Source organism: Moschus berezovskii, chromosome 7, assembly GCF_049115385.1.
Source record: "Moschus berezovskii isolate FMDL1 chromosome 7, NW_MosBer_1.0, whole genome shotgun sequence".
Classification (NCBI taxonomy): Eukaryota; Metazoa; Chordata; class Mammalia; order Artiodactyla; family Moschidae; genus Moschus; species Moschus berezovskii.
In genome coordinates this window covers 95,978,163-96,266,520 of record NC_142466.1, presented here as the reverse complement: position 1 = coordinate 96,266,520, position 288,358 = coordinate 95,978,163, and the positions used below count along the sequence as shown (strand labels likewise).

At 47.0% G+C, this 288,358-nt stretch overlaps 4 protein-coding genes across 18 annotated transcripts; 2 read left to right on the top strand and 2 right to left on the bottom strand.

Moving 5' to 3' along the window:
* The first annotated feature begins 90,006 nt into the window (after nucleotides 1-90,006).
* On the top strand, nucleotides 90,007-94,812 carry CKS2 (CDC28 protein kinase regulatory subunit 2). The gene is made up of 3 exons (XM_088838184.1): nucleotides 90,007-90,212; nucleotides 93,115-93,242; nucleotides 94,565-94,812. Exons 1-3 carry the CDS (start codon nucleotides 90,154-90,156, stop codon nucleotides 94,615-94,617), a joined length of 240 nt encoding a protein of 79 aa, XP_088694310.1. The 5' UTR covers nucleotides 90,007-90,153; the 3' UTR covers nucleotides 94,618-94,812.
* Nucleotides 94,813-96,466: 1,654 nt separating this feature from the next.
* Nucleotides 96,467-135,167, top strand: SECISBP2 (SECIS binding protein 2). Of its 5 annotated transcripts, XM_088838173.1 has the most exons (17): nucleotides 96,467-96,609; nucleotides 97,606-97,754; nucleotides 102,773-103,022; nucleotides 103,235-103,358; nucleotides 104,580-104,809; nucleotides 107,970-108,051; nucleotides 109,627-109,832; nucleotides 112,766-112,888; nucleotides 114,254-114,343; nucleotides 115,598-115,730; nucleotides 123,340-123,506; nucleotides 124,200-124,347; nucleotides 125,319-125,442; nucleotides 126,067-126,287; nucleotides 132,979-133,133; nucleotides 133,455-133,647; nucleotides 134,282-135,167. In XM_088838173.1, the coding sequence occupies exons 1-17, from the start codon at nucleotides 96,574-96,576 to the stop codon at nucleotides 134,383-134,385; spliced, it is 2,535 nt and encodes an 844-aa protein (XP_088694299.1). In that variant the 5' UTR covers nucleotides 96,467-96,573; the 3' UTR covers nucleotides 134,386-135,167. The 5 variants fall into 5 exon arrangements, with proteins under 5 accessions (XP_088694299.1, XP_088694302.1, XP_088694300.1 ...); XM_088838176.1 differs by lacking the exon at nucleotides 112,766-112,888; XM_088838174.1 differs by lacking the exon at nucleotides 114,254-114,343.
* On the bottom strand, nucleotides 134,542-149,793 carry LOC148777422 (uncharacterized). 6 transcript variants are annotated; one of them, XM_088838182.1, is made up of 4 exons: nucleotides 146,528-149,793; nucleotides 142,654-142,863; nucleotides 138,143-138,240; nucleotides 134,542-137,741 (listed from the first exon to the last, which is right to left on the bottom strand). In XM_088838182.1, the coding sequence occupies exons 1-4, from the start codon at nucleotides 146,538-146,540 to the stop codon at nucleotides 137,565-137,567; spliced, it is 498 nt and encodes a 165-aa protein (XP_088694308.1). In that variant the 5' UTR covers nucleotides 146,541-149,793; the 3' UTR covers nucleotides 134,542-137,564. The 6 variants fall into 6 exon arrangements, with proteins under 6 accessions (XP_088694308.1, XP_088694304.1, XP_088694307.1 ...); XM_088838178.1 differs by lacking the exon at nucleotides 146,528-149,793 and adding an exon at nucleotides 144,341-146,513; XM_088838181.1 differs by lacking the exon at nucleotides 146,528-149,793 and adding an exon at nucleotides 144,427-146,510.
* A 409-nt stretch (nucleotides 149,794-150,202) lies between these two features.
* On the bottom strand, nucleotides 150,203-270,591 carry SEMA4D (semaphorin 4D). 6 transcript variants are annotated; one of them, XM_055427513.2, is made up of 17 exons: nucleotides 270,394-270,591; nucleotides 217,029-217,146; nucleotides 186,243-186,304; nucleotides 177,769-178,118; nucleotides 174,966-175,111; nucleotides 172,101-172,163; nucleotides 170,177-170,275; nucleotides 166,659-166,752; nucleotides 165,914-166,027; nucleotides 164,755-164,906; nucleotides 163,334-163,509; nucleotides 163,068-163,224; nucleotides 161,878-162,100; nucleotides 160,702-160,817; nucleotides 153,760-153,932; nucleotides 153,630-153,673; nucleotides 150,203-152,530 (listed from the first exon to the last, which is right to left on the bottom strand). In XM_055427513.2, exons 4-17 carry the CDS (start codon nucleotides 177,872-177,874, stop codon nucleotides 151,602-151,604), a joined length of 2,592 nt encoding a protein of 863 aa, XP_055283488.2. In that variant the 5' UTR covers nucleotides 177,875-178,118; nucleotides 186,243-186,304; nucleotides 217,029-217,146; nucleotides 270,394-270,591; the 3' UTR covers nucleotides 150,203-151,601. The 6 variants fall into 6 exon arrangements, with proteins under 6 accessions (XP_055283488.2, XP_055283486.2, XP_088694297.1 ...); XM_055427511.2 differs by lacking the exon at nucleotides 217,029-217,146; XM_088838171.1 differs by lacking the exons at nucleotides 217,029-217,146; nucleotides 270,394-270,591 and adding an exon at nucleotides 226,295-226,355.
* Nucleotides 270,592-288,358: the final 17,767 nt, after the last annotated feature.

Below are 288,358 nucleotides of genomic sequence, written 5' to 3'. Positions count from 1 at the left end.
TTTAGATTTTGTATGTAAGTGATATCACCCGGTATTTGCCTTTGACTTATTTCATTTAGCCTGATGTCCTCCAAATCTATCCATGTTACTGCAAACAATAAAATTTCATTCTTTTTTTATGACTAAGTGGTATTTCTATATAAATATATATAAACAGGGGCTTCCCAGGTGGTGTTAGTGGTAAAGAACCTGCCTGCCAATGCAGGAGGTGTAAAAGACTCAGGTTCGATCCCTGGGTCAGGAAGATTCCCCTGGAGGAGGGCATAGCAACCCACCCCAATATTCTTGCTTGGAGAATCCCATGGACAGAGGAACCTGGGAGGCTACAGTCCGTGGGTCACCAAGATTCAGACATGACTGAGTAACTAACACTTTCACTTTCATCACTTACCTTACCTTGGTTCAGTTGTCACCACTGAAGACCACAGTTTACTCCATTTCACCAGCTTTTCCACTAACGCTCTCTCTGTGTCCCAGGATCCAATCCATGACGTCACACTGCATTTAGTAGTCATGTTTCTCCAGCCTGCTCTGGTCAGTGATGAGTTTCAGAGTATATCCTCATTTTTGAGGAAGTATATACATACACAGAGAAGGCAATGGCAAGCCACTCCAGTACTCTTGCCTAGAAAATCCCATGGATGGAGGAGCCTGGTAGGCTGCAGTCCGTGGGGTCGCTAAGGGTCGGACACGACTGAGCGACTTCACTTTCAATTTTCACTTTCACACATTGGAGAAGGAAATGGCAACCCACTCCAGTGTTCTTGCCTGGAGAATCCCAGGGATGGGGGAGCCTGGTGGGCTTCTGCCTATGGGGTCGCACAGAGCCAGACAGGACTGAAGTGACTTAGCAGCAGCAGCAGCAGCATACATATATATGTGTATATATATATACATACATACCACATCTTTATCCATTCATCTGTTGATGGACACTTGGGTTGCTTGCCTTTTCTCTTCTTTTCTTAAAGACAAAAGGGTAGAAAAGTCCTAGAGATGCTGGCAGGGAATGCACTTCTCCAGTTGTAAATGGGCTTCAATTCTTCAGTGTTCCTGCCAGAAAAGATAGCACCATATTTCATACTGGTTTTCCCACTTCATGTCCCCTTTTTTAATAGCTCTAATATAGTTGATTCATTCATTCAAAAGTTGTATTGCAGATAATGCAAATCTAAAATAAAGGCCTTCAAATCTTAGTAGTTCCTTCATACCTAGAGACCTCTACCTAGAGACCTAGGTAGAGAGGGCACTGTTACCTGGTAATGTGGAGTCCTCAGGGAAGAGTGAATGCCAGGTAGGAAGCTGTTTCCTGACAAGTTTGGGGGAATCCGGCTCATGTCTTTATCATCATCCTTGGCTTCCTCTGGCATATTACCCACAAGACAAGAGACTAAAAATGCAAATTCCTCCATTAGAGTTTCTTGTCCATGGAAACATGGACACATGGAGTTTTGCCTGATCCTTTGTCAATGTTATTTGAAACAATCCAGTGTTGTTACAACAACCACAGGAATCCGTGGTACCATAAGTTCCATTAATTTTAAATACTCTATTTAATATGCAAACATTTAATGCTTGAGAAAATGGCAATACATAGCAATATCGTGTCACAAAATTGAGTGAATACTAAGAAAACTCATTTCTCCCTTTGGGATTTTGAATCCCAAATGTGGGAAGTGGTGGCAGTGGGGGAGAAAGACAAACAAGGATGCCAAGCTTCGAGGGAAGGAAGGAGAGGGCTGCATTGACGGCACCACACCATTGTCTTCCCTCTCCTGGATTTTTCTTTCTTGGATTTCTGGTCCCCACCATTGCCTGTCTTGGCCTCATTCACCTTGATTCTCACAAGAGAGAACTGGGCTTTCTCAGAAGGAATGTCTTAGAAAACATCAGGCTAGTTTGTCGATTGCAGCTCTAAATATTTGGCTGACCAGCCTTGAATGCTGTTCCTTGCTCCGGGCCCTTGGAACCTCCTTGCCTACCTCTATTAACATGGCTTGAGCTTTGCCACTAAAGATCACCTGGATCCACTGTCTTGGGGTCCAGGCCCCCAGGTTAGATGCCATCTTCCTTGGAGCTAACCTGGGTCACTTCTCCCTAACTTCTCTCCTACCAGCTTATCCCTAAGGGAATTTTCCCCAGGTTCCCTCTAAGGACCCGGTCCTCTATCCTACTCCTCAGGAGAAAAGAAAATGGCATCCAACCTTCCATCACTACAATCTGCATTATCACGTGAAAATAAAAATACTCTGAAAATAAACAGTACTCACAGAGAGTTGTCAAAGGAATATTATTTCCAACCAGTCAGTGCTATGACTGCATTACTTAGCCAGCTCTAGATAGGAAATGCCTTTCAACATTCCTTTCTGTGTGAAATACCAGTTCAGTTCAGTTCAGCTCAGTCGCTCAGTCGTGTCCGACTCTCTGCGACCCCATGAATCACAGCACGCCAGGCCTCCCTGTCCATCACCAACTCCCAGAGTGCACTCAAACCCATGTTCATCGAGTTGGTGATGCCATCCAGCCATCTCATTCTCTGTCGTCCCCTTCTCCTCCTGCCCCCAATCCCTCCCAGCATCAGAGTCTTTTCCAGTGAGTCAACTCTTCGCATGAGGTGGCCAAAGTACTGGAACTTCAGCTTCAGCATCAGTCCTTCCAATGAACACCCAGGATTGATCTCCTTTAGAATGGACTGGTTGGATCTCCTTGCAGTCCAAGGGACTCTAAAATCAATTACATAGTCCTAAATGGTAGAGGAGAAAGGTGCCTTCAGTCAGAATGTCAGCAATATGGGGAGATGGCGAATTCAGTATTCTCCCAAAACCACCTCTGAAGATTCTGCTTGGCCATGAAACTTCATAAAGAGAAACAGGTGAGTGATCTCAGTTGATCATTGAGACAGAGGGTCAGAATCGTCACCATCTCCCACTATGTGCAACCTTGTGTGCAGACTTGTCGACTCCTTGTAATCTTATTCTAGATATTATCTTGGTCACACAGTTTGTTCCCAAGATTACTGAAGGGGAAGCTAAGGAAGAGATCTGGTCATCTATAAATTACTTTTTCCAAATTCCTACTTCTTTGATCTATGGAAAGAACCAACAGGTTAGGCAAGGTATTGTGTGATATATGTGCTTGGGCTGAGGTGAGTAGGGCATGGGGTTGCCTGATTTGAAAGTTAGTTACAATATAACTTTGCTAAAGTGACAGGAAAAGGGGCTTCCTGCTGAGGGCAGTTTCCTACAAAGAACTGCTTACAAATTCTTGCTCACGGGGACCTAACATATTTTCCTGCACCATTTAATTGGAGAAGCTGTTCTGGTTATGATTGCTGTATAAGATACCCCAAAACTTAGTGGTATAAAACAACAAACCATTTTGTTGTGATCATGTGATATCCTAATTAGAAATGAGAAATGGAGTATCAATTCTTGCCATATCAACAAACAAGAATGTCACAACCATTAGCGACTCCTATCCAGTCCTCCAAATGTGAATTTCTGAGCCCAGAGCAAATGCAGGAAAAACAACACCTGCTATTCAGCAACTATCAGGCTGCCCCCTAGAGTGAGCAAGGAACCAAGAATGCAAAAAATCTAATAGTGGGATGCTGGCGCCAGATAGCTCAGATGCGTATGGTTACAGTAAGCCCAGATTCTTGCATCTTCCCATACAGAGGAAAGTGCTAAATTACTTAACTTGGGATACCTGGTTTTTCTTAATTAACAATAACCTTTTGATTTTCAGACTACCTGCCCCTTGTGGCAAATTTCTATGTAAACTGACTTCTCCCCCCATTCACCCCACCTCCTCAGAACAGTTCTTTCAGGGCTACTCGAGGTGCTCTCTTCTGGGCCTGAACTCCTAAAAATTCCCACCAAATAAAACATAATGCTCAACTTCTAGGTTGTGATTATTCTTTAAGTCAAGAGAAACAAACATTCCAATACAAAAGAGGTAAAAGATGAGAAAAAATATTTCACCAAAGACAATATAAAAGTTGTGAATAAGCAAATAAGATGTTCAATATTATCAATCAGGAGGAAAATGAAATTGCAGTTTCCATGAGATGTCACCATGTTGCTGTTCAGTCACTAAGTCGTGTCTAACTATTTGCAACCCCATAGACTGCAGCATGCCAGGCTCCTCTATCCTCCACTATCTCTCATAGTTTGCTCAAATTCGTATACCTTGAGTTGGTGATGCTATCTAACCATCTCACCATCTGCCACCACCCCCTTCTCCTTTTGCCTCTAATCTTTCCAACATCAGGGTCTTTTTCAAAGAATTGGCTCTTTGCATCAGGTGGCCAAAGTATTGAAGCTGAAGCTTCAGCATCAGTCCTTCCAATGAATATTTAGGGGTAATTAATTTTCTTTAGGATTGACTGGTTTGATCTCCTTGCAGTCCAAGGGATTTTCATGAGATTTCACCAGCACCACAAAATTCAAAACCATCGATTCTTTGGCACTCAGCCTCTTTAAGAAGAGGTGGCAGGGAATACACAGAAGAACTATACCAAAAAAAAAAAAATCTTAATGACCAGGATAACCATGATGGTGTGATCACTCACCTAGAGCCAGACATCCTGGAGTGTGAAGTAGGCCTTAAGAGGCATTACGACAAACAAAGCCAGTAGAGGTGATGGAATTCCAGCTGAGCTGTTTCAAATACTAAAATATTATGCTGTTAGGGTAAGCACACTGATTGAAATCGCCCACCTTGGGCGGCACCATAGTAACCATTTGCCTGAGTTGTTTTATGACAGGAAGTCCTGGTAAGGAACACGGAACTAATAAGCCGCCACCAACTGGAAGAGTTCAGGAAAGGTCAAAAAGAGACACCACATGTCCGACCACCTCCCAGAATCCTTCTCTCTGACGTCCATCTTGGCTGAACAAGGTGTGCACTCTGAGTGCAGGACTCTGAATCAGAATGATTGGCTAAAGACAACCTGGAAACTAATCCCATCAACATAAAACATGAGACTGCGAGCCACATGGCAGAGCTGTTCTCCTCAGTTCCCTAACCCTGCTGCTCTCCACCTGGGTGCCCTTTCCCAATAAAATCTCTTGCTTTGTCAGCACATGTGTCTCCTCGGACAATTCATTTCCGAGTGTTAGACAAGAGCCCAGTTTTGGACCCTGGGAAAGGGTATGTCAAGGCTATATATTGTCACCTTGCTTATTTAACTTATATGCAAAGTACATCATGCAAAATGCTGGGCTGGATAAAGCTCAGGCTGAAATCAAGATTGCTGAGACATATCAGTAACCTCAAATATGCAGATGACACCATATTAATATCAGAAAGCGAGGAAGAACTAAAGAGCCTCTCGATGAAAGTGAAAGAGGAGAGTGAAAAAGCTGGCTTAAAACTTAATGTTCAAAAAACAAAGATAATGGCATCCAATCCCATCATTTCACGGCAAATAGAGGGGGAAACAATGGAAACAGTGACAGACTTTATTTTCTTGGGCTCCAAAGTCACTGCAGATGGAGACTGCAGCTATGAAATTAAAAAAATGTTTGCTCCTTGAAAGAAAAGCTACGACAAACCTAGACAGCCTACTTAAAAAAAGAGACATCACTTTGCCAACAAAGGGCTGTATAGTTAAAGCTATGGTTTTCCAATAGTCACATACAGATATGAGAGTTGAACCATAAAGCAGGCTTTATACCAAAATGAGCGCCAAAGAATTGTTGCTTTAGAACTGTGGTGCTGGAAAAGATTCTTGAGTGTCCTTTGGACAGCAAGGAGATCAAACCAGTCAATCTTAAAGGAAATCAACCCTGAATATTCATTGGAAGGACTGATGCTGAAGCTGAAGCTCCAATAATTTGGCCTCTGATGCAAAAAGCCAACTCATTGGAAAAAGACTCTGATGCTGGGAAAGACTGAAGGCAGGAGGAGAAGGGGATGACAGAGGATGAGATGGTTGGATGGCACCACTGATTCAATGGATATGAGCTTGAACAAACTCCAGGAGATAGTGAAGGACAGGAAAGCTTGGCCTGCTGCAGTCCTTGGGGGTCTCAGAGTCAGCGTGACTGACCGACTGAGCAACAGCAAGAGGCTTCTTTATGGTCCAACTCTCACATCCATACATGACCACTGGAAAAACTACAGCTTTGCCTAAGCAGACCTTTGTTGACAGAGTGATGTCTCTGCTTTTTAATATGCTGTTTAGGTTTGTCATAGCTTTCCTTCCAAGAGCAAGCATCTTTTAATCTCATGGCTGCAGTCATCATCTGCAGTAACAATATACAGCCTTGTTGTACTCCTTTCCCAATTTGGAATCAGTCAGTTGTTTCATGTCTGGTTCTAACTGTTGCTTCTTGACCTGCATGCAGGTCTCTCAGGAGGCAGGTAAGGTGGCCTGGTATTCCCAAATAATTTTCCCCAGTTTGTTGTGATCCACACAGTCAGAGACTTTAGCATAGTCAAGAAAACAGAAGTCTATATTTTCTGGAAATCCTTTGCTTTCTCCATGATCCAACAAATATTGGCAATTTGATTTCTGGTTCTTCTGCCTTTTCTAAACCCAGATTGTACAGATGAAAGTCCTCTGTTCATGTACTGCTGAAGCCTAGTTTGAAGGATATTGAGCATTACCTTGCTAGTGTGTGAAATGAGTGCAATTGTGTGTTAGTTTGATCATTCTCTGGCATTGTCCTTCTTTGGACTTGGAACGATAAGTAACCTTTTCGAGTCCTGTGGCCACTGCTGAGTTTTCCAAATTTGATGACATATTGAGTGCAGCACTTTAATAGCATCATCTCTTAGGATTTGAAATAGCTCAGCTGGAATTCCATCACCTCCACTAGCTTTGTTTGTAGTAATATTTCGTAAGGTCCACCTGACCTCACACTCCAGGATATTCAGCTCTAGATAACCACACCATCATGGTTATCTGGGTCATTAAGACTTTTCTTGTATGGTTCGTCTGTGTATTCTTGCCATCTTTTCTTAATCTCTTCTGTTTCTGTTAGGTTCTTATAGTTTCTGTCCTTTTTCATGCCAATCCTTGTATGAAAATTTCCCTTGATATCTCCAATTTTCTTGAAGAAATATCCTAGTCTTTCCCATTCTATTGTTTTCCTCTATTTCTTTGTATTGTTCATTTAAGAAGGACTTCTTTTCTCTTTCTTGCTATTCTCTGGAACTCAGCATTCAGTTTGATGTATCTTTCTTTCCCTTTCTCCCTTGCTTTTTTGCTATTTTCTTTCCTGTTTTTTGTAAAGATTCCTCAGACAACCACTTTACCTCTTGTATTTCTTTTTCTTTGGGATGGTTTGGTCACTACCTCCTGTACAACGTTACAATCCTCCATCCATCTTAGGCTCTCTGTCTATCAGATCTAATCCCTTGAATCTATTTGTCACTTCCACTGTATAATCATAAGGGATTTAATTTAGGTTATACCTGAATAACCTAATGATTTTCCCTGCTTTCTTCAATTTAAGCCTGAAATTTGCAATAAGGAGCCCATGATCTGAGCCACAGTCAGCTCCAGGTCTTGTTTTTGCTGACTGTATGGAGCTTCTCCATCTTCAGTTGCAAAGAATATAATCAATCTGATTTCGGTATTGACCATCTGGTGATGTCTATGTGAAAAGTCATCTCTTGGATTGTTGGAAAAGTGTGTTTGCTATGACCAGCATTTTTTTTTTTTTTTTACAAAACTCTGTTAACCTTTGCCCTCTTCATTTTGTACTCTAAGGTCATACTTGCCTGTTATCTTGTGTGTCTTTTGGCTTCCTACTTTTTATTCCAATCTCCTGTGATTGAAAGGACATCTTTTTTTGGTGTTAGTTCTAGAAGGTCTCATAGGTCTTCATAGAACTGTTCAACTTCAGCTTCTTCAGCATCAGCAGTGGTTGGGGCATAGACTTGGATTACTGTGATGTTGAATGGTTTGCCTTGGAAATCAACCGAGATCATTCTGTCATTTTTGAGATTGCACCCAACTGCTGCATTTAGGACTCTTTTGTTGACTATGAGGGCTATTCCATTTCTTCTAAGGGATTCCTGCCCACAGTAATAGACAAATGGTCATGTGAATTAAATTCACCCATTCTCATCCATTTTAGTTCACTAGTTTCTAAAATTTAGTTTTAGTGGAAGTCTCTCTGTTGTGTCTGACTTTTTGTGATCCCATGAACTATACAGTCCATGGAATTCTTCAGGCCAGAATACTGGAATAGGTAGCCTTTCCCTTCTCCAGGGGATCTTCCCAACCCAGGGATAGAACCCAGGTCTCCCATATTGCAGGCAAATTCTTTACCAGCTGAGCCACAAAGGAACCCCAAGAATACTGGAGTGGGTAGCCTATCCCTTCTCCAGTGGATCTTCCCAACACAGGAATTGAACTGGGGTCTCTTGCATTGCAGGTGGATTCTTTACCAACTGAGCTATCAGGGAAGCCCTTGTTCAGTCTTGCCATCTCCTGCTTGACCATCTCTAATTTACCTTGATTCATGGACCCAACATTCCAGGTTCCTATGCAATATTGTTCTTTACAGCATCAGACTACTTTCACCATCAGACACAGCCAAGTGTTGCTTCTGCTTTGACCCAGCCACTTCATTCTTTCTAGAACTATTTGTAATTGCCCTCTGCTCTTCCCCAGTAGCATATTGGACACCTTCCAACCTGGGGGGTTCATCTTCCACTGTCATGTCTTTTTGTCTTTTCGTACTGTCTGTGGGGTTCTCCAGGCAATAATACTGGAGTCAGTTGCAATTTCCTCCTCCAGTGGATCACTGTGACCCATCCATCTTGTGCCGCCCTGAGCAGCATAGCTCATGGCTTCACTGAGTTACACAAGCCCCTTCACTATGACAAGGCCGTGATCCATGAAGGAGGATGTGACCACACACCTATTCAAATGTCTAAAGTTAAAAGACTGACCATACCAAGTGCTTATGAAAATGTGGAGTTATTGGAACTCTCACACGCTGCTGCTGGTGAGATGTGAAATAGGATAGCCCCTTGTGAAAACAGCTTGGCATTTGATTTAGAAGTGTAACTTGCATCTACCATGTGACCCAGCAATTTCACCTCTAGGTTTTCACGCAAGAGAAATGAAAGCAGATCCACACAGGTTTACATGGGAATCTTTCACAGTGGTCACACATAGCACAATGTTAGGCTGTGGTCTGGGAATGTGGTGATGTTTGTCCTTCCCTGTGGCCCCACATGCTCCCAGTTTTCATAACACTTCTACATAAGCCAAAAACAGTGCAAACACAGTAGAGTTTAATACAGTAGTTGGTGGACTACAGCCAATAGCCTAAGTATAGTCACTTGCCTGGATCTTGTAAATAAAGGTCTACTACAATATGATCCTACACCTTATATACAAATTGTCTCTTTTCCACTATGGCTGCACAGTTGAGTAGTTATGATACAGACTTTGTGGCCCAGAGAACCCAAATATTGACTATCTGGCCTTTTGTATTAAAAGTTTTCCAGCCTCTTGTCAAGTAGAGAAGAGCTTGGGATCTGGCTTCAGGTAAGCTCAGATCCAGCTGTGCCTCTTAATGGCTGAGTAATCCTTGGTCAGTTACTCAGTTCCTCTCTGCCTCAGTTTCCTCATGTCCTCAATTAGCAAGAGTTAGTCATTTAAAGCACTCAGATCACTGCTGGGCATATGGTAAACACTTCACAAATGTTAGCAGTTATTATTATTCATTTGGCACAGGGTCCTGAGAATGTGCTTTATTTCCAGTTGTTTTTTAAATTTTTGTTCTTCAAATATTTCATATCTTTACTAAATATTTGACTGATCTGTTCATTTCTGGAAGATATGTGTTAAAATCAGCCCCTATCTTTGGAGATTTTTGCTTTATAATATGTCGAAGAAAAGTAGTTAGGTATAAAAATTAATAAAGAGAAATCTCAATTGAAACAAGAGTCAAGAGACCAGCAGGGGGAGCGCTCACACCCCACAATGATAGGAGAGCCTGAGAAGAAGACTTTGCCTTCTAGCCTGGCAAGACCTCAGCCAATGAGAGACTGTCAATTCAGTCAATGGAAAAGCACCATACTCTCAACTCCTCCAATAGACTCTTATTTTGCTATGGCCCTCTTAACTTCCTTACCCCCTCTTTAAAAGAGTCTTCTTGTTGCTTGAAGACTTCCACATTGCTTCCCATGGTGGCAGACTCCCCAAGTGCAATTCTTTGCTGATTCCAAATAAACCAGTTTCGGTTTTTGTTTTTTTTTTTTTTTGCTGGAGAAAAAACCTAAGAATCTCTTTGTTTTAGGTAAACATAGATCTCATTCTTTTAAAATTGCTACATCTTCCTGATAATTATTCTTTTACCATCAATAAGGACCCTTTTTAATACTTAAATTTTTTTTTCAGAGTTTAATTTATCTTATATTCATACTGCCTGGCGTGCTTTGATTCATGGGGTCGCGGAGAGTCGGACACGACTGAGCGACTGAACTGAACTGAACTGACTGATTCATACTGCTATACCATAATCTCTTTTGGCTACTATTTCACAGTTATATATCCCTGTCAACATTTCTTGATTATGTCTTAGGTGTCTGTCTTATAAGTCTTAGAGATCAGTTGTTTTGTGCTATTCCAAATGAACTATTTCTTTGTATTGGATGTCCATTTTCATTTATTGGATTATAGATATATTTATTTATTTAATCTGACTTAGTTTTATGTTTACTTTCCATTAAGTTAACATTTTCTCAGTATTCCTTTTCCTCTGAATTGTTGAAAAGAAAACCATGTCCCCAAATAGCATCACTTATACTAAAACTCATCACTTATACTCATGATACCAAACCTAGATTTAATACCTGACCTAATTGCAGTTTTAGCCTCTTCCAGAAATGTAATAGTAATCAACCAGTTTGGAATTTTCTAATCAGCACCAATAAGGAAATCTGTCAAGAAAATGTCCTGGCCTAAAAATAATCCTTTCTTTTCTTTTGCTAATAGCTTCCTTGCCCAAACCTTCTTCATAGAAAAAATCTTCCTTTTTCAAAAAAAATTTGCTTTTAACTTTTTTTGGCTGTGCTGGGTTGCAGGAGGGCTTTCTTCAGTTGCAATGCCCAGGCTTCTCATTGCAATGACTTCTCTCGTTGCAGAGCGCAGACTCTAAGGCATGCAGGCTGCAGTAGTTGCCACACGCAGGCTCTGCAGCGCAGGCTCAATAGTTGTGACACACGGGCTTAGTTGCCCCATGGCATGTGGAATCTTCCAGGACCAGGGATTGAACTAATGTCCCTTGTATTGGCAAGTGAATTCTTAACCACTGGACCACCAGAGAAGTCCAAGCTTCCCTATTTTTACAACCTTTCCAAGTGAAACAGAGCAGGACTCTATGGACTTTGCCCCTCTATCCTGTGTCCTCTGTCTGCCTTTTGTCTCCTGGAAAAATTTTGTTCAAAAATACTTTTGCATGTCAAGAACATGCAAAAGCAAAGGAAAACAGTCAAAAAATACCAAATAAGCATGGTCAAGGGCTTCCCAGGTGGCGCTAGTGGTGAAGAATCCAACTGCCAATGCAGGAGACATGAGACAAGGGTTCGATCCCTGGATCAGGAAGATCCCCTGGAGGAGGGCATGGCAACCCATTCCAGTATTCTTTCCTGGAGAATCTCATGGACAGAGGAGCCTGGCGGGCTACAGTCCGTGGGGTCGCAAATAGACACGACTGAAGCTACTTAGCACACACACATGCAAGCATAGTCAAGGACACTTAGTTCCTTCTCAAGGGCTGTAGATAATTTTCTGAGCCATATCCTGTGAGCTGTCTTGTAGATACTGAAACCCTCACCAGCTGGAAGTTAAGTACATGATGACCAGACTGTAGCCATGACATAAACTGCCACAATGCTGAGAGGCCTCAAGAAATGGAAATAAATTAACCTTGGAAATGAAGATTAACTGTACCTGAAACAATCAAAATGATGCTGGTCAGACCACCGCATGACCAATTTTAAGATGACTATCAGAACTGACTGTGCTGTTTCTGCATGTAGCCCCCTCTCTCCGTCTATAAAAGCTTTTACCCCCTGCTTGTCAGCAGGGCAGGTAGGTGGGGTACAGGGAGTCAGCTTTGGTGCCCTTCCTCCAGTTGCCAGTATCCAAATTAAAGCAAACTTTCAACATTCAGAAAACTAAGATCATGGCATCTGGTCCCATCACTTCTTGGGAAATAGATGGGGAAACAGTGGAAACAGTGTCAGACTTTATTTTTGGGGGCTCCAAAATCACTGTGGATGTTGATTGCAGCCATGAAATTAAAAGACGCTTACTCCTTGGAAGGAAAGTTATGACCAACCTAGATAGTATATTAAAAAGCAGAGACATTACTTTGCCAACCAAGGTCCATCTAGTCAAGGCTATGTTTTTTCCCGTGGTCATGTATGGATGTGAGAGTTGGACTATAAAGAAAGCTGAGCGCCGAAGAATTGATGCTTTTGAACTGTGGTGTTGGAGAAGAGTCTTGAGAGTCCCTTGGACTGCAAGGAGATCCAACCTGTCCATTCTAAAGGAGATCAGTCCTGGGTGTTATTGGAAGAACTGATGCTAAAGCTGAAACTCCAATATTTTGGCCACCTCATGCGAAGTGTTGACTCAGTGGAAAAGACTCTGATGCTGGGAGGGATTGGGGGCAGGAGGAGAAGGGGACAACAGAGAATGAGATGGCTGGATGGCATCACCGACTCGATGGAGGTGGGTTTAAGTGAACTCCGGGAGTTGGTGATGGACAGGGAGGCCTGGCATGCTGTGATTAATGGGGTCACAAAGAGTCGGACACGACTGAGCGACTGAACTGAACTGAACTGAACTTCCTTTCTACCAACCTGTCCTCTTTATTGGTTTTTGAGCCACAAGCAGCTGGACTCCACTTTTGGTAACACAAGCACCCTTCTAGTTGCTATTAATACATGAGATGCTGCCCGATTCATGAATTGCCTAACAAAGATATTCAAATTAACTCAGTTGAATTTTGTTTTTTAACAATGTTAATTTAGACATTATAGTCTTCTTTTGCTGAGGCACAGACAGAAGAGAGATTTTTTTAATTAGTAGTGCAACACAAGGATTTAAAAAATTAATCATTACGTGTCCCATCCCTCAGCATCTCATTCCAGAGGCACCAACCCTTACCTGGTTTCTTCCAGGAACATTCTAGGCTTCAGATAGTGAGTTGAATTCTCCCCCATGTTAATTTTCAAGTCTGCCACCTGTTTTTCTCCCCTTGATTTTAGTCCTCCTTTTCCCTTACTCCATTCATCCTTCCACCAACCTTAGCAGCAGGAAACAAGCAGACAGACACAGGAAGTGGAGAATAGAATTTGGAAGTGAGGGAAGAAGAAAGGAATTATCAAAGAAACATAAAGTTCAAAAAAGAACTTTTAAAGGATTAGTCCAACCAGAGTGCCTTATGTATTTGGTCTTTGTCCCTAGTTCCTGGCAGAGTTCTTAAAATCCTTAGTGATTTCCTTAGTGGTAGGACTGTCCATTATAATTCATGAAGAGCCCCACTGAGTTTGTTTTAATGGGATGACTCAGAGTGGGGTCTCTGGATGGGGCTCAACACCAGAAAGGCCAAACCGGAGATTAAAGGGTGGGGGCTTTTCCAGACTTCCAGATAGGGAGGGGAAGCTGGAAATTGGGCTATAAAAATCCTTGAATAATAATTAGATCCCTTGCAAGTTGGTGAACACATCGGAAGTGGCAGTTCTGTACCTCTCCCGCCTTACCTTGCCCTAAGCATCTCTTCCCTGTGGCTGTTCTGAGTTGTATTCTTTATAGCAAATCAGAGAATGTAAGTAAATAAGATCTGCGGGTCTTACCAGTGAATTATGGAACCAAAGGAAGGGGACAGGAGAACTTTCTACTTATAGCTGGTGGATCAGAAACTCAGGTGACAACCTGAGATGACAGTTGGTGTCAGAACCAAATGGATTGTAGGAGTGGTGTCAGAATTGGAAAACTGGTCAGGAAGCATCCCGTATCTGGTGTCAGAAAAAAAGACGTCACATTTCTGGAAAAGGAAAACAGTGAGGGACACTGAACTATCTATCTGTATCGCTTCACACATTTATTGCTTTTTGGAGGAAAAAAAACCCAACCCTCCTGGAAGAACTAGTCCAGGATGAGAGGAGCAGAGAGAGGTTCAGGGAAGAAACTCACGTCCCCAGATGTGTCGATCAAATGTTGTCCCACTCCATTACACACATCCTTCTCATCTCAGATGAAGGAAATGAGTCAATACTGTACACAGATCTTGCACAGGAAAGACATTGGTGATGGACAAGTGTCTCTTTTTTGTAGATAAGAATTTTCATTCTGAAAAAGACCCTTCACTAGGATTTTGTTGACTTGATAATAACAAGATTGCCAAGGGAATAGCCTTAAAGTATTCAAATTTATGGGCTTCCCTTGTGGCTCAGCTGGTAAAAAATCCACCTGCAATGCCGGGAAACCTGGGTTCAATCTCTGGGTTGGGAAGATCCCCAGGAGAAGGGAAAGGGCACCCGCTCCAGTATTCTGGCCTGGAGAATTCCATGGACTGTATAGTCCATGGGGTCGCAAAAAGTCAGACAACAAAGAGCAACTTTCACTTTCACTTTTCATGCAAATTTATTTGCTAAACAGGGTAAACATTCCATAGCTTTTGAGCTTTAAAATATCATATTTTTCCTTCCCTAATAAATTTAAGTAATAAAATAGCGCAAGGATACATTCACAGGCATATGCATATTTAAATTAGTCAGAAGTTCTGTTCCAGGGCCTGAAACAGGAATCAAAACTAGCTTGAAAAGCAAAGAAGACCTAATTAAGTGGGAGGGCATGCCATGTTCAGACGTGACTTAGCAACACACATGCACACGTGCCATGTTCATAGACTGAGAGACTCAAAATGGTAAAAATGCCAGTTATCCCTAAATCAGCCTTCCTTGGTGGCTCAGGTTGTTTAAAAAAAATGCCTGCAAAGCAGGAGACCTGGGTTCAATCCCTGGTTTGGGAAGATCTCCTGGAGAAGGGAATGGCTCCAGTATCCTTGACTGAAGTATTCCGTGGACAGAGAAGACTGGCAGTCTACAGTCCATGAGGTTGCAAAGTCAGACAGGACTTGGCGAATGAACAATAGTAAACCAAAATTAAGTTAAATGGGTCAAATGGATCATGAACTTAAATTTAAAACATAAAAATGTAAAATTTTTATGAAAAAACACAGAAGAGGTAATTCCCTGACAGTTTAGTGGTTAAGACAGTGCTTCCACTGCAGGAGCTTCTATCCCTGGTCAGGGAACCAAAATAGCACTGGGCCATGTGACATGGCCAAAACAAAAGAAAACAAAATGAAAAACAAACAAAGGAGAAAACTTTGGGATCCAGGACCAGATAGAGAGTTTTTAGACTTGACACCGAATGTGAAATTCTCAAAAGAATACATTGACACATCATTACATTGATCTTCATCTAAATTTTAAAAAATTTGATCTATTAAGGACCCTATTAAAAAGGGTGAAAAAATAAGCTACAGACTAGGAGAAAATATTTTCCAACCACATATCTGACCAAAGACTAGTATCTAGAATATATAACTCAACCCACAAGTCAACAATTTAAAAAACAATTTTCAATTAGAAAATGGACAAAAAGACATAACAGACATTTCACAGAAGAGGATATACAGATGGCCGATAAGTATATGAAAAGATGTTCAATTTTATTATTCAGTAGGAAAACACAAAATAAAGCTTCAATGAGATTTCATTACACATTTATTAAAACAAAAATTAATGAACACACTATTTGCTGGCAAAGATGCAGAGAAAATGAGTCACTCATACAATGCTGGTGGGAATACAAAATGGAATAGCCACACTGGTAAACGGTTTGCAATTTCTTATAAAATTAAACTTACAATTACCATATGACCCATAATCTTATACTCTTGGACGTTAATCACAGAGAAATGAAAACTTGTGTTCACATTAAAGCCTGCACACCAGGACTTTTCTGGTGGTCCAGTGATTAGGACTCTAGGCTTCCAATACAGGGGACACCGGTTTGATCCCTCGTGCAGGAAGATTCCACATGCCTCACAACAACTAAACCACCTGCCCCAACTACTGAGCCCGCGATCTAGAACCTGAGAGTCACAACTACCAAGCCCGTGTGCTGTGACTACTGAAGTCCACACGTTAGAGCCTGTGCTCCACAGCAAGAGAAGCCGCTGCAATGAGAAAGCTCTGCACCACTATGACGAGTAGCTCGCCACAACCAGAGAAAGCCCACACGAAGCACAGAGGACCCAGCGGAGCCAAAATAAATGAATAAACACATAAATTACAAAAAATTGTAAACTCTGTATCTGCTGGCTTAGATGTTAAAGAATCCGCCTGCAATGCGGGAGACCTGGGTTGGATCCCTGGGTCAGGAAGACTCCTGAAGGAAGGTATGGCAACCCACTCCAGTTTTCTTGCCTGGAGAAACCCCATGGACAGAGGAGCCTGGTGGGCTACAGTCCATGGGGTCACAAAGAGTCAAACACGACTGAGCGACTAAGCACAGCACATCTAATATTTATATCAGTGTTATTAGTAAAAGCCAAAATTGTAAAGTGTCTAGGTGTTCTCAAACTGTGGTGTGTGTGATCTACTCAGTAACTTTTATAAAATGAGATACTGATGCAAGTGACAACTGGATGAATTGCTAGAGAATTGTGTTAAGTAAAAAACCAGTCCTAAAAGTTTATACAGCCACATGATTCCATTCTCATAACATTCTTGAAGTGACAAAATCACAGAAGTGAAGAACAGGTTAGTAGCCACCAGGTATTAAGAATGGTGAGAAGAGGGAGGCAGACAGGGAACAGGTGTGACGTAACAACACTAGGGATCCTGGTGGAACTGGTTGGTACCTTTGTTGCCAAACAAGGGCTGGCTACCCAAGGCACGTAGAAGATGATACTATGGCACTTAGTTCAGTTAGTTAGTTAGTTCAGTCGCTCAGTCGTGTCCGACTCTCCGCAACCCCATGAATCACAGCACGCCAGGCCTCCCTATCCATCACCAACTCCCAGAGTTCACTCAAACTCATGTCCACAGAGTCGGTGATACCATCCAGCCATCTCATTCTCGGTCGTCCCCTTCTCCTCCCTCCCCCAACCTTTCCCAGCATCAGAGTCTTTTCCAGTGAGTCAACCTGTCGCATGAGGTGGCCAAAGTATTGTAGTTTCAGCCTCAGCATCAGTCCTTCCAATGAACACCCAGGACTGATCTCCCTTAGAATGGACTGGTTGGATCTCCTTGCGGTACAAGGAACTCTCAAGAGTCTTCTCCAACACCACAGTTCAAAAGCATCAATTCTTCGGCGATCAGCTTTCTTCACAGTCCAACTCTCACATCCATACATGACCACTGGAAAAACCATAGCCTTGACTAGATGGACCTTGGTTGGCAAAATAATGTCTCTGCTTTTTAATATATTATCAAGGTTGGTCATAACTTTTTGAGAAAAGAGCTTTATCATGAGGTCAAACAGCAAGGAGACAGGAGGCTCGGCTCTCAAACCTGTCTCCTCCATACAGGGTTCAGGGTGAAATTTAGGGGGATAGGGAAATTTCAAACTTGGAATCTGATTGGCTAGTCTCAAATCAATCCATATCAGCTACTCTTGCTGTTGGAAGCCAGATTTTCCTTATTGAAGGAATTCATAAAGGGCTCCAGTGGCAATGTCCCTATTCTTTATCTTCCTAATTCTTGGTGGCAGGGTCATTTGGGAGACATGGATTCCTACTTGCACATACACAGCGCTGTCTCTGTAAAATAGCTTGAGGTTTGACTAGTAAAACCATCTGTTTTAAGGAGGCAAAGCCAGTTTAAGGTGATCAATGTTTTATGTGCTATTTTATGTTGACTGTGGTACAGATACACAAACCTGCACGTGTGATAAACCTGCTTAGAATGACACAAACACACACACACAAATGAGCATGTGTAAAGCAGGAAATCTGAATAAAGATTTATGGGTTAGATCAGAGTCAATATTCTGTCTGTGATATTGTACTATAGTTTTGAAAGATGCCACCTTTGGGGAAACTGGGTAAAGGGTACACGGGATCTCTCTGTATTAGTTTTCACATCTGTAGGTAAATCTACAATTTAAACTAAAAAGTTTAAATACACTTATTGTCTTAGCACATTGTTCACAGTAGCCAAAAAGTGGAAGCAACCCAAATATTCATCAATGGATGCATGAATAAAGAAAGTGTAATTTATGCATGCCTGGGTGCATGCTCAGTCTCTAACTGGTGTCCATCTCTTTAAGACTCCATGGACTGCAGCCTGCCAGGTTCCTCTGTCCATGGGATTTTCCACACAAGAATATTAGAGTGGCTTGCCATTTCTTGCTCCAGGGAATCTTCCCAATTCAGGGATTGAATCCATGTCTCCTGCATCTCCTGCTTTGGCAGGCGGATTCTTTGTCACTGAGCCACCTGGGAAGCCTCTATCTATACAATGGGATATTATTCAGCCTTGAAATGAAATCTGACACATAGGTAAACCTTAAGGACGTTATGCTAAATGAAATAAGCCAATCACGAAAGGGCAAACACTGTGTGATTCCTCTTAAAGGAGGTTTCTGGAATAGTCAAATTTGTAAAGACAGAGAGTATACTGGTGGGGCTAGGGGCCAGGGGCTGGGGTGAGCGGAGATGGGAATTAATGTTTAAAGAGGACAGAGTTTCAGTTTGGAAAAATGAGAAGGTTTTGGAGATGGATGGTAATGATGGTTGCACAATAATGTGGATATACTTAATATCACTGAACTCTTCACTTAAAAATTATTAAGACTGTAAATTTTAGGTTATGTGTATCTTACCACAATTTTTTAAAAAAAATTTTTTATGTATATGGGGAATTCCCTGGTAGTCCAGTGGTTAGGATTCTGCACTTTCACTGCCAAGGGTTCAGGTTCAATCTCTAGTTGGAGAATTAAGAGTTTAATTTTTAAGTAAAAAAATTATTATACTTTAAAAAGAAGACAAGTAACTTAAGCAAAGGAAAACCAGAAATGACTCATTGGCTATTCACATAGCTAAGAACCAAAGGCAAGGGTCTGGGTCCAGGCATGGCAGGCCCTAGGGCTTCACATGGGGTCACAAGGTCCTATTGAGAAATCCATAATTTGACTATCTTGGGCCAGGTCTCAAAAAGCCCCTAGAGAGAGGAGGGGATTGCGACACACAAACTTGAGTCACAGACTCCTCCCTAAGAAGATCCCGCCGGCGCCAAGAATTAAGAAACTCCTCCCAAGAAAAGTCCCGCCGGCGCCAAAAGTCGAGCCAATCAGTAAAAGAGGGAAACCCCCCCCCCCTAAAAACCGCGCGCGTATAAGCTGGCCAATGAGCTTCCGTGCATGTATAAACTGGCCAATGAGCTTCTGCCAGCTTGATCTTTTGAACAGAAATAGGTGCTTATGTATCCTGGAACCTGTCCCCGCCATATTTGGTTTTCTTTTAAACCAACCAATGAAAACCCTGTAACCAAGCTTCTCGCTTCTGTACCCGCGCTTTCTGCATCCCGACCCCATAAAAACCCCCTGCTCCAGCCGTTGGGCGCGCAAGTCCACCGAGAGACTTTGTCGCCCCAGGTACCTGTGTATCTGAATAAACCTCTTGCTGTTTGCATCCGAACGTGAATGGTCTCGCTGTTCCCTGGGAAGGGTCTCCCTTGTGGGAAAGATACTCCACGGAGGTCTTTCACTATCCCCTCCATCCTCTGTTACATCCATCTCAGGCAAGCTCTCTCTACCTGAGAGCAAACTGGCCAGTGGCAGGCTGATATTGTTTACAAGTAATGACATCCAAAAAGAAGAGCTAAACTCTGTCTCTCCAAATAGCCATGTCAATTCCTAAAGAGAACTCAGCCAAGCCAGCCCAGGCCTAATGTCACACCGGATGCGGGGAAAACGGGGCACGTGATTGACACCCCCTTTCCCTGGAATGGGCTGGGTTCCATTGCCACCAGGAACATGTGTGGGTGTGTCCACCACAGTGAGGACACAAACGTTGTGACATTACAAGTGTACTTCAATACGATCTAAAGTCTCTTACCTTCAAGAGACTTTTCCCAGAATAAATAAATCCTGGAGCATCTAGACACAAAACCAGGCCAAACTGTCCAAATTTATAGAACTAATTCTCTGGTGATAACTAAATCACTAGGTCTATGTAGTATTACAATTTTATATTTTAAAGAAAATGAGAACTTATAATCAGTCGAGATAATGAAAGTGGTTTGGAATCAGGAACAAAAGTTTTCTGTGCTTTAATGGCACATATTCCTGCTGTACTTGGCAGGAAGCTTCGTTTCTTTGAAGATTCTCCTTGTGGTTTTTCTAGAATTCCTCCTGGAAACAGTCTGCAGGAGATACTGGTTGGGGACACTGGGTATGCACATGTGAAACAATATTAATCTACTTTGTAAGTGCAATGTAATGTGCCTCTTTTGCTAAGAAAGGACTTGTGTTGAGCAGGTATTTGTAGCACTTATGTGTAGCACCTACTTGCATTCTCAGTCCCATCCAACTTTTTGTGACCCTGTGACTGGTGACTTATGGTGACTGGAAAGCTAACACTGAGTGTCCCAGACAACCTTGCCACTAGAACCCTGAGTTCCAGCAAAGCAGATGGCAGGCATGAGTGGTGAGTAGTAGCACATGGATAATGTATCTCCTGGGACAGCTCTGGGGGAGGTTCTAGAATCAGAGGGTAAGGGATGACACTTGCATGGGAATCCCATTATAAAACTCCTAAACATCTTCTGGTTCTCCTTCATCCCTCCAAGAATTTCTTTAAGCTGATCAAAACTCTTTTTTCTTAAGAAGGGACCTCTTTTCAGGGCTTCCCAGGTGGCACAGTGGTAAAGAATCCACCTGCCAATATAAGAGATGTGAGTTTGATCCCTGGGGGTGGGAAGACTCCCCGGAGAAAGAAATGGCAACCCACTCCAGTCTTCTTGCTTGGGAAATTTCATGGACAGAGGAGTCTTGTAGGCTACAGTTCGTGGGGTTGTAGAGTCGGACACGATGGAGTGACTAAACAGTAGAAACAGCAGGGCCTCTTTTGGCTTAAATCTACTTGAGTGGAGTCTGTGCCCACTTTGTATAATAGTAAATCCTAGAAGGGCCACAATTTTCATAAGAACTTAGGAAAGAGAGTGCTGTGCTCAAAAAGTGAGTGAGTAGGTGAGTGAAGTCGTTCAGTCATGTCTGACTCTTTGAGACCCCATGAACTGTAGCCTACCAGGCTCCTCAGCACATTGGATTTCTAGGCAAGAGTACTGGAGTGGGCTGCCATATCCCCCTCCAGGGGATCTTCTCAACCCAGGGATCGAACCCGGGTCTCCCGCACTGCAGACAGATGCTTTACCGTCTGAGCCACTAGGGAATTCCAAAGGATAGTAGATTTAAAAAACTAAACTAGAACCCCAGTCTGGACTCCCGAAAGCATGCCTCATCTTGCAGGGCCTGTGACCTGCCCCTGACCTGTGGCCCCCATTCTCATTGCTCTAGTTCTCACTTCAGGGACCTGAGCTTTAGGGTGGCTCCATTCCTGAGTCCACTGCAGCAAGAGTCCTCCAGGATTTAATGCCTGATGATCTGAAGTGGAGCTGATGTAATAATAATAGAAATAAGAAAGTGAAGTGAAAGTGTTAGTTGCTCAGTCGTTTCCATCTCTTTGTGAACTATGGACTGTAGCCCGCCAGTCTCCTCTGTCCGTGGAATTTCCAAGCAAGAATGATGGGGTGAGTGAGCGATTCCCTTCTCCAGGGAATCTTCCTGACCCAGTGATCAAACCTAGGTCTCCTGCATTGCAGGCAGGTTCTTTACCATCTGAGCCACCAGGAAAGTATGCACAATAAATATAATGCCCTTGAATCATCCCCAAACCATCTCCGAATGCCACCTGGTCCGTGGAAAAATTGTCTTCCACAAAACTGGTCCCTGATGCCAAGAAGGTTGGGGGCCACTCTGGCCTGTAGACCCTATTCCTGTCTCCATAGCTATTGACTTGCTGGAGCCATCCTACGCCTGCCCATTTTCTTTTCATCCTGTCCTTCACCTTGGGAATGGAGTTCATTTCCAGCGCTTGCCCTTTGCTGATCGGCGCATCTATGGCCCCACCCCACCCCTCAGTCAGTCCCAACCACCCTGGATCCCCTGGTGCCCAGGTTCACCTCCCAACCCACTATGCCCCCTCAATCCTCACTCATTCTGTCCCCTGGAGCTGTGGATCCCCCACTGAGTGTTCTTATATGAGGACTCAGCCTCAGGCATCACTTTCCAAAAAGCCTTCTCCCGTCAAGTCAGCCTTGTCACTGCTGGGTGCCCTGCACACACGCCTTCTGTGCCCTATCACATGGTCTGCAGGGGCCACAAATGCCTGTCCTTCCTGGCTGAGGAGAGGCGCAGAGACCAGGTATTCCCAATGAAAGTAGGTTGTCAATAGATGCTTTTAATAGAACTAAACTTATTCTTGCATTAGGCTGTTTCAGAGAAACAGGCTCCCTGATGGCTCAGTGGGTAAATTCTGCCTGCAATGTAGGAGACATAGGAGACGTGAGTTCGATCCCTGGGTTGGGAAGATCCCCTGGAGGAAGAAATGGCAACCCACTCCAATATTCTTCCTGGACAATCCCATGGACAGAGGAGCCTGGAGGGCTACAGTCCATAGTCTTGGACACGACTGAGTGACTGAACACACACACATGATTGTGGGGGCTGGCAATTCTGAAGAGCAGGCCGGGGACTCAGGAATAGTTGATGCTGCAGAATTCCTTCTTCCTAAGAGGTCAGTCTTTGCTCTTAAAGCCTTCAGCTGATTGGATGAGGCCCACTCACATTATATTAGGTAATCTGCTTTGTTCAGAGCCTACTGATTCAAATGTTGATCTCATCTACCAAATACCTTCACAGGGATATGTGGACTGGGGTTTTAACAAACACTGGGGTCAATTAACCACATTGGTGTATCTTTTGCCCAACACCTGATAGAAGTTCAGTTGTCACTGAGTGGGACCCTATGGGGCCTTCCCAGGGCAGGCCCTTTCCCAGAATCCTCCCTCTGCTTCAGCTCTTCTCTGAAGAACCCAGATAACAATATCTGAAACACACTGACAGGTATGAAAACCCCCCACCAAATGTTAACCACTTGATGATCATAAGCAAGTAGCAACCAGACCTGGCACCCAAGGATTGATAACATTAACTCCTGTGACACCTCACCATCAGCCAATCAGAGAATTGTGTCTGAGCTCATCACATACCCTAGCACCCCCTTCCTTCTTCTGCCCTTTAAAAATGTTTTGCTGAAACACTTCTGGGAACTCAGGGGTTTTAGGGGGCATGAGCCACCCGTTTCCCTCCTTGGCCTTGCATTAAACCTTTCTCCATTCCAAACTTTGACTTCTTGGTTTTGGCCTCAACTTGCACTAACACAGTGAGTGAAGGAGTAGGGTAGGAGGGAGGAGGAGGGAAGGAGAGAGAAGGAAGGGAGGGGAAGGGAAGGGTAGGGAAGGGAATGGAGGGCAAGGGAGGGAAAGGGAGGGGAAGGGGGCTTCACTCTCCCACCCCCAGGTTAGGTGTGTGGGGCTAATGAGAAGACAACCATGCACCCTATTCACATAACTGTGTGGTGTTAAAAGAAACAAAATCCAACTCAGTACATTGGAAAGCTCTAATTGGCTTTATTGAACGATTCATGGATAAGGCAGCCAAGGGCTACAGAAAAGGAAAGATTTTTCAAGGCATAACAAGGAAGTTTAACAAAAAGATGATTTCAGGCTTAGGTAACCTACCTATGGGCTCTGGAAGGTGTCCATTTGTAGATGACCTCATCTTCCTTTGGGGCATGAAGAGTGTCCATGTAACAGATTACCTCATTGCTGTTGACCAGAAAACTCCATTCCTGAGAGACTGTAATTGCAGTTGGGTTAGGTATTAAGTCCCGGGTTTGACGGCATCGCTTAGCATAAATGACTCCATTTTGGGCCTAAGGTTTTCCTTTTAACAGTAGCTAGGTGAAATTTTCCAGAAACAGCACATTTCTTTTTTCTAGCTTTAGTTTCTCACCTTCCCAGGGCTGAGTTGAATGGACGGACACCTCATTGCCTCCCTCTGGGATCAGCCTGGCCTCCTTGGGTTTCCTGGGAAAATCAGGAGTCATTGCCCTGTTCCTGTAGTAGACTGGACCTTTGGAGAGGCAATATGATTGCAAACCAGTGTCTTCATCAGCCCCCCAACACCCATCTTGAATTTCAAATTGTTGCCCATTTTTTAAACCAGAGTTTTCTCCCTGTCTGCAGGTCTTAACTAACCAGAGCTTCACTAACAACTTGCTGGCATCTTTGAGAAAGGGCTGAGTTATCTCCAGAAGGCACTCGCACCCCAGTGTATCTCCCCAAATATTCACACACAGTGTAATGTGTTATTTTAACATTCTCCAAACACTCTCTTGGAATATAGTTTAAAACACATGGAATCACTTCTTTTTGACACAGCAAAAAAACTCAAAGAACAATTTAGTTGTGACAGATTTCATTAGGAAAAAAAATTCTTGCTTCAGTTTTCACTTTCTGTGACTAGCTATCTCTCTTAAATATTGTTTCAGATCTTCTACCTTTGGAAGCTACTTTACACGACTTAGGCCGTTTAAGTACGTGCCTTGTTTTTCTCCTTGATTAGACTGATTCTAAATTTGTTTCCTGTTTTCAGAAGAAGGAAGGAAGGTGTCTACAAAACAGTCCAGTAATGTTCCTAGTTAGAGTCTGAAGCCCCAGAGCACACTTCATCAGAAGAAACCTTTTTTCCCCAGGATGGAAAATTTCAGAGGCAAGGAGAGGTGTTCTAATTCTCAAATCCCAGCCTTGAATACCCTGGGAGGGCTGGGCATGGTGGTCCAGAGCTGTTGGGCTCTGAGATACGAGCTCCCTGTGGCTCAGGCCAAGTTCAAATTCAGAGACCAGCAGGGAGGTCAGGTCCGGCCTCTAAGACAAGCACATTAACTGACCCACATGCTTTCCCAGAAATTCCTGCAACCACACCAGGCAAATATCAAAGTTGAAAAGTCACACATTCTTGGTGGGCTGAGACAGGTGGTAGAACAAGAAGTCCATCATAGAAAACCACACTTCCTCACCATGTACTTCTGATAGTTCACCCCTAACTTTAGGCATTTCATTTCTTCACACATGAACACACAATCAAGTGGCTTAAGTCTGTGGTGAGTAACAGGTCCTGTTTGCCCAAGACTGTCCCAGTTTTAAGACTGAAAGTCATGGGTCCCTGTTACCCCTTCAGTCCCAGGTAACAGGGACAGCTGGTCACTCTACTTTAGTCCATGAGGCCCTCAAAAGGCACACACCAGACTCATAACAGGCAAAAGCAATCAATGCTGTTAGAAGGTGGGAGAATACTGATTTGAAGAAAGGACTAACAACTGAAAAGGGGACTAGGGGTGTCCCAGGGGACTGGCCAAATTTTAATTTTTTGTCTGGTGTGGGTGACCTGGCGGTTCATTTTGCAAAGATGCTGTGAACTGCTCCATGTGACACATATATTTCTCTGTACAGATAACCCACTTCAATACAGAGAAAGTCAGAGAGAGGAGACAGGTTTGCAGCACAGAGTCCTGAAGGATTTCCTATAAAGTTTTCATTATACTCCAACCCTGAGTCACTTATGAACTAAATTTTGTCCCCTCAAATTCATAGGGTGAAGCATTAACTCCCAATATCACTGTATTAGGAGATAAGGTTTTAAAGGAGGGGATTAGAGTTACATGAGGTCATAAGGGTGAGGCCCTAATTCGATCAGAACCAGTCTTTAGAAGAAATGGAGTAGCTACCATGGTCAACAAAGGAGTCCAAAATGCAGTACTTGGATGCAATGTTAAAAATGAGAGAAAGATTTCTGTTCGTTTCCAAGGCAAACCATTCAATATTACAGTAATCCAAGCCTATACCCCAACCAGTAACACTGAAGAAGCCGAAGTTGAATGGTTCTATGAAGACCTACAAGACCTTTTAGAACTAACACCCAAAAAAGATGTCCTTTTCATTATAGGGGACTGGAATGCAAAAGTAGGAAGTCAAGAAACACCTGGAGTAACTGGCAAATTTGGCCTTGGAGTACAGAATGAAGCAGGGCAAAGACTAATAGAGTTTTTCCAAGAGAAAGCACTGGTCATAGCAAACACCCTCTTCCAACAACACAAGAGAAGACTCTACACATGGACATCACCAGATGGTCAACACCGAAATCAGATTGATTATATTCTTTGCAGCCAAAGATGGAGAAGCTCTATACAGTTAGCAAAACAAGACCAGGAGCTGACTGTGGCTCAGATCATGAACTCCTTATTGCCAAATTCAGACTTAAATTGAAGAAAGTAGGGAAAACCACTGGACCATTCAGGTATGACCTAAATTAAGTCCCTTATACAGTGGAAGTGAGAAATAGATTTAAGGGACTAGATCTGATAGACAGAGTGCCTGATGAACTACGGACGGAGGTTCGTGACATTGTACAGGAGACAGGGACCAAGACCATCCCCATGGAAAAGAAATGCAAAGAAGCAAAATGGCTGTCTGAGGAGGCTTTACAAATAGCCGTGAAAAGAAGAGAAGCGAAAGCAAAGGAGAAAAGGAAAGATATAAGCATCTGAATGCAGAGTTCCAAGGAATAGCAAGGAGAGATAAGAAAGCCTTCCTCAGTGATCAATGCAAAGAAATAGAAGAAAACAATAGAATAGGAAAAACAAGAGATCTCTTCAAGAAAATTAGAGATACCAAGGGAACATTTCATGCAAAGATGGGCTCAATAAAGGACAGAAATGGTGTGGACCTAACAGAAGCAGAAGATATTAAGAGGTGGCAAGAATACACAGAACTGTACAAAAAAGATCTTCATGACCCAGATAATCACGATGGTGTGATCACTCACCTAGAGCTAGACATCTTGGAATGTGAAGTCAAGTGGGCCTTAGAAAGCATCACTACGAACAAAGCTAGTGGAGGTGATGGAATTCCAGTTGAGCTATTTCAAATCCTGAAAGATGATGCTGTGAAAGTGCTGCACTCAATATGCCAGCAAATTTGGAAAACTCAGCAGTGGCCACAGGCCTGGAAAAGGTCAGTCTTCATTCCAATCCCAAAGAAAGGCAATGCCAAATAATGCTCAAACTACCGCACAATTGCACTCATCTCACACGCTAGTAAAGTCATGCTCAAAATTCTCCAAGCCAGGCTTCAGCAATATGTGAACCGTGAACTTCCAGATATTCAGGCAGGTTTTAGAAAAGGTAGAGGCACCAGAGATCAAATTTTGAACATCTGCTGGATCATTGAAAAAGCAAGAGAGTTCCAGAAAAACATCTATTTCTGCTTCATTGACTATGCCAAAGCCTTTGACTGTGTGGATCACAATAAACTGTGGAACATTCTGAAAGAGGTCGGAATACCAGACCACCTGACCTGCCTATTGAGAAACCTGTATGCAGGTCAGGAAGCAAGAGTCAGAACTGTACATGGAACAACAGACGGGTTCCAAATAGGAAAAGGAGTACGTCAAGGTTGTATATTGTCACCCTGCTTATTTAACTTCTATGCAGAGTACATCATGAGGAACGCTGGGCTGGAAGAAGCACAAGCTGGAATCAAGATTGCCGGGAAAAGTATCAATAACCTCAGATATGGAGATGACACCACCCTTATGGCAGAAAATGAAGAGGAACTAAAAAGCCTCTTGATGAAAGTCAAAGAAGAGAGTGAAAAGGTTGGCTTGAAGCTCAACATTCAGAAAACAAAGATCATGGCATCTGGTCCCATCACTTCATGGGAAATAGATGGGAAAACAGTGTCAGGCTTTATTTTTTTGGGCTCCAAAATCACTGTGGATGCTGATTGGAGTCATGAAATTAAAAGATGCTTACTCCTTGAAAGGAAAGTTATGACCAACCTAGATAGCATATTGAAAAGCAGAGACATTACTTTGCCAACAAAGGTCCATCTAGTCAAGGCTATGGTTTTTCCAGTGGTCATGCATGGATGTGAGAGTTAGACTGTGAAGAAAGCTGAGTGCCGAAGAATTGCTGTTTTTGAACTGTGGTGCTGGAGAAGACTCTTGAGAGTCCCTCAGACTGCAAGGAGATCCAACCAGTCCATTCTAAAGGAGATCGATCCTGGTTGTTCATTGGAAGGACTGATGCTAAAGCTGAAACTGCAATACTTTGGCCCCCTCATGCGACGAGTTGACTCACTGGAAAAGACTCTGATGTTGGGAAAGGTAGGGGGCAGGAGGAGAAGAGGACAACAGAGAATGAGATGGCTGGATAGCATCACCGACTCGATGGACATGAGTTTAAGTGAACTCCGGGAGTTGGTGATGGACAGGGAGGCCTGGCGTGCTGTGATTCATGGGGTCGCAAAGAGTCGGTCACAACTGAGCGAGTGAACTGAACCGAACTGAACAGACACCAGGGCTTTCTCCATGCGTTTGCACTTGGAAAGGCCATGTGAGGACACGGCATGAACGCAGCTGTCTCACCAATGCCAAAGCTGCACCTTGATCTAGGACTTCAGCCTTCAGAACCATGAGAAAGAAATGTCTGCTGTCAACAGACAGCAACCCACCCAACCTGAGGTCCTTTGTCTTGGCAGCCAAGCAGACTATGAGGAGACCTATCTTAAATATACCGTAAGAAGTCTCCCTCCCTCCTGGTCGCCTCACTGAGGTCACTGTCATGGCCAGTCACCCCAGGCATCCCTTTAGAGATACTCTGTGCCAGTACAAAAGGCGACATACTGCTCCTGCTGTTCTGTCCCAGCCACCACAATTTTCACTCTCCTTGGTGAAATCACTCCATATTATCAATAATGGGGGGAAAAAATCCTCCTTAATCCCCTTACTAGAGACAGAATATATTATTTAACGGATGAATCATTTATTAAGCCAGTCCCATATTAGTGGACATTTTATTTCCAATATTCCCATTCCATGTTTCAGTGGAGAACTTTTTAAAAGAATATTTATTTGTTTTTTTTTGGCTTCACCAGATCCCAGCTGCAGCACGTTGCATCCTTGATGAACCTTGTGGCACACGGGATCTTTTTTAGTTGCAGCTTTCGAACTCCCATTTTTGGCCTGTGGGACCTAATTCCCGGACCAGGGATTGAACCCAGACCCCCTGCATTGGGACTGCAGAGTTTTAGCCACTGAACCACCAGGGAAGACCCTGAAGAACTTTTATTTATATCAGTTTATATGCACATGAGTACCCCTGAGAAATCTCTAGGGGTAAACTTACGAGGCCCCTTGGTCAGATGGATTAGTAAGTTCAGCAGATGTCCCACAGGTGCCCTCCATGGACATGAGATGGCAGTGCCGGTATCATGTCCTCACCCCACAGTGTGCTGTGTCATACTAACTAATTTTACAACAGAAGAGATGGACAGTGGCAACTCAAGACTGTGAACAAGCTCATCTTCTAGTTTCTTACTCATTTCAACAAGATAACGCAAAGCCCAAAAGACTGGTAAAGGAACGACAACTGCACACTCTTGCTGAGAGAGGATGGAAAGCGTCTGAGTGGCCCACAGAGGTTCCAAGCTATTGTACAGAACCTTCATTTGTCAGCAGAATTTTGCAGCTCAAAGGCCGTCTAGGTGTGACGATATAATCCGGCAAAAATGGGCATCCTTAGTAAACATCTCATGGCACATGAAAATGTGTGGGTTATTTTCTAATATCTTTTGATATTGATTTCTAACGTAATTCCACAGAACAGACTCTATGATTTCAATACCTTTAGACCATGAATATTTTGCACCTTGTTTTTTTCCCCTGGATATGTTCTAGTGTTTCCTCATTTATATTCTATGGGACTGTGAATAGAATTTGTATACTGCTGTTGTGTGATTATATAAATCTTAATGGTGTTGAATTGGTTCATGGTGCTTTTCAGGTCTACCATATCCTTCTACTTCTCTGTATATTTATTCTATTAATTTTTGAGGGTTTGATATTGAAACTCCAACTAAAAATCTTAATTTATATACTTACAAAATAATTATATAGTGGAGCTATATGTAACTTTGTTCTGTGTTTCCCAAGTCTCCTGTAAACGTGTTATTATACTTTCATAATTTTAAAAAGAAAAAGGAAAGAGAAAAAAAAATGTGTCCTCAGAGGTGAAGCACTAGCCACCAAGGCCCAACTCTTGAGAAGGCAGTCCAGTGCTTCCTCATCCACCACCCAACAAAGAGACCCTCTGCCTCTCTGCTTTGGTCCAAAATGACATCATCAAGAGGAAATCGGGCCCAGAGGGACCTGCCAGGCCACAAAGGCATGAATGATACATTGCATTGTTACTTTATTCTCGCCTGAAGGATTCCATGGACAGAGGAGCCTGGCGGGAATACAGTCTATGTGGTCACAGGGTCAGACATGACTGAGTGACTAACGCTTTCACTTTCAAAGTCCAGAATAGACAGTGCAAGCCAGTATAGACCACTGTAGACCAGTAAAGACCAATATAGACCCATGAAGATCATAGAGACAATGCAGATTAGTAAAGTCCAGTATAGACTAGTGTAGACCAGGACAGACTTCTGCAGTGTCTCAGTGGCTGTGACTCTTTCCACAGGCTATATAGACCAGGGCAGCCTGCTTAACCACTCACCTTCACAAACACCCAATTAGTGCCAGGTACCAGTCAATCCAAAGAACTGATGCTTTTGAACTGTGGTGTTGGAGAAGACTCTTGAGAGTCCCTTGGACTGCAAGGAGATCCAACCAGTCCATTCTAAAGGAGATCAATCCTGGGTGTTCATTGGAAGGACTGATGCTAAAGCTGAAACTCCAATACTTTGGCCACCTCATGCGACAAGTTGACTCACTGGAAAAGACTCTGATGCTGGGAAAGGTTGGGGGTGGGAGGAGACGGGGATGACAGAGAATGAGATGGCTGGATGGCATCACCGACTCTGTGGACATGAGTCTGAGTGAACTCCGGAAGTTGGTGATGGACAGGGAGGCCTGGCGTGCTGTGATTCATGGGGTCGCAGAGAGTCGGACACAACTGAGCGACTGAACTGAACCAGTCAATCCTAAAGGAAATCAACCCAATATTCATTGGAAGGACTGATGCTGAAGCTGAAGTTCCAATACTTTGGCCACTTGATGCAAAGAGCTGACTCATTGGAAAAGACCTTGATGCTGGGAAAGATTGACGGCAATGGAAGAAGGGGGCAAGACAGGATGAGATGGTCAGATAGCATCACCACACCAACTCATTGGTCATGAATTTGAGGAAACTCTGGGAGATAGTGGAGGACAGGGGAGCCTACTGTGCTGCAGTCCTGGGGTCACAAAGAGTTGGATTGACTGAGAGACTGAGCGACAACAACCAGGATACGGCAGGAGACACAACAGGAGGACAGCCCTGACGTGGCAGAGCTCAGTCTGTAGTGGAAACGAGAGAAACTAAACAAGATCCAAGGGTAGAATATCTAGTACGACAGGCGGTAATGGGTGTTGACGAGAAGCATAAATCAAAGAGTGGGACCAGCATGCGTTGCAGCGGGGAGGAAGTGTGAGTTCAGGTGGGATATCCAGGGAAGGCCTGCTGAGCAAGGGGCATGGAGGAGCCAAGGGAAACGGCCAGTAGAAATCTGGGCGAAGAGCATGGGGCAGAGGGAATGGCAGATGCAAAATCCCTGAGCAGAGCATTCTGCATGCTCAAGAAAGGGCTCAGACACCGGATGCTTAGACAGAGGGAGGGGAGGGAGTGTGGTAAGACTGGAAGCGGAGGGTCAGTAGAGGCCAGGCCATGCAAGGCTTCAGAGGCCACAGGAGGTACTGGATTCACTTCTCAGATGAGAAGATGGGCATTCAGAACAGACTTCCGTTTTTACATTCTTCTGTGATGGTGCTGGCTGCTGTGTGGAGAACAGAAGCAGGTGCAGGGAGCAAGTTACACTGGGATGCAGCGGTCCAGGTGATACAGCAGTCCCGGTGGGAGGGCAAGTGCCAGGGACATAGACAAGAGCACAGCACCAGGAGGAGTGGAACTCTGGATGTATTTTGAAGGCAGCTCTGATGAGATTTGCTCATGCATTGGATGTGGGTAGTGGGAAAGGAGTCAAGGATAAGTTGAAGATCTTTGGCCTGACAACTGTAAGCATGTGGTTTCCATTTGTGACTTGGGGAAGACTGTGGATGGAGCAGTCCTGGCAGGGAGGAGCGGGATCGCTTTTAGATGTGGTAAATTCAAGATATTAGAAGTTCAAGGAGCAATGTTGAAAGAGCCGTCAGAGAGAGGAATCTAGAGCTGAAGAAAGAAGTAAGGGCTAGACATGTGAATTTGGGCAAGGCTAGCATATCTGTCGGAGAAGGCAATGGCAAGCCACTCCAGTACTCTTCCCATGAACGGAGGAGCCTTGTAGGCTGCAGTCCATGGGGTCGCTATGAGTCAGACATGACTGAGCGACTTCACTTTCACTTTTCACTTTCACACATTGGAGAAGGAAATGGCAACCCACTCCAGGGTTCTTTCCTGGAGAATCCCAGGGATGGGGGAGCCTGGTGGGCTGCCGTCTGTGGGGTCACACAGAGTCGGACACGACTGAAGTGACTTAGCAGCAGCAGCAGCATATCTGTGGTATTTAAAGCTATAAAATCATGGCTCAGGTGTGGATAGAAAAGAGAACACAACCTGAATCCTGAGTTTGGGGAGCTAGTGTTTGAGGAGAGGGGAAAAGTGGCCCAGGAAGAAGGACAAGAGGGAGAGAGTAACCAACTCTGTCCAGTGTCCTCGGTTAGATGGAAACAGAGACTGCATGGTGGATTTAGAAGTGTGGGTATTTCTTGGGACTTTCCTGGTAGTCCAGTGGTTAAGATGCCATTATTCCACGGCAGGGGGTACAAGTTTGATCCCTGGTCAGGAAACTAAGGTCCCACATGCTCCGTGGCATGGCCCCCCAAAAAGTATGAGCATTTCCTAGTGACCTAAGTAAGAGCAGTTGTGGCAGATTGCATTGGACCCAGAAGAGAACAGAAGAGAATACAGAGTTGACTCTTAAAGGGTACTTGCTGTAAACTTTGGGCTTCCCTGATAGCTCAGTTGGTAAAGAATCCGCCTGCAATGTAGGAGACCAAGGTTCGATTCCTGGGTCAGAAAGATACACTGGAGAAGGGATAGGCCACCCACTCCAGTATTCTTAGGCTTCCCTTGTGTCTCAGCTGGTAAAGAATCTGCCTGCGATGCGGGAGACCTGGGTTTAATCCCTGGGTTCAGAAGATCTCCTGGTGAAGGGAAAGGCTATCCACTCCAGTATTTTGGCCTAGAGAATTCCATGGGATCGCGAAGAGTCAGACATGACTGAGTGACTTTCACTTCACTTAGAGTATAAAGCAAAGAAGAGATAAGAGCTGAGGTGGTAGCTGGGAAGGGAGGTGGAGTCAGGAAAGAGATTCAGTTTTAGGAGGTGGGATGAGGTATTTCTGATTCTTTGGGCCTGCTAGTCTTTTACTTTGGGATGCATTTTGAAGACAGTAATGATGATGCCAGATAGATAGATATTGGTATTTAGTCACTAAATTGTGTCCAACTCTTTGCAACCCCATGGACTATAGCCCACCAGGCTCCTCTCTTCATGAGATTTTCTAGGCAAGAATACTGAAGTGGGTGGTCATTTCCTTCTCCAGGTGGTCTCGCCAACCCAGGGATCGAATCCATGTTTCCCACATTGCAGGCGGATTCTTTACCACCAAGCCACCTGGGAAGCCCCAGTAGATAGACAAACAGACAGATAGATGAATTTATAACCTGATTCTTTCAGTCATACTATTCAAAAATACACAGTACATATCTAATGTGTGGCCAGCACTATGCTGACACCAGAAATTGAAGGAAAAGCTAAGGGGCCTGGTCTTCAGAGGCACTGGTGGGGAATGTTCCTCACTAGTCTAGCAGATATGTTTCATTTCTAATAGTACCACTGAGTTTAGTAAGAAACATCTGTACTACCAACATGAGATGGAAAGAGTATGTTTTAAGTTGCACTCAACAGTAATCTGCATTTCCAATGACTCCTCTCAATATTTATGTGTAGTAGAATTCTGCTATAAAATAAAGGTCACTATTATAAGAATAAGGGTAACCTGTAGATATATACCAATTGGACACACAAAGTGTAACAACTTGGGACAGTTTAGATCTGGTACTGCATAATTAAGTCACACCTCTCCTCACCTAGGTCCTTGGTGCTCCAAATGTGAAGGAGGACAATGACAATTTTAGTAATCAGTGTTGCTCCACATTTCGTGAACAAACATCTCACTGGGCACTCACTTAGTGCCTGGCTCTGTGCCAAGTACCAGGAATAAAGTGTTGGGCAAAGACTGACGCAGACCCTCTCTGAAAGCAAATTATTTCATCTAGAGGAACAGTGAAAGTTCCCTGAGGAAGTGATATAGGAGTTGAGACCTGAGAGATATGACAGCAGGCAGGAGGCTTCCTGGGAGAGGGAGGAGCAGATGCAAAGGCTCTGCAGCAAGAGGCGCCTGGAGTGCAGACAGGACTGAAAAAAGCCAGTGTGACTGGAGAGCAGGGGGAGAGGGCGGCGGGGGCACAGAGTAGGGCCCACGGATACTAAAGGTCAGCAGGGCAAGCCACACAAGATCTTCTTGGACCCCAAACATCACAACGTGAAAGACAAGCTCATTGCTTCACATGAATTCTTCATTCTATATTCTATGATTCCATAGTGAGTCACATGGGTGTCACAAGAAGATGGGAGAAGAGAAGTGAGTGACAACCAGGTGTCACCGCCGACACTTAGGACTGCAATAGGAATGTATTTACTTATTTGTGAGGACTCGTCAAGCACACAGGCTGCTCCTTCGAGATACCAAACCTATGAGGCTAATGAAAGAACTTGCAATACCTAGAACTAGGCTCAGATGGTAAAGAATCTGCCTGCAATGCAGAAGACTGGGGTTCAATCCCTGGGCTGCGAAGATCCTCTGGAGAGGGGGATGGCAACCCACTCCAGTATTCTTGCATGGAGAATTCCACGGGCAGAGGAGCCTGGCGGGTTACAGTCCATGGAGTTGCAAAGAGTGGGACACAACTGAGTGACCAACACACAAAGGCTCCTCCACAAGAGGCTAACTCCAGATAGTTTTTGCTTACCTTAAGTAGAAATTGATTTCTCTAATGCATAAATAAACATAGCCCAGAAACTATAGCAGCACACATTCTAGAAAGCAAGGAGAAATGAATGGCAAAGTGTGCAAGTTGCTGGATCTTAAAGTGAAACAGTCTTAACAGTAGAGAGACATAACCATATGACCACAAGTGGCTACAAGGGATGTTGGGAAATGTAGTCTTCATTCTGAGCAGCTAGATGCTGTCTAAACTTGTACAGGAAAACAAACTGAGTAATAATAAACATCTGACTTTATATCACACCTTATAATTTATCAATGTTTAAAACAGCCTGCAAAGATGACATGGTTTTAATTCTGATGATGATTTAGATGATCTCAATTGATTCACTTCAACATGTTCAAAATGTTTCAGTGGTTATAATCCTCCACAGTGAAATCTATATTTCATCTACTTCTAACCAACATTCTCCAAGTTTAAAAATATTATTGATAAAATATAAAGAATATTGTAAACTAAATTGTTCATACTAAATTTGCTAATTGTCATGATATATATATATCAGTTAAGAATGTTTAACACAATAATTAATATGTCACCATACTGTTGGCAGCAATTCACAATAATTCTAAATGGTAGGGCTTTTTGAAATGTGTTTATTTTAGCCTTAATTCTGCTCCAAATTTCTACACCAGTAAGAAGCTTCCCTTTCAGTAGCTCCATCTGCTAATTGAAATTTTGTTTGAAGAAACCATGGTAACATGGTAACATGTTTGCCATAACACAGAGTGGAGGAGTTAATTTCAGGTTCTTTGGGCAAAATCAAGCCTTCTGTAAAACACAAAGGCAATCAAATTATTGGGATAGCTGTTTCTTAAGAACCCCATTCAGATATTTCATGATTGGTAGACTACCACAGAAGAGTAACAAGGCAGCCTACCCTTATAAAATGTATCTTTTTTAACCTTGTGTAAAAGTGAGTTAAGCTAATCATACTCATAAAAAATTAGCATCAGTCTGTACAAGAATCTTCTCTTGTTTACTCTATCTTCCTTTTCAGAAGCCAGTACCTGCCCATTTCCTACTTCCTCCCTATCACTGGCACCCACTTGAGGTGCTGTGTATCAGGGGTCCACAAGTTTGTCTCCTTATAGTATTATTTTGTGTGGTACATATTTTAAGTCACAGAAATGGTTCTGTGCTTTCATAACCAAGCTGGATCCTATGGGGCCTTCCCAGCACAGCCCCACCACCTCCCCAACCCCAGGTCCTCTGCCTGCCTCTAGTCCATATAAAATCATTAGCCTCCTGGGCCTTCTCTAAGTTCAAAGAGTAAATTTAATCAGAGGCGTGAGAAAATGAAGAAACAAAGGAAAACAGTCAAACAAGACAAAATATTAATGGTTCAGCCATTAAACAAAGTTGAGGACCTTAAGCTCCTCCCCGAGAGCTATGGGTAATATTCTGAGACGAGTGCTTTGAGCTATTTTGCAGATACTGGAATGCAAAAGTAGGAAGTCAAGAAACACCTGGAGTAACTGGCAAATTTGGCCTTGGAGCACGGAATGAAGCAGGGCAAAGGCTAATAGAGTTTTGTCAAGAGAATGCACTGGTCATAGCAAACACCCTCTTCCAACAACACAAGAGAAGACTCTACACATGGACATCACCAGATGGTCAACACCGAAATCAGATTGATTATATTCTTTGCAGCCAAAGATGGAGAAGCTGTATACAGTTAGCGAAAACAAGACCAGGAGCTGACTGTGGCTCAGATCATGAACTCCTTATTGCGAATTTCAGGCTTAAATTGAAGAAAGTAGGGAAAACCACTAGACCATTCAAATATGACCTCAATCAAATCCCTTATGATTATACAGTGGAAGTGAGAAATAGATTTAAGGGACTAGATCTGATTGATAGAGTGCCTGATGAACTCTGGATGGAGGTTCGTGACATTGTACAGGAGACAGGGACCAAGACCATCCCCATGGAAAAGAAATGCAAAAGAGCGAAATGGCTGTCTGAGGAGGCCTTACAAATAGCTGTGAAAAGAAGAGAGGCGAAAAGCAAAGGAGAAAAGGAAAGATATAAGCATCTGAATGCAGAGTTCCAAGGAATAGCAAGGAGAGATAAGAAAGACTTCCTCAGTGATCAATGCAAAGAAATAGAGGAAAACAACAGAATAAGAAAAACAAGAGAGCTCTTCAAGAAAATTAGAGATTCCAAGGGAACATTTCATGCAAAGATGGGCTGGATAAAGGACAGAAATGGTATGGACCTAACAGAAGCAGAAGATATTAAGAAGAGGTGGCAGGAATACACAGAAGAACTGTACAAAAAAGATCTTCACGACCAAGATAGTCACGATAATGTGATCACTGACCTAGAGCCAGACATCTTGGAATGTGAAGTCAAGTGGGCCTTAGAAAGCATCACTACAAACAAAGCTAGTGGAGGTGATGGAATTCCAGTTGAGCTATTTCAAGTCTTGAAAGATGATGCTGTGAAAGTGCTGCACTCAATATGCCAGCAGATTTGGAAAACTCAGCAGTGGCCACAGGACTGGAAGAGGTCAGTCTTCATTCCAATCCCAAAGAAAGGCAATGCCAAAGAATGCTCAAACTACCGCACAATTGTACTCATCTCACACGCTAGTAAAGTCATGCTCAAAATTCTCCAAGCCAGGCTTCAGCAGTATGTAAACCGTGAACTCCCAGATGTTCAAGCAGGTTTTAGAAAAGGCAGAGGCACCAGAGATCAAATTGCCAACATCCGCTGGATCATGGAGAAAGCAAGAGAGTTTCAGAAAAACATCTATTTCTGCTTAATTGACTATGCCAAAGCCTTTGACTGTGTGGATCACAATAAACTGTGGAACATTCTGAAAGAGATGGGAATCCCAGACCACCTGACCTGCCTCTTGAGAAACCTGTATGCAGGTCAGGAAGCAACTGTTAGAACTGGACATGGAACAACAGACTGGTTCCAAATAGGAAAAGGTGTACGTCAAGGTTGTATATTGTCACCTTGCTTATTTAACTTATATGCAGAGTACATCATGAGGAACGCTGGGCTGGAAGAAGCACAAGCTGGAATCAAGATTGCTGGGAGAAATATCAATAACCTCAGATATGCAGATGACACCACCCTTATGGCAGAAAGTGAAGAGGAACTCAAAAGCCTCTTGATGAAAGTGAAAGAGGAGAGTGAAAAGGTTGGCTTGAAGCTCAACATTCAGAAAACAAAGATCATGGCATCTGGTCCCATCACTTCATGGGAAATAGATGGGGAAACAGTGGAAACAGTGTCAGACTTTGTTTTTTTGGGCTCCAAAATCACTGCAGATGCTGATTGCAGCCATGAAATTAAAAGACGCTTGCTCCTTGGAAGGAAAGTTATGACCAAGCTAGATAGCATATTAAAAAGCAGAGACATTACTTTGCCAACCAAGGTCCGTCTAGTCAAGGCAATGGTTTTTCCCGTGGTCACGTATGGATGTGAGAGTTGGACTGTGAAGAAGGCTGATCGCCGAAGAATCAATGCTTTTGAACTGTGGTGCTGGAGAAGACTCTTGAGAATCCCTTATACTGCAAGGAGATCCAACCAGTCCATTCTAGAGGAGATCAATCCTGGATGTTTATTGTAGGGACTGATGCTAAAGCTGAAACTGCAATACTTTGGCCACCTCATGCGACGAGTTGATTCACTGGAAAAGACTCTGATGCTGGGAAAGATTGGGGGCGGGAGGAGAAGGGGACGACGGAGAATGAGATGGCTGGATGGCATCACCGACTCTGTGGACATGAGTTTGAGTGAACTCCGGGAGTTGGTGATGGATAGGGAGGCCTGGCGTGCTGTGATTCATGGGGTCGCGGAGAGTCGGACACGACTGAGCGACTGAACTGAACTGAACTGAACTGAAACTGCCACTAGGTGGAGAAGTTAACTCGATGCTGCCCACAAATGTATAGACTCCGGATCAGCGGGAACCAGAAGACTGATGATGTTGACCCCTGATTTCCTCACCACCACCAAACTGGAAGTATGTCCATGAGTTGATCATACACCTCCATAATCTACCCCCCACAACCTGTCTTTAGAAATATTCCCTTGAAAGTTTTTCAGGCCTTTTAAGCACTAGCTACCTGGACTCCTTGCTTGGTGCCCTGTAATAAATGCTGCGCTTTTCTTCATAACCCAGTGTCAATAAATTGGCTTTACTGTAAACACAGTCAAGCAGACTAATTTGGTCAGTAACACTTTCTCCCTCTGGTTTTCCCCCTTTAACACCATAGATAGTTGGAGCTAACTATGTATTTCTGAGTTTGCACCCGCCCCATTTTAATTATCCGTTTTCCCCAAGATCATGTTGGCCCCTCTACTCCCTGACACAGGCTTCACTAAAGAATCTGCCTGCAATGCAGGAGACCTGGTTTGATACCTGGGTCGGGAAGATCCCCTGGAGAAGGGAATGGCTACCCACTCCAGTATTCTTGCCTAGAGAATTCCATAGACAGAGGAGCCTGGCAGACTACAATCCATGGGGTGACAAAGAGTCAGATACAACTGATCAACTAATATTTTCACTCTGCCACACCCCATCACCAGGAGTACTATGGTGTATAATTGCCTGCCTGCAGGGGGATTCCCAGGGACACACATCCTGAAGTGGACTTCAGAGACAAAATCAACCACATCCTTCATTTCAATGATGGTTGTGGTTTGGTGGCTAAGTGATATCCAACTATTGTGATTATTGCAACAGTAACCATCAAGTCCCAGCAGGAAGCAGATGAAGTTATCCAACAGGGTAATTGGAAGTTCAGTTCAGTCGCTCAGTTGTGTCCTACTCTTTGCAACCCCATGAATCACAGCACGCCAGGCCTCCCTGTCCATCACCAACTCCCGGAGTTCACTCAAACTCATGTCCATCAAGTCGGTGATGCCATCCAGCCATCTCATTCTCTGTCGTCCCCTTCTCCTCCTGCCCCCAATCCTTCCCAGCATCAGAGTCTTTTCCAGTGAGTCAGCTCGTCACATGAGGTGGCCAAAGTATTGGAGTTTCAGCTTTAGCATCAGTCCTTCCAATGAACACCCAGGACTGATCTCCTTTAGAATGGACTGGTTGGATCTCCTTGCAGTCCAAGGGACTCTCAAGAGTCTTCTCCAGCACCACAGTTCAAAAGCATCAATTCTTCAGCGCTCAGCTTTCTTCACAGTCCAACTCTCACATCCATACATGACCACTGGAAAAATCATAGTCTTGACTAGACGGACCTTTGTTGGCAAAGTAATGTCTCTGCTTTTTAATATACTATCTAGGTTGGTCATAACTTTCCTTCCAAGGAGTAAGCATCTTTTAATTTCCTGGCTGCAATCAGCATCCACAGTGATTTGGGGGCCCAAAAAAATAAAGTCTGACACTGTTTCCACTGTTTTTCCATCTATTTCCCATGAAGTGATGGGACCAGATGCCATGATGTTTTTCTGAATGAGGGCTTAATAAAGAGATTCTATGAAAATATGAAAAATATTCTCAAGGGTTAGTGTGGGTACAGCCTGACTATCCTGGCTCTGAGGTTCCAGTAAAGAGTCCTGTGGAGAGGGTCACCTTTACAGAGCATGGCCACCAGCAGAGGAATGAGGCAGCCTTATCCAACTGAGCTGTCTCCCACCCCTCAGAGCTCTCTACTGGGAAACCCATCAGAGGATAGATGGCAGGATTCCCTGATGCAACTGTCTTGTCCCCACACACAGAGAATGGGGACCCCACCCAACAGCCAAAGTAAGGAAGTGGGACAGCCACGTTCCAAACTGTAGTAAATATGATCATTACAAATTCAATTCACACACACACAAAAATGCTATACACACACAATCAAGTGGGCTCCTGGGTGTCCACTGCCACTGAAAACAATTTTTCTAAGTTGTTGTGTTGCCACCTAACATTTATGATTCTGTGGCCAATAGATAGCACCCTGGCTATCTGATTCTGAAAATCATTTGTAAATGATGTTGCTTGTCATCCAGGTTTGTTGGCGTGTCTGCCACAAATCTGTGTTCATGGTTTTGAAGCATTTCTTTGTTTTTGTGCATGTATTTAGTCTAAGAAACAGTTAACCCTGAGGCTCTACTCCAGACCACTGATGTCAGAATCTCTGGGCCTGAGGTCTAGCACTGGTGTGTGTGAGTGCACATTATGTATGTAAGTGTGTGTGTGAGTGTGTATGCAAGTGTATGCTCATTTTTAAATCTCAAAGGGAAAAACATGTAATTTCTGGAAGGCTTCAGTGGCACCAACTTGCCATCAGAGAGAAGAATGAGGACAGTGGAAGGGACACTGAGGCAGCCACAGTGCTTGGTGCTCAGTACCCCTGTCTTTCCAGCCATCCTCCTACACCGAATCAGCCACATATGGGAGAGCCAACTGCTGAGTGAAGACATGAGGAGATGTGGCCTGGCCACGTGTGAATCTGTGGACTGACGTCCCAGGCATTGCTCTGCTGGCAAATTGTCTGCATTCCCTGTAGAGAAGCCTCTGGGGCTCGGCCAGCAGGGAGTGAAGACGGTTTCAATTACAATTCATCAAGGTGTCCAATTAGGAAGGTGGCACAGAGCCAAACCTCGATGTGGATCCTACCTCGAGGAGCACTGGCCACCCGTGGAGGTAACAGACTGGATGCCGAACTGAAATTCATTACTTTAAACACAGTTTTAATGAGGTTTCTAAAGTGAGATTATTCACTTGATCTTTGTGAACTCACTGCATTCTAGCAAACTCAAATTGCTTCTGAAACAAATATTCTTTTTAAACATCCTCAATCAGGATTTTTCTCTACAAGCTGGACTGGTCCAAGTTCACCAGAGTAGCTTAGATTCAGTTCAGTTCAGTCGCTCAGTCGTGTCCGACTCTCCGCGACCCCATGAATCACAGCACGCCAGGCCTCCCTGTCCATCACCAACTCCCGGAGTTCACTCAAACTCATGTCCACAGAGTCGGTGATGCCATCCAGCCATCTCATTCTTGGTCGTCCCCTTCTCCTCCCGCCCCCAACCTTTCCCAGCATCAGAGTCTTTTCCAGTGAGTCAACTCGTCGCATGAGGTGGCCAAAGTATTGCAGTTTCAGCTTTAGCATCAGTCCCTCCAATGAATATCCAGGATTGATCTCCTTTAGAATGGACTGGTTGGATCTCCTTGCAGTCCAAGGGACTCTCAAGAGTCTTCTCCAACACCACAGTTCAAAAGCATCGATTCTTCGGCGATCAGCCTTCTTCACAGTCCAACTCTCACATCCATACATGACCACGGGAAAAACCATTGCCTTGACTAGACAGACCTTGGTTGGCAAAGTAATGTCTGCTTTTTAATATACTATCAAGGTTGGTCATAACTTTCCTTCCAAGGAGCAAGCGTCTTTTAATTTCATGGCTGCAATCAGCATCTGCAGTGATTTTGGAGCCCAAAAAAACAAAGTCTGACACTGTTTCCACTGTTTTTCCATCTATTTCCCATGAAGTGATGGGACCAGATGCCATGATCTTTGTTTTCTGCATGGTGTTTACGGTTCTCTGAGCTTTCTTGCGTGTGTTATTCTGAACAGCTCAGAGAAACAGTCATAAAGTGTGTGACCTGGGTCAACCTTGGCCAGATGCCCTCGCAGATTCAATCTTTTTAATTCTCTTAATGTCACTAGCCATTGTTATCATCTTACAAATAAGGCATGGGAGAAAAGTGAATTCAGTGCTTTGGCTTGAGGTCCCGTCTTCTACCAGGGCAAGACTGGAGTCCAGAATGTCCCAGGGCAAACCATGGGCTTTCCTACCCTCTGAAGATGCCCACAACTTGATCCCCAGCACCTGTGACTGCTACCCTACATGGCAAGTATGATTAAGGGCATGGACCTTGACATGAAGAGAACAGCCTAGTTCAGATGGGCTCCATCTAGCCCCAAGAGTTGTTCAAAAGGGAGAATATTTCCAGCTGAGAGAGAGGGATGCGAGGATAGAAGATGGGTAGGGAGATGTGATGTGGGAAGTTTGCTTTGCTGACTTTGAAGATGGAGGAAGGAGGTCAGAGCCAAAGAAACTGGGCAGAAACCAGAAGCGGCAAGGAATCGGCTTCTCCTGGAGAGCTCCCATCAAGGAAATCAGCCCTACCAACATCTGATTTTAGCTGAGGGACTCATGTCAGGACTGACCTGTGTGACCATGAGATAAAGTTTGTGTTTGTTAAGTCTCTAAGCTTGTGGATACTTGTTAACAGCAGCCACAGAAAACAAACACACTGCCCAGGGCCAGAATCTGCTATGGGGCTTTAACCATCTTAACCACAGAAGCCAACTGACCTTTATCATTGTTTATTTCCACAAACAGCCACTAAAAAAGAGTTCTCATCCCCTGAACCAAGTAATGGAGGCCAATGACTGAAAGCCTGTTGAGCGGCAGATGGAGGAGAATGGGTCCTCAAGACCCAGATGACGAAATCCAACACACACCAACCTGAGTGATAACAACTGACAGTGGCAGTCCTGAGTTGTCTCTACCCAGGTACTGTCTCAGCACTTGGAACGATTTAACTCATAGCAACCTTTTGGGATGAGTATTGTTATCATTCAACCATTGTACAGGTTCAGAAACTGAAGCTCAGAGGTGGTTAAACAACTTACTGAGGATCACTCAGTCAAGCAGGGCTGGAGCACGGACTGGGTACAGGGGATTAAGCCCCTCTCCTGTTCTTCTGAAGGTGGGCAGAAGGTTCCAGTGGATGGCCCTGGGAGCAATCATTGTGAATAAGCTGAGAAGTCAGGTACCCTGAGAGCTACCCTGTGCCCCAGGCTGAGTTTTGTTGTTGTTTTTGCAAACTTCTACACCTGGATAATGGGTTTCCCAGGTGGCCCAGTGGTAAAGAATCTGCCTGCCAATGCAGGAGACACAGGTCCAATCCCTGGGTGGGGAAGATCCCCTGGAGAAGGGAATGGTTACCCACTCCAGTATTCTTGCCTGGAGAATCCCATGGACAGAGGAGCCAGGTGGGCTAAACAACAACTATATAAGGGATGAGAGATTGAAACAAAGACCCAGGAGAAACAGTATTAACTGGAGGAGAAAGTGCACTGAATCAAGTCAGAGATTAAACTAGATCAGTTTCATAGAATCACGAATGATGGGATCAAACTAATTTCCAACATGTGAAAGCTGACAGTGGGCCCCAGCTAACAAAACCCACCAAGACTATGGACTGACCGAGTAAGAACAGGGTCAACTAGAGCAGAAAGTTAAGAATGAAATAATCCAGATTAGGCCTCAGAAGGGGGAGGAGGTATTCATAAAAGCCAAGGGACTGCTACTCTGAAACAACTGTACTGATTGTGAGGTCAGGGTTGGGAGCGTAGGAGAGGGACAAAGCAAAGACGGCCTGGATACGGGGGGGAGACGGGGAGAGAGAAAAACCGTGACACTGAAATTCAGCCACATGAAACAGGAAAGCCCAAGCAGCAACGTGGAGGCCCACATAGGGAGGAAGCCAAGCACCAGACAAGCTCCAGCTGAGCCACCAGCCAACAGCCAGCCACACAGCCCTCACTCCCCCAGTGCTAACCAAGTGAATGCACCCAGTCCCTCAGCCCCTGGAGCAAAGATGGCCAAGTCCTGCCCAAATGCTTATTTGGAAACAAAATAATCGCTTGGTATTTTTAAAGATAAAAATGAAACACTCCCTGGAACTTTAAGAGATTAATTCTAATGTACATTTCACAGAAGAGGAAACTAAGATTCGGAAAAATTAAATAACTCACCTTAGATTACATACAGTGGTATAACCAAAGTTCCCACCCAGGTCTTAATGCAAAGCCCTCATGTTGAATATATGATTCTCCACCATCTGACAGGTACCCATCCCTCCAAAACACATCATGCTCATAAGAGCACCACTTCTCCAGAGAGAGCAGTGTTCTCAGGGATTGCCTACTGGGTCATCCTGGAGATCCTCCAAGGATGCCTCAGACAAATATGTGCATGATGCATGGGGCAGACACAAGCACCCCAAACACACCACTCACTTCCAAGTCTTCAGCCCTCTCTGCTCAAGGGATCCTCACCAGCATAAATGGTGTCCTGCTCCTCCTTGCCCTTCACAGCCCCATGAATCACCCAGGGTCCTACTGAAATGCTCTCATCTTCATGACTTTTCTCCAGCCAAAATTAATTTCTCTCAAAATGAATGGTTCTGCGTACCCAATCATTTTTCCTGTACTTTCATTAAAACCTATTTTATTCTGCCCTGCAAAAGTTGTCTTCCTCACTTAGAAATGGTGTTTATGTAACTTTTGATAATTAAAATATAATCTGGGGCTTCCCTAGTGGTCTGGTGGTAAAGAATCCTCCTGCCGATGCAGGAGACACGGGTTCCATCCCTGCTCCAGGAAGATTCCATGTGCCACAGAGCAACAAAACCCATGCGCCGCAACTACTGAAACCCACACACCCTAGAGCTTGTGCTCTGCAACAGGGGAAGCCACCACAATAAGAAGCCAGCAAAACAGCTAGGGAGTAGCCCCTACTCATGGCAACTAGAGAAAGCCTACGAGCAGCAACGAAGACCCAGAGCAGCCAAAAATAGTAATAAATAACATTTGAAAATATACATATACTCTGGATTAATTTACCTGACAAGTCCTCTTTTTGAACGAAATTCATAATTAGAATATGACAGTTTCTACTATGTATTCTTGGCATGCTTATGAGTGGCATATTGTTAGGTATAGGTAGCTATTTGCATGCTGCAGTGAGTATCTACGGGGTTGTCTTTCCAACCCCCACTCCTTAAGTCTTCCCTTTTCTTCATTCTCATGATTATTAGGATAAAATCTCCCTGGGCACATGGACATTGTTTCATTCACTGCTGTATCTCTGTGCCTAGTGCACCTGGAAAGTGCTTCAGAAACATATGTTGAATTAATTGATTTTAGTAGTGAGTCCCTAGGAGTCAAGTATCTAAACCCTCTGGCTACTAGTCAATATGTGGTCCATTAAGGTATCATTATTTGGAACTGGAATAAGAAAAAATGGTAGTCTTTGATTGACTAAATCCATAATATGTACCCTCAGGAGCCCTGTTTTCTGTCATGTGGACCTAAGATGCACAGGAAGCTTGCCTTCAATGCAGACAAAAGTCAGGAAAAGGACAGTCTTCTCAACAAAAAGTATTGGGAAAGCCTAATACCAACATGGGCCAACATGGACTTCTACTTTAGCTCAGGTTGGGAAGGGGGAAATTTCCCTGTCTATCCTTCTTGAGTTCTTGTGGCTGGACACGAGACAAATTTACCAGAGGAAAAGAAACAAATTTAACTCATGCACATAGAGGTTTTATAGAAATAGGACCTAATAAGCCGCCAAAGCAGGCAACTTTATACTTTCTAGACAAAGAAACATAAATTTGTGAGGAATTAATAGGGCAAAGAAACTTAGGCATTGGGTGCTTAATTAGTGAAGAATCTAAACATATTTGGTTTGGGCTAGTAAATTAAAGAAATAGCAACGTTTGTTTATACAGCCTCCTTATACAGGCTTGTTTATACAGGCTTCTTCTCAGCCAATTCTCTATCGCTGATGTTAAGGATGTCCTTTTACCTTTAGATGCAAGTGTGCACCTTTCTTGGACAGGGAGACAAGTCAGTGTCCCTCTTACGCCTGCCATTTCTTTAATAACTTTAACTCAAAATAGTCAATATGCATTGAGATGTATTTTGGGGTGATCTGCCCTGGGCACCAACATCATATACAAAAATTAACTCAAAATATCTCAAACATTTAAATCTAAGTGTTAATACAATAAAAGTCTTAGAAGAAAAAATAGACTAAAAGCTTCATGACATTGGATATGACAGTATTTCTTGTATACAACACCAAAAGCACAGGCAGTAAAAGAAAAATGTATAAATTGGACTTCATCAAAATTAAAAACTTTTGTGCATCAAAGGACATAATAACAGAGTGAAAAAGTAATGATGGAATGAGAGAAAATGTTTGCAGATGATACATCTGATAAGGGATTAATATCCAGAATATACAGAGAAACCCACAACAATAAAACTAATGGGCAAAGGACTTGAATAGACATCTTCAAAGAAGGTATACAATAAGCACGTGAAAAAATGCTCAATATCAGTAACCACTGCTGCTGCTGCTGCTAAGTCACTTCAGTCATGTCCGACCCTTAGCGACCCCACGGACTGCAGCCTACCAGGCTCCTCCGTCCCTGGGATTTTCTAGGCAAGAGTACTGGAGTGGCTTGCCATTGCCTTCTCCGTCAGTAACCACTATGGGAATGCAAATCAAAACCACAGTAAAACACCACTTCACTACCATTAGGATGGCTACTTGTTGGATGGAAAATAGCAAAGTGTTGGCAAGAAAGTGGAAAAAGTATAATCCTTGTGCCCTGATAGTGGGAATGCAGACTGATTGCAGCTTCTGTGGAAAACTGTAGGATGATTCTCCATAAAACTAAATATAATCCAGAAATTCCACTTCTGGGTGTATACCCAAAAGAACTGAAAGCAGAGACTCAAGACAGATATCTGGATACCCGTGTTCATTGCAACATTATTCACAATAGCTCAAAGTTAGAAGCAACCCATGTGTTCATCAATGGAAGAACATGGATGAGCAAAATATTGTATATCTGAAATGGAGCAGGACACTATGGTCCTTGAACCCTCATGTCCTCAGCCAGCCTTTGGTCTGTGGAAAACTTTATTCAGAGAATAAGTTTAATCAGAAAAAGAAGATGTGAAAACAAAGGAAAATAGTCAAAGACGACTACATAATGATGGCGTAGTCTTTAAGCACAGTCAAGGACACTGAGTTCTTTCTCAAGGGCTATAGATAGTATTCTGAGCCACATCCTGTGAGCAGTCTATTAGATACTGAAACACCAGGTGGAGAAGTTAAGTACATGATGACCAGACAGTACCCACGACAGATGCTGCCACAGTTCTGAGAACTGGCCTCAAAGAAATGGAAAAAACGGATCCTGGAACTGAAGATTAACTGTACCTAAAACAACCAAGATAATGCTGGTCAGACCATCAGTGGCCAATTTTAAGACGACTGTTAGAGATAACTGTGCTATTTCTGCATGGAACTCCCTCCTTCTGTTTATAAAAACTCTTGCCCCACTGGTTGCCAGTGCAGGGAGTCAGCCTTTGGACAGATGTCTGCCCTCCCCTTCCCCTCTGGCTGGTGCTGACATCTGAAATAAAGCAAACTCTCCCTTCCACCAACCTGGTCTGTTTATTGGCTTCTGGGTGGCAAGCAGCCAAACCCAAAAATCTCACCTTTTGGTAACAGATTCATCCAACAGAATTTTATTCAACCTGGAAGAGGAAGAAAATTTTGACACATGCTATAACATGAAGGAAATTTGAGGACATTATGCCAAGTGAAATAAGTCAATCACAAAAGGGTAAATATTGTATGATTCCACTTATATAGGGTACTTAGAGCAGTCAAATTCATAGAGACTGAAAAAAGAATAGTGATTACCAGCAGCTGGTCAAGAGGCAAATAGGGAACTTGATGGGTATCAGTTCAGTTCAGTTCAGTCGCTCAGTCGTGTCCGACTCTTTGCAACTCCATGAATCACAGCACCCCAGGCCTCCCTATCCATCACCAACTCCCGGAGTTCACTCAAATTCATGTCCATAGGGTCGGTGATGCCATCCAGCCATCTCATTCTCTGTCGTCCCCGTCTCCTCCTGCCCCCAATCACTCCCAGCATCAGAGTCTTTTCCAGTGAGTCAACTCATTGCATGAGGTGGCCAAAGTATTGCAGTTTCAGCTTTAGCATCAGTCCTTCCAATGAACACCCAGGACTGATCTCCTTTAGAATGGACTGGTTGGATCTCCTTGCAGTCCAAAGGACTCTCAAGAGTCTTCTCCAGCACCACAATTCAAAAGCATCAATTCTTCGGCGATCAGCTTTCTTCACAGTCCAACTCTCACATCCATACATGACCACGGGAAAAACCATAGCCTTGACTAGACGGACCTTGGTTGGCAAAGTAATGTCTGCTTTTTAATATACTATCTAGGTTGGTCATAACTTTCCTTCCAAGGAGTAAGCGTCTTTTAATTTCATGGCTGCAATCAGCATCTGCAGTGATTTTGGAGCCCAAAAAAATAAAGTCTGACACGGTTTCCACTGTTTTTCCATCTATTTCCCATGAAGTGATGGGACCAGATGCCATGATCTTCATTTTCTGAATGTTGAGCTTCATATAGAGTTTCTCTTTGGAATGATGAAAAGGTTCTGGAGATGAATGGTGGTGGGGGCTGCACAGCAATGTGAATGTACTTAATGCCACAAACCAGTACAATCAAAGTGGTAAAATGGTATATTTCATGGCATGTGCATTTAGCCACAACAACAACAAAGAATCACAGGAAACAACAAAGAATCACAGGAAATGACAAAGAGAAGGCAAAGTTCTGAAGCATTCAAATCCTTCATTCCAACGGCATCTTGACCCATGGGTTCCATGAAAGACCCATTTCTCTGGTTGGCTCCTGTTGCTTGCAACCAAAACAATTTGGTTATTATTTGTAATCAAGACCCCTCTTCCCAAGATCGTTAAGCATCTAGAGAATGTGATCCTAACTCATCACTGTTGTGAGTTGGTTACTGATGAAAAATTAATATATAATAAGAGGAAAGAAGGGTTGTCACTTGTAAGTTGTCTTTGTTGGTCACCTTGGTCTGCCCCACTGCAGCTATAACAGCGCTTTTGTGCATGATGAACTGGTTGAATCAAGGGTGTGAAATAAGAGATAATAAACGAGCCAAACTAATCTAGGATAGAGAGGGGGGAAAAAGCCTCCTCTGAAACCTAGTTACTGTAAAGTTGCAGTAAGTGAGAAACTGAGCCAAGGAAAACAGATTAATGCATCTGCAAATTGGCACTACCTGGACCCTGCTTGGTAACCATGGTAACCACTGATATGTGTATAAAAATAAAGCAAAAAGGTATTAACTTTTAATGCCTGTATAACTAGTTTAATCAGTCTTTGCCTGAGCTCCAGACATTTTTATAAAAGAAAAGGAAGGACTGAATAATAGAATTTTAGTGAAGACATTATGAATTACAACAAAAATTGGAAGCCATTGGATAATTAAAAGTTTTTTACCTTGAAACTAACCAATAGTGTAGACTCTGAAGTTTACAAAAATAATTTTTAAGGAACTGACTCATACAGAACATCATTGAGCATGAGGACACTATAAATGAGAATACAAAATAGAAGTTATACATTAAAATAATGTTTCATCCTTGAAATGGTTCAAGTCTAACTTATATTACAGAGTCTGAAGCAATATAAAAAGAAGAGCCTTTTTTTTAAGTGCCTATTGCCCAATGCCCTCCATCTCAAAAAGCACTTGCTTCAAGATGCCTCAGGAGACTCTGAGTGCTAGTAATATTCTAGTTACTCAACTGATGTTAGGAGCACGAGTGTTGATTTTATTGTTCGTTTAAATTTTACACTTGCAGCAAAAATTGTCTTTTGCATTAAGATTTACTTCATAGTGAAATCTTTTAATATTTATTTATTTGGCTGTCTCAGATCTTAGTTGCAGCACTCGGGATCTTTGTTGCGTTATGCAGGATCTCTCACTGAGGTGCTCAGACTCTACTTGTGGTGCACGGACTTAGTTGCTCTAAGGCAAGTGGGATTTTAGTTCCCCGACCAGGAATCGAACCCACATCCGCTGTATTGCAAGCTGGATTCTTAACCACTGGGCCACCAGGAAAGTCCCCACAATGACATTTTATATATAAAAAAAGAATAGGTAGAGGAAGAAAACCCCTCCCCCACCTCAAAACATCAGGTCTCTGGCTAGTCTAGAGGAGAGAATACAAGTTGCAGCTGAGAGGAAAAAAAATTCCAAGAGACCCTGTGCTTCTCAGTTTCACCACTGGGTTTTGTCGGAACACTGTTAATGGGCCCACTCCAGGGCTTCAGATCCAGCAAGTCTGGGTCGGCCTGAGGAATCTGCATTTCTAAAGGGTCCCAGGTACTGCAGCAGCTGCTACTGCTCGGGGCCTCACCCTGGGAACCTGTACCCTGCACCACTGAAGTCAGCCTGCCCTACCCTCTGTATTTGTTTGACTGTTTTATGAGGTCACACTGTGAGGTCCCACCAAATGCTGACTTCCACTTTCAAAAGCAGTATGCTGTTTTTGTGAACCATGAAAATAACTTTTTTCGTTCTGTTCCAAAATTCTTCCCTTCATTTTCAGTTTAAGTTTCAAATGTACCCAATTTACAGGGTCAAAATCATTGGAAAATCAAAGAACTAAAAGATTTTCCTTTTCACCAAGCACACTGAAGGCATTGTATTTATTTGGCAATAACAAATATATGTAATACATCAAAATTAAAGATATTTCATTTTTAAATTTCTTCTGTGACTTCAGTTACCTATTGAACCACCAAAACAAAGTCTGAAATAAGCCTAATTAGGACAAGTTAAAACACTATTGTATTTTATTAGAGGTCCACATTAAGTGCCCACCATCCAGGTTTACAGTAGTGCTTACTCCCAGGAAGTGAAACAGAAGAGAAGTGGTCAGGAAACAACCTTTAAAAGAATGAAGTAGTGTTTGAGGATACAACATAAACTGGTTAGAAACTAGGTCCAAAATGGTGAATGATTCTACTTCTAGTAAACCTTGAGCCTCATTGTATGCTCATTATAATATTCAGTTCAGTGCAGTTCAGTCACTCAGTCGTGTCTGAATCTTTGCGACCCCATCGACTGCAGCACGCCAGGCTTCCCTGTCTGTCACCAACTCCCCGAGTTTACTCAAACTCATGTCCATTGAGTCGGTGATGCCATCCAGCCATCTCATCTTCTGTCATCCCCTTCTCCTTCCGCCTTCACTCTTTCCCAGCATCAGGGTCTTTTCAAAGGAGTCAGCTCTTCGTATCAGGTAGCCAAACTATTGGAGTTTCAGTTTCAGCATCAGTCCTTCCAATGAATATTCAGGACTGATTTCCTTTAGGATGGACTGGTTGGATCTTGCAGTCCAAGGGACTCTCAAGAGTCTTCTCCAACACCACAGTTCAAAAGCATCAATTCTTCAGAACTCAGCTTTCTTTATAGTCCAACTCTCACATCCATACATGACCACTGGAAAAACTATAACTTTGACTAGATGGACTTTTGTTGGCAAAGTAATGTCTCCGCTTTTTAGCATGCTGTCTAGGTTGGTCATAACTTTTCTTCCAAGGAGCAAGACTCTTTTAATTTCATGGCTGCAGTCACATTTTGCAGTGATTTTGGAGCCCAAGAAAATAAAGTCTGACACTGACTCCACTGTTTCCCCATCTATTTGCCATGAAGTGATGGGACTGGATGCCTTGATCTTAGTTTTCTGAATATTGAGCTTTAAGCCAACTTTTTCACTCTCCTCTTTCACTTCATCTTTAGTTCTTTTTCACTTTCTGCCATAACGGTGGTGTCATCTGCGTATCTGAGGTTATTGATATTTCTCCTGGCAGCCTTGATTCCAGCTTGTGCTTCATCCAGCCCAGTGTTTCTCATGATGTACTCTGCATATAGTATATGTGCTGCCGAAGCAAGCACTGTACTCTGCATATAAGTTAAATAAGCAGGGTGATAATATACAGCTTTGACATGCTCCTTTCTTGATTTGGAACCAGTCTATTGTTACATGTCCAGTTCTAACTGTTGCTTCCTGACCTGCATACAGATTTCTCAGGAGGCAGGTCAGGTGGTCTGCAATTCTCATCTCTTGAAGAATTTTCCAGAGTTTGTTGTGATCAACACAGTCAAAGGCTTTGTCATAGTCAATAAAGCAGAAATAGATGTTTTTCTGAAACTCTGTTGCTTTTTCAATGATCCAACAGATGTTGGCAATTTGATCTCTGGTTCCTCTGCCTTTTCTAAAACCAGCTTGAACATCTGTAAGTTCTTGGTTCACATACTATTGAAGCCTGGCTTGGAGAATTTTGAGCATTATTTTCCTACCATATGAGATGAGTGCAATTGTGCAGCGGTTTGAGCATTCTTTGACACTATCTTTCTTTGGGATTGGAATGAAAATTGACTTTTTCCAGTCCTGTGGCCACTACTGAGTTTTCCAAATTTGCTGGCATATTAAGCACAGCACTTTCACAGCATCATCTTTTAGGATTTGAAATAGCTCAACTGGAATTCCATCACCTCCACTAGCTTTGTTCATAGTGATGCTTCCTAAGGCCCATTTGACTTCGTATTCCAGAATGTCTGGCTCTAGTTGGTGATCACACCACCATGATTATCTGAGTTGTGAAGATCTTTTTTGTATATTTCTTCTGTGTATTCCTGCCTCCCCTTCTTAATATCTTCTGCTTCTGTTAGGTCCATACCATTTCTGTCCTTTATTGTGCCTATCTTTGCATTAAATGTTCCCTTTTCTTGAAGAGATCTCTAGACTTGCCCATTCTATTGTTTTCCTCTATGTCTTTGCACTGATCACTGAGAAAGGCTTTCTTATCTCTTCTTGCTATTTTTTGGAACTCTGCATTCAAATGGGTATATCTTTCCTTTTCTTCTTTGCCTTTAACATCTCTTCTTTTCTCAACTATTTGTAAGGCCTCCTCAGACAACCATTTTGCCTTTTTGCATTTCTTTTTCTTGGGGATGGTCTTGATCGCTCCCTCTTGTACAATGTCACAAACCTCTGTCCATACTTCATCAGGCACTTTATCAGATCTAATCCCTTGAAGCTATTTCTCACTTCCACTGTATAATTGTAAGGGATTTGATGTAGGTCATACCTGAATGGTCTAGTGGTTTTCCCTACTTTCTTCAATTTAAGTCTGAATTTGGCAATAAAGAGTTCATGATCTGAGCCACAGCCAGCTCCTGGTCTTGTGTTTGCTGACTGTATAGAGCTTCTCCATCTTTGGCTGCGAAGAATATAATCAGTCTGATTTTGACATTGACCATCTGGTGATGTCCATGTGTAGAGTCTTCTCTTGTGTTGTTGGAAGAAGGTGTTTGTTATGACCAGTGTGTTCTTTTGGCAAAACTCTATTAGCCTTTGCCCTGCTTCATTCTGTGCTTCAAGGCCAAATTTGCCTGTTACTCCAGATATTTCTTGACTTCCTACTTTTGCATTCCAGTCCCCTATAATGGAAAGGACATCTTTTTTGGGTGTTCATTCTAGAAGTTCTTGTAGGTCTTCATAGAACCGTTTGACTTCACCTTCTTCAGCATTACTGGTCAGGACATAGGCTTGGATTATTGTGGTTATACATAAGCAAACGTTTAATGACACACCTTCTAGTGCCATGAAGTTCCAAGGTTGACCATAAAAGGCCAAAAAGTAGGCAGTTGCCCAATCCCTGGTAAATCTCCGCCCTTTCCCCAAAATAATTGGAATAATCCTCCCTCTCAGCCTATGAAATTATCCAGCCTATAAAAACTAACCATGCCATATTTTGGAGCCTCTTACTTTCTGAGATGGCCCACATTCTGCCTGTGGAGTGTGTTTCTCTCTAAATAAATCCACTTCTTACGTATCACTTCATCTCACTTAAATCTTTCTTCCATGAGACATCAAGAACCTGAGCTTCATTAAGTCCTGAGATGAGGTGTGTAATCTCAATCAAAAGACAGTGAGTTCTGGCTAGGTTCAAGTCCTGGCCTGTGGATTCAAGCCCTGTCTGAGTTATACAACTTCAGCAGGACATGTCATATTTCTTAGTATTTTTGAGGGGTTTTGTTTTGTTTGTTTGTTTGCCACACTACACATCTTGTGGGATCTTAGTTCCCCAAACAGGGATTGAACCCAGGCAGTGAATGTGCAGAGTCCTAACCTTTGGACTGGCAGGAAATTCCCAGTATCTTTAATACTGGATTCAATAAAGATAGTCTCCTTTTTTCTACCTTCCATGCCATCTGTTAGCTTTTTTGTTTTTCCTATTTTATTTGCTACTTCAAAAGTTACTGATGAGAAAAACCCACATTTAAAGACAACACCTTTCTAGCTCCCTTGTCCTGAGACTAGCCAGTCTTCACCCTGAGCCCCAGCCCACTGCCTGCACCCTACAACCAACCACGTGCTGCAAGTGACCCAATGTTAGCTTTTAGGAATCCGGTGAGCCTGTTGCTAAACAGTTGGAGCTTGAAACCTGGCACTGGGGGAGGATTTACACTGAGAAAATAGGGGCAAATGCTAGACCCTGGAGTCGGTTGTTAACAGTTATTAATACTTAGAGTAAGACTGCCTACAAACCTACAGCAAAAAAGAAAGGCAAAAAGGAAGGAAGAAGGGAGGGACAGAAAGAAAGAAGGAAGCGAGGGAAGGAGGAAAGAAGAGAACTTGGGAGGGAGGGAGGGAAGAAGGTAAAAGGAAGGAAGGGAAAAAAAGGAAGGAAGGGAAGTTAGAAAGAGGAAGGGAAAAAAGGAAGGAAGAAAAAAAGAAGAAGACAAAAAAAGGGAGGGAGAGAGGGAAGAAGAAAAAAGAAGGAAGAAGAGTATCTCTGAAGCCAAGGTTTATAAACATGAGGAGCAGCAAGCCCTCTCGTGGTTGTTGCCAGAATTGCAGAGGATGAGGGGAGATGGTATCATGGTCAATTTCATCCTGAACACATTTTACACAGGCTTCAGAAGGAGAGTGCTGATCGTTTAGTTCAATGTCATCTGTCTCTGAGCAGACTTTCCTCAAACCACCCGAGGATGTCACTTAAATATTCCTTTCTCAAGAGCTGGAAATACCTTCTTATGAAGAGTAAGCTTTCCTTTGTGTTAGTATAGAAGGACTACATTACTTCTTTTTAAGAATATGAATTCCCTATCGTTTACTGTGGGCATGTCGCAGCAAGGCAGTATGCCCTGAAATTGTCTCTGACCTTAGCTGTCCAGTGAATCCATGTGAGGAAAGCAAATCCCACCAGCCCACCCCCCAATCAATCAGTTCAGTTCAGTCCTCAGTCGTGTCCGACTCTTTGTGATCCCATTGATTGCAGCACTCCAGGCTTCCCTGTCCATCACTAACTCCCAGAGCTTGCTTAAACTCATGTCCACCGAGTCAGTGATGCCATCCAACCATCTCATCCTCTGTTATCCCTTTCTTCTCCTGCCTTCAATCTTTCACAGCACCAGGGTCTTTCATAATGAGTCAGTTCTTCACATCAGGTGGCCAAAGTATTGGAGCATCAGTCCTTCCAATGAATATTGAAGGTTGATTTCCTTTAAGATTGACTGGTTTGATCTCTTTGCAGTCCAAGGGACTCTCAAGAGTCTTCTCCAATTCCCCAGTGGTTTCCTGCTGTATCTAAAATAAAGCCCTAATTCCTCACCAAACCCTGTAACTCTGGGTCCCATAAATCCTGCTGGTGCTCGGCTCCTACCCTCCCTGCCCACCCTTCCCCTACCCTGCACTCTCCTATTCATTAGGCAGGTGTCTATTCCAAGGCCACTTCTCAGTGGGGTGAGGACCTGCTTTTTTATGGGGATCTGCTCTAAAGCAGTGCCCACCCACCATCTGTCCCTCAGTCACATCACCAGGTTAGTTTTCCTCTATCTGTATCGACCTGGAACCACCCTGATTGTTTCTACGTTTAACTGTCTGACCACCCAGCAGAATGGAAGCTGGAAGCTCCGTGTGAATAATGCCTTGTCTGTCTTACTAGCAATGTTTCCCATATGAAAGGCCCTGGCATTGAGAAGGCAACAGATGTTCACAGACAAAGGAACTGGAAACCCTGCACACACCCAGCCTCCCACCTGGGTAGGTGTAGGGTGACCAGCTTTCCCAGTTTGATTATAGCTCTCCCTGTTTTCACTTGGCAAGCCCTTATCCTGGGCAATGTCTCAGCCCCAGTCATCCTCTAACTGGGTTATATATTTATCTAGAATTACCTTCTGGAGTGATTGTGAAAAGTAACTTAAAAGACACTTATATATTTTTTTAATATAAAAGCTTCCTCTGAAAACAGAATTTAACTTGCAGATTATCCTTTAATACTCTGTGAAAAGTTATTCGGATTAATACAATTAACCTATCTTAGTATGTTCATTCGTATTTGCCTTAGCATTTAAAATATAAATGCACCATATTGTTTTAAAAAAAGGATTATATTGCATTTCTCAGGTAGTGTTTTTAATTTTAAATGTCACTGCAGAAATAATGTGTTACAAACACTGCACACATGACTCACGGCTGGTAGGATTTGAAATTCCCCACTTGAAGTCACTTATATTCTTAAAATAAGTTTATTCTTATGTTTCTTCTACATTCTATCTTCCTGATAAGAACTCAAAATATTGCATTCTTTTCCATTTAATTTTCCAAAGAAATATGCTTTGGCATTTCTATTTCCTTGAAACTGAAAGGAAGAAGTGATGGTCTTCAGAGACAGAAGCGATTACACCGAGGACACTGGCTAAGCTATCAAAGTTATCTAAGTTGGGAAAGGATTTGTTGGCCTTCTGCTTATGTTTATTGGAATGATGCACCGAAGGCGCCAAACTTTTCAAACGGTAAATTTAAAATCTCTAGTGAATTAAAATGCAACTTGAGACCACTCAAAGTGTTCAGAAGAGCTGTGATCTCTACCGCGTTGCTGAAAATGTGTTAGAGGCCAGAAAAAATATATCTGACTGTTGTTTGTATCAATCAGTAGATGAGGAGACATCTACTGGTGGGCAGGTAAAGAGAGATCAGAGGCCAAGGGCTACTGAGGACATCGGGTAGTGATGTGGATAAACATCACCCTCCCTGTTCTTTCCAGTCCTCACCCTTGTCGGGCTGTCCACCTGCCCTCCGAAAGCAGCAAGAGCCAACAGGTGGGGAGGGAGCACAGAGGCAGCTTGTGATCTGCTCCAGTCTACACTGACCTTTGATCTTGCAGAAGGAACTGCCTCTCCCATGTCCCTCCCCTACTGCTGGTCATATTCCAAGGCCAACAAGAGACTTCCTAATAGACGTCTTAAGTGACTTACTAGACAAATCTGTGAAATCACCACCTTAGTTTACACCCATGGCGTTTCTTAAGTGCAATCCAGTGAGCACTCACACCCTGAAATCACAGAGGAGCTTTTTAAGAACACAGGTTCCTGGGCTCCACTGAATCAGAATCCCTGGGAGGGTCCCCAGGAACCTATATTTGTAACATGATGGTTTCTCGTGTACACTAGGGTTGGGGCTCAGTGATCCTTGACCTTCAGAGCATAGCTAACTTTCATAAATCCCTCCCCCCAAAGACATCTGCCATCCCAGCCCTACCCATGGACGGCTCCCTTCCAACCTCCTTCTCTGTGGGAAATACCCATGGGTCCTGAGGATCTGAAATGAAGTGCACACAAAAGTGCTTCCCTGGCCTCATCTCCTGGAAAGAAGAGCCTGTTTCCCGAGTCAGTGTCGTGTACAAAATAGCACATGTCAGTCTTCTCTACAGGACTTGGGCTTCACTCAGACTTGAGGAGGTCAACTTAATGTTTGCCTGTCCTTGAGCCTGGTTTCTCTGGCAGACAGACCATGAGCCATTTAGCAAGAGGGACTGTCTCCGTCTCTTGCACAAGCCCCTGACCGACAAGCCAGACTCAAAGCTGCCTGGGATGGTGCCGCTCTCACACTCTTGCTGACAGTCTTCAGTTTGGCAGTACCCTGGGAGGTATTTTTGGAAGTAAAGCTTCACTGGACACTGAGAAAAAGTAAATATTAAAGCATAACTAAGTTTAGCAATAACTAATTTATTATATGTAAGTATGGCACAGAATGATGCCAGATACACTGACATATTATATAGCAGCAGACTTTAAAACACACAAAAAATGGATTTAGATAAAAGCACTGCCTGAGAGCAAATAGGGATTCTCTGATAGCTCAGCTGGTAAAAAATCCTCCTGCAATGCAGGAGACCCTAGTTTGATTCCTGAGTTGGGAAGATCCGCTGGAGAAGGGATAGGCTACCCACTCCAGTATCCTTGGGCTTCCCTTGTGGCTCAACTGGTAAAAACACACCTACAGTGCAGGAGACCTGGGCTGGATCCCTGGGTTGGGAAGATCCCCTGGTGGAGGGAAAGGCTACCCACTTCAGTATTCTGGCCTGGAGAATTCCATGGACTGTATTGTCCAAGGGGTCGCAGAGCTGGACATGACTGAGGTGACTTAGTACACATGCACTAAATGCTACAGCTGCTATCAGAAAAGCACCAAGAACCGTAACAATAAAACAGTGAACAGGGATTTCTCTGGTGGTCCGGTGGTTAAGACTCTGTGCTTCCATCCCTGTAGGGGCCACGGGTTCCATCCATGGTCAGGGAACTGGGATCCCACATGCTTCAAGGCATGGCCAAAAAAATTAATTAAACAATAAAACAATGAACACTGTCTGGGATAGAAGGCCCTCAGCTGACATCAGGGGCTGCCCACCTACCTCCATGACACTTAGATGATTGATTTCCCATTGATACTACCTGGGAAAGGGCATTGATCTTCAAAGTTGGCTCCAAAGAGATGACCATCCTCCCCACAGGGCACCTCTCCTACCTGGCTACTCATTACAAAGCCCAAACCAGCCCTCTCCAGTTTGAAAGCAGCCCCAGCAACTCTCCACCCTCCCAAAAGGTTCTAGACTGGCAAATCCCAACTAAGTAGCAAGCCGGTAGAAACTCAGAGTAAAAGGCATCATCTGGACAGTGAAAATAAATAGCATGAAATTCTTGTACTTAATTCATCAGAGTCCCTCACAGCCTTCCTCAGGGCACACTGACTACTCTCACTTAAATTTGTGTAGCCATTTCTGACGACAAATAGTGTTAGAAGGAAACGTATAGACGAGGACCAAGGAAACTGCTTAAATAATAATAATAAATTTGTCAGTCATCAGGCAAAGAAAAAAACAGGAGATATTCAGTACATACTACAAACCAAGTGTTGTGTTGGCTCTGGAGATATAACTGACCCTATGAAGTCTTCCCAGAATAGAACCTCACCCATGTTCTCCACCTGCGTTTTGTCTGTAGAAAAACTTAAGTCAAAGAATGAACTTAATCACAGAAGTGAGAAAAGGCAGAAAGAAAGGAAAACCGTCAAGCATAACAAAATAATAATACTCTATATGGCAACCCACTCCAGTGTTCTTGCCTGGAGAATCCCAGGGAAGGGGGAGCCTGGTGGGCTTCTGTCTATGGGGTCACACAGAGTCGGACACGACTGAAGTGACTTAGCAGCAGCAGCAGCAGCAGCAGCAGCAGCAGTCATTAAAAGTCAAGGACTTTTAGTTCTGTCTTGAGGACTATGGATAATATTCTGAGGCATGTTCTTTGAACAGTTTTGCAGATATAGAAACCCCCACCAGATGGGAGGAGTTAACTGTGTGCTGCACACAAGCACGAAGACTCCAGACCAGTTAGAACCAGAAGGTTGATGATGCTGACTCCCAATTACCTCAGTTAAGTTCAGTTCAGTTGCTCAGTCATGTCCGACTCTTTGTGACCCCATGGACTGCAGCACACCAGGCCTCCCTGTCTGTTACTAACTCCTGGAGTTTACTCAAACTCATGTCCAATTACCTCACCCCCAGCCAATCAGAAGAATGTCCATGAGTTGATCACGCCCTGCTCCTTGAACACTGTGAGACTCCTCACTACCCACTCCAAGACAGGACCCACAGTCTTATGGGCATGAGGCCACTGTGGCCTCCTTTGCCTGGCAAAGCTATTTCTTTCTCAGTTCAGTCACTCAGTCGTGTCTGACTCTTTGCAACCCCATCAACTGTAGCACACCAGTCTTCCCTGTCCATCACCAACTACTGGAGCTTACTCAAACTCATGTCCACTGAGTCAGTGATGCCATCCAACAATATCACCCTCTGTCGTCCCCTTCTCCTCCCACCTTCCATTTTCCCAGCATCAGGGTCTTTTCCAATGAGTCAGTTCTTCACGTCAAGTGGCCAAAGTATTGGAGTTTCAGCTTCAACATCAGTCCTTCCAATGAACACTCAGGACTGATCTCTTTTAGGATGGACTGGTTGGATCTCCTTGCAGTCCAAGGGACTCAAGAGTCTTCTCCAACACCACAGTTCAAAAGCATCAATTCTTTGGCAATCAGTTTTCTTTACAGTCCAACTCTCACACCCATACATGACCACTGGAAAAACCATAGCCTTGACTAGACAGACCTTTTTTGGCAAAGTAATGTCTCTGCTTTTTAATATGCTATCGAGGTTGGTCATAATTTTCCTTCCAAGGAGCAAGCGTCTTTTACTTTCACGGCTGCAGTCACCATCTGCTGTGATTTTGGAGACCCCAAAATAAAGTCCGTCTACTTCACCCAAAACTGTCTCCAAGATTCACCCTGGCATCAGTATACAGAGGCCACATTTCGGCAACAGAGATGAACATGAGGAAGAGCTTGTTCGTGCCCTCATCCTAGGCACAATCTGCATGGCAGGACCAACATGCAAATGATTAACTCTAATATAATGAAAACAAAGTAGCAATTACATTAGCATAGGTACCAAATTTGATCTAACTTCAGCATAAATGGCATTTGCTGGTATGGTGTTGGTGACTCATATAATTGTTGGTCAGTCTAGATAATCAGCAGTGGCCACAGGACTGGAAAAGGTCAGTCTTCATTCCAATCCCAAAGAAAGGCAATGCCAAAGAATGCTCAAACTACCGCACAATTGCACTCATCTCACACGCTAGTAAAGTCATGCTCAAAATTCTCCAAGCCAGGCTTCAGCAATACATGAACCATGAACTTCCAAATGTTCAACCTGGATTTAGAAAAGGCAGAGGGACCAGAGATCAAATTGCCAACATCTGCTGGATCATGGAAAAAGCAAGAGATTTCCAGAAAAACATCTATTTCTGCTTTATTGACTATGACAAAGCCTTTGACCACGTGGATCACAATCAACTGTGGAAAATTCTGAAAGAGATGGGAATACCAGACCATGTGACCTGCCTCTTGAGAAACCTGTATGCAGGTCAGTAAGCAGCAGTTAGAACTGGACATGGAACAACAGACTGGTTCCAAATACGAAAAGGAGTATGTCAAGGCTGTATATTGTCACCCTGTTTATTTAACTTATATGCAGAGTATATCATGAGAAACGCTGGGCTGGAGGAAGCACAAGCTGGAATCAAGATTGCCGGGAGAAATATCAATAATCTCAGATATGCAGATAACACCACCCTTATGGCAGAAAGTGAAGAAGAACTAAAGAGCCTCTTGATGAAAGTGAAAGAGAGTGAAAAAGTTGGCTTAAAGCTCAACATTCAGAAAACCAAGATCATGGCATCCTGTCCCATCACTTCATGGCAGATAGATGGGGAAACAGTAGAAACAGTGGCTGACTTTGTTTTTCTGGGCTCCAAAATCACTGCACATGGCGATTGCAGCAATGAAATTAACAGATACTTACTCCTTGGAAGGAAAGTTATGACCAACCTAGACAGCATATTAAAAAGCAGAGATATTACTTTGCCAACAAAGGTTTGTCTAGTCAAGGCTATGGTTTTTCCTGTGGTTATGTATGGATGTGAGAGTGGGACTATAAAGAAAGCTGAGTGTCGAAGAATTGATGCTTTTGAACTGTGGTGTTGGAGAAGACTCTTGAGAGTTCCTTGGACTGCAAGGAAATCCAACCAGTCCATTCTAAAGGAGATCAGTCCTGGGTGTTCATTGGAAGGACTGATGTTGAAGCTGAAACTGCAATACTTTGGCCACCTGATGCGAACAGCTGACTCATTGGAAAAGACCCTGATGCTGGGAAAGATTGAGGGCAGGAGAAGAAGGGGAAGACAGAGGATGATATGGTTGGATGGCATCATCGATTCGATGGACATGGATTTGGGTAGACTCTGGGAGTTGGTGACGGACAGGGAGGCCTGGGGTGCTGTGGTTAATGGAGTTGCAAAGAGTCGGACAAGACTGAGCGACTGAACTGAACTAGATAATCAAGGGCTTCCCTGGTTCAGTGGTAAAGAATCTGCCTACAATGGAGGGGACAAAGGAAAGGTGGGTTTGATCCCTGGGTCGGGAAGATCCCCTGGAGTAGGAAATGGCAATCCACTCCAGTATACTTGCCGGAGAAATCCCATGTTCAGAGGAGCCTGGAGGGTTACAGTTCAAGGGGCCACCAAAGAGTCGGACATGACTGAGCACACATGCAATGCAACTAGATAATCAGCCCTCATGAGAGACAGAAACCAAAGCAACCCCAAAGATCTCAGTGACTAGAACTGCTATGCCATCACCTAAGGTTGCTGCCATTCCAACTGCCTTCCATCTCAAGGTTCACTTTCCTGAAAGAAAAACTTGTTGTTCTAAATTGCATAACCAACTACTGTGGTCAGGGAAACAAAGTCCCATAGCCTGCAGACCAAGGTTCACCTCTCCTGGAGTGAGAACTGAAGTGAGAAGTACCTTATCTTGCCAGCCCTTATGTAGACCCATCTTTCCATACAGATCTCTGCCTTACCAAGAGGCCTCTGACTAACATTTTGCAAATGCTACCTACACACTCACCTGCTCCTCAATGGAAATGCAACCCAAAATGACATCTAGTAACTGCATCCAGGGTAAGTTATGGTACCCAGTTGGGGTTACACATTGGGTTACGTTGATAGCAAACTGGACACTTGTTTGTGGCTAAGTGAATTGTATAAATAGAAGTCCCTGTTTTTAATACAAGGTAGCAGTTGATTGATTTATTGGTTGGTAAGTCACTAAGTCATGTCCGACTCATTTGTGACCCTATGGACTGTAGACTGCCAGGTTCCTCTGTTCATAGGATTCCCTAGGCAAGAATAGACAAGAATACTAGAATGGGTTGCCATTTCCTTCTCCAGAGGATCTTCTTGACCTAGGGATTGGACCTGCATTCCTACCTTGACAGGAGGATTCTTAACCACTGGGCAACCAGGGAAGCCCCCAAAGTAGCAGAAGAACTTGCTAATAATTGGTCATTCAGTCCACCTATCTGTTAAGATCTCTCCTATAGAAAGAGCCCTCTGGCTGGCATTCAAATTGAGCACTGTATTCTTGGACTCTGGGTCTCTTCCAAGCAACTCAGTCTCATGTCCCTGTCCCACATCTTCTTCCCTGCAGACCTGCCTTTCAGTCCTTTCAAGATTCTGACCAATGACAGGATCCATGTAAAGGATAGAAACAAGCATAAGGGAGGGACCTCACCCCTCCCTTGCCTTCTCTCTCATTGGCCACTTTTTTTCTTTTTGACTATCTGCCTTCCCTGTCCCATGAACTTGGACTGCCTGAGGGACCACAAGGCTAGCAAAACCAGTAATTGGTAAGTGATCATCACTATTGTACCAACCATTCCAAACAGAGAACATGAAAAGAGGAACCCCCCACTCAAGTTTTGTTAAAATAGAAAATGCTGCCTATGTTAAAACTGTAAGGATGTATACTCAACTTGCTCCTGTCCTATAAGAATGCTGACCCGTCGTCAGTCCAGGGGTGGTGGGTGCTCACTGGTGCTGAAGAAAGTCTTTAACCTCTGCTTGGTCTCTTAACTCATTTTTGTTTTTTCCAAGAATAGGTCCGGGTTTAAAGCTCAGACCATCTTGTTTTGCAGGTTCAGTGGATATTGAGGTGTTCTACTCAAACAAATCCTACTTGGAAAAACATTTGTCCTTCTCTGTTATCCATCAGAGTTGCCTAAAAGGAATGCAGTGCTTCAGTTGTGCATTTCTCTTAAGTGCAGCCATACCCTTATACCTTATTGCTTTATTTTTCGTTTATGATTCTCAGTCAGTGTGTCATAGGACCATATGCTTTATATGTTCAGACTGAGAGAGAAAGAGTGGAAATTCAGGCAATCTAAGAGGGCTAAGGGGGAGAACAGGATGATCCCATGTCTTCCAGAAGCTTCCCTCTGTTTTCAGGGACTCAGCAGGCCCAGCTTAATATTGACCACCTCCAAGTGATGCAGCAGTGTTGTTGAAGGAGGTCATCGAGAGGTCGTGGCTTCTGATTGATGTGAGAGCAGGACCCTGGCAATCAGAGCTTCCTTACCCTTTCCCTGTCCTTGGAACATACGGACACTCCACCCACCATTCCCACAGTTGGAACTGTTTCAGAGATTTAGCCTTGAGAGAGCAATGTGTTGTCAAGACCATCTGGACTAAATATGAGACTGAACCCAGATAAGGCTTCTCTGCAAACTCTTAAGATTCTTGTGGGCAGGTTGAAGGCCTACTGCTCTGTGGCTACATGACAGCGTCCTATGTAAGTTTCATTGATTATTAAGGCTGTTACCTACCAATCTGGAATGGTCTGCCTCTTCCTTCAGTCTGTCCTTGCCCTCTGTGTATGGGGGCCACTTTGCAAACCAAGAAATGTTCCTGGGCACCACTACCATATGGCCCGGTGAATCAGCTGAGCTCAAGTAAGGATGGTAACTTGGAGCCCTGGGATTCATAATCAGAGGGGAACTCTGTCCCCACAACAGGTCCGTGTCTGTATGCTTTTATTCTGACCTTTTACATTCCTTCCTATATATTTTATGCCAGGATTCCTGGCCCTGTAACGTCCCTTTGTTTGAGCCAGGATTTGGTCTAGGCTTATGTTAGCCAACACAGGAAATTATTGCAGTTGTAATCAGCTGCAAGCCAGCAGTTGAAAGCAGAACTCCTGGTAAGGACATACATATAAGCAATGTCAGTACTATCCAAAATTAAGTCTTGCCCTTCTTAGTCTCCCACTCTTGAAATTTCTTCCCTTGAGTTCAAATTAGTAAACTCCGCAACTTCCTGTCTTTCTTCCTCTGTTTCTGTGACACACATACCCACACACCACATACCACACCCTCATCACACACACAAAACACAACACACTCACAGCCCAGGCAGGTGAAGGATGAATCCTGGGAAGCTAAGAGCAGGAGGATACTGTTTTTCTGTAGAAGAGGCAGCTTCTGAGAGCTAGAGTAGCATAGGGTAAGGTAGTATCTGAGAGGATTTAGGGTCCTCTGAGTCTTCCAACTCAGCCCTGATGACACCAGTACTAATTTGGGGAACCCATCCTTTCGAAATTAATACTGTAACTTTCAAGGGAGAAACCCAGTGAGATAGCTGATTCAACTGGCACTTCAGTTCAGGAACCTATAAAACCCAACCCTGAGGTTTGGTTTTTCAGAGATACCAAAGCCAAAGTATCAAGGATGCTTCCAGGATCCAAAGAAAGACCCCCGGGTTTATCTCCTGCCTCACAGGGGAACTGAGATTCACAGTGTGCTTTTATCATTTTAAATCAGTGCCTGAGTCCAAAACAATCCTGGAACCCTGTGATCATGGCAGTTCCCTTCTCCTTTTATGGGTCTCGAGTTCCATCTGGAAACCCAGAGCCTCAGGGAGCTGCAGGCAAAGGCTCAACAGGCTGGCTTTCCACTGTGCCCTGCCTTAAGTAAGGGTCAGCTTCACAGAACAGGAGCCAGGGCACAGCCGTGCCTCAGGTAGCTATCAATTCTGATGTCTCACATTTCCTCCAAGGTCCCACAGGCCTGTAGTGCACTCCTGCCAAAAGCCTTTTATTTTTTTAATTAAAAAGTCTTTTTGGTTGTTTAGATCCTAAATCTCTAAAAACAAAAGACTGCCAGCTCACTCACAGGATGCAATAGTAGGAATGGGGCAACCAGGGATTTGGGGAAAGACACCCAGTCCCCACTGTGGGGACATCGCCACTGGACAACTTGCTTCACTGGTGTTCAGTCCCGCTCAACATCCAGACTCCAGGAGACAGGATGACTTGCTTGTGTAGGGCCATGTGCTCTTCAGGCAGATGAGGGTTGGAGTCCTAGGTTCCGTAGCCACAAATAAAAGTTGTGATGGGGCTAGTGGGAGAGAATTAATAGAAAGATCTATGGATACAGAAAGAAAAGACTACACTGATTCCACTTGGCTTAGAGAGAAGAGTGGGAAATTGCCAAACAGAAAGGAAATTGGGACCAAAACATTCCTCAAAAAACTTAAGTAATAATCCTGAAACCATGGGTAATAAACATCAGTCAGCCCTAAGCTGGTGACCAGAACCACTATGATTATGGGGAAGGGCACACTCCCCATGTTGGTGTGTCCCATGGGTGGGTGTGGGCTGTAGAACCAAGCAGCTTGGGACATGGAGTTGACAAGTTCTCAGTCAGTGTTGTTCCCTTAGCCTGGCCTGGGTCACACACTCTGGCAGCTCCCTTGGGGATGTCCTAGCAGGGTCAGAGCACAAGATGACAGATAGCATGTCAGGGGGTCACTAAGGATCCACAGAGGGGTTCTTCTACACACAGAGAAGGGGGGCCTGAGATCATTCTGTCTGGTGGCTTCCTCATTTCTTCTTAGATTGTTTGTCATTTATTGTCATCCCATTGGCAACAGAAGTCAGGGTCTGCAGACCCAGAGCCTGTCCAGGGAAGCCAAGTGCTTCCATATTAAATCTCCAAAATAAATGCTAGTTGTTTTTTTTTTTTAATATTTATTTATTTAGCTGTTCCAGGTCTTAGTTGCAGCATATGGGATCTTTAGTTATAGCAGACAAACTCGCAGCATGCAGGATCTAGTTCCCTGACCAAGAATCAAACCCAGGCCCTCTGCATTGGGAGCATGTAATCTTAACCACTGGACCACTGGGGAAGTCCCTATACTAGTTTTAACTTAGGAACTTCTTGGGTCACATACAGTGACTTTTATTTTTTATAAAACTATGCTTAAATGTATAATTCATTCTGATTTTTTAAAATGTTTTACCTTGAAATTGAGTTTGAGTGAACTCCGGGAGTTAGTGATGGACGGGAAGGCCTGGCGTGCTGCGATTCATGGGGTCGCAAAGAGTCGGACACAACTGAGCGACTGAACTGAACCAAACCTTGAAATAACTTCAAATTTAAAGGAAAATTGCAAGAATAATATAAAAAACTTCCCTATTCCCTATATCCCCAATTCACATTTTTTAATTACCCCAAATCACAATTTTTCACATTCAATCATATTTGTTTTATCATTTTCTTTCTCTTTCTTTGTACACTCACAGACACATTAAAGAATGTCCTTATACTGAGGAAATTACTGTATTCATATGTGTACACTTACAGTGTTTTATATACAAAATCTATAGAGCATGTAAGATATGTAGATGTAGTATAATGGTAAATGCATATTTAAAATTTTTTTATTTCTTTGGCTGTACCAGGTCTCAGTTGCAGCATGTGGGACCTTCAGTTCTGTCTTGCAGCACCAAGTTTCCTCAACAGGGGTCAAACCTGGGTCCCCTGCACTGGGAGCATGGAGTCTCAACCACTGGACCAGCAGGGAAGTCCCAGTACATGCCTACTTTTGAACCATTTGAGAGTAGGTTGAGGACATGCCTCTTGAGAAACCTATATGCAGGTCAGGAAGCAACAGTTAGAACTGGACATGGAACAACAGACTGGTTCCAAATACGAAAAGGAGTACGTCAAGGCTGTATATTGTCACCCTGCTTATTTGATTTATATGCAGAGTACATCATGAGAAATGCTGGGCTGGAAGAAGCACAAGCTAGAATCAAGATTGCCGGGAGAAAGATCAAAAACCTCAGATATACAGATGACACCACCCTCATGGCAGAAAGTGAAGAGGAACTAAAAAGCCTCTTGATGAAAGTGAAAGAGGAGAGTGAAAAGGTTGGCTTGAAGCTCAACATTCAGAAAACAAAGATCATGGCATCTGGTCCCATCACTTCATGGGAAATAGATGGCGAAACAGTGGAAACAGTGTCAGACTTTATTTTTCTGGGCTCCAAAATCACTGCGGATGCTGATTGCAGCCATGAAATTAAAAGACGCTTACTCCTTGGGAAGAAAGTTATGACCAACCTAGACAGCATATTAAAAAGCAGAGATATTACTTTGCTAACAAAGGTCCGTCTAGTCAAGGCTATGGTTTTTCCAGTGGTCATGTATGGATGTGAGAGTTGAATTGTGAAGAAAGCTGAGTGCCGAAGAATTGATGCTTTTGAACTGTGGTGTTGGAGAAGACTCTTGAGAGTCCCTTGGACTGCAAGGAGATCCAACCAGTCCATCCTAAAGGAGACCAGTCCTAGGTGTTCATTGGAAGGAGTGATGCTAAAGCTGAAACTCCAATACTTTGGCCACCTCATGCGAAGAGTTGACTCATTGGAAAAGACCCTGATGCTGGGAGGGATTGGTGGCAGGAGAAGGGGACGACAGAGAATGAGATGGCTGGATGGCATCACTGACTCGATGCACATGAGTTTGTGTGAACTCCGGGAGTTGGTGATGGACAGGAAGGCCTGGTGTGCTGCGATTCATGGGGTTGCAAAGAGTCAGACACCACTGAGCAACTGAACTGAACTGAACTGAGGACATGCTCCTTTATCTTTAACTGAAGTATGTATTTCTTAAGAGTGAGGACACAATTTACCTAACCATAGTGAAGTGAAGTGGAGCGAAAGCTTCTCAGTCATGTCCTACTCTTTGCGATCCCATGGACTATAGAGTACATGGAATTCTCCAGTGCAGAATACTGGAGTGGGTAGCCATTCCCTTCTCCAGGGAATCTTCCCAACCCAGGGATCAAACCCACATCTCCCATATTACAGGCAGATTCTTTACCATAAATAGTAAAAAATATTCTAACCATAGTATACTTATCAAATTCAGAAACTTTAACATCAACACTTTATATGATCTACCATCCTTCAAAAGTCTCAACAATGTCTTTTGCTGTCTTTTTTCTTTTTCCTGATTCAGGATCACATACTGCATTTAGTTGTCATAGCCCTTTGGATTCTTTAACCTGGAACTGTTTCTTGAACGTTGTCTTTCATATCAACACTTTAAAAAAATTTTTTTTTGCTTTATTTTTGGCTGTGCTGGGCCTTCATTGATGCATGGTCTTGTCTCTAGTTGCACAAGCAGGAGCTACTCTCTAGTTGCAGTGTGTGGGCTTCATTGCAGTGGCTTCTCTTGTGGTGGAGCATGAACTCTAGAGTTCAGGCTCAGTAGTTGTGGCACACAGTCTTAGCTGCCCCACAGCATGTGGGATCTTCCCCATCCAGGGATCAAACCCATGTTTCGTGCATTAGCAGGTGCATTCTTTACCACTGTGCCCCCAGGGAAATCCCATATTAACAATTTTTAATACTGTTGTTCATTTATTTTAAAGACTGCCCATCCATTTCCTTTTGATGTTTCCTCCCCGGGAGATTTAGGCTGTGTATTTTTGGCTTAAGTGGTGGTGTGACCTTCTCAGGGTTGCACATCTGAAGACACGTGATTTCCGTCTGCTCTGTATGGGTGATGTGCCTTTGATCACTTGGTTAAAGTGTTGTCCAGTTTCTCATCTTCATAAGTAGAATGTCCCCATTTGAAATTAGTTAAGTAACTTGTGTGGAAAATTGTCACACATTTTACCAAACTGTCAGAACAGATAAAGTAAAACTTTTTGCATACGATTCGGTATGCAAAAATGACTTCCCGAAATACTTAACAGACTCAGAAATGGAGACATCACTGCATCCAGGTCGTGGATTCCCAGAGGCACAACTGTAGCTCTCAGCGCTGGCCGGAACCTTGTAACACTCAGACAAATGAACAGTTACCCCAGTCGTCATCCCCCTCTTCTCTTTAAAGGTCTTCACAGTACCATGACTGAGGTCTGTTGCTCATGACCCCAGGATTATTGGGTCTTTCTGCATTTTCTGAGGGGAACGTTCTTCCAGAATTTTCTTCCATTTAGCAAATCCCCACTCCTCACCCTGGAAGCAGCAGACATCAGTTTCTCCCTGAAGTTTACCTGGGGCAGTGACCCCTCCACTCCAGGTAAGATGAATCTATTCCTCCTTCCTCCCCACCTTCAAATCAAAACCTATGTGACCACATAGTATATTTCAGCTGGGAACTCGTAGAAAAATCTGTTTAACTGAGGGCACTTCTCAGCCTTCAGATGTGAAATTTTTCTGTCTTGAGGGAAGATTTGCATGAGTTAACATAGCATACACCCAGTACCTGTGCACACCGCCTAGCAGTGTGCATGCAGCCAAGTTCCAGGAGGCTCTGCCCACGTAGACCCTGTGCAGCTCCTGGGCATGGAAGCCTTTCTGTTTCCTCATTTCTTGTTTTTATGGAATAGACTCCAGCCTCCACGACCTTCGCTTAGTCCCAAAGGCAGATTAGAACAGTTGCTAATCAGGGAAGGGAAGGGATGCAGAGACAACGGTGGGGCAGCCAAGAAACAATAGTGCAGCCCTGGGGCAGGGTCCTGGTTCTACCTCAGTTCAGTTCAGTTGCTCAGTTGTGTCCAACTCTTGCTACCCCATGGACTGCAGCACGCCAGGCTTCCCTCTCTGTCACCAACTCCTGGAGTTTACTCTAACTCATGTCCATCAAGTCAATGATGCCATCCAACCATCTCATCCTCTGTCATCCCCTTCTGCTTCTGCCCTCAATCTTTCCCAGCATCAGGGTCTTTTCCAATGAGTAAGTTCTTCCCATCAGGTGGCCAAAGTATTGGAATTTCAGTTTCAGCATCAGTCCTTCCAATGAATATTCAGGACTGATTTCCTTTAGGATGGACTGGTTTGACCTCCTTGCAGTCCAAGGGACTCTCAAGAGTCTTCTCCAACACCACAGTTCAAAAGCATCAATTCTTTGGCCTCAGCTTTCTTTATAGTTCAACTCTCACATCCATATATGACCACTGGAAACACCATAGCTTTGACTAGATTGACCTCTGATGGCAAAGTAATGTCTCTGCTTTTTAATACGCTATCTAGGTTGGTCACAGCTTTTCTTTCAAGGAGTAAGTGTCTTTTAATTTCATGGCTGTGGTCACCATCTGCAGTGATTTTGGAACCCAAGAAAATAAAGTCTGTCACTGTTTCCATTGTTGCCCCATCTATTTGCCATGAAGTCATGGGACTGGATGCCATGATCTTAGTTTTCTGAATATTGCGTTTTAAGCCAACTTTTTCACTCTCCTCTCAAAGGCTACATATAACAATATATTTGAGTTCTTTAAAGAACTAAAGGGGTTTTCCTGGTGGCTCAGACAGTAAAGAATTCACCTGCAATGCAGGAGACCTGATTTTATCCCTGAGTTGGGAAGATCCTCTGGAGAAGGGAATGGCTACCCACTTCAGTATTCTTGCCTGGTGAGTTCCACGGACAGAGGAGCCTGGAGGGCTATAGTCCATAGGGTCGCAAAGAGTCAGACATGACTGAAGTGATTTAGCACGCAGCCCAACATAGAGCTAAGAGCTCAAAAAGTAAAAGATGTTAGCATTATGGAGAAGACCACCTGAGGCCAGATTAAAGGAGTGCAGGCTCTGCCCATAGTGGAATCCTTGTCAGTATCTCCTTCCTTGAATGATTGCTAAAAAATTTCTCACTAAATCCTCCTGGGTTGGTACACACAGTTTTTCAGGGCACAAGTCTGTGTCCCCCTTTGCCTGGTAAAGCAATAAAGGTATTCTTTTTCACTTCACCCAAAACTCTGTCTCCAAGATTTGACTTGGCATCAGTGCACTTAGACTTGTGGTCAAGTTTTTGGCATCAAGACCATGAGGTAAAGGGTGTCCAGAGCTGAGGTAAAGGGTGTCCAGAGGCTGTGCTTCATGGCTGACCAGAATGAGATAGCCCTACATTCTAGCAGAGGCTTTCAAATGTAAGAAGTGTACAGATCCCTTTTGAAAGTAAATAAATCCTTCTGACTACCAGTGTTAACTTTACATCCATTATACTAGGGAAAAAAAAACATTTTTATTATAGTGTTACTTAAATATACAAAACAGAATAAAGTCCAGAAACTTTATACAAAGAAAACAAAATGTTAAATGCAAACTAAACTAACTTAAGTTTCAGTTCAGTTCAGTTCAGTCACTCAGTAGTGTCTGACTCTTTGAGACCCCATGAATCACAGCACGCCAGGCCTCCCTGTCCATCACCAACTCCCGGAGTTCACTCAAACTCATGTCCATCGAGTCGGTGATGCCATCCAGCCATCTCATTCTCTGTCGTCCCCTTCTCCTCCTGTCCCCAACCTTTCCCAGCATCAGAGTCTCTTCCAGTGAGTCAACTCGTCGCATGAGGTGGCCAAAGTATTGGAGTTTCAGCTTTAGCATCAGTCCCTCCAATGAACACCCAGGACTGATCTCCTTTAGAATGGACTGGTTGGATCTCCCTGCAGTACAAGGGACTCTCACGAGTCTTCTCCAACACCACAATTCAAAAGCATCAATTCTTTGGCACTCAGCTTTCTTCACAGTCCAACTCTCACATCCATACATGACCACGGGAAAAACCATAGCCTTGACTAGATGGACCTTGGTTGGCAAAGTAATGTCTCTGCTTTTTAATATACTATCAAGGTTGGTCATAACTTTCCTTCCAAGGAGTAAGCGTCTTTTAATTTCATGGCTGCAATCAATAGAAATTAAATTGACTTTAATGTGATAATTTTGCTGAAACCAATCATCACTTCAAAACACCATGATAGTACTTAAGACAGGTTTTTTTCAGGTCAGCATGATTTACCAATCCCATTGGGCTTTTTGATATTTCATATTGTGATACTGTGATTTATGAAAGCAATACTTATTTGGTCTTTGACCCTGTTCCTGGCACAGATGTCCTAAAACCCTAGCACTTGCCATGAGAACCTCATGAACTGTATAAAAGGCCAAAAAGATATGACACCAAAAGATGAGTGCCCCAAGTCTGAAGGGGTCCAATATGCTACTGGGGAAGAGTGGAGAAGAATTACTAGTAGCCCCAAAATGAATGAAGGAATTGGGCCAAAGTGAATACAATGCTCAGTGTGGATGTGTCTGGTGAAGAAAGCAAAATCCAATACTGCAAAGAACAGTATTGTATAGGACCCTGGAATGTTAGGTTCATGAATCAAGGGAAATTGGATGTGGTCAAGCAGGAGATGGTAAGAATAAGTATCCTAGAAATAAGCGAACTAAAATGGATGGGATGGGTGAAATGAATTCAGATGACTATTATATCAATTACTATGAGCAAGAATCCCATAGAAGAAATTAAATAATCCTCATAATTAACAAAAGAGTCTGAAATACAGTACTTGGGTGCAACCTCAAAAATGACAGAATGATCTCGGTTCATTTCCAAGGTAAGCCATTCAACATCACAGTAATCCAAGTCTATGCCCCTACCACTGATGCTGAAGAAGCTGAAGTTGATCAGTTCTTTGAAGACCTAGAAGACCTCCTAGAACTAACACCTAAAAAAGATGTCCTATACATCATCAGGGATTGGAATGCAGAAGTAGGAAGTCAAGATATACCTGGAGTAACAGGCAAGTTTGGCCTTGGAGAACAAAATAAAGTAGGGCAAAAGTTATCTGAATTCTGCCAAGAGAATGCACTAGTCATAGCAAATACCTTTTTTCAATAATACAAGAGATGACTTTACACATGGACATCACCAAATGGTCAATACCGAAATCAAACTCATTACATTCTTTGTAGCCAAAGATGGAGAAGCTGTATACAGTCAGCAAAAACAAGGCTTGGAGCTGACTGGGGCTCAGATCATCAGCTTCTCATAGCAAAATTCAGATTTAAACTAAAGAAAACTGGGAAAAGCAATAGGGCAGCCAAGTATGACTTAAATCAAGTCCCATATGAATTTGCAGTAGAGGTAATGAATAGATTCGAGGGATTAGACCTAGTTAACAGTGTGCCTGAAGAACTACAGACAGAGGTCCATAATATTGTAAGGGAGGTGGAGAACAAAACCATCCCCCAAAAACAAAAAGCAAGAAGGCAAAGTGAATATCTGAGGAGGCCTTACAAATAGCAGAAGAATGAAGAGAAGCAAAAAGCAAGGGAAAGAAGGAAAGGTACATCCAATTTAACAGAGTTCAAAAAAAAATAGCTGGAAGAGACAAGAAGGTCTTCTTCAATGAACAGGGCTTAATAATAGAAAAAAACAACAAAAGGGGAAAGACTAGCGATCTCTTCAGGAAAACTGATATGTCAAGGGAGCATTCCACCCAAAGATGGGCACAATAAAGGATAAAAGTGGTAGAGACCTAGTAGACGCTGAAGTGATCAAGAAGAGATGGAAAGAATATATGGAAAAACTGTATTAAAAATATCTTAATGAACCGGATTACTATGATGGTGTGGTTGATTACCCAGAGCCAGACATTCTGGAGTGCAAAGTCAAGTGGACCTTAAAAAGCACTGCTGTTAATAAAGCTAGTAGATCCGATGAAATTCCAGAAGAACTATTCAAATTGCTAAAGAAGAATGCCATCAAGGTTTTGCATTCATTATGTCAGCAAATCTGGAAGACTCAGCAGTGGCCACAGGACTGGAAATGGTCAATCCTTATTCCACTTCCCAAGGGTAGAAAGAAAGAATGTGCTAATCGTCAGACAACTGCAGTCACCTCCCAGGCTAGTAAGTTCAGTTCAGTTCAGTTCAGTGGCTCAGTCGTGTCCGATTCTTTGTGACCCCATCGACTGCAGCACGCCAGGCCTCCCTGTCCATCACCAACTCCTGGAGTTTACTCAAATTCGTGTCCATTGAGTCAGTGATGCTATCCAACCATCTCATCCTCTGTCAGCGCCTTTTCCTCCCACTTTCAATCTTTCCCAGCATTAGGGTCTTTTCAAGTGAGTCAGCTCTTTGCATCAGATGGCCAAAGTACTGGATTTCAGCTTCAACATCAGTCCTTCCAATGAATATTCAGGACTGATTTCCTTTAGGATGGACTGATTGGATCTCCTTGCAGTCCAAGGGACTCTCAAGAGTTGTCCCCAACACCACAGTTCAAAAGCATCAATTCTTTGGCACTCAGCTTTCTTTATAGTCCAACTCTCACATCCATACATGACTACTGGAAAAACCATAGCCTTGACTAGATGGACCTTTGTTAGCAAAGTAATGCTTCTGTCTGTTTTTTTTTTTTTTAATAAACTTTTCTTGACATATTTCCGTTTAATTTGAAGTTCTTTTTTTTTTCCTTTTCTTTTTTTTCCCCAATTTTATTTATTTATTTTTTTCAAGTTGAACAGACTAAATTTCTTTAAACAAACTTACTTATACTCCAGAGTCCTTTAAAAACTTAATAGCATTTATACATTGAAGGTATTTGATTTTCTTGTAACTAGCACTTCAAATGCAACAAGCATTTGAAGCAACAAGCATTTGACCCAACAAGTAAAACTTTCTACAGTTCATAACTTTTATAAATAAAATAAATTAAATGTACAGTGAATAAGTTCTCTGAAATATTTCAATATTTCTGCAGGTTTAGTAACATCGTAAGATACATTTCAACTAAAATTCACAAATCTAAAAACCTGTTAGGCATTTTTAGGCATTTTAAGATGGAAATGAAGACCAATGTTACATCGTAATATGCCAATTACAAATAATACTTCAAATAGCAAATACTACAGTTTGTCCCAAACTTTAAAAACTATTCATGAACTCAACACTGAACTATTGATGGCTATGAGAATTGTTTCCTAGCCTTTTTGAAAATTTCAACCCATTTACGTTTAAGGTAATTATTGATAAGTACGATCCCGTAGCCATTTTCTTTATTGCTTTGGGTTCAAGTTTATACACTCTTTCTGTGTATCCTGTCTATAGAAGATCCTTTAGCATTTGTTGGAGAGCTGGTTTGGTGATGCTGAATTCCCTCAGCTTTTGCTTGTCTGTAAAGCTTTTGATTTCTCCTTCATATTTGAATGAGATCCTTGCTGGGTATAGTAATCTGGGCTGTAGGGTATTTTCTTTCATCACTTTAAGTATGTCTTGCCACTCCCTTCTGGCCTGAAGAGTTTCTGTTGAAAGATCAGCTGTTATCCTTATGGGAATCCCCTTATGCGTTATTTGCTGCTTTTCCCTTGCTGCTTTTAATATTTGTTCTTTGTGTTTGATCTTTGTTAATTTGATTAATATGTGTCTTGGAGTATTTCGCCTTGGGTTTATCCTGTTGGGGACTCTCTGGGTTTCTTGGACTTGGGTGATTATTTCTTTCCCCATTTTAGGGAAGTTTTCAACTATTATCTCCTCAAGTATTCTCTCATGGTCTTTCTTTTTGTCTTCTTCTACTGGGACCCCTATGATTCGAATGTTGGAGCGTTTAACATTGTCCCAGAGGACTCTAATATTGTTCTCATTTCTTTTAATTCGTTTTTCTTTTTTCCTCTCTGTTTCATTTATTTCTACAATTCTATCTTCTAGTTCGCTTATCCTGTCTTCTGCCTCTGTTATTCTACTGTTTGTTCCCTCCAGAGTGTTTCTGATCTCATCTATTGCATTATTCATTGTATATTGACTCTTTTTTAGTTCTTCTAAGTCCTTATTAAATCTTTCTTCCATCTTCTCAATCCTTTTCTCCAGGTTATTTATCTGTAACTCCATTTTGCTTTCAAGATTTTGAATCATTTTCACCATCAAAATTTGAAATTCTTTATCAGGTAAATTCCCTATATCTTCTTCTTTTGTTTGTGTTGGTGGGCAATTATCTTGTTCCTTTACTTGCTGGGTATTTCTCTGCCTTTTCATCTTGCTTATATTGCTTTGCTTGGGGTGGCCTTTCCCTCTTCTTGCAGTTTGTGGAGTTCTCTTTATTACGTAGTTTCTTCGCTGTGTGTGGGGTTGGACGGGTGACTTGTCCAGGTTCCCTGGTTAGGGAAGCATGTGTCGGTGTTCTGGTGGGTGGAGCTGGATTTCTTCTCTCTCCTTTAGAAGACAATGGGCTGCTTTTCTGGGAGCCTGATGTCCTCTGCCAGTATTCAGAAGTTGTTTTGTGGACTTTACTCCGTGTTCAAATGTTCTTTTGATGAATTTGTGGGGGAGAAAGTGGTCTTGCCATCTTATCCCTCCGCCATCTTGTTCCTTCCTCCCCAGAACACTGGATTCTTATATTCCACTTGGTCGTGGAGTATCTCTTCCCAGCTGCTCCAGCAAGGCGCAGCCGCTGTACCTTACCTTGGACGAGGGGTATCTCCTCAAGGCCGCGCCTCCTGCTTTGAATGTAGATCAGCTCCTCTCGGCCCTCCGGTGCCCAAGCAGCCACCGCCTCCTGAACGTGGTACAGCTCCTCTCGGCCACCGCCCTAACCCTGGGCGCGGGGTAGCTCATCTCAGCCACGATTCTGCACGTGGTCGGTTGCGCCGGAGCCGGGCGTCTCCCGCGTCTGCGCCACTGGAGCCGGGCGTCTCCTGCGTCTGCGCCGCCGGAGCCCCTTCTGTTTTTTAATATGCTGTCTAGGTTGGTCATAACTTTTCTTCCAAGGAGTAACGTCTTTTAATTTCATGGCTGCAGTTACCATCTGCAGTGATTTTGGAGCCCCCAAAATAAAGTCTGCCACTGATTCCATTGTTTCTCCATATATTTGCATGAAGTGATGGAACTGGGTGCCATTATCTTTGTTTTCTTAATGTTGAGTTTTAAGCCAACTTTTTCACTCTCCTCTTTCACCTTCATCAAGAGGATCTTTAGTTCTTTTTCACTTTCTGCCATAAGTGTGGTGTCATCTCCATATCTGAGGTTATTGATATTTCTCCCGGCAATCTTGATTCTAGCTTGTGCTTCTTCTAGCCCAGCGTTCCTCATGATGTACTCTGCATATAAGTTAAATGAGCAGGGTCACAATATACAGCCTTGACGTACTCCTTTTCCTATTTGGAACCAGTCTGTTATTACATGTCCAGTTCTATCTGTTCCTTCCTGACCTGCATACAGATTTCTCAGGAGGCAGGTCAGGTGGTTATTCTCATCTTTTGAAGAATTTTCCACAGTTTAGCAATCCACACCAGTCAAAGGCTTTGGCATAGTCAATAAAGCAGAAGTAGATGTTTTTCTGGAACTCTCTTGCTTTTTCAATGATCCAACAGATGTTGGCAATTTGATCTCTGGTCCCTCTGGCTTTTCTAAATCCAGCTTGAACATCTGGAAGTTCGCGGTTCACGTACTGTTGAAGACTCGCTTGGATAATTTTGACCATTACTTTGTTAGCGTGTGAGATGAGTGCAATTGTGTGGTACCTTGAACATTCTTTGGCATTGCCTTTCTTTGGGATTGGAATGAAAACTGACTTTTCCAGTCCTGTGGCCACTGTTGAGTTTTTCAAATTTGCTGGCATAATGAGTGCAGTACTTTAACAGCATCATCTTTCAGGATTTGATATAGCTCAACTGGAATTCCATCACCTCCACTAGTTTTGTTTGTAGTGATGCTTCCTAAGGCCCACTTGACTTCACATTCCAGGATGTCTGGCTCTAGGTGAGTGTGAGTGATCACACCATTGTGATTATCTGAGTCATGAAGATCTTTTTTGTACAGTTCTTCTGTGTATTCTTGCCACCTCTTCTTAATATCTTCTGTTTCTGTTAGGTCCCTACCATTTCTGGCCTTTATTGAGCCCATCTTTGCATGAAATGTTCCCTTGGTATCTCTAATTTTCTTGAAGAGACCTCTAGTCTTTCCCATTCTATTATTTTCCTCTGTTTCTTTGCACTGATCACTGAGGAAGGCTTTCTTATCTCTCATTGCTATTCTTTGGAATGTTGCATTCAATTGGGTATATCTTTCCTTTTCTCCTTTGTTTTTTAGTTCTCTTCTTTTCACAGCTATTTGTAAGGCCTCCTCAGACAACCATTTTGCTTTTTTGCATTTCTCTTTCTTGGTCCCTGTCTCCTGTAGAATGTCACGAACTTCCATCCATAGTTCATCAGGCATTCTGTCTATCAGATCTAGTCCCTTAAATCTATTTCTCACTTCCACTGTATAATCGTAAGGGATTTGATTTAGGTCATACCTGAATGGTCTAGAGGTTTTCCCTACTTTCTTCACTTTCAGTCTGAATTTGGCAATAAGGAGTTCATGATCTGAGCCACAGTCAGCTCCCGGTCTTGCGTTTGCTGACTGTATAGAGCTTCTCCATCTTTGGTTACAAAGAATATAATCAATCTGATTTCAGTGTTGACCATCTGGTGATGTCAATGTGTAGAGTCTTTTCTTATGTTGTTGGAAGAGGGTGCTTGCTACACAATCACAGAAAACTAACCAATCTAATTACATGGATCACAGCGTTGTCTAACTCAGTGAAACTGTGAGCCATGCCATGTAGGGCCACCCAAGAAGATGGGTCACGGTGGAGAATTCTGACAAAATGTGGTCCATTGGAGAAGGGAATGGCAAACCACTTCAGTATTCTTGCCTAGAGAACCCCATGAACAGTATGAAAAGGCAAAAAAGATAGGACACTGAAAGATGAACTCCCCAGGTCGGTAGGTGCTCAGTATGCTACTGGAGATCAGTGGAGAAATAACTCCAAAAAGAATGAAGAGATGGAATCAAAGCAAAAACAACAGGCAGTTGTGGATGGGACTGGTGATGGAAGCAAGGTCCTATGCTGTAAAGAGCAATACTGCATAGGAACTCTGTGTGACCCTATGGACTGTAGACCACCAGGCTCCTCTGTCCATGGGATTGCCCAGGCAAGAATACTAGAGTAGATTTCCCTGCCTTCCTCCAGGGGTTCCTCCTGACCCAGGGATCGAACCCAGGTCTCCTTATATGTCTCCTGCATTGGCGGGTGGGTTCTTTACAACTAGTGCCACCTGGGAAGCCGTCTTGAGTTGAATCCTTTTATAATTAACCTGTAATCTAGTATGTGAGATACGTATATATGTACTAAGTAGGGCTTCCCAGGTGACTAGTGGTAAAGAATCATCCTACAATGCAGGAGACCTGGGTTTGATCCCTGGGTTGGGAAGATCCCCTCGAGAAGGAAATGTAACCCACTCCAGTATTCTTGCCTTGGGAACTCCCACGGACAAAGGAGCCTGGCAGACTACAGACCATGGAGTTGTGAAGAGTTGGATATGACTGAGCACACAGGCACATCTGCACAAATCTATTAATAGTAAAACGTTTCTGAGTTCTGTGAGGCATTCTAGCAAATCAATTGAATCTGAGGAGAGGGTTGTGGCAACCTCTGATCCATAGCTGTTTGGGCAGAAGTACAGGTTGACTCACTGGAAAAGACTCTGATGCTGGGAAAGGTTGGGGGCGGAAGGAGAAGGGGACGACAGAGAATGAGATGGCTGGATGGCATCACCGACTCTGAGGACATGAGTTTGAGTGTACTCTGGGAGTTGGTGATGGACAGGGAGGCCTGGCGTGCTGAACTGACTGACTGACAGGTGACAACCTGGACTTGCAATTGGCATTCTGATTTGGAGGTGGTCATCAGTTCAGTTCAGTTCAGTTCAGTCGCTCAGTCGTGTCCGACTCTCCGTGACCCCATGAATCACAGCACGCCAGGCCTCCCTGTCCATCACCAACTCCCGGAGTACACTCAAACTCATGGGAACCTCCAATTTGTATTTGGTCAGTCAAAATCATGGGTAACAAAACTGGGTTTGCAACTGGAGTTTGAAGTGTGTGTGTGTGTGTGTGTTTGTCTGGGGGGGGGGGCTGGCAGGAGCAGTCTTGACAAAGCAGATTTAACCTGTGGGATCTGATGCTATCTCCAGGTAGACAGTGTCAGAACTGTGTTAAATGGCAGAATACCCAGCTAGTGTAAGAGACCTGCTTGGTGGTGCTGGTAAGAGGAGACCCTCCACCCACCCACCACCAGTACTCAGGAATTTGTGATCAGGAACAAAAGACAAATCCTTTATTAATTTAACACTGTAAAACCTCCCTAAGGTTCAACTTTTGTTTCCCATTAATTCTGTTAGTTTCTCATTGGTCCACAATTAAAGGAAGGCTCATAGGAACATTAAAACTCAACAGAAAACTAAGATCAGAAGACTAAGATCATGGCATCTGGTCCCATCACTTCATGGCAAATAGATGGGGAAACAACGGAAACAGTGACAGATTTTATTCTTGAGGGCTCCAAAATTACTGCAGATGGTGACTACAGCCATGAAATTAAAAGGCATTTCCTCCTTGGAAGAAAAGCTAAGCAACCCAGACAGCATATTAAAAAGCAGAGACATTGCTTTTCCAACAAAGATCTGTCTAGTCAAAGCTATGGCTTTTCCAGTGGTCATGTATGGATGTGAGAGTTGGACTATAAAGAAAGATGAGGTCGAAGAATTGATTCTTTTGAACTGTGGTGTTGGAGAAGACTCTTGAGAGTCCCTTGGACTGCAAGGAGATCCAACCAGTCCATCCTAAAGGAAATCAGTTCTGAATATTCATTGGAAGGACTGATGTTGAAGCTGAAACTCCAATACTTTGGCCACCTGATGTGAAGAACTGACTCATTGGAAAAGACACTGATGCTGGGAAAGATTGAAGGCAGGAGGGGAAGGGGATGACAGAGGATGAGATGGTTGGATGGCATCACTGACTCAATGGACATGAGTCTGAACAAGTTCTGGGAGTTGGTGACAGATGGGGAAGACTGGAGTGCTGCAGTCCACGGATTCGCAGTGAGTCGGACACGCCTGAGCAACTGAACTGAATAGGAACATTAAAAAAAAAAATCCATGCTTGAGCTTTGAAATTAAGAAGTCATAAAAGTGAGACAGAATGAATTTGTCCTTGAACTTAAAACTCAAAATTTAAACATTCTAGCAGGGATTTTGAGGGTCCTTCCAATCTATAGAATCTAACTGAAAAAAAAAAAAAAACTGCTCTTAAAAGCTACTTTCTTTCACAGCTCATTTTCTTCTTCATTCACATCCTTTGGTTATCTTTAAAAGAAACATTCCACAGTAATAAGTGACAAAAATCTTGAGCAGAATCCATTTTGTCACCTATGAAAAAGTGACAAAATGTTTCAATAAGAATAGTTAAAATATGATTAGGTAAATTCACACTTTGCTTTTTTAGACAGCAATAAATGTATAAAGTTACTTTGTTTTGTGTGTGTGCCTGCTCAGTCTTGTCAGACTCTTTGCCACTCTATGGGCTGTAACCTCCAGCTTCTTCTGTCCATGGGATTCTCCAGGCAAGAATACTAGAGTGGGTTGCCATTTCCTTCACTTTATTTCCAATATATTTTAAATTGTCTTGAATTTATTTGTACCCCTTCATTCAATACTCTGAACAGTAATCTTCTTGATTACTGGATTCTTCTTGAATCCAGTGCTGCTTTTGAGATTGCTGCTGTCAGTCTATTCTTGTTGCTTTGTAACTTGGCTACAAAGATCTGCAGCCTGGCTACTTCTCCTTGGACACTTTCCTTTGTCTTTGATGTTCTTAAATTGCACTACAATTGCTCTCCCTGGTTATGTTTTTCTTAACCATATTTTTTGGCACTTTACAAGCCCTTGCAACCTGAAGTCTTTTTTATCTTTCCTTGAAACTGGGAAATTCACAGCCATTATATTTTTGTAAGTATTTCCTCTTCTGTTTATTTTTTCTCTCACCTTGAGACTCTTCTTGTATCAAATGTTGTCACTTCTCCCTTTAGCCTCCAGGTTGTTTTACTTCATATTTTCCATCTGTGTATCCCTAACTGACGGTTTCTGGGACTGTTACCCTGCCTTCTGGTTCACCGACTTGTTATTAGTATCTACAATGCTTTCAGTTTACCTATCTAATATTTTAACCATTTAGCTTTTGATAATATTGCCATTTCACTCTTCCTTAAGACTGTACTTATTAATACCCTTTAATCTCTTATGATATTTACAACTAACATATAGTCATAACTTCAAACAAAATTAATCAAATGTAAAAAAGTTTTAAAGTATTTGGTGAACTACAATGTCAATTTATGATAAAAATTTAGCAAACTAGGAATAAAAAGTGTACATACACTGGGCTGGTTATTAATATTACATCTCAAAGTCAGTTTGCATGTCCAGTTATCTTTTTATAAGCCACTGCTACACTGTCTGAATTACTATCAGTTCAATTCAGTTCTGTTGCTCACCCATGTCCGACTCTCTGCAGCCCCATGGACTGCAGCACACCAGGCTTCCCTGTCCATCAACAATGCCGAGCTTACTCAAACTCATGTCCATCATGTCAGTGATGCCATCCAACCATCTCATCCTCTGTCGTCCCCTTCTCCTCCTGCCTTCGATCTTTCCCAGGACAAGGGTTTTTTCCAATGAATCAGTACTTCGCATCAGGTGGCCAAAGTATTGGAGCTTGAGCTTCAGCATCAGTCCTTTCAATGAATATTCAGAACTGATTTCCTTTAGAATGGACTGGTTGGATCTTCCTGCAGACCAAGGGACTCTCAAGAGTCTTCTCCAACACCATAGTTCAAAAGCATCAATTCTTCGGCCTCACCTTTCTTTACAGTCCAACTGTCACATCCACACATGACCATTGGAAAAACCATAGCTTTGACTAGACAGATCTTTGTTGGAAAAGCAATGTCTCTGCTTTTTAATATGCTGTCTAGGTTGCTTAGCTTTTCTTTCAAGGAGCAAGTGCCTTTTAATTTCATGGCTGTAATCACCATCTGCAGTGATTTTGGAGCCCCCCAAAATAAAGTCTGTCACTGTTTCCGTTGTTTCCCCATCTATTTGTCATGAAGCGATGGGACCAGAGGCCATGATCTTAGTTTTCTGAATGTTGAGTTTTAAGCCAACATTTTTACTCTCCTCACTTTCATCAAGAGGCTCTTTAGTTCTTTTTCACTTTCTGCTGTAAGGGTGGTGTCATCTGCATATCTGAGGTTATTGATATTTCTCCCAGCAATCTTGATTCCAGCTTGTGCTTCATCCATCCCAGCGTTTCTCATGATGTACTCTGTATATATGTATATATATATAAGCAGGGTCACAATATACAGGCTTGACATACTCCTTTTCTGATTTGGAACCAGTCCATGTCCAGTTCTAATTGTTGCTCCTTGGCCTGTATACAGATTTTTCAGGAGGCAGGTCAGGTGGTCTGGTATTCCCATCTCTTGAAGAATTTTCCACAGTTTATTGTGATCCACACCGGTCAAAGGCTTTGGCATAGTCAACCAAGCAGATGTTTTTCTGGAACTCTCTTGCTTTTTCCATGATCCAGCAGATGTTGGCAATTTGATCTCTGGTTCTTCTGGCTTTTCTAAATGCAGCTTGAACATCTGGAAGTTTGTGGGTCATGTACTGTTGAAGCCTGGCTTGGAGAATTTTGATCATTACTTTGCTAGTGTTTGAGATGAGTGCAATTGTGTGGTAGCTTGAACATTCTTTGGCATTGCCTTTCTTTGGGATTGGAATGAAAACTGACCTTTCCAGTCCTGTGGCCACTGCTAAGTTTTCAAAATTTGATGGCATAATGAGTGCAGTACTTTAACAGCATCACCTTTTAGGATTTGAAATAGCTCAACTGGAGTTCCATCACCTCCACTAGCTTAGTTCATAGTGAATTACTATAGGTTTTTAATAAATCATGATCTGCTAAAGTCCATTAAGTGTCTTTGCTATTCTTAGCCATTTCCTTATTCATATTATTTTAGAGTCAAGTAAGTCCTTTGAATGTGGTACTTTTATTGGAATTAGACTAACGCTACAATCAATTTGGAAATAATTTATATCTTAACCATACTGAGTCTTCCTAAGCAGGAACACAGTATATTTGCCCATTTATTCAAGACTTCATTTATGTTTCTCGGAGTTTCATAATTTTACATATCCTTTGTTAGGCTTAATCCTAGGTAGGTGACATTTGATGCTGATACATTATTTTAAAATAGGTTTTCTAGTTATCGTTTCTGGTGTACAAGACTGCAATAGACCTTGGATATTAATCTTATATATACAGTGATTACATCAGTTGCAAACAATTTTTGTTTCTCTCTTACCAATTAATTTGTCTTAAACTTCTCTTAATTGTGCTGATTTTCAAACATTGTTCAATCTAACTGGAGATAACAGAACATTTTAAAGAGAATCCTTCCAATGTTTTTTCATAAGAATTATGTTTTTTATAGCTAGATTTACAAGGTTAACAAAGCTTCCTCTTACTTCTAATTGCTAAGAGTGGTATCACCAGTGAGTGGTAGGTTTACTAAGAGTTTGTATTATAGGAATAGTTAATTTTAGCAATTTCTTTTCTGCATCCATTGTTGCTATTGAGTCTTGAAGTCGTGTCCAGCTCTTTTGTGACTCCTTGGACTGTCAACGGGATTTTCCACGCAAGAATACTGGAAAGGATTGTCATTTCCTTCTTCAGGGCTTCTCCACATAGGAATTGAACCTGAGGCTCCTGCTGCACTGCAGGTAGGTTCTTTACTGCTGATTATAGAAGCATTTAATTTTAGCAAATGTGTTTTCCTGCATCCGATGGGAGGATCAGTTTTTCTCCTTTACACTGTTAATGTGGTGAATTAGATTAACAGATTTTCTAATATTAAACTATTCTTACATTTGGAGATAGTAAAATCATCCTTTTAAGAAATACAATAGGATTCAGTTGGCCAGCATTTTATTTGAAATTTTTACATGTATGTCTTTGAGTGAAAGGGACGTCTACTTTCTTTTCTCATGTTTTTTTTTTAATCAATATTATCCTTGCCTAATAAACTCTTATAGAGCAGAAGAGTTTATTCTATGAAATAAACTCTTGGTAAAACTTGGAAGCTTGGTAAAACTTTTCTGTAAAGCCATATATGTCCAGTGGTTTTTCTTTCTTGAAAATTTACATTTGAGCTGAAATATTCATATATTATACATACAGCTCACCCTTTTAAAGTATATAGTTCAATGTTTTTTCCTGTTCACCTTTATGCACCTGTTACCATACAGATGGACTTTCAATTACTGCTCTAGGTTAATTGACATAGGACTCTTCAGTCCTTCTCTGGCTTCTTAAGCCAGTACAGGAAGACAGGCAGGGGTAAGCAGATGAAGGAAAGACAGAGAGACCAAGTAGAAAAAAAGACCAAGTAGAGAAAAAAGAGGAATCACAAGTGTAGAAATGACATGGTGCTAAAATATTTTTTAAAATTTTCTTGAGACTCTATACTGTGTACAGATATATACAAAAATGTATTATCTCAGAGCGAAATGACATTTGGGCTCTCTTTAACGATACTATAGGGAAAAGGGGAAGAGTTGAAACCAGGTGGGCCAAACGGTAACAGCTGAAGGTGAACAAATGGTCTATGGAAGTTGATTTTATTCCTATTCTGCTTTTCTGTTTGAGATTTTTCACAGCAGTCTCTTACATACCTCTTAGTAAGAGTTTCTTTCCTAAGTTCCGCCAAAAAGTTAGTGATTTCCTTAACCATCTCTCATAACGGTTTATTTACATTTTTTTTTTTTTTTTTTTTGGCCCTGATGTTTGGCATGGGCAGGATCTTACCTCCCCCACCAGGGATCCAACCCCATATCCCCTACAGCAGAAGCTCAGACTCTTAATCATTGGATCGCCAAGGAAATCTCTTTATCCTCATCTTTACTATTACGGCACTTTATTATGTTTAATTATTTAGGCATACATTACTTGAAAAGTAATTGTTACTTGAAAATTAGGGAGTGGAGCACAAGGAATCGTTACGGGCTGGGTATAAAGTGGTAAACAAAACAGACATGCCTGCCACACTGTTTTACTGGAAATTATGTTACAGTGCGGGTTGGGGCACAGTACCCGAGCTAGAGTGCAACTGCTGGGCAAGGATACAGAGGAATGGGGACGGTGGGGACTTCCTGAGAACAGGTGAAGACGACTTTCGGAACAGGGAATCCTTGCTGCTACTGCTAAGTCACTTCAGTCGTGTCCGACTCTGTGTGACCCCATAGACGGAAGCCCACCAGGCTCCTCCGTCCCTGGGATTCTCCAGGCAAGAACACTGGAGTGGGTTGCCATTTCCTTCTCCAATGTGTGAAAGTGAAAAGTGAAAGTGAAGTCGCTCAGTCGTGTCCGACCCATAGTGACCCCACGGAATGCAGCCTACTAGGCTCCTCCATCCATGGGATTTTCTAGGCAAGAGTACTGGAGTGGCTTGCCATTGCCTTCTGCGAGGGAATCCTTAGGCTGAGTCAAAAGATAAAAGCGACCATCCTGTGGGAAGGAGGCAGTGGCAGGACAATGAAGCTCTTACCGGTATAGTGCTGCACTACAAAAAAATAAAAACAAAAAACCCACACGCTCATTGTGGAAAAAGTGAAAAACACTTTCTTCTTGGCCACGGGGTTATGTGAAATCTTAGTTCCCTACCAGGGATCTAGCTAGGGTCCACGACATTGAAAGCGCACAGGCCTAGCCACTGGACCACCAGGGAACCCCCTGCTGCTGCTAAGTCACTTCAGTCGTGTCTGACTCTGTGCGACCCCATAGACGGAAGCCCACCAGGCTCCCCCGTCCCTGGGATTCTCCAGGCAAGAACACTGGAGTGGGTTGCCATTTCCTTCTCCAATGTGTGAAAGTGAAAAGTGAAAGTGAAGTTGCTCAGTCATGTCCGATCCTCAGCGACCCCACGGACTGCAGCCTACCAGGCTCCTCCATCCATGGGATTTTCTAGGCAAGAGTACTGGAATGGCTTGCCATTGCCTTCTCCGGGGAACCCCCTCAGTTCAGTTCAGTTCAGTTCAGTCGCTCAGTCGTGTCCGACTCTCCGCGACCCCGTCCCTCACCAACTCCCGGAGTTCACTCAAACTCATGTCCACAGAGTCGGTGATGCCATCCATCCATCTCATTCTCTGTCGTTCCCTTCTACTCCCGCCCCCAACCTTTCCCAGCAGCAGAGTCTTTTCCAGTGAGTCAACTCGCCGCATGAGGTGGCCAAAGTATTGCAGTTTCAGCTTCAGCATCAGTCCCGCCAATGAACATCCAGGATTGATCTCCTTTAGAATGGACTGGTTGGATCTCCTTGCAGTATAAGGGACTCTCAAGTCTTCTCCAACACCTCAGTTCAAAAGCATCGATTCTTCGGCGATCAGCTCCCTACAAGCACCTTAATTTTAAATTAGGATTCAAGCGTAACAAGCCAAAGGAATTTTTACAAATCACTTTTAATACCGTATCCTCTACCAAACATCATTATTTTAGTAATTTTCATTTTCCCATACGCACGCACACACGCCTATCTATAGAGCTGTCAGAATGTGCGAGCGGCGTGGGAAAACAATTTTCCCCTACCAGAGGCCTCTGGGCAGCGGCCTCGCACCGCCACCCCCGCAGAACTCTGTGGCGAGGTGCCAGATACCGTGCGGCCTCGCCGCGGCGGGGTATCCTGACGCCTTCCTCACGTCCCGGCACAACTTTGGCTTTCCGAATCCCTACTCCACAAAACGGCTGGGCGCGCTCCGGTAAGCCTCTTCCCCTCACTCTTCCCCCTTTCCCTCAGTCTTTCCCTCAGTCTAGGGCTGCCGGCCTTCCTCACCTCCCCCATATTGAAGACACGTAGCACCAGCGGCGAAGAGTGCGCCGGCAAACTGACGACACCTCTACAGGCAGCCCCCTCCCACTCCCTGGCCTCGCCAAACCTCGCGATACCGTACCCCTCCCTCAGGTTCGCTGTCCAAACGGCTCAGCGGACCTGGAACCTTCTAAACTCCTGCGCACGCGCTCTAAGGCCCCTAACGTCCCGGTTCCGCCCTTCCCTGGCCATGCTCTTCTCGTTAGGGAGCTCCCCGCCCCCACGCCACGCCAATCATCACTTCTTTCCTGGAACGACCTCGCAACAGGCCTCTGATTGGCTGATCTTGTGCGAACGACACCGAAAGGCGGTGACGATAGGCTGGGAGCCGGTTGCAGCCTTCCGCGCAGGATGCGCGGAAGGTGATTGGTCGACACCGTTACCCAATCAGCGGCGGGCTGTCGGATTCAAACCTGGCTCGTTCGGCATACGGTCGGTTGGTCTCAGTCGAGTCGTTGCCTTCACCTGACGCGGACGTTCCCTCACCTGCTCCCTGTCTTCGCGCCGTGTTGCTCTAGTCAGCTGCTGCCCACCGCCCACCTGCAGGATGGCCCATAAGCAGATCTACTACTCGGACAAGTACTTCGATGAACACTACGAATATCGGTGAGCAGGCCGGACAGCCTACCTCTGCCGCGGCGCGGGGCGAGCCTGAGCTGGAACTCCGGCCAGGGGAGAGAACTTGGGACCCAGAGTCGGGGTCGAAGCGCTTCGGGCTGGGGTTAGGGTCGGGAATCGCTGTTGTGTTGGGTTCGGGCCGCCGGGGTGGGAACGCGCGCCTCTCCTCGTCTGGCGGGCCGGCCCGGCCGGCTTCCGCTCTTTGTTCCTGTCTGTGAGGGGGACGAAGCCGGAACGCAGAAGGGGCCGCTTCTGGTGCAGAGTTGCCGCCTTAAAGGGAAGGGACCGTGGGCCTAAACGGGCCCGGCGTGGCAGAAGCCTGGCGCGGAGAGTCCGGCGCCTGCGTAAAAGCGCAGCTGTTACTAGAACCCGGCCTACCTGGCATTCGGGCAAACGCCCCCACCCCCGCCCCCAGTCACAGCGGGCGAGGGGCGGTCGGAGGGTGATTTTGGTCAGGTAATGTCGCCAGAGAAACACTTCTCTTTTGAAGTTGATGGCACTAAAAATTAGTTTGGGGGGAATCCCCCCGAAACGAGCTTGCTTGGGATTTGAATGTGTAGTGGGTATGGCGACTTTGAGCGGGTGCTGGTGCGTGGTAACCCTCTTGGGTCAATATTGAAGGGGCCTCCTTTTGAGACTAAATTGAGAACTCGAACGGATTTGGGGCATTTTTTCTGTTAGTTTATATCGGCCAAATAATTTTTTGCCTTGAGGCCTTTTTTTTTTTTTTGGCTTCTGCATCATTCTGTGATGGAACTAGAGGGTAGTTCCTAAATGTGTTAGATTAGCAAATTGGATTGTGGGAGGGAAGGAACTCTAACACTTATTAGCATTAACGCTTGCCGGAGACTTAACTAGGGTGTGGCTTCAAACACCAGCTCCGCCCAGTCCTCCAGGGTGGTGACTAGGACGCTGCATCCTGGGAAACTACTAAGGTGTAGGCGGGGCCAAACAGTGACCTCCTTTTCTGTCTGCTATCCTTTCAGATTTCCAAGAAAGCTATTTGAGTTAGCGTAAATTCAGTAACAGTGGGTGGGTCTCCTTTTTTCCCAACCCCTAATATCTTGTAAATCTGTGTTCTCTGGAGAAAAATCGATGATTTCTCTGGGCAGCCTTGCAGATTAGTAATACCTAATTGCATTGGAAAAGTCTTTTTGTTTGAAGTCAGTTGTCTTATTTTTATATACTACACAGTTCTAATCCTGTAATGTGTTGATATAATGTTCAGTTATGTGATGTTGACCAAGAATTCAGCTGGGGATATGCAGTAATGGACAGAATATAACCACAATCTTACTAAAATCTGGATTAATATCTAATCCAGTATTAATTAGTGTTGTTGTTTCTTGACCAAGCCACTTACTTTTATGAAACAGGGCAGTAATCTCCAGAGAAGGGAAATTTAATTGTACCCTGCAACATTATCTTAGTAGCTCCTTTGTTGTTTGTACTGTTATTACCTTCTTTACCTCGTCACCCTTCATGAAAAGCACTTGGTACTGAAGTGTTAACTTTGGGGAACAATTCTCCTTATATGTAGTTAGAAATATATATAGTTTTGAAAGTGTGAAAGTGTTAGTCGTTCAGTCCATGTCCGACTCTGTGACCCCATGGACTGTCGGCCACCAGGCTCCTCTGTTCATGGGATTCTCCAGGCAAGAATACTGGAGTGGTTGCCATTCCATTCTGGAGGGGATCTTCCTGACCCAAAGATCAAACCTGGGTCTTCCACATTGCAGGTAGACTCTTTACCTTCTGAGCCACCAGGGAAGCCCAATATAGAGTTATACCCATGGGGGCGGTGAGGGGAATACATGTAGACTCTCCATCTGAGGTTGAAGCTACTTACAGATTTTTCCCTTGTAATCAAACCTTGATGATGGTTAGCCTATTTCCGTGGTTTACGGAGAACGTAGGGATGTAACTTCCACTTAAACATAAAATATTGCTATATTTTGTAGGGTACATAAGATGAGTACAAAAGCACTGTACATTTCTCGAGACTAATCAACAAGTAGATAGAAATCAGGTAACAGGTTATTTGCAGCTCTTACAATCAGGGACCATTCTCAATTTATAATCACTTCTGTGGCCTTAGTGGAGAAGGAAATGGCAACCGACTCCAGTACTCTTGCCTGGAAAATCCCATGGATGGAGGAACCTGGTAGGCTACAGTCCACAGGGTCGTGAAGAGTCGGACACGACTGGGCGGCTTCACTTTCACTTTTCACTTTCATGCACTGGAGAAGGAAATGGCAACCCACTCCAGTGTTCTTGCCTGGAGAATCCCTGGGACGGGGGAGCCTGGTGGGCTGCCATTAACGGGGTCACATAGAGTCGGACACGACTGAAGTGACTTAGCAGCAGCTGTGGTCTTAGGTGACTTCTCTTGCTCCCTGATCACATCAATCTGCTTCATGACCAACAGGAAGAAGAAAAACAAAAATTGGCATGCTCTTTTCTTTTCAGGATGCTTTCCATAAGTTGCATATTTTCTGCTTTTATTGGTTGATTTAGTCATGTGACCAGAGGTAGCTGCAGGGGAGGCTGGGGTGTATTGGATAACCATGTGTCCCACTTAGTTTTTGAGGTTCTATTCCTGAAGAAGATTGAGACAATTAGCAAGCAGTCTCTATTAGGGAAAAATGTTAATCGTAAATAAAATGCTTTCTACTTTCGGACTACATATTGTAATCTCTAATTTGAATACAGGCCATCAAAAATCAGAATTAAACTACTGAAGTAGTTCTTAAGATTGATGCCAGTGATAACATAACAGGGTTGCTTTTTTAAAAAAAGTGTCCTAAATATGCATGTGTAAAGCGACCATAATTGTAGGAAAGGCATATCCACATAGAGTACTAATATTTGGCTATATTTTTTTTAACAGACATGTCATGTTACCCAGAGAACTTTCCAAACAAGTACCTAAAACCCATCTGATGTCTGAAGAGGAGTGGAGGAGACTTGGTGTCCAACAGAGTCTAGGCTGGGTTCATTACATGATTCATGAACCAGGTAAATTTTGTTGTTTAGAGAAGCATTAATTGACTGAAAATAGTAGTGGTTGTTGAAAATCTGTTAGTAATACTGATGTTTCAATGATATCCCTAAGTAAATGCTAAGCTTGACTATTTTTGAATGACATTTCCTTCCTAGAGAGGGTTCTAATAAACAATAGTTTACAAAGTGAAAATAATGCATTCTTCTATCTGCAAAAATAACCTATGAAGTAAAAAAACAAACATGTTATTCTGTTTTATTTTAAAATGTGTGTCATTGCTAGTAGTATCTTGAAGTGTTTTGCCGTAAATATACTTAGAATTCTGATGTCTATTTGAAAACTAACAATTTAAGATTGTGTGTCTAGAAGTTCTGTGTATAGAAACTGATGCAATTTGAAGTGATTTGAACAGTTTTCTAGATTATTGGTAGACTATTAATAAACTAGACTAAGAAACTGTGGTGTTTTGGGGTTATCAATCTAACTTAAAGGATTTATATTGCTTTGAATAAAATTTGAAGGCATAGAAGCTGAATTAGGTGTGGTGGTTTAGTCACTCAGTTGTGTCTGATTCTTTGCGACCCCATGAACTGTAGTGTGCCAGGCTTCTCTGTTCATGGGATTTCCCAGGCAAGAATACTGGAGTGGGTTGCCATTTCCTTCTCCAGGGAATCTTCCTGACCCAGGACAGGAATTGAACCCAGATCTCCTGCATTTCAGGCGGATCTTTATCAGCTGAGCCATAACTTAATGATATGAAATAGGTAAAGCTAAAGCTATCTCGATTTATACTTTTAAAGAAAAGCATCGGCAGCAAAAACTAAAACTTGTAACTATCTTGGGATCGGAGCATGTAATTATATTAAAAAGGTCTTTCTCCAGATAATACAAAGCAACTGAGGACCTTACCTGTAGGTTCCTACTCAGTCCTCCACCTACTGAAACAAAATCTGCCAGGATGGCCCCTGGGACCTACAGTTTTTGAATGAGGTGTTAACTGTGTTTTCCCACAACAGATAACCTTTTTCTTTACTTTTCATAGGAACTGAGATTCTAAAGATAGAAACCCTTCTTCTCAAACAACTTCTTTACTTTCCTCTTCTCCAGAGTGTGTAAAATTAAGTGGGGGGATATTCTCATTGTTAATGTTGATTTCTTGTTTATTGTTGATAGTAAGTAACTTAAAAGCAAAATTTCAGTAACCTTAATAAGTAACATCAGTTGACTGTCGATTTACTTTATTTTGGTTCAATTGAGAATTCTTTTAATTTTTTGTTGAAGGAATGAAAATTAACCATTAATATAAATATTAATATAAAACATTTTGTTTCCACAGAACCACACATCCTTCTCTTTAGACGGCCTCTTCCAAAAGATCAACAAAAATGAAGCTTATCTGGGGATCATCAATTAATTCTTTCTCAAATTTAATGTATATGTGTATATAAGGTAGTATTCAGTGAATACTTGAAAAATGTACAAATTGTTCATCCATACCTGTGCATGAGCTGTATTCTTCACAGCAACAGAGCTCAGTTAAATGCAACTGCAAGTAGGTTACTGTAAGGTGTTTTAAGATAAAAATTTCTCCTAGTCAGTTTTTTTTTTAATATAAGTGCCTGTTTGACGTTATCTGTTACTTTTGTTAAATAAAGTTTGTATGTTGCATTTATTACTCTTTGAAGTTACTGAGATTTGTTTTTTTAAGGTTAACTTGTGATTGTTGAGGATGTTGGATGATTTGAGTTTTATAGTCCTGAGGAAATAAATTCACTTCAAAGAAATAAAATGTTAAGTGGGTTTAAACCTATCAGCTTGGTGTGATTCAGGGTGTACCATTTAAATTCACTTACGAAGATACTAAGAACCAGGGATAAGTTTAATAGAGCCACGGTAGATTTTATAGCACTGTTGTTTAGTTCCTAGAGAATTGTCTAGAATCTCCAACTGAACAAAAAGAAACCCAACTTAATACTCTGGGTTACTTATTTATGTAAGTACTGCCTTGGGAGAAACCACTTAACCCCATTTCTCTTCTCTATGTGCCAAAGGGGGGTACAGTTTTCTAACATGGTGTGCATTTTGTGTCATATTGCTTTAACTGCTGAGGAAATATTTCAGTTAATGCAAACACAGGCTTTTTTTTATCATCATTGCAAATGCTGAAGAAACCTTTTAGCTAAGCTGCCAAAAGCATAAGACCCCCAGTAGGCTGGTCCTCTGTATGCACCTCTTTGAAAAGGGTAGTGGTTTCAGATAATAAGCACGATAAATATTGAGGGCGGTGTGGTGATGGGCAAGAGCCTAGAACTTAACCCCATCCCCATGGGTCCATTGGCTACAGGTTCTGGGTTAGGCCAACAAAAAGACGTCAGAATTGCTATGTAAACTTGATTGTATTTAGCAGCAGCAGCAGCATACTGCATAATGCTCAATCTCCAGCACTGCTTACTCTCAGATCCCAAGCCTCATTCCACTCTGGAGGTTTGGATGTGTGTTTAATTGACCTGTGGGAGGCGCACAAAACACCAAGAGATGAGCTGGAATTGCCTGCTTGAAATACCTGGTAGTCAACAGAGGAAAGCTACAATTAGCCTCCAGTTTAGGATGTTCAACCTAATTAACCTCAACTGGTCAAACAGCTTCCACTTTTCACCAAGTAAGCAAGAGTTCTAGGATCTGCGCTCCCCCTCCCTCACTCCGTCTCCCAGGCACCACCCTGCATTTCCCATTCTACCTACCACCACCTGCCCTAGGACTGCTTACTTCCACCCTGCTTTTCCATCTCTTCCTCTCCCAACACATTTCCTAGTGGTCAACAGCCCTTTGTTGAACTGAGCAGTTTTGAAATTCTTTTTCGTGGTTACTTCCAAACTGCTCTAGGTTCCTGGAAATGTAAGATGCCAAATCGTGTTGATTTTCTCCCTTTGTTAGGTCCACAAGGTGTGCGGTTTCCTTAAGGTCCCCAACTCCCCACAGACCCTTATTTCGCTCCAGGTGCCCGCCAACCCGTGCACCGACCCCTCGTGCGGGCCTGGGTAACCACATCCCGCGGTTTGTGCGCTATCTTTGCAGAAACAGTCTCATGCTATCTCCAAACTACACGCACGAGGATGCAGCTTCTCCAAGTACTCACCATGCCGGCTACCTCGCGCAGGCGCAGAGCCACCGCCCCACGCATTTCCGACCGGAAGTAAGGCGGGCAGAGGCGCGTTTTTGTGACGCACTTCCTGGCGTCCTCTCCGAAGGTGGAAAGGCGGGGAGGGGGACTGTCGCGTTTCGGTCCAGCCAGCCGACGGGGTGGCTACTGGCCTCCCCGGCCGGACCTCTTCCCAGCCGCCCGCCATGGCATCGGAGGGGCGGCGGGAGCCCGCGGCCGAGGTGAGGATGGCGGCCCTGGGCCTCCCAGAGTGCTGGCCTAGCGCGGATGGGGTGGGAACTGGCTTAGCGTGGGCCGGAGGCTGGTTGGGGATAGGGCGGGGGGTGTCGGGCGGGGCGGCCGCGACCCCCAGCCCAGGGCGCGTCCACACGGCCCTGGGACGAAATGAGGAAGGACTCAGTCGACGGGATATTGACACTAGTCCCGAGGCTGCGGAGTAGCTGCGCGACAGTGGCTCTTACCGCACTCGTGAGCAGGAACCACTTGTTTAAAGCTTGTGAATACGTTTTCTGAAGCGGAAGTCTCTGCTCGACTATTTGAGTAACCTCTAGCAGGAGCCCTGATAATCGCAAAAACCGGCTTTCACACGAATGAAAGAACATGATTATAAGTTGCTGCTGAAAGTAAATTTCTCAGTACATATCTACAAACGGAAAGAAAAATCCAACAAATATTTTATATTCATATTTCAAGGGCTCGTGGCGATACAAAGATTTTCTGGCAAAGCTTACTTTTGGTTTTTAATAAAACAGTCTTATTGGTTCGCTGAGTGAAAAGCAGCTGTTCTAAGTTCTTTTGAGAAATTTAGTAGAACCAATAAAGGCTAAGGAGCAGGTGCGTTTTGAGTGCTACAGTTAAGTTTGATAGTTTGTTATCCTTTAACTCAGCCAAGAGGTAAAATACTGTATTCTACCTTAAAGATAAGGAAATGTCACTTGTAGTTCTAACTCTACAGTTTGGGTTGACTTTTATTCCCACTTTAAATGGTTGTCCTTATTTTCCATTTTTAATATTTGATAGACTGGCTTTTCTAGTGAAAAAGGGTTTGGGAAGAAATTGCTAACAAATTCTTGTCTTTGCTGGGCAGATATATTTGAACTGCAGCACTGGCATTAGCATTTCTGGGACTTTGAGATGGGAGCGACCCTTTTTGTTGTTTTTCCCCCGCTTGGTTGATCTTAGAAAGTTTGTAGCCATAACCCCCTTTTTCTCCTCAGGGCATCAAGTTGTCAGCAGATGTCAAACCGTTTGTTCCCAAATTTGCTGGGCTCAATGTGGGATGGTCAGAGTCTTCAGAAGCGCGGATTTTCCCCAACTGTGCAGCCACCCCGTACTATCCACCTGTCCAGGAACTAGCAGTGCCTGAGTATGTATTCTTCCGAACGTCTTGCCTTAACGTGGGGACCTTGTTGCTTTGCTTTAATGGTAATTAGACTTGAAATACTCTGCAGCTAGCACGTTATGGTTTTCAGAGCAACTGGAGAAGATGCTCCTCATCCAAGAAGGAAATGTACAGCACGACTTAACTGTGTAGCAAACCAAACACTGAGGATTCAGCTCTCCTTTTTTTCCTCCATATTCATTTGATTATTTGGGCCAGAGAAAATATGGAGACTGCATTGCATTTATTAGTGGGGAATGCAAGTCTATTGTGCCTACAGTCTAAAACTGTATCATGTATTTATGGGTGATGAAATGGCAGGAACAAGTGGGTGAGAGCAAATGGGGCAAAGGAAGGCCCAAATAAATAAATAAACATGCTCCTTAGTTTTAGGGTATAGCATTGAAAAACGCTGCTCAGTGATGGAGTGGGGCTAGCAAACAGGGCTGCCTCTTTGTGCAGATAAAGTGTTTGGAAATTGCTGAGGTTTGCTTTTAACTGTTTTGCTTCATAACTGTCCTGTGGAGGTGGATCCTACAAATTTTTGGTTGTAAATTCTTCTAGATTTGAGCTGAAAGAAGGCTTATTTTGTCCTTTAAATGTTGTTTTTCCTCCACAGGATTTATTGTCCAGGTAGTTACAAAATGGTTTCCATTTATTAGCTGAAGTTAGAAAACTGTTAAGTCTTTCACATGATTGTGTGGATTACTTGTAGATTTATTTTTAAGGCATGAATCACCTTTATGCTGATGTGAAAATCCTTATCTTTATGTTCTGTTGTTTTGGGTCAGACTTGTTACCTTTTCCTCCCCCACTAACTGCATGGTGTGCTTGAAAATAGTTTATACTTCATATAAATTCTAGAGCTGTGTTCACAAAAATAAGTTGGAATAAATAAGAAAATCATTGGATTGTCTGGTATATTTAGGAAATAAGAAAAGTTATATTTTTTGACTGAAATTGAAGTCCTGACAGAATGTGCTTGAAGGTCTTTGGTAGGAATGCCAGGTTTTCCATTGTAATTTCTTCCTTTGTAACAGGAAGGTTGACATGCGTCTCAGTTAAGTCATTTCCTACCTTGAGTGAGCTCACATGATAAAATACAAGCTGTATCTCACTCTGGTGATAAAAACTCTTAAGCCATCTGCTGGGTAAAACTCTAGTGACCTAAAATAAAGGTGGAAAACAGTTGTACAGCTAAAGCAGCGTTCTAGCTGTAACATGTTGAGACTAATCAGAGGCTTAGGGATGCTTGATGCTGAATTTTAAAATTATGCTTTTTTAACCCCTTATTCCCTTATAGCTTTTTTTTTTTTTTAATATTTATGACCACTGAAAAGGTTGACTGACAGTATCTGTGTCTGATAAGAAAACGTTTAAGGACAATGGAGTCATGAAACCAAAGAGCAAGCTTAGAAAGAATGAGAGCCTTTAAAGTGGGGATGAAGTGGTGAGAAATTACACAGTGAAGAAGTGATTATCTAGTTTATTCTATTATAAGATAAGAATTGTTTTGCTATAATCAGATTTGTTTAAATGGAAATCTCTTACTGCCTTGAAAAAAGGACTGAAATTCTCTATAACAAACATGTCCTCTTTTCTACTTTTTCCCCTATAGCAGCCTAGTTCTCTGTGTCCTTAAAGGAAGTGAGTGACCATTTGCTGAATGTCCACCTCTAGTTCTTCTAGCAGTGCATGCCAAAGGACTTCATCTATTCATTTGGAGTTCGTTAGCTAAAGGCTACTATATGGAAAAGCACTAGTTCCTAAGTGGGGGAAGGCCTGTCTCGTGAATTATGATGGAAATAGAAGGGAACATACTACCAATCTCCTTCAAGTTTATGTTATAGGCAGGACGAATATCATTAGAAGTATCCTAGTATGTAGAATGGCCATGTTTGGGAAGTACTGAGTATTTACTGATACAATGAACAAATAAAGGTTATGCAAAGTAAGTTCTCTATTGCCAGTCATCCTCCCCACAAAATGATTTTGTTGATTGTCATAGTACGTGCTTTGTGACAAATCCTATTTAACACAGGTGTGAGGAAGTGCGTGTTCTGTTTGGGAATTACTGAATGCATTCATTTCATGCTTGCCAAAATCCATGAGTTTGACAGGGAGATGTGGTGTTATTTCTACACAAGAGAAACTGAGGCTACCAGTGCTTGTCCAGAATTTCTCAATGAGGTAGCCCCAGGACCAGAATTAGCATTCAGTTCTTCTGACCTGAGTTCAGCTGCTCTTGCTCTTGGCATCTTGTAGAATACTGTGAAAATTGTAGCGCCAGTGGCTGCTTTTAGGTTAAAACTCTCATTTTTGAGAATTGGGGCTTCCCTGGTGGCTCAGTGGTAAAGGATCTGCTTGCAATTCAGGACACCTGGATTCAGTCCCTGGGTCTGGAAGATCCCCTGGAGAAGGGAATGGCAACCATTCCAGTATTCTTGCCTGGAAAATCCCGTGGACAGAGAGCGTGGTGGGCTCCGTGGAGTCTCAAGAGTCAGACACGACTGAGCAACTAAGCCCGCACATGCACCATGTGAATTAGTGGTTCTTCACAGTGTGGCTCACGTCAGGCGGGTGGGTGGAGGAGTGACTGGATTCCTGACAGGGCAGAGGGGACCGGATGCAAGATATGTTTGGGAGACAGCAGAAAAGTAAGGTCCCATTGTTGGGGGGAGCCACTAGTCAATTGGCCTACATGGTACAGCTGAAAAGTTAGGTTTTTTGGGTAGGAAATAGAGAACTTTGGGAATGTTTTGGGTGGGATCGTGATAATCACACCTGGTTTCTGGCTCAGCTTTAAAGGAGAGGGCCTTGAAAGTTTTGATTGGTTTGTTGATGGTGGTGGTTTAGTTGCCAAGTCGTGTCCGACTCTTGTGACCCCATGGACTGTAGCCTGCCAGGCTCCTTTCCATGGGATTCTCCAGGCAAGAATACTGGAGTGGGTTGCCATTCCCTTCTCTACTAAACGGGGCTTAGTGGCATCGACCTCACTGGGCTGTGAAGGGGCTCAAGAGAGACAGACTCCTAAAGTTCTTGACACAGGTACCCAGGAAGTTTTCCACACACAGGAAGTTCACTGTGAGCAATGATCAGGAACACTCCTGGGGGCCTGCAGGATTCTGACTGAGTTCAGTTCAGTTCAGTTGCTCAGTCGTGTCCAGCTCTTTGCGACCCCATGAATCACAGCACACCAGGCCTCCCTGTCCCTCACCAACTCCCGGAGTTCACTCAAACCCACGTCCATCGAGTGGGTGATGCCATCCAGCCATCTCATTCTCTGTTGTCCCCTTCTCCTCCTGCCCCTGATCCCTCCCAGCATCAGAGTCTTTTCCAGTGAGTCAACTCTTCGCACGAGGTGGCCAAAGTATTGTAGTTTCAGCTTTAGCATCAGTCCTTCCAATGAACACCCAGGACTGATCTCCTTTAGAATGGACTGGTTAAGCACTGGAAATAGAGAAGAAAATACAGGAAGACCTTCTGCAGGGGAAAAGGGTTCATATGGGTTTTGGTAGGAAACATCCTATCTAGTTCCATTTGAATACATGGAAAGATTTGGGATCGTTTGTGAGAGCATAAGTTGGCAGTGGGGCTGGTTTGGGGATCATATGTTATGTTTTGGATCTATACGTGGTAGATGGGTTTAATGACCTGTAAGTTGGAGATAGAGGCGTAGAGGTGATAAAAGTGCTGGAATTCTAGTATGTTGAAGTGAAGTCCTGAGCAAAATGAGGAGAGGTTCTGGCTCTGAGTGAGTCTGACAAGTGAGATGGGGAGAGTGTCGGGGGGACCACGCCCCGAGGAACCTTTGGAAGACGGGTGAGAGCAAGGAGAGGGCAGAGGCTGTCAAGTCCAGGCTAGTGGAGCTTTTCAAGTGGTGTGATAGAAGTAGATAGCATGTAGTAGAGGTTAATGAGATTAGAAGGAGGTCGTGGGAGACTTGGCAGGTGTCAGTGTGTTACAGGGTTTAGCCTGTTGATAGTGACTCCTTTCCTTCTTCATTGCAGACTCTTACTTGTAGCAGAGTAGAAATACAAATTCTAGTAGTTGGTGCCTAGTTTGTATCTCCTAACTTTTGAACAATTGGAAGATCTTATGGGGTGTCTTATCCTTAGCTTTGACTCTTCCTGCCTTTCAGTGGACCCTACACTTCAGGATTTCACTGATTTGCTACAAATAATTCAAAGCCCTGGAAAGTCATGGAAACACCTGCTGGTGCTTATTTGTGGGAATGAGAATACTGTGATTTGTATTAAGTTAGTTTCTTAGCATTTATCATTGTATCAACCTTCATTGCAAAATGGTTGAAACCTCTGGCCTTACACTAAATTTGCTTAAAAAAAAAATCAGTATTAAATTATAGTTCGCTCTAGCCTTGCGACTTGAGCAAGCTGAGGCAGTGAAAGTGTTCACAGACAGTTCCATCTTACTAGCAGGACATGTAGTTACTGGACCACGTTGTGCATAGTGTTCCCAGCTCCCTGAGTCAGTAGAGCACAGGATGTGGCAGGGGGCTTGGAACAGGAAAGGGGCTGGGCAGGCTGTCTGCGGGCACCCAGAGGTCTCAGGGAGCAGGCCCTGGAGGTTGTCAGGGTGGAATTTGGATGAGCAGTGGGTGCTCTGTGAAAGCCCCCTCTGCCGAGAGAGTGGTCTAGATGGCTTAAATTTTGGTCAGGGTTGCCAAGTGAGGCATTTCCGAATATTTGACAGCATGAGAGTGGAAAGCTGCTGGAGCATCCTTGGGCTTTTCTAATATTCCTTATAATAGGGTCCTGTTATGGAGGTTCCAGCTGCGTAATGAAAAAAATGAAACTAGGTCAGCATCTTTCTTAGCAGGTTAAGAAGAAGTGCTCAGAGGTTTTATTTGGTTTTTAATTAGAGGTATTTCAGGGCTAGAATGAATGACCTCAAAAATAGTATGTTTAAATTTTATTATAAAATATTAAGCTTCTTGGTTTGTGGTATGAAATCTGCAACTAAAATTTACCCTTTTTATTTAGACAGAAACTCTATACTGACGATATGGCTTTTGGAGCTTCCGCTTTTCCATCTCAGTATTTCTCTGCTGAGATCCCTCTTCATCCATATGCCTACTCTCCCTACACCCTGCAGTCACCACAAAATGTTTGCCCAGTGCCTGGCTCCCCATATGATGACAACCTACCCAGTTGTTTTGGAGGTTTTCAAACAGTGAAGCCACGAAGTGAGCACACGTGCCCTCTCCCACAGGACACAAAAGCTGTGTTTAAGGTCTGTAAATGTCTTGGTGTTGTTGGCCACTTTAGCATTTAAAACATAAAGAACAGGCCAGTTCTTGCATGTTATTTAAGATATTTAAAATTTGATATGGTCTAACCTTTTTAAAAAATGATTGAGTTGTGAGTAATTATGAATTTGCAAATTCAGCCCTTTTTTATAGTGATTGTGTTCTTAAAAATGTTATTTTTTAATGTTTCCTGCAGAAGAAAACCTATGATGAACAAAAGTTTGGCAGTAAGAAGACTGATGGACCTATATCATCTGATTTAAAATCAGTCAAAGGTTCACCTCGTGTGTCCATTCATGCTGAGAATAGTTTGAAATCAGGTAAAAATAACATGCTCTGTATATTATATTATTCTACTCTGTCTACTCCCTCTCTCTTCTTTAAACTGTTTCTGTGGGCTTATTCATCATGAAAAACTTTGAGGCCATCAAGTTTCCTATGGGATCCTGGAGTTTATCCAAAGATGTTATTACATTGTCTTATGAAAGAACTTCTGTAAAATCACATAGCAAGTAGGTGACAATCACCCACCTCAAAACACTTGTTAAATAGTGAATTACAGCCATATCCTTGTACTGTATTTGATCATGTTGATCCCTAAAATAGCTTCTCTGGTTTTCTGTTGGAACACTTTTTGGTAGGGGAGAGAGTTGACTGCAGTTTAAATCCCATCCTGAACAATACCAAACCCAGGGCAGTATGGTTATTCAAAGGACATGTCTGTTCTGGGCTTCAGGACTGCTGTTCCAGTCTCTGGTTGAAAGTTAGTGATATACATGATACCTTGGCTTTTTTTCCTGTAAGTTATTTACTATTGCACGTTGATCACAGCCTTCATCTATTTATGTAATAACTTAAAAACTCTGCAATATTGTACTTACTGGCAATGGTTTGTCATTTTATTTACATGTGTAATTTACTGTTATTTGATACATAACATTTTCTTTTTGTGTTGATGTCATTTATAAACCTTCTGGTACATGGTAATATGAAAGAGTTGAACAGTTAACTGGAATAACTCTAGCCTTATAATTAAACAATTTTTAAAATGCTGGGGCTTTATGGCATTGTAACCTGCGGCATCATTTGTTTGCATTTGAAGGAGAAAGGTGGGAGAGAGGTTATAAGTTTAATTCTGTTCATACTTGTTTTCCTCTAGTTCGTTCCAGCAAACTAAAATATGGAAAATTTATTATTTAAAGGAAATTCGCAAGAGTCCCCTTAATCTCACAAAACTCTAAAGTGTGTTTTGAGAATAATTGAAATGCCCAGCTGCACAATCAGGTTAAGGTAACTATTTCATCCAGTTGAGAATTACTCCTAAGACTTGCAGCATGTTGCTTTTTTCTGCTTGGTGACCCCCATGGTCATTTATGTTTCCCACTGTTTCAGAGGTTAACATCGCTACCAAAAATTAGGCTGTCTGGACAATAATATGTTGTTGCATCAGTAGCAATAGACTTTCTACACTGCAACTGAAGTGTGAGTACAGGTCATCAAACAACCTCTAAATTTTTACCCTTTTAATTCTGTAAATGCAGATGGTTATTATAAACGAACAGACAGGAAATCCAGAATCATTGAAAAGAGTGGATCTGCCTCCAAACCTGAGTTTGGATTTACCAGGTTGGATTTTCCTGAACTGCAGAGTCCAGAGAACAATGAGATACCAGAGATACAAAAGCAGCACAAGTGGGGGCCTTTGCGCTCCACCTCTACTGACATTTCTCTTCTCAGAGAAGTGGGGGCAGCCTCTGCAGTATTATCAGAGGTGAGTGCAGCTTCCTGCTCTTTGTTCCCTTCTTTCTTCTTTTCTCCTTAGTGATGGACAGTTAGCAAGGACGTCACCTGAAACCCTACGTACACTTCACGTTGTGGGGTGGCAGGGGCCTCTTAAGTGAGCTTAGGTGACTTTCTCTGTTGTTGGAGCTGTTTAGGGTCAGGCTGTAACACCTGGTGTTGCTCTTTCCAGAGAATCACTTAGCAAGTGTCTTCATGTCTGGTGCCTAGAAAGCATTGCCATGCCTCAGGAGGAGAAGATTCTAGTGTTGGTTCAACTAAATTCTGTAGCCCATTGTGAAAATGTTATTTCTGCGGTTGCATTCTGATAACACTGTTTTCAGTACAGAGAAAAGTATTTTTTTAAATCAAATAGTAATGTTAGAACTGCACAGTGTAACTTCTGATTTTCCCAGGCAGTTTATCTGCACCTCTGTCCTGTCAATGATACAGAAAATCTCACTGCAGTAAGTGTTAAATTGCACTGTATTCAGTATTTGATCTCAAGTTTTAGTCCATCAGATTGAAGCATTTTCCCCTCAGACAGATTTTGGGACTTCCAGGAAAAAATTTTGCTGGGCTATAGTTGCTAAAATGGCTTCTGACAAATTGAGGCCCATCCCTGTGTAGAGGCAAGGAGAAAGAAGAAACAATGAGGAAAACAGAACTTACCAGTTCATATACCTTTTGAATGGAGAAAGAATTTACATTTCCTGTCCTAGTGCTTCTTTTGGGTGCCTGGATACGGAATCCTCTGAAGACTTGGTGGTAGTGGCTTATATGATGTGCTGAAAATAAATCATTACCAACATGTTGACCCTTAGGCTGTCACACCTGGGTGTTTTCCTTTTACATGGTGGTGGTAAGTAAGGCTGATTGACTGATACAGAAAAATCACAGTTTCATTTAGCAGTTGTGTGACTGTTTTCTGGGCCCTGGCTGGGTGTATGGAATAGCTGAGTAGTTGAGGGGCTCCATGCCTTCATCGTGGGTGGTCCGTGGATAATTCCAAGCCTGTGAGCTCTCAGAAAAGTAGTACAGGGAACATAGGGTCCAGGGTGGGCAGGGACGTGACTGACACTGCATGTCACGCTCACTGGTTGTGTGTGAGTACTGCATGTGTGGACAAGTAGGACTCCTCATGCTACGTGGGGAGACTTACACACTCAGGGTCTTATATATTCACACTCTCGAATTATATGTGGAGTTGCTTTGTTTTGTTTTTCCTCAACTTTCCCATATAAAGAAACTTTCCTCCTGGTGTCAGTAACATGACACCAGAAAAATATTAAGAAAAAACAAACTGTCTAAAGTTGTACAACCAAGAGCAAACCATGTTTGGCACTTAGTCTTTTTTTAATATTACATTGTGGGAATTGAGGGGCATTCCCTTCAATTAAGAATACATATGTACAAGTTTGTGTTTGAATTTTTTAAAACTTTTATGGTAGTCTTCCCATATCATTAAATAGTTTTTGGACATATAACTTGCATTGAATCTTTGATATTGATACATGTAATTTACTTAATCATCCTTGAATAGGTAAGGCATTTCTAGTGTTTCATTGACTTTGGTGAGCGTAAAAGTTATGTTTACTCAAAGAACAAGCTGCATTTTAATCATTTATTTTCTCATTTGATGGATTTATTTTTTTACTTGGTTGCTTAACATGTTTATATACTATGTCTATCTGGAATCCCCTAGAGAACACATCTGCCCACAGATAGGGCCGGAAGAGAATTTGTGTCTCAGAGTGTAGCCACTTCCACAGAGCTATGCTGATGCCACATCCCCTCCTCCAGAACTAGCCCAGTGTTTTGGAAGCTGAGAAAAGTGCCAATAGAAGGGAGAATGGCATCTTTCTCTTTGCCCCACTCTGTACCTCCCCATTCCTTTGGGAATGCTTCATTTGAAAGTAAAAATACTTCCCTAGTGGCCTTTGTCTTGCATTTATTTGAGGTAACATGCTGAAATTATCGAGATCCTATTCATAGGTGGGGCCTTAGGCCCCCAGCAGATTGAAGCAAACAGCTCCACACTCCCTCGAAGGGGAAAGTGCTCTAGGCGACACCTCCTGCAAGGTTTGTATGCTGTGTCAGGCAGTGATTTGGAATTTGCAGGTTAGCAAGTGACACCTGCCAACCCAGGAACCCACGCTTGCTCTCTGGAGGGAAGTGGTGGGTACTTGCCTGGGGAAGCCCTGGGGCAGGAGGGCCCAGGGCGATGTAGGCATTTCCAGGCTCTTAGTGAGCTCTGCCGTGGGGCCAGGAATCAGCGCATGTCCCTTGGAGGATTTTGCTGTATTTTTGTTTTTAATGAAAACGGTGGCTTTCTGTCCTAGTTATGGAGCATGTTCTTTCCATGGTTCTGAAGCAGCTCTTAGGTTGCCAGGTTTATACTCTCTAGGTAGAGAAGTGGCACAAGGCATATTCAGCAGTCAGCAGTTTTAGCTGCTGCACAATTTTTTTTTTTTAACTAAGCTTAGATGAAATGGTAAAATGGGTAAATTTTTGAAGCATAGGAACTTCAGAATTTATTTTAAAGCCACTTAGTTTGAGTTTATTGGCTTCCTTTCACCTTGGGTGCTGCTGGTCACTTTAAGGTCTCTTAATGTGCTGTCTTGTCCCCGAGTGTCATTCGATTCCTCTTGTTCCATGAATGATGCAGCTTTCTGCCTATAAAAGGAAGTACACATTAGAAGACTTGCATTTGTTTTTGTGGACATTTTCAGGAATTTTTTTTTTGAGCTTTGATGTGGGAGTGTGATTAAAAACAGCTTTTCCTTTCACAGCAGGCACTTTGGCTTTTAAGAATCTTTGCTGACTTGGAAATTACTAAATTAATGTGGTACTGTGTGTGGTGTGATCCCATTATTGAGATCCATTTTAAATGGTACACAGATGTTTATATCCAAAGCGACGAAACACTAAGATGCTAGTAGCTAAGCGGTAGATGGGTGGTTTTTCCTCTGGGAAATGAGATTTGGCAAAAGAAAATAATTTAACTTTGCACATTATGTACTTACATGTTTGGAATTTTTAATTAGCTTATATTTTGCGGATTTTAAGGATGGTGAAGGAGGCTATGTGTTTTAAAAATAACGATTATTTTTAGTTTGAACTAGTAAGAAAACAACTGGTTTGCTTTTTAGGGTGAAATAGTGGTGAAAAATAATAATCGGACTGAGTCTGTAACCGATAATGCTGTTACCAATCCCTCTTCATGTACAAGAGGTAAGAGTGGCTACCAAATTCTCTTGTAGAAAATCAGCTGTCTATTTTCTTAGTTTATTTTCAGGCTAGTGCTGTTGAAATGTTTCTGTTTTAAAGCCTTCTTTAAGGCAGTTGATGGGTTGTTGATAAACTGTCATCGTTGTTAGAAGATTGAAGTAAGTTGGTAAGATCCCACTACCTTGCACAAGGAATGTAAACTACATACAAGTAAGGAATTCTCAATGAAATGTTCGTGGGGCTAAGGGAGACATTTTATGAACTCAGGAATGACCACTTTCTTAAGCATTTCCTATGCCAGTGGTTCTCACAGTTTTTGGTCTCAGGACCCCTTAATACCCTTTGAAACCCTGAAGAGTGTCTATTTATTTGGATAATTGTCAATGTTTGTAATATCTGAGGGTTAAAACTGAGAAATACTAAAATACTTATTAATTTACTTAAAAGTATCAATAAACTTATTACAGGTTAACATAGCACGTATTAATTTAAAAAGGTAGCCATTTCCCAAAATTAAAGTCAGGAGAGGAGAGCAGCCTTTCATTTTAGCAGCTCTTTAACACCCAGCTCAGGAGGTCTTCTTCGGCATTCAGCTGTCTCAGTGTTCTCTGTCACACTGTCTTAAACCCCACTGTACTATACATCTCTGAGCAAGAGAGTAGGGAAAGCAGATGACACATTCCTGTTATCAGGAAAACAGTTGTGACTGTGGTCCCCTGAAAGGGTCCTGGGAGTCTCAGAACTTTGAGAACTGCTGGTCTGTCCTAGCCTGGTGCAGAAGTGAGGATGAGTTCAGTAGATTCTGCTTTTGAAGTTTTTGTGGGTAACTTGTCCCACAAAAGAAAAAGATCTTTTTACACAATTATTCTTGATTTATGCACAACTCTATTTCCTATGGTGTTAGCATGTGTGGTACATATATGATTGAATACAAGATCCTCAATTCAGTACCTGCTGTGAAGATGTGTAGCTCTGTGGTGACAAGAACAGTCTGTTTTCCCACTGTGGGGTGGCCACAGGCTGCTGACATGACCTGCCTGTGTCCTGATGGTTGTCCTTTTGTTTTGTCTGTGTATAGAGTTTCATGGGCACCTAAGGAGTTATGTTGCTGTACTTATGCCTGTGTCCTAAAAAGAAATAAATTACTTGGTTTATTTGTAATTACAAGTTACTTTGGTAGCTGAAGTCTAGTGATCTTTGACTTCTGATGTTTAAAAGTACACATCAAGATTAGTAGGGCCACAGTTTGATCTTCAGCTCATTATTTCTGTGTGTTTGCCATGTGGATGTATTGTGGATTATTATTTTTTAATGGAAACTATTATTTGTTTATTGCCCGCACCCCCAAGTTAAAAAGAGCAGATCCTAGGATAGTCAGTCCCCCTTTCAAGTTAATTCAGCCTGCATGTTCCAAGAAGAAAAGCAGATTTAGTGGAAACTAGTTTCCTAGAGTGTTCTGGTCAGTACCTTAATTTAACTGTGCTCTTGAGTACTTCGCCTAATGCATGCTTGGAATTTCTAAGGAATTTTTCTTTTTACTGTTGGGATTGTTCAACAATTTTGGTTATCTTTGAGCAGAATTATCTTGGACACCAATGGGTTATGTTGTTCGGCAGACATTATCTACAGAACTGTCACCAGCCCCTAAAAATGTTACTTCCATGATAAACCTAAAGATGGTTGCTTCACCAGCAGATCCTAAAAATGATAGTATGTCGTCTTCTGAAGTTTTATCTTTGGAGCCTTCCTACAAAGAGAAACACGTTGTCCGTCTTACAGAAAAGGTATGCGTCACACTTTGTCATGTTGCTCTCCTGTGCCACGGGATAGTCTTTCTCTCTTAAAGCCTCATTGAAGGCGTTTCACTCGGTACTGTAGGCTCTAGTCTGAGTTGGTTGTACTTGAGGTCTTATTCTTTTTTCAAGAGGGACACAGGTATTTGAAGGGCACAGGTGATCCCTTTTAAACATGAGTGAGGATGTGTGTTTTAGACCTGTGGTCTTAAAATGTCAGTGACTATTTTAAATTCTTTAAAAGAGAGATGCTGGAAGAAACTTATGCCCTGGTATTAGAATACTGCAGTCTTTCGTCTGTTGAATTTACATTGCTACAAGTACTGATAGCAAAATAATTGTATGCCCCATTTTGCAATTATCTAGTATGCTAATTGAGTCTTGGTTATTCGCAGCTTACTTACTGTAAGATAGCATTTCAGAATTCATTTTTTCCTTTCACTTCTAATAATTTTAAGCTGTTATTTTCAATGTCTAGATTTGTTTCTTGAAGAGTGTTTTGCAGGGGAGGCTAGATTTTGTTCTTGATTTTCTTTCTATATTGATATATTATTTTAGATTGAAATATGGGGTAATATTTGTTTTGTACTGGTTTCCTATCATTTTGAGTGTTGGGATACTTTTCAGTATCCAAAATGTCTTAGACCATCCCACAGAAAAAAGAACTGTGTGTTTATACTTGGTTGATTGAGGGAATCTGCGCTGGTGATGACTAACGGTGAGGTTAGACCCGTGTGCCTGTTCCCTGCAGCTTCGTGCGCACACTTAAGGAGCACAGGAGGCGGTGGTGAGACCCCCTCCAGGTAGACGCAGAGACTGGCAAGCTCCGAGGCCTGGTCGACACCTGGGAGCAGGTTGCACAACAGGCCACCACGTTACCGTCTAAACCAGCATTTAACACTCTAAGAGTTAACAGATTTTATTATCTTAGCATCTTTAACAAAATTTTTTTTAATTTACTTTTTTTTATTTTTTGAAAATATGGAAACACATTACAAGAGACTAGGAAAATACAGAACAAAGTTACATATAGTTCCCACTATATATTACAATTGTTTGTTTTAAGTGGATAAATTTAAGATTTTTAGTTGGAGTTTCAGTATCAAATTCTCAGAAATTAATGAATGTACAGAGAAATAAGAGAGTATGTTGCTGCTGCTGCTAAGTCACTTCAGTCGTGTCCGACTCTATGTGACCCCATAGATGGAAGCCCACCAGGCTCCCCTGTCCCTGGGATTCTCCAGGCAAGAACACTGGAATGGGTTGCCATTTCCCTCTCCAATGTGTGAAAGTGAAAAGTGAAAGTGAAGTCCCTCAGTCGTGTCCGATCCTTAGCGACCCCACGGACTGCAGGCTACCAGGCTCCTCCATCCATGGGATTTTCTAGACAAGAGTACTGGAGTGGCTTGCCATTGCCTTCTCCGAAGAGAGTATGCTAGACCTGAATAAGAATTATTTTTTAATTAAAGGTGTAAGAGAAGTTTATTGTTAAGAAGTTCCAAAATAAAGATTAGAAAATGAAGATCTCTGGTAATCTTATGACCCAGCTCACTTTGCACTGTGGTCATAGTGTTTTGGTTGTTTTTTCCCCTTCCCTCTAAAACTTTCTGTGTTGTGACTTTTGATTACTGAAAAAGCACACGTACTGTTACAAAGATCTAATTATGGGAAAGGTCCTTGTCCTATAGCCCTTTGGCCCCCACCCCTCCAAGAGCCTTCGTTCACAGCCTGCTGTCTGTTCCACCTTTGGTTGTGTTGTGCTCGGTCTCTCAGTCGCGTCTGATTCTGCACGACTCCACGGACTGTAGCCCACAATGCTCCTCTGTCCGTGGGATTTTCCCAACAAGAATACTGGAGTGGGTAGCCATTTCCTCCTCTGGGGAATCTTCCTGATCCGGGGATTGAACCTACATCTCCTGCAATGCATGCAGATTCTTTACTGCTGAGTCACCTGGGCAACCCTCTGTTCTACCTTAGGGCTCCTGAAAGCATAAATAAAGAAGTTTATTTATTTTTTTTCAAGAACAGAAATGGGATAATTCTATACATATTACATATGAAAGTTTCCTTTTTCACTTAACAGGGTACCATGGATGGCCCCTCCAAGTTAGTAGATAAATATTCTTTTTAATAGCCATTGAGACTTTTTACCTCTGAAGGGTGAGGTCTCACTGGGGCAAAACAGGGTCTCAGACATTAAAAATGTCCGTCCTCTTAGAGCCACCATTCTGATGGAGAGAGACTACCCGTCTGCAGACCAAGACAGTTTTTCAGATGGGGATTAGTGCTCCAAAGAGGATGGAGAGTGAGAGGTTAGATAGAGGTGGTGTGACTCTTGACCTTAAATGAGGAAGTAAATGGTAGTTTAGATCCAGCTACGTGAGTGTTAAGTGCAAAGGTCCCGAAGCTAAAGCATACTTGATCTGACTGAGGAAAGGCCAGGGGGCTGAATGGAGAGCGAAGGTGGTGAGGTCAAATTCTGCAGGTCTGGGATAAGCCCAGACAGAGATCTGATTCACAGGCTACATTGGTGATCCTGAGGTCCAGTCAGGTTTAGGAGCCACTGGGCTGTGGTGGCAGAAGTGGCACACCTGGACTTAGGAGAGGACTTCAGGTTGACATCAGTAAAATCATTATCGTGACCTCCTCAAGCTGAAAACTTATGTCCAAATCCACCTGTTTCAAAGCAGTTGGATGTGGCATCTGCTTTAATGGATTTTTTCCTTCAGAATTATTCTACCAAATGCTAGCTCTTTGGAAAATAGGGAGTAAGTCTGAGTAAAATTGCCATGTGGTTGTACAACTAGCTATCTTAATTTTTTTCTGATGCATGGAATTAAAATGTTTATTAAATGCTCTAAAAACCATAATTTTTGCTTTTTTTGTTTTGTTTTGTTTTTGTTCTGTTGTTGTTGTTGTTCTAGTCCAAAGCATCACAAGGTGGCAATCCTGAGCAAAATGAAGCCTCAAGAAAGAATAAGAAAAAGAAAGAAAAGTCTAAATCAAAATATGAAGTCCTGACAGTTCAAGAGCCACCAAGGATTGAAGTACATTTATATTTATTACTCACCTTGTATGAGATAATAAATGGGTCTTCCTTAATAGAAACACAGGTTCATACTGGTTGCCCAAGTAAAAAGTCTCTAACATTTTTTAAAAATAATTGTTTTCCTAGTGCTAAAGAAAATAGTTGTCACCCACTTTCTTCACTTCTTCAGTTTGGTGTCTCCAGCATAGTGCCCATCTCATAGCAGGCACTCAGTAAATATCTGAAAAGAATGATTGAATGATCTAGAGACAAAACTGCTTGTATTGAAATTTAGTAGTGTATATGCCATACTACTAATATATACCATCCCCTCAGTGTCTTCTGACCTGTTTTTCCTTTGCTTTGGCATGCTTACTTCTGCAGGGCCTCCTTTTCTATCTAGATGTCTTGCTATAATGTGCTCTACTATAGAGAGAAACTTATAGTACCATAAATCTGTTGTGGGCCCTGGTCAAGAAGAGAATATCACGAGCTTCCAAAAGTGTGCTTTAAATTGTTGTCCTGTAATACTCCAAGACTTCCAGTGAGGCCTGGCGTGCTGTAATTCATGGGGTCGCAGAGAGTCGGACACAACTGAACGACTGAACTGAACTGAATACTCCAAGAATGTCCTTGTTCTCCACGGAGCCACCCTGGATTCTGATTATGTTTCTCCTGGGTCGGGAATTACCAGACTCAGCAGCCTGGTGCTGACAGGAAGGGTCTCAGCAGTGCTCTCCAGGCCACCAACTTAGGGTCAAGCCCGAGGTGTTCCCACGAACTTGAGGGGCTCCCAGGGCTTTTGAAACATTCCCTTGAGAATAATGGTATTGCCTGTTTGAAAACCTGTGACTGCATTAGAGCATTATTGTTTGGGCCAACAGATAATTCATGTTTCCGCCCCTCACTTTTCACATAATTTCTCCAGGGTGCCTAAAATATTGACAAAAGTACATATGATTTAAACATTGTTTAGAGACTTGTTTCTTTTTTCTAGCCTAGGATCAGCACACAGGACAGAATGCTTAAATCTCCTGTGTCCAATTTGATGGTTTCCCTAAAGAAAACATAGTTGAAGGATGGTGCTTTTGAATACTCTTGTGTCAGGATGGTTAGAGGCAGTTCGTAGACTGCTTGGTGAACCCATCCTTGAGGCCCCGCACTCTCTGGGGGCAGGGGCATTCAAACTGCAGTGTCTAAGTTTGTTCTAAAAGTGAAATAAAGCCAAAGTAGTTACATTAGTTTTTTTTTTTTTAAATAATATCTTTGAGCAATTCTATAGGAGATGTTTATGGAAAGAAAATACGAACAAAGGAAAGATTGTAGTTGGGCTTATTTGATTCTTGTGATGTGTGAAGAGCTAAAGGGTATGTGGTTTACTTAGGATGCCGAGGAATTTCCCAATCTGGCAGTTGCATCTGAAAGAAGAGACAGAGTAGAGTCACCGAAATTTCAGTCTAAACAGCAGCCACAGGTAATTTTCAGTTTGAAACCACAATTGCTTTAGGCTTAACTTTTCTTGCTAAACTAAAACTCTCAAGAAAGCCTCCTTTCCAGACTTCATCCTTTATGAGCACAGGTGGTTTTGTTTTGGTTCATTTCTTCGTTGGGGAACTATAACCAGTATGGCCCTTAAGCCAGAACCGCTTTGTCACTTTTGAAATTTGGTAACTGCTGCTGCTGTATCAGAAAGGAAGGGAACACATACAGCTTGTCTAAGTTTGATTTAAAGAAAAAATATTGACTTAGTGTATTCAGGAAATAGAAGAATCCTTTTGTGAGGCAGTTATGTCCGACAGAAGCATTGTCAAGTAGTTAGGATCAGAGAAAGAGATGAATTTCCTTGTACCTCAGCCCCACTGTGGACTCAGGAGTGAGTTTGTAGTTCATAATCTAGATGGGAACTTGCGTACTTTGGGCATTTTCATTGTCCTTTTTTGCCTTTCAAAGTGGGGTGATTATTTTCTCATTTATGAAGAGTAAGATCCTTAACCCTGTAACTTTGCATTCCTGTGTTGTAATCTGGCCATCTTCCATCCCTGCAGAGGTCTCTGTAGGTGCCGGTGCTGTGCCTAGCATTCCCCTCTTGCTGTGAGCCCTCACCCAGTGTGACTTCGGCACTAGGGAAGAGAAAAGTGGCTGGAGGGCAGGAGTGGAGGCACTAAAGCACAAGAGACAGCATGCCCATACAGCCTCTATATAGTCTCAAAACCCATATCACGATTATTTCAGAAATAACATTTGTTTAGAGTATGTCTGACTTTGTGCCTAAATTTAGTACTTTGGACTTGTGTACCTTTTTTGTTGTGCCCCCATGATTTGATGGTAGTTTTGCTCACTTAGGCAGTTGGAGAACTAAAGGTGCTAATGAGGCAGTGGTACTAACCAGCTAGCCTCACACAGACTTTGTAGCCAGGGACTTTATTCCAGCCTTTGTTCCTTATCTGTAGATGTGTGCTGTTGTTTATTCATAATGGAGATGCAAACAGAAATGTCAGTGGTTTAATTAAACCAGCGTTATGAAAGGAGAAGAAGGAAATAAGCAACCTTGGTGGTAATATTGGCAGATAATTTGGAATTGATGGGTCTTTTCTTTAATTACTTTTAATTTCAAGATTTTTATAGTCTCTGTATTCGTCTTTTTTTATCCTTAATTATGGCTTTTTGTTATGAAAAGTGCAGTTTGTAAAATAAAGTATGAGTAAACTTCTGATTTTTAACTTTTTAGAATAATTTTAAAAATAGTAGAAAGAAAAGCCAGATTCCAGTACAGTTGGATTTGGGAGGAATGCTAACCGCACTGGAAAAGAAGCAGCACTCCCTGAATGCAAAGCAGTCCTCCAAACCAGTGGTATTCTCAGGTAAATGATTGACACCTCTTTCAGTAAATTATTTTGTGACAGTCTTCTCTTGTAATCAGAAGTTGAGTGAGTATAAAGTCGCTCAGTTGTGTCCAACTCTTTGCAGCCCCATGAATTATAGGCTGCCAGGCTCCTCTGTCCGTGGAATTCTCCAGGCCAGAATACTGGAGTGGGTAACTGTTCCCTTCTCCAGGGAATCTTCCCAACCCAGGGATCGAACCCAGGTCTTATGCATTGCAGGCGGATTCTTTACCATCTGAGCCACCAGGGAAGCCCAATCAAAAGTTATTGATATATAATCAAAATAGTGTAGTGCTGGAATAAGGATAGATGGAGACCAGTGGAATAGAATTGAGAATTCAGAAATAGACACACATATCTGTGGCCAGTGAATTTTTGATTAGGAGTGTTGAGTTTATTAAAGGGCAAAGAACAATCACTTAAAAAATGGTACTGGGACAACTGTTTTAGCATTTCCACATGCTAAAACAATAAAGTAGTACTGTTAACCTCACACCATGTACAAAAATTAACTCAAAATGGATCACATTTTAAATATGAGCTAAAACTTTGAAACTGTTAGAATAAATAAAACAGGATAAATCTTCATGACCTTGGATTAGATGATGAAGTTTCAGATAGGACTCCAAAAGCACAAACAACAAAAGCAAAAATAGGTGAATTGGATTTCATAAAAATTAAAAACTTGTGTACCAAATGATGTTATCAAGACAGTGAGAGAACAACTTACAGTGTGGGAGAAAATATTTAAAAATCATATATCTTATAAGCATTTAATATACAAATATATAAGAATTTCTAGAGTTCAGTAACTCTTACTACAAAATGGGCAAAGCTCTTGAAAGACTTTCCCCATTAGAAGATATACATATGGCCAGTAACACACAACAAGATGCTCAACACCGTTAGTCATTAGAAAAATACAAGTTAAAACTACGTGGAGGTAATTCTTCAAACTTACTTTGATAACTAATCAGAAATTTGGAAAATAACAATTGTTGGTGGGGATTTGGAGAAATTGGAACTATTGCTGATAACAACATTAAATGGTGTATTTGGAAAATAGTTTGGTGATTCTAGAACGCTAAGTAGAGAGTTGTGCACCTAGCAGGTGCACTTGTCTGAATGTATATGAAGGAATTAAAAACAGAAACTCAGTCACTTGTGTACCAGTGTTCATAGCAGCATTATTTGTGGTAGTCCAAATGTGTATCAACAAATGAATGGGTAAACAGAAGGTGGTATATCCATATAATGGAATACTCAACCTTAAAAAGGCAGGAAATTCTGTTGTAGAAAGAACGTAGGTTAGAGGGCTGAGGGGAGTAGGGACTGAGGAGCTACTGTTTAATGGGGACAGATTTTTATTTCGGGGCATGAAAAAGCTTTGGAAATGGGTAGTGGTGATGGTTGCAACAATATTTTGAACATAATTGATGCCACTGAATTGTGAAGTGAAGAATGGTTAAAATAGTGGTTTTTATGTCATATGTATTTCACCACAAAAATTTTAAAGTTAATTAAGTGTGATGGTTTTAAGAAATAGGTCTTATTAAAAGATGGGTTTTCCACTTGATGTGATGACCTGGTGAAAATCTTATAAGTGCCTTGTGCGGGTTATAAAGCTGCATTTGGTAGAAATAAATTACCTGCTTGTCCATGGGAACACAGCAGGTGGCAGTGTTAACTCCTTAGTGATGCAGTCATTTTCTCTGAATCATGCCTGAGAGCCAAGACAGCTAAAATTGGTAATATGTCATACAAAGAAATAATGCTCATTTGCCACCATAGTCTTGTAGATATGTTTCCCTCTGAGGTGGTTAAAATGTGAAAAATAGGATCCAAGGAAATGATGAAGCTTACTTTTTTTTTTTTCCTGAAGCATTTTAAAGCAATTCATCGTGTAATTTTACTTATAAACCCCTCATTCTGGTGATAATTTTATTATGGTATCAATCCTAGAAAGGATAAACATAATTTGTTTCCTCAAGGGAAGGGAAATAGAATATTTTTGTTTTTTGTGAAAATTTTCAAGCATCTGGAGAAGCTGAATAAAATCATGCAGTGAATACCCACGTACTCACCACCTAGATTGTACAGTTGTTCCTAATTTTTTTCAGTCACGTAACTTTTCCAGAGGTCAGGCAACTCTATCCTGCTGACTGTGAGTGTGTGTATGTGTGCTCAGTTGTGTGGCTGTTTGCACACATACAAAGAGTATGTGTAAGCTCACCAGACTCCTCTGTCCATGGAATTTTCCAGGCTAGAATACTGGTTTGAATTGCCATTTCCTACTTCAGGGGATCTTCCCGACCCAGGGGTCAAACCCATGTCTCTTGCGTCCCCTGCATTGGCAGATAGATTCTTTACCACCACACCACCTGGGAAGCAACCTGGATAATTGTAAAGTTTTATTAGAACACAGCCAACACACATTTATTTAGGTATTATCTGTGGCTGCTTTTGAACTAGAATGGCATCTGAGTGTTGTAGTACGCATATGCTCATTAGCTTAAAATATTTACTCTCTGGCCCTTTAAGGAAGTTTGCTGATCCCAATCTATCCATCAGTTTATCCAATGTCAATTTATTTGTATTTTATTTTTGCTGCATTTCAGAGTAACTTGCAGACATCAGTATATTTTACCCCCAAGCATGTATATCATTAACTAGAGTTCAATATTTGTGATTCTTATTTTCCTTTGGTGGCAAAATATGCATTTAATGACACGCACAGATCTTAAATGTTAACTTTGGTAACCCAAACTTCCGGCTGTGTAGAACATCATCAGCATCTTTGAAATTCCAGCCCCTTCCCATCCCATTCAGTCCCTGCTGCTACTTGCAGGCAACCAAGGTTCTGATTTTTTTTTCCTGCCATTTCCTGCCATAGACTGTTTTTTCTTGTTATAGAACTTAATATAAATGAAATCTTAGTTTGTTGGTAGAGGTGGGAGTTTTTTGAAGCCTAAAATTCTAAATGCTGTTTCTCATGTGGATTATTTTATATGGGCTGCTGATTGGTATAGTCAGCAGTTTCCTAAATAGCCTTCTCACAGGTATAGCAGAAGTAAGTCTTAGTGAGTTTCATAATGCCCTTAATTAAAAGCCCAGAGTGCAAATTTAAAATGCAGTTAATTTAGTCCAAGTATACGGTGGCTGAGGCACCAGTTGACAGCGTGTCCCTGAACCCAGTATTTCTTTTTCATGCAGTATCCCAGGACTGCCAGCAATGGCACTGCTGGGAGCAAGCTGAAAGTGCAGGTCCTGGGAACACCTCTGATGTGTTACACTTAGAACCACTTCGTATGGGATGGGCAATAGGTGTTTTTAACAAGCACACAGTGGGACTTTTGGTTTTGTTTCGTCCTTGTTTTTCACTTTTTGTGGTGGAACATTTGAAACAGTCAAAAGTAGAATATGATGAAGACTGCCACCATATGCCCATTACCCAGCCCCATCAGTTACCAACATTTTGCCCTGTTATTTTCCCCTGAAGTATTTGTAGACAAGTCATTTAACCTGTAACTACATTAGTCAGTATCTCTAATTGATGGTGATTTTATTTTTAATTGATCCATTCTGCCATTCTCCCTTCTAATAATAATAACGATTATTTTTTTGTTAGCATCTTGTATCCAGTCTGTATTTCAATTTCTTTCTCAGTGATTTTGGTGATTTTTTTTCATTTCAGCATCATATATCACATGTGTGAGTAATTCTTAAATGTATCAAAGCTTAGGATCACTGCCTTCTTAAGTATTGCTCCTTCAAAGTTACTTTGCTCAGCGTCTGTTTGGGAAAGGTCTGCAATGTTCAGTTCAGTTCATTTCAGTTCAGTCGCTCAGTCGTGTCCGACTCTCCGCGACCCCATGAATCACAGCACGCCAGGCCTCCCTGTCCATCACCAACCCCCGGAGTTCACTCAAATTCATGTCCACAGAGTCGGTGATGCCATCCAGCCATCTCATTCTCCGTCGTCCCCTTCTCCTCCCGCCCCCAACCTTTCCCAGCATCAGAGTCTTTTCCAGTGAGTCAACTCGTCGCATGAGGTGGCCAAAGTATTGCAGTTTCAGCTTTAGCATCAGTCCCTCCAATGAACATCCAGTGTTGATCTCCTTTAGAATGGACTGGTTGGATCTCCTTGTAGTATAAGGGACTCTCAAGAGTCTTCTCCAACACCACAGTTCAAAAGCATCGATTCTTCGGCGATCAGCCTTCTTCACAGTCCAACTCTCACATCCATACATGACCACGGAAAAAAACCATTGCCTTGACTAGACGGACCTTGGTTGGCAAAGTAATGTCTCTGCTTTTTAATATACTATCAAGGTTGGTCATAACTTTCCTTCCAAGGAGCAAGCGTCTTTTAATTTCATGGCTGCAATCAGCATCTGCAGTGATTTTGGAGCCCCAAAAAATAAAATCTGACACTGTTTCCACTGTTTTTCCATCTATTTCCCATGAAGTGATGGGACCAGATGCCATGATCTTTGTTTTCTGAATGTTGAGCTTCAAGCCAACCTTTTCACTCTCCTCTTTCACTTTCATCAAGAGGCTTTTGAGTTCCTCTTCACTTTCTGCCATAAGGGTGGTGTCATCTGCATATCTGAGGTTATTGATATTTCTCCCAGCAATCTTGATTCCAGCTTGTGCCTCTTCCAGCCCAGCGTTCCTCATGATGTACTCTGCATATAAGTTAAATAAGCAAGGTGACAATATACAACCTTGACGTACACCTTTTCCTATTTGGAACCAGTCTGTTGTTCCATGTACAGTTCTAACAGTTGCTTCCTGACCTGCATACAGGTTTCTCAAGAGGCAGGTCAGGTGGTCTGGGATTCCCATCTCTTTCAGAATGTTCCACAGTTTATTGTGATCCACACAGTCAAAGGCTTTGGCATAGTCAATGTTGGCCTTTCAGAAAAGTCAGGAAAGTGCTTGGCCAACCTCTGATTCTGAAAAATGTAGCTTCTTGGGGAGCCTGCAGGGAAGCATGTGAGCTACTAACTGAACGTTCTAGAGCTCCAGCCGAAGGTAAAAGCAAGAAAAGTGAGGGAACTACCTCTGAGGCTATATAAGGTGGCTCTTCTGTAGTGATATTCAAGTTGGACCTTTTAGATGGAATTGTATATGAAGTCCAAGACAATTTGGCAAGAAGTAGGGGCCCTCAATCAGATGATATTTTTAAGTAGCTTGAGGTTGTTAGATTGTAAGGTTGGTTATTGGGTTGTTGGATTTTGGTAGTATTGAAAGGACATTTTAGCCACAGATCCCAGTAATGTCCAGATACTGACATATCCATCATTTTTCTTTTTGTCATCAGTAATGGAACCATTCTTACCAGAAAAAGTAAAAATTTGCTAAGAGGAATTCAGAGTTTCTCTTTATTTTTAGATTCAGTTCAGTTCAGTTCAGTCACTCAGTCGTTAGCCAGTACCAGATACTCCTACAAGGGGCTTTCTTGCCAGAACACAACTTAAAGGCCTTTGGTGACTTATATTTATTCTGGAGCCCAGGTTTGGTCTTCCCAGCTGGCTGATCAGATTAATGAGGAGGTGAATGCTTTTACCAGCAGCATAGGGAAGAGTAACCTTGGCCACCTACCAGTGTCTTTAAGATGTGTTTCTGGTAGACAGCTTATAGTTGGAGCTTTCTGTTTAATCCAGGCTAAAAATCTCTTCCTTGTTGAGTGGGGTGCTTTGTTCATTCACGTTTAATTCTGTTGTTACTGTGGTTGGATTTACTGCTGTTCCTTTTTTTTTTCCCTGATTCTTTCATGTCTTAATTTATTCCTCTGTTGTTTAACTGTTTTCTTTTATGTTAAATAAATATATAATACCATTTCGATTCCTTTGATTTTTTTTTCCTTAAAAAAATTAATTTTCTTAAAAGTAAGAAAGTAAGTAGTTGCTTATAAATAAATCAAGCAACAAATTCAGTCCTTGTTTACCCAGAAACATTTATATTTTAGATTCATTTTTTGAAGGATCGTTTCACTGGATATAGAATTCTTGATGGACAGGTTTTCCCCCTCACTTCTTTAAATGTCATTCCATTGCCCTCCTGCCTCCATTGTTGCCAGTGAGATGTCAAATATTGCTTGTCTTGTTGTTGCACTTTCTGTGATGAGTTGTTTTTCCCTTGTTTTTGTTTTGACCTTCAGCAGTTTGACTATGATGTGTCTATGTGGGAATCTCTGTATATGTCCTACCTTTAGTTGAGTAATATTTATCCTGAGTTTGTCAATTGAAATATTAATTGAATTTGGGAAGTTCAGGGTCATTATTTCTTCAAAATATTTTGTCTTTTCTCTTTCCTCTCCTGGCACTCACATATACATACTAGTATATTTGTTGTTGCTCCACAGGTCTCTGGAGGCTCTTTTAAAATCTTTAAATTGAATGGTTTCTGTTGATTTATCTTCAAGTTTATTGATTTTTCTACCATCTCAAATCTTCTGTTGAGCCTCTCTCCTTTATTATTTGTATTTATTGAAATTCTGAGTTTATATCTAGTCTCACAGTTGCCTTCATTTCTTGGTCAGCTGGGAGCACTCAAAGATAGTTTCTGTTAACTTCCTTTTTTCTTTAGGTGGGTTATACTTTCTTGTTTCTTTGAAAGTTTCACAATTTTTTGTTGAATACTGACTTTTAGTTAATACATTGTAGCAACGGGTATTTTATTTTTTCCTTCTGAAAGTAGTGATTGTGATGGGGTGTTTTTTGTTTTGTTTAAGGAACTGCCTGGTCTGAATCTGGTGGCTGCCTTCCCCAGAGTGTGTGGTTGCTGATGTCTCTCCTTAGTTATTTTTTTCTTGTTTTTGTTTTTGGATTGCCTTTCCAGGAGTCACTCCTGTGTCTACGCAGTACTTTAAAAACATGTACCAAAATTAAGGAGGGTGGGTAAAATATATTTGGAAAAATACTGACGGTTGTTGAAGCTGGACAGTGAGTACATGGGTTTGTTGTTATACATTCTCTTTTTATTTGGTGTGTGTTTAGAAGTTTTCCTAATTAAAAAGTTGGGGGAAAGTAGGCACAACTTAACTATTCCCTTGGAACAGGAACAAGATGGGAAGTAGAGCAGAACCACAGTGTGCAGTGGAAGTGTTCGGAGCAGTGATCATGATCATGTATTTACTCTCTGCAGGGAATTTAGGAACGTATGTCTAGAAAACTCCAGAGAATCAACTCGAAATGTTGCTAGGATCTTAAAGGGCCTTTTAAGATAGCGAGGTAGAAGGTATACATATATATACATGAGGTAGAAGGATGCCAGTGGCCAACTTCTGCAAAGGCAGGGTAAGCTGAAAATGGTGGAGTAAAAGAGGCAAGCTACCCGGAAAAGCTCTTCATCAAAAAATGAGACCCAAACAGATCATCAGACTTAGTTGAAAAATGTAGGAGGTTTGATTATGGGGATAGGAAGCTGGTTCCCTCAGGGACGGTTTGATGGGGATGAGGAAGGTTGTGGGGATAGGTGGGCAGCACAGGGAGCCCCTGAGACAGATCTGCAGCAAGCCTGCCTCTGGGGCCTGGCAGGAGGTGGGTGGCAGCCTGAGCTGTGTGTCCCTACTGTGTTGCAGTTGGGGCAGTGCCCGTCCTCTCCAAAGACTCCATGTCAGGGAAGAAGGGCCACCGCCTTGCCCAGGTGAAGACCCCGCACAACCCGTTAGACTCCACCTCCCCCATGATGAAGAAAGGGAAGCAGAGGGAGGTCCCCAAGGCCAAGAAGCCAACCCCGTTGAAGAAGGTGTGTGGCGTTTTGTTTGAAATTGGGCGCAAGTAAACTTGTAGACTGCTGTATCCATTCTACTTCTTTTGACTCTTAGGTTTTTAGATTTCTAACATTTACTTATTTGAACCTGCTCTTAATCAAGATGCATGCATGAGTCTCTGAAAGATGATCCCTTGCTCTCCCTTCATGGTGTACAGAGCACCTCAGCTTCTGGTGCGGGGAGGCCTTATTTATTTATTCATTTCTTATTTTGGAGTGAGATGGACAGAAATCCAGAAATGGGGGGAGTCTGTTCTCATTTGCATTTTTACCCTCGTCCTACCCCGAGGCGTTGTGTCTGATGCTTTGATTTGGTAAATATAGGACGCTTCTGCCACATGTCTTTGATTTAACTCTCAAAGCAGCCTGTGGTGGTATGGCGAATCTCAGATAGAGGAAGGCGTGTCTTGCCTGGGGTCAGATTGAACTGCGCAGTTGCATCAGAGCCCAGGTCTCACATGCACTGCTGTGTCTCCCCAGGGGAGCCTGCTGTTCCTGGGTCAGGGGTGAGAGGACTGGGCTGCCCACAGGGAGGGGCAGGTGGCGGGGGGAGTAAGGGCACAAATAGGTACTGTGCCAGCCAGCTGAATGTGGGTGGCTTATTTCACAGACGAGCTTATTTTCAGATGTGAGTGTTTAGGTGTTTCTGTCGTTTATTTAACTTTAAAGATTATTTTGAAAGAGCGGCAAGAGAGAAAGCAGCAGCGTCTCCACGAAAATGCTCTGAGCCCAGCTTTTCCCAGTGACGATGTGCAGGATGTGCAAGATGAAGAGAGCGGCGGTGACGACCAGGTCCTCAGGCCGCCTGACGTGTTAGGTACTGAGTTCCATTGGTTTGCTTCTTAAAGAACCCCCCGGCGGGAGTAACCGTGTACAGAGCCAACTGTATGGCCTTTGCCCAACCCTGGTCCCTGTGTGGTAAAAGCAAGTGGGCCTTGGCCCTTGGGAATGCAGACGATTTTCAGTGTCCTAGCTCGACAGTAAGAGGACCTCCCTATGAACAAGTGGAGCTTCTGGTGCCTCTGCTTTTCGGGGCTGTGGGAGACAAAGGGGTGAAGCCCCTGGGCTTGATGTGTATGATACTCGATGGTCCTTGCAGTTTGAATCAGCCATGAGAATTAACACCTTTAACTGCAAAGCTGCTTGCCCACAAGTGTGTGAGACATGGTGTCATTCCAAAAAATGGGTTAAGTAAGCTTTTTATTGAATTATCTTTTTAGAACAGTACACAGATCATACCCAGTTCAGAAGCAGAATGGCCCCCGGGTTCCCATGATTCTGGTCCAAGGCCTCACCCCTGTCTGCAGTTCACCCATGAGCTTTCAGGCTTCATTCCAGGGGAATCTTGTGTGCTCTTCTGGCCAGCAGTATGTCTGTGGCCTGTAAAAGTAGTTACCAATTGTCAGTGCGGCATAGCATTCAGGTGTACAAACACGCCAGGTGGCATGTGGGTGTTGTGGGAGTTTCCACATGGACTTCATTAGAAGCAGAGATGCTGTGGCAGCTTGGGGTATATATATAAGAAATGTGAGCACACCTGCTGCTGGCATTGCCCCCTGGTGCCTCTCCAGCTTGAGTCCACTGCCATTCAGCCTAGAGGCCCCTGCCATACAGGCTGCCCAGGGTTTGATGAGCTACACCCATGGGTGGCGGAGAGGCCAGCCGCTGAGTCCGGTGCTCCAGCAACGCTGTTGTGGAGGCACTGTCGTATTTCTTGCCATGCACCCCTCAGTCTGTGCACCGAGCCCTGTGGGGGCCCTGCTGTGACTTCTTTCTCTGAAACTCCAGGGGAAACGAAAGAGTCTGTGTCCTGTGTTCCTGTGGCGGAGAGCAAGTCAGAGGAGCAGCTGGGAGCCGAGCCCCAGAAGGAGACGGAGGCCTGCCCCAAGATCCACAGCCGGCGGTTCAGGGAGTGAGTGAGCCGGGGCGTTGGGCTCACTCTGATCTTGGGTCTTGAGTTCTTTGCCTGCCATGCTCAGCACAGTAAAGCGGCCAGGCTGGGCTGTGGTGTTTGTGTCCTGCTGGTGGAAGGTGGCTAGGAGCTGGTCTTAACACATGCCAGGGCCACACAGTCTGCTCACGAGGGGTCTCTGGCCTCGTTCCGTGATCCCAGAGGTGCCCTTGAATCCGCGTTTGTGATTGGGAATGGGTAGTAAGGTGACCGCCCATGATCTGAGGTCCCTTTCTGTGTGTAATTTCTTAGGGTGCTCCTCCTCTTTCCCTCCCACTTTTCTTCAGGGTAGACTCTGCAGATGTTTGTCTTCATGAGGAGAGGTGCTTGGGAGTGGCTGCCCTGGGGATGTGGGGCCCAGAAGTCTTTGTCCCTTGTGGTTGGGGGTGGGGAGGTTGCCTCCATCAATATCTTTTATAAAATTCTGTCAGTCAGGAATCCTTCCTTTTTGACTGGCATTACTCCTCAAAGCATGATTTCTTGAGAGGAGCCGAACTGCCCACACCTCATCTGAGGTGTGCCGGGAGCAGCATGCCAGACTATCACAGCCAGAGGAAAGGTGACCGTGTCTAATGTTCCTTTCAGCTACTGCAGCCAGATGCTCAGTAAAGAAGTTGACGCCTGTGTTACGGACCTGCTGAAAGAGCTAGTTCGTTTCCAAGATCGTATGTACCAGAAAGATCCAGTCAAGGCTAAGGCCAAACGCCGACTTGTGTTGGGGCTGAGGGAAGTCCTCAAACACCTGAAGCTCAGAAAGTTGAAATGCATCATCATCTCTCCAAACTGTGAGAAGATACAGTCGAAAGGTAAGGGTCCCGTGTGGTCCTCAAGTGTGTGGCTCCTGCAGTACACGCCCTCTGGCTACCACACCCCCATCAGCCACTTGGGGTTGGGGACCTTGGAAGTGCAGTTCGTTTCATTTCGTTTTAGTTGAGTTTTTTTAAAATTTATTTTTAATTGGAGGATAATTGCTTTACAGTTTTGTGTCGCACGTAAACATGAATCAGCCAGAGGTATACGTATGTCCCCTCCTTGAACTTTCTTCCTGCCTCCCACCCCAAACCATCCCACCCCTCTAGGTTGTCACAGCACCAGGTTGAGCTCCCTGCGTCATACGGCAAATCCCCACTGGCTGTCTGTTCTACATATTTGTTTCCTAAGTTCGTTGGATCACCAAGTGAGCAGCTGGGCCCCTGTGGTCTTCACGACATGGTTCAGGCTGGCCCACGCGGACCAGAGAGGGTGTGTCACCCTCGTGCAGCAGGCCAGCTGCAGTGCTGCTTTCCTCTGGAGCTTTGGGGGGTGGTCCCTCATACCACAGAGATTTCGTGACTGGCAGCTAGGCAGTCTCTGCATTGGGCTTTTCCTCCATGTGTGACTAACTCGTCTGTCCACTTACTAAAGGTGTGGGTTTGTCCAAGCCCTTGGCCATCTTAGTGATGCTGGAAGGTTGGTTCTCTTTTTCGGCGTGTGATGTGCTGGGTGAGGTGACCAACAGACGGATGTCTGACATCTCACTGGCCCTCAGCTGACCCACTTTGTGTCCTCCTTGGGGTGCGCAGTAGAGGGGCTGTTAGGAGTGGGATGCCGTCACTCAGATGCCGGTCCTCCGTCTTAGTCTAACGTTCAGACCCCTCCTCTGGTCCTGTTGCTATCTCCCATGGTGTATAGTTCCACTTGGCTGCACCAGCGCTTTCAGGGAACCAGTCCAGATCCCAGTGCTGCATCTTTCTGGTTGCTGTTTCCAGTCTCAACACTCGAGGTTTCCTGACTTGTCTGCGGCATCCAGGGGCCCTTGGGCAGCAGCTGGACCTGCTCATGGCCAGCCCCATGGACTCATCCCCATCCTAGCTGGAGGCAGTTCCAGTCCCTGCCATCGGAAAGGGCTCTCAGGTTTGTCCCTTTTGCTGTACACTGGCAGTGTCCTGACCGCAATCCCATGGCAGACTCTGGGCTTTACACGAATCACCCCTCCAGCTCTCAGCCAGCTGCCTGACCCCCCCCCTTAAAGTAGTGGGTGCTTCAGGCATTCTGCGGCTCCTCCTCTGGGGCCATTCGAGCTCTGTGCCTCCCATGCAGCTGTCCCCCTGGGGATGTGTCTTCTGGTGGGCTGTGCTGTTTGCTGTCTCTCACATACTCCCTTGTCTTGCGGCGCGTGCATCCCCCCATCAGTGGCTTACGAGAAAAAATGGCAGGATGTCTAGAAGATGGTGCTTGAAATCCAGTCTTTCCAATTTCTGACCTTTATTTCTTTTCTCCCTTCTCTCTGGATGCTTGTGGGAACGTCCCTGTGCCCATGGTTGTGAGAGGTGGGATGGCTTACAGGCAGTGTGCTTAGTTCTGGGACACGCTGCTGGGTTTGTGCTCTGAATCTCTCTCCTGTTGGTCCTCTCTTGGCTTCCCCTAGAAATGTGTTGCTCGGATGCTGGGTCTCCTGCACTGTCATCCACCTGGTAGTTTCCTTCTTTTCAGCTCTTCGATTCTGTTTTCTGTAAGGATTCTTCAGTTGTGCTTCTTAATCTTTTATTTCTACTGTTATTTTTAATTTCTGGGAGCTATTTTTATTGTTCTCCAAAGTTCCTATGTTTGTAGCTATTGTTTCGTGGAGGCGTTTCTTCCCTGAGAATCATAGTGATGTGAAGGTCCCTTCTCCCTGCACAGCCTCCCTGCCCACGTGGTTTGCTTTTTGGGCTCATGGTGGAGGTTTCTGCAGATGCCCAGGTCTGCTTGTCTGTTTGTCTTTAGCAGCTGCTAAAGCTGACTAGGGACTTCACTGGTGACTGAGTGAATCCCCCTACCAGTGCCGAAGACTTGGGTTCGATCCCTGGGTGGGGAAGATCCCCTGGAGTAGGAAATAACAACCCACTCTAGTATTCTTGCCTGGGGAATCCCATGGACAGAGGAGCCTGGTGGGCTACAGTCCAGTGGGTCACAAAGAGTTGGACTCAACAAGTGACCAAGCAACAACAAAGCTGACTAGAATTCTGGGGGTGAGGCTAGCACTTAAAGGCTTTGAGCTGCATTTGAGAGCAGTGGTTCTCGAACTGTAGTGAGCATCAGAGTCACCTGGGAAGCTGATGAAAACATAGATTTCAGAGTTTCTCCCTGAGCAGGTCCAGTGGACCCCAAAATTTGTATTTCTAGTAAGTTCTTTAGTTGCTGCTGCCACTTCAAAGACCCCAGGCTAGAACGTCTGCTGTGGGATGGCGACTGGGCTGCTGCTCTGTTGGAAAGCACTGTACAGGGTGCATCTCTGATGCCATGTTTCCTGGGGAAGAATTCTTACTTTCTACTGGGAGTCTGGGGTGAAGGGGTGGAGGCTTTGACCTCTACCCTATGACCATGAACTTATCCTGACATTCATGGTTAGAAGTGTGGCCCAGTGTCCTGCAGATCTGCTGCCCTGCTGCACCACAGGCCCAGCACCAGGGTGTTGGTTGAGTGAAGCAGGTCTGGACACCAGCTTGCTGTCACCTCATCTGAACTCCACACTGTCTCTCAAATGCCTGGTGCTGCCAGTTAGTTGCCGAGCTCTGGGGTATGAATTCTAGGGTAAAGATGTTTTCCCACTGGTGCTTCTAGGCATATTCCCGCTAGTGGCTTAGGTCAGCTGAGTCACCTGTTTGTGTTTGAGCTTCCAACATTTTTTTACTCGTCTCAGAGTCTCCTGTGGATTTGCATCTTTAAAGACAGACCAAAAACCGGGCATATGTGTATTCAGTTGGTGGTCCTCCTTCCGCCTTGCTCTTTCTCTAAGCCCCCGCTCCTCTGGTCGTGCCAGAGAGTGGAGCTGAGAGGGCATCTTAAGGATTTGTTAATGCATTTTAAATACGTTGTTTACTCATTCATTCCTACCTATTTTGTTTGTTTGTTTTTTGCCTTGAGGCATAAGGAACTTGATTACATGTTCTAGGAATGTTTTTTCCTTAGTTAAGACAGCCAGTAGATTGTGGTCATTTTAAAGGTAAAATTGAGTATTATGGCCTAGGATTATGTTGAAATACTATTATTTGCTCAGAGTGGCATTTTGCCTAATAATTCTGAACTCAAATTTGAAATGGGAATTGTTGATCGGATATAACATTTACTTGTTTTGTGTCGCTGTGAAACTTTGAGAAGCTGGCACTTGGAGATATTTTTCAGCTCTCATGAGTGACGGCTGGGAACAGGGCTGAGCAAAATCATTGAGACTTGGCTGCTGCATCAGGGAAGGCGGTGCACACCTGCAGCATCTTCTCTGGGGGGGAGTCAGACAGGACAGGCTGAATTCCCCAAAACGAGATGTAGCGACACATGTAAAGTGTCGTGTCATCATAGAGATGAACACTCAGGATTTTTATTGGAGCTGGTCACAAGGGCACCCTCTGCCACGCAGGTCCCCACATTCCAGACTTGCAGAAGGAAAGCCAGTGTTTAGTGTAATCTGTATATGCATTTTGGGAACAGTAGTCACTCTTACCAGATGGGGTCACAGGGGCACCCCCAAAGTCCAAGTTCAGGCACCAGCCAAGGGTCAACCAAGTAAGCTGGCCTTTTTCAGGAAAGCAGCCATCTGGCCAGTCTTGTTATAGCTCTTTTCTGCACACTGCTCAAATAGCCTCTGTGATCAGTTCCTGAGCTGGGGTGGACACACAGTTGAGTCACCCTTGAGTGAGAGACCACGGAGCTGACGTTTAGGAGAGTTGTTCAGTCTCCCATTGGAAACATTTCGCTGTAAGGAACGCAGCCATCACCTAACCTCTGGTCCTGCGTCCCCCTTTTCTCCACCTGCCTAGGAGTGAATTTTCTTTAAAGTTCATATCCCCAGAAGTTGCTTCCTCATCACCTTTGATCTCTGCGGTTAGATCTGGGGAGGGGATGGACAGATTAAAAGGACGTGGGGCTTAACCATTAATTCCCTAGTAATCAGGTGTGGAATGAATTCCCAGTTCCCCCAGTCATTAAGTCATGTCCAGCTCTTTGTGACCCCATGGACTGCAGCACGTCAGGCTTCCCTGTCCTTCACTGTCTCTCAGACACATGCTCAAACGCATGTCCATTGAGTCAGTAATGCCATACAACTGTCTAATCCTCTGTTGCCCCCTTCCCCACCTGCCCTCAATCTTTCCCAGCATCAGGCTATTTTCCAGTGAGTCGGCCTGTCATAATCAGGTGGCCAGGGGATTGGAGCTTCAGCTTCAGCATCAGTCCTTCCAAAGAATATTCAGGGTTGATTTCCTTTAGGATTGACTGGTTTGATCTCCTTGTTCTCAAGGTACTCTGAAGAATCTTCGCCAGCACCATAGTTCGAAAGCATCAATTCTTTAGTACTCAGCCTTCTTTATGATAGGTCCAACTTTCTGTATAGTCCAACTTTGACATCCATACATGATTACTGGAAAAGCCATAGCTTTGACTCTTTGGACCTTTGTGTAGGCAGTGATGTTTCTGCTTCTTAATACACTGTCTTGGTTTGTCATAGCTTTTCTTCCAAGGAGTAAGTGTCTTTTAATTTTGTGGCTGCAGTCACCATCCACAGTGATTTTGGAGCCCAAGAAAATAAAATCTGCCACTGTTTCCACTTTTTCCCCCTATCTGTTTGTGATGGGACCGGATGCCATGATCTTAGTTTTCTGAATGTTGAGTTTTAAGCCAGCTGTTTTACTCACCCTCAGCAGGAGGCTCTTTAGTTCGCTTTCTGCCATTAGAGTGATACCATCTGCATATCCAAGGTTGGGTGTGCATTTGAGAAGTTGTTCTTTTGAAAGAAAATTAGGTAATCATATATAATTAGGTACCAGGTGATAAGAGATCTTAGTTTTTTCTTTCTCCTGCAGATGTTGTGTGTTCCCTCAAGAAGTGGTCAGTTTGCAGAGGAACTGGGGTGGGGTCACACTGCCTCTGGGGGACACTGCAGCCCCCACAGGCGGGCATGCTGCTTCCTCCCAGCCTCCGCCGGTCTTTGGGTGATTCTGTTAGCATTTTCTTGTGAGGCAAGGCTGAGCATGTTTCCACTTGTTTCAGGGCTTGGCATTTTCTGTGAATTGTTGATTATTTGCCCATTTGTCTTTCAGGATGTCAGTCTTCTATATTCACATATACTTTTTTTTTTTTTTTAATAATAAGAGCCACTTTGGTTAAGAATTATGAATGTTTTTTCAGTTTGTCACATGCTTGTTTTTCTTTAAGCCTCTTTTGCCATTCAGAGATTGGGTGTGTATATGTGGATATTTTTTATCCTTGTTTTTCTTGCTTATAGATTTTATGTTATTCCTCAACAGCTTCTTACTCCAGGGTTATTAATTTTTTTTAATTCAGTTTTTTTCCTTGTTCTTCTATGTTTTCAATTTTATTTATTTAGGTAGAATGCATTTCAGTCTTGAAAGGATTTTTGCAGAGGCTGACCCCTCTGTCTCTTTGCACTTTCTGTGCTTCAGGGGACTCTTGCCAATCTGCTTAAGTGCCACACATTCGGGTGATTTCTGGGCCTTCATTCTGTCATACTGTATCCCATAATATACGTTCTTACAGTTCTGTAGCAAGCTTTACTATCTGGAAATGCTAGCCTGACATTAATTTCCTTTTTCAAAAGGTCATTCTCATTTTGTGTATTTTGTATTTCTCAAAAAAAAGTCCAATTTAGAGTAAGTTACAGTATTAAAGAGTTTTAGGTTAACATAGCATTGACATATAATCATATTGGTTCGTTCCATCCAAGAGCATAGATGCCTTTGGCTTAGATTGTCTTTTGTGTTTCACTAGCATGTTGAGGCTGCTTTGTAAATCACTCACGTTTCTTGCTACATTTATCCTTACCTGTTGTAGCCTTTGGTTGCACTTGCACATGGAATCACCTCTCCCATTCTGCGTTCTAGCTGGCTGATGTTTGCACGTGTATGGGTGGTTTCTATGTTACTCATGCACAGATGCCCAGATGTGACTCTCTTGTTGGTAACAGCTTGTCAGTGTTGCTGGGTTTCTGACTCCGCGTGAGCGTCACTCACACACAGAGCTTCTTCACCCTCTCTGCTTGCAGTGCCACCCCTACCCTCCCTACCTTCCTCCTACCAGGCTGGTGTCTCACTGGGAGGCAGGGTAGGATCACTCCGTGAACTCCCTGGGCTCCGGGTTTCCATTTTTTTAAGTGGGTACCGCCTCCCCTCTTAGGGTTTTGTGAGGATATAGGAGCCAACCCACCCAAGGCCATTAGACCCAGACTGGCACACAGTATTCAGCGAACATGGCTAAGGCTTCCTTGTCCCGTTTCACACAGCGCCAGCTACTGACTTGATGTGGACATATTTTATAGTTGAACAGTTGATTGCTTCCATGTGGCCGAGTAACAGTGTACTTCCACCGCAGTGACTGGCTTTCCCGGTGAAACCTGGCCTGGGGCACTGGCTTGAGTGAGGAAGTAGCTGGGAGTGTCACCCTCCATTGGCAAGAGCTCTTGGCAGCCAGAGCTGCCAGTGCGCTCCTGGGATGCCCTCCCCTGTCATTTCCCTGTCCTCCGAGCAGGTGGGCTGGACGACACCCTGCACACCATCATTGACTGCGCCTGCGACCAGAACATCCCCTTTGTGTTCGCTCTCAACCGCAAAGCTCTGGGACGCAGCCTGAACAAGGCTGTTCCCGTCAGCGTGGTGGGCATCTTCAGCTACGACGGGGCCCAGGTGAGGCGGGGAGGGGGTGCTGGCCTGTCTGCTCTGGGAGGAAGTCAGGGGGGACGGAGGTTGTCTGCACTTCACTGGCAGAGTAGCCCTGAGCCCCAGGGGCCCCAGTCCTGAAAGCAGTAGCCTCGGTGGCCTGGTTTCCTTAAAAACCCAGAAGTGTGATTCCAATTTAGCTCTGGGCTCAATGGTGCCACAGAGGAGCCTCAGGAAGGCCTGAGGGCAGCACCCCGGTACACAGGCGGGCATCACCCCCCTTTCCCTGTAGACGGTGCCTTCATCAGTTTGCAGGCGATCTCATTGGTCCTCTGGTTTCTGCTCAAGGACCAGTTCCACAAGCTGGTGGAGCTGACGATGGCGGCCCGGCAGGCCTATAGGACCATGCTGGAGAGTGCGCGCCAGGCGCCACCGGGTGAGCTCAGGCCCTGCACCCCTGCCAGCCCAGCCGATCAGGGCCCCAGCTGCCCTGCGGAGGACAGCCCCCCGGCCCCCACTGGAAAAGAGGAGCCACACTACAGTGAGTGCTAGCTCTTCATCAATGCCGATTAAACAGGGCACCCAGGAGAGCAACATGGCCTCTGTGGCAAAGCTAGCTGCCGAAGGCCTTGTTAAGCCCTGACCCTTGTTTAAGAGGTGGTCTCAGATGTGGGAGGGGAGGGCTGGTCAGTGGTACCTCAGACAGAGCTTCCTTGGGTCACATGGCACCCAGAGGGCAGCCATGAGGACAGCTGTATCCATGGTGGGTGGTTGTTAAGGCCGGCATGCACCGACCTGTTTGATCCTGTTCACGAGGGGGAGGTTGCAGTTGGGGATTTTTGCTTGAGTCCTTTCCAGGCCCCACTTAGGGAGCCAGTTTGCTGGGCAGGCTGTGTGCTGCTTGCTTTCCAAGAGACTTCCCTGACTATGGTGGCTCAGATGCCAAAAATCTGCCTGCAGTGCAGCAGACCCGGGTTTGATCCCTGGGTCGGGAAGATTCCCTGGAGAAGGAAATGGCAACCCACTCCAGTATTCTTGCCTGGAGAATCCTAAGGACAGAGGAGCCTGGTGGGCTACAGTCCATGGGGTCAAAAAGAGTCGGACACAACTGAGTGACTAACACTTTCCTTGGCTGACCCTGCCTGTCTGTTAGTGGTGTGCTTTCTTGTTTCCAGTTGAAGTCTGGAGAAACCATGTGGAAGCATACAGTCGGTGTGCCCTGGAGCTGGAGGAATCGCTGGAGGCTTCAACCTCTCAGATGATGAACTTGAATTTATAAGAAGAGTTCATTCCTGTGTGTTTGTGTATTTGAGGTAGGGGTGGGGGGTTGAAAGACTTTGGGGCCTTTTTCTTCTTCTCAGTTTTTTGTTGAGCTACTTGTGTTTTGTATGGCTGTTCAACTGGGGAAGTAACCAGCAGTGTTTGTAACTGTCCAAGAGCTCCAAGTCCTGCGGAGGGGCACTGGGTAAGCTGGCGGAGACCCTCTTACAAAGCCTTGGGATGCAGCCTCGGCTCTCTGAGCACAATATGAGTCTGGAAAATGCTGGACAAGGTGGTACTCAGAGTACTCTGCTGCTGTGGAACATCTCTCCATTGCAGGACAGCTGAGCCAAGTGAGTTTGTGGAAAGCAGCAGTGGGCTGAGGCGATGTGACTCGGAAGGCGGGGTAGTTCCACCCGCGTTCCCAGTCCCGGTGACCCGCACAGCCCTGCAGAAGCCGTGGGGGTGGGGTATGGGGAATACCTTTCTCAGGACATGGCTTTTTAGCCAGAAGATTTGGGGATACTTGGAGGGTCTGCTAAAATGAGCCTCAGAAGGAAAATCAGTTCTCTAACCTGTGACCTTTTGACATGAATATTCCTTTTATTGTTTATTTTTCAAAGAAACGATTTTGAAGTTCCTAAATCTCAGTTTTGATAATTTACGAATATTTTCTTTCTTTTGTAAATGAACATATTGCGAATGTGGTTTCTTAGAGGCCAGAAGGATAGTTTACTTTCGTATTTTCCTGTAAGTAAGAGGGCTTATTTATTTTGAATAAAGAGTGATTATTTAATTTCACTGGAGACTCTGGTCACCTTGGTCTAATCAGCGCTTCCTACATCCTGATCTGTATTTTGGGGGCACTCTTCTTTGAACTGAAGGGGACTGAGCAGGAAGAGGTTTGCGCTCATATCTCTTGGATCTCGAAGTAGTGACTGTGAAGTCTCCGGCCCTTAGAGATCCTGTTGCAGGACCCACCTTGGTCCAGCCTGCTGGCAAGCTGGTCACATGAGAAATGGCAGGATCAGATTTTCACTGCTTTGTGTTTGTCAAGCAAGCAAGGTATCTTGTGGGCTTTACAAGTGCTGTTAGTTGAATTCAGTCATGGCAGATATACTTTTGTGAGTGAGTGGCCTGTGGCAAGCAAAATAATGTGAAGTAACGAGTTGGAAGGGCTTCCTGCATGGCTCAGTGGTAAAGAATCCACTTGTAATGCAAGAGATGCAGGAGACATGGACTCAATCTCTGGGTTGGGAAGTTCCCTAGGAGGAGGAAATGGCACCCTACTCACAGAGGAGCCTGGTGGGCTACAGGCCTTGGGGTCAAAAAGCATTGGACACGAGTGAGTGATTTGAGCACAGCACAGTGAGTTGGAAACAGTCTGCTGTGGCCAGGGCTGGCGGTGAGGTGGAAGTTGTCTGTGTAAAGTACCAGTCTGTCCTTTCATCTGTTGTTCCCAGTGAGTGCCCTGCTCTCCCATACACTTTCTGAGCTGTTTCAATGAAGAACATGCAATCTGGACCAGCAAGCCCTCTATCCTGTCACAGGTTTCTCCCTCAGGGCCACCAGAAGGAACAATAGCAGGGAGGGTCCCCGCCCCACCATCCCCATCAACTGTGGTAGGTTTGAAAATAGACTGAGAGTAAAGGTTCCATAATGAACTTATAGGCAGAAAGTTAACTTGTCAGCTGTATGCAGCAGTCTAGAACTATAAAACTGATACATTAAAAAAAAAAAAACCCACATTAAAAAGTCTCTGCTAGAGATGCAGGTTGTCTGTCTAGAGCCCCCGAGGCCTCTGGGTCTGTGGTGGTCAGATGAGCTGAACAAAGTAGGTGGATTTTAACATCACATTCAGCTGCTGAGAGGGTTCACTTCTTGTGTGACTTAACGCTGGGTTGCCCTGGCAGATCACTTTCCTGGCAGAGGCCACTGCCGCAGGTGACACAGTGACCTACTCTATGCTGATGGCACCACGGGAAGCAGGCAGGCTTCCCGAGTACAAATACTCTTCATGGAGCAAACATTTCAATGGAACTCTTTTATTTTTTTCCCCACAGTTTAGAGAATCAGAACTCATCCTCATAACTACCTTTTCCACCAGAACCCTGCATGCTGATACTACAATAAATGCAAGTGTCTGTTCCGATCCTAGCACCAAGGAGAAGGCCCTGCCCTTAGAGCAGAGCAACCACCCCACACGAGAGCCACAGTGAGAGCGGATGGATGTTGTACCAAAAGTCTTGTCACAGTGCATCGTGGGTGATCTGTAAGCCAGCTCGGCCTCTGTTGACAAGGTGGACCGGCAGCTTAGTGGCAACCAGGATGACTTTGACCCCAAAACCAGCCATCCTCAGAAGCCTTATTCACAACGGATCCTGGAGGTGACTGGCTGGAGATGTGTGCTGCTCTTGAACGAAGGCACCCAGCTTCAGAACAGGGGGTTCTGGAAACAGGCTGTGGTCATGAGGCTGAAGAGATGTCCATTTGCTAGGGTCATGAGAAGTACCATTTAATTTAACAGAGATTATGGTTTTATGATAGATTGGCATTCCACTAAAAGCCGTCATTCTGCAAACAGTGCCTATAAAATTCCAGGTGAACAGCCTCGGCCGCCACATTTACACACAGAGCGGAGTCTCCAGGTGCAGTGTGAGTAACTTGGGGACCCCCACAGCACATGGACAGAATAGCCTCATTAGACCCATACCGCCGTGAGCCAAGTGACCAGGCCCCAGGAGACACTGACATGCTGGCTTTTCCATCAGACAGGCTCGACACCTGGGCCACGGCTGCAAGTGGGCAGTGCACACTTGGAGCTTTGGGAAGCAGGCTCTGGCATTAGTGAGGAATAAGACAAAGTCTCTTTCATCCAAGTTAGCGCCTGAATTTCGACCTCAGCACTCAAGGTTTAAGGCAAATTTCGGTCATCTGGAGCCTCGTCCTTCTGTCTCTTAGAGCTGAGCGTGAAAGTGACTCCATAGCAATAAAACCAGCAGTCTCTAGAGTTGAGCTAACACGGGGCTGTGTGAGGGATGGCCTGTTGTACGACACGAAATTAACTCAGACCTGTGGAGTGCTTCTGGAAAAGGACCCATCACACACACTACTGTCTTAACCAGAGTTCCCGTCTATAGCCTGTTAACCTCGGTTTCCTGCGCATGCCAGACAGGCCAATCTGTCCCATCTAAGTACCTAATTAAAACAGACGTTCTGGCCACTGCTGCAGGCCCCCTCAGGGCTCCGTGTTCTCTGCTGTGCCACCCGAAGAGCTGTGTCCAGCAGACAGGAAGATGGCCCACTGCCCTGAGGCCTCCGGGGCTGTGTGGTGGGTGGCAGCACGGTCAGCCTGGTCAGCACAGTTTCCTGTGGCTAGAAAGCGTCCTGGTTACAGCTTTCCTGAAAGAACACCATGGACTTCAGTTCTTGGTAGAACAGAAAAGTCTGGAACCTGCTTCCCATGTGCTCCCTGGGGGGTCCAGGGTCCTGCAGGAGGGAAACTTGGGCCTACTAAGCCCTGGGCTAGGGGTCAGGGTAACTGTGGGGGGCTTCTTGCTGGAAGCAGATGGCCCCACCTAACTTTGGTTTCCTGTAAGAGCCCTCTCTCCCTACCCCCAGGCTGGAGGGCGACAGGTAGAAGGGGTGTGGGTTTCAGAAAGTATAACTGCTTGGTGGGCCAGGAGGAAGCACATGGGGCCCACTGACAGGATGGGCTCCCAAGAGGGACAGCTGTCATCCCAGACTCTGGCCCTCCCTCAGGCCCGGCCACGTACCCACGCCTTCCTCCAGCTCTGCATCATGCGGTCGTGCTCCCCAACCACGGCCCTCCAGCTGGTGAGCTCTCTGGTCCACCTCTCCTGCTGGGTCGCCTCTGCAAGATAGAGGGGGTGCTCCAGATCTCAGCTTTCAGGCCTTCATGACCCCCGGGGTGGGGGGCCCCATCCAGCCACAGAGGCTGTGCTGTGAGCTGAGTGACAGCTCTCTGCTGGGCTGAGCCCAGTGGGCTTGTGAAAGTGAAGTTGCTCAGTCGTGTCCAACTCTGCAACCCCATGGACTGTAGCCTACCAGGTTCCACCGTCCATGGGATTTTCCAGGCAAGAATACTGGAGTGGGTTGCCATTTCCTTCTCCAAGAGATCTTCCTGATCCAGGGGTTGAACCTGGGCCCCCGGCATTGTAGGCAGATGCTTTACCGTCTGAGCCACCAGGGAAGTCTTGTTTACTCCTCAGGCCTTCACTTCCTGGCCGTGGGGGCCTCCCCAGTCAAGTCCCCTGCCTGCCGTTCCCAGGCCCACCAGCTCCCATGGCAGCTGCTCCCCAAGGCCACACTGGCCCTGTCTCCCACGTATCACTGAGCTTTGGTGCCGCCAGGAGAGGGGCTAACCCCCCACACCTCGTGGGGCACTGCATTCATCCTGGGGGCGGGGGCTGCTGCCACCTCCCTCGAGGAAGATTGGTTGCCAACACTCCGAAACTAGCTTGGTCACTAGGGCTGGCATCCTGTTACATCACCTGCCACTTGCTCTACACCTCCCTGCGTGTGTTTGATCACTTGACTTACGGATACAAGGTCATAATTTGTAAGGCACTTGTTTTCAGTTGCTATGTCATGGCCGACATTGCAACCCCATGACTTTCACGCCAGGCTTCTTGGTCCTCCACTATCTCCCAGAGTTTTCTCAAATTCATGTCCATTGAGCCAGTGATGCTATGTAACCATCTTAACCTCTCACAAGATAATTCATTTTATCTTGACAGCAACAGCCAAGGGCATTTTACAGAAATGAAAGGGATGGAAGTTCTAGGTGGGAGAGAGTATCTGCCATTTCTTTTTTCCTGGTCATTCTCACTCAAAGGACAAAGAACCTTTTAAAATACGCATATTTACATACAAACTCCATCTTGAAAATGGATGAAGACCTGGAGAGGAAACTGAAAAGCTGGGAGCTGAGAAGCAGAGGGGTCAGTGGAAACAGCCTTGGTAGAACCAGCAGACCCAAGTATGCAGGGTCCCAGGCCGGCAGTGGGGAGGCGGTTGGGACCTTGGGGGCTGAGACGGCAGGCTCGCAGGCCGCTTACAGGCTCTGCAGGAGTACACAGGCTGTGACCGCTCTGCACAGCCAGGTTGCTGCCCTCCGTCCGCTCCTGAAGACTGGTGGTCTTGGAGAGTCTGGGACCGGGGGCCTGGCCAGTACCTGCACTGAAGGCAGACCGAATGCTGGGCTTATGGACTAAATGATGAGGCCCCAGCCTCTTGCCAACCGGTGTCCTCACTGATAACCCAACCTGAGCCATGTGGGTTTAGCTGGAGCCCCTCCATGTGACAGTGGAGGGGTGCAGGGCAGACCAGCTCCCTAGTGCATGTAGGAACTGCCAGGAAAACTTAAGATGCCCCCGGGACTTGGGAGGGGCTCTGCATTTCTAAGGAGCTCCCAGGTAGACAGATGCTGCCCATCCAAAGGCCACACCTTGGGTAGAATGACTATCAAGGGTCCCAAGACTTTGGAGGGAAACAGAACCATCAAAAAAGGGACAGCTGAGAGGGGGATAAAAACGAAAATCCTCTCAATAACCTAAGGGGAGAAGATGCCACATCCATGAAATGAGAATGCAGTCACGACAACAGAATGAAAACCTCTGAGTAGTGAAAGTGTGACGGTGGGACAAAAATTCACCAGCAGATGAGAGAGAGAAAGTTGAGAAAAGCTAGCAAGCAGAGGTGACGGGATAGAGAAGATGGACAGAGGGCCAGGCCAAGTAGCCCAGGACGTAGGAGAACAGTTTCATGGAGACCAGGAAATGAGAAAAGTAAGTGCTGAATACTTCTGATCGTTGAAGGGCAGAGGCTGCCATGTGTAAGGGGTCTAGCAAGACACTGATTGAGACAGTGTTCAGAAAGACAGTGGTCACATGGGGTCACAGAGAGACCCTCAGGAGCAGAAGACAGAGCCAGCATCACACACTAGGGAATGATTTTCACATCAGAATTGTCCACCCAGCTGGACTCAAGTGTGAAGATGGAGAAAAGACAGGCTGTCAAAACGCTGTCTTCCCCCAGACACTCCGAGTGTGCCGGAAGAAACGCTGGAGAAACATGGAGTCAAAGGAACAGGCCATGAGACCCGGTACTGGGGGAGCTGGTCCCCAGGAGGTACATGGTCATGAGACCCAGTACCGGGGGCGCTGGTCCCCAGGAGGCACACGGCTCCTGGTGCAGAGGCTCTGGCAGGCTGACAGTAGGACCCAGTGTGTCTGTGCTGATCAGGGCTTTAACTGCAGAGTCTGCATGGCAGTAATGACAAGTATGAACCAAGCAAAACAACAGCTAAGAAAAATGGACTGGTTCAAAACCAGGAAAGGAGTACGTCAAGGCTGTATTGTCGCCTTGCTTATTTAACTTCTTTGCAGAATACCCTGATAGCTCAGTTGGTCAAGAATCCGCCTGCAGTGCAGGAGACCCCGGTTTGATTCCTAAGTTGGGAAGATCCGCTGGAGGAGGGGGAAAGCTACCCATTCCCCTCTTCTGGCCTGAAGAACTCCATGGACTATATGGTCCATGGGGTCACAAAGAGTTGGACAGGACTGAGTGACTTTCACTTTCATTTGGGATTCCCTGGTGGCTCAGACAGTAAAAGAGTCTGCCTGCAATGCAGGAGACCCGAGTTTGATCCCTGGGTCAGGAAGATCCCCTGAAGAAGGAAGTGGCATCCCACTCCAGTGGTCTTGCCTGGAAAATCCCATGAACAGAGGAGCCTGGGGGGCTACAGTCCATGGGGTCACAAAGAGTCGGGCACAACTGAGCAACTTCACTTTGCAGAGTACATCACATGGAACACTGGGCTGCATGAATCAAGCTGGAATCAAGATTGCCAGGAGAAATATCAATTACCTCAGATACGCAGATGATACCACCCTATGGGCAGAAAGCAAAGAGGAACTAAAGAGCTTCTTGAAGGTGAAAGGAGAGTGAAAAAGCTGGCTGAAAACTCAATATTTAAAAAAGTTCAAGATCATGGCATCTGGTCCCATAATTTCTGGCAAATAGACAGGGAAAAAGCAGAAGCAGTGACAGGTTTTATTTTCTTGGGGCTCCAAAACCAATGGAATTAAAAGACACTCCTTAGAAGAAAAGCTATTACAAATCTAGATCGCATATTATAAAGCAGAATCATCCCTTGCTGACAAAGCTCTGTATAGTTAAAGCTATGGTTTTTCCAGTAGTCATATATGGATGTGACAGTTGGACCATAAAGCTGAGCAAAGAAGTGACGCTTTTGAACTGTGGTGCTGGAGAAGACTCGTGAGAGTCTTTGGACAGCAAGGAGATCAAACCAGTCAATCCTAAAGGAAATCAGTCCTGAATATTCATTGGAAGGACTGATGCTGAGGTTAAAGCTCCAATACTTTGGCCACCTGATGAGAGGAGCTGAGTCATTGGAAAAGACCCTGATGTTGGAAAAGACTGAAGGCAAAAGGAGAAAGGGGCAGCAGAGGGTGAGATGTTTAGATCACTGACTTACTGGACATGAATCTGAGTAAACTTCGGGAAATACTTAAGGAGGAGGGAGCCTAGCATGCTGCAGTCCATGGGGTCATAAAGAGTCAGATACAACTTAGCAACTGAACAAGAAAAACAACAATGAACCAAGCAAACAGGGATCGGCACAGTGCTTGGTTATGTGGGAAACAGAAGTACAGAAGGGGAAATCATAACAGAGTTGTTATCTGGCCATACTGAGTTGGCCATCCTTATAATGTAACAGGAGAAGGCAATGGCAAGCCACTCCAGTACTCTTGCCTAGAAAATCCCATGGATGGAGGAGCCTGGTAGGCTGCAGTCCGTGGGGTCGCTGGGGGTCGGACACGACTGAGCGACTTCACTTTCACTTTTCACTTTCACACATTGGAGAAGGAAATGGCAACCCACTCCAGTGTTCTTGCCTGGAGAATCCCAGGGAGGGGGGAGCCTGGTGGGCTTCCGTCTATGGGGTCACACAGAGTCGGACACGACTGAAGTGACTTAGCAACAGCAGCAGCAGCATAATGTAACAGAGGCTAATATTGGGAGGACGGGATTGGCAGCCAGCATGTGTGCATGTGTGCTCATGGGCACAGGTGTGTTTGTGTGCAGGTGGGCATACACAGGCATGCAGTTGGAAGATGTAACAGTGAAAAAGTAACTTTCTGTCTTCGTGAAAGCGGATAGGTAATCCCCAGACTGAAATGTCCCCATGCAAGCCTGCTTGCTGCTCAAGGGACAAGGGTAAACAGTGAAGCTCACTTACCAAGCCTGGTCACGGTGACCCGCACCCTGGAGGTCTTGTTCCCGACCCAGGAGAGTGCAGAGCAGCGGTACTCAGCACTCTCGCGGAGGGCGTCTCGCAGCCAGCTGAGCACGAGGGCCCTGCCATTGGGCAGTGCATAGGTCTGCATGGGCACACACACCTCCAGTTCACGCCCATTCTTCTCCCAGAGGAAGTGAACGTCCGCAGGACCTGGGGATATACAGACCATCTTCACCCCTGGGATCCCAGCTAGGGCTCATGGGAACTACTCGGTATGGGAGGCAGGGTGTGGGGGCTTCCCAGATGAGGGGCCTCATCCCAGCTGGTCCCAAAGTGACGGGACAGCTTTCTCCTAAGTCTCTGTCCTTTCCCTGGAGGTGGCTCCCCACTGTGGTCCCCAGTGACCCCAAGGAGCAAAGGGGTACCGACACTTCACCACCTCATGCCCTGTGGCTCCCTGCTCCTTGACCTTGCTCAGGTGCCTTTTTCAAAGCACCCTTGCATGTCCATGTCCCCAGGACACACACACAGGGCCATCAGGGTGAACCTACTTTTCCTTTCTCGCTGGGCTGTGCACCCCTGTGAAGTGCCTGGTGGCCTTGCTCTGGAGAGGGTGTCTATTCTGCACAGAGGGTCTGGACCTGGGAAATTCATGTGCCCACCTGGCCCTGCTGCCCCCACCTCTGGTGTAAAGCTCTGCCCTGCAAGCCTGCTCCCTCTTGCTGGGGCATTGAGGTCAGATCTGCCTGCCCCTTGGGGCCTGGCTGGGCCTCCACACCCAGGGGTGGGACTGCCACCAGGAGCTCCCAGGCACACCAGGGTGCTGAGAAGGGCTGACGGCCTGTCTTACAGAATAAGGACTTGGGGAAAACAGACTGGAGGCAGAGAAGAGCCCCAGGCCGAAGCCCCCTTCCCGAAGCATGCCAGGGTTCCAAGCACCATCACCCCCAGATCCCGTGCTCGTTACAGAGAGGCTGCGGGGGTGTGGGCCTTGGAGACCAGTGTGTGGAGGGCCTGGGGCAAAACTGAGCTCTGACCCCAAGGCTGGAATCAGTCTCACGCAGCACGGCACCTCCTTGATGGGGCCCCCGTTCCCCTGCACAACGTGCGGCTGGGTGAGCCCAGGGTTTCAGGCTTCTCCCTGGGCCCCAAGGGCTGTGCTGAGTCAGGCCTATTTCCCATCCCTACTAAAGAACAAACAAGCCAGGACATCTCCCCAGCATCTGATAGGACACCAGCTTCTACTCTGACATGGGCCAGAGGCAGGACAAGTTCCAACTGAAACACCCAGCCAACACCTAGCCTCCTTCCTGGAGTGTGTGCAGACCCCGTGGCTGACCTGAGCTGCCACAGAGCACAGGACAGTCCAGGTGTTAGACAGCAGCGGCTGCCGCCTACCCCAGGCACCTGAGGGGCTCAGAGCCGGCAGGAGAGCGAGGCAGGCCCTGCTCCCTGAGGGCTCTGGGGGAAACCCACGCCCTCTGTTCCTGCTGCTCCCAGTAACGGGGCAGGGGGCCATGCTGGGGCCATTCCCCTCCACTGCCTGTGCCAGCCAAGCACCCCAACCGTGTGAACCAGGGGGCCCTTCTGGCCTCCTTGCCCAGGGACTTAGCTCCCTGACAAATGCCCGCTATTCCGTGTCAAGTGTACCACCCTGGGCAGGCAGGTGGGCAGGCCAGAGTCTGACCTGGACCAGAGCAACCCTGCCTGATCACAGTCCCGCCTGAGAACCAGCTTTCCGAGAGCTCAATTCCATCTGAGATGCCCACCAACCTGGGAAGGACATAATAAAACATTTCACACAGGATGGTCAGGAGTAACAGGACTACATCTATCTGCGGCTGGAGTTCACCGAGCAGGATAAACCAATGATAGAGCCGAAGGATTAAACAGGCTGCCCGAAAACAACAGGCATCTGGGTGTGCTCGTGAAGGGGAGCGTGTGTGCACGGTCAGGTGCGGGCAGCTGGCTGACACGCTTCTCTGTCACACGCTGGGCTTTTTACAAGGGGAGAGATACAATTAGATAAAATTACCTTTGATGGACTCCCGGTGAGTCAGGTCCCCGTGTGACCCCCTGCCGCCTATTCACCTTTGACCCACCACGTTCAGGATCCTCAAAGATGTGATTTGATTCTGCTCTTTATACTTCCCTGAAGTTTCAAATTCACTGCAACAAGCAAATATTGCTTCTCCAATAAAACAGAGTGCTACGTGGAAGAAAGACACGAGCCACAGGCTCTGGAGGGAGTTCTGAAAGACGTTCAGAAGCGATTCACATGGCAGCTCCCTGCCGCATGGTCCCATGGGGTCTGTTCACTTGTTTCCTGTGTGGGATTGTTGGTGTTTTGTTCTGTCACCATTGTATGTGTGCTCAGTCGTGTCTGACACTTTGCGATCCCATGGACTGTAGCCCACCAAGCTACTCTGTCCACGGGATTCTCCAGGCCAAGAGTACTGGAGTGGGTTGCCATGTCCTTCTCCAGGAGATCTTCCTGACCCAGGGATCGAACCTGTGTCTCTTGTATCTCCTGCATTGGCAGGTGGCTTCTTAGCCACTGAGCCAACCGGGAAACCATAATTTGGTACAATGTACATTTTTGTATACAGAACATTTCGTACCCTACCCACAGATAACTCTGTACTATTTTCAGATACGCATACTTATATGCAGATCCACACGTACAGGTACACACACCCAAGTCTGTGACATCTGCTGCGTGCCTGCCTCCCTGTAACTGAAGGCGCTTGGTGACACCATGCTTCACTTGGTCATCCCCCTGCTGGTGGGCAAGTTAGTGCGGTCTCACCCTAAAAGCTGATACTCAGGAGCCATGACAGATCAAAAATGCAAAGACTTCTCAGAACAGACAGTGAGGTTGGTTCTCATCTCCTCGCCCTGCCCAGTGGTGACACGCACTGAGTCCCCAGGACCGGGGCCCCAAACATGGGTCACAGGAACCTCGGATAGGTTCTCCTGACCGGTGCTGAGACAAAGAACCCAGGTGGCCTGAGCTGGGATGACTTGTCACCCTGACCCATACAGGCCAGGACCTCTCAGGAGCCAAATTCTCCTTAGACCCACAGTCGTTGGAGCACAAACAACATGAAAACCACTCCCACATGCACCTCTACAGTGAGTATAAGCATGAAGCACCGTTAAACGTTCTCTAAATGGGAATTTAACCGTGTCAAGTATTAAAAATGTTAAAATACTTACGTTCCATTTATTCTTTATAAAAAACTATCCAACTCATTCTGAATGCAGAAGAGATTAAGAGAGAGGGAAAGGAACAGTTAAAACCAGTCAGCAGGGCCAACACATGATGTCAGTGGGGACCTGGGGCAGCAAGCCAAACCCACCTGCCCTGTCTCCCAGGGGCCTGCTACCCGGAAATTTGGGGTGCTGGGTCCAACGTCATAGCCACCGTGGGCTGGGGCCGCCGGCAGTCTCGGGTCCAAGCCCCCACTTCAGGTTTGTGGGGCTGTTGGCTCCACCCTGACCCCACCCTGTCCAAGGAAACCGCTGGGCACAGTTGACTGTGTGTGTTTTAGTTGCTCAGTTGTGTCCAACTCTTTGAGACCCCATGGACTGTAACCTGCCAGGCTCCTCTGTCCATGGGGTTTCCCCAGCAAGAACACTGGGGTGGGTTGCCATTTCCTTCTCCAGTATACTCCACTGTGTGACAAAACCAGAACTCCTCTGAGCAATGGCCCCTTCTTGAAGGAAGCAGACCCATCCTAGAGGCGAAGGGCCTGAAAGCCCCCAGCTGGAGAGGGGTGTTAAGAGATCACCCCAAGTCATTGGGCCATGTCCTGTGCAGCTCCAGGCATCCTCCTCCCTGTGCTCGACTCTGACTCTGGGGTCAGCTTACCTCCCGTACTCATGCCGACTCCTGCAAGCTACTGGAAGGCCAGGTGCCCCCACAGGGGTGCTGTTCCGGTCTCTAAGTACCCAGAGGCTCTGAGTACACACCAAGGACGCTCACTCCGGATTCCCCTGCGTGGCTCAGGGTCCGCATGTGTGTGTGTGATCTGTCACTCAGTCGTGTCTTTGGGACTCTTTGCGACCCTGTGGACTGTAACCCGCCAGTCTCCTCTGTCCATGGGGATTCTCCAGGCAAGAATACTGGAGTGGGTTGCCATGCCCTCCTCCAGGGGATCTTCCTGACCCAGGGACCACACCCATTGTCTGCTGCATTGGCAGCCAGATTCTTTACCACTGAGCCACCTGGGAAGCTCTCCAGAGTCCACGAGAATCCCATGAACAGAGAAGCCTGGCGGGCTACAGTCCATGGGGTGGCAAAGAGTCGGATACAACTGAGCAACTAAACAACAAATTTTTCTGTGTGTATATACATGCATGTGCAAGCACATGATTTGCAGACATGCATACGGACACATCACCAATCACTGTGATCTGCACAAGGTTGCCTCGTTTGACTGTGCTTTGCTATATTGCACTTTGCAGAGATTATGTTTTTTACAAATCAAAGGTGTGTGGCAACCCTGAATTGAGCAAGTTGATTGGTGCCATTTTTTCCAACAGCATTTGCTCACTTCCTGTCTGTGTATCACACTTTGGTAATTCTCACTACACTTTAAACTTTTTTTCATTATCATTAATATAATAATTGTATGGTGACTGACTGGTGATCTTTGATGTAAGTGCCTCAGCTTGCTGAAGGCTCGGATGACCATTAGCATTTTTTAATTAAGATACATAATGCTTATTCCATTCTTTATAGTATAGTGTAAATGTAACTTTTAAATGTACTGGGAAAGGAAAAAATGCATGCAATTCATTTTATTACAATAGTTGCTTTATTGCAATGGGTCTGAATCTGAACTTGCCACACCTCTGAGATGTCCCATATCTTAATCTGTATTTACAGGCAAAATGAAATGTGCTCACGTGCACATAGTGGAAGATCTCTTTGTTTATCTGTTCTAATTTTGCCACAAGAGCATGGATTTTTTTCAGAAAAGCAGAATACGACTATATGCCTTCGTGATTTCTCCAGCTCAGAACCCCTTTCCTCCATTTATCGGTATTTTCCTAACTCCTAACTTTCAAGTAGAAGACAGCCAGCAGGTAGGAGAACCACCCCCAAAGTCAGAATTCATCCTCCCCACACTCAAGCCTCAAGGCCTTTGACTAGAAGCATGGCCACAAGGCACAGTTGTGCAGAGTGAGTTGAGTGAAGTGAAGTCACTCAGTCGTGTCCGACTCTTTGCGACCCCATGGACTGTTGCCTACCAGGCTCCTCCGTCCATGGGATTCTCCAGGCAAGAGTACTGGAGTGGGTTGCCATTTCCTTCTCCAGTTGTGCAGAGTGCTGTGCACCAAATAGAAACACATACACCCACACAGGTGTCTGCATACATGTTCATGCAAGAACACAGACATACAGGCACACGTGTGTACACAGAGATGTCAGTACCCAAAGCACACACAGGTACCTATGTACACATACACATATCAACATACAGACGCCCAAGCACACACACATTCCACCAGCATAATCTGGAGATGCAGAGAAGACATCTGAGCCCCTCAGAGTCACTCGGCTGTAAGACTCTGCCCACTGTGAGAAGCTGACCTGGCCTTAGCTGGGCCAGCACTCCAGCCACCGTGGGACGGTTTGGTAAGCTCAGCTCCACAGTGACACCCAGGCCAAGGCCAGGTGGGAGCAGCCTGGGCAGGGAGGTGCCCGGAGGTGGAGGCAGGAGCTGACACTTGTGCAGAGCCACAGCCTGCATTGGCTGCTTGAGCTCCGGTGCCTGCCACCACTTTGGGGAGATGTCCAGGGCTGCTGCCTTTTTAAACACCCACACTGTTCAGGGAGCCAGCGTGGGCTTGTGGGCCAGATTTAGGAGAAAAGGGCAACACCCGCCTAGATCTGGATGTATCATGGGGGGTACCCAACCCAGCCACCTGCAGCAGGAAAAGCCTGGGGACGGCCCAAGCATGGCCTCAGACAGAGGAGCGGCGCTGTCATCCACTCCGCCCCTCACCAGCGGGTCGCCCTTGGGAAGGGGAGGTCCCCGAGTGGAGACCGAGTGAAACCGCTCCATTGAGGGGTGGGCCCTCATAGGCCGTCTGTGGGGATCCTGAGGCCTGCGTCTGTCAGCAGGGAGCCTGGAGACCCCAGTACCAAGTGTCCCCGCCTTCCCACTGCCGAGTGGGTTCTCCAGCATGGCTGTGGAGGATGCTGCCACCACGGGCCAGGCCAGGGAGGGCTGAAGCAGTCCCCCAGTGCCTGCCCAAAGAGTCAGGGCTGAGAGCAGCACCCAGGTGACCTGGGGCCACACAGACAGGTCTGTTTGCAAGCATCTCCTTCACGGACAACTTCCCTGTCCACTGCCTGGGGCCCACGCGGAGACACCAGTGGCTACAAGTGCAGGGTCACAGTGGATATGGCCACTTGAAGGCTCGTGAGCCAACCCACAGGGAAGTGGGCAGCAGCTTAACACTTCCCACAGCTTGCTTAAATTCTCCAAACAGTGAAAAAAAAAAGAGATTTGCTTGTCTTCCTAAGTTTATTCTTGAGCAGGCCTTGAGTATGCTGTGTGTTTTCTCTGCAGCTACTAATGAGTTAGAAGATGGCAGCGGGGAGACCTGGCCGCCAAGCACTGCCCAGAGCCCCCATGGGACACACTTGGCATGAAGGCGTGGCTGACCACCCCATCTCGGTGTTGTTCAGCACCTGCCTATGGCTGAGGGCCCACTAGACTTGACACCTTTTCTGCATTTAAACATCTCAAAGCAAGTTGTTAAAACAATTCCCATTCTGGAGGCTCTAAAGTTCATTTTTTGAAACTCCAGATGCCACATCTATTAAACCCAAATTGTTAGCCAACACAGAAGTAACCTTATATACCAGTAACTGGCAAGCTGCAGCTCGAGTTTGTAAATAAATTTGGGTGCATGGCCACGCCCACCCATCGGCAGCTTTCAGGTTACAAAAGAAGAGCCGAGTAGCTGCAACAGAAACCATGGCTTGCAAAGCCCGAGTTTGGCCCTTCATGGAAAACACTGGTTGAGCCCTACAGTCCACAGGAACAGCTCCAGAGTGATGGTTAAGAGTTGCTGGAGATCACTGGAGGGGTACAGCTAAGGAAGGCAGTGCTCCTGGAGGAAGTCCCCCCTACCCCCCACCGGGACAGGTGCCCTGCTCACCTGTGGCCTGGCAGAAGAGATGGAAGGTCCCCAGGGCCTGCACGTGCTGGGCCTGGTCGCTGAGGAAGGGCGGCAGCAAGGTGACCTGCAGGCGGCTGTCAGGCCCTGGGCCCGAGGCCGGCCAGGGGCTTCGGGGAGAGGAAGATGAGTCGGGGGCCAGACAGGACAGGGAAGAGGACCCCGGAGGAGGGAAGGGCAGAGGAGATGAGGCTGCGAGACAGAGGACAGAAAAGAGAGAGGGCTCTGAGGAGAAGTCATCAGGAGGGCACTGCATGCCAGGGAAGGAGAATGAAGCACAGGAGAGAAAAGGGGCCCAGGCCACGCGGGGAGGCGGCGGGGGGGCCGCAGAGAACCACGTGCCCGCAGCAAGGATATAAGCTTCTGTTTATTCGGTTACTTTCCAAATGTATACAATTCAAAGTAGAAAAATAAAAACAAAGTAAATCTTATAAAACACAAATGTTTACACCAGAACGGTCAAATCCTATCATGCTGGAAGATGACATTGGCCACACAGGCACACACGCTCAGAGTTTATTGCTCTTTGCCACGGAAAGAAAGCCTCCTATTGTGGGTGTCTGGAAAGCCGGAGGTGGAGTGTGACGTCGCTGATGGTAGGACCGTGCGGCCCACTCGCACCTTGACAGATGGTGCCAAATGGCAGGTCTGCGGCAGCAGCACGTGGGGGCCGGGGGGCTGTGGTCATTGGCCTGGCTGCCCCCTGGCCACCCAGCTCTTTTCCAGTTGTGGACAGCTCAGTTAGGCCAAACAGAGAGTCTGGGCAGGCGGAGAGTATGAGATGGAAGGAAAAAGGAAAAGGAGATGTTCAGATGACCAGGACATCCTGGAGAACATCCTGGAGAAAATTCTGCCTGAACAAGAGGTTTTCACCAGTGGCCATGGGCATTAGATTGTAACACGCTCCTCCTCTCAGCTCTGGGCCAGCCCAGCTCCATCCAGAGCACGCTGGGGCCCGTCCCTCCCTCCAAACTCTGCCCAGTGTCGTGAGATGGTCCCCCATAGCCTTCTCCTCTAAAGAGCTAAGACAAGAGTAAAAAGGTACAGAAAGAAAATCTCTGAAAACAGTGCCTCCCTCAAGGAACAAAATTTTAAGAATAATTAAAAAAAGAAGTGTAATCAAGAGATGATTTTGTCTACATTTCTAAAAGCGGAAAAGAATGCATTTAGCAAAAGTAAGTTTATCCCTGAGAATCTTAAGCAACGTAAGCCATACCTTTATCCTAATATAAACAAAATTCAGAAGATGTACATCTTCCAAATATTAAAACATCTGCTTTAGTAATTAAAAAAATAAAATGACCCAACACGCCAACATAATTAAAGCAAAATCCTAAAAAGTAATGACGTGGAAGGAAAGGTCCGTGCCAACCTGGACAACAGGTGATACAGTTACCAATCTGATAAACTAAAACGTCATTTCCAATCTGGAATTAAATTATCTTTCAGTGGCTGCTACAAGGAGGAGACGTTCATGGCCCTTCTTCTCAGACCAGTGGCAGTCTGGCCGTCTTTCCGCCGCAGAGCGGCTGCGGGTGAGCCTGCGGGCACGACTCCAAATGCCCCACCGACCAGGGAGGCCAGACTCGATGCTCGCTGTTTTCCAAAAGGACAAAGAGAAACCAAGTCACAAGCGCGACCCAAGAGAAAAGACACAGAAGACTGAGGTTTGCTGACGACGGCTACCTACGCAGCACTGGATGGGGCACTGAACTGGCAACACAAAGACCCTGCGGGCGGCTGGAGCCTCAGTCCCCATCCGCGTCCGAGTCGGCGAACTTCAGCTCGCACTTGACGTCGAACGGCCGGTCCCTGACCGGGAGCTCGTCGATCTTCTGTGAGTCCTCCCGATCAGTGGGCAGCCGGCTGGCCATCGTGTCCTGCTCTGTCTCGTAGCCGGTGTCCAGGGCTGGCTTGGGCTGTCCCCCATTCTGCTGGGAGAAGCTGCCCTGCTCCACCAGCGTCTCCTTCACACTCTGCTCAAAGTCTGAGAAGTCTGACGTGGGTTTCTTCTTCCCGAGGAGCATGGCCGAGCGGAATTTCAAGCACTGTCCGGGCAGGTAGCCCTTATAGCAGTTGTAGGAGATGAGGCAGAGGAAGAGGGCGAAGAAGAAGAGGAAGAGAAACATGAGGAGGCGGTTGTCGCTGGACTTGAGATACAATGTCTTCTCCGAGTGGACTTGTGGGACCGTGTTGATGACGATCTTTGGTTCGCAGGACGTACTGGTGGGTGCCACGGGGCTGGACGGCGGGGGGACAGCACCCGGCGTGGTGACCTGCACGGCTGGGGTCTGGGAAAAGGAGACTGGGGTGGGCCCCACTGACACTCTGGGGGTGATCCGATCACCTTCTGTCCGTGTGGCCAGTGAGGTAGAGGCCACTGTGGTTCGTGGGACCGTCTTGACCTCCAGAACATGCTTGGCCACCACCTGCAAGATCGTCTTGTTCTTGACCCTCTCCTCCGACAGGCACTGATACACCCCGCTGTCTCCTTCTGACAGGTTGAAGATGAGCAGGTTCTTTCTGCCTACTAGGCTGTACTTGGGGCTTTCGGCCTTGAGCACGCCATTCTGGAACTTCCATACCACCCGGGCCAGGTTGGACTTTTGGGAACATTTGAGTTCTGCTGTGCCGCCATGCTTGAAAAAATGCTGCAGGTAACTTTCTTTAATTTTATCTGGAACATTAAAATAAATGTGCACAGCATCAACAACCCCGCTCAATACTTCTCTCAAAAATAGGTCAACACGTACAAGAGGACACAAGAATTTCACCCAGTGGAGCAACATGGAATCTTCCAGAACAGCTAAGGAGATAAAGACATGCGTGACCAAAAAGCAAAGATGAGCTCCCAGTGGCAACCCTGGGGGAGGAGGAGAATTCCCCAGGCCAGGGAGGCTGCACGGCAGCCAGCTGTGCCTTCTGGTGGCGGCGCCAAGTCAAACACGTCAGACTTCTGCTAGCAGCTCGGTGGGACTTGCCACCCTCCTCCTAAACCTGTCTTAACTGATGACATCTGTCAGGTTAGGGATGGGAGCCCAGGGCACACCTGCCTTCAGCTGGGACATGCCTGACCTCCTGGCAGTGGTGGGATGACCTAAGGGGAACAGGAACTGATCTCTCCTGATTAACTGATGACATCTGTCAGGTTAGGGATGGGAGCCCAGGGCACACCTGCCTTCAGCTGGGACATGCCTGACCTCCTGGCAGTGGTGGGATGACCTAAGGGGAACAGGAACTGATCTCTCCTGAGCACCTCCCTCCGGCTCACAAGAGGTGTGTATGCATGTGTGCTCAGCTGTGCCCGACTCTTTGTGACCCCCAGGCTCCTCTGACCATGGGATTCTCCAGGCAAGAATACTGGAGTGGGTTGCCATGCCCTCCTCCAGAGTATCTTCCCGACTCAGGGATCAAACCCATGTCTCCTGCATCTCCTGCATTGCAGGTGGGTTCTTTATCCACTGAGCCACCTGGGAAGCCCCACAAGAGTTGTAGCCCCAAGCTAAGTGGAAGAGAGAGGCGTATCAAGAGTGGATGTCAAAGTTTTGGATGAGAGTGCCTTCCAGTAAACACACTCTGCATGGCTTCAGCATCCTGTTTTGCGATACAAGGGACAGAGAAGCATCATGGGGGTCTGTGCCACGAGATACTCCACCTCTGTTCCAAGTAGAGAAAGAAAAACAAAACATGCGAAATGCTACAACAGCAAAGCATCATGAAATGGTTAGGAGACCCAGCCGCCCCTAAAGGAGAGGTGGCAGGGATGGGCGACTTACCAGGGCAAGTGGATGCATCCCCGTTCATTTCCTGAATCAGTCCCCTGCAAGACAACGGGGCACGGGTTACAGGGTGCACATGCGTCAGGCTGTGGGGCTGGGCAGGGTGCCCGCATGCCGCGCACGGTACCTGCTGGGGCCGTCAGTCTGGTGAAGGGTGACACAGGCGGCCATGGCCGGGCTCCAGGCGCAGTAGGGGTCCCGGGCGAGCACGCAGTCCTCACAGCTGCCATGCTTCCCGCAGAAGGCCACAGGGGCCTGCACCACACCTGAGTTGGAACCGGCATAGACAAACTTCCGGCCCTGTGGGTGTGAAACACATGAGAGCGGTGGGCATGGGGTGGGCTGGGTGCTTCTCTAGCTCACAGGGAATGGTGACAAGGCATCTCCCTGAGCTTCTGGAGGAGGAAGTGGTACAAGGGCAGGTTAGACCCTGGACAGATCTGCACAGCAGCATGGTGACATCATGGGCAGTGTGTGGTTTTGCAGGCTGGGGGGAGTCCACAGACTAACTCAGAGCACACTGGGCCTTGGTCTGAGCCCCTCCTTCCCTTTTGGAGCGCCCTACCTCAACCTACTTGCCAGCAGTGCTCCTCTGCCTCCTCTGTGCACAGGAAGATGAACGAGCCTGACACTCCCCGCCGCCCTCCCAGCCTCACGAGGCCAGAGGCCACAGCCTCCAAAGCTCATCTCATGTTCCCACACATGAACCCCAGCACACGGACGATGCATGTCAGTGTGTGAATCCAGCGAGGCCGCAGTGAACGCCGGAGGAGAGCAAACAGTGTTAATAAACAGAGTAAGACACGTGAGGAGGCAGTCACTGCTCTCACATCTACATTTATGAGAAATGAACACAGCTAGGGAAATAGACAGCATATTAAAAAGCAGAGACATTACTTCGCCAACCAAGGTCCATCTAGTCAAGGCTATGGTTTTTCCCGTGGTCATGTATGGATGTGAGAGTTGGACTGTGAAGAAAGCTGATCTCCGAAGAATTGATGCTTTTGAACTGTGGTGTTGGAGAAGACTCTTGAGAGTCCCTTGGACTGCAAGGAGATCCAACCAGTCCATTCTAGAGGAGATCAATCCTGGGTGTTCATTGGAAGGACTTATGCTAAAGCTGAAACTCCAATACTTTGGCCACCTCATGCGACGAGTTGACTCATTGGAAAAGAGTCTGATGCTGGGAGGGATTGGGGGCAGGAGGAGACGGGGACGACAGAGAATGAGATGGCTGGATGGCATCACTGACTCTGTGGACATGAGTTTGAGTGTACTCCGGGAGTTGGTGATGGACAGGGAGGCCTGGCGTGCTGTGGTTCATGGGGTCGCGGAGAGTCGGACACGACTGAGCGACTGGACTGACTGAACTGAGGGAAATGGAGAGCCACACTCAGAGTGTCTGGGGAGGGTTAGCTGCTCAGTCGTGTCTGACTCTTTCGTGACCCCATGGACTGCAGCTCTGCAGGCTCCTCTGTCAGTGGGATTCTCCAGGCAAGAATACTAGAGTAGATTGCCATACCCTCCTCCAGGGGATCTTCCTGACCCAGGGATTGAACCTGGGTCTTCTGCACTGCAGGCAGATTCTTTACTATCTGAGCCACCAGGGAGAGTAGCAGAGAGCAGAGCAGGCTCCTCCATGCTCCGCAGCACTGGGCCTGGGACATCTCCCTCTCAGCCTGATGGCCCCAGAGCCTGCAGCAGAGAAGGAAAACTGGGTGCAGAGGCCACTAGGGCAGGCTGATTTTTCTCGCTGAACTCAGCTACAATAGTGGCTGCCCTTCAGTGTCCACTAAAGCCCACCAGGAGACTCAGGGCTGGCGATTCAGAAGCTCAGCGTTTTCTCTCTCCTTTGCTGGCGAGTCACTCTCACCTTGACATTCTAGAAAGGCCTTTGTTTAATGTCAAAAGATTGCCAAATTTACACGACACTTCGTATTTGAGGCTCAGATGAGACACAGCCTCTGTCCTCAGAAACGCATTTTCAAGTAACCTGTCTGGCTGGAGTGCAAAGTCCCTGCGTGACCCCAGATCCCCTGGCCTGTGATGCCTCGAAGGCCCAGGGGTCACAGAGCCACCGTATGTGAGCACAACTGAGAGAGAGGGCAGGGCCTCTGCGACAGCATCACACTGTGAAGACAAGTGACAGAGAGCCAGGCCCAGTGCCGGCCTGTCCACATAGGCAGAGACCTGGGCACTGAGGCCAGGTGCACCCTGTATCCGTAAGAAGGAATCAGGACGCCATCGCAGATCATGGTTGGGATCATGTGGCTCGGAGGAGAGGAAAAGTTTCCTGGGGTGACTGGCCCAGTGGGCAGCTTCAGCTGGATCCTATAGCAGGGCCCTGGCAAGGGTGTGGACACTCATGCAGAGCGGGGCAGGTGGCCTGGGTTGGGCAGGCGGGCAGCCTGTCCCAGGCTGGCTCCATCCCCCTACCCTACAGCCCACTCAGCCTCCAGCCCTTGATCCCCAACAAGGCAGGGCTGAGCCCCCATGACTGCACCTACACCTGACCCATTCTTATGAATGCGTAAAGGGGCCTGAGATCTCATAGCAGTGACCGCAGCAGGCAAGGCCCACGGGTGGACACAGAAGTCAGTGGGCAAGAGGGAACTGCATGTCTATTTAGCCTCAGAGCATTAGTCGCTCAGTCATGTCTGATTCTTTGTGATCCCATGGACTGTAGTCCGCCAGGCTCCTCTGTTCATGGAATCCTCCAGGCAAGGATACTGGAGTCGGTTGCCATTCCCTTCTCTAGGGGATCTTCCTGACCTGGGATCAAACCCAGGTCTCCTGCATTGAGGGCAGATTCTTTACCATCTGAGCCACCAGGGAAGCCCAACATTGCCCACAGATAAGTGTCAGCCACTGCGGGGGCTGAATGTGGCCCCCAAATTCTTCAACCCCTCCCTCCAGGAGCTAGGGCTTAGCTCCTGGCCCCCTGGGATGGGCTGCTCCCACTGACCACAGAGTGTGGGGATAACACGGAGGTTCAGTGGCTAAGACTACATACTCCTAATGCTCCCGGGTTTGAGCCTTGGTCAGGGAACTATATCCTGCATGCTGCAATGAAGATCCCACATGCTAAAACTGGATGCACCCAAAACAAAACAAAAAAACAAAAACCAAGAAGTCACACTGACTCCACATTCCTGAGACAGGAATGTCCTGAGACAGGTCATCTCCCCAAAATGCTCAACCCCAATCTAAACACAAGAAACACCAGGTATGCCCAAAATGGAGGGTTATTCCACGAAACGCTGACCAGTGCTCTCCAAAAGTGTCAAGGTCACCAAGACGAGGGCAGATGGGGAGGCATCCAGACTGGGGGGACTGAGGGAAGGTGCCAAGGCCACGTGTGGCCCTGGAGTCAGGAAGCAGGATCGGGACTATGGAGGTGAGTTAGGGAGCTGTTGCCAGCAGACCTGCTCGGGTTTGATAGGAGCACTGGGGAAGGGCTGCAGGACTATTACCACCTCAACTCTTGCGTGAGAGAAGACATCTGTGAGAGAAGCTCCTGTGAGATGTGCTGAGTATGCACATGCTCAGGCCCCCACCCTCTGGGGGACTGTGCCCTCAGCTGCAGCACTGGGCTCTCATCTCTGGGTCCACGGGTGGGTGGTTGTGGGTGGACACGGCCAAAGCTGGAGGGGCTCCCGCCTTTGCTGCACAGGTGGCATCTCTCCATTACAGAATGTCCCCAGAAAAACCACACTTAGCCTGGCCCCTGGACCCAGAGCACACCTGCCACGTACGCACCAGAGACGAGAGCAGGCCTGTTCATGCAGCAGGGGAGAGACAACCCCAGTGTCTACTGGGGGGTGAATAAAGCAGATGTGGGGTATGCATGGATGGAATGCTGCTCAGCCCCAAACAGGAAGGAGATCCCGTCAGCTGCTACAAGACGACGGACCTCTAGGACATGACGCTAAGGGAAACAGGCCCATCTCAAAAGGACGAATGTTGTCGGAGTCCACTGACACGAGGTTCTTAGAGTAGTCAAAGACACAGAGGTGGAATGCAGAGGGGTGGGTGCTAGGGGCTGGGGAATGGGAGGAAGGGGGACTTGGTTAACGGGTATGGGGTTTTAGTGTTGTAAGATAAGAAGTTCTGGGGATGGATGGGGAGGAGGGTTTCACAATGTGAATGTATTTAATGCTTCTAAGGTGTACACGCAAAAAAAATTAAAACAGTACAGTTTATGAAGTGCTTTTACCACAATGCCCTTGTTGGGAGGGAACAGGAGGTAGTGACAAGGAACTCCCCTCCCTGGTGGAGGCTGTGTGCCGGCCTGTTCTGTGCTCCCCCAGCCCTGTGGTGCCTGCTCATTAGCTTTCTGCAATAAGGACTGGGCATGACTGACCCAGAAGAGCCTGCCGACAGGGAGCGGGGAGAGAGGAGCTGGTGTCCTTTTACCCCAAAGAGCCGCTTCCTGCTGCCATGGCAGCACAGCCAGCATTCCAAAGCCACCCTGAGTCCATCAGCCCAGGAGGTGTGGGACCCCATGATTGCACAATGCATTTCCACCTGTTCTAGGCAAATGAGCCAGGCCCCAGCACAGTGGGAGCTCCTGTGGGGACAGGTGATTCCCTCCCCGGGGCGCCAGGCTCCCTACCTGGCCACTTGACCATTCCTGACGGCAGGGAGTGAGCAAAGGACTGACCTGTGAGACCTTCCAGTGGGCGATCCTGCCCCGTCCCTTCTCTCCTCCCTCCCCCATCCCTCCCGTGGGATCAGCGCCCATGAAGACTTGGGTCAGGATGGCAGGGCCAGCGGGGTCCAGGAATGATATCTCGTGGAGCAGAGCTGAGTCCTGTTCTCACCACATGTCCACACTGGGGTCCCAGCCTTGGTTCTGATGAGTATTTGACCATTTGGAGGCCTTAAGCATGCTTGTCCCAGCTTGGCTGAAGCACCTGAACCACATGGTGGTGGCCAGAAGGGCCCCTGTGTTTCCTTATTTCAACAAAATGTACAGGAGGGCATGGCAATGGGTGGCCAAAAGCACCTGCTCGAGAGGCACAGATCTAAGTCTGTGAGCCTAACTCCACCAGGCTATTCCGTTTTCCTTCCCTTTCAGAATTGGAGGGAGAAGACACACACTGCAGGGGCCAAGAGGGGAGAGGACCCTGCAACAGGAGACTGAAAACCAGATGCAACTCCTCAAACTCATGATGAAGGGGAAAGGATGAAAGCCCATGTGCAGCATTTGAAATACAAGCCTGACCGAGACGTCGCCTTCTTTTCTTTCTTACCTGCCCATCAGGGGCTCAATCCTGCTGCCCACAGCCCCAGGGCTCAGGAAGGACTGAGCCTGCGTCCTACAAGCCACGTGTAGGTCCCACCAGGACGCAGCGCAGGGAGGATGTTCTGGGAGGCAAGAGGAACAACCTCTTTCCAGCATGAAGGGAGGAAAGCTCAGGAGTGCTGTGGGTCCAGAGGGAAAATCTCAACAACAGGGCAACGCCATATCAAGCAGGGACAGGCCAGCCTGGTGCCCCTAAGCCAGACTTTACAAACGGGGTATAGGTGGGAGAGGCTGAGTAATGGGGGGCTCTGCAGCAGCAGGGAATGTGACATGTGGCCAGGGGGGCCAATTTCCGGTGCTGACCAGAGTCTATCAGCCCAGGGGCCACAGCATCGGGGACGTCACAGGGCAGGGCCGGGACCCTCCCAGGGGCTGCCAAACTTCACTGCACAGGGGAGGAAATGGAGACAGGACTGGCCCGCCCAGGCTCACAGTCACGCACCTGGAGCCGCATGTGGACGAGGCCACATGAAGCCGGGCCCGCGCTCTGCTCCTCACTCTCCACCTCAGCTGTAAGCCGGGTGGCACATTTCCCAAAGGCCACTTGGGATGTACAGCTGAGGACAGCCTGTGGACTGCAAGGCAAATCCAGCCCACTTGCTGCTTCTAGGCAGCCCACCCACTAATAACAATTTTCACATTTTCGAATGGTTGAAGAAGAATCAAAGACCAACATTTTGTGACATATGGAAATTTCGGGGACTTCCCTTGTGATCCAGTGGTTAAGAATCCTCCTGGCAATGCAGGGGACGCAGGTTCGATCCCTGGTCAGGGAACTCAGGTCCCACAAACCATGGGCAACTAAGCCCATGCATCACAACTATTGAGCCCATGTGCTGCAACTAGAGTCCGAGCCCCGTAACAAAAGATCACGCACAACACAACAAAGATGCTGTCTGCCACAACGAAGGCCTGAGGCAGCCAAATAATTAATTAAGAGTGTAAAACTAGAAGAAAAAAAAAAAGAGTGTAAAACCAGAAAAGAAAGAAAATATGGACTGCAAAGCTCGGCGCCCATAAATAAGGCTTTGCTAGGGCATAACATGAGTCACTTGCTTCCGGACTGTCCATGGCTGCTCTCGAGCTACAACAGCACAGCCTTCAGAGCCTCCAGCGTTCACTCTCAGCCCTTTATGGAAGAACCGTGCTGCCCCGGGTGTGGAGACAGCACCCTGTCTAAGGGGGCTTTACAGACACAGCGTATCATCACTCAGAGCGTGGTTTTCTGTGCAAATGAGGGAGTTGCACGGATGGCACCCGAGGATGAGGTCTCAACCTCACCAAGTTCCCACACGAGGACGTGTTTCCATGGCCCAGGGAGCCCCTGACAGCATCGTACATCAGTCCCAACAAGTCAGGGAGGTTCTACAACTTTTAGGACACAGTTTGCCTTTCCTAGTGGCTCAGATGGTAAAGAATCTGCCTGCAATGTGGGAGACTCAGGTTCACTCCCTGGGTCGGGAAGATCCCCTGGAGAAGGGAATGGCAACCCACTCCAGTAATCTTGCCTAAAGAATCCCCATGGACAGAGGAGCCTGGTGGGATACAGTCCATGGGGTCACAAAGAGTTGTACACGACTGAGCGACTAACACTTTCACTTTCTTTGCCTTCCCAGTACCCCACAGCTCACAAAATAACTTTCTGTAAGAGCCTGAAGGTAGGTTCATCTGGGCCAGATGGATGATGGGGCCTGCCTGGCCCAGCCTGCCCTGTGGTCACTGAAATGTGGGGCCGTCCTGCCAGGCCCCTGGGGACCTTACCTTCTTGGAAGACAGCAGCAGGCTCTGGATGGGCTCGAAGTCCTGGAAGAGCTGAATCTCCTCAATAATGTGGATGTCATTCTCGAGGCTGATGGCTTTGTGCAGGGCACCCCGGTCTGCAAGGTCAAAGCTGCAGGTCAGTCCCCAGGAGGAGGGGACAGTGCTGGCACTGTTGGCCGCAGCAGCAAACAGTCACCCTTCTGCCTCCTGCTCCTTCTCCCACCAGGAGGCTTAGAAACAGATGATGTTTTTGCATTAGACCCACAAAGGGAAGAGTCACAGGCAGAATCAACAACCAGACACCCAGCTGGCATGGGTCATCCCCATCTTTTTCTGAAAAATAAACAGCTCTTTGTTAAGTCCAATATTCCTCATCAGAATGGTCGACACTGTGACATCCAAATAAATGTGACGTGGTTCTTAGGCACTACAGGCCTCTGAGGGTGCCAGTCCACCAAGAGCCCCAGGCAGGGGAAGCCAGCGGCTGGGCAGCACCCAAAACTGACCACGGAGCCAGCCCACTGCTGCTGCTCCTTTGCCTGGTCACCATCTCCATTCCAGGAAACTTGTGTTAGCGTCTATAGGCCACCAGGAGAGGTATGCCTTCCACGGCAGGTCAGGACAGGTCTTGAGCCCAGTTGTTCACTCAGGGAGGCAGGACGTGCCTGTCTGCAGCTCTCACCTCGCCTCCATGGCACCACCTGGCCTCCCTCTGCACCAGCCCAGACCCATCAGACCTGAATTTCTAGATCTGGGTCAGGACCTGCCTTTTTAACTGGTGCTCCAGGTGTTCTGATGGTCACGGAGATCTGAAGCCACCCAGGTGTGGGGACTTCTCAGAAATCTTCCCACGCACTATCAAATCCTCCCACCATTCTGGCACCTGGGCAAGATGCTGGCTCCGTGTGGCAGAGATTAGCTGGACTTTATTGTTGTTTGGTTGCTCAAGTCGTGTCTGACTTTTTGCAATCCTATAAACTGTAACCCACCAGGCTCCTCTGTCCATGGGAGTCTCCTGACAAGAATACTGGAGCAGGTTGCCCTTCCCTTCTCTAAGGGATCTTCCCGACCCAGGCATTGAACCTGTGTCTCTTGAGTTGGCAGGTGGATTCTTTACCACTAAGCCACCAAGGAAGCCCTGGTAGGACGTACCCATGTTCTTACCCAGGGACCCACCTGTGCTGACAAACATGACATCGTGGATCGTCCCATCCAGGGCCCGGGCCCTGTCCACCACAATCTGTGTGTAGTTCACATCGCCTTTGATCAGCCGGGGCCTACTGTCTATCGGGGTCACGGAATCGTCCATCAGAGGGTGGTCTTTGACGAACTGCAGGGTCTTGTCCGGCAGGTTGAGCGAGCTAGAAAAGTTGGCCGCCCGTGCCTCCCGGTTGATGCACTGCAGGAAATAGACCAGCCATTACCGTGGGCACTCGGGCACGCAGCATGCACTCACACAAGAGTCAAGGCTTCCCCGAGGTGTAGAACTTGGGAGTATACTGTGGATTTCTTGCCAAGACGGAAACACTGAGCTGACCTTTCCGCAGGTATCTAAAGACACAGTTATAAAGCAGGTAGGAAATGCAACTGTCTTTTTCTCCACAGGACACAATGGTGTCTCGTGATACGTAGTCAATGAAGTCATTTTCATAAACTCATAAATGAAAAAAATCATGTCAGATGTCTGAGACTGAAAACCACACATTTCTCTTTTGGCAGCTCTCCCAGAAGAGACGCCTGGAAAAATGGCTGAAAACAGTCCAGTTATAAATATAAACAGCGTAAAGGGCGAAAGCATGAAGGTTCTTTTTCTGCCCAAGCTCCTAATGTGTGTACATCAAAATTCACAACCACAGTGAATGCCTGTTGCTCAATGACATGCAGGAAAAGAGCTGGCCCATCGGCAAAGGTGCGCCCACAGAGGGGGACGGTCCTGGGAGGGAGCTCCGAGCCTCAGGCCACTCTCCCAGGTCACAGTCCCACCTGTGGACCACGTCCACGGCCCGGCTCACCAGGCCCATCATAAATGGATGTGGCCACATCAGCCTAGATGCCCACAGCGATTTCTACACAAAATTTACTACTTTTAGGGAAATAAAAGATGTGACTCATATTAACGAATGGAGATTAGCTCTCATCTCTCTGCCAAGAAATCATGTTTCTCTGTAAGACACAGAAAACGAAACAGATCTGATTCTATTGTGCAGTGTTAATCCCACAAAACATCCGGCGCCAGCCAGAACACCTTCTCATTCGGGCAGTTTACAGCAATGGCTGTGACACAGCACGCTGATGGGAAGGACCCAGGAAGCGGGGAGCGTGCCCCTGCCCTCCCCACTCCCAGGGGGCAGCCTGCGCCCACTCACCGCCCCGGGCCGCGGCGCGGGCACAGCCCCGTTGTAGCGCACCCACTTGGTGTGGGACTGCTCCACCGTGGCGCTCTGCATGTACTTCCCACGGGAGAAGACCGCCTCGGCCGTGGACAGGTTGTAGGCGCACACGGCCGACAGCCCCACGTTGTTCCTGGGGAGGAGGGGGCGACGTGACTGCCCTGAGGCAGGGGGCAGGGCGCAGGGTGGGGGGAAGGAGAGTGCGGTGGAAACACCCCACCCCGCCCGCCTGGAGCACTCACAGCTGCGGGGTGAAGACCCCGTAGAACACGGGTTCCTTCAGGTCCGGAGACCTAAGGACGAAGACGTCCCGCAGCACGTTGAAGACAAGGCTGCTGTCCGGCCGGGAGCAGATGAGCCTGGCCTTCAGGAAGGAGGTCCACTTCTTCTGTAAGGTCCTCAGGCCACCCTGGTCCCCCTGGAACCCCAAAGACGTGTGCAGTGAGAGGAGGGGAGGCTCCCCCAAAACATGAGCCGGTGATGAGGGATGTACTCCAGCCCCGAGCAGCTCTCAGTGAAACGAAACCGAGGCCAAAAAGGAAAGCTGGCTGCAGACCACCAGTGACGCCAGCAACCCCTCTGTGCCAGCTCAGGTCATGGATTGAAGCGCAAAACCCAACCCACAACAACACCTCAACGCGCAGTCACCCAACTGCAGGCAGAACAACTGTGGGATTCTGCCCGCCCTTGGCGTCACGAAGCAGATGCCCCACTGTCCTCCTGCGCGGTCATCGCTTTAGCCCTTTGGCTCACATGCACCTCCAGACTCAAGACCCATCTGTGAGTGACCGGCAGAGCCAGGGGCTGGTGGACACAAAGGCTCCCCAGTCTGTCTCTGACCAGTGTGTGTAGACGAGGTCTCCCCTAAAAGGCATTTGTCAGGGAGATCAGATTTTTACTTCCTTCCAGCTCTCGAGCTGTCTGCTGAATGCTCTGGACCTGTCAGGTTCCCCAAAGCACTTTTTAGTGAACGGAGCACTAAGCAACAATCATGGAACACTCCTAACATGACTGGGTCTGGACAGAAGCACCTAAATGCTGAGGACTGCACACAGAAGCTCAGGAAACTGAAGTGTCCGTACTCATTCTGGACACAGTGAAAACGCACCCCCTAACCTTCATGTTGGAATGGAAAAACCCCTAATTACAATGTGAACGTGAAAGTCGCTCAGTCACATCCAACTCTTTGTGACCCAAGGGATTGTAGCCTGTCAGACACCTCTGTCCATGGAGTTCTCCAGGCAAGAATACTGGAGTGGCTGCCATTCCCTTCTCCAGGGGATCTTTCCGACCCAGGGACTGAACCTGGGTCTCCCACACTGCAGGCAGATTCTTTACCGTCTGAGCCACCAGGGATAGATTCTGGTTAATACAGTACAGGAAAACTAACTTCCTATAAACTGGGAGAGGTTTAAGGAATGTGTTAAGAACAGAGCCCTGAGGACAGAAAGCCAGTCACTGTTACACACAGGCCGGTGCTCCTGCGGTCCCCAAGGCGACCTGTAGGAAGGATGAAGGCCGAGCCCGACAGCCCATCCACACCGCTGTCTGTGGCATGGAAGAATAAGCGATAGGGGACAGGCACCTCAGAGGAAGTGTGGAGCCCAAGGGATGTGCTCTCCCCAAGTGCAGGGACCAAAGTGAAAAGCAGGGGTGGGCTCACCTTGCAGACCCTCGCTATCCGGGGGATCATCAGCTTGAAGACAAACTCGTACTCCACAGACACCTCCGTGAAGAAGAAGTACACCCTGTCGTCCCCGAGGTCCTCACCCTCTGGGATCTCTCGCACCACGTCAGCAAACACAAAGCTGGGCTCTGCAGGGCGGACGCTCTGATTAGCCCCGTTCACACCGAGGGCCTGGGCACCCCCCGTCAGGACGTGGGAGGGTGCCTGTGCCACACCCCACACAGACTCCAGGGCCTAGGAATGATGTCGGGGCCCATCTTGCCCTCCTCAGGCTAATGAGATGCTGGAGGTGGGGGTTCTGACACACTGCCTCCGAGTCCAGCCCAAGATCTGAAGGCTGGACCTCCAAACTGGCAGGCAGCCTGGAGGCAACAGGGAGCCAGACCCCACCAACCCTAGAGACTCACTGGAGAATATGCATTCACTGGTTTAAACAGCCCATCCCTAAAAGAGACAAACTCCTGACCACCAGATCCGGGTGCCCCAAGGCTCTAGCAGGCTGGCCAGTGTCCAGGAGAAAAGTCTCCTGTGAGTAGCCGTGAGCCATCTGATTGTGAATCCAATGTGGACATGTGACATCCAGAGATAACGGTATAATGTCACGGGCCGGTCTAACGAGCCTGAGTCTGTCAATCTGAGCCTCCCAGATGCATTTTCAAGGCGGGGTAAAGGCAAGGATAAACCAGCTCACAGGTGGCACTAGTGGTAAAGTACCCGCCTGCCAATGCAGGAGACGTAAGAGATGCGGGTTCGATCTCTGGGTCGGGAAGACCCCCTGGAGGAGGGCATGGCAATCTACTCCCATATTCTGGCCTGGAGAATCCTATGGACAGAGGAGCCTGGCAGGCTATAGTCCATGGGGTTGAAAAGAGTCAGATGTGACTTAGTACACAACCAGCTTACTTAGCAGAGAAGAAACCAAGCCCCCAGATGCTGGTGGTGGAGCCCCAAGTGGTTCCAGAAGAACCCCCACCTCACCGGGCCTGACGTGAACCCCACGCCATAGGAAGGTGAGCCGCGGATGCTCTCCCGTGAGGCTGGGAGCCGGCAGAGGGTGAACTACAGCAGGGGCTCTGGTGGAGAGGGAGCCACCCCAAGCACAAACATGCCTTCCACCATGTGGCCCGCTTCTTACCATTAAGCCAAGGAATCGCGTACTCTGTCCTCAGAGGACTGTGGGTAGAATTTCGGGAGATGATAGGTTCACTTCCCAAAAAGTTATACGACGTCCCGGAATAAAGCTCTCCATCTTCAGTGACCCAGGAGGAAAGAGGAAAAGGGATCAACACCAGTGTTGACACACTGATGCCCCAGCACCACTTCTCCTCCAACCTGAGACAAGCCCTCCCAGGAAACAGAGACACCACCATCCTGCTTCTGAGCGCATGTTTCTGTTTCCTGAGTCTTCTGTTTTATTTCTGGATGTAGGGGATTTTGTGCTCCATGCTAAACTGTTTGGGGGCAACAAGCAACAGAAGCAATTCCTGCATCCAGTAAAATAACAAACACAAGAGTGGGCGCACAGGGGGCTCCCGGACTGCTTGCCTTGCGTGTGCGAGAGCATTTCAAGACAGGCCACGGCTCAGTCACAAACATCCCTTGAACAAAAGCATTCCCTCAACCTGACCAACTCATCCAGGTGATTTGCACAGAGACAGATACAAAATAATCTGTCCCCAAATCTAACTCGAAGACTGCAGAGGTGGCGGTTTATCCGACTGAACAACGAATCCAAGAGCTCTATAGAGAGACTCCTGGACCTTCTGCGAGGACGGTGAATATGGGTACTAAACAGAGGGGATCACTGCAGAGGAGGAGGGACAGGGCCGCCCGGGTGCAGCGGAGCCAAGCCAGGAACAGACACCAAGAACAGGACTCACCGACCATGACAGACGTGTAGCTCTGTGCTGGGTCAAAGGGACACCTTCCTTTGCCATCTTCATTCTTCCCCAGAAATTTGAAGGCTGTTAAGTTCTATAATTGAGCAGAAAGGAAGAGTATCACAAAATGTCTGAAGTCCTGCAGTCATCCTGATCATGCATCTTTGTTTGACCGTTTAATTTTCAGACTTGCTCTTCTGGGGAGATGGAGGGGATATCACGTATGCTGTCACCAGCTGTCCCAGGTCTGGAGGCCAGCACCTTGGCACCTTCTATCACCCTGGCACCATCTGACGCCCTCGAGAGCACCTCAAGGTCCTAGAGCCTCAGCTGACTCCCCTGTAAGACCAAGACGGTCAACGCTGACGTCTCTAGGGTCACAGAACAACCAGGGCAAATGAAAAACAGGATGTGCTCCAGAAGGAACTGGAAGTCCACGTGCAGACTTTTAACATCAGTAAAGATGCCTTCAAGGCAGCAAGGGAGCAGGCTATCCAATGAACAGATAACAGAAAAAAAGGAGCAGAGCCTCCACCACATCCCACCCACCGAGATACACTCGAGATGGACTGGTGATCAGAGTGTTAAAGATGGAACCGTGCTGCACTAATGAAGCATGCGTGACCATTTCAGTCTTGGGACCATCTCTCTGCACCTGGTGAGAGAGCCCAAAGCCAAGAAAGGGAAAAAATGGACAGGTCCAGCACACAGAGGACTGGACGGCGTCTGTCCACTGAAAGAATGAGACAGATCCAACAGTGTCAAAGCGGGGGACATGATAGCAAACCGACAGACAAGGCACGTCCATCCCTGAACATGTGAGAAGTCTGTACAAATGAGTAAGAAAGCAGCTCAGAAGGAAAATAGTCAAAACATAGCACGCTGGACAAGACGAAACCCAACTGGCAGTGAAGACCAGAAAGGGTGTGCGTACTGCCGGCAACCCAGGAAGCACACGGCAATGAAAGTAGGGTACCATCTTCCACCTGACAGCGGAGATTACGAAGATGGACATCCCGACTGCGATGGGTGGGTCAGTGGCCTTGATGTCTGTCACAGCCAGGGAGACAGCCACAGTCACAGAGAAGAAAGGGCTGCTGCTGCTGCTGCTGAGTCGCTTCAGTCGTGTCCGACTCTGTGCGGCCCCCCAGACGGCAGCCCACCAGGCTCCCCCGTCCCTGGGATTCTCCAGGCAAGAACACTGGAGTGGGTTGCCATTTCCTTCTCCAGAAGACAGGGCTCGGGGCATGGAAAAACCTGTAGTGACATTTCTAACAGGCTGGTGGAAGCAGTATTCAGATTTGCCACCTCCCAGGTCAGGAGCTGTGAACTGGGGAGACACTGCACTCAGTGTGATTCACGGACTGCATTTCAGCACGACGGCTGGGAAATCTGAATGGGGACTGGAGGTTAGATCATGTTCGGGTGACAGCACTCAGGCATCACGGGTGCACGTACACGGATGCTCCCAACTGTACAGTCTGCATAGTTAGGACACATGCATGATCAACTTTTTGTTGGCTTGAAAATTTTTTTAAAACACTGGGGAAAAATAGGTCTAGGTTGTTGTTTTTTTTTTAGTTTATTACTTATTTATTTATTTGGCTGAGTTGGGTCTTAGCTGCAGCACAAGGGATCTTCATTGCTTCACAAAGCAACATGCAGGCTATAGAGTACAGGGGTTTCAGTAGTTGCGGAACACAGGCTTAGTTGCTCTGAGGCATGTCGGATCTTAGTTCCCCAATTGGGGATTGAATCCAAGTGTCCAGCATTGCAAGCCGAATTCTTATCCACTGGACCACGAGTGAAGTCTCCAGGTCTAGGTTTAAATGAAATACATGATTCCCTCACCTCCACAACTGACACGTTTGTGGAATCTAGCTTAAATTCCATACTTTGAGCATCTGACTAGCAGAGCTGAGCCATGAAATCCTTCATGTGCAAAATGTTTCTGACTAGTAAGACTTAAGCAAAAAGAAACGAAGTCTGTCTCTGAGGAGTGACGATCTCAACACCGACGAGCACCCCTACCCAGATCCCAACCCTCGTTGACAGAGTCTGTGGACACAGGCAGTGAAGCAGACCCACGCCACGTGTGGACCCCTCCCCAGGGGTCTGTGTGCTGACGCAAGGTTTTCTAAGCAGGTCCTTACCTTGCCCAGACTTTGCCCTGTCATTCATCTCTGACTCAAGTTTGGAAAACATCTTTTAAATTCCAATGAATTTAGGGTTCTAGCAAACAGTTTTCTACGCTAGCACACTTTCCACTTGGCAGGTACTCACTAAATCAGGGACAAGCACTAGAAAATATGCTTCGTTTCTGAATCTGAAGTGCAAATGACTCATCAGATTATCTGAGGAAAAAGAGTGTCTCTTGTGAGTCGCTGCTGTGCAGTATGCTCTCTCCTTCCAGTTAATTGTCAGCAAGGGGATCAGGAGTGGTGGGAGGGCAGCGGGAGAGTGGGGGTCCCTCCCCCAAGGACCCTAACACAGCAGAAGGTGACTGACGAGGCTCAGGGAGAGGGAAGAAAGGACATGACATGGGTGAGGGAGAGACGGGTCCTGCTTCTGAAACCGCATACCCCGCTGGCATCATGCTGTCACTCCCTGGAGGGGCAGAGTCCAGGAAAGAGGATCAGAACAACTTGCACCCCAACAGCCGACACTGGATGGTGGTACCCCAAGACCAGAGTGGCAGACGTGCTATCCTAGTGAGCCCAGGCCACCGTGAAGACCTCAGACCAGGGGTGGGGCGGCAACCACACACATTCGTGCCTCATGGTTCTCAGGCTGGAAGTCTGAGATCAGGATGTTGTTGGCAAGGAGGGCTCCTGGGGAGGAACCTCTTCCTGGCTTGCAGACAGCTGCCTTCTCACCGTTTCTCACGCGGTGGGAGAAAGAGAGATTCTGGTGCCTCTTCCTCCTCTTACAAGGCCATCATCCTATCGGATTAGGACCCCATCCTCATGACATGATTTAACCTTAACTACCTCCTCACTGGCTGCATCTCCAAATAGCATCATGCTCAGAGAATTAGGGCTCCGACATTTGGATTTGGGGAGACACAAACATTCAGCCCATAACATACATGAACCTAGCACAGAGGAGCAAAAGTCCTGACTGCTCCACCTGACCAGGGCCCCTGTCATACACGCTTCCTCACAAAATGCAAAACATGTCATGGAGAAACAGGCAAGATGCTGGATCAGGGCATGATGGTGCTTCTCCTCGCCAACACTGGCCTCCCCAGAAGGTCGCCCCACTGCCAGCCCCACAATACAGGCCAGCGGCCCCATGAGTCCTGCCCCATCCACGCCCTCAGTCATGATGGTTTATAGACAGGAAGGCTTAGAGGGGGCTGGTAAGGGGGCGGAGGCCTTGCGGGGAGCCACAGCTGCCCCAATTCCCACATGGGTGGCGGGAGAAAAATCCTCCTCGACTGCAGAGTAGAGACCACTCGGCACTGCTTCGAGCCCCACTCCACTTCAACCACTGGCCAGGGCGCCCGCATGTCTTACCAGGTGGTCACAGGCTGGCTGGAACGCGTTGGTCCCGCACACGTACAGGGCGCTGGTGCTGAGCGGCTGCAGGACACGGATATAGTTGAGGCATTCTGTCTGCAGGGAAGAGAAACGCATGGGTCAAGCACTGTGCAGGTTCCGCCGGACGCCCTCCACGATACCAATGGCTCAGCCTGCTCGCTCCAGAGCAGGGGCCAGTCCTGAGCACACGCCTGACGGTAGCCCCTCACAGCTCGCTGACCACCTCGGGCCTCAGACGCTTTACATCTCTACAGGCCAGCCCTGCTCTGCCTAGCATGGGGCCCCAGACCTGGGCAATCCAACATGTGCAGCTGGCCCGTGTGTTTCAATTTCTGCAGGGTTCATGGGCCGCTGTCAGGTGCCAAATGGACTTTACCTCAGTCACTGATCTATACTCAGCAAAGATGTGCCGGCCAGAAAGCAAGGAGAGCTGACCCTGAATGTCTGTGGACACCCAGCACAGAAAAATACGCATTTGCTCTCAGGGAACACACAAACCATTCACTGTGTTGGCAGACCCATGCGGGGGTATGCTGTGCAGAATTCCCTCTGCCTTCCTTTTCTCTGGGGGACCCTACCCTCGACACCCTAATGCATTCAACTGGAAACAGTGCTGCTCAGGAGAGGGGTGTGCCTGGCCCGCCCAGCTCAGGGGACAGGCAGGACTATGGAGGGGCTCCCAGCCTGGCTACACATCAGAGAGGCCCATCAGGAAAACCAGATGCCACTGAGGAACCCACTGGCTATTTTAGGCTGAAACGTACTGGGATTATATGTGGTAGCATCTGAAATTATCTCCATTCAGGAAAGGCTTCTTTTGCCATGGTTGTTTTTAAACTGGTTGGAAGTAATTCATATTCCATGAAAGAACTGGGAGGGACCCTTGTCCGCTGTACGACCTCCACGTGGGCCCAGCCCAAGTGCCTGTTGTAACTTAGGTCTAAGATAACTCCCTGTGACACCTGTTATTACATTGCAATGCCTGCATTTTCCCTCATTTCCAATTTAGTGACTTTCGTGACAGTGCTTATTAGTATTTTACTAAAAAAAAGTTTAGCCAAAATTTCTGTTTTTGTTTAAATTTTAATTGTTTTGAAATTAGCTACCAACTACTGAAACTGACCATAACTGAACTGTCTTAACCAATGACCAAGGAAGATGGGGCTCTTATACTTTGAGACTCTGACGTGGGCCCAGCGGGTGGGGGTAACCCAGAATTCTGGAGGGAGATGGACATTCAGCCCAGTGTTCCCCAGATGGACCAGGCTGTGCTTAGTTACTCAACTGTGTCCAACTCTTTGTAACCCCATGGACTATAGCTGACTAAGCTCCTCTGTCCATGTGATTCTACAGGCAAGAATACTGGAGTGGGTTGCCATGCCCTCCTCCAGGGGAATCTTCCCAACCAAGGGATTGAACCTGCATCTTCAGAGTCTCCTGCACTGCAGGCAGATTCTTTACCTACTGAGCCATCGGGGAAACCCCATGCTGAGGTGCCTAGTATCCCCCAGAGAAGGAGCAGAATCTCCAGGAATGGATAGATGTTGCCAAAAATCCTACAGCAACCCCTCCAGGCCATTGCTGTTCAAGGGAGGCACAAGCCCTCCCTGCATTTTACACCGTTAGCTGGCAAGCATCAGACATCATTTTCTATAGTCAAAGTTTCAGGCCATCTGGACCAATTAAACTCAGATCAACTTTAAGTAATTTTCAAAAGCCTGGTATGTTTAGCACTGGCATTGACGAGCCCCAAGCTCACCACTTGGGAACAGAGAGGTGACCTGCAGGATAAGCAGCAGTGAACATTCTGGGGGCTACTCCGCACAAGTTGGGGCCCTGGGGAGAGTAAAACAAGTAAGCCGTTCCCCTGGTGGTCTTTGAAGCTTGCAAAAGAAATTACCTGTTTTGATTTCCCCTTTTCTGCACATCTTGCTTTTTTCTCTTCTGAGACCTTCCAATAAGCCTGTGAGGAAGATTGAAAGAGTCCATTTCAGTGCATGTTCCCCCTTTAATAAAAAGGACAGACTGGTATATAAATACACAGTTTACAAAGCACACATTGGTATTTGAAACACAGGTATTCCCTGAGGCATTAACATCTCAGATTACAAAGTGAGGCTCAGAACAGACTTTGCTGCATGTTAGCATCAGGGGCTTTAAGAGTGTTCTGTGATCCTCACCCCGCAGCCTGAAAGGGGGACTGGAAGGCAGTTCCCAGATGACCATTACTCACTGCAAAACAAATGCAGAAACAAAACGACCGGAAGTGGGGAGAATTAGTCATCAAAACCTAAACTGCAGGCATTCTCTCTCTTTTCTGGGGGCGCGGGGTGCACTCCACACAGCGTGGAGGATCTCAGTGCAGCGACCAGGGATGGAACCCCTGCCCCCTGCAACGGAAGCGCAAAGTTCTAGCCATGGGACAGCTGGGAAGCCCCTAAATAAACTGTAGGCACTTTCAAACATCAAGTGGGTTTTTTCAACCATTCAAAAGTGATTTTCGAATCCGGTAAAAAGTCTTGATGTTTACTTGCTCAGTGGAACAGCAGGGTTACGATGCTTTAAATTTTCTGTGATGGCAACAGGTGGAAGAGATGGAGCCACGCAGCTTCCTCAGGTCGAGCGTCTTTCTGCTGAGACCTGGGCTCCTGCTCCTTTCATACCAGGTGGACAGGCAGTCAGGCCAGCAGGTGCCTTGGCCCCTCACCCCCCAGGGAAGCAACAGTCTTGCCTCACCGAAGGCTCCCACACTCCTGCCTCACCATCCCCAGACGCCATGCCTGCTCACGTGACAGTCCATCTCTGACACCAAAATACATTTCCCCCCAGAGAACCGAAGCTGGCTTCAGGCACTCGGGGGTCAGGAAGCAGCAGGAGGAGCTTCTCCACAGCAGTGATGTGAACCCCTCAGTGACATGTCTTCAGAGAAATGGGGGCCCTCATCAGGACAAGGACGTGTGAAAGCAGAACAAAGTCCTATTCCAAACAGTAACTTTCTTTTGCAATTAAAATGTACACAATTTCGTCATCTACAGGCAATGCCTGAGGATATGGGAACACGACTCTGACAGGCCCTTAACCACCTTCCCGGGGGTTTCACTGAAGCTGGGCCTGGGGTCCTTTCACTTTTTCTTCTCTTTCACATCAACAGGGCCCAAGCTTCCAGTCAGTCTGAAGGGCCACAGTCAGGGCATTAACAGAGCAACGCAGGCTCTGACTGAGCACCTATGTGCCTAGTGAAACCAGGGTGCTCCCAGCATGAGATTCTGAAAGGCAGTGTTGGCCCGAGTTGTCGAGGAGAGTGGGGTTTGACCAACAGCGGGAGGAGGGGCTGAGAGGGAGTCAGACAGTGAGCACCCCTCCGCTCTAAGCACCTTACAATTTTAAACACTTTATTTTCACAGCATAATGACTGCAGTCTCATCTATGTGAAATTGAAGCTAAGCACCATGCCTGCCTCTGGAGATGAAGACAAAAACAAGAAAACAGAGTGGTCTGGGGCAGAAAATGAGTCAGATGAGTGTGGGCCAGCTTGATTTCAGAAAACAAGAAAATTACACCAACCATTTGCGTGGTGTTGAAGGACTCAGGAGCCTAGGAGAGACTGCCAGAGGTTAGCAGGGGACAGTCTGAGCGCTGACTGAGGGTCTGGCTGCAATGGCTTGAGACACTTCAAACATTTAAATCCATGAGTCATGGTCATACTAAAAACAGTCTCCAAACCTACTGTCACCCTTCGGAGAGAGCTTCCTCATTATTTTGAAAACTAGTAAAGAAAGGCAAAGATTTTAAGCTCTGATCCTGCCATTTCCGTAGGAACTAGCCTTGGGAGATGTGAATGTCTGGGGATGGGCAGTTCCCCTTCACAGACAATATTCCAGTACTCAGGTGGAGAAGGTAGAGGCGAAATGTCCCATTCGGCGATTCTCGGTGTGCTCTAGACTACAATGGTCAAGAGCAAGGAGAATGCCCACCTGGGAGGAGGATCCTGCTTCTCACAGGAGCCAGCCCAACAGTGGGGGCCTGACAGGACTGAAAGCAGCTTTCCCAGCAAGTGAACTGAGGGTAGCTTCTAGAAATGGAGATTCAATGGCAGAGTGCCCGGCCACATAAACAGTCTGATTTCAACCCAAACAACCTGAATAGTTAAACATCATTAATGTGAGAGTCCATGAAATTTGAACACAATTTGATGACATTAATTGTTAGAATGCAGTATGATATTGTGGAAAAAAGAAAAAAGGAGTCCCTACCTTTAGGAGATGCTCTGGGCAACTTTTGGGGATGGAGAACATGTGGTTGGGACTTGCTCCCACAGTGACAAGGACAAGGATGAGAGGATGGGGGTGAACCCTTGTCCTGCAGGAGCCGAGAGGGGGTACAGCGGTTATCATATCACTCCCTCTGCTCCCGTGTGTGCCTGAGATTTTCCGTAATAAAACATTCAAGAATCCAAGATAAAAAGAGGGTGATCCCCGGGTGAGCTGCCAGCCTGGGGAGGACGGAGGCTGCCAGGGGAAACACCCTGAGATGGGGCTCGTGGACACAGGGCAAGAGGGGAGCTTCTGGATAACAGTGCCCTTGGCCTTGGTGGGCAGGGAGGCTGCTCGCTGGATGTGCAGGACAGTCCATGGGATTGGCCATTGGGGTGAGGCTGCATGGCCAAGAAAGGGACTGCCACCCCAGGAAGAGCCCAGTGTATGGACTTGAGGAGAAAATGCTGGAAAGAAAAAGACAGCAGGGGCACAGAGAGCCCACACCATACCTCATGCTGCTTCTTGGAGATGTTGTGTGCGTTTAAGGCAAACACGGCTTCCCGGGCACCCACAAACAAGGTGTCCTCATCCTCACTCAGCAGCAGGGCCGAGTAGTTGAAGATGCCCGGCTCGTGAAACTGCACCAGCTGTACCTCTGGGGAGGGCAGGGCAGGAGGAGAACGTATTAGGTATTTCTGAGCCTGGACATATCTGGAGCACCTAGTCTCCCTCTAGCTCACTGCCAACCCACCAGGGCGATGCCTGGGGTCTGCTGCCATGGTGGTCAGGCCCGGGCCAAGGCCAGAACTCAGGCATCTTTGGGTGCAACAGACCCGCCAAGGCCACCAACAAGTGTGAGGCCACCATGTAGCCATTGTGCTTGACCAATGTTGTGGCATGACTTCCCTTCCTGCTCCAGCCCAGCTGAATTCCAAACCCGGCAGTGTGACATCCAGGATCGTGACTTCCCAGGAATGTGACCTTCTAGGAACACGACCTTGAGGCTGTATGACCTTATGATCTCCCAGGAGATCTCAGGGCAGATGCCTTAAACTGCTGACAACTGCAGTTCCCTCTGCCTCTGTAGTAACTCTTATCTACGTAACTCTTATTTAATCACCCACAGTTCAGTTCAGTTCAGTTCAGTCGCTCAGTCGTGTCCAACTCTCCGCGACCCCATGAATCACAGCACGCCAGGCCTCCCTGTCCATTACCAACTCCCGGAGTACACTCAAACTCATGTCCACAGAGTCGGTGATGCCATCCAGCCATCTCATTCTCTGTCGTCTCCTTCTCCTCCCGCCCCCAACCTTTCCCAGCATCAGAGTCTTTTCCAGTGAGTCAACTCGTCGCATGAGGTGGCCAAAGTATTGCAGTTTCAGCTTCAGCATCAGTCCTTCCAATGAACATCCAGGATTGATCTCCTTTAGAATGGACTGGTTGGATCTCCTTGCAGTATAAGGGACTCTCAAGAGTCTTCTCCAGCACCACAGTTCAAAAGCATCAATTCTTCGGCGATCAGCTTTCTTCACAGTCCAACTCTCACATCCATACATGACCACGGGAAAAACCATAGCCTTGACTAGACGGACCTTTGTTGGCAAAGTAATGTCTCTGCTTTTTAATATATTATCAAGGTTGGTCATAACTTTCCTTCCAAGGAGCAAGCGTCTTTTAATTTCATGGCTGCAATCAGCATCTGCAGTGATTTTGGAGCCCCAAAAAATAAAGTCTGACACTGTTTCCACTGTTTTTCCATCTATTTCCCATGAAGTGATGGGACCAGATGCCATGATCTTTGTTTTCTGAATGTTGAGCTTCAAGCCAACCTTTTCACTCTCCTCTTTCACTTTCATCAAGAGGCTTTTGAGTTCCTCTTCACTTTCTGCCATAAGGGTAGTGTCATCTGCATATCTGAGGTTATTGATATTTCTCCCAGCAATCTTGATTCCAGCTTGTGCTTCTTCCAGCCCAGCGTTCCTCATGATGTACTCTGCATAGAAGTTAAATAAGCAGGGTGACAATATACAACCTTGACGTACACCTTTTCCTATGTGGAACCAGTCTGTTGTTCCATGTACAGTTCTGACTGTTGCTTCCTGACCTGCATACAGGTTTCTCAAGAGGCAGGTCAGGTGGTCTGGGATTCCCATCTCTTTCAGAATGTTCCACAGTTGATTGTGATCCACACAGTCAAAGGCTTTGGCATAGTCAATGAAGCAGAAATAGATGTTTTTCTGAAACTCTCTTGCTTTCTCCATGATCCAGCGGATGTTGGCAATTTGATCTCTGGTGCCTCTGCCTTTTCTAAAACCTGCTTGAACATCTGGGAGTTCACAGTTCACATACTGCTGAAGCCTGGCTTGGAGAATTTTGAGCCCACAGATGAGGTTTATAAAGAATATAGCTATTTAGCATTTTCTTATTCAGAAAAAAACATTTATCTCAAAGTCTTATAAAAAAAATCTATTGCAGTGATTTTAGTGGGTTAACCCAGCATTCTCTAAGGATAACCACCACAAACTTACAAAGCAGAGTAACAGGTGACTTTTTCACTTATTAGGTAATTGCATCAATAGCTATTTAGGAATATGAGGAATTTAAGGACTAGCTATTTAGAAGTAATATAAATGTACTGACACTCTTTCCTAGGGAGCTATTTCTTCTTTTTTGACCATCCCAGCATCAATTTTAAACTTGGCTTTCCACGTATCACCAAGTTCTGATTTTATTGAAGGATTAGGTGTTCTCGCTTTCTCCTCTTCTAATTTTCCTGTGTTGAAGAAAGATGTGCATGGGGTAGAGGCTCTCCCAGCACACAGTGCCTGGAATTCTGCACAAGACGGCTGAGTCCTGCAAGCACAGCTCGCTCAGGACCACGGAGTCAGAAAGACTGGGGGGTCCCAAGGCAGAGCTCCCAAGACAGAAAATTACAGAGAAACCAATAAACAGCAAATGAAAACAATCAGCCTGAAGCTCAGCTCCACATGCTGCCTACTACCAACACTACTCGGTGTGGTTTGTGTCTGGGCAGTGTGTGCCAAAGGTCGTCAGGCACAAAGAAGATAAACTTCCTTCATGCACGTCCCCTGACTTAGAAACCAAATCAGTGGGCCAAGAAGAAGCCCTGCGAGTGTCTCCAGGTATCAGAGCATCTCCCCACAGCGGCAGTGTAGGCCCTCTGTCCACACACAAGGGCCAAGAATCTGGACCCAGCAGCCAAGGGCACCCATGCTTCTCCACACCAGAGCAGGGAGCAGGGCGCCCATCCCCATCAGGTTCTGCCAGCACCTGCCACTGTCCTGCCCTCACCTCTGTGCTCCCAAGTGATCCTAGGTACAGGAGCGAACGCCACAGCCGTCCCAAACACCACGGCGAGGGCGGTGAGCAGCCCCTCAACAGGGGCACGCATCCTCATCGGTTGGGGCTTCAGCAGGGGCTTCAGCAGCAAATGCTGGCGGGCAGCAGAGCCCACAGCGGGGGTCCCGGTGGTGGCTGCTCAGAGCCACAGCGCAGCCCGGAGCTGGTGGGCAGCACGAGCCCTGAGGCCCCGCATTTCTCAGCACTCACTCCGGGTGAGGGCGGCTGCTCTCACCAGTGCAGATGTGACAGGCCACCTGGTTCTTAAACAGTGTGCTGCTCTAGGGCCTTCTGAAGAAATTCTGGAAGAAAGTGCAAAGGAAAGGATGCCAGTCAGGATGTGTGGCAATAACGCCTGCTTTCTGTTCTCTCAACATCACCGCGCCCGCCCCTACCCCCCGCCCATGGCTCTGCTTTCACCACAGCCTCAGCCGCGGACTCTTCTGCGGAGGAACAGAGTGGTGAGACGTAAGGGGCCTCCTGAGGGGGACAGCCCCACACAGACACTGCACCCCAGAAGGCGCTCCCGGGTCAGCGCTTTCTGCTCCTCAGACTGGCCTGGAAAGCAGCACAGACGCAGGGACCCGACCAGTGGGACAAACACATGCCTGGCTGCCCAGCTTCTTCCCTGTGTGGGCACCGTGCGCAGCTGGTAAAGTGATGGGAAGGAAGGGAATGGAACCGGGGTTTCAGTTTCCCATGGAGACTCTGGCTTCCCAGTTCCTGTAATACTCATCAAGGATGATGGCCAGAGCTAAGACCAGAGAGCTGGGTGGAGGCCGAAATGCGTAAGCACACACACCCGTGCAAGCACACGTGTGCATAAGTACAGACATGTATACACACACCACACACACACATGTAGGGCCAGGTCATGCAGGAACAGCTGACCTCCTGCAAGGGACAGGGCCACCCTGATGCCACCCGTGGAAAGAACAGGCCTGTGATTAACAGAGAAACTTGGGGCTGGGGGTCCCCAGGCCTCCTGGCGCCCACCCTCTGTCCCTGCCCCATGACAGCCTGAGTCCGGCTGCTGCCTGCTCAGACCATGCACTATATATGAGATGAATACAGTGAATATGCCCGCAGGTTCACCTGCGGGCATCAGTGAATCGGAGCAATTATCGATAACGCTGGGGTCTGCCTCTGACCCAAGGCCCCACCAGGAACCCAGTGAACCCCTGAGATGGACTCGTTCCCAGCTTCTCAGGAAAGGCTTAAAGCAGAACACTGGCCTGAGCAGAGGCAGGACCCTTGCCAACCACATGTGGGGAACAGTGCAGCAGAACCCCTGCATTCTCTACAGGCTGCCCCCAGGGCCGCCCAACACAGTCCACAGGCACTCAGTCTCCTCCTCACGCTGAGTACCCTCTTCTGCAAAATGGGGCAGCAGCTGTCTCTCCCCTCCCCCACGAGTCATTCACCCTCACCTCCTCCTCTTCCTTCCACCCCCACCAAGCCAGCCCACTTCCACATCTACCGGTCCAACTGACACCCCGAGGCCCCCCCTTTCTAGAACTTTCCCCTTGCCCCCACCGTCAGCCTCCTGACCACTCTTCAGGATGTCCGAGGGACAGCCAGCCCCTGACTCCCTCTCCAGCGGTCCTCTCCTGGCTCAGCCTCCCCAGACCTCCCGCAACTTGCTCCGGGTCAGTGCCTTACCACCTGCCTGCCCTGCTGCCCTCTGACATATCAGACCAGACCAAACCACTCAAGAGGGTTTGGGGAGACGTTTTGGCTTCCTGTTGACCTGGTTAAGTCACCGCCTCCAGGAAGCGCTCCTGGCTCCTTCCTCATCTTGCCTGGGTAGTTATCTCTCATACCCCTGGTGTGCTTGTCTGGCTCCCAAAGCCTAGCCGGGAGCACAGCTCACCCTCCACAGTGCTCTGGGGGGGATGTCTTTTTTTCATTGCATTTACTTTTTATGTGTAACAAGAGGCACTACCACCCCTGCTCCACTTCACCAAGGAAGGAATCACAGGGATGTCACGGTGAGCACGGGCCATGGGGGAGATGCTGGGCAAGGGCCAGACACTAGGGGCCAGGCCACATCTGCCCACCCAGCTTCCCTGCTCAGGCGCCACTCTGCACCTCCTCCTCCAGCCCGAAGGCTGCCTGGCCAGGCTCCCTTCCTCCACCCAGCGTCTGTTCTCCATCCCGACATACCTATTAATCAAGGAGTACACCGAGTCCGTTTCCTGCAGGGACTGGCCCATCCGAGGTGGAGGTGGGCACCTCTTGTCAACAAACAGCTTGCATGGGCATTATTGTCAGCTTTGTGATTCCTGGAGCCTCCGTCCCAGGTCCTCGAGCCTGGCATAGTGGCTCGAAAGCAGCCACAGCTGACACGTGAATGGATGGCATGGCTTTGCGCCAACACAGCTATGACAGGATGGGCCCTGGGCTACAGGCCAAGCCCACGGGGATGCAGCCCAGACACCCAGCGACAAGGGCGTAGCCCACACGGAGCACAACACCAGATACACCAGGAGGCTGAGGAGGCTAGGAGGGGAGGAAGAGAGGGCTGCCTCACGAGGAGCCGAGTCTCAGAGGGGCCCGCCACGGGGGTCACACGTCACCCTCGGCCCTGCTCTCCAGCCCTTAGTAGAGAAGAGAGGTACAAGGTGGGTCCAGACGCCCAGGCCGGGGAGAGGCTCTGGATGGGACTCATTCGGCAACCCCAGAGTGTCCAGTGAACACGAAATACACCCACAGAAATCCTACGCAGCTGGAGGACACCCAGGCCCTGGGGGACAGCTGTCAGCGTGGATGATGCTACCAGCTCGGGACGTACCAGATGCACGCTGAGCTCATTCCCAGGCCCATGTCCGCCACTGCTGGTCCAATAAAAGCAACGCTCATCCCCCCACCCTGAACTCTCCACAGCCTCCCACCCCCTCACTTTTGCTTCTGTTCTTGCTTCCTGGGGTAGAGACTGCTGGCTTCCTGTCCCAGCACCCATGTCCCTTCATTCTCACTAATAGTGTCTTGGTTTTACATAGGAATGGCAGTTTGGGCAGTTTCCCTGGTGGCAGTTCTGGACAAAGAACTGTGAGCAGAAGTTAGAGAAGGTAGGGATTCCAGGAAAGCTTTTAAAGGAGGCTGACTCAGCTTTATTTTGTTTTTTGGCTTCGGCCTTTCCTCCTTTTGCTGCCTGAAACTCAAACCTGATGGCTGGAGCCCTGCCAGCCACCTTGTGAACATGAAGGTACATGAAGATAAGAATCTCGTTCTAAGAACAGCCAAGTAGAATTCCAGAAAAACTGAGGACCCTCACACATACTGAAGACTTTACACCTGCTTTCTTCTGCCAACCTCTAGACTTGATAATAAATTATTAAGCTCTTTAAATTACTGTTCTTTTCTTCTGGATCTGTTGCCAGCAGTTGTATACAACTGCAAACTAACACAACCTCTTTGTAACACATTTACCCAACAGAAGCAGCAGGCAGAATGTTTTTAATGTAAATCAGAGCATATCATTTCCCTATGTGGAATGTTTCTCCCTCAGATTAGACCCAGGCTCATGGACTTGGCTGACCTTCTATCCAGCCTCTGCCATTTCATTTCCCCTTCACCTTTCAGTCCCAGCCATTTCTGGATATGCGGAGTTGCAATGAGTTGGACAAAACTGAGCAACTGAACCACACCAAGGGCCACCTGCCTCGCATCCCCACACGAACAGCCAAAGATCAGGAGGGTCCCCGTCACACACAGTTGACTCCTCTTGGGGGAGAGAGTGTGGGGGCCGAATGTTTTGCTTTATGATATTGAAAGGGCTTGGTGTTTGCTCTTTTTCAACAAGCGTGCATTGTTCTGTATAATTTTAAGCAAAGCACAGAGCACACGCACACAGGCACAAAGACACACAGCCACGGTGCACTCAACGAGGGACACTGAGACCGCTGATACGATGCTGCGTTAAGAATCAAAGCTTTAACGTTCAAATGGATACAACTGGACAAAGCGCCCATCCTGCCAGCTTCCGTGGGTGTTTCTGCTGGGAGCCGAGGCTCTGGAGTGCACATTTGGCCTCCCCCACGTCAAAGTGTCACACTGAGACAGAAGCCCATTAGAAAGACAAGGTCAACACAATGTCACACCCATTACCTACACATAATTGTGCTGGTTCAGGCGGAATGCACGGCCCCACTTTAAATGTCAGGAGAATGGAACCCCAAGGGGTCTCTGAGCCCATCCCTCAGGGGCCTGTCAGTGCCTGTCACACAGCAGCCTTCCACCCGAGTGACTGTGAATCATGTCAGGGGGTTGGGACAGAGAAAAATAGGGTAAGGGCTGTTTCAGGAAACCATACGCATACCTGTGCATGTATGTCCTGTGGCCAGGACAGCGGAAAGACACACCTGACCATGCCTTCCCCTCCCCAGCCAGGGGCAGAACCCAACAGCCACCCCAAAACCATGCCCTGCCAGTGCTGGTGCCGAGCCCAACATCCCCATCACCAGGCTGTCCCCCACCCTGCGCTCCCGTCCCCAGCCCAGCCCCTAGTCCAGCCCCAGGCTGTGCTCTATCCTCCCCTCCCCGCCCTCAATGGTCTCCTCCCCCACTCCTGGCTGTGTGGCTGATGTCACCCCCTTGCCAAATGACCTTGCCCCTTCAGGAATGAGAAACAGGTTTCAGAAGCTCTCTGTTCACACACACAACAAACAGTTTATTGTTTCAACTTCAGTTTCCCCAGAACTGAGAATGGATCGCAAGAGCAGCACTTCAGCTACAGAAGCCATGCACAGTCTTGGAGCTGAGTCTTGCTAGAACCGCCACCCCCAATTCCCCTTTCCCAATGGAAGAGTGTCCAGGACACAGGCTTTCCCCTCCAGCCAGTTCCCAGGGGCAAACAAGCTTGTCAGGATGTCCCCACATATCTGAACCCTCCCGTGTTCTCTCACCTGAACCCAGGCACGTGTGTGCCACACATGTGCTGCATAGGAGCCAGGAATGAGACACGGCGGTGGGGTAACAGATGTACGAAGCAGCCAATTAATCAGCAGTCAATCAGCAGTGGTGATGGGCAAGCGCTGAGAAGGGAGTATGCTGGGTGGGTGTAGGGCCGCAGGGATCCCACAGCAGAGGGACCAATGGAGGGAGGGACCAACCACCTGTGCAACACCATTCTACACTTCACACATGGACTGTCTCTTTGGAAGGTGTGCGGTGCCCAAGCATGGCATGTGCACCTGTCTCTGAGCCCAGATAGCTTAGCACTGGCAAAAAGAAGATAACTCCCTCCCCTGGCCTGACTTTACTGGTCGGCCTGCCCCTGGGGAGGAATGTGTGTCCTCCAGGGTTGCTGGAGCTTGGCACAAGATATGCTCCTAGGTTTGTTTCCCCAAAGACCAAAGGATGCTGTGTGCACCAGGAGATATTTGAAATGCCACTAAAACTGGTACTTCAGTTCTCACTTAGACCTACAGAGAGAGCAAACTTAGATAAATGACACTGTTGAAAAGTTCTGCCTTAACATGGAATTTATTTGCATTCTTAATTTTCTCCTAATCATAAAAGACTTTCTTACCTTCAAAAGTAACTCCAAGGGTTCTTAACTCCACTAATAAAGAAATGTAACTTAAATAAAATATCTAAACATTCCCCCATGAGGCAGAGAGAAATTTACTTTAAAAGACTACAGTTAGAGGGTGCTGGTGGGTCAGATGGTAAAGAATCTGCCTGCAATGCGGGAGGCCCTGGTTCATTCTCTGGGTTTGGAAGATCCCCTGAAGCAGAACATGACAACCCATTCCAGTATTCTTGACTGGAAAATCCCATGGACAGAGGAGCCTGGCGGGCGACAGTCCATGGGATCGCAAACAGTGGGACATGACTAAACAACTAATGCTTTCACTTTTCAGAGGTGCTAGTGAGGGGTGAGGTGGAGGATTTCTGATGACAGTTCTGAATTTCCAAATGGCTCCCACTTCCTAGTGACTCTTGGGCAGCAATCCTATGGACAAACCCAGTGTGCAGAGCTACATGGATGAGGACAGCCCTGCCACACTGAGAGCGCAAGGTTAACAAGGAGGGATGAGCCTCCATGGGGGTGGTTAAGAGACATGTACAGGACCCTGAGGCAGCTCCATCGGAACCGTTGGAAAGCACATGGCATCTCAATCGTGTGGAAAGACAGGCATAGAGCAGCAGGCCAGGGTGACCCATATGTGTCCAGGGAGGAAGCACTGGTCCACTCACACACACATAGATACACACAAAAGATACACACAAAAGGACACACACACAGACACAGGAACCCAGGCTGTGCTGTGCTGTGCTCAGCTGCGCAGTCACGTTCGACTCTTTGTGACCCCATGGGCTGTAGCCAGGCAGACTCCTCTGTCCATGGGGACTCTCTAGGCAAGAATACTGGAATGCGTTGCCCTGCCCTCCTCCAGGGACAGGTACCCATGGAAACATACTAAAGGACACAGGCCTGGACACAGACACACATTGACATGGACACAGACACACAGGTGCACATATAGACATGTGGACACAGACACACATCCAGGAGTTAACACTGATTATCTCTGGGGAGGGAGAACGGCCAGGGAACTTACATTTTATGTTTGTTTTTAAAGCAATGAATTACACTTCATATTGCTTTGTAAAAACTTAACATATTAAATTTTTATGTTTCCTCTATACTATATTCAAGTCAGTGAGAATATATTATATCCAGAACATTAACCTGTGGAGCCGTGTGTAATGTTCCACAACCCAGCCCATTTCCTGGTGTCTACTCTTGCCATTTTTTTTTTTTGCCCTTTTTGCATTTACATAAAAATGAGAAGTGGCTTCTTATCTTGAATATTTTTTATGACCACAAGGTAAAAGTAACAGGATCTATTCCTGCCATTTCTTTGACCTTTTTGCATTTACATAAAAATGAGAAGTGACTTCTTTTTCCTGCATATACTTCATGCTTATTATGACCACAAGGTAAAAGTAACAAGAGACTCCACCCTCTTAGGTCTTTACATTGGAATTCTCTAACAACTCAATGTAGTACTGAACAGAAGAAACCACTTTTACTTTCAATTTTCCCGTGTCTCAAAATCTTTTCTTAAAATAAAGTGTCCAGCAAACAAAAGACACACCATCTATGGGAAAATACTTGGAAAAAAATACTTATAAATGCCTGGGACTAGAATTCCTAAAAAGTGCAATTATTCCTAGTAACTGGGCTTCCCAGATGGCTCAATGGTAAAGAATCCACCTGACAATGCAGGACCCACAGGAGACATATGTTTGATCTCTGGGTTGGGAAGATCCCCCAGAGGAGGAAATGGTAACCCACTCCTATATTCTTGCCTAGGAAATCCCATGAACAGAGGAGTCTAGTGGGCTACAGTCCATGAGGTCACAAAAAGTCAGACACGAGTGAGCACACACTGAACACAAACGCACAGTCCTAACAACTACACAAAGGAAAGCTCTAACAAACTAGAGAGCTCTGGCCCAATAGAGCAAATAATTTAAAATGTACATGTACATAACCAGCCAATAAACATAGAAAGTGCAAAGTGTCCCTAGAAGTGAAGCTGTGTTCACTAAAACTGGCCCCCAAGCTGACACAACTGGTTCTTGCGATTGCCACGCATGGCAGATACCAAGGACCACCCTGGCAGCAGGTGTATCGAAAAGCCAGAGGAAATGACAACCCTACTTGCTCATCCACAATACATGAGTAGCATAACAGGAAGAAAGGGAGGTGAGGACTTGCCTTTTGTTTTTACCAATTAAACTGGCATCTCTCTGTCCTCTAAAGCTAGAAGTACATGGCTGACCATGTATTTATCAACAAAAATTAAGATTGATCACAAAATGACTCAATTTCAAGGCAGATGATACAGACAGTGCTCTTTTTACACCAGACCCCATGATGACCCCCACATGGGTGTGTGCTCAGTTGTGTCTGACTCTGAGACTCCATGGACTGTAGCCTGCTAGGCTCCTCTGTCCATGGAATTCTCTAGGCAAGAATACTGGAGTGGTTGCCATTTCCTTCTCCAGGGGATCTTCTTGACCCAGGGATGGAACCCACATTCCTGCGTAGCAGGCATATTCTTTACCACTGAGATACCAGGGAAGCCTCACTTCTACTCCCAAAAAAGAAGATGGGGGATTTCAATGCCTAGATCAGGGGACTGCAGTTCAGAAAGGGGACAGAGGAAGGAGCACAGGGTGGAAAGGCAGCTGGGGCAGGGGGAGGAAAGAAACTAGAGGCAGCGCCCCTACTGCTCTGTGCGCTTCCCCTTAAGCCAGCCCCAAGGGGCAGTGGCCAAGTCCAGATCTTTGCCCTTAAAATCTCACAGGGACCAAGGACCAACCTTCAGCTGGATCCCACTGGGGCTTCTATAAGGTATCAACTTGGCTAAACTGCAAGATAGATTGAGAAACAAAGGGGGTTTTACCTGTATCTTGTGCCTTCTCAAAACTTCCCAATCGTTTCTACAAGTCTTCAGAAATCTTGGCTCTGAAAATAATGGGAAACAAGAATATTTAAACACTTCAACCATCCACATAAATTCAACAATACTTCTGGAAGGGCACCAAAACGAAACTCCTGCCTTCACTTCTGGACCCCTGCAGTTAATTCTCTGAGCCAGGCTGGCTTGGCATTTGTGCACGGTGCTAGCAGGAGCGGGGAGGGAGTATGCCGTCAGTAGTCTATGAACAGAGGAAGTATAACCTCTCAGTCACCCAGGTTCAGATCTGGTCCCCAGCCACTGATCACCACCACTTCCCTGCAGAACAAGCCATTCAAATATGAGCCAGAGTCACTGTCAGCTGAGAGTCCATCAATCAAAAAAGTACTATCTGTTGTCTACTGACTTCAGCTATGTATTCTTTAGAACTCATCTTCATTGAAATCCAAAGGCGCCAGGCGATGACGGAAAAACAGATACAGGAAATCATATTTACAGGAAAATGATTTCCTAAAGGATCCATTTAATTCATTTTTTTCTTTTTCATTGTTTTTAAGCCAAAACAGCAGAATTTCCACAGCTGCGTAGCCAGTCTCTATATTATACATTACCCTTTCCCAGTGCAGGATGGAGCCCTCAAAATAGGAATCCTCAAATCCAGTAAGATCACTGACTCTCAGATAAAGAGAATCAGAATTGCAAAACCAGAGGTCACCGTGTAGGATTAAAGAAGGTTTAGAGGTTGGTTAAATGGATGCTGACCCCTCCATGATTGAAAATGATCCAACATATTTTTTAAATCTCAGAATCAAACCCTAGCAATCTGTGTGGTTGGAATTATTATTATTTTTTTTTTTTTGCTTTAAGGGTTGATACAATTCCTGCCATTTTTCTTAAAACAGCTGAGAAGTAGGAGATGCTCCCTGGAAACACGGTTACTGTCTCATTCTCCCACACAGCCTCTGGGGAGTGGGACCATCAAGTCTGCCGCACAGAGATCAGTTTGTGCCCCTCTCTTACATGTCCACCCAGGACACATGATTTCCAGGGCCACCCAGGACCACCTCTGGTGCTCCAACAGCTCGGTTCAGCAGATGGGACCTCAAAGTGACAGGCAGAGATGGTTGGGATTCACCCAGCCCCAGTGTACTATGCTGCCTACGAGCAGGTCTGGGTCTTTCCTATACCAGCAGCTGCTTCTGATGGCCGATTTACAAGCAAAAATATCTTCAGATGAGCCAGCAGGGAAGTGTCCCTGGACAAAGTTATATCCATCCAAGACACAGAACCTACGTCCCCTGTTTAAATGCTGGGGGAGGGGCTGGCACAACTGATGGACAGGTGGTGGGCAAACGCGATGAACCGTGGGATTTACCTGTTCACACGGGGCTTTCCTATCACGTGGGCAGGCGGGGCACAGCAGCCACCTGGGGACCGCTGAAGACACTTCAGGGAACAAGAAAGCGAGTCACCCATAAGTAAGAGGTTTAGGTAAACAATGTGAATACCAAGAATTATAAAACCCAAAAATGTCTCTGTTCTAGAAATTCAGTAGCTCTTTGTCACTTCAATAAACAGAAGCCCAGAGCTGCTTGTTCTGTGGTTGGAGGACAAGTCGCGTATCATATTCACTCTAATTTCACAGTATTGAGCAACAGATGAAAGAAAGCAGGCGAGGGTAGGTGTGGGTGTGTGTGCATGTGTGTGTGTGTGTGTGTGTGTGTGTGTGTGTGTGAGTGTGTCTTAATCACCTCACACAATGCACTTGGACGCGGGCACCCTCATTTTCCGCCTTCAGGCCAAGTCTCCCTATCTCCGCTCTGTCAAACAGCTTCTAGACCCCATGTTCCTGAGTGAAAACACCCCCTAACGGCCCCGTCAACCGCGAGGCCCCGCGGGGCCCCTATTGTCTGCACCCTTAACCACAGCAATTTTTCTCTTCTCTCCCAACATAAAACCCACAGGCTATAATTAATTATCACCACACTGAAGAAGGCAAAAGACATGCTCTGTATGCAATTACTAACCAGATCATTCTTTTTCTCTCCCCAAACTTGAAACTTTTTACTTTGTATTGGGGTATAGCCGATTAACAATGCTGTGGTGGTTTCAGGTGAACTGCAAACAGATTCAGCCACACACACATTTATCCACTCTCCCCCAAACTTCCGTCTCATCCAGGCTGACACATAATCCCGAGCAGAGTTCCATGCGCTATACAGTAGGTCCTTGTTGGTTATCCATTTTAAATACAGCCACGTGTATATGACCTTCCCAAAGTCCCTGTCTCTTCCCCCGGCAACCATAAGTTCATTTTCTAAGCCTGTGAGTCCCTTTCTCTAACCATTAGCATTCTAATCATGCATTTCCTCTGACTATACACGTGTGTGCCTGCTCAGTCACTTCAGCGTCTGACTCTGTGCGACTCCAAGGCGTAGACGGCCAGGCTCCTCTGTCCACGGGGTTCTCCAGGCAAGAATACTGGAGTGGGCTGCCATCCCCTTCCGGACCCAGGGATCGACCCTGTGTCTTCTGTGTCTCCTGCATTGCAGGTGTATTCTTTACCGCTGAGCCACCAGGGAAGTCCCCCTGACTCTGCATACGTGCTTATAATTCACATAATGCACAGTCCCTTTGCAGAAGAAAGGAATGAAATAAATCAGGAGAGAACTGTTTCCCTCTCAGCCTGGCAGGAGAAAGCTGACCTTCACCCCCACCCCCACCACACCTCCAGCCCTGTAGGAGGTGTGGGAGCCCCAGTGTCCATGCCCTGAAGGCAGCTGTCTCATGACTGTTCATAACAATAGCACAGAGCCCAGGTGAGGGGCTCTTTGTTTTGCATGCATCTTGCCTACGTTCTACCAACGTGACCTCACCTTCTGAAGGCCCCTTGCCTCAGCAGTAACCCAGTGTTCTCTTTCGCACACGGAAAAGACACAAGTACATCCCAGGCATAGGACTCCATGGTGAAAACGGCCTCGTTCCAGGCCTGGCATCTCCATTTTCCAGCTGTATGTCCTTGGGGAAGTTTCTGGACTTTTCTGTCCTTCTGTTTCCTCATCCAGAAAGTAGGCCGAATAATAGTGCCTGTCTCATTTCGCTGTTGTGATGATCCATGAGTAACCTATGTGAAGAGCTTAAAACTGTCTAGTTGCTAGGAAACACTGAGAAACTATCAACTAGGACTCTCCTACCTGTGAAGCAGAGCCAATTATACCTAACTTGTTAATTACCTACCTTGTGAGATATATTGGGTAGGTCAAAAAGTTTATCTGGGTTTTTCTGTAACATCTTATGCAAAAATCCGAATGAACCTTTGGGACAGGCCAATAAATATTAGGGTTTGGCCCCCAGCATGTGTAAGCACATTCCCCACACCCCCTCACTCAGGGCTCTGACAGCCTCCTCCTGTCACGGGAAATTCAGAGCTCAGTGCCTGGGTGTGCCTGGGGCCACAGCCACACTCTCCCGGGAGCAGGACCCCTGCTTCTGTTGGTTGTGGATGGGGAGGAGCCTCGAGCCTCATCTGCTGAACTTCCTCACTTCAGCCCAAAAGCCCACCCTGGAGGTGCCCAGGCACCCCACTCACACGCTGTCTCCAGGGGCAACATTCACATGCACTGGGGCCACGGGGTGACACCTGCCAAGATTCCAGGTCCAGACCCTCTGACCCAGTAGTTTTCTACCTGCAATTCAGCTGGGCACACACCCACGTGTACAAGATGCCCAAGTATGAGACTGCTGACAGGAAAACTCTGGAAATACCCAGGAGTCCATGGTCCATTGGTTTATGTGCATGTGTGCATATATGTATGTGTTTGTATTTATAAACATGCAAATTCACATATACTACATATGTGTGAGCTGATTTGTGTATGAGCTATGGCGCATCTACAGGATGTGCAGCTGTTAAAAAATAAAGTGGTCACAGAGATGAAACGATGTTCAAGTTGCTTAGTTCAGTAAAAATTAAGGTTCCCAACAGTGTTATGCTGCTGCTGCTGCTGCAGCTAAGTTGCTTCAGTCATGTCTGACCCTGTGCGACCCCATAGACGGCAGCCCACCAGGCTCCCCCGTCCCTGGAATTCTCCAGGCAAGAACACTGGAGTGGGTTGCCATTTCCTTCTCCAATGCATGAAAGTGAAAAGTGAAAGTGAAGTCGCTCAGTCATGTCTGACTCTTCGCAACCCCATGGACTGCAGCCTACCAGGCTCCTCCGCCCATGGAATTTTCCAGGCAAGAGTACTGGAGTGGGGTGCCACCGCCTTCTCCGCAACAGTGTTACAGTATGTTCTTACTTGTGTAGACACAGGGTATGTGACCAATTGCATGTGTACATAATTTACTCAAAGCTATTTGATTAGATCAGCATTTAATCAAGATTGGCTGGCAGTGAGAGACTAGAAAGTGACTCTGGTCTGAAGCAGGGGTGTATTTCATTTTTAAAAAATATATTTTATTTATTTGTTTGGCTGTGCCTAGTCTTAGCTGCAGCATGTGGAATCTAGTTCCCTAACCAGGGGTTGAACCTAGGCCTCCTGCATTGGGAGTGCAGAGTCTTAGCCACTGGACCACCAGGGAAGTTCTGGCTGTATTTCATTTTTGATGATGTGTATTCTTCAGTACTATTTGAATTCTTACCACATGCCTTCCTAATTAAAATATTTTAAATCTGATATTAAAAGTAAAATGTATTAAATGTGAAAAATTGGAAAATAAAAAGTCGGAGAAAACATTTATGGCAATTTCAAAACAGAAGTTTCTGTAACTATTAAAAACACAATTCCCTTTTTGAAATTTACTAAATGTACTTCATCAGAACGGAAGTTTTCCAGAAGAGTAGCAGACCTGACATCAACTCCAGTCTCTTCGACGTTTTGGACATTTTGTTGGGACTATTTATCCTATGAAAACTCAGAGAGATGAAAGCATTTCGGTGCAGGTGAGTGCCCCAGATCCCAGCCTCAGCTGAAGTACCCTGGGAAGTGAGAGGGGCAGGCTGGCAGCCATGCAGCAAGAGGAACAGAGAGCTGGAAACCAAGAAAGAACAAGGGACCTGTGGGCAGTCGGGCTGCCAGGTGGGAGGAGGAGAGGAGAGAGGAGGGACGAGAGAAGGGGAGAGGGGAGGAGAGAGCGGCCCAGCAGGAACTGGGCCCCATCCTACGTGTGGCAGGGTTCCCCAGCACTGCTGCATGGTGCATAGTTAAATATGATAATGCTGGACATTCAGATCGTTTGTCAATTTCCCACTTAAAATTCACTTTTAAAGACTGATTTTTTTTGTTTGTTTAATTTTTAAAGACTGATTTTTAACAACCAGCAAAACCTGAGCAAGAAGGCTTTCTTTCTAGAACGCAGAGTCTATCTGCAGAGGTCAGGGGCCACACAGAGAACACTGGGAAAAGGTCCTAAGGCTCTGCCCTTAACACACACGGCCGAGGGGACCGCTGGGGGTGGGGCAGGAAACAGGCTCAGGACTTATTCACCACGTTTGTTTCCTCCTACTGGGAAATATTGCACATAACTTGCATGACTTATATTCATTTGACTCACTTCTCAGTTTTCTATTAGTTAAGCTATTTTTGAACAGGCGTATTTTCTATGCTATTAAACACAGTCAACATCTAGAGCATTTTTTTGTACTTCTTTCAAGGCAACTAAATGCCTTAATTCAATTCATGCTTATTCTCCCCCTAACGGGGAAGGCTGCAAAGTGTCGGGGCCAGAGTATAGACTCTGAGGCCAGCCTGCCCAGGTTCAGGTCTGGTGCTGCCACTTCTCAGCTGTGTGACCTAGAACAAGTCACTACCCGCCTCCTCAGCTACTCCCTCAGCCTCTCCACTCCCCTCAGCTACCCCCCCAGCCCCTCCACCTCCTCAGCTACTCCCCCAGTACCTCCAGCTCCCTACTATTCCCTCAGCCTGCCCCCCACTACTCCCTCAGCCCCCCACCTCCTCACCTACTCCTTTAACCACCCCCCAACCCCTCGGCTGCTCTGCCGAGGAAGCTGCGTGAATGGGGAAGTTAAGACACGCGTGCACACTACAGGAGTGTACTGTAGTACATACAGCGCGTACTACACTCGATCAACGCTAACACAGAAACAAAACGACACTGCACTGTTGTGATACAGGGCGGACACCCCTCAGAGCTGGCCAAGATCAGCCAGAACCTCACAGCCACACACAGTCACCCTGTAGCAGAAACAAGTGTCGGGGGGAAGCGGGCTTCTCAAGCCAACACCAATCCCCACCGTGGCCTACTCTGTGATCTGGCTGGCCTAGACTGAAAGCTTCTCTTTCTAAAACACTATCATAACATCAGCTTTTACGACCAACCCCTGATCCCTGAACCTGAAAAGCTCTAAACTCTGGGTGCATCCTCTGACTCCAAATTCCATCAGTCAAGCCCTTTCTGCCGACGTTCATTAGAGCTGTTAGAACATCGGGCTGGCTCAAGGGAGAGCCGACCCCTTTTGAAGGCTAGTAGCCAATTTTTATAGCCTCACTCCCCACCCCAAAATTCTCTGGAATTTTCCAGAGAAAATTCCTACTGGAATGGCGGCATTAGACGATTGCTTAGAATGCTCCAGGGTAGGCAACAGCATTGGTATTTTACCTCATATGGGGTCAGGGAACTGGGAGGCTCAGAGCAACAGCTGCTATGGGGTTTGGTCAGTTTCAGAGATTTTGTCCAGTGACCTTGGAAAGGGCTCCACACTTTCTTTCAGAACTGGACTTGGCTGCCCCAGAGTGACCTCTATCTACCCTCTGTTTACAAGATGTGCCATGGCACCAACCCAGGACCCCCTTCAGGCTGCACCCCTCCCACTCTCCTACAGGGCTTAGAGAGCGCACAGCCCAGACTCGCCCCAGACGTCCTGGCTGGAGCTCCCTGTATCCCCAAAACTGCGTGATTTCAGGGGTTGAGAACCAGCAGAAACGCGACCACACTGCCTGCCTTCCCCAGGGTGATCCTGCCTTTCTGCTCCACACATCCAAGCTGCACCCCACTGGAAGCATCTCCGTCACACTCATCCCCCCAAATCCCGGTTGTCACTACAGTTTGGCTCATGGGCCAGGGCAGCCTGAAAACTGCCCTCAGAGATGGATGGCTGGATTTGGCTGGGATTCAATTACTGGGTCTTGTGAAGAATTATCAGCAGTAGGAATAACGAATATCCTACCAAAAGGCAAAAGTGAGGCGGTGGTCAGAAGAGCAGAGCAGGCACTCCTGACAGATTCCGCCAGCACTGCTGACAATGGCGGTTTCTACTGCGCTTTGCTGTGACTGCACTGGGAGTAACCCAGGGCATTAGACCCTCACCACTGTGAGTGAGTCAGGGAACCACGACCCCCATGGGCAACTCCCTGGAGTGTTCACATGCCTGATCATAAACACTGGCTACCTGAAGGGGCCTGTGCGGCAAGAGACTTGGCACTGGACTCAGGACACCACCAGTCGCATGGCCTCCTGCTGTCTCTGGGAGCGGCAGTGACCTCCAGTCCCCAGCGAACCCTGGGGAGACAGGTTCTGTTTTGCTGCTGTGGAGGAGAAACAGACTCAAAAAATGCAATAACTGGTCTGGAGCCACGATCAGAGCTGGGACTCCCTCCTGCCAGGATCTCGCAGCACCCAGAGGCCTTGTCAACACCTCCTGGGCTCTGGGAGGGTCCACCGCGCTGGGGGTGGGGCGGGTGTGTCAGAGAAGGGCAGAAACTGCTTTGGGGAAGCTCTGTGTCTCCAGCTGGAGCTGATGCCCCTTCTGCCCTGGAGCCAGCAGCTCCCACCCTTTCTTCTCCAGGAACTCGGGGCAGAGACGAGGGGCCATCCCAGCCCCACAGCAAGCACTTCAGAAACAGTGGTTCCTTCCCTTCACCATTCGGTGAAGATGTCACAGAACCTGCCCAGAAAGAATCATCTGGAATCTGGGGTAGGGGGAGGACTGCATGCAGGGCTACCCGAGGCAACATCCTACACCCCCAGGTGGTCACGGCCCCCTCCAAGTGTCCACAGGGAAGGAAGCACCTGTGGTCGCACCAGATGGCTGGACTCCTCTTGTCCTGAATGGGGCCCGCAGACCCAACCTGGCTGCAGAAGGACAAGAAGGTCTCTGCCAAGGCAGGAGGGACTGGCTTGGGAGCCTCACCAAGCCCAGGCCCAAATGGGGATTTCTTTTTTTAAGTCCAAAACCACAAAATGCCACTCTCTTTGCTTCATATCTAATGATTCCTTAAAAATACATAGCAGAAGTATGAAGCGAGGCCAGCTTGACCACAGGCCGTCATCCAGCTTGAATGTGCAAGGGCTGGAGCCAACACAAGGCCCTGTCCTTTCAGCCCTGCCCCCTCCCTGGACATGGCCGTCCCTCCCGGCTTGGCAAACCCGTCAGGGAACCCACATGGTTCTGCGAAAGCTCCGTGAAGGCCCAGGTCACCTCACCCTGGCAGGACACAAAGAAACAGTCATCACCCCATCATCTCAGGTCCAATTCCACCTCAGGAATTGTGCACACACCACCTGCACAGTCCTCTGAGTCTGATTCGCTGGCTTCCACACCCCTTCAAGGAGACTTCCAGGAACGTCAGCTTGGCCCTGGACTCAGCTGAGCACCTTGTGGCAAAGCTTGTTATTTTGAGACTCTGCTGCCTTTGAACCACGTTCAAACCACACCAGCTATAGCCAGGCAATGGTGGACCAAGGGGCCTCTGTCTGTCTGACCCCAAGGTGCTTTGGAAATTGCCAGAAAGGTCAGAAGGGTATGGAGCCCAGCTAGATGGCCGGATTAGAAAAGGTCTGTGTCCCTCTGGATGGCAGGAAGGTGCCTGGGAGTCACCTCTGCTAGAATTCCCAGCGTGAGGTTGAGTCCAAGTCACAGTTAGGATTTCACTCTGCAGCCGCCACACAGGGAAGAGACCATCACAAGTCACTGCTGGCTGGACCCAATTCTATTAACCTTCAACCTGCCCAGAGCCCAGCCTAGAGGCCCCCGGGGCCCACAAAAGCCCTGTTTTTCCAGCAGATGGAATTCCACAGTGGGCAGGGCGTCCCTTTCTGAGCCCTGAGTCACGTTCCAGATGATTCAGAACTTGTGAGACGCGGAAGAGTGGTAGCTGGTGCATCACCATCACGCTGTCACCTTCCAGGTGGAAAACTCCAGCTGAGGGGTTAATCTGCAGCCCCCAGGAGGCACCTCCACCCTGAGACCACAGCTAGAGGGCAGGTTAGGAATGAAGCAGGAACAGAGGAACAGAGGCCCAGAGAGGGGTCTCTAGCCAGGAGGTCTATCCCCCCAATCCATGAGAACCAAAATTAACTGAAAAATCTAAAAGACATTTTGTTGTTGGTGTTGAGTCGCTCTGTCATGTCCGACTCTTGCAACCCCATGGACCCCGTCAGGCTCCTCTGTCCATGGGATTCTCCAGGCAAGAATACTGGAGTGGATGGCCATTCCCTCCTCCAAAGGATCTTCCTGATTCAGGGATCAAATTTGCTTTTCTCCTGCATGGGCTGGTGGATTCTTTACCTCTGAGCCACCTGGGAAGCCCCAGAGATATTCTAGAACATTCTTAAACCACACACAGTAGGCCACCAGTTTCACCTTCTCTAGGGTTCTGCTACCCCGTCCTTGGGGAGGGCGTCATCTTGGCCCAGAATGACTGGGCTCAGGGGCAGGGCACCTTCCTCAGCATGGGCCATGGTTATGCCAGGCCCCTGGTCAGGGAATGGCCTCCGGGCACTGCCCACACTCGCTACCTCACACAGGCTGAGCGTCCTCATCCAGAGACACAGGATGTGGAGACAGGATGCAGGAACAAAAGAAAGGGGCCCCCAAATATGGGAACAGCGCCGACCAGAGGAAAGGGTTCAGGTTTCTCACATTTCAGAATCCTTGGCTAAGATGCATGTGGTTTTAAGGGCTGAGTAAATGTGAATAATTGTGCTGCACTAATCTCTTTTCTGACCATCCGACTTACTCAGCTGATAGAAAGCAGGGCTGTGAGCACACATCAAACATCCCCGTTCTGTGGAAGGTGTCACAGCTTGGAGGCCTCGCTTCCTGCAGAACTGGCCCTGGCATGTGGCCAGCTGGCCGTGCCATCTGCCACAGAACATCCTCCTCAGGCGCCCCCTGCTAAGACCGACCCAAGACCTGGTGCTGGGCTCCCCGTGAGCATGAGAGATGCAGGGTCTGGTCTTTCTCGTCCAGTGGGGATCCCTGATGACCTTTGCCCCTAAGGAGGTCCACCTGACTCCTGCTCTTCTCATGCTGCAGGACACGGAGCAGGAATTCTAAAGGGGCAAATGTTCACCGTGGAGGGTCTGACAGGTGGATCCACTGGGTCCCTTGGGGTGCGCTGCTGACCCCTGGGATGGGAGAGTGTGTCTGGTGGGCTGACCTCAGACAGAAGTGGCATGATCCCTGGTCCTGGGAACGAGTTCTTCCCTCGTCTGCAAAGCTGGCTGCAGGCCAGCCTCACCCAGGCACTTCTGCTTTCCCTGTGACCACATAGGAGGACATGGTCTAGACAGATGCCCCTGGGCAGTGTGAGCGCCACTTCCCACAGAGGCACTTCCTTATGATCCCAGCAGTCACAGGCTCAGGACGCTGCCACCCCCACTGCCCCCTCTGGGCTCCATACTCAGTGCCACCATCAGGTCCCTGCTGGGGACACCTGAGTCACACACAGCGAGGGGCTCAGGCTAGCTTGTGAGCACCTTCTGAGGGCCAAGTCTAGGCACAGTTACGGGGGTTAGCCACACCTGCAGCTGCCCAGGTGGGCACTGGGCAGCAGAGGAGAGGGTGGGAATCCCGGGCCAGACGCCAGGCAGGGCTCTCGGAGCTGTGCAAATGTCAACCCGGTGGATCCTCTGAGCTTCCAAGACTCTGGCCCTTCATTCCAGACAGGAAGGAACTGAGGCACTGGCCGCTGTCAGTCCCGGATGGCTCCCCCTCCACCAGGACCATACTCCCCCTGCACTGGGACCCTGACAGCACTCACGCCAGCCCTGTCTCCAGGTGTGGGGCAATGGGTGCCCCCAGGAAGGAAGTGCTCCTGGAACAACAGAAAACCTCCAACCACGGGCTTCCTGTGGGGGCCCAGAAAAGCAGAATTCTTGTCCTGATCCTTGACCCTGCCAGCAGCCAATGAGGCTTCCCTTAGGGTTGGCTTGGCCCTGCCCTGCCCACCTTCCATCAGTCCCTCAGCATCCCTCTCAGCCTCAGGGTCCCTTCCAGCCCCTTAAAGTTCTGGGTCTGGGAACTGATAGGGAGGGACCTGGGAGTGGAAGTCATCCATCGCAGGCCCAGTAACCAGGGTATCGACAGCCAGGGTGGCCCCAGCTCCCAGGGACCAGACCACCTGATGCAGGCCTGCAGACTGCTCCCCCACCCCACCAGCAGCCACCCCCTACCCCTCTGGTTACCTCTAGTCTCAGCCTCACTCGCGTCTCTTGTGAGAAGCCAAGCAGACGCACAGCGGAGCACTGCCTTCCCCATCATCACTGCTTGAACCTTCTGGGGGTGGGGCCAATAAGGGAGTGAGTCAGACTACCTATGACCCCAGGAATGTACCAACATCTTACAGGGATTCCTCTTTCCAGCAACCACAATCATCATCAGATATTCGAAGATAAGAATACCAAGGAGCCACGTCAGTGTCAACCGGTGGGGTCAAGTGTCTGAATCCCACTGCCTGACCCTAGGCCTGCTCCCCACATTCCCTCGCCACTCCTCAGGGCTGCAAAGTGCAAATTCCCCCACTCCAAGTTAGAGCACCTGACCCAGGTGGACCACAGGGCACTAGCAAAGACCTCTGGGCCTAACTGGGCTTATTTAAATCCAGTTTCTTAGCAAAATCTCAACTTGTTCCAAGTCAGGAGTCCAGCAGACACTTTGGAAAAGATGGTTTTGGCTGAGGACACCTGCATCTGTATTTCCAGGCCATTCACTTGTCCCTGCCTCTGGGTGATGCCTTTCCCCAGGGAAGTCGAGGAAGAAAACCCTTTCCAAATAAATGCTCTCTATTAACTAGGCCAAGCAGGAGTGCACACTACCCATTTTCTCCTGCTAGCTTAAGAGAAAGGCGTAAGAGTGAAATGAAATAATTTACACAAACTGCAGTCTGCAGAGTGAATGAAGAGTGACACGAGTTTTATGCCAAAAGAATGTGGTTTCTGTTCAATGTCAAGCTGTCTCAGACAGGACATTCTGAAGACTCAACTGATGACACAACCTCATTAAAAACTTCGTCATTACAAAGGCTTGGGAAAGTTGCTGCTTCACCCCATGCTCAGAGGGGAGCACCCAGTGGGTAGCTCTGCACGGGGAAATGGTCTTGCCTGGCTGCCCAGGACAGGTTCCAGGCTTGGGTGGCAGCCACATCTAAAGCATCCACAGGTAACAGAAGTTTCTAGAAACATTTCAGCCACAGGGCCGGGGATTACTCAGAGGCCAGGACACACGTAACAAGGCTCTCCCAACTTGCAGTCTGGAAACTTGAAGCGCCTGCTCCAGCTTGTCCAGCCCACCCCCTTCTTCCCAGTCCTCTACCCTGCCAGGTCCCTGAGGCATCTCTCTTCTATCTCAAAAAGCCAAGAAGAGCCACACTGGGTAACCCCCCCATCCCTTCCACCCAACACTCCTGAGGGAACCCACTGTCAGTGGACTACAAGCCCCTCAGTCTCTGCTGCTGCTGCTGCTAAGTCACTTCAGTCGTGTCCGACTCTGTGCAACCCCATAGATGGCAGCCCACCAGGCTCCCCCGTCCCTGGGACTCTCCAGGCAAGAACACTGAAGTGGGTTGCCATTTCCTTCTCCAATGCGTGAAAGTGAAAAGTGAAAGTGAAGTCGCTCAGTCGTGTCTGACTCTCAGCGGCCCCATGGACTGCAGCCTACCAGACTCCTCCATCCATGGGATTTTCTAGGCAGTCTCTAGTGGGAAACAATTTACTGCTTCCGTGGTGGTTCCTACTGTCAGGCTGCAAAGCCTCCTCCACACACCCCCATCCCAACCTGGGCAAGAGCTGGCACCTGGCCAGCAGCACAGCCCATGGATCATTATCATCCCAGGCCAGGGGATCCACAACAGTTATCATTCACTGGTGAGGGCGGAGCTGGGCCTGGCTTTCTGGAGGAGTCTGACAAGCTCTGCCACACGGGTTTCCTTGGACTCAGCAATCCTACAAGTTCAAAAGGATGCCAGCCCAGGAGTGTTTATCTCCACATCGCTTTAACGAAAGTAAAAATTCAGAATCTAAATGTATGCTCATCAGGAACTGGCTAAATAAATAAATATTACAGCACGTTCTGCAGGCAGCACAAACCATCAAGTTAATGCTTGTTGACAAGTACAGATAAACACAATATATCATTAAATGCAAAAGAGAGATGATAAAACAGCACTTAAATGTAAGCTTATTCATGTAAAGAAATTGCCAGGAAGGCTCACACCCAAAAGGGTGTGAGCATCACAGCTCCAAGCACAGGCTGGAGTTCAGTCCCTGATCCCAACAGGGCAGCATTACCTGTCTCCACAGGTGAGCTCACTGGGGCCAAGCACCTGATCTTGGGCCCCTAGCAGGTTGGCCATGACCTCCTGTTGCAGGCAGAGGAGGGGGACCATGTACGGGTGGTGCTCAGTTCAGGGGCATCTTTAATGATCTTCTTTGGACTATTCTGCATCTTCTAATTGTTTTACATTAGGAAATGGATTTTTCAGTCCTTTTCTTACAAAACAATCGTGTTTCTCCAGATTCTTTCAGTCTTTTTGCCCCCAGGCCACTCCACAGCAAGCGCCCCAAGGTGGCCCCAAGTGCCCCCAGGAGTGCATCCTTGGGGTGGCTTTCCAGCACTTCCCGTCCTCAGCCAGACTATAATCTGCACTTTCAAAGTCCCCAGTCCGACCCTGGTTACTCGTGTCTCCATCTCTGGGTGTCACACTGCATCCACCACTCCCCGTCCCACCTGTGCTGCCCCATCAAGTCAGCCTCATCCATCTACCCACCAGGAGGGACATAAATCAGTCTGGGTGCTGGGCCCAGCTGCCTGGGTTTGAGCTCTGGTCCCCTTACCAGCTGTGTGACCCCAGGCCAGCCACTTAACCCCTCAGCCCCTCAGAGTCTGCAGTGTCAGATGCAGCTGGCCTAAAAGTACGTGGATTATTGTAACTCCACTCGGCATGATAGATGATACCCACTCACATTAGAGATGACATTAAAATCTACCACGGAATGCCCGGAGCCATTCACTAAGCCTTTAACGAGATCGTCGCAGTGAAGCTGCCTAAGCCTGCCAGGGGCAACAGCTGCAAGAAAAACAACTCTTGCCAAGTTTCATATTTTGCTCTTTCTACAACAATTTTTCCCTAAGAAACTGATCAGAGAGGGAAAGAGTTTTGTACTTAAAGTCTGAGGAAATCCACCACTTCTACACACCTCTGAGCTGCTCTGGTCTTGGCCTGTGACTCTCACACCCTGTCCTAAAAGATGTCACCCTGCTGGGTTGCACCTGCTTACCCGAGGACATCTGGGGATAGGTGTTACTGATGTGAGCAATTGCCTCCTTCAGTAGCCAAATGTTCCTATTCCAACATAAAGAGTAAGAAGATCCACAGAAGGAAGGAGAAGGGCAGTCAGGGTTGCCCAGAGCCAGCCTGTGAAATCCAAACAAGGAGAGGCAGCGTCTAGCCCTGCCCATGCACGGGAGTGAGGCCCACGCAGGGACAGTGGGAGAAGTACCCACAGCTGCCAGGTGCCTTGGACACCTGCAGTGACTCAGTAATCACTGATTTAACTCTAAAACATTCAGTCACTGGGATGAGTCAGCTGCGGCTCTCAGCGAGAACGCTCTCGGAGAATATAAATCAAACAGCCCTCACCAATCTTGCATGTGGCTGCCATTGGATTACCAAGGTCTTCAGTGGTTGGAGTAAGAGCCCCTGAAGAGATGAAGAGCCATTAGAGTCCATAATGGGAGAAGGGCTGGCACAGAGCCATCCCCGACAGCCAGGAACAGGGCCACGCGCAGCTGCCACCGTGTCTCAGTTCTCCGTTCCTCTACCCCACGTGTGAGGCAGACCCACCCACAACCCCGTTCCCATAGCACTGTGGTCCAGGGGGAAGAAAGCCGTGCTCAATGGTCAATCAAGGACCCAGAGGCAAATGCCCATGGACTCTGTGCAAACAAGACGGAATCAGAGGGCAGGGCCAGCTGAGTGTGGTCAGTGCCAACCGGGCAGCTCCCCGTGCTGCTCCAGGCAGTACCTCTCAGACCTGGAGAGCCGGCCGGGGACCCTAGGGGTACTTGGGAACCCAGACCTGAAGTCACACCACCTCAGTGAGAGCCCTGGAACACTAAGAAATGTAAGTGAACACCCTCCAGTGTCCTCTTCCCTAACGAGAATGTACAGCCAAGAGAAGGAGGACTGAGCGTGCACCCAGGACAGGGAAGCCCGGAAGTGTGAAGACTGGAGTGCACACACATACACCCACACCACGCCAGGTCACCCCTGAGACCATGGCTACCAGCTTCCTCTCTTCAGGTCCTGCCTGCTCCAAGGTTCAGTTTCCCACGTCCCCCGCCAGCTCTGCCCGCTTCACTGAGGAGCCCTGGCCAGGCCCCTGCACAGCCAGGCTGCCCCCTCAGAGCTCCCATGCGGTTTCCTGCCCTGAGAATTCTCCAGCAGCCACAAGGAGCAGCAGGTGGCCTCTGCTCACAGCTCAGACCTTACCTCTGCAGTTCCTTAGTCTCCCAAGGACAGTTCATTCCCACGGGAATTCTGGTGATGGGTAAGGATGAGGAGCTGGAGTCCTGCTCAGATGAGAGAAGGACCTCAGGAAACAGGGTGCTGTCCCATCTCTACTGGATCTCCAGCAGCTTGCAGAGCCTGTCCCCCCAACCCATTACCAGGGGGCTCTGAGCAGCCTCCCAGGCAAGAACTTGCAAACACCCTCCACAGAGCTCCCACCAAAGCTGTCTGCCCATCCACAGGGGACTCCAAGAGCAACATGAGACCACAGATACAGATTCGAAAGGACCAAACACACACGTGCACACAAGCACATCATACCTGCCCACATGCGGCAGAGACCATGGAACTGGGTGAGAGTGGAGGCCAAGGTGGGCAGAGCCCCCATGGGTGCCACTCTCCTGCCTCACATCAGGGCTGCTGAAGGCAATGAGCAGTCCTGGCAAGAGTGAAGCTCCAGAACACAGGTCAGCCTGATTTTCTCAACCTGAAAGGTCCCAGAACTGTCAGCAGAGTGTCCTTTTCAACCATGTAATGGAGCACAGTCCCCAACCAGCCCATGGCCAGGTCCAAATGTTAACCGAGTCCAAGCTTGCCACACTCACCACACAACGGGCCAGTGAATCCAAGAGAAGTGTTGAGGCAAAGAATATGACTTTATCCGGAAGGTTGACAGACCAAGAAGGCAGATTAATGTCTCAAGATAACCATCTTACGGGGTTTGGATGCCAAGTTCTTTTATACAACACAGGGCGGTGGGGGTGGAGGTGGGGGTGAGGAAATAAAGTTAGAGAGGCAGAGGGAGTGAGGAAGTAATAGTAGAAAGGGCCCTTAGTCTTGCAAAACATCTCTGAGAATGCCTGTGGAAGGGATGTGTTAATTTCTTCTTTCCTGCAGCTATTCATGGGTGGGCAAGGTTGGATTATCTCCCTGTGAGCTGAATAAAGGCACTTTAGTTTAACAGTAGGTAGAGGGGCAGCGTTCTCCAAGACAGGCCATTAGGTATGACTACAACAAAAGCAACGAAAAGGAAGTCAAACAAACAGATTCAACACTGAGTCAGAACTGGTTCTCCTCTGCAACACAACCCCGTGCAGGGCAAAATGGGGCCACACTGGCCTCACACCCACCACTGTGCCCTGGCCTCTGGCTCTCCCTCCTCTGGGTAAGGCTCCCTCTGCGATCCCCTCTGGGGATTTGTAGGGCCTGAAAAATAGAGTTGCATTTGGTGTTGCAGAATGATACTTAATAACCACGTGAAAATTAGGTGAGTTTCCAAATTGAGGCTTTAATTAAAGCAAAGACATACTCCTCAGGATGGTTACAACAAAAACAAACAGAAAATAGGCATTGGTGAGAAAGTGAAACTGGAGCCCTGGTGCCCTGTTGGTGGGAATGTGAAATGGCACAGCTGCTACAGGAAACAGGATGGAGGGGCCTCAAAAAATTAAATACAGAATTGCCCATGATCTCTTAATTCTACTTCCATTTATACACCCAAACATACTGAAAGTGAGGTCTCAAACAGGTTTTGCACACCCACATTCAGGGCATCATTATTCACAAGCCAAAGGAGGGAAGCACCCGAAACATCTACTGAGGAAGCAAGTGTGAGACACCCATATACACGGTGCAATTATATTCCGCAGCAGGGAATATTCAGGGAACATGCCTCAGACACCCCCAACCTGCCGCCCCTCCAAGGTGGCCCAGTCAGCGACACCATCACCACCCAGCACTGCAACTGCACCCAGGGGTGCCATGAGCCAACAAGGCATCACTCAAAGGTGTACAGAGCTGGAACTAATGAGAAAACACCAGCACCTAGGGATACTCAGCCCTCAACCCATGGCTCTTCTCTCCAGGACAGGAAAGTGACAGGAGAGGTAGCGCCCCTGCACGAGAAGAGAGGTGAGGGGGGGCATCTGGGAGCACCCGAGACAGCACGGGAGCACCAGGAGCCCCCTGCCCTTCTAGACCCTCTGCCCCTGCTGACTCAGCCCTTCCTCCAGGCTCACTCCACCGGAATAGACATCTGCAGGTGGAGAAATCACATAGCACTGCCATGTATGATCACCGTGGGAGCCATCTCTAACTGTCTGAGCTCCAAGATGCGCCAGACCTTGGCAGGTAGACATAATGACACTTCTGAAAAGTGGGCTCTGATAGCCTACACAGCCGGCCAGACCTGTCCCATGTCCACTGGTTCCCACTCCACAGCTACCCCATCCCTACCACCAGCTGCGGAAGCTGAGTTCCAGGCAGGGCCAGGGGCCACGGTCCTGGTGACAGTCAAGCTCCTGGAGACTTCAAGAAGTGAGGATGTCGGCAGGAAGCTTCTGGCCACCTTGTGGACTGAGGCTCACTCTCCCCACCAAGAACTCCCGGCCACACACTCCAGGTTGACAGAGACCCACAGTCAGCTGGAATACACATCTCTATGGGTGGTGTGTGTATAGGGTGTGGGTGTGGGCAGGTGTGCATCTGTCTGTGTGTTCTGAAATAAAGTAAGAGATGATTGAGAATCCTGGAGACCAGGGTCAGAGCTGACAACTGTATTACACACAGACACTGTTGGCTAAAAGGTGGAGACCTGACCAGGTCACAGTTCTCGTGGTTTGTTGGGAAAGATTTCCCTCAGGGTAAGGTCCTGGGTGCTTCAGACAGTAAAGGATCTGCCTTCAATGCAGGAGACCCCGGGTCCGATTCCTGGGTAAGGCAGATCCTCTGGAGAAGGGAATGGCAACCCACTCCAGTAATTTTGCCTGGAAAATCCCACGGACAGAAGAACCTAGCAGGCTACACAGTCTCTGAAGTCACAAAGAGTCGGACACAACTGAGTGACTAACAAGGTCTAGAAAAAGTTTCTAAGGCAATTTTTACATGAAAAGGGACAATGTCAACAGCACCTCTGGTGGAAATTATAACCATTTCCAAAAGCTTGTTCCTGCATTGAACCCACCTCTCGCATACAAACAGCTAAGAGGATAGTCAAATTCCAACCCAGAGAGGGCACTTCTACCAATATCCAAGTTCACAAAGTCCAGAAGTACAGCATACTACAGACCCAATCCAGTAAGAACAGGTAGGATAGGGAGCGGAAGCTGGCGAAATACTCAGAGCTTCTAACTTTCAGGAAATGTCACAGAATAAGCTAAAAACATCCATAAAGGAAATGAATCCATTGGCCTTGCTTACACAAAGCTACACTAGAGAAGCATAGATGCTTCTCAAAACCCATGGCCCCACTGTGGGGCAAAGATGCTGAACCCAGTGGAAATACATAAGCTGGAATAGATGGGCCCCAAGTCCTGAGCCACAGCAGAAGAAGGGGCTCAGATCTAAAGTCCAAGAGGGACAGTTTGTTGAATTAAAGCGGGGTCAGCTGGCCATGCAGAAGTTCAATTGTGTTGATGGCAACGGCACACAGGAGACCTGTGACAGGACATTATTCAACCAGAAGCAAGGCTGGGACCAGAAGCTTGAGGGTGCGGGGTGGGGGGAGTGGCAAGCCCAGAGCCAGGCTGTGGGGCTCCTGAAACCAGGTGCCACCCAGCGAGCAACGAGGCATGAGAAGCCACTCCTCCTGCCCCGTTCACACTGTCCTCTGTCCTCTCTGTATCGTGAGCCCAGGGCTCATGGCTGCTCACCTGGCCCTGAATGCACGAGTGCCTCATGCATAGTACACACCTGGTCAGGTCCCTGGGAAGGAAGGGATGCTGGACAGGGGATGACTGCTCCTGCCCTCTCCGCGCAGCTCTGGGAAGGAAGGGATGCTGGACAGGGGATGACTGCTCCTGCCCTCTCCGTGCAGCTCTGGGAAGGAAGGGATGCTGGACAGGGGATGACTGCTCCTGCCCTCTCCGCGCAGCTCTGGGAAGGAAGGGATGCTGGACAGGGGATGACTGCTCCTGCCCTCTCCGCGCAGCTCTGGGAAGGAAGGGATGCTGGACAGGGGATGACTGCTCCTGCCCTCTCCGTGCAGCTCAGGTCCGGCAGAGCACCAACACGCTTCCTACTCCCACCCTACCAATCCCCAGACACACCACCCACTCTTCCCTCCTGTTGTTAAATCCTACTATCCTCTGCAAAGGGCTTCCCTGGTAGCTCAGTGGTAAAGAACCCACCTGCCAATGCAGGAGACATAAGACACGTGGGTTCCATCCCTGGATTGGGAAGATCCTCTGGAGGAGGGCATGGCAACCCTCCTGCCAACCCTGGTGGAGAGCATGGCAATGCAGTATACTTGCCTGGGAAATCCCATGGACAGAGAAGCCTGGCAGGCTACAGTCCATGGGGTCACGAAGAGTTGGACACGACTACAGTGACTTGGCATGCATGCACATATCCTTTGCAAGCCAGCGAGTGCCACTCCCTTCTGAGCTCCTCTAAATCCCTGCAGCACCCGTGGTCTAGAAGGTGACACAAAATTCCAAGCCAGGCCAGCAGGAGTACCAGCAGAGTCCTGTCCTGTGGGCACACTCTCAGCCCTCTGAGTTTGCACAAGCTATATCTGCTTAGGCCCTCCAGGTGATTCTTACCTAAAGTTTGAGTATCACTGGCCTACATGATGCATTTCACACTAAATTTTACACTTTCTTTGCTGCTTGGTGATGGTTTCATTTATCTTGTCTCTGTGATTGTGAAACTCCTCTTGTTACGGAGTCCAAGCTTGTTCACTGACCGCACGACAGGCCAGTGAATCTGAGAGACGAGGCGATGAAGCAAGGAAAACAACTTTATTCAGAAAGGCAGCTGGCTGAGAAGATGGCAGACTAGTGTCTCAGAGTAACCATCTTGCCTGGGTCTGGGTCTGGATTACCAGGTTCTTTAGTAGAGTCACAGAGAAAGAAGCAATAAGGAAGTGAAGTCAAAAGGCAGACTATAGAGAGGGAGAGGCAGTGAGAGGTAAAGTGAAAGGCTCATCAGTCTCTCAAAGCATCTCCAAGGGAATGGCCAGCCTTTGGAAGGCGTGTATTAATCTCTTCTTTTTGGTGTAGCTATTCACAGGTGGGCATGGTCAGATTATCTATGAGCTGAACAAAGGCACTTTAGTTTACAGTCAGGCAGAGGGGCAGGGTCCTCTGAGGCAGGCCATTATGTATGTCTGTAATAACAAAAGCAATGAAAATCAAGTTAAACAAACAGTTCCAACATGGAGTCAGAACTGGCTGCAACACTCTGAGCACAAAACCACGTCTTAAGGGACCTACATTGGTTTTCTATGGCTGCTTGAGGGACCATTACATTGGTTCTGCATGGCTGCCATAAAGTGTCACCATAAACCTGGTGGCTTAGAACAGCATAAATTTGCTATCGCAACTGTTGGTCAGAAGTCTAACATGGGACTCACTGGGCTAAAATGGAAGAGCTGGCTGCATGCCCTGAGAAGGCTCAGTGGAAAACTGTTAGCATTTTCCAGCTTCCAGAGGCGTCCTGCGTTCCTTGGCTCCAGGCTCATTCCTCCACTGTAAAGGCAGTGAGACGCACAGGACAAAGAGGCCGCCTGGGCATAAGGATTTTTTTGAGCTGAAGGCAACTGAGAACAGCAGATGCAAGAAGAGTTCCCTGCCCTCCGCCATTTGCCTAAAAGCAGGACATAAATTCTCTCTGTAAAACTGTTCCAGAGATGACACTGAGTCTGCACAATTAACCTTACTAAGCATCCTACATATGCTTCCTAGTCATCTTCCCGCAGTTTACTGTCCACAGGAGCCCAACCCCCTTTCTTTTGTCTTGTCTCGTCAAAATTGACTGCCCTTTGTTAAAGTGATACATAAGCCCCAGGCCTACTGTGGTGACCCAAGGAGGAAAGAGCAGATAAAACCAAGAGGGCCTTGGAATGCAGGATTGGAAAAACCAGACCCTTATCGCCCTTCCCTCCCCCATGTTGTAACTATTAATGGAACAGTATAACCTGTCTCCCCTCCTACCCAAGGGAGAAGGTATTTGCCCTACTCTTCCCCCACCCAATATACATGCCTCATCCAATCAGCAGATGACCCGCAAGACCCCAATCCCACTCCTTGTACCCTGGGTATAAAAGTGGACTAAGGAGCCCTGTTCAATGTTGGTTCTCCCTTGAGCTGGCCCGCTGTTCTCACAGCATCTCCCAGTCTAGTAAACTTTATTCTCCTCTCATTCTGCCTTGTGTCTGGAAATTCTTTTCCAACCTGCGCCTGGACCATGACATTTTTGGTGGCCTGTACGGGGAACTTGGGGTCTCTTCCCCACCTCCTCACTTCTCCTTTCTCATAGAGACCCTCTGCGAACAGGCAAGTGGTGTGGAAGCAACTGAGGAACTCTGGCCAGGGTTACCCTCTGGTGTGTTTCAAAGGCCCCACTGTATCCCAGTAGCTGCCTCCCGAACAGGTGAGGGTCTCTCCTGTGTCTTCTTTCCACCTGAGGACTAGGCCAACCAATATTGTGTGGGCACAGGTCAGGCACTTAAAAGCCACTAGGGTGCCTCACTAGGGTGTCCCATGTGAGGATAAGGGGGACACAGAAAGGATCAGGCCACCAGGGCATCCGCCCCTAGCAGGACAACTTCCATGCACCGTGTCAGGCACATGGTGGTTGAAGCAAAACAGAGACCGTTGTCCCCTGGCCTCCGCCTCCCTGACAGGATTGTAAGGCGGATTCCTCAGCTTTCCTCCCTCTCACTTTCACTTCTTCACTTTTGGTCCAGATTGACTTACAGGAGCCGAGGTGTTGCCCTGAGCCTCCAAGAGTGCCTTCCACAGTTCAGGGAGTCGCCAAATGGTGAGTCACCCAGTTACTCCCAGGAATCTCTTTCTCTGCCCAGGTCACACGGCGCCTTAGCCACATGGTTCTCAGAGGTCACCTCTCACTGCGAGACGTGACTGTTGGGACAGCTGGCCATTTTTGTGCCATTAGTAGCACGGAAAGATCACTGGGACCAAAGGGACACCTTTCTGTCAGCCAGTGACTCTCAGTACCCCCACTCTACAGCAGGGAGGCTAAGAGTGGGCTCTGATACATCCCAGGAGCCTCTCTCAGGCTCACCCCTTGGCTATATTCTCAGAAACTGGAAAATGTTGACCCTGCAAAAGGCCTGACCCCAATACAAACTGGGGGACCTAAAAAAAAAAAAAGGCCTCTGAATGGCACACTGCTGCTGCTGCTAAGTCACGTCAGTCGTGTCCGACTCTGTGTGACCCCACAGATGGAAGCCCACCAGGCTCCCCTGTCCCTGGGATTCTCCAGGCAAGAACACTGGAGTGGGTTGCCCTTTGCTTCTCCAGTGTGTGACAGTGGGGAGGAATGGCACACTAGCCTTTGTCAAAAGCAGGGAAAGGACTCAGACTTTCCTTACAGTCAGTCCTCCACGGCCATCAGTCACAATCCAGATTTGAGGGACTCATGCCCCGCGTGTCTTTCTGTTGCCTTCCTATCTCCTGTCCCACCCCCCGCCATCTCTCTCCATCAGACTTCCTAGATGAACCTTACTCGACCTTTCATATCCACATGATCTCTAGCAAAGGATTCTGAGGGTCCCTTTGGTCCGGGTCTTTCTCCTATATTCAAAAGGCTGAAGGATCAGAAACTCTCCTAACATTCTAAAGAATCCCCTTCTAACTGCACTTTTCTCTCAGGTGAAGAGGGAACCAAGCTTCCCCCACTCCTGCAAATTCCCTTCGCCCTTCAGATTCTTCTGATGGGACAAAGATCTCACTTCCCACTAGAGGAACAATCCAACATTTTTATCAGCTGATCTGCCCCTGATATCAGAGTCAATTTGAGCACTATTTGGTCTATAATTCAGGTATAAAACTATGACTACAGAAAGGAAAGATGACTTTTTGACACAGTTTGACCATGATATTCTTTAGACCCCAGAGAAAACTGGTTAAAATGAAATTTTTTTACTGGAAACTGCAAAACCGGTTCCTTTCGCATATGCAATCAAAAACAACTAGCTTGTTAAAAAGGCTGCCTAGGGAAAAGCCTGGAGTTAACCCTTTCCATGTCCCTGAAATACACAGCCCACTCTGCCTGAGACCTCAGCCTTGAGCAAATGAGAACTTCAAAAAAAAAAAAAAGAAGAAGAAAAAAGTGGGGTGGGGTGGTGGGTCAAAGAGAAATTTTAAATCTCAAGCGGAAAACTGTCTGCCTGTATGGATTTTTGTATGTCTCAATGTGTGTCTTTATTTTTTTTTTTTAAATAATAATGCTGAAGTAGATGTTTTTCTGGAACTCTCTTGCTTTTTCAATGATCCAACAGATGTTGGCAATTTAATCTCTGGTTCCTCTGCCTTTTCTAAATCCAGCCTGAACATCTGGAAGTTCACGGTTCACGTACTATTGCAGCCTGGCTTGGAGAATTTTGAGCATTACTTTGCTACCGTGTGAGATAAGAGAAATTGTGAAGTAGTCTGAGCATTCTTTGGCATTGCCTTTCTTTGGGATTGGAATGAAAACTGACCTTTTCCAGTCCTGTGGCCACTGCTGGCATATTGAGTGCAGCACTTTCACAGCATCATCTTTTAGGATTTGAAATAGCTCAACTGGAATTGCATCACCTCCACTAGTTTTGTTCATAGTGATGCTTCCTAAGGCCTAGTTGACTTTGCATTCCAGGATGTCTGGCTCTAGGTGAGTGATCACACCATGGTGGTTATCTGGGTCATGAAAATCTTTTTTGTATAGTTTTTCTGTGTCTTCTTGCCTTCTCTTCTTAATATCTTCTGTTTCTGTTAGGTCCATACCATTTCTGTCCTTTACTGTGCCCGTCTTTGCATGAAATGTTCCCTTGCTTTTGCTTTATTGACTATGCCAAAGCCTCTGACTGTGTGGATCACAACAAACTATGGAAATTTTTTCAAGAGATGGGAATCCTGAGAAATCTGTATGCAGGTCAAGAAGCAACAGTTACAACTGGGCACGGAACGACGACTGGTTCCAAATCAGGAAAGGAGCACGTCAAGGCTGTACGTCGTCACCTTGCTTATTTAACTTCTATGCAGAGTACATCATGAGAAACGCTGGGCTGGATGAAGCACAAGCTGGAATCAAGATTGCCAGGAGAAATATCAATAACCTCAGATATGCAGATGACACCACCCTAATGGCAGAAAGCGAAGAAGCACTAAAGAGCCTCTTGATGAAAGTGAAGAGAGTGAGAAAGTTGGCTTAAAGCTCAACATTCAGAAAACTAAGATCACGGCATCTGGTCCCATCACTTCATGGCAAATAGATGGGGAAACAAAGGAAATAGTGAGAGACTTTATTTTCTTGGGCTCCAAAATCACTGAATCTGGTGACCACAGCCATGAAATTAAAAGACGCTTACTCCTTGGAAGAAAAGCTATGACCAACCTAGACAGCATATTAAAAACCAGGGACATTACTTTGCCAACAAAGGTCCATCTAGTCAAAGCTATGGTTTTTCCAGTAGTCATGAATGGATGTGAGAGTTGGATTATAAAGAAAGCTGAGCACCAAAGAATTGATGCTTTTGAACTGTGGTGTTGGAGAAGACTCTTGAGAGTCCCGTGGACTGCAAGAAAATCCAACCAATCAATCGTAAAGGAAATCAGTCCTGAATATTCATTGGAGGGACTGATGCTGAAGCTGAAACTCCAATACTTTGGCCACCTGATGCCAAGAGCTGACTCATTGTAAAAGACCCTGATGCTGGGAAAGTTTGAAGGCAGGAGGAAAAGGGGATGACAGAGGATGAGATGGTTGGATGGTATCACCGACTCGATGGACATGAGTTTGAGTAAGCTCCGGGAGTTGGGGATGGACAGGGAAGCCTGCCATGCTGCAGTCCATGGGGTTGCCAAGAGTCAGACACAACTGAGCGACTGAACTGAACTGAAAGTAAGCGCGTACAAATCAAACAATTCTAAGTACAAGAGAAATTAACCTAAATGAATTTCAGATTCACGTGACTTGGAAAATATTCAATATTAAATATCTAGTATTAATGTTTGTTTGCTAATCTAATATAGACATGTCTAAGAGTCATTAACATTAAGCATAATATTTTCATTGTGCCTAGGTTTATTATAAGTTAAATATTGTTATATCTGTTACAAGTTTGTTAGCAAGGAAAGTACCTCGAGTGAAGAAACTTCAAATAAAATGTAAATGAGATATGATCTTTTAGATAAACTCTATTAAGAATAATTATACTTTAGAAATGTCTGTCTGAAACAGTTTCTCTGGATTTTGGTAACCTGAATTTCTAGGGTTGTGCTAAACTAAGTGACAGAAGTTTATTGAATAGCTAGGTCATTTCCAAATAAAGTAAGATTCTGAAACATTTATTACTGAACACTAACTTCCTCTTACAAAGAAACTAGAGATTTTGGACTACTAATGAATAATATTTGATGCCATCCTGAGATGTTCCCTAGAATTTTTTTTAGAAATTGTCACTGGTATCTATGCTCACCAATCTATAGACTGCTAATATAAAGGTCAGTTCTTGGTTGCTTAAGGAAAGTACAATGTGTGTTTTCAGTAAAGAAGGTATGAGGAATGAAATTACATTTTGTGAAGGGAAAACAAGTAGGTCTGACTTACAGGTGGCTGTTTCAGGATGGGAGAACAAAGGAATGGGTACAGAACATGATAAGAAGGTTTTATGGAAAGTGGACCCCAAGGGAAGAATTTTGTGTATAAATACGAGTTTTCTTGAGATGTCGAACTGCCTTTGATAATGGATTTTAAGTTTCTTTACCTCTGAAGTGATCTGTCCTATGTTTACCTTTGAAATCTTCTTTGTTACTTTGGCTAAGTGAATATATTGTTTTACAGTGATCTATACAATTTGGAGAAGGAAACGGTAACCCATTCAAGTATTCTTGCCTGGAGAATCCCATGGACGGAGAAGCCTGGTTAGGCTACAGTCCACGGGGTCACAAAGAGTCAGACACGACTGAGCAACGGAACGGAACGGATACGATTTTATCTGACTGAGTGTTATAAACCCTTTCGATGTTTATCAACAACATTTCCTAAATAACCTGACTTCTAGCTGACTTTGGGATGCTTCAGAGGGCCTCTGAGACATCCCAGAGAGCTATTAAGCTACCTGAGCTCGTTTGACATGTTAAATTACACGGGAAGCATTTTTAGAGGAGTGATGAATCTTCTCAGATTATACTGTATGGTTGATGTTACTAATATAGATATCCTAGAAAAATGTGAAATTCATGAAAATCTGATATGTCCCGGTAAAATGTTGTAAGTTATAATTCTAGTTATCATGTTAAAGTGTTACAAGTCATAACAATGACCAGGTTACTTTGTCAATTGCAGTTTAATTAGATTTTAAACACACCTTCTATGGTTTCACTCTGATGCCTTTGCGAGAATACTGCTACTTCAAGATTTATGGAAAAGACTTTTCTAAGATTAAGCGATAAACAAATTTTGTTTGTTCATTATCTGGTAAACTGGTAACAGACTGGAATTTAGTCTACTCTCTATGTTAAGAGAACAAAGTTTTGTTAGAATGAAGCTTTTGATAACAGATTATGAATTTCTTTGCCTTTAAGTGATTTATATTTGTTTTTAAAATCTTTTGTTACTTTGGTAAAGTAAATAAGTATTACTTAAGATTATGGTACATATAAACGCTCATTCTGCTTCTACAAAAAAAAATAACCCCTCACTATTAGATTTTTGCTATTCTGATGTTCTTAAAACATAGCAACAGTCTACTTCTAAATCGGGGAATTAAAAATGGGTGAACAATGGCTGTAAATCAAAGAGTCAGGGCTATGGGAAATCCAAAACGGCCAGGTGGCTTTTCCTAGCTCCCTGACAAACCTCATTTTTATTTTACGGGTTAAAGCCTTCCCTGGCTACAGAGCTAATGCCCTCATAATGAAAAAATTATGTTTCATTGAATATTCCGTTCCGTTCCATCGCTCAGTCGTGTCCGACTCTTTGCGACCCCGTGGACTGTAGCCTACCAGGCTTCTCCGTCCATGGGATTCTCCAGGCAAGAATACTGGAGTGGGTTACCGTTTCCCTCTCCATGGGAATCTTCCCGACCCAGGGATCGAACCCGGGTCTTCCGCATTGGAGGCAGACGCTTTAACCTCATTGAATATTAAGTTTTGTTAATTGTTAAACTAAGTTTCTAGTATTGTTAACTAATGTCTAGTGTTTACTAAGACTCAATTCTGAGATAGTTCCTTGTTGTTAAGTTATACTGCTAAAAGATTTAAGTAAGTTATTAAAAAGGACACTCTAAGTTTGTTTCTGAAGCTTATCTCAGTAACCAATCTGCATGAAGATCAGATGCTCCATGATGTACAACCAGGAGATTAACACCAGGCTAGTGGAGTTGGTGATGGACAGGGAGGCCTGGCGTGCTGTGATTCATGGGGTCGCAGAGTTGGACACAACTGAGCAACTGAACTGAACTGATAGTCATTTAACAAACAAAGCCAGAAGACCTGGGTACATTGGGCTCTACCTAATGAAAGTTCTTGACTTAAAATTCTCACTTGTGACCTTACTAATAACTGCTCACTGTATTATTCTCTATATTTCAGAAGATTGCTTCTTACGTTACCAAATGTGTGACCGAGCCTGTGATAAAATGCTGATATGCAGTTCCATATGAGATCAATGACTGTAATAATGTAACTCTAGAAATGGGAAGAAGCAACAAGAGGGAATATTTTCCTGGACCAAGAGGCTAGTCAGACAGGTATGGTCCAGAGACTTCTGCTACTCGCAAGGCCTGATCCAATTAACAGCACACTGAGTGACCTGTCAATGGAATCTTTGAGCCTGCCCAGCACCGTGGGACACAGCGGCCATGAAATGCCCCCAAAGCATGGTCAAATATGTGGCTATGAAGGGACCCTGCTGACTGGAAGTTGGCACCTGCCAGCTGCCTCTACAAAGATTACATCATGACCACTGCAAGCTGCTGACCTTCAACAACTCCTGAAAGGAGTTCAAGGCGGAGGTCAGAAATAAGGCGCTCTGTGCTCTGGGAAAACCCCAGAAGAACCGGCCTTCATATAGTCAGACGTTTTCAGGTAAAGATTTTATGAGCCCAAATTCTTGCATCTTCTCATACCCAGAGAAACACTAACATCACAAACCAATGTCTGGCCCTGGTTCTTCTGGCTGCTGCTAAGCTGCTTCAGTCATATCCGACTCTGTGTGACCCCATAGACGGCAGCCCACCAGGCTCCCCAGTCCCTGGGATTCTCAAGGCAAGAACACTGGACTGGATTGCCATTTCCTTCTCCAATGCATGAAAGTGAAGTTGCTCAGTCGTGTCTGACTCTTAGTGGCCCCATGGACTGCAGCCCACCAGGCTCCTCCGTCCATGGGATTTTCCAGGCAAGAGTACTGGAGTGGGGTGCCATTGCCTTCTCCACTAGCCCCTGAGCAGCTTTTCTACTTCTATTAATCTTTGGGACACATACCTTTAACTTTCTTGTTAAGTTTGTTTCTTCTAGACTACAACAAATCTCCAAGTGGTAGTATGACAAGAATATTCCCTGACCAACACTCAGACAATGCTGAAACAAGTCACCTTATCATTCTATGGGCTCTCATCTCCCTCCATAAATGCACCCTGACAGAGAGCAGGCAAATAGATATATTATTAGACATGAGCAGGGTATCAAAAGGGGCCAAAGAACTGGCCCTAAAAATAAAGAGAGGGAGGAATGTGGTGACCCAAGGAGGAAAGAACAGATAAAACCAAGAGGGTCTTGGAATGCAGGAATGGGAAAACCAGACCCTTATCGCCCTTCCCTCCCCCATGTTGTAACTATTAATGGAACAGTATAACCTGTCTCCCCTCCTACCATGCTGCTGCTGCTGCTAAGTCACTTCAGTCGTGTCCGACTCTGTGCGACCGCATAGACGGCAGCCCACCAGGCTCCCCTGTCCCTGGGATTCTCCAGGCAAGAACACTGGAGTGGGTTGCCATTTCCTTCTCCAATGTGTGAAAGTGAAAGTGAAGTCGCTCAGTCATGTCCGACTCATAGGGATCTCATGGACTGCAGCCTACCAGGCTCCTCCATCCATGGGATTTTCTAGGCAAGAGTATTGGAGTGGCTTGCCATTGCCTTCTCCGCCTCCTACCCGAGGGAGAAGGTATTTGCCCTACTCTTCCCCCACCCAGTATACATGCCTCATCCAATCAGCAAATAACCTGCAAGACCCCAATCCCACTCCTTGTACCCTGGGTATAAAAGTGGACTAAGGACCCCTGTTCAATGTTGGTTCTCCCTTGAGCTGGCCCGCTGTTCTAACAGCGTCTCCCACTCTAGTAAACTTTATTCTCCTCTCTTTCTACCTCATATCTGAAAATTCTTTTCCAACCCGTGCCCAGACCACGATTCCTACTTGCTTCTTGGGGTTTTTACTTCTTTTGTGTGAAGCCTCTGTGAATATAACAACATTTAATGTGATACGCCTTTTCCCCTGTTAATCTGTTGTAAGTTTAATTCACAGGCCCCACATACAAAACTGAAGAGTAGAGGAAAAGTTTTCCTCCCCAATACCGGCAGCATAGCATCTTCTCTCTGTCCTCCTAATTCTTTCATTAGGAACCTCATGATTACATTTAGGGTCTACCCATGAGGTCACAAGGGCTTCCCTGATAGCTCAGTTGGTAAAGAATCCACCTGCAATGCAGGAGACCCCAGTTCAATTCCTAGGTCGGGAAGATCCGCTGGAGTGGAGATAGACTACCTACTCCAGTATTCTTGGGCTTCCCTTGTGTCTTAGCTGATAAAGAATCCTCCTGCAATGTGGGAGACCTGGGCTTGATCCCTGGGTTGGGATGATCCCCTGGAGAAGGGAAAGGCTACCCACTCCAGTATTCTGGCCTGGAGAATTCCATGGACAGAGGAGCCTCGTGGGCTACAGTCCATGGGGTTGAAAAGTGCTGGACACAACTGAATGACTTTCACTTTCATGAGATCACAGAGTCAGACAGTAGCAACAGCAGCAGCTGATAAACCAGAATAATTTCCCTATCTCAAGATCCTTAACTTAATCATACCTGCAAAATCCCTTTAACACATCCACAGGTTCCAAGGATTAGAATGTGAACATCTTTAGGGACTTGCAGACTCCTCCTGCCATTCAGTGGTGAATAGAGGTAACTTTTGATTTTTCTCCTAGAAATAAAATTAGAATTTTAGGTGGTCTCCTAATTTCTTGACACTGAAAAATAACTAAGATATACTTTTTTAATCCTGGGAAGCCCAAACAAGGCCCATCTGCCTATGAGGGCTGAGTTAGCCAGCTGGCCTGAGAGCTAGGTGTCCACGTGGGTACTGTGTTGAATGGGGGTTGTGGAGAGAGGAGATCATCCGTCCTGCACACCCTCCATGAAGACAGACAGGGTGGGAGATGCCAATGCAGAAATCCAGGCTAGGAAAAGTCAGGACGAGGGCAATCGTAAGGTAGCATTAAGAATGCTGGTCGAATGAAAAATAAGAAGGAAACCACACATTCCAAGGCAATCTTGCCTTGATGAGTCATTCAGATGCAAATTTTATCCCAATTTTGGAAGGATTACAAGCTCCCCTATTCACAGCCCTATTCCTATGTTAATTCTAAACTCAGAACTCTCTCCACAGTCCTCGGTCTGGGCACTTTCCTGCCACTGTTTCTTTTTATCAGGCCCCTAAGCACCGAGCTTTTCCAAGCTGGTATGGCAGAGTTTCTGGTGTGTTTCTGGCTCTCTTCCCAGCTTCCCCCACCCCGGCCCAGCAACCCCTCCAAAATATAGTGAGCAACCTCCCCAGTTACTGGACTTCAACACACTTCAGTTCTCCCGGACTGAAGGCCCATGACCTTCACACACTACTTACCAAGCACATATGAAAGCGAGAAACCAAGAGACCTAAGCTATTCCAAACAATAAAGGGAGGTGATGAACACTCCTGGCCCGTGCCCATATTATGATCCGTCCACAGGGATCTGAAGCAGCTGCTCAGGAAAAGGACCGTGGAGCCTCCCCTGGCCAGCAGAGTGCCTGCCCTGAATCACAGCTTCAGCCCTGGATGCTTGCTGACCTGCTGGACAGACAGATGCACTTCTCATAAACAAACTCCTCTGGTCCTTGCAAAGGGCCATCAGTCACTCAGGCCCTCACTGGGGTCGTGGGACAGAAGGACACCTGTCCACTGACTCAGCCCACTCCTGTTCACCTGAGCCATGAGAACTGAGAAAACAAAAACCCACCTGCACAAATAATAAGAAAATGCTGGGATGCGCTAAGTGCTCGGCCTCGCCGCACACATCTCTGTGTCAATGAAATGGGGATGACTGTAGGTCATCCAATTATTCAGAGGGTTAAACAAGGTTTCATGTGGCAGGCACTCAGAATACTCTCCAGCAGGAAATAAATCATACCATCGGGAAAAAAAGAAAAGAAAATGCTAGGCTTCTTGGCTGCAAACCCTAAAGAACCAAGCCCCTGCTGCCCAGCCCACCGGCCTTACCTCTCCCGGGGGCCGCACTCGCCGACGGGCTCCCTCACCCCGCGCTGGTCACGGGGGAGGACGGTGCTCAGGACGCAGTCTGGCCCAGCCACCCTGTCCTCACAGGGAGCTCTGCTGCCCAGGGGGTCTGTCCTGATACCTCGGTCTCCAGGGTGCAGCCTGGGTGGGGCCAGAGGGACAGGCCATGGCAGCGGGGTCCACAGGGGCCCGACAAGGAGCTGTTCAGCAGTGGGACAAGGTCGCCGCAGTGAGCCTCCCTCAGGCCATGGAACACGCTTGCCCCATTCTCGTCGCTTTCAATGGCCAGCTGTGCGTCCGCGATGTGGACCCAATTGTTCTCCTGTGTGGGCTCATTCAGGGGCACGGGCAGGGCCGGCTCAGGCCGAGGAAGGAGCCAGGAGCTCCTGTCCCCGAGGAGAAAGGTCCTTAGAGCCGTGCAGGGAGGGGGAAGGGGACCAGGCCCCCTGGTGTCTCCAAGGATCACACAGGCCCAGCCACAGGGTGAGGGCCTCGGGCTCCGGGTCGTGAACAGGGAGCTGCTTTCATCCAGGCTCTCCTGCAGGGTCCCCACAAGCCCCTAAGCCTCTCCACGGGTCAGCGTCCAGCCTTGAAAACAGGGAGAGCCACAGCATCTGGTCCAGTCATGGCTGCAAGGTGGCAGCGAGGGTGAACGGGGACGTGATGTATACAAGACACCTCAGCCCTGCTGCCCAAAACCCAGCTCGGGAAGAAGAGCTGGCAAAGGAGCGCCTCTTCTGCCTCCTGACTATACTGCCCATCGGGACATCCTCCTGAGAGTGGGCCTAGCCCGGGGGCCACCACGCTACCTGCAGGGGCGACTGGATGGGGGCACACGAATGCCAGTGCAGCAGTGGCCAACCCTTTGCGGGGCCTGGAATGGGGCACAGTGTGAGGCTGGTGGAGCCCACACCTGGTTGTGAACCATCGTGAGGAGATGAGCAGACACCACAGGTTCACCAGACACAGCCTCTGACCAGCACCCAGCACCACCCCCAACCTCCTCCTCCCCCCAGAAAGCAGCGCCTACAGCTCCACCACGTGCATGCTAAGTGGCTTCAGTCATGTCTGACTCTTTGCGGCCCCAGGCACTGTAGCCCGCCAGGCTCCTCTGTCCACAGGATTCTCCAGGCAAGAATACTGGAGTGGGTTGCCATGCCCTTCTCCAGGGGATCTTCCCAACCCAGGGATGGAACGTGCGTCTCTTCTGTCTCCTGCACTGGCAGGTGGGTTCTTTACCACTAGTGCCGCCTGGGCTCCACTGCTGCCATGAAAAATTCCACACTCCATGATAGGAGGACCTGGGTCTCAGACACAGCAGAGTTTGGTGACAGCAGGCACTGACCCTCACGTGCTGCCTGCAATGGACACAGACTCCTGGGGTCCACCTCTGGGCACCAGGACAGAGGACTGGCCAACACATCTAGGGAAGAGAGCCAGGCCATGGGGGAGGCAGACACAGCCATATGACTGCCACACACCGGGTGTCTGGGTCTTGGTAATAAGCAGGATTGAGAATGGCCGCACCCATCTGATGGACAGAGCCATGCTATACGAGAGATCCATGCCCTGCCCCTGCAGGACTGAAACTTGTTTGGTCCCAGACCTCAAGCCTGCTGCTGCTGCTGCTGCTGCTAAGTCACTTCAGTCGTGTCCGACTCTGTGTGACCCCATAGATGGAAGCCCACCAGCCTCCTCCATCCCTGGGATTCTCCAGGCAAGAACACTGGAGTGGGTTGCCATTTCCTTCTCCAATGTGTGAAAGTGAAAAGTGAAAGTGAAGTCGCTCAGTCGTGTCTGACCCTTAGCAACCCCAAGTCTAAAATCCCTTAAACCCAGCAACCAGGTAGGTCCATCCCACCTGCTGGCCCAAACACCGTGCAGGCACGGGCAGCATGCTGTCCCTTGCCCTTTCTAACTGAAGGGTTCTAACGAGCTACAGAGGTGGTGGGAGACAGTCAGTGTGCGTGGGATGCTGCAGGACTGTGGCCAAGGGTGACAGTGCAGACTCTGCTCCCAGGAGGGGCCCCACCTGCTCCCAGGCACCTGTCCGGTGACCTCCTGCACCTTCCCCTCCCTAGGCGCCTTTGGTGACAACGCCCTAACTTGGAGACAAGATGCAGGAGCGGCAGGACAGCCACGGTTAGCGCTCAGATGGGCTCAGCGGGAAGGCCGTGTCCTGGGATGGCGTGGGGACGACGTTCAGAGCTGCCCAGGGCCTTGTGACAGTTATCAGATGTCTGAGCAGGCATGCTCCATGACTCGGCCGAAGGTGCCCAGCAACTGTGACTCTCAGTCAGTGACAGAGCTAGGCTCGTGAAATTAGAGAAAATAATCCCTTCAAGAGTTAAAAGCTGCTTCTCCAGTCAAACCAGCATGAAGAAAACACTTTATTCTGTCATTCATAAGAAACTAGGACGTTTCTGGCTTTCAAGGTATTCTGAGGCAACAAATTGAAATATTCTTTACATTCATTGACTAGAATTATATATAATTTATGTATTTTAAGACTTTCAGAAAATAGGCAATATGGTTTACAATTCTAGAGTATTTTCATAGACTTATAATATATGAGCCACCTGTTTTAAAAAACAGAGTTTCTTTGATTCCCTTAAGGTCTAGCTGCTGAGAGTCAAAACCACTCTGGTCTATAAACTGCTTATGAAGACAATTAGCTCTGAAGGCAATTTTCTTAAAGAGTTTGCGTGAACTCCAGGAGTTGGTGATGGACAGGGAGGCCTGGCGTGCTGTAGTTCATGGGGTCGCAAAGAGTCAGACACGACTGAGCGACTGAACTGAACTGAACTGAACTGAATATTAAAAAAAAAAAAAAAACACGTGGAGAAACACTTTTCTTCTGTGATTAAAGATTTCACCCAAAAATTAAGGTACCAAACAGAGGCTCAGGGTTTCAAACAGCAGCCTTCGCCATCCACAAGTAACAAGACGTAAAATGTAATTCGGCTTCCACTGCAAAGGTGCTCCTCGGATCAGCGCTAGCTCAGCAGACCCATCGCCAGAGCTTTGCAGCCCACTGCAGACCTCAGGACTCAGAGTGCATCAATGGGTCAATTTGACTTGCAGTAAAAAGCAAGAGAAGTGTCTATTTTTAAAAACCTATTTACACGTACTTGCTCTTTTAAAAAACAGCAAAGAACCCACTGCATAAATTTTGGTCAAATGAAAACCAACTGACCCATGTTCAAGCCCACCACATCTTCGCACCAATTTAAGCATGAATTTGACCTTATTTGGCTCTAGAATGCAGCACGTTAATAATTCTCCAGCTGGTGCACGGCCTTGGTCACAGCTGCCAAGTGTCAGACAGCATGAGGAAAAGCTCCAGGGACAGACCAGCCAGACTTCAGTCTTACCAAGAACAGTTCAGACGGCCAACAGAGGTCCAGTGGTTCATCACCTGCCCTCTGACCTGACCCTCATTTTGTGGGCCACCCAGGACATGGGGCTTCTCTCCCACTGCCCCACCGCCTGGACACACCATACACACTGTCCCCAGCCACGCTGACCACCTTGGCTCTGTCCTCTGCTCTGGCATCTTCCACCGATCAGCCACTCAGGGCATCCTCCATACCCTTCAAATGTGCCCAGGCCCCTCTGGGTCACAAGTTCATGATCTTCCAGGAAAAAAATAGTAAGGAACCACGGATGGACAGATAACCGTGGGGGCTGGGGGGGGGTGCTTTGTGGACATGCCATCTTAGGTATTCTCAGGGGGTGGGGGGTGGGGTCTGTGCAATGGGCAGGATCCCCAGGGGACTCACGGGGGTATGCGTGGTGGATGGGCCATTTTCCAGCTGGGGGAAACAAGTTGCCAGGCAGAGAACCCAAGGGTGCTGAGGTGAGAGTCCGTCATAGTGGTTCCAAGGCCAGAAGAGGGATGTGGCCAGAGTGCTGTTACTGGCAGGATGACCTTGGGCTCTGACCACAGCGTCAGGATGCCCTGGCCATGAGCAGGGGGCAAAGGTGGCCCAGAGGCAGGAGCAGTGAGAGGGCACCAATCACCCACTGCCCAGAACTAGAGACTCCTTCCCAGGACTGTAGGTCCCAAATGCCCGGCCTCCTTAGCCCACTTGCTCTCAGGGCTGCTTTCTTTCTACACAGCCCCTGGGTCCCTTTCAACACTGTCACCTCCACACTAGGCCAGCACTTTCTGTTTTCCTTCCTACACGGGCCTGTACTAAAATCCAGTTAAACTGGGGACTCCGATCAGAAACTCAGCGTCAGACTCCACTGTTAGGAAAAAGGACTGGGTGCTGGTCGGAGGGTGAGCGCCTCATGCAGGGGACAATCACCCCACAGGGCAGGGAGGAGGCAGACATGGGGGGCTGACAGCGCCTCTCACATCCCACAGCTGGGTTTTTAAACATCTCTTCTCTCTTCCCCATTGAGCATGCAGCTCAGTGTACACGAGCCCGAACTGTGCAGGTGGGGACTTGCAGACTGACACGGGTGAGGCTGGTGAGCTCGTTTGTTACTAATGCCCTGTCCCCAGCTAGGCCACCGGAAACACATCACACATCCTTCCCACCCCTGCTGGCCACAGACCAGCCCCTGACTCGGTCTACTTCCCCTGTGTGGCCTGGGTCACAGTCACCAGAACAGTGGGAGGGGCTCCTTGGGTTGGAGGCCAAGGGGCTGTCCGGCGCCCAGCCACAGCCCCACTGGCGTGGAATGGGAGGTCTCATATATTCAAGCTTCCTGGTGTCTATTAAATGTAAACAGCTCTGCAAGGCACACTGAACTCCTTGCTGGGTCGCAGCAGCACACGAAATTATAAGGAAGCCAAGTGCCTGCAGAATCTCAGAGAAGCAGGGTGCATGCAGCAAGGAAGGCAGGCGCCAGCAGGATCAGACACATCAGAAGAAACTGCCCGGCCAGGGCCACCTCCTCCGCTGGCTGGAAGTACAGAGTCCAGGTGAAATTTGGAAAGACATGATTTTCACTGGCAAAGGATCAGCACCACATACTCGTGCCCCTTGAGCTCTTGTGTCAAAACCCACTTGTGGGGGGTTGACGATCCATGCAGGCCTAGAGGGGATCAGTGCTAGACACTGCCCTGCACAACTGGGGTCCTTGGCCCACCCTGCTTACCCCTTCCCAGGAAGGAAGCAGAGAGACCACCAGGCACAGACCCTGGGCCAACACTGGGACCTGGTGCAAATGGGCCAAGCAAATACCCACCCCGCAGTGCGCCAGTGAAAGTGAAAGTTGCTCAATCATGTCCGACTCTTTGCGACCCCATGGACTATACAGTCCACGGAATTCTCCAGGCCAGAATACTGGAGTGGGTATTCCCTTCTCCAGGGGATCTTCCCAACCCAGGAATCGAACCCAGGTCTCCTGCATTGCAGGCAAATTCTTTACCAGCTGAGCTACCAGGGAAGCCCAACAATACTGGAATGGGTAGCCTATCCCTTCTCCAGAGGATCCTTCCAACTCAGGAATCAAACCGGGGTCTCCATCATTGCAGGCGGATTCTTTAGTAACTGAGCTACCAGGGAAGGCCTGTGGTGCGCCAGGCCCGCCTGCGATCCCCATCACAGGGGCCAACTCCACATCTAGAGGACCTGAGTGGTCCATGAGGAACACACCTACCAGTGGGCAGACACCACCTCTGCAGCAGCGCCACCTCTTCCTCCTTCCCCCGCGCACAGGGAGGCTCCTGGTTCACCTTACAGTGTCAGCAAAGCAGAGAGCCTCCAGCCACCCACATGTCCAGGGGAGAAATGAGCCAGCCTGCAAAGTGCATCCTAGACCACCACCCCCACCCATGGCTGCCACTTGAGAAGCAGGCTGGGCCACCAGCAGCTGCCAAAGGAGGACCTTTGCAAGGCAGAGCGACAGGACAGCCCTGAGCCTGCGGCGCCTACACCCACCCCACCCCACGCCCTCTTCTGCCGCACCCAGCCTCCTTATGCGAGATAGCTGTTGTCCTGTGTGGGCTCAGGGGCACACAGCTCAAGGTGTCCCTCCACCTGCAGTGTGGGCGGGGCGAGGGCCCCAAGAGGATAAGCACTGCCCTGACCTCAGCAGGTTCCCAGTGTGGGTGGAGCCAGCCCAGCTTGAGCAGCACTGTGGGAGCTTGGGCACAGAGGGCGCTTGGGGGACACAGAGGGCACTGGGGAGACAGGGCATGGCAGCGCAGAGGGCCCAAGTCAGGACCCAGGTGTGAGCTCCTGACGGCAGCTGTTGGACACGGGTACCTGGGAACGGCAGCATTCGTACATGCCAAGGGTACATGCCCCCCACTAAGTACACACACGCCCCATCACATGCAGAGTAACAGCACCCATATCCAGAGAACACCTACACGACCGCAAGTCCCTAATACAACGGTGGAGCCAGCACTGTATGCTATCTTTCCATGATAAACTTGTTCTCTTTTAGTGCCTTATTCCTTCAGTTCGGTTCAGTTCAGTTGCTCTGTCATGTCCAACTCTTTGTGACCCCATGAAATGCAGCACGCCAGGCCTCCCTGTCCATCACCAACTCCCCGAGTTTGCTCAAAGTCATGTCCATCAAGTCGGTGATGCCATCCAACCATCTCATCCTCTGTCATCCCCTTCTCCTCCTGCCTTCAATCTTTCCCAGCATCAGGGTCTTTTCCAATGCGTCAGTCAGCCTTATTCCTTGAATACTGCTATTTCACCTGTTCAATCACCTTGGAAAATTCTGCCTGTGCAGAGGGGTAATTTTACACAATGCAAAGGTGTTTGTGTCCTTTTTCACCTGGCCCCCTCTCCAGCCTTCAGCATACCTCCCTGCCTTCTGTCCCTGGCAGCACAAACATCATGCAAACACCCACATCTTCCTCTTCCCAGAAGCCATGATATATGTTAACGTGGATATGCAGTCATGAGTGCATTATAAGAACAGTCCTGTAACATCTCATCACACACACAGAGCTCAGCAAGGGGGGTTCCTTTACCAGCTCTCAAAACACACCATATATACAGCTGCTGCCAATGTAAAGCTGGCATGTGGAAGATGAACAGGCCAGTGGGATGGATTGGAGACCTTAAGGGAACCAGTTTACATGAGACCATAATATACCATAGAGCTGAAGTTCAATTCATTGGTCAAAGGACTGATCACTGAATAATTATTTAGTGCTGGTACACTGGAGGGAAATAAAATTACACTCCCCTCCCTCAAGCATCTTACTCCCTATTTTGCAAAAGCAGTTTTAGACGGGCTCAAGAGCAGAATTTGTACACAAAACAATAAAAACACCTACCAAGAAATCAACAGAGAGCCCATGGACTTTTTCTAACAAATATAGTTGTTAATACTTAGAAGTCATAAAAGAAAAGAGACTTTTGCAACCATATAATGATTTAATCTTGATGGCAAATGACACCTTAGTAAAACTAATTAGCAAACAACAGAACCGGGGAATAAATGTTTTCAAGACAGAAAACCATCCATTCCTATAACAAATGAAAAGCCCCCACAATAGGACTTCCATGGTGGCTCAATGGTAAAGAATCTGCCTGCCAATGAAGGAGACACAGATTCGATCCCTGGGTTGGGAAGATCCTCTGGAGAAGGGAATGGCAACCCACTCCAGTATTCTTGCCTGGAGAATTCCATGGACAGAGGAGCCTGGTGGGCTACAGACTACAGAGTCACAAAGAGTTGATATAACCTAGCGACTAAATAGCAACAACAACAAAAGGATAAGGGAGGGGGAAACACCCTAAGAAAAACACAGGCAAAGAACCCAAATGGGCAATTCACAGATGGAAGGACCTTTGAGCAAAGATCCTAAACTCACCAGATTCAAGGAGACACACGTCAAGGAACAAGGCTGCCGCTCTGGACTTCTCAGACCAACTGAGTCAGAAAGACCGCTCATGCCCATCACTGAGAGAACCTGTAGGATCAGGGTACACACTCGTCCATGCAGCAAAGAGATGGACTGCTAGATCTTTTCAGAAGGTGACCTGGCACGATCTGTAAAACAAAGAGACACACACCCTGGCCCAGTGGTGCCACTCCCTGAAATCCATGCCTGAATAACAGCCCGTGCGTGTGGCTGGGGTATTTACGGGAGCACTGTTTACACTGGCCGTGTTCTTTTCCTGTGGCAGCTCTAACAAATGATTCTAAACCGGGTGGCTTAGAACAACAGAAACCTATTCTCTCAGAGTTCTGGAGGCCAGAAGTCTGCAATCAGTTTCTCTGGGCTGAAATCACGGTGTCAGCAGGCTCTGTGGGAGAATCCTTCCTGGCCTCTTCCAGCTTTCAGTGGCTTCTGGCACTCCTCGGTTTGTGGCCACTGTATTAGTCAGCACCCCCAGAGAAACAGAATCGATAGGATGTGTATACACAGAGAAAGGGATTTAGTCTAATGAATCCGATCACGTAACCATGGAGGTTGACAGGCCCTGAGATCGGCAGTCAGCATGCTGGGACCCAGGAGAGCTGACGATGCAATTTCCATCTCTAGTCCTAATCTGAAGGCAGGAGAAAACCAGTGTACCAGCTCAAAGACAGCCCGGCAGAGAGAGGGAATTCTCACTCCATCTTTCTGCTCCAGTCAGGCCCTCAACTGATTGGATGAGGCCCACCCATGGGGGAGGGCAATCTGCCTCAGTCTGCCTACATATTCAAAAGCTAATCTCGCCCAGACACACCCAGAATCAGGTTTGACCAAGTGTCTGGCATAGTCAAGCTGACACACAGAATTAGCCACCACACCCATATCACTCTAATCTCTGTTTCCACCTCCACATCACCTTTCTCCTCTTATCTTTCACATCTCTGCTGCCTCCCTCTCATCAGGACACTTGTGAGGGCATTTAGGGCCCATCAGATATAGCCCAGGACCACCTTCGCATGCAAGATTCTTAACTGAATCACATCTGCAAAGATTCTATCCCTAGAAAAGGCACCACTCAGAGGTTCCAGGAATTAGAATCTGACTTCTTTGGAGGCCATCCTTCAGTCTGCTACAAAGGACCAAAAACTCAATCCTGGAGCCTGAGTGAGTAGCTCTGAGTAGCGCCTGGTCCAAGTTCTTAACGACCACTGACCAGTCAATAATCTTCACTCAACATGGCTGAGAAGACAAAGAAAAGGACCCCCACCACGATAATGAACACAGCTGGGACTCTCTCAGATTCTAGTGAGGACCCTTTGCTTCCCAAGGCATTTTCCTGAAAAAAAAAAAAAATGAGTGCCCCTTTGACTCAAAGGCATAGGCTATCCGAGCCCCTGGAGAGCCGTGTCTTTCCAATGAGGCAGCAAAACAAACCAATGAAGCCATGAAGAATATCCATAAAGGCTTACACAGAAAGATGGAGGCACTTCCTTTCTAAACTCGCCTCCTGCTCTCCAAACCATGCTGTACAGAGTCTGTAAGCCCAGCCAAGCCAGAGATGGGGGGTTCTGCCTCACCCAACCCCTGACACTCTCCCTCCCCGCCTCCAGACACATTAGGATCCCACCACTCATGCCGAGGGGTTTAACTGAGTAGGACTTGTGTTCTCACATGCCACCCACATCCTCTCCTTTCCTATCCAGCCACCTGTCTGAGTCCTGCATCAAGTCCCATCTCACCCCACGGGCCCATCCTTGTGTCCCGCACAGGCCAGCCTCACCTGATGAACACAGGGTGGAGGGACATCCCCAGGCCATGCAGCCTGCCCTCTGGGAGTTGAGCTGGGACCCACCCCTCAGGGCCACCCTTGGATGTCTCCCTGACTCCAGGTGTAAGCTCCCAGGACTTCCTCCCCTCCAAACTTCACATGCCCCAAACCATACTCCCTCATAGACAGCCTGCGTGGAGCCGGCCTGTAAGTGGACCCTCTATCCTTCCAGCTGCTCAGCCAAAACCTCAGTGCATCCTCAGCCCCCCGACCCACCCCAGATCCAACCTTGAGGCAAGTCCCCTCAGCTTCACCTCCAAATAAATCCCACCCCTACTGCTGCACTCTGACCCAAGCCACCACCTCTCCCACTGATCACCTCACAGCCTCCTAACAGGGTGCCCCATCCTCCCTTCCAGGGTCCATTCTTCCTAGATGCCAGCAGTCCTGTCCAAACCCTTGGCTCCCAGGGCTCCCATCTCAGCGTCTCTGAGCACCAATAAGCTCCCCATCCACCTGCGTCTTCTCCTCTCATCTGCCCCTCCTTGACGCCTGAGCACACTCCTGCCTCAGGGCCCTTGCACCTGCTGTCCCCTCTGCCTGGAACACTATTCCCAAAACCAGGTCCAGATCTCATCTTTTCTCAACCAACTGCCCTTTCTCTGCAAGGCACTCAAAGGACCCTTTCTCTGCTTACTTTCTCTTCCTTGCACCCACCACTTCACCCCCATATCTGACTCACAGACCCCCTTTGTGGTCCATCCTCCCCAAGAGCAGAAAGCTGCTCCACTGTGGAAGGCCAGTGCCTCGAGTGTATGAGGGCAGCTCAGGAGCTCAGTGCACCGTCAGAGTGATGGGGCTTAAGGGTGACAAGGCTCCACGCCCTGGGGCCAGCCATGCGCCCCAACATCAGAACAGGCCTCAGCTCCGCCCATGCTCCATGTGCACACGGGCACCACAGCACGGGGCAGATGCGGAATCCTGTGGCCCGTGCACGCCACGAAAACGTGCCGGACACACCAGAAAGGCATTTACTGAAAGGCTCACTTCACTGGCCCTTGCACATGACAGCATCGCCACATGCCCACTCTTTTCAGAGAAAAACAGGCCTTTGTGGGATATAAATAGCCCAGCCAGATGTGAGAAGGCCTGCGGGGCTCTCCCAGCACTCGGGCCACGTGCCCCGCAGCTGCTCAAATGGCAGCCCCCATTCAGCAGATCGTCGGCGGGGCTCTCAGGGGCAGGAGAGGGTTAAACAGTGGTCCCTCCCCCACATCAGATCCGTGGCAGGGATTCACCAAGGCCATCGCTAACTCACAGGCTCAGCACGCCAAACAGAGTGCACGGGCCACAGCTGTACATGGCAGATCAAGCTGGACACACTGCACGTTTCTTTATCCATGAAAAACAGGGAAACCAAAGCCCAGACAATGGGGAGCCTGGATAACAGGGAGCCCAGATAAAGGGCAGCCTGATCAACAGGGTGCCCGGACCACCTTTCTGGGGAGCAGTATGCTCACCAAAGCTGACTGCTCGGTTCCCTGTGCATGAGAAACGCCATCTGAGCACAGAACCCATTTCTTGGCTGAGGCCTGGAAGTCCCTGTGTAGCCTGAAGTCCCTGTGCAGTCCCTGTCTGCAGAAAGGCAAAAAAAAACTGCATTTAGAGCTGGCTTCAAGGTAATCTCAAAGCCTGACAGTTTTCATTCTTTGAGTCCCTAGTCTGTGCCTCCCAGCCTGTGGGCCCGGCCTCGACAGAAGGGGAAATTCAAATGCAGGGGGTACAGTCTAGACCTGTGCCTCCCAAAGAAACACCAGGGGGTCACTCATGTGAGCCACATGTGTGATCGCAGATCACATGTGTGCCTACCAGGCACACTGAGAGCAAAAACAAACAGGGGAAGTTTGTGTTAGCAGCACACTTCATTTAGCCCAACACACAGCCAATCCCTCCAACACATAACTAACAGAGCCGTGGACAGGACATCTTCCTGTCACTTCTGAGTCTAAGGTCTCCCCAGGCACCACACTGCCCGGTTCTGACCGGCCACATGTGGAATGCTCCTCGCCCTGAATGGTGTCAGCCACAGTGCTGGACAGTGTGGGTCCAGGTGTGGCTGCAGGTGTAGAACCTTCCACTCACTATAAAGGGACCCAACAAGATCAGAGTCAGGTGATGGCCATGGAGGGAGGTGTTGGACACAGCCCTCTATCTACCGTGGTCACAGCCCTCTGCCTACCCCAGTCCTGGCTCTTTGGAGCCCCATCCTCAGCAGGACAGAGGGGCCCAGTGCCTGCAGATTGTCTCTCACTAGAGACTGACCGGGGTGCCCCTGAGCTGGGTGGTGCTCAGGTCCCCCATCATATTACAACAGCTTTTGGACACACACCACTCTGTGCATGCCTCCGTGTGGGTGACCTGTTTCTCCTGCAATATAATTTATACTGTAAGCCTTAAAGGACACATCTGAGCTAACATCATGCACAGATCAGCATTAGAATGAAGTGAGTCACATACAGTTTTTACATTAATGAGTCCCTCAGACCACTCATTTTTGGTTACAGCAGCACCCCAGGACTCTGCACACCCTTGGGAGGTGGTCCTGGGAGTCTGTCCAGGTGACAGCCTTACAGGGCCTCAGCCAGTTGGCCAGAGAGCCCTCCCAGGCCTTCTGACACACACAGGAGTACTTAACTCCCATTCCAGTGTTGCTTAATTACATCTGGTCTTCCCAGTGGTCACGTACGGATATGAGAGTTGGACCGTAAAGAAGTTAGAGCGACAAAGAATTGATGCCTTTGAACTGTGGTGCTGGAGAAGACTTGAGAGTCCCTTGAACAACAAGGAGATCAAACCAGTCAATCTTAAGGGAAATCAAATCTCAATACTCATTGGAAGAACTGATGCTGAAGCTGAAACTCCAGTATTTTGGTCATCTGATGCGAACAGCAGACTCAATGGAAAAAACCCTGATGCTGGGAAAGATTGAGAGCAGGAGAAGAGGGCATCAGAAGATGAGATGGCTGGATGGCATCATCGATGCAATGGATGGGCAGACTTCGGGAGATGGTGAGGGACAGGTAGGCCTGGTGTGCTGCAGTCCATGGGGTCACAAAGAGTCACACACAACTGAGCAACCGAACAACAATTACATCTACAGTCATGTCACTCTAAGCTCTGCAAGACACTGAATGCCACATGCTAAAAATAAAAGCACACCTCTTACGACAGGTGGCCTATCTCACGCCTGTGGAGCCCCCTGCCTCTGGGGGCCACCCTGGTAACCAGGCAGCACTCACAGGGCATGCTTGGTAAGAATAAGACTGTGTGACTGTTAAGAAGGCGTCACCAAAACCAAAATACTCAGAGTAATTCACTTCCTTTACCAGAGTTCTCACTCGAAGCAGGAAGGCTTTAGGCATTTGAGTCTAAGGAAAAAAAAAAATCACAGGTGAGACATAAAACTGTACCCCCAGTCAGACATCCACACGAACCCGATCCTGGGAGGCTGCACACTCCCTCATGTCCCTCCTGTTCCATGCTCCAGGGAAGCCCACAGGCAGGTGATGTGCCCAAGGTGGGCACCCCAGCACCCCAACCATCCCACACCTTGACGCTAGATCACTTGGTACCCGCTCTCATGGGAGAACATACAATCCCAGCGGTCAGCTCCTCACAGAGGCTGCCCTTGGTTCAAGCACATCCCCAAAACTCTCATCATAGAGATGGACGGGCCCGCAGCAGCAACAGAAGGACATACCTGCCCCATCTGCAAACAAAAGACCATGCCAACCCTGCCAATTTCTAACTGAACCACTTCAAAGCAGCAAAGCTGATCCCGGAAATGAGTTGTTTTCTTCTCTTCAACACAGGTTCTAGAATACTTTTTAATCTTCCTAAGCTTTTCCTTTTCAATTACCTTTTGTAAACCATCTGTTTATAATGTGAAAGGTAAAGCCAGGGGGAGATTCCTAACATGGGGGTGGGGCAGTTCCCAGAGTCGGGGAGGCAGGGCTGGGCCAGGAGCCAGCCAAAGCCTGAAGGCTCTCTCAGAAAACAATTCTGCCAGCAGGACGGGTACCTGCAGACGATGCGGTACTTAAACGTCCTGTGTACACACTGAAAATAAAAGTTCCTCCTGGAAACTCCCTCTGACGCAGCACGTCTGGACAGACTTTTACTCCAGCTCTCTCTCCGGGACATGCACAGATGTCTGCGGGTCTGAAGTGGCCAGGGCCCACTCCCTGCTCCCCCAGCTCAGGGAGTGACTGATGGGGCAGGCACCTGACATTTCCACCACCCCCCTTCACTGCCATGTCCAGAGCTGCCAGCTCACAAAGTGAGCTCTCTGGAGGCTTATTCTTGGGCTGCTGGCTCCCAGCCCAAACAAACGGAAAGGCTCCCTCAGAAGCCCTCTTCTCTCCCGGCTCAATCAGAGCAAGTAAACGCGATGAAAGCTCAAGATGGAGCCCCAAGGTGGACCCTGAGCTGAAGACGACCCTCCAGGGCCAAGGCAGGGACCAAAGCTTCAAATCCAGTTTAGGTGTGACTGCCAGGGTGTGAGATTGGAGATCCTAAGATGCTGCCCACCTCCTAAGACAGTCCCGTCCGTCTGTGAGGTAGGAAGGGCTCAAGCACAGGACTCAGACAAGATGGAAGCCACGTTCACAAGCTGAGAAACAGGCCCCCAATTCCATTCCGGGACTCCTTCAGGATGGGCTGAACGGTCATCCCCACAGATCAGCCAGAATGAAACACTTGTCACCCAACTCTGCTTCGGCTTCTCTTCTTCCCCCAGGCCTCCCTCGACCCACAGCCAGGCTGAGCCCTCAGACAGCCCCCCTGAGAATAGGCCGGCCTTGGGGGACACATCCTCCAGTCTATCACCCCTCGCTTTTCATTCCACTGCCCCACACCTGGGTCTTACAGACTGTCTACACCTCCCTACAAAGGAAAAACCCAGCGTGCCTGATCCCCGCTGTGCCTGCCATGGCCACGCATCTCTCCACGGCAACATCTGTCTCCCACACATCTCTCTCCCTCCCTGGCTCCCCCACAATAATCCTTTCAAATAAAGACTCCTACGAAGTTTGGCTTTAATTTTCATTCAACCACTGATTACAAATGACCTGAAGTCCAAAACACATGGATCTGATGGACAGGCGAGACCTCTGATTTCCACCTTCCTGAAGACTCTCAGGGTTCCCTAAGGTCCCACTACTTCTGGCTCAAAGTACAAACAGGGAATGGTTCGAGAACCAGCTCAGAAGCGTGTCTGAGATGTTTCTGGGGGTTGGCGAACAAGAGAAACAGTGGGAAGCAACATCAAGGAAAATCAGACCACTCACTCATGTCAGGTGTCCCGTTCACTACGGAAACTCTGCGCTTCCTTGGAGACAGCACACACAGCACACAGGAAACTTCCCCGGTGATCCAGTGGCTAAGACTGTGTTCTCAATGCAGGGGACCCAGGTTCGATCCCTGCTCAGGGAACTAAACCCCACGTGCCACAGCTAAGAATTCACGTGCTGCAACTAAATATCCTGCATGCTGCAACTAAGACCAAGCACAGACAAACATACGAATAAAATGTGAACAAACAAACATCAACCGCAGCACACAGAACCTTTTGCTTAAGCTGATACCCCTCCAGGTGGCCAGGTCTCCATGGGGCCATCCAAAGCATAACACACAGTGAATCCAGGTCCCCTGCTCCCCACACCCCTGCAGGTAGAGAAGTTCTGGGTGGGGAACACTCCCACCACCAACAAATGCTTTACTCTCATCCTCTCAGCAGCAGGTGAAGTGGTAGAGTGTGGGGTTCATTGCTGAACCTTCACTGATCTACTGAACACGAAAGGTTCTCTTTCAGTCAGTAAAGAATCTGCAAGCAATGCAGGAGACCTGGGTTCAATTCCTGGATCAAGAAGACCCCCTGCAGAATGGCACAACCCATTCAGTATTCTCTCCTGGAGAATCCCATGGATCTGTCCTGGCAGGCTACAGTTCATGGGGTCACAAGAGTTGGACACCACTTGGTGACTAAACCACCACCACCACTCTTTTAAATATGCTGCTACCAAATGTGTGAAAGGAAATGTTCATCTCACTGCTGATCAGAAAAATACAAATTAACACAAGATGCCATTCTCCCCCTACAGAAGTAACAAAGAAAAAAAAAGTTAAGGTTCAAAGGTGGTGAGGAGGTGTGGGCACCTACCTCCCCAGGGTCAACAGGAAGTCTTTTCTAGAAGCAACATCCAGAACCTTCCAAATCAATGCTAGCTACAGGTAACAATGTTCTTATCTTCTATTCACAGAAGTTCTCATCCAATAGACTCTTGATAGCATAAAAACAGAAAACACCCCCAAAGAGAGGATTAAATGAGTATCTCAAGGACCAGGTTGGCGCTAAAGTGTGGGTATGGTCTTTCTGGACCGCTGTGGTTTTGAGTCACACCTCCTCAGCCAACCCAGGAAGCAATGGGGACACCCACTGCCCTACCTGAGGCATGCTAACACATGAGAAAAGTCATCAAAATAAACTTCTGAAAGTTGCATCCATCTGAGTTTTGTTCCCACCCCAGAGAGCAGTATATGGATAGAAAACCACGGTGTACAAACCACGGAGAAAGTCCTGGGATCAGCGTGTGTTTCTTTGGTAAGAAATGAAATAATGAATCAGATTTAACAGAAGGGTAGGATGTGTTTTGGCAAACTGCTTTTCCTAGCAGTTGATTAAACTAGGTTTGGGTTTTAGTAAGGGAAACTCTCAGGCTTTGCTGAGATCCAAACTGCAGAGCTAGATGCTGACATTATATTTCCTAGCAGTGATTAAACTAGGTTTGGGTTTTAGGAAGGGAAACTCTCAGACTTTGCTGAGATCCAAACTGCAGAGCTAGGTGCTGACATCATACACACACTCCACCCGGGGAAGGGATGTTCTCTGCGTAGCCAAAGGGAAGTGTTTAGGAATTGCTCCGCTACATTGTGCTGCAAATTCTGGAAGCTTGATTTCTCATGAACACAGATGTCGGGACATCCCACTAACTTCCCTCCTAAATTTAGACACAATGCCATAATTCCTCACAGAAACATCATTAGCCATGCGTTTTTTTTTTTTTTTATGATAGAAAACTCATAGTCTGGTTGATGCAGAGAAATGGAGACTCTAAGAGAAGGGGACTCTGAGCAAAGGGGATCCCATGCTCTCCCCTGGTGACAACACTGATGTGAGTGGCAACAAACAGCCATCTGACAGGACACAGAGATATTGTTTCCTCGGGATAACTCATGTAATATGAGAGCTGTGTTTTCTTTACAAAACAGAATTTTTTGGTAGTGATGCAATGTCTTAAATCTGAAGGAGTGAAAATGCCCCAAAGTATCAGTCAACAGAAAACAACAAATGCCTATCACTTACAAACAGGTCAACGATATAGGTTATACATCTCTTTGATCTCAAAATCATATTATTGGATGCTTTTGATTATGAGATTAAAATATGGAAAAGATGAGCACCAAAAAACAAAACCAAGCCAACAATACCTTCAGTGGAGAGCCATCCTTGGCCATTTACAAAAGCACCAACAGCCTGTCCTGAGTTGGAAATCTTGAGCTCACACCAGCCATCTTGGGTCTAACAATCCAGGGGTTTGTCTAACAGGACAGGGGTTTGTCTTTGTTCAACAGGACTACTCCAGGGTTTCCCACAATCAAGTCTTGACTTTCCCCTTTCGGCTCTAGGTCACAACTACCTGCTTACTGCGGTTGGCTTTGGACAGCAGGGACAGGCCCCTCCCTGTATGGCTGAGGGACCAGGAAAAGCCAGGGTCATAGAGGGCCAGGTTCCAACCCGAGGTTCCACCAGACTGAGGGCCCCACAAGGAAAACTGACCACGACTCAGGCCAGTTATGAGTTCAGTCTTCACACTCCGAGGTTGTGCTTTAGGTCTGCCAGGAACACGGGGTGCCAGGGAGTCCTCAGCTCCTGGGGGCAGGCTGGCCAACTCCTGGCCATTACCACGGGGCCTGGAGTGCTCAGGGGGTGAGAGTCCTGCTCTCTGCTCAGCTGATGCTGACGACTACCACACAAGCCTGCGGCTCTAACAGTATGGAATGTATTTCTTTATTTACCATATTTTTGTTCTTGGCACTATGCCCTGTCCACAGCTAAAAACATCTGGCTTGCTCAACACAGCACTGGACTTGTGATAATTAATCAGTGCGTGCTGACTGACCTGGCAGGGCCCAGAGTGCCAGCCCAGAGAGATGAATTCTTTTCAAAAGATCATCCAAGAGCCCCAGACAAGACCAGGAAAGTCCACATGTGAAGTGCTCACCTACCCTCCATGACCAAATTCTCCCTCTAAAAAAAACCCCAGCCCACTGCATCTCACAGAGGACAGACAGGAAGTGCCAGAAGCCACTAGAAACCAGCGCCACCCAAAGAGAAGGGCTGGCCGCTCAAAGAACTTCAAATTATATAGGGTAGGCTGAGGGAGGAGGAAAGGGGGTGACTCCTTAGTGGTACAGGGTTTCTTATTGGGGTGACTAAAAGTTCTTAGAACTATGACACAGGTGGTGGTTATACACACTGTGAATGACCCTAATGCCACTGAGCTGTTCACTGTAATGTGGCTGAGATTATGTTATGCTCAATAAAAAAATATATACATTTACATAAATATAAAAAAGGAAATTGAAATGAGCTTCCAATGGGCACAAAACTGGATTCTTCCACAGGAGGAAGACAACTGCCCCACCACTGGACAGAATCCATTCGCCTGTCTACAGGCGAGGACTGTCTGCATGGCCATCAACTCCGTACAACTCACAGAGCTGTATCAAGACAGACAAATCCCACAGGTTCCAATGTGCCATCCAAAGGCTGCTCATTACAAAGTCTAAACACAACAGAAGGGAGAGTGGAACTGTGAGATTCAGGAGGGACCGGGGCTCAGGACCGGGCAACGGGACAGATGGAAATGAAGGGTGATGTTATGTCAGGAAGGACTCCTGTATTTCTAGAGGGGAGTGGGCAATGGGGAGATCTGGGAGGCTGGGAGTGAGGAGGAGGCTTGCCCCTGATGTCAAGTAAAGCATCTCTGAGTGAGAAGCCTGGCAGTGTCCCAGCAGTGCCCCCTTCCAGGCTGTGGGACGTTCCCATAAAGGAACTGCAGCTGCCTGGGGCATGAACCAATGGAGCCCAAACAAAAAAATGATGAATGATAAGAAGATTCCCCCTTATACAAATGAAAATACTCGGTGACCACGTAGATCTGTGCTCACACAGTCTTGAAAATAAGGAACGAGGATGTCAATTCACTTTCAGAAATGCCCTTTGTTTTTCCTGCCAAACAAGAATTCTAGGCATGGTTTCTGAAACATCCCTAAGAACCTATAAGGTCAGAGAGAGGGGGCTGTCTTGGGCCCTCTCCTTCTTTGGAAAGAATCACTGCTCTAGGAAGACAACTGTATTGACCCCAGGTGTGCCCAACCCGAAGACCCCTTCCAGCCTGCACACCCCTGTTCAGACACGCTGATTCCAAGCAGTCCATTCCGCAGACGTCAGTGGCCACCCAGGCACTCTGAGGTTCCTCCTGCATAGAACACACAGTGTCTTGTCGAGACAGTACATGTTTCTGTCTCAAGGCCCAAGTAGATCACACACATGCACGAACTCCTCAACGACAGCCGAACTGTACTCTTCTCACTGTACTCTTCTTGCTCATTAATCAACACTCCCATATCTAGTCCTGGACAGGACACAGGTCTGCAGTCTTGAAGGTGGATGTTTTCAGGTGAGTTCTCACGTGACACCGAGAGAGGTGACTGCCAGGACGCAAGGACTCCTTGCTGGGTTCATGTGACGATGACATACACGAATACCACGTCCATTACCGGAACCTTCTGCAAGGATGCTGCTCCACTTCCACTGCCCTCTCGTTACTGTGTAACTATTAGGTTCTAAGCCACAAGCTCCAGAAGACATAGCCCACAGAGAGGGGTTTGTTATTCTTTTACAAGCGATCAGAGCAGAAACTGAAATGTCAGCAAACAACTGGAAAGGAACAGGATGATTAATCTCCAGAGCTAGCCACCACAGTGAAGAATTAACCGGGGTGCCCCCTCTCAGCTGTCAAAGCTGAAGGCTCTCTGTGAAAAGAACTGGGCACGCCTTCCCCGCCATACCCCACCCGCGCCCACCCCTGTCCTGGCAGCCACGTGGAGATGAGGACTGGACACGGAACTCAGTCCTGGGAGAGTGCTCACTTTCACACCCTCCCAGCCTGGCTGCCCATCTTCTGAAACCTCAGAACTAGATGGTCTTGGGAATCTCACGAAAGACACCACGCCAGCATGTGGTCCCTACAATTCAGATCCAAACGAGTCTAGGGCTGCGGGGGCTAAAAGGAATGTACACCCCAACTCCCTCGGAGGAGAGGCTGACTTTAATTCCCCTCCCCTCTATACTTCCTGGGCTTCCCTTGTAGCTCAGTCGGTAAAGAATCTGCCTGCAATGCAGGAGACCTGGGTTCGATTCCTGGGTCAGGAAGATCCTCTGGAGAAGGAAATGGCTACCCACTCCAGAATTCTTGCCTGGAGAATCCCATGGACAGAGGAACCTGGTAGGTTCCCAGTCCACGGGGTCGCGAGAGTCGGACGCGACTTAGCAACTGAACAACAACCCAACCGACTGTTCTGGCACCCTGATCTCAGATGTCTAGCATTCAGAATTATGAGAAATAAACACCAGCTGCTTAGAAACCACCCCAGTCTGCGTTACTTTTTACAGCAGCCCAAACCCCAGAGCCTTCATCATTCTAAAAACATGTACTTTAAGATTTGTGGAGAAGGAAGATTAAGCCTCACACAGAAGGATGTGCTACCAACTATCTTGCATCCTTGACAAATAAACAACAACCAATCTCCGCTTAAACCCTGACTAAAACTTAACACTCCACTGGCCTTAGTTTACCACGGTTTTCAAGATGACCCAATTTGGGGCCTTGATTAGCAATAGACGAAACATAAATTAATACTACAGACACACCACTCGGAACTGTCCCCTTAAACACCATGAACAAGAGGGGACTCTCTTCCACCCTTCAGGGAGATTCCTACCACACATCTCCTGCCCCGCCATGTGAAACTGCTCCCTGGCAGCAAAGTGACGCTTCTGGAAACACACGAAGACATGTAGGTCACTGGGGTGCCATGTATTAACTTCCTAACCCTGGGCACCAAATGCTGACCCAGATGCTTCAAAGCTTTAGCGTTCCTCTGAACAAACCTCATTTGCTACTCCCTCCGGACACCACAGGTACCCCAGGAATCCAGCCAGGGAGATGGGGCAGTGCCTTCAGCTAGGATGCGGGCCCCACTCCAAATAACATTCCCAAGTACCAGAACCAGGACAGAGGGGTGTGATCACTGCAGACCCATAGACAGGGAACACCATGAACAACTATGCTTATGAGAAAAGTCAACAACATAGAGGGAATGATCCAATCTCTCAATCACCACAAACTGTCACAATGCACTGTGACGAAATAAACTGAACAACACTTTAAAAACAAAATTCATAGTTAAAAACCCTTTGGAAACAGCTATCTCCAGGCCCAGATGATTTTATCAGCAAATTCTACCAACGATTTAAGAAATAACATCACTTCTACATAGTGATAACTGCTCAGTCGTGTCCGCCGACTCTTTGTGACCCCACAGACTGGAGCCCACCAGGCTCCTCTGCCCATGGAATTCTCCAGGCAAGAATACAGAAGTGGATTGCCATTTCCTTCTCCACAATTCTACATAAGCTCTTCCAAAACACAGAGGAGGAAAAAACATTTCCCAATACTTAAATGAGGCCAGCATTACCCCGATAACAAAACCAGGCAAAAACAGAAGAAGAAGACTGCAGACCAATATTCCTTGTGAACACAGATGCAAAAATCCTCAACAAAATATCAGCAGATTGAATCCAGTGATATACTGGATTGGTCAAAAAGTCTTTTAGGGTTTTTCTGTAATACCTTCCAGAAAAACCCAAACAGACTTTTTGGCCAAACCAATATACAAATGTTATACCACAACCAAATGGAGTTTATCCCAGAATGCAAGGCTAGGTCAATGTGTGAAATCAATAAGTGTAATCTACCATATTAACCGTCTAGAGAAGAAAAAGCACAAAAGCATAACAATTTATGGCGAAAAAGTATTTGAAAATACAGCATCCAATCATGATAACTCTCAGCTAACCAGCAATAGAAGGGAACCCCAACAGTCTACTAACGAATATCTATGAAGAAACCTATAGCTAACATGACACTCAGTGATGAAGACTGAACGCTTTCCCCAAATGACAGGGAAAAGGCAGATGTCCGCTGACACTGCCTCTGTTCAGCACTGTACCGGAGCCCTGGCTAGTGAATGAGGTGAGAAAAAGATATAAAAGGTATTCAGATTAGCAGGGAAGAAATAAAATGGCCTTTTCACAGATAGCATGATTGCCTCTGTTGAAAAGTCCAAAGAACCTATAACAACAAAAAAGCTCTCAAGACTAACAAGACAGTTTAGCAAAATCACAGGATACAAGATCAGTAACAGAAAATGAACCATCTTTCCATGTATTCCCTATGAAAGATGGTAAATTGGTAAGCCGAACTCCATCACTATTCAATTGTTGCCTTCTATGAAAATCTTATTATAAGAACTGAAAGACAAGTTGTAGACTGGAAGAAAATATTTGAAAATCCTAACTATGACAAAGAACTTATGTTCAGGAAAAATTCCCAAAATTCAATAGGAAGAAAAAAAAATCAAGATACTTCACCAAACTAGATACAGGGATTGCAAATAAGTTCATGGGAAAATGTTTAAGGCCATCAGTCACTAGAAAATGCAAACTAAAGCCACAAGGAGACATACAGTATGCAAATTAGAATGGTTAAAAAAAATAGTGCAGCCACTTTGGAAAACAGTATGGAGGCTTTTCAAAAAATAAAAGCAGAATTACCATATGACCCAGAAATTTCACTCTTGGTTATATATCCAAAAAATCCAAAATCACTAGTTCTACAAGATGCATGCACCCCAGTATTCACAGCAACATTATTTATAACTGTCAAGCTACAGAAGTAACCTGAGTGTCCATCAATAGATGAATGTGTGTATATACATGTATATGTATGTATGTATGTATAATGGAATATTAGTCACAAAAAGAATGGAACTTTGCCATTTGCAGCAACATAAATAGACTCGGAGGGTACTATGCCAAGTGAAATAAGTTAGAGAAAAACAAATATTGTATGATATCACTTATGCATGGAATCTAAAAATACAACAAACTAGTGATTATAGCAAAAAAGGAGCAGACTCACAGATAAAGAGAACAAATTAGTGGTTACCAGTGGTGAGAGGGAAGTGGGGAGGGGCAAGATAGGCACAGGGGATTAAGAGGTGCCTTATTATATCAGGTATAAAATAATATAAACACCTTATTAGATCAGGTATAAAATAAGCTACAAGGATATACTGGATGACGTGGGGAATACATAAACGGAGTGTAACCTCTAAACACAGTGAATCACTATACTGTACACCTGTAACTTGGGCTTCCCTTGTAGCGCAGTTAAGAGTCTACACTATATTCCAATGAAAAACCAATTAACAAAGCCAAGTATGGATGAGAATGTGGAGCAACTCGAACTCTCACAGGTTGTTGGTGAGAATGTAAAACAAGACAGACACTCCAGAAAATATTCTGCTGGTTTTTATAAAGTTAAATATACACTTAACAAGTGCCCCAAAAATCTCATTCGTGAGTATTTATCCTAAGGAAATGCAACCATACCTTCACAGAAGAGCTGACAAACAAATATTTATGGCCGTTCCATTTAAGCGTACAACAGAATACTACTCAGTGACCAGAAAAAAATCAAATGTCTATAAATACAACAACTTGAGTGAGCTTCAAAGGTGTTACCTTAGGAAAGAAGCCAATCTTCATAGGCTATCTACTCTCTGGCTCCACTTATAGGACATTCATAAACAAGTAAACTACAAGGACAGATTAAGCCAGTTTCCAGTGGTGATGAGAGGGTGTGAACAGAAAGGGTAATGAAGGCATACCTCATTTTACCGCCCTTGGCAGATACTACTTTTTGTGAATTGAAGGTTTGTAGAGAGAAGGCAATGGCAACCCACTCCAGTACTCTTGCCTGGAAAATCCCATGGACGGAGGAGCCTGGTAGGTTGCAGTCCACGGGGTCACGAAGAGTCAGACACAACTGAGTGACTTCACCCTCACTTTTCACTTTCATGCATTGGAGAAGGAAATGGCAATTCACTTCAGTGTTCTTGCCTGGAGAATCCCAGGGAAGGGGGAGCCTGGTGGCCTGCCGTCTACGGGGTCGCACAAAGTCGGACACGACTGAAGCGACTTAGCAGCAGCAGCAACCCTTCTAGGAGCAAGTCTACTGGCACAATTTTTTCCAACAGCACTTGATCACTTTGTGTCTTGGTGTAACATTCTGGTAATTCTCAGAATATTTTAAATGTTTCCATTTTTATTGTATTTGTTACAGTGATCTACGATCAGTGATGTCTGATGTTACTACTACAACTTGCTGAAGGCTCAGATGATGGTTAGCATTCTTTAGCAGTAATTTTTTTTTTTGCCTTTGTGAACAAACTTTTATTTTTAATTTTTGTTTTATATTGGAGTATAGTTGATTAACAATGTTGTGGTTGTTTTAGGTATATAGCAAAGTGATTCAGTTATACGTATACACGTATCTATTCTTTTCCAAATTCTTTTCCCATTTAAGTTATTAGAGTATTGAGTACAATCCCCTGTGCTATACAATAGGTCCTTTTTGGCTATCTCCTTTAAATATAGCAGTGCATACGTGTCAATCCAAAACTCTCTAACTACCCACCCACCCCACTCTTTCCCCTTGGTAACCATAAGTTTGTTCTCTAAGTCAATGAGTCTGTTTCTGTTTTGTAAATAAGTTCATCTGTTAGACAGAAGACCTAAACAGACATTTCTATCAATACAAAGAAGACATGAGGATGGTCAAGAGGCACATAAAATACATTCAATAATACTAATTATTGAGAGAAACACAAATCAAAACTATATTGAGATATCACTTCACACCAGTCAGGAAGGCTATCATCAAAAAGTCTACAAACAGTAAAGGCTGGAGAGTGTGGAGAAAAGGGAATCCTCCTACAATGTTGGTGGGAATGCAAATTGGTATAGCCACTATGGATAATAGTATGGAGGTTCCTTAAGAAACTGAAAACATAGCTACCGTATAATCCAACAATCTCCCTCCCAGGCATATATCCAGAGGATAATATGGCTCAAAAAGACACATGCACCCCACCGTTCATTACACTGCTGTTTACAATAGCCGAGACATGAAAGCAATCTAAATATCCATCAACAGCTGAAGATAAAGATGTGGCTTGTGTGTGTGTTAGTCACTTAGTCGTGTTCAACTCTTTACAACTCCACGGACAGAGGCCGCCAAGCTCCTCTGTTCGTTCATCTGGAATTCTCCAGGCAAGAATACTGGAGTGGGTTGCTACTCCCTTTCCCAGGGGACCTCACTGACCTAGGGATCAAACGCAGGTCTCCTGCATTGCAGGCAGATTCTTTACCATCTGAGTCCACCAGGGAAGCCTCAAAGATGTGGTACCTATATACAATGGAATATCATTCAACCATTAAAAAGAATGAAATAATGCCATCTGCAGCAACATGGATGGACCTGGAGATTTTCATACTAAGTGAACTAAGTCAGACAGAGAAAGACAAATATCACATGATATCTCTTATACATGGAATCTTAAAAAAATATACAAATAATGCATCTTAATGCATAAATTATTAAATGCATAAATTAAGGTATATATACACTGTTTTTTAAGATACAGTGAGATTGCATACTTAATATACTACAGTATAGTGTAAATATCACTTTTACATGCCCCTGGAAAGCAACAATTTCATGTGATTTGCTCTGTCGGGCGGAGAAGGCGATGGCACCCCACTCCAGTACTCTTGCCTGGAAAACCACATGGACAGAGGAGCCTGGTAGGCTGCAGTCCATGGGGTCGTGAAGAGTCTGACACAACTGAGCGACTTCACTTTCACTTTTCACTTTCATGCATTGGAGAAGGAAATGGCAACCCACTCCAGTGTTCTTGCCTAGAGAATCCCAGGGATGGGGGAGCCTGGTGGGCTGCCATCTATGGGGTCGCACAGAGTCGGACACGACTGAAGTGACTTAGCAGCAGCAGCTCTATCGGGAGATTCATTATATTGTAATAATCTGGAACTGAACTTGCAATATCTCTGAGGTTTGCCTGAACCGAGAAAAACTTGGGGGGATGGAATTATTCCATCCTCTGGAAGTGGTTACACAAATCTATACATGCATTTAAACTCGCAGACCTGTATACCAAAATAATCATTTTCACTGTAAAATAATGTAAAATATGAAGGAAAAAGAGTAAAAGAACTACATTAATTTGACTCAAATGTTTTTAAAAACACCTTTACTCTTAGCCAGATACAAAGGGGCAATACTCTATATAATTCCATTTGTTTGAGGTGCCTAGTATAGTGACAGAAGACAGACAGAAGTAGAATGGTAGGTGCTGGGGGAGGGGGATTGGGGAGTTTCAGTTTCGGAAAATGAAAATGTTCTGGGTGTGGAGGGTGGTGATGGCTGCACAACAGGGCGAAGGTACTTAATGCCTGAACTGAACACTTGCTGCTGCTAAGTCACTTCAGTCGTGTCCGACTCTATGTGACCCCATAGACGGAAGCCCACCAGGCTCCCCTGTCCCTGGGATTCTCCAGGCAAGAACACTGGAGTGGGTTGCCATTTCCTTCTTCAATGTGTGAAAGTGAAAAGTGAAAGTGAAGTCGCTCAGTCGTGGCCGACCCTTAGCGACCCCACAGACTGCAGCCTACCAGGCTCCTCCATCCATGGGATTTTCTAGGCAAGAGTACTGGAGTGGCTTGCCATTGCCTTCTCCAGGACTGAACACTTAAAAATGGTTAAAATGGTATCTTTTATTTTAAAACACTTTTATCAGAAAAGTACATTTACAAAGGTGTACTTGTATGGAAATAATAAAAGAGAATTCTAAAAGCAGGAAGTTTTAGCTGCAGATCACTCTCTGCAGATGGGTGCTGTTTGGTTTGGCTTGCGGCTTCCAGACTTACCCTACATGAACCGTGCACACAGGCTCCATCCCCCGTGGGACAGGGTCTGTTTATACTGTGATCATGGACCAGACAGACACCCCGAGTCAACCTGTCCAATCCTCTGGACTTTCAAAGAATTATGCTTTTGCTTCCCACAAGAGGCAACCAGAAAATCGGTAAAATACATCCACAGTCTGAAGAAGCATTTTGCGTGTTCAGCCATACCTGGGCAGACCAGAACTTTAAATAGACGGGCATGTGACAAAGGCCTAGGAGATACTGGCCCGATGTGACAGTGACAGAAGTCTGGACCTTGATCCTCATCTCCTCTTTGAAGCAGAGAGAGAAGGGAATTACAGCCCCACCGCGGTGTTTCTGGGTCCCCAGCAGTTGTACTGTGCAGCCCATGCTACTCCGTTTCAGAAAAGTTCCAGCCACTCTGCAGTTTCTAGATAGAGGCCTTCCGCCACTCCCACTGGCTGCCAACAGACTGAACCCCACTGACGTCCAAATGCAAATTGCAGCTTCTAAACACCTGGCATCAATAAACACCAGAAATAAACACCATCTGACTCATTTACGCAGCTCTATGTATCACAAGCTTTCGAATAGTAATTAACCTTCATTTAAACTCCGTGTTGATGGTTAAGTCAAGAAATCATTGGCATTTTGATCCAAATAAAAACACCACAAAGATTATGCTGGACAAATAAAAACCAATTTGAATGTTTCCAAGTTCTTAATTTCTAACAATATTCCCTTGTGTACACAGATGAAAGAGCCCAGTAAATAATCTCTGTAAACTGTGTTTAAATTAGTTTCTCTTTCTCTGTGGTTAAGCCTCTAACCGTTAAACTTCCCCACAGAACACAACCTTCAGCACATGTGGATCATAAACTACATACACTTCATAATCTCTTTCAAGTTTTATGATTCCAAGAACATCCTGACTGAGGGTAGGGCTGAAAAACTAAAAAATGATCAAATGGCTGTTTCTCAACCCTCTACGTACAGACGTGCTTTCCTCAAAGAATAGAAAAAAGGAAGAAAGAATGTTTACTCCTGGCATGGGCTTTCCCAATGGCTCAGTGGATAAAGAACCTGCCTGCCAGTACAGGAGATGCGGGTTCGACCCCTGGGTCAGGAAGATCCCCTGGAGAAGGAAATGACAACCCACTCCAGTATTCTTGCCTGGAAAATTCCATGGACAGAGGAGCCTGGTGGCCTAGTGGGCTACAGTCCACGAAGTAGCAAAGAGTCAGACCGGACTGAGCATGTGTGCGTGCCTGCATGCACACGCGCGTGCACACACACACCACACACACACACATTCCTCCTGGCTATCCTTTCTGCAAGTGTGTTAAGACAGCAATCTGGTCTCAGGGCCATCACTAAAGGGCCCCACAGGGGTGTGGAGACTCCAGACACCCCACTGGGCCACCCAAGGAAGTTCCAGAAGGTACTTTCAAGATAAGCAGCTGGTGCTTTGGACCCTGGGAGTGGGGATGGGGTAGGGGCTGAAACCGCCACACAGCTCTGGCACTCGCTGTTGTCATAGAGCATCTCCAGCGCCAGCTCTCCAGCACCCCAGCTGGCCTCCCAGATGGGAGAGGGTCAGCCTCGGGGCACCACAAGGCCCTGCCAGCCCCTGAGCACAGAGCAGCTGCACCCTCAGGCATGCCCCTGGCTGCCAGGCAGGCCACACTCTTCTAAGAAATAATGAGACCAGAGGGCTTCTTTGGAAGCTTCGGAGGTCTGGGGGCGGTGTACTGTGCCCCACACACCCAGAAACAAGGAGAGGCTGTGGGTCCCCAAAATCCTAGTGACATCCCTCTCTGAGCCTCAGCAGCTGGGAAGGCACCAGTCATGCCGATGCCAGGCTCAGAACTGACATTCCCTCCTGCTGCACGTACAGATGTGAGAGCACTGAGGAATTAATGCTTTCAAAGTGTGGTGTTGGAGAAGATTCTTGAGAGTCCCTTGGACTGCAAGGAGATCAAATTAGTCAATCCTAGAGGAAATCAACCCTTAATATTCATTGGAAGGACTGATGCTGAAGCTGAAGCTCCAACACTTTGGCCACATGATGCAAGGAGTCGACTCATCGGAAAAGACCCTGATGCTGGTAAAGACTGAGGGCAGGAAGAGAAAGGGATGACAAAGGACAAGGTGGTTGGATGGCATCAATGACTCAACGGACATGAGTCTGAGCAAGCTCTGGGAGATGGTGAAGGACAGGGAAGCCTGGCGTGCTGCAGTCCATGGGGTCGCAGAGTTGGACACAACTGAGCAACTGAACAACAAACTGGCTCCTGACCCTGGGTCACAGGCCTGGCACCTGTGCCCCTCGGGCACTCACCTGGCACACTAATCCCGTCCAACCTCTAGGACCAGCCCACTCTCCCATTCATTCACTAGCCTCAAACACCACAACTAATGGAAACAAAAAAAATCACCTTCCTTTATTAAGGGAACCCTGTAGTGCTCCTGTCTGCCTCCCTCCCTTTATCTACCAAGCAAGTCACTTCCAAGGCCATGTAAACCTGAGGACTAGGCCAAGCCTGCCCCAGGACACCACTGTGCTTTTCTTCTGTCTCACTGTGATTATTTATCGTCCAATTAACAGGACGGCCCAAGAGCCTTGATAAGAGCATGCCAGGTCTGACAGGTCAACTTCAGCAACATAGAGGGCAGGACAGGATGGCCAGACTATGAACTGAACAGAGGTTTCTGCCAGCAAAAGAAAATATCAGGATGCGGAGCACCGAGCCTTTCAGCTAATAAATACTTCCACCGTGTCCATGCCAGGAAATGAAGCATTTCATAGAAAGAGGACGACAAGCAACAACTCCAGAGGCACTGAGGGGCTTGCTGAGCCCTAAGTGTGGGGACAGAGGTGCTGGAATGAAGGAGCAATCCCAACGAGGCCACAAGTTAGCAAGCATGGGGGTCAGCCCACACAAGGCCAGAGTCACGCTCCCCACACCATCAGAATACAAGAAATGTCACCTTCCCCGACACTGGTGCCAGGCCCCATGGCCTCTGGAGATGGGACACAAGCCCTGCCTGCATGCGGAGCAGGTCACCCCTCATCCTTATACATCCTAAACAAGCTCACACACCTAACCCACAACGGGGTTGAGGCACTTGGGGCGTTGATCAGGATGATTAATTTTACATGTCAACTTGGCTGGGCCATGATGCCCAGATAAATGATCAAACTATTCCAGAGGCTTCTGTGAAGGAACGTTTTGAATAACATCACCATTTAAGTTGGTAGACTTTGAGTAAAGCAGAAAAGTGAAAGTGTTAGTTGCTCAGTCCTGTCCAAATCTTTGCAACCTCATAGACTGCAGTCACCCCCAGGCTCCTCTGTCCATGGAATTCACCAGGAAAGAACACTGGAGTGGGCTGCCATTCCCTCCTCCAGGGGATCTTCCCAACCCAGGGAGCGAACCTGGGTCTCCTGCATTGCAAGCAGATTCTTTACTGTCTGAGTCACCAGGGAAGCCCTGAGTAAAGCAGATAACCCTCCAAAATGTGGGTGGGCCTCATCCAATATGTTGATGGCCTTGGTAGGAAAAATACTGATCTCCCCCTAAGAAAGAGGAATTCTGCCTCCAGCTCACCTTGCAGGTTTCAGACCTGTCAGCCTCCCCAGTCATGTGACCAAGTCCTTAAAATAACCCCTCCCTTCCCCTCCCCCACCCTACACCCCATTGGTTCTGTTTCCCTGGAAAACACTGACTGATACAATCAGGAACACAGCTTCTGAGATACCATCCAGCCTGGGCCACCCCACTCTGGAGCAGAAGCTTACAGTGGAGAGAAGACCCCCCCACGAGCACACAGCACCCTATGAAGGGTCCAGTGAAAGCCATGTGTGAGAATCATCAAGGACACACAGCCCAGCATCTGGCTGGGGTACATAACTGCCTTCTAGGAAAACATACTACATTACTTATGACACTGTGATGAACCGTCACTTGTGCACTGTCATTCCAGAGAAGCAAGAGGCGTGGAGGGTGTGTGTGTGTGGAGGGGTGAGTTTTATCATTTGGCTAAAAATACAATCAAGACGATGTATGGAAAACTAGTCCTACAGGCCGCCTAGTGGGCCATTCCGTTCCATCGCTCAGTCGTGTCCGACTCTTTGCAACCCCGTGGACTGTAGCCTACCAGGCTCCTCCATCCATGGGATTTTCCAGGCAAGAGTACTGGAGTGGCTTGCCATTGCCTTCTCCGGCCTAGTGGGCAGGAACTCCTAAATCCATGAAAAGCTTTTGGAAGGCAGTCCTCCAGTTCTTTTCAGGAATACATGCACATGCACACACACACATGCACACACACGCACACACGCACACATCCAATTACAAATATCACCAATTTCTTTTGGGCCCCACCATTCACGGGCGCTGGGCTTCCCTGGTGGCTCAGCAGTAAAGAATCCGCCTGCAATGCAGGAGACATAAGAAACACGGATTCAATCCCTGGGTGGGGAACATCTCTTGGAGGAGGGCATCGCAACCCACTCAGCATTCTTGCATGGAGAATCTCATGGATAGAGGAGCCTGGAGGGTTATAGTCCATGGGGTTGCAAAGAATCAGACACAACTGAAGCAGTCGAGCAGCAGTAGCATTGATGGATGCCACTGTTTGTCCTGTGGCAGGTGGCTAGGCTGGCACAGTCAAAGCTGATTGATGCCTGTCCCACAGCAATGGACATGAAAGGCTTGGACCCCTCAGGATACCCCAGATGAATTGAAAAAGCAGGTGATGGTCTCACGGGTCTTCAGTCTAAGTTCATCAGTAACTACTAAAAAGTTTATGGATAACATGCTTTCAAACAGGCTTTTTTTTTTTCCTGAGAATACTCTGAAGTGAAAGAAATCCCCCAAATCAATAAAATCAGTGAAAGGAAAACAACTCAATTTTTATTAAAGTAGGTGAAGACCAAGGTCAGGTGTTTCAAGGAGAAAATGCAAACAACCAATAAACCACATACAAGCTATGGGGTCAGAGACCCATGACTTTCCCTTTTCCTGATCACAGTGGTCAGGACTAAACACACCAGAAATGCTCTGGGTGGGTGAGGGAGAAGAAAGGCTTTTGTGAGCTTGAGGGGCACAATGCTGTCCTGGCAGAGAGCCCAGCAGACTCTAGTCAAAATTAAAAATACACACACCCTCTGACTCAAATATTTCAGTTTTAAGACTCCTACACAAATACTCAGTGGTGTGTGTGTGTGTTAGTCACTTAGTTGTGTCCAACTCTTTGCAACCCCATAGGCCGTGGCCCACCAGGCTCCTCTGTTCATGGAATTCTCCAAACAAGAAAACTGGAGTGGGTTGCCATTCCCTTCTCCAGAGGATAGACTCCTGTATAAGTACTCACTGGGGTACCCCAAGAAAAATTGTCAAGGATGTGATAGACTAGAGAGACACCTCAATTTCCACCACGGGGTGAGGGACACAGGCCCACGGCCCTCACAGACTCGTGCAAGGCTTCACAGTGCAGTGCAGAGCGCACGTGTCTAGGGCTAAGTGAAAAGAGCAAGTTGGAAAACCTTCTAAGGTGTGAACACATGCTTGGGAAACCACCATCTACATATATGTCCTATGTATGTGTACATGTGTGTACATGCACATGTGTGTGTGCAAACAGCAGAGAAGACATACCTTGGGCACGAGGAGGCAGCTCATACTTTTTGTTTTCTTTCTTCATTTTCAAAACAATAGAAACACCATTAAAATAAAGGAAAAGTTAGTCAGCATATCTGACTTCCTGTTCACACTAAAGATTCAACGGGTATTTTTGTAGAAAAGCTACTTAAAAGAAAGGTCCCACTAGCAGAGATAAAAACTCACATAAAAAGATAGAAGGCCCTTTCCTGTTTCCCTTCTGAGTCAATGCAAAATTATTTAACAAAGCAGTGAGTTTCCACCACACTCTCATTTCAATAACTTCCCACGAAGTCTGAAAGTGGCCGTGGTTTCCATTTTCCTGCTGATAAAGCCTCGATGAACTATATCCTGGAGAAGGTGAATGCCTGCCAGCCCCAGTCCTTAGCCCCCTCCCTGTAGCTGGCCACCAAGCCAGTCCCCACCCCACCAGAGCCACCCGCCTCCTCCCGGCCCCACACGGTTCTTCTCTTGCCTTCTCATGCACTACAGTAGGCGGCAATGAACGTTCACTCAGAGCTTGAGAAGTGATGTTATTTGGAAAAAGGGACTTTGCAGATGTCATTCAGATCACAGAGTTAAGATGCCATCATCCCAGGTCACCTGGATGGGCCCTAAATCCACTGACAAAGGTCTTTGTGAGAGCATCATGGAGGGGAGACACAAGAAAGAAGGCCACGTGAAGGTGGAGGCAGGTCCTGCAGGGATGTGGCCACAAGCCAAGGGACACCTGGAGCCAAGAGAAGCTGGAAGAGGCAGGAAGGGTCCTATCCTAGAGCCTTCAGGAGGAGCACGGCCCTGCCAAAACCTTGAGTTTGGACTCCTGGTCTCCAGAACTGGGCGAGGATAAATTTCTGTTGTCTAAGCCACTCATTTTGTGAAGTTTTCTTATGGCAACCCTAGGAAACATGCGTGTACATCATGATTCGATGAGGTCTAAGCATGTTTCCTTCATGGTCAGTTTAAGGAGAAGGCAGAAGGCTACACAGACAATGAAAAGTGCAGGATGAAAACTCAAGTAATTACCACCACTACTGCACCTGTTATGATTCATACCCCACCCTCCCACCCAGCACCTGTGTCCTGGCCTACTCCTACTCCACCCCAAGGCCTCACCCACCCTCTGGGGGAGCCACCGCTCTGTTCTAGCCACTGCTCCATGTAATAAACCACCCTGGACTTGGTGGCTCAAGATACTTCCCCATGCTTACAGTCCTTGGGCCGGGAGTCCCGATGGGCCCCAGCAGGACACTTATCTCAAAGTCTGAGGCCCCTGCTGGCGTCCTGATGCCAAGGGCTGAGATCATGTAAAGGCCACTCCCCTCCCAAGTCAGGCCGTGGCAAGGAGGGAGCAGAGACTGTCCACTGCAGTCCCAGTGCTACACGGCCTTGCGGGGGTCAGGCTTCCTCAAAGCATGAGGGCCATCAGCCCCTTACTGAGCATCTCTGGGCTCCGAGATCCAAGCAGTCACAAGGGAGGACAGACACCGAATCTCAGTGACAGCAATGTCAATGCATTTACAGCCACATGCTTTGTTTAAGCTGCCACCGCTTTTCTCCCCACTCAGGTTTGGCTCTTTCCTGCTGTCCCTGAGTTTCAGCTCAGCATTCCTGACTTAGACCCCTCAAGCCCATCCTTGCTGATCAACACCCACCCCCAACTTTCCCTTCCTAGTGGCACACATCCCTGGTCTCTGCAGTTCAGCTGGAGGCACCACATGCTATGGGCTCCCCTTCTACATTCCCATGCCCTGCTGCACACATGGTGCCCAGGACATGCCAGGCATGTCCCCTTCTCACTGAAGGCGTGAACAGCAGCACGGCTGAGTGACAAGGTACAGTGCAGAGGGACAGAACTGTGGAGCAGAGAAGAGCCACCACATTTTCATGACCAGAGAGTTTTTCACCAGCCCTTGCTGGGCCCACCAGGTCGGGGGAAGCAGAGGGTAACAAGGAGCAGGGTGCAGCTTGAGAGACCCCAAGAGGCTAGATGGCAGCAGGGGCGGGGAAGGAGGCCCAAAGCCCTTCCCGGGGTGGGAGATACAGCTTCTGGTGGGGGAGGGGCTTGGAACAAGCTGGAGCCAGGGGTGCCAGCAAGCAAAGTCTGAGACCCAATTCCAGGAGCCCTGTTACAGATGGAGGCAAGCTGCCCTAGGAAGTGGAACTACAGATAATCAAGGACCCCCGGTGTCCTCAATGGAGAACAAAGGGACAAAAACATTTACAAGCCCCATTCATAATGGCCCAAGCCAGAAACCAAGCCAACAGCACAGCGAGTGCGTGAACTGTGGTGCACGCCCCAGATGGATGCTGGAGAGCTGGCATGAGGAAAGAGCCCCGGGCGTGTAGCGGGGCCTGAGGCCACTCACAGGAGCTGAGGGACATCCACTCATGCGCTGCAGGATCCGGTGTATGCAAGCCGAACCCAGCCAGAACGCACCTCTGCTGCACTCGGTGGGGACAGCATCCTTGGGGTGGAGTGCCAGAAGGGCCTGCTAGTGCTCTGGGAGCCTCACAGTCAGGCTCCATTTGTGAGCAAAGCAAGGTCACGTGCGCATTACTGTAAAAGTGCAAATGTCTCACCAAAGGAGGAGGAAGGAAAATGGGAAGATGAAAATAGAGAAGCAAGGGCAGGCTGGACCTTCTGCTGCTGCAGTTTTGTGGGTGATCTTCCCTTGCATTTCAAGATGGGAAAAGAAGAGAGGTCACATTGAGCTGGGTGAGGGGACCCACTGCTGAGCAGCCAGTGGTGGGTGGCCATGGAAGAGGTCAGCCGGAAGTCAGGTGGCCTTTCCCGGGGACCCGACCCCAACAAGCTGGCCCTGGCCCCAGCATTCAGAGGATGCGTGCCCTGCTCCATTGGCTGCTGCTGTTGGGGCCACTCTCCTGGAGAGAAGATGCCTCAGGACACTAGGGTTGGCCCAGAACACACAAGGGCTCTCACCCAGGCAGATAATGACTGTGACCCAACAGCCCTAAGAGCATATTTCCTTCAACAGACCCATCCCTCTTCAGCTCTGGGCAAACAGGAATGGCACAAAGAGCAAAGAGAAGCACAGGCCAGGCTGGGACAAGCTCCGGCTGCTCTGGGAAGTTCCCAGGCGTTCTCAGCTGGTGCAGCTAACAGCCGCTGCCAAGCTCATGGAGATCACTCTGGGTAACAGAAGCCACACCACTGCTCCCTGTGCCCTCAGCCAGCAGGCTGGGGAGACTGGCACCTGGTGTGGCTCATGGAAGGAGCTGTGCTTGGGGAAAGTTTTTCTGTCTTTAGGGACCGCAAAATAAATGCTAGAAAAGGCTTGAAAATTTAGTCCTCACACAAAACATCTTAGCAGAAGTCTGGGCCTTGGGAGAGAGCTGGTATGTGCGCATGCCACATCCTCTCCTGGGAAGAGAGGAGACAGCATGTGTGTTTTGGGTCTCACTTGTTTTCGAAGCGGATGCCTGTCCTTTCCACTCACTGTAAGAGGTGTTCTCTTCCCAGGATGGAAAGTCTGTGCCCGCCAGCTCAGGAGGCCACAGAGCCATCATTGCAGAGCAGTGGGGATCTGCATCTCCCAGGGCCTGCTCTCCAGGCCCTCAGCATCTACTTTAAAAATCCCATCCCCTCCCATGTTGCCAGGGAAAACCAAGCCCTGCTCTGTTGGTGGTCCTGTCCACCAAGCGGGAGGATATAAACATAAGGAGGGGGGCCGTGCTTCCAGGGAGGCCCAAGGGAGCCCACATTTGAAATCCAAGCCAGTCCCTCAGGTTTCAAAGACCCGCCAGTGATCCACTTCCGAGGCTCAGGGGCTCTGCTTTGACCCAGTTTCCTGGCTCCCTCCTCCCCCTGCCATGTGTGGCCTTTGAGCATGCATTCCCCAGGCAACTGGGGATGGGCAGCTGGGGGGGCGCCCCTCTGCTCCAGGCTCCAACCTGTGCTCAGCGCCAGACTTAGAGAAACTAAAGAAGGGGGCACCACAGCCAGTAGTTGATGCGGGAAATAAAACAATACAAAGTCCTCACACATTTGCTTAATGTCCAAAGTTTAAAATGTCCATGTAGTCACACAGAAGGCCAGATGACAAAATGGGGTTCAGTATTTTTCAATCTTGGGGGTGCAAACACAGTTTTTAACAAGATGCAATTGAAGAAAATATCAGAGAGTATCCTATGTGGTTAGGGGTGAGTGCTCTCCTAAGAAAACTTTGATTTTAAGTGTGGGGGTGTGTATGTATGCATAAATGTGTGTGCATGCATATGTACACACATAAGCAGGTTCACTGCCTTACAGAATAAATACATGTCTTACTGTGAGCTGCCCTCAGGGTCCGAAAGCAGCCATTAAGTTTTAATACTCTAATAAAATGTTTTCAGCAACATTAGATAAGCACTGAAACCTCTCTGAAGCTTGGTTTTAAATATGACACTGAAATCTATCAGCATCCCAGTTCAAAGATAACCAAGAAAGTATATTTCACTCATCACCTCATTTTGTAATCCCACAGCCCCCAGATGCTGCTGACCCCACTGATGAATGGTCAGGCCTTGCTGAGGCCACACACACACACGACACAAGGCTGACTTCCGGGCAAACCCAGGCCATCCATCAGAACAGGCTCTTGCTGGAGCCGGGCACGGAGGAGGGCAGTGGGCCCACCCCCGGTGCAGGGCTCTTGGCGGCCACACACTCTCACTCAAGCATCTACTCTCACTCTGTCTGGACAGGCCAGCGTACGTTTCCCATTTAAAAGTACAACAGAAAGAGCTCCCACCCGCTTTTTAAACAAGGCAGGTATAACAGGTCTATGAAAAGTGTGTCAGACTCTCAAGGCATATGACATGTGTGTGTGTGCGTGTGATCTACAGTTGTGTTTTTTCCATTTCTCCTTTACTGCTGCAGAAAACTGGAGTCATGCAGACAAGCAGCAAGGAGAAAACAAAAACCACATCATCAACAAGCCACGTGACCCTCCCTTCTGGACACAGTCTGTCTAATGCTTTCTAGACAATGCTTTCTAAATTATGGGTTCTCACTGTATGCCCCAGTTTAGTTCCTCGTACTTGATGTGAAACATCAAATTAGTCATATTTTATACTATTATTTTTAGAGGTTGGCTAGCCTAACTGTATCTCCTCATCTCTGACCATCTGTCAGCAGCTTTCAGCTGGTATCTGGGTTTTCTGTTTATCAACACCTGACACCCTTTCTAATAAATGCTTCTTCATAACCATGATTCCTCAGCATAAATTTCCAGACAATGAACTGCAATGGCCAAAGGGACAGGCATCCTTAAAATTTTTTAAATACCTCGGCCAATGGCCACCCCTCAGTGTGTGCATCAGATGCTGTGTCTGGCAAGTACCCCTTCCCTGCAGGCTTCAAGCCACAGCCCCAGTGCTCATATCCTGGGTCCAGCACGCCTTGGTTTCTCTGTTTTCAACCCCTCACCTGTAAAAGACAGAAGGACTACCCCAATCTGATAGGGCTGTGGTGAGAAACCACGAGACAGGTACAGAAGGCTGGTGGCAGGTCACTGACAATATCTACATGCATGTCGCTATGTCACTCTTTCCCATAACGGCCTCCCTGTCTTCATCCTCATCTTTCTGATTCATAAATCAGGTGTCCGAGTCAGGGCTCACCATGATTCTGATCACATCAGTTACTGCTCAAACCCCTGCAAAAGGAGGCAGAGTGAAAGAAGCTGGACCCAGAGGCTGTACACTGTGTGACTCCACTGATACATCATCCTGGAGAAGTCTGAAAGGATGGAAAATAGATTCGTGGGTGCTGGGAGTGGGTGGGGTGGGGAAGGATCTGACTCCAGAAGGACACAAGGAAATCTGTGGAGTTACAGAGATTTTCTGTGTCTCGATCTGGTGATTGTCACATGACCATGTTTCAAAACTCATACAACAGGACATGAAAATGGGTGCATTTTGCTGAACGCGAATTGCCGCTGTTCAGTCGCTCAGTAGTGTCCAACTGTTTGCAACCACAAGGACTGCAGCACTCCAGGCCTCCCTGTCCTTCACCATCCCCTAGAGTTTGTTCAAACTCATGTCCATTGAGTCGGTGATGCCATCCAACCTCCTCATCCTCTGTCATCCGCTTCTCCTCCTGCCCTCAATCTTTCCCAGCATCAGGGTCTTTTCCTGTTCTCATCAGGTGGCCAAAGTATTGGAGCTTCAGCTTCAGCATCAGCCCTTGCAATGAATATTCAGGGTTGATTTCCTTAAGGATTGACTGCAAATTATCCCTCAGTAAATCTCACTTAAAAACAAACAACAACCTTTCAGAGAAGGAAGTCTATGCCATGTGGCCTGGCATTCCTTGCCTCCTGGCCAGCTGCTTTCCTGCCTATTCTTCACTGGCTCCAAAATCTGGCATGGACAGAATGCCCTCCCTGCAGGGCAGAATGACCTGCCCTGCAGGTCCACCCAGGGCCCACACCAAACTCAAAGCCCCATCAAGGCCATTGGCCTGGTGTTCTCCATACAGACCCTGTGTTGAGACAAGGGCCCTGTGTCCTTCTCCGCTCTTTCAGATCCTCCTTCTCCCCCTTCTGGGAGGCCTGCCCAGACCACCAGTAAGTAAAGATTATCCCTCCTTCCTCTGCGTCAAAGGTTCTCAATTCTGGCTGCACAAGAATTACCCAAACAGCTGTCAAAACCACACATCCACATTCTCCCTCCCATCCCAGGAGACTCTGTTGTAACTGGGCGGGTGTGGGGACAGACACGGGGGTTTTGTTCTGCTTCATTTTTTCAAGAATCCCAGGCTCAGAAATGAAAGAGGGAAAACCATGCAAATCCAGAGGCATTAAAATGATAATAGGGGAATATTATAAACAACTTTATGCCAACAACTTTGACAACTTAAGTGAAATGGTCAGATTCCTTGAAACACACAGATCACCAGGACTGACTCAAGAAGAAACAGAAAGGCTTCATAGCTCTATGTCAATGAACTGAATTCATAAAGAAAATCCAGGACAGCTTAACAATAAATTCTGTTAAATGTTTAAGGAAGAAACAATGCCAGTCCTACAAAAAGCTCTCAATAATAAATGAAGAGGAAACACTTCCCAAATTATTGTGTGGGGCCAACATTACCCTGATACAGAAACCAGACAGAGGGATTACAAGGAAAGATTACAATATCCCTCATCAATATAGTTCTAAATATTCTTAACAAAATTGTAGTAAATTGAATCCAGCAATACAGAAAAAGGATAATAATATCATGACCAACTGAAGTCTGTGTCAGGAATTAAATACTGTCTAACATTCAAAAATTAAATACTGAAATTCACCATATTTATCCAAAAAAAAGAGGAAAAACCATATGATCATCTCAACAGATACGGAAAAAGCATATAACAAAATTGAACATCCCCTAATGACAAAAACTCTCTGCAAACTAGAAAACTCCCTCAACCTCAAAACATGGATTTACATAAAATCTTCACCTAACATCATATTTAATGAAAAGATACTAAGTTCCTTCTTCCTAAGATTGGGAATAGGTGAGTGTCCATTGTCACAACTTCTGTTAAACACTGCACTGAACATCCTAGTCAATGGAATAAAGGGAAAAAAAGAAATAAAAAGCATTTAAATGGAAAAGACAGAAGTAAAATGGTTCCTATTTATAACTGTCAGGATTATCTTTGTGTAAAAATCATAAAGGACTACAAAAAAGCTACTGAAACAAATAAGTGAATTTAGAAAGGTCACAAGATAAACAATATAAAAATCAATAGCATTTCTATACAGCAGCAATTAGTTCAGTTCAGTCACTCAGTTGTGTGTGACTCTGCAACCCCTTGGACTGCAGCACGCCAGACTTCCCTGTCCATCACTAACTCCCGGAATTTGCTCAGACTCATGTCCTTCGAGTCGGTGATGCCATCCAACCATACAATATTCCAACAGTAGAAATAAACAAAGGAAAATTTAAAAACCCACTTGTAACATTCAAAATCATAAAATACTCACAAATAAATCTGATAAAACACATAAAAGACCTATATTGACTACTACAAATCACTGCTAAGAGAAATGAAGGAAGGTGAACACAGATGGAAAGACAGTCCATGATCACTGGCTAAGACTCAGTATTGTTAAAATGCCAATATTCCGCAAGTTGATCTAAGGAGTTAATGCAATCCCAGTCAAAATTCAAGCAGGCATCTTTGCAGAAACTGGCAAGCTGATTTTAAACTGATATGGAAATGCAAAGGATCTAGACTAGATAACACAGTTTTGAAAATGAAGCACAAGTGGAAGGTTCTCTACATGAATTCAAGAATTACTATCAAACAGTCATGAAGACAGGGTAGTTTTCAGGCCAATGGGGAACAAGCCAAATGGACTAGAACTGAGTCCTGAAACAAAGCCACACAGATTCTCAATTAGTCTTCAAACACGTGGGAACAACTGGGTATACGCACTCAAAACAATAAACCTCAATCCTAAACTCTTTCCAGTTAAAAGGTAACTCAAAATAGATAGTAAATAAATGCTAAGACCATAATGCCTTCAGAAGAAAATACAGGAGAAAATCTTTATAATGATGGGTGACACAAAGTTTCTTAAACAGGACTCAAAAAGCACAAACCACTAGCTAAAGACAGTTGATATCAGTTCAGTTCAGTTTAGTTCAGTCGCTCAGTCGTGTCCGACTCTTTGCGACCCCATGAATCACAGCACGCCAGGCCTCCCTGTCCATCACCAACTCCCGGAGTTCACTCAAACTCATGTCCACAGAGTCGGTGATGCCATCCAGCCATCTCATTCTCTGTCGTCCCCGTCTCCTCCGGCCCTCAATCCCTCCCAGCATCAGAGTCTTTTCCAGTGAGTCAACTCGTCGCATGAGGTGGCCAAAGTATTGGAGTTGATATAAATGGACTTAAAACTAAAAATGTCTGCCCTTTGAGTGATATCATTAATCAAATAGAAAGGTAAGTCACAGAGGAAAAAATATTTGCAATACAAATATCTAACAAAGAAACTGAATCCAGGATACGTAAAGAACTCTTTAAAACTCAAACATAAGAGATAAATAGCCCAATTAAAAAGTCAGCAGAAGATTTTAACAAAAACCTAAAAGAGCTAATAAATACAGGAAAAGATACTCAACTAGAACATCTATGGTAGAGTACAACTCCCACTAGAGTAACTAAATTTAAAAAGACTGACGACCGCAAGTGTTGGCAAGGATGTGAAATAACAGCTCCCACATTAGCAGCAGGGATGTGAAGCGATACAACCATTTTGGAAAACAGTTTGCCAGTTTCTTACAAAGTTAAAGATACCCTTACACACAACCTCACAATTCTACCGGTTAGGTAGTTACTCAAGAGAAATGAAAATGCATGTCCACTTTTAGATGTGCATACAAGTGAATACAGCATTTTTATATCCCCTTTTTTATAGCTGTAAAATACATATAACATAAAATTTACCAATTAAACCATTTTAAAGGATACGCAACCATCACCACTCTCCAGTTCCAGATCATTTTCATCACCTCCAAAGGAAACCCCATACATATTAAGCAGTCACTCCCATTCTCCCCTTCCCCAAGCCCTGGAAAGCACCAACCTGCTTTGTTTTGTCTCAATAGATCTGCCTATTCTGGAAATTTTGTATAAATGGAATCATACAATGCACCTTTGTGACTGTTTTTACTTAGTAAAATGTTTTTAAGGGTCATCCACGTTGTAGCACATGTCAGTACTTCATTTCTTTAACGGCTAAGTAATATTCCATTGCCTGGATGGACCACATTTATTTATTCATTTATCCACTGATAGGCATTTGAGTTGTTTCCCAAATTGTGAATTCTCGCTGCTATGAACAGTTGTGTACAAGTTTTTGTTGGAACATCTATTTTCAATTCTTTTGTGTATTTACCCATGAGTAGGACTGCTGGGTCACATGACATTTCTGTGTTTAACTTTTGGAAGAATCCCTAAATTATTTTCCAAGTTGCTGCACCATTTTACATTCTCAAAGTAATGTATAAAACTTACACCTTTTCCATATGCTCACCAACACTTACTATTTTCCTTTTTTTTTTTTTTTAATAAAAGTCATTCTGGTAAGAGGGAAGTAACATCTCACTGTGGTTTGGTCTTGCACTTCCCTAGTGACTAATGATGTTGAGCATCTTTTCATGTGCTTATTTGTCACTTGTCCATCTTCTCTGGAGAATACTTTGTTCATGTTTTAACTGGTTGTTCTTCCTTTTGTGCTGCGCTGTAGCTTGCGGCACTTTTATTCACAATAACCTCCAACAGGAAGCAATCCAAACATCCACCAGCAGGTGAATAAATCAATAAATCATGGCACACCCACGTGATGAAATAGGACTCAGCAATAAAAGACATAAAGTACAACACACTGCAAAACCCAAGAATCTCAAAGATGTGCCAAGGAAAAGAAGACAAGAAATCTACAATACATGCTTCCATTCTGAAACTCTTAACGAAACAGATCTTCTAATAGTCTAATCTCGACAGATCAGTGATTGCCTGGGTGGAGGGTTGAGTGCAAAGAGGCAACAAGGGGTTTGGGGAGAGTTCATAGGCTAAACAATCTCTGTTGCAACTGCTCAACTGCGATAGCAGCCGGACAGCAGCCAGGGACGGTAGGTGCATGAACTTGCAGCGTTCATCCACTGTTGGCCTCCATCACAATCACGGTAGCAGCTGCACAGCTGGATACCTTTGTCAATACTTACTGAACGGTGCCTTTTATTGTATGTAATTATACCTCAGTTGGCCACCTCATGCGACGAGTTGACTCACTGGAAAAGACTCTGATGCTGGGAAGGACTGGGGGCAGGAGGAGAAGGGGACGACAGAGAATGAGATGGCTGGATGGCATCACCGACTCGATGGACATGAGTTTGAGTGAACTCCGGGAGTTGGTGATGGACAGGGAGGTCTGGCGTGCTGTGATTCATGGGGTCGCAGAGTCGGACACGACTGAGCGACTGAACTGAACTGAAAGCTGGTTAAAGAAACATTGTTTCTACAGGTGAACATCCCAAGTCTAATGTGCATCCAGAGTGGGCCCACTGGCCCTGCCTCTCCTCTCCTGTCTGCCCTCCAGGGTGCACTACCCCCAAAGGCAAGCCCTGCTTGGCCCAAGCCTGGAAGTGAAAATGAAAGTCGCTCAGTCGAGTCTGACTCTTTGCAAACCCGTTGTCTGCCCATGGGATTCTTCAGGCACGAATACTGGAGTGGCTTGCCATTCCCTTCTCCAGGGAATCTTCCCCACGCAGGGACTGAATCTGGGTCTCCTGCATTGCAGGCAGATTCTTACTATCTAAGCTACAAGGGAAGCCTGCATAACTGTACACCTTTGTCAAAATTCACTAAACAGTAACCTTTTATTGTATGTAAATTATACCTCAATAAAACTGGTTAATGAAACATTGTTTCTACAGGCAAGCACCCTAAATCTAATGGGCATCCAGACAGAAGCTCTCCTGTCTGCCCCTCAGGGTACACCTCCCAAACACAGGCTGTGCTTAGCCCACTTTCACTTGGAAGTGAAAGTGCTGGTCACTCAGTCATGTCCAGCTCTGTGCGACCCCACTGACAGTAATCTGCCAGGCTCCTCTGTCCTGAATTCTTCAGGCAAGCATACTGGAGTGGGTTGCAATTCCCTTCTCCAGGGGGTCTTTCTGAACGAGAGATCCAACCCAGGTTTCCCGCCTTGCGGGCAGATTCTTTACTACAGAGCTTCTGGTTCAGGGGTCCTGGGGGTGGAGGTGAAAACCCGCACCTGCAGCCAGGTCTGGAAATACAATGCTGCCAGCACAGGGACCACGCCTGGAGACAGGCTCCCTCCCTCATTCACGTGGCGCTCAGTGGATGTGGAATCAAGGCAGTGTTAATCGGTAACACGCAGGCCCTCGCTAGTGACCGGTCCCTTTGTGTAGGGATGCCAGGCCAACATCAAGAGGGAAATGCTCACATCCTGGCTGCAAGGACACAGCCCCACTTTCGGCCTTGGTTTCTGGCCAGGCCCATCAGGCCAGCAGACGAGGCCCCCTTCACCCTTCTCCTGCCACAAAGATGTCCTCTCAGCCAGAAGGGCGTCCACTCCCGCCAGGGAGCCTGCCAAACTCACCTCTCCAGACTTCCTATGCTCACCACCCAAGAGTGCTTCATCGCCCCTGGGCACCCACTGCCATGCTCAGAGGTTCCGCTGTCACAAGCTGCCATAACCATTTTCTGCCCTCCTGACCCCTTCCCCTGTCTGAGGACCCCAGGGCCAATCAGAGGAGTGGCGCACCTAAGAGGCTAATGACAGTTTGCTTGCGGGGGAACAGTGGCCACTCGTCTGTCCCCTCCTTCTCCCCCACTGCAGGACATGGGCAAGGCCCCCACCCTACTTCCTTCACTCTTCCCCCTACTCCGTCTTTCCCATCAGGACCAAAACCTGAAACACAACCCCTTATGCCCATCGGCAATCCCCCCATCTCTCAGCCCCCTTTCCCAGAAAGATTCTCGAAAAAATTACCAACTCCTGATGTCCTGAGTTCCACTTCCCACCTTCTCTTGGCCCAACACTCCCACCCCTCTTGTCAGGACACCGGCAACCTCCGTGTTTCTAAGGTCAATTCTCCAAGGATAATTCTCATCCCTCACCTAGCTGGCTCCCGCGGCCAGACAGTCCTTTCTCCCCATGCACTCTCTTCCTATGGCCCTGGATGACCCAGACCCCTCTGGCTTTCTCCTGCCCTGATGACACTCGTTCTTGGTTCCTTGACCTTGGACCTCTCCTCTCCTCCATCCATTCAACTCTTCTGCCATCTTGTGCTGACTCAGCTTTAGAAATATCACTTTTGTGCTGGCAACAGCCAGACCCATACCGGACCCAGGCCACTCCCTCCAACTTCAGCCTTGCTTGCCCAACAAGCCCCTTACCACCTCCATGTGGACAGCAGTGGAGGTCGCAGGCACCACCCTCCCAAATCCCCAAAGCTGCTCTGCCCACAGAGACCCCATCTCAGGGTGACGCCCACTCCATCCCTCGGGTTGCCTGAGCCAAGAATCTCAGGGTCACCTTGGACTCCTCTACTGAGCCAACCATCCCATTGGCTCCATCTTCACAACACACCAGAATCCAGCCAGACCCACCACCTGCACGGGGCAGCTCCTCTGCTCCAGCCACACCTGCCCTCTGGCCTTGCTAAAGTGCGCCAGGACATCCCCCTAGTCACTCCTCACCTTCTCCATCAGCCCACCAGCCACCTGGTTTTGAATCTCAAACATTCCCAAAGTGAGCACCCGGACCCTACACTGGCTTTCTCCATGGCACTATGGCCCCAATGCATGACATTTGGATTTACTTCCTCTCCTTAGCCTTCCAGCATCCACTACTTGACCATAAGTGCCAAGTTGGCAGGGCCTTCTCTCTCTTGGTTTCTTGCCATAATTGGAGCTCAGTAAACATTTGCTGGAGGAAGTGGTGAGACTTCATGAAGTGGAGGTGAAAGGGGCCTTGCTAAGTTGCTTCAGTAGTGTCCAACTCTGCGTGACCCTATGGACTACAGCCTGCCAGCCTCCTCGGTTCATGGGATTCTCCAGGCAAGAACACTGGAGTGGGCTGCCATGCCCTCCTCCAGAGGATCTTCCCAACCCAGGGATTGAACCCGCATCTCTTATGTCTCCTGCATTGGCAGGTGGGTTCTTTACCACTAGTGCCACCTGAGTACCTAATTTCTTTGCCTCAAAAAAGATGAATGACAGGACCTCGCCTACAAAGGAAACAGACCTCCTGGGTGCCCCAAATGCTCTATTCAGCTCTATTCAGACAGGATCCCTAAGGCCTCTGGGAAGGACTGAGATGCAGAGAACACATTTGATCTCAATGGAAAAATGAGCTGTGCGCCTACAGTCTGTTCTGATAGCAGGCAGCTCAAAGCCATGCAGACGAGACCCCAGGCTCAGAGCACAGCTACCTCACTGCGGGCCTGGCTGTGGCCTCCCCACAAACATGGAAAATACTAGTAAACAACAACAACAAACAAAACTCCCAAACACATGGTGAGAACACATGGGGTCCGGCTGAGGCCCTTATTCAGAGTAGGCCTCCGGGAACGTAGTGTCCTTGCAAACAAAATCAAAAACATGCTTCAGAGCCAAACAACACCCAGATGCTAGATCAAAGCCGATTACATTCTGGTACTTAAGCAACTCAAATTTCTTGTAATAGGACAGGAAAATGGAGGGGGCGGGAAGCCCTGAGGATTCCAGGCAACTTGTACTTTTTTACTCTGTGGACTTAGCATTTTTATGGGTTTTGTTGTTGCTGCTGCTGTAGAGGAAAGTTACTTAACATATCCTCTACTAAATGAAAAAACAGCAACTGCTGATGAGTGGAACAGCCCCACAGTGGCAGGTCATCCAACTAGCAGTGGAAATCCATCCATGAAGGCTCTGAACTGTCACTGCTTTTGTTGCTGGGTCAAGTCCCATGGAAGGAAATGTGCTTCTCCACTTAGACCAGGACCATGGTGGGCCTGAGCCAAGGGTCTTCCCCATCCCATGGCTCAGGGTCAGCACGGTACCTCAGCTTACTGCCCAAACTGAGGAATGGCGTTGCTGTTAAAATTTCGGGGTCTGGGTCTCGTCCCCCCTATTGCTGAGGTCAGGGTACTGGTGTCTCTTTTTCATGGCCCTCTGAGCACAGGCTCAGAGCAACAATGGCTATGAATTCATTGACTGCCTCACCGAAGCCACATCAGGTTATTATGTTGTGTAGTAATACGAATTCCTACAAGTCAAATCCATTTCGAATAAATTTAGATTTATAAATTTAATACTTAGAACAGGCTATTCTAGGGACTTCCATGGTGGTCCAGTGGCTAAGACTCTGAACTCCCAATGCAGGCGGGGCCTGGGTATGATCCCAGTCAGGGAACTAGATTCCACATGCCAAAACTAAAGAACCTGAATACCACAACGAAGACTGAAGATCCCAAGTACCACAACTAAAAGCCCGTGCAGCCAAATAAATATTGCAAACACCCCAGGTTATTCTATTCCCTAAGGGCTTCCCTCGTGGCTCAGATGGTAAAGGATCCACCTGCAATGCGGGATCCCTGGGTTCAATCCCTGGATTGGGAAGATTCCCTGAAGGAGGGCATGGCAACCCACTCCAGTATTCTTGCCTGGAGAATCCTCATGGACAGAGGAGCCTGGTGGGCTATAGGCCATGGGGTCACAAAGAATCGGACATGGCTGAGCAACCAAGCACATTCCCTAATGGAGATCCCTTCTTACAAATACATTTTATCTTTAAAAAAACAATCCTACTGTAAAAGAAACAAACCACGTGGAAATAGGTGAGGGGGTAAAAGGATACATTCCCCTTCCTCCTTCCTTCCACCCCCTTCTCAACCATCTGCCAACACCCAAGCACACACAACTCACATGCACACATATATCCTTCCCTCCCATCCCGGTCACCAGCTGGACAGCCACTCTTGCTCGGAGCTGTGTCCTTAGAGTCTGGAGCAGCACCTGTCCTCCTCATCCGCCAAGGGTGCTCTGTCATCGTGTTTGACACACAGTGTGTGGCATTCCAGGTTCTTCCATACTTTATTACCTGTACATGTGTAAATGGGACCACTCTATACAGTCTATACTAAGGAGCAATGTTTTCACTTAGCTCATCAGCACTTCTTTTAAAGTAAACCTCAACTATTCCATGACCTGAAGGATCCTATGGCATTTGAGAGGAGGAAATGGGGTTCTTAGATTATTAACTATTTTATGATAAAGACTTTCAAAGACTAAAGATAAAGACTGAAGAGACTAACAAACCCTCAGGTACCATCATCCAGAGCTGATAACCATTCAACAATGGTCAAGGCTGCCCCTCCATTTCCCAACCATTCCCCACCCACGCTAATCTGAAACAGCTCTCAAACATGGCTCTCACTTCCTCTGCAGATCACTCCAGCATCTACAGCTACAGGGTAAAGACTGTGTGAACATAACCACCATCCTGTTGTTAAGGAATATAATTATCTTTTAAAATCATTGTTCACTCAACAAACGCCCAACTGTCTCTTTAAATACCATCATTTTTGAAAGGAGGGATTCTTTTCTCAAATGCTGGTTAACTACATTTCGTTCAAAGCTGCAATCCCAAGGAATACATAGAAGTGACCTGGGGAAGGGGTGCAGTCTCCACTTTCATAGAGAGCATCTGAGACTTTTAGACCAAATAAAGGACCCGGTCCTACTGGAGGATCACAGGGCATGCTGGAATGCAGCTATGGGGGAACGACTCCTGGGCTGCTGTGATGCCTGATCCAGGTACAATACCGCCAGATAAATGACCATGCACTCAGAAAGGGACAGGCAACTGAAAGTGAGCCACTCCAAGGAGCTGCGATGAGCCAATTTGCTTATCCCAAAGATCACCTTAATTGGTGCACTGAACAATGCCAGCCCAGCTCCAGGCAAGGCCCACTCACGTGCTATCTCCACTTGACTGAATCAGCAGATATTTCCTCCTAATAAATCTCTCGGAGAAGGCAATGGCACCCCATTCCAGTACTCTTGGCTGGAAAATCCCATGGGTGGAGGAGCCTGGTGGGCTGCAGTCCATGGGGTCGCGAAGAGTTGGACACGACTGAGTGACTTCACTTTCACTTTTCACTTTCATGCACTGGAGAAGGAAATGGCAACCCACTCCAGTGTTCTTGCCTGGAGAATCCCAGGGATGGGGGAGCCTAGTGGGCTGCCGTCTATGGGGTTGCACAGAGTCGGACATGACTGAAGCGACTTAGCAGCAGCACCAGTAGCAGCAGCAATAAATCTCCACTTCTCTCCATCACCTTCTGACAGCAGACAGGCTGCAACGGCCACGAGCGGTGCTGAGTCTCCAGTGCAGAGGAGCCTGCCTGACCGGCGCATTCTCGGGTGACGCCCTGAGACATGCCTGAATGGCCAAGGGCCCCAGAGGCTCAGGTGGAGCAGGGGACACTGCACCTGCTGAGCCCCACAAAGGACAGCAGTCTTTCTTCCCACAGCCACCCTCAACAGTCAGTTGATGACAAATTTATTTGTGTATTTTTACATGACGAGCTTCACCCCATGGCCACCCTGCAGGCCTGGATGGCTAACTTGGTCACTGTTGTCACTCCCAGAAGAGACTGGGGATGGGGGGCCGGGGGCACAGGGCCACTGGGACGCACTATCTGTCACATCACCTTCTCAGGAGTTCTTTTGAACGAACTGTTAGTATGAGGGGAAGGTCACTGTGAATTAAGGATCAGGAAGCCAATACACTTACGCAGCAGCAGGGGCCTAACCCAGGGACACTGGGGACGCCTGGTGGTGGGAGGGGACATGGGGCCCAGTTGCCAATCCAGGAGCCCCAGGCTTACCACACAAGGGATCAGGAAAAGGCTCCTGGCCACACCCATCCCCCCCCACCAGAAACAGAACCCAGAGGGAGGGGTGGGAGGCCTGAAACTGAACACGCTCAGTGTGGGAGAGGCAGGCTCTCTTTGGAAGCACAGAGGACCAATGAGAAAACCATTGATCTCTGCAACACATTATTGATTTCGCTATGTGCTGGCACCAGCAGATGATCCTCCCCCTCACTCAGAGCCAGCCATTAGCGTGCGCTCCCAAGACTGGCCTAGACATCCCTGCCTGGTGAGGGGGGAAGGCACTTGAGATGAAACCTGCCTTGGCTAACCCACAGGGACTGGATCACGAGTGAATGATGTCATTATGGTCATCTCCCTGCCCCCAGACCCACTGGACAGCTGTGCGGCGTGGCCCTGCACCCCACTCCTGAGCTCGGGTGGATGCACCATCTGCCAGGACCCCAAAGAAGGCTGTCAGAGCACCCCAGTTACCAGCAGAGGGGTAACACTGCATTTTCCAGCAGTCATAGGGAGCCAGTACCTCTCGAATGCCAGCTCACGGTCCTATAACACAGCTCAAGAGTAGACCAGGGTTGGGTTGCCTCTCAGTATTAGCGATTTGTTTTTCTTTCTTTATTTGGTTTACCCACTGTTCATAACACAAACTTTTTTTTTTTCTTTGCAATCTGAAGGTCTAGCCTCTTGGCCGGGAGAGTCTTTGTCCCCAGAAATGCCCCAGTGAATCCTTTCACCACCCCTCATCCCTGCAGGCTTTCCCCCTGGTAGGACTGGTTGCCTGGAGTACTCCGAGCAGGTCTGCTTTATTCTTCGTTATTCTTGCAGACGATGTGCACAGACACCAACAGTTCAAGTGACAATCGGGGCATTATCTCTGCCAGAATCCCGGCCCCAGCACTGGCTGAGGCAGCCTGTTTCTGGGACACAGTAAACATTCCCAAAATACAGCGCCCCGGCCGCCAGAAGGCAGGCCCCAGGCCTGGGGCAGGTATGAGGTGACAGGCTACCGATGTCACTTCACCCTTGGAAAGGAAACTTCCGCTCGGTGGCGCCTAGTGGATCTGAACAGACTCAGAATGGGGGGGCCAGACACTTGGCCACAGTCCCCAAGTCCTGGATGTGCTTAACATAAGTGGCGGTTTTCGAATCAAAAGGAGAACAACTTTGCATAGCAAACGCGCTCCAGAAAGCGGGGACCCTTGCCCTGGACCACAGGCCTCGTTTTTGGTGAACTGCCCACCTCCAGACGCCCACACACCCCTATCCCCAATACTAAATGAAATTAACGAAGGGGGCCACCACGACCCAACCCTCCTTTCCACCGTCTTCACGGGCCAAACCCCAGTGGATTCAGCCTCCTGCAGTTCACCAGGCGGCTGCAACAGGTGCAGCCCTGAGCTCAGGCTGCTGATTCTCCCTGGCTATTCTAGAATCACGCAGCCAAAACCCTAAAGGAAGCCGAGGCCTGCAACACTCAACTGCCAGGGCCCCGACCTGCCCCACCTGTCTGAGTGCGCGGCTCGTCGGGGTCTAGCGCCCGGGGGCCGCGGCCTCGCCGACAGAAATAGAAGCCGCGGGGCCGGGCCAGGCCTCAGTGGCCGGAATGGGGCGGGGGCCGGGCGGACAGGAGCCGCGGGTCAGGCAGAACACACCGCCCCCGCCCCGGGCCAGGGTCCGCCGCGCGCCCCGAGCCCCAAGCGTCGCCGAGCCACCTGCGCGCCGGGGCAGGGAGGCAGCCGAGGAGGCGGGGGTCCTGGGAGGGGACTCAGAGAGAGGTCTGGGGAGAAGTCAGGGGGCTCCGGGAAGGGGGCTCCGGGGAGGCCCCGGGGGTCCCGGGAGGAGCCAGGGGGCTTCAGGGCTGAGGCTCCGAGCGCCGATCGGGGGAGGGTCTCGCCGCCCCCGCGCACCTGCCCAGCCCGCGCCCGCCCTCTCCCCGCCAGCCCTTACCTGGCGCGGCGTGTGCTGGCCGCGCGGCCCCGCGGTGCCGGGCCAGGCGAGCGCGGGCGCAGGAATGGCGGCGGCGGCGGCGGCGGAGGCGGAGGCGACCGGCTCGGAGGCCCGGCGCTGAGGGGCGGCGCGGCCGGGCGACTCGGGGATGCTGCGGCGAGGGAGGGCGCGGAGGCCGGCGCGGGAGGGCGGGCGTGGGGCCGCGCGCAGGCCCCTCCTCCGCTCCCCGCCTCCCCTTCCCGCCGCCTCTCGCTTCCCTTCCCCCTCTCTCCTGCCTCCTCCTCCTCGCCGCCCGGCTCCCCGCCCTGCTTCTGATCCCCAACCCGCTCCGTCCCTCCCCTTTCTTCACCTTCCCGCACGCCTCCACTCCCTCCATCTCCACCCGCCCCTGCCGCCTTCCATATCCACTCTTTCCCTCTGACATCTCTCCCCACCTTCCAACTTTCCCCAAAGGCTAACCTCTGCCCTAGCCAGGCCTCTGCTGGGTCCAGCACACATTCTGATGACTGCGCAGTTACCCCCTCCTCACCACCTGCTAATGGAGCATTGCCCCTTCTGGGAGCCTGACCTGACCTCACCCTCTCGAGCCTCCACCCTCCAAATCTCCAAGGTTTTGCGAACTCCCAGGTTCTGATGCTGTTCTGCTGGGGACCTGACCTGCTCAATGGGTGGAAAAAGCATGTGGGCTCCGAGGACGCTTGCTCCTTTGCTTCTAAGCAAATCTAATTTGGATAAGAACATTTCAAACCAAGCCTTCTGCCCCTTCCCCAGGGTGAGGTGGATAGGTCCCAATCCAGGTTTTGCTGCACCCCTTCTGTTTGCCCCCATGCCAACTGTGCTAAGTGCTCACCATTTGATCGCCCCTGGTGACACACATTTGCATTAACCCACAGGTTTGAGAATTAGGTACTCTCCGAAGACTGCTCCAAATCCTCTGCCCCTGGAGGAAGAAGTGACAGGCCTGAGAAGGTGGTTGATCTGGCCAGTAGGCCTGCTGAGGGACGCTGTGCAGAGTAAGGGATGCAGTTCCCAGTGAACCAGCCAGGATTTCCTTGTGTGTAGTGTAGGAATCAGGGCTTCCCTGGTGGCTCAGACAGTAAAGCCTCTGCCTGCAATGTGGGAGATCCAGGTTTGATCCCTGGGTGGGAAAGATCCCTGGAGAAGGGAATGGCTACCCACTCCAGTATTTTTGCCTGCAGAATCCCATGGACTGAGGAGCCTGGCGGGCTACACTTTATGGGGTTTCAGAGAGTCAAACATGATTGAGCCACTAACTAGCTAGTTAAAGAGTCAAGGGGCTCCACCCCCAGTCTTCACTGTAGATCCCAGGCTGCAAGAATCCTCCCAGCTCACCTGAGGTCACCAGAGTGAGAGTTTTAAAATGAAGCCATTCCTAAATGATCAATAAAGGTACTGAGAGCCTCACTCTCTTCAGGGGCCTCCTCTCTTTCCATGCTGGGGCTGCCATAGGCAGACCTTAATACCAGTGCACCGACACTGTACCAGCAAAACTAAGATGGCGAAGCTAGTGCCAGGGGTGAAGGTAGGGGTGGGCAGGAGTTCACCCCCTCTCCTTCTGTAGGTGGGAGACATGACCTGGAATCTGATAGGCTCCAGTGTGAGCCTTGGCTCTGATGCTTCCAGGTGACCTTGTGAGCCCTGTCCCACCCTCTCTAAGGGTTGCAGAGCATGCAGGAGAGAATCTCAGGTAAGGCCAGCAAGCACCACGTGCCCCACATTCACAGCTGGAGACTTTTATGAGAAGGACACAGGGGAGATGTACCTTCCAAGCTCTCCTCCTGTGAGAGAAGTCTGTGAATCTGTGTTCCCCCATCTTATATGGATTAAAACCTGAGGGGAAGAGATGTTTTAACAGCATCCCAGACCCCAAGAAGGAACCCATTCTTAAGATAGATAAAAGGAAGTGTTGCAAATGCTAGGGGCGGGGGGCCGTCTTGTGTTTTTTACTAGTCTGACACATCTAGAATACAGTACCCTTGCTTGGGATCTAAGGACAGCCACCAACAGGCCATGGGAGGGTAGTTGACACATGGGGAACCTTCAGTCTGGAAGATCAGTGTGCAGAGCACAAGACGGCAGAATCCAAATATTTGCAAAACTGTCTGGGAAGAAGGATTACCCTGTGGGGTTATGAAGGGCAGAACGAGGACAGATGGGTGGAAATTAGACTAGAGAGTCGATTTCCTCCCACTTGTGAATGCTTTCTGGCAGACCTGCCTGCCAGAGGAGCCAGCCACCCCTGGAGGACCATGTCCTACACGGCCAGTGTCTAGACAGGTTCTGGGGCCACTGCAGGAAATTGCTGGAGGGGGCCTGCAGTAGGGTTGACCCCTGGAACCTTTTCCACCCATTAAATCATTCCACATTGTCTTTAATAAGCTGCACCCCTGTTTGCTTTGTCTGCCGAGTGGAGGGTGGCTCGGCAAAGAAACCGATCATATGCCTGACCCTGAGTCAATGCTTCCAGCTTCAGCACCTTCAGCAATCAATCATAAGCTTCTCTTAGTGTGTTTCCTCATTTGTATAAAGGAGATAAGGGAGGATCCGATGAGATGGCAGCATTTTTCCACCACCCAGCACCCAGGAGGGACTCATCTGGGTTCACACAAAGTGACCCAGTTTACCTTTTTGTTTTTGTCAATGTTTTATCTTCTATTATGAGACATTTCATCACTATGAATAAAGCTAGTGGAGGTGATGGAATTCCAGCTGAGCTTTTCAAATCCTAGAAGATGATACTGTGACATTGCTGCACTCAATTTGCCAGCAAATTTGGAAAACTCAGCAGTGGCCACAGGACTGGAAAAGGTCTGTTTTCATTCCAATTGCAAAGAAAGGCCATGCCAAAGAATTTTCAAACTACCGCACAATTGCACTCATCTCACACGCTAGCAAAGTAATGCTCAAAATTCTCCAGTCTAGTCTTCAATAATATGTGAACCAAGAACTTCCAGATGCTCAAGCTAGATTTAGAAAAGGCAGAGGAACCAGAGATCAAATTGCCAACATCTATTGGATCATAGAAAAAGAAAGAGAATTCCAGAAGAACATCTACTTCTGCTTCATTGACTATGCTATAGCCTTTGACTGTGTGAATCACAAGAAATTGTGGAAAATTCTTCAAGAGATTGGAATACTAGACCACCTTACCTGCCTCCTGAGAAACCTGTATGCAGGTCAAGAAGCAAAAGTTAGAACCCGAGGTGGAACAACAGACTGGTTCCAAATTGGGAAAGGAGTATGTCAAGGCTGTATATTGTCACTTTGGTAATTTAACTTATATACAGAGCACATCATATGAAATGCCAGACTGAATGGAGCGCAAGCTGGAATCAAGATTGCCGGGAGAAATATCAGTAACCTCAGATATGCAGATGTCACCACCCTTATGGAAGAAAGCGAAGAGGAACTAAAGAGCCTCTTGATGAAGGTGAAAGAGGAGAGTGAAAAAAGCTGACTTAAAACTCTGCATTCAAAAAACTAAAATCATGGCATCCGATCCGATCACTTCATGGCAAATAGATGGGGAAACAATGGAAACAGTGACAGACTTTTTTTCTTGGGCTCCATAATCACTGCAGATGGAGACTGCGGTCATGAAATTAACAGACACTTGCTCCTTGGAAGAAAAGCTATGACCAACCTAGACAGCATATTAAAAAGCAGAAACATTACTTTACCAACAAAGGTCCATGTAGTCAAAGCTATGGTCTTCCCAGTAGCCATGTACAGATGTGAGAGTTGAACCATAAAGAAAACTAAGCTCCGAAGAATTGATGCTTTTGAACTGTGGTGCTGGAGAAGACTCTTGAGAGTCTCTTGGACTGCAAGGAGATCCGACCAGTCCATCCTAAAGGAAATCAGTCCTGAATATTCACTGGAAGGACTGATGCTGCAGTTGAAGCTCCAATACTTTGGCCACCTGATGGGAAGAACTGACTCATTTGAAAAGATCCCAATGACGGGAAAATTGAAAGCAGGAGGAGAAGGGGATGACAGAGGATGAGATGGTTGGATGGCATCACCGACTCAATAGACATGAATTTGAGTAAGTTCTGGGAGTTGGTGATGGACAGGGAAGCCTGGCATGATGCAGTCCATGGGGTTTCAAAGAGTCAGACACTACTGAGCAACTGAACTGACTGGCCTCCCCAGTGGCTTGGCAGTGAAGAATTGCCTGCAATGCAGGAGCCATGGGAGATATGTGTTTGATCCCTGGGTTGGGGAGATGCCCTAGAGAAGGGCATGGCAACCCACTCCAGTATTCTTGCCTGGAGAATTCCATGGACAGAGGAGCCTAGCCGGCTACAGTCCATGGGTCGTAAAGAGCCTGACAGGACTGAAACAACTTAGCACACACACACGCACATGGGACATTTTAAAGTTGTACAGAAGAATAACCAAAGGAACCCTGTGCACAGGGATGATAATCTTGTGTCACCTTGACCCACTCCCTACCCGAACCCCCAGTTCTAGGTTGATACCATCAAAGGCATCCTCTCCACCAATTTGTTTTCCAGTTTCCCCCACAATACCAAATGTTTGAATACTTAGGTCACATTTTGTGAAGTCTCTCTGCCTGGCTGGTCGGAATCTTGGTTTATCTCCATGTGGATGAGCACAGTGACTGCCTAGGTGATATTTAAATCCCATATGAAGAGAAGCTCAAGGTGTCAGCCTATGTGGCACCACTACATTGGGCTCCCACCATGGCCCCACAGATGTGAGGAGAGACACCCACTCGGCTCCTCCATTCTCAGAGGAACTCACATGTGTTGGCTAAGAGCAGTTTTAAAAACCGTCCGAATATGGAGTATTTGAGCAAGGGAGGAAAAGTTTCCTGGAAGAGCTGGCTCTGTGCATTTTTCCTGAAGCCAAGGGTGTAGCCCCAAAGCCCAAGCCTGAAGCAAGGGGTTAGTACATGGGCTGTCAAAATAAAGGGCAGTGGCCCTGGAGAAATGAGTCCTGGGGGCTGAGATGATAATGTCTGAGGAGCCTCTGACCCAGGTCTGGGAAAATGTCTTTTGTTTTACACCAGAATTTATTTATTTATGTGTTTACACTTTTGGTTTTACCACCAAGAAGTAACTTCTCTTAAACTTTAATGTCCTTTTATCCCCTCCCATATCTGAACTATTTTTTTTAATTGAAGTCCAGTTGATTTACAATGTTGTGCTAATTTCTGCTGTATAGCAAAGTGATTTGATTATACACACATGCACACACACACACATGACATATATATACATTGTTTTTTATATTCTTTTCCATTATGATTTATCATAGGATATTGAATATAATTCCCTGTGCTGTACAGTGGGGCCTTATTGTTTATTCGTTCTGTGTATAAAAGCTTACATCTGCTAGCTCCAACCTCCCACTCCATCTCTCCCCCACCCCCCCACCCTTTGGCAACTACAAGTCTGTTCTCTGTGTCCATGAGTCTGTTTCTATTTGTGTCACGTTTTAGATTCCACATATAAGTGATAACATTTGGTATTTGTCTTAGTATGATAATCTTTAGTTGTATCCATGTGTCTGCAAATGGCATCATTGCATTCTCTTTATGGCTGAGTAATATTCCACTGTTCATATATGTACCACATCTTCTTTATCATTCATCTGTCAATGGACATTTAGCTTGTTTCCATGTCTTAGCTATTGTGAATAGCACTGCAGTTAATACTGGAGCATATGTATCCTTTCGGATTATGCTTTTCTCTGGATATATGCCCAGGAGTGGGACTGCAGTATCATATGGTAATTCTATTTTTAGTTTTCTGAGGAACCTCTGTTACTGAGTCCAAGCTCACTCTGGTTGCTACGTGAGAGGCCAGTGAATCTAAGGGATGAAGCGTTGAGGCAAGGAATACGACTTTATTCAGAAAGCCAGCTGACTAAGAAGATGGCAGACTAATGTCTCAAAATAACCATTGGTTGAGGTCTGGATGTCAGGTTCTTTTATGGATTAGAGATGGGGGAGGTGAAGAAACAAAGTATATAAAAAAAATGCCATTAATCTTGCAAATATCACCTAGAATGGCAAGCCTCAGGCTGAGTGATGTGTTAGTTTTTTCCTTCCTGCCATCTACAGGTGGACAGGGTTCTGAACAAAGGTGTTTTAGTTTAATAGTCAGGCAGAGGGGTAGGATTCTCTGAGGCAGGCCATTATGTGTAATTATAATAACAAAAGCAAAACGGAAAGCAAGTCAAAGAAACCGTTTCAACATGGAGTCAGAACTGACTTCCCCCTGTGATACCTCCATGCTGTTTCTCACAGTGGCTGTACCAACTTACATTCCCACCTTTTGAATGTGATGGAAAAGTGCTTCTGGGAGGCATGGGAACAGGCCTCCACTCTTAGTCGCTGTGACTGCTGATGACATGACTGTCTCCCCACACCTCATGGTTCCTTCCCCCACCCTAGAGAAGACTGACTTCCTGGCAGCCTCCTTAAGATGAAAGGCCCTCATAGTGCCTCCACCAGCACCCTTGTTACCAGAACACCCTTTTCAGCTGTGGAGGGAATGGTCAGGAGACCCCAGTACCCTCCTGCCCCACTGCTGTCTTGGGAGCCTCCCCCCCCAACAAGAAATGAAGGGCTCGTCTCTTGAATGCTACTCTCCAGCAGCAGCATATAAATGAAGGTCTTGGAGCTGTCCTCATTGTTCTGTGTGCCCTGAGTACTATTTTAGCTGTCAGATCACTGAGTACTAACTTACTCTGGTTAAGGGGTGTAATCTAGCCCTCATACACACCCTTCCCCAGCACTTTCCCTGTTGCTAAATGAAAAGGGTGGTTTATCAAGGCTTCTTTTGTCTTATTTTATTTCTGAGAGCAGAGCTGGTGAAAGCCACTGAGCACTACCCCAGTTGGAACCAGGGAGAGTGGAAATTGGGGACGCTGAACAGGATGCTGGCCTGCTGCCCTGGCTGACCATTAAGTTTAACCAGAGCTGGTGTCCTCAGTTGACCTGCAACAGCAGTGCCTTCCTGAACCCCAAAGGCCACTTCCACCACCAGCTGCTTGAGTTGGCCCTTTAAAGGCCTGTCAGAGTTGTCAGCTGGAGCATCATTTCTTCAACCCTATCCCCCACCCACACCTCTGGGCAGAGCAGGGTGTCTCCTCCCACTGTGATGCCACCTTGCAAGGCTCTTAATCACTGCTGCACCAGGGTTTGCTACTATTGTTTCTTGGTGTGTTTCTTTTTAGTTTGATCTTCATTTTGAGCTTCCAGAGCTTAGTGAACTCTTGACCTCTTTTCAGAATATGCTTTTAAATGCATAAAGTAAAAATACAGGATTAGAATGGAAGCCTATTGTACTGAAATCCAGTTATCAAAATATCTCAAAATGTGACCCATTTGCTTTGTTATTTACACATTAAGTAACATGCTCTAGCAGCAAGCCTGATAACTAGTAATTTTGAAGTCATGACAAAGTTACCCAGTAATTTGAGATGTGATGTGAAAATGTCTGTGACAGCTAACATGACTGCATTCTGTTGCCTGCATTGATATTTTGAATAAAGTTACGTTTAGCTAGACGTTGAGGTGGCTGGATGGCATCACCGACTCGATGGACATGAGTTTGAGTGAACTCTGGGAGTTGGTGATGGACAGGGAGGCCTGGCGTGCTGTGGTTCATGGGGTCGCGGAGAGTCGGACACGACTGAGCGACTGAACTGAACTGAACTGAGTAGGGTTGGGGAAGGGGGGGAAATGAATGTAATTCTTTCTTTCCAATGGATTCCATCTGTACGGGCTCTCTATCCAGGTTAAGAATTGACATTTTAAAGGGAAAGGACTTTGGATCCCCTGCATCTAGCACAGTGCTTGTATAAAATCACCTTCAAACTGGTTCAGTGCATTCATAAAAGAGACAGGACTCTTGGTTGCAAGTGACAGAAGTCCAGCTCAAACTCTCGGCTCATTTACGTTTAAAGGTGCTGAAGGTACAGCTGGATCCAGGGGCTGAGATACAACTGATGGCCTTCCTCATCTTGCTGACTCCTCTCCTTCCTTTCTCTGATTGACTCTGGTTCTGCTTGCGTGTTAGCTTCACTATCCTGCCACAAGGCTAATGGCAGCCTCAATTCAAAACAGTGACAAAGTCTCTCACCAGACTACAAGTCCCATGGAAAGACTTTGGTTGGCTTGGTTGGGTCTCATGCCCAGGGCTGGAGAACCACCAGTAGTCAGAGCTGAGCTACCTGCCTACATCCTCAAAGGAGTTTGGTTAATAATCTCGCTGAACCTCAGGGCTGGGCAAGAAGCAGCACCCTAGTGAACCGACGTGCTGAGCAGACAAAAGCAACACCCTCCAGCTGTAGAGGAGTCAGAGGGTAACTGAGTCATCATCACAGCGAGTTCTTTGGAGAGCGGTGCTTCCTGCTGCAGTAGAGAGACATACAACACAGTGGTTTCACCTATATAAAATAGGGGTTACATACACCTTATGTAACGTTGCCAGAAGCAGATGAGCAGACTGGGACTATATGCAGCTAGGCTATCTCAACCAGCGAGGAAGGAAGGGCATCCTCATGCAATATAGTCCGGGAGGTAGCACGCATCACCTCTCTCCACACCACTGACCAGAACTCGGTCCGGGGACCACACGTAGCTTCAAGGAAGGTTTGGATGTGTAGTTGCTAACTGAGTGACTACATGTCCAGCTGAAAATCTATTACGTTAAGGAAGGGAAACTAGGTATGGGTGGACAATTAGAAACTGCCACAAACACAGTCTAGTGTAGTTAGTGCTGTAATAAATGTAAATGGAACACTACTCAACCACTAGAAGGTCTTGAGTCAAGAATGTCAAGTGTTGGTGGGGATGTGGAGCAATTGGAACTCTTGTACATTGCTGGTAGGAATGTAAAATGAAATAGCTGCTTTGGAAAAATATTTAGCTGGACTACTAAAGTTAAACACACATATGCTGTGTAACCTAGCAATTCTTCTGCTGGGTATAATCCCAACAAAATTAAATGGATTTGTTCACTGAAAAGCATGTGCAAAAATGCTCATGGCGTTGCTATGCTTTGTTGTTATGATCTCAAATTAGAAGCAATCCAAGTGGGCATCAACAGTAGAAAGACCAAGGCATCATGGTATATTCCCACAATGGAATAAAACTCAGTGATGAAAAGGAAAGAACTCCACACATGAAATGAAAAGTCTCTTAGATATGCGTGTCAAGTTGCTTCAGTTGTGTCCAACTCTTTGCAACCCTATGAACTATAGCCTGCCGGGCTCCTCTGTCAATGGGGGTTTTCCAGGCAAGAATACTCATGTGGGTTGCCATGCCCTCCTCCAGGGGATCTTTCTGACCCAGGGATCGAACCCACATCTCTTATGCCTCCTGAACTGGTAGGTGGGCTCTTTACCCCTAGCAACAGCTGGGAAGCCCCTCTTAGGTATAGTTCTGAGTTAAAGACGTCAGATCCCAAAGAGCCCACACTGTATGTTCTGTCTGTAAATCACAGCGTGTGGAAACATGCACTATCTGGGCCTGGGTTGTGGTTAGTCAAATGTAAACAGATGACAAAATTTATTGAGTTCTGCCTTGAGGATTTCTATATTTTTGTTTGTGAGTTATACCTCAATCAGAAATACCACCAGGGACTTCCCTGGTAGTCCAGTGGTTAAAAATCCACCTTCCAATGCAGGGGACATGGGTTCCATCCCTGGCAGGGGAACTGGGATCCCACGTGCCACAGGCTAAATAAGCCTACTAGTCACAACTGGAGAAGCCCACCCACTGCAATAAAGAGTCCCCATACCAAAACAAAGAGCCAGTGAAGGCAAAAAAAATTTTTAATGTAAATACATAATGAAAAAAAAAAAGGAAAAGCATCATGTAGATAAAAATGGTGGTAGGAATGTAAAATGAAATAGCTGCTTTGGAAAAATATTGGCCTCAACTCTCGCTAGAGGCCAGCCTGAGTTGGTTGAGCTTCCCACCTCCACTGGAACATTCCTTTTGGGCAGAGGCACCAGCAGGCAGCGTTGTGTCTCTGGCACTCCAGGGTTTGGGCTTCCCAATATACACACACAGGCAGGGCATGCTGGCCTCATTTGTCAGACAGGAAACAGGGTCAAGTCGGTTTCACTCATTCTTCACCCACCTCTTCACTGAGACAGGATTTGGACTCTGGCTTTGCGACTTCCTGGTGGCACTTTCTATACACAGTTGCGTCAGAAGTTTTTGTGCAAAACCAGACAGTGACCAGACGACAAGGTGGGTAAGCCACCTGCCCTGAGAACGAAGACTGCCCCTCACTCTCTTGCCCACCTTGACGACCCTGGGGACGGGGAACTCTGTGGTCTAGGCCCCCGTCTGATTAGTCCATGATTTGGAAGGTGCAAAGAGTTAGTCTTCAAAGAGAAAAGTTGAAGACCTCATCGCCATTGTTCCATCCCATGGTTTTCTCTGTCTATGACTGTTCATTAAGGATTTCTGGAGATTGACAGCCTTCCTCTCACAGCACCGCCAAGCTTGATTTATTATCTGTTGGAGTGAGTCTCTGCAGCTGCCTTTCCTTTTCATTCAAGATCCTTCATCATATCTGATGAAAGCACTTGCTGAATACTGAGCGCACTGTGTTGTTTATTGCCCAGCCGGAGAGAGGAAATAATTCCCTTGGAATGAAAACACCACATGCCCACAAATGACAATAACCTACCTGCTATGTTCCAGTTTTGATAGATTTTAAGAAAAAGCTGAACTGGAAGATTCTGTTGTAAGAACTCTGGAATTGCTGCTGCTGCTGCTAAGTCACTTCAGTCCTGTCCGACTCTGTGTGACCCCATAGACGGCAGCCCACCAGGCTCCCCCGTCCCTGGGATTCTCCAGGCAAGAACACTGGAGTGGGTTGCCATTTCCTTCTCCAATGTGTGAAAGTGAAAAGTGAAAGTGAAGTCGCTCAGTCATGTCTGACTCGTAGCGACCCCATGGACTTCAGCCTACCAGGATCCTCTGTCCATGGGATTTTCTAGGCAAGAGTACTGGAGTGGCTTGCCATCACCTTCTCCGCTGGAATTGCTAGTGGAAGTCAAAAGTACTTTCATTTTTATTGCAGAAATAAAAGCTGTTTTCAAATCAGGCTATTGTCTAAGTATTATGAGTCCGTCAAACCTGCCACCATCCAGGACTCCACCATCCAGCTGTCCAGTCCCTGCAGGGGAGCACGTGGACAGCTCTCCCCAGTACCAACGTTTCATGCCTGCTTGCAAAATGCTCAGCTGGTGCTTTATTTAACAGAACCAAAATCATCTTGAAAAAGAGTATGTTTGAGAAGACTGAGTTTTAACTAAAATCAAGGTGAAATTTTCTATTATCGAGGCAAAATGCAAGCATGCATGAGATACCAAAGAAGAAGATACTAGTGAAAACTAGTTTCAGCAGAAAGCACTCTACAGTGTAGAACTGCATCTATTTATGCTTTTAGATTATTTTTTATTGATTTTTAATTTTTGGCTGTGTTGGGTCTTCACTGCTGCCTGCAAACATTCCCCTAGTTGCAGCGAGAGGGGGCTGCCCTCTAGTTGAGGTCTGTGGGCCTCTCACTGAGGTGGCTGCTCTCGTTGCGGAGCGTGGGCTTTAGAGTGTGAGGGCTTCTGTAGCTGCAGCTCTGGGGAGCAGGCACAGTGGTCATGCCATATGGTCTCAGTTGCTCTGCAGCATGTGAGATCTTCCCGGATCAGGGATTGAACCTGAGCCTCCTGGATTCGCAGGTGGATTTCTTACCTTCTGAGCAAACAGGGAAGCATGTTTCAAAATTATTATGCAAACTTCTGAAAAGGAGTCAAATTAAACAGAAGTTAACGACAACAAAAAAAGAAATGACAACCTTCCTTCTTTCCCAGTTTTCTAGCACAATCAATTTTAGCACATTTAGTGCTTCTTCCCAGATCTTGTTTCCCCTTGAACAAACATGTAAACATGCACATATTCTTTTAAATGGTTTGGTATGAATTTGCGTCTTTTGTTCTCTGTTATTTATTTGTAAGTGGGACTGTACAATTAATTTTCATTCTGCAGTTCACTCATGGACACATTTCAATGTGCATGCATACAGTCCTACTTCATTCTTTTAGACCACTATCAAAGCAACACACGTACAAGGGAAAAACAGTTTACTCCAACAACACAGAAGTACACTTTAAATAAAATTCTCACCCTACGTCCTATTCTAAACCCCAGAGAAACCATTTTCGGATTTTCATAATTACCTCCTTAAACCGACAGAAGGTGCTATGTCTCTGTTTCCTGATTTATCAGCGTTAGATGGTAGCTAACGTTCATTGGAAGGACTGATGCTAAAGCTGAAACTCCAATACTTTGGCCACCTCATGCGACGAGTTGACTCACTGGAAAAGACTCTGCTGCTGGGAGGGATTGGGGGCGGGAGGAGAAGGGGACGACAGAGAATGAGATGGCTGGATGGCATCACCGACTTGATGGACATGAGTTTGAGTGAACTCCGGGAGTTGGTGATGGACAGGGAGGCCTGGCGTGCTGTGATTCATGGGGTTGCAAAGAGTCGGACACGACTGAGCGACTGAACTGAGCTGAACTGAACTGCTTCTTGGGGTTAGAGATTGTCCCCACACCTTTTGTTGCCCCCTAAATTTAAAAAATATTTGTGCTATTTTGAGGTTTTTTATTGGTTGTCTGTTTATTGTCGAACACAGGCTTTGAGTGTTTATTTATTTCTTGAGGGTTTTGTTCTCACTCATCTTAGGCTGTTCCATTTGAGTGAGATGAGAAACAAGTACCCGTTCCTCTCCTCCCACTGACCCACCATCTTTTTTCCCCACCTGCTTGCCATGGGGTTGTATTTTACATTTTGAATTTTCTGTATTGGAATCCATATAGACTGATGGAAAAAACAGAATAACTAGAAGGGCCAAGTATGTGATCACAAGTCTGTAGCTGTCATTCCCCGAGGAATGAGTGATGGACAGAACCTTCCCAGGGAAGGAAATGTCATCCTGGGCCGCCGACTTGATCTTGAAGAGAAATGTCCCTGAGGCCAGGATGAGCAGACCTTGTTTTCTCCTTTTATTCATTCCTCCAAGTCCTGGCACTGCTCAGTTTGGTTTTCCCCCAGAATTTCTAATGCTTTTTCCTTCCGAGCACATGCCTCCAGCATAACAGAGATATTCTGTTCCATCAGTTTGATGCTGCTCATTTCTTGTGACCCTGTTTCTTCCTAAAGACACACTTCTCAGAGCTGTCTGCTGTCTGTCCCATTCCTGGTGTGAGGCAGGCCAGGGTCCCCCTGTCCCCAGTCCAGACTGCCTCTCCCCTGGACTGGCTCCCCTATTCAGTAGGCCCACACCTTGCTTTCTTAGCTGGCTCCCTCCTTTTGATGGAGTACCCTCTTCCTCCCAGGGAATCCTCCAGGGATTCCTGACTGCCCTTTGAGAACTTCACTGTGGTGAGCTTGGGTGGGCACCCCACACTTCTCTGGGACCCTGGCTTTCTGTGTCAATACATCTTTTCTCTTTGGCTGTTCATTTCCTTGGGGAAGAACTCTCTGATTTCCTACCTGGACCGGGTGGGAATAAGCCTGCTGTCCATTCTCAGGCTGGGCATGGAAGGGCCGGAGGCTTTTTTTCCCCCTACAATAGAGTTCCACTTTTGTGCCCCTGCCTTCCCTTGCCCTTGGCATCACTGAGGACAGATGGTAACAGGATGGGAAGTGGACATGGCAGTCTCACTGCTTCTTAGATTTTTGTCCAGTTTTCCCATTATTGCTTACCTCCACATCAGAGGTCTCTGATTCCCAAGACTTTCCTGGGTTCTGTGGCAAAATTGTCTTGATCTCCTCCCTTCTGGCCTGCTAGGTTGGTACCACCCATTCATCCATCTTCTAGGTTCCAAAATGCTATTGACATCTTTCAGCTTCTGTTACCCCTTCTCCCAGGCTCCTGGTTGCTGGATGGTGAACTGGATGAATGCATGCATGTGTGCTAAGTCGCTTCAGTCCTGTCCGACTCTTTGCAACGCTAGGGACCATAGCTCTCCAGGCTTCTCTGTCCATGGGATTCTCCAGGCAAGCATACTGGAGTGGGTTGCCATGCCCTTCTCCAGGGGATCTGTCTTCTGCGGCTTCTGCATTGCAGGCAGATTCCTGATCCGTTGAGCCACCTGGGAAGCCTGAACACATGAATATCTACTGCAAATTCCACTACTAGCAAATGACTACTTTTTGTCCATGCATCTATTCATCTGCGTATCCAGCCATTAATCCGTCTCATTTTGAAACATGCATTTCTAATTGCAGATACCCCTACACTTTGCCTAAATACTTAATTATTTCAATAGCAGTTTGTTCCTTTTTCTGATTTCAATACTGTCTCCAACATGTGGGAACGCTACTTAGAATTCTATGACATTCTCTTCTGTTCTCAAGTTGTCAGGGTTTCTTCATGGCCAGTCAGTTCCTCTCTGTCATTACTGTGGGTTTTGCCAGGTGCCCAGTAATTCTTGGTTGTCTGTTTATCTGTGAAGAATGAGGACCGGGCTGATTGATTCAGGTGGCTGGCATAGCCATCCTGTGCCTTGGAGCGTGCAGGTCTGTTTTACCCACAGGGAAATTTTCCTGGAGCGAAGTGTGTGTGGGAGCGCCGCATGGGTCAAGGGCTGTGGTTGTGGTGTGAGTCTGGGGCATGGCTCTTAGGCTGGATTCAACCAGACTGTGGGATGGGATGACATGACGGATGGCTGTGGAGACCTCTTGGCTAAGCTGTTCCACTCTCTGAGGGGTTAGTGTGGGTCACACTGTTTGGAAACAGGAAGTGAAGCACGGAGACATGGTAAGTTTGAAGGGAAGGGAGGCAGGGCCCACCAGATGCTGGTGTGGCTGCCAGAGTAGGGTGGAGTGGGGAGTGGTCAGGTCTGCAGCTGCTCCAACATCAGCCAGATCCTCCCTCAGCTTCCCCAACCCTGGGCTGTGTGCACGGTTTGCTCTGGGATGACCCACATTGCTGAGGCTGACAGCTTGGAGACAGAGAGGTCAGGATGTGGATCAATACTGGGATCTGGGGTCCAGCTTATCTGTACTCTTTCCCTTCACACGCATCTGTCCTCTCCAGTGCCTGTCCCTTCCTGAGCTTCGAAGACTCGCCTTCCTCAGATTCTCAGCTTGCATAGCACAAGATAAAAGAATGGCACGCATCACCCCTGTGGTCCTGCATGACGGGGCCCCCACACCACACCAGCCCCTGTGTGCCCACCTGAGCAATTTGATCACCTGGAAAAGTTAAGGATGCGTCTACTTATGTTTTTGGTTTCTATATGTTCTTTAGCTATGATATGGATGGTCTCATGCCTGTTGTCTTTATAATTAAATAAATTAAATGTACCTAATACTACTTAATGACTCAAGGCTTTTGCCTGCCAGGTGAAACCGGGGCTTTGTTTATTTAGTTGCAACCCTTCATTATCCTTTCAGAATATGAGTCTTTGTTTATTTGTTGCAACCCTCCATCATACTTTCAGAATATGAGTCTCGGGCTCCGAGCTCCTGAATCCAGAGAAGCATCACCTCCCCCTGTGTCTCATTCACACGATCACATGCTACACCGGGTGCATCTTTCTCCTTTCTTCCTCCTCTGGGCCCTGTCCAGATTCTGAAGCCACGAATCCCCAAACAAAGGGTTTTCCTGAGAGTCTGCAAGAATTCAGGAGGCTCTGTGCATTCATTCATTTACGTTACCAGGACAGTCGCCTAAATGTACAAACCTAGGGAATTTCCTGGCAATCCAGCAGTTAGGAATCTGCACTTACACTGCCAAGGACCCGGGTTTGATCCCTGTTCGGGGAACTAAGATCCCACAAGCAGCATGGTGTAGCCAAAAAAAAAAAAAAAAGCACAAACCTAATGCCAACCAATGGCACGGTTTCCACTGAGCACACATGTGGACTGCGCATTAGGACAAACTCTGCATTCGAGCATCTAAATTTTACCATGACGTATTTCAAGAGTACTAAAAGCACTGCAAAAGCACACAGCAAATGCCTGAAAGAGAAGAAGGCTGCCAGTACAGTGAAGCCCCCTTTGGCACTCCCTTCAGCTATATACCCCAAGGCACACCATGCATGCTCTGGCGAGACTTAAACTCTATCGTGCTCATGCTCAGTCGTGTCTGACTCTTTGCGACCATTTGGACTATAGCCCACCAGGCTCCTCTGTCCCTGGGATTTTTCAGGCAAGACTACTGGAGTTGGGTTGCCATTTCCTCCTCCAGGGGATCTTCCTGACCCAGGGATCGAACCCACGTCTCAAGTGTCTCCTGCATTGCAGAGGGATTCTTTACTGCTGAGCCATCAGGGAAACCCTTTAAACTTTATAGAGACAGTTAATATATTTAGTCCAGGAGCTCTTTGAGACCCTTAGAATATACCAGGTGTGAAAGGTTGCACATTAGCTCTCAATCTCCTAGAAAGACAGGGAGGCTTTGAAATAGCTCTTTCTCTATTTCAGAATTCTTTTCCCCACCTGTTCAGAGGTTTCGCCCCCATTCTATGCTTAAGTCTTTTCTGACTTCTGAACTCACTGTTTAAATCTGGCCTTCTCTGGCTGTATGTGGCTTCTCTAATTATTGTTCATCAAATTCTATTTCCCCGCACCATGTCAAAATCAGATGGTGATTTTTTCCATCTGTTGCCACAATCTGTTCAAACTGTCACATTCCAAGAGCTCTCTGTAAGTTGTATAGCCCTGAAAGGGAAATGAATTCGCTTCTGCCAGACTTACTATGGACAGGGTTTTGGTATACAATATTGTATTGGGATCCTTGGTATATAATATCGAATTTAGAAAAATTGCTTTTTTCTCCCATGCCTGAAGTGAGTAACATGAAAGTCACGGGAGAGACTTTAAGCAGGATTAAATTCTGACATCCTCAAAAGATTCTTTCCCTCTAATACAACAATAGTTAATAAAGAACCTTCCCATCCACAGCCCATTCCTCTTCAACCACAAACATTCTTAGTCCAGACAGAACACTGAAGCCCCTATGTTAGTTACTTTTCACATAAATGCTACTCACCTGGACTTGGAAAAATTCTTGTTCTTGAAAGCATGTCAAGAAAAAGCATCATTCTGATGTTGAGCTGCTCCTATTATGCAGAAAGCTGTTTTTCTTTCTCATTAAGTAAAGCGATTGCAAAGCCATCCTGTGGATGTGCTAATGGCCTTAGGGTCAGAGGGCCAGAGTCAGCCTGGGAGAGTGGAGCTGGCCCCATGGCAAAGCCTACCTGCAATTTTTATTATGGATGTGGCAGCATCTCTGCTCACTGCAGAGACACAGAACAAAGCAAGAGGTTGCTCTGGAACAAATCCAGTATGGAGAGGAGGAAGCAATCAGTCTGAGTGTATTTTCCAGGAAAGATGCAGGGCTCAGGTATCTGCCCTCCCCACCACCCACCGCTCTGGGACTCCCATTTCTGCTTTGGAGAGTGGTCCATGTTGGTCCTCACCCCCAAACAGACCTGGAAGCCAAGAGGATACCCATAATTGGACCACATGCATTGCTGTTCCACTTTATAAATGTCAGCTGGTAATGATGAATTCTGCATTCAGAGCAGAAAATAGCTCATCCCATGGTCTGTGAAAACACGCATTTGGGGTTAACGCACTCAGATGTTTTACACATTTATTTGCATTGTGCATTTACCGACTCTTCTTTCATTTAATCGAGTGAAGCCGCAGCTAGCCCGAGCCAGAATCAGGTCCCCTCGTTTCTTCCTGCCCCACCTCATTTTTACATCCAAAGGCATGTGCTGATGTGAAACGAGGGAATGAATGGTGATCCCACAAGGGACCCAAGGGCCGTGCTGCCTTTCACATGGTTCGCTGCTCCTGCTGCTTGGGACTAGCTCTTTCTGGTTCCTGAAGTAAGAGTCCCTTCTCTGGAACATTCTTCCTTG

What these genes read in the sequence shown, in the direction of transcription:
- CKS2 (XM_088838184.1), top strand. Translation starts at nt 90,154, where the DNA reads ATGGCCCATAAGCAGATCTACTACTCGGACAAGTACTTCGATGAACAC. An exon ending in GATGAACACTACGAATATCG is followed by an intron (nt 90,213 to 93,114) that starts GTGAGCAGGCCG and finishes TTTTTTTAACAG; the next exon opens with ACATGTCATGTTACCCAGAG. An exon ending in TTACATGATTCATGAACCAG is followed by an intron (nt 93,243 to 94,564) that starts GTAAATTTTGTT and finishes TTGTTTCCACAG; the next exon opens with AACCACACATCCTTCTCTTT.
- SECISBP2 (XM_088838173.1), top strand. Translation starts at nt 96,574, where the DNA reads ATGGCATCGGAGGGGCGGCGGGAGCCCGCGGCCGAG. An exon ending in TCAGCTACGACGGGGCCCAG is followed by an intron (nt 133,134 to 133,454) that starts GTGAGGCGGGGA and finishes TTTCTGCTCAAG; the next exon opens with GACCAGTTCCACAAGCTGGT. An exon ending in AAAAGAGGAGCCACACTACA is followed by an intron (nt 133,648 to 134,281) that starts GTGAGTGCTAGC and finishes TCTTGTTTCCAG; the next exon opens with TTGAAGTCTGGAGAAACCAT.
- LOC148777422 (XM_088838178.1), bottom strand. Translation starts at nt 144,449, where the DNA reads ATGTTTTATTATGTCCTTCCCAGGTTGGTGGGCATCTCAGATGGAATT. An exon ending in GCAGGGTTGCTCTGGTCCAG is followed by an intron (nt 142,864 to 144,340) that starts GTCAGACTCTGG and finishes GTATATCCCCAG; the next exon opens with GTCCTGCGGACGTTCACTTC. An exon ending in AGAGCTGGAGGAAGGCGTGG is followed by an intron (nt 137,742 to 138,142) that starts GTACGTGGCCGG and finishes GACGCTTTCTAG; the next exon opens with CCACAGGAAACTGTGCTGAC.
- SEMA4D (XM_055427513.2), bottom strand. Translation starts at nt 177,874, where the DNA reads ATGAGGATGCGTGCCCCTGTTGAGGGGCTGCTCACCGCCCTCGCCGTG. An exon ending in GGGGTCTTCACCCCGCAGCT is followed by an intron (nt 163,225 to 163,333) that starts GTGAGTGCTCCA and finishes CCTCCTCCCCAG; the next exon opens with GAACAACGTGGGGCTGTCGG. An exon ending in CAGACTGACGGCCCCAGCAG is followed by an intron (nt 153,674 to 153,759) that starts GTACCGTGCGCG and finishes GTTGTCTTGCAG; the next exon opens with GGGACTGATTCAGGAAATGA.